General features: G+C 41.2%; 7 protein-coding genes and 3 long non-coding RNA genes across 12 annotated transcripts; 4 read left to right on the top strand and 6 right to left on the bottom strand.

The window, feature by feature from the left end:
* The first annotated feature begins 74,086 nt into the window (after nt 1–74,086).
* LOC109427780 (uncharacterized) lies at nt 74,087–75,420 on the top strand. The gene is made up of 2 exons (XR_002134311.3): nt 74,087–74,588; nt 74,676–75,420. It is a non-coding gene; the product is annotated as an uncharacterized LOC109427780 (long non-coding RNA).
* Nucleotides 75,421–81,472: 6,052 nt separating this feature from the next.
* Nucleotides 81,473–83,508, top strand: LOC134285642 (uncharacterized). The gene is made up of 2 exons (XR_009996519.1): nt 81,473–81,932; nt 82,005–83,508. It is a non-coding gene; the product is annotated as an uncharacterized LOC134285642 (long non-coding RNA).
* A 3,254-nt stretch (nt 83,509–86,762) lies between these two features.
* LOC109400829 (uncharacterized) lies at nt 86,763–88,955 on the bottom strand. Of its 2 annotated transcripts, XM_062846825.1 has the most exons (3): nt 88,829–88,955; nt 87,848–88,725; nt 86,763–87,785 (listed from the first exon to the last, which is right to left on the bottom strand). In XM_062846825.1, the coding sequence occupies exons 2-3, from the start codon at nt 88,671–88,673 to the stop codon at nt 87,457–87,459; spliced, it is 1,155 nt and encodes a 384-aa protein (XP_062702809.1). In that variant the 5' UTR covers nt 88,674–88,725; nt 88,829–88,955; the 3' UTR covers nt 86,763–87,456. The 2 variants fall into 2 exon arrangements, with proteins under 2 accessions (XP_062702809.1, XP_062702808.1); XM_062846824.1 differs by lacking the exon at nt 88,829–88,955 and having other exon boundaries at nt 87,848–88,784.
* LOC134285641 (uncharacterized) lies at nt 88,949–90,978 on the bottom strand. Its single transcript, XM_062846826.1, has 3 exons — nt 89,998–90,978; nt 89,518–89,939; nt 88,949–89,448 (listed from the first exon to the last, which is right to left on the bottom strand). Exons 1-3 carry the CDS (start codon nt 90,004–90,006, stop codon nt 88,968–88,970), a joined length of 912 nt encoding a protein of 303 aa, XP_062702810.1. The 5' UTR covers nt 90,007–90,978; the 3' UTR covers nt 88,949–88,967.
* Nucleotides 90,979–95,379: 4,401 nt separating this feature from the next.
* LOC134285640 (uncharacterized) lies at nt 95,380–96,490 on the bottom strand. The gene is made up of 3 exons (XR_009996518.1): nt 96,389–96,490; nt 95,897–96,314; nt 95,380–95,836 (listed from the first exon to the last, which is right to left on the bottom strand). It is a non-coding gene; the product is annotated as an uncharacterized LOC134285640 (long non-coding RNA).
* LOC109412580 (elongin-B) lies at nt 96,431–111,955 on the top strand. Its single transcript, XM_019686204.3, has 3 exons — nt 96,431–96,569; nt 96,698–96,952; nt 110,835–111,955. The coding sequence occupies exons 2-3, from the start codon at nt 96,950–96,952 to the stop codon at nt 111,186–111,188; spliced, it is 357 nt and encodes a 118-aa protein (XP_019541749.1). The 5' UTR covers nt 96,431–96,569; nt 96,698–96,949; the 3' UTR covers nt 111,189–111,955.
* Nucleotides 111,956–125,172: 13,217 nt separating this feature from the next.
* Nucleotides 125,173–126,270, bottom strand: LOC109412581 (esterase AAEL000016). Its single transcript, XM_019686207.3, has 2 exons — nt 125,556–126,270; nt 125,173–125,488 (listed from the first exon to the last, which is right to left on the bottom strand). The coding sequence occupies exons 1-2, from the start codon at nt 126,121–126,123 to the stop codon at nt 125,220–125,222; spliced, it is 837 nt and encodes a 278-aa protein (XP_019541752.3). The 5' UTR covers nt 126,124–126,270; the 3' UTR covers nt 125,173–125,219.
* Nucleotides 126,271–142,800: 16,530 nt separating this feature from the next.
* Nucleotides 142,801–146,483, bottom strand: LOC134285639 (uncharacterized). Its single transcript, XM_062846823.1, has 2 exons — nt 145,403–146,483; nt 142,801–143,702 (listed from the first exon to the last, which is right to left on the bottom strand). Exons 1-2 carry the CDS (start codon nt 146,201–146,203, stop codon nt 142,935–142,937), a joined length of 1,569 nt encoding a protein of 522 aa, XP_062702807.1. The 5' UTR covers nt 146,204–146,483; the 3' UTR covers nt 142,801–142,934.
* A 5,389-nt stretch (nt 146,484–151,872) lies between these two features.
* Nucleotides 151,873–272,429, top strand: LOC109397232 (serine-rich adhesin for platelets). Of its 2 annotated transcripts, XM_029859956.2 has the most exons (9): nt 151,873–152,071; nt 163,564–163,646; nt 167,551–168,244; nt 228,297–229,377; nt 250,043–250,301; nt 260,461–262,027; nt 262,087–262,245; nt 262,310–262,444; nt 271,346–272,429. In XM_029859956.2, the coding sequence occupies exons 3-9, from the start codon at nt 168,146–168,148 to the stop codon at nt 271,424–271,426; spliced, it is 3,381 nt and encodes a 1,126-aa protein (XP_029715816.1). In that variant the 5' UTR covers nt 151,873–152,071; nt 163,564–163,646; nt 167,551–168,145; the 3' UTR covers nt 271,427–272,429. The 2 variants fall into 2 exon arrangements, with proteins under 2 accessions (XP_029715816.1, XP_062702804.1); XM_062846820.1 differs by lacking the exon at nt 163,564–163,646.
* A 5,088-nt stretch (nt 272,430–277,517) lies between these two features.
* Nucleotides 277,518–281,505, bottom strand: LOC109412583 (L-dopachrome tautomerase yellow-f). Its single transcript, XM_029860122.2, has 4 exons — nt 281,228–281,505; nt 280,935–281,167; nt 280,108–280,875; nt 277,518–277,748 (listed from the first exon to the last, which is right to left on the bottom strand). Exons 1-4 carry the CDS (start codon nt 281,364–281,366, stop codon nt 277,602–277,604), a joined length of 1,287 nt encoding a protein of 428 aa, XP_029715982.1. The 5' UTR covers nt 281,367–281,505; the 3' UTR covers nt 277,518–277,601.
* Between the last annotated feature and the right edge of the window lie 6,853 nt (nt 281,506–288,358).

Here is a 288,358-nt window from a genome sequence, read left to right as displayed (position 1 = left end):
ATATATATATAAAAAAAAAACAGACCATATGAACATAACACACAATATGTGAATCCCCATTACGATATACTGAAGGTAATCGACAGATGGAGTTTCTGGAGGAATCTTCAGATGGAATTTCTAGAAGAATCCCCAAAACAAATTCTTGGAAAATCCTAAGAACGAATTGCTGGAGAAATTTATGTAGGAATTTATGAAGGAATCCCAAGATGACATTCCTGGAGTAAACGATAGATGGAGTTTCTGAAGGAATCCTCAGCAGAAACTTCTGGGTAAATCTCCAAAAGGAACATCAATAACGTTGTCCTAACACAAATACAGTCATACCTCGATTTTAAATAAGCTTTTCCAGGCTAGCAGGGAAAGCTTTTCCAGGCTTCCAGGGGAAGCTTTTCCAGGCATCCAGAGGAAGCTTTTCCAGGCTTCCAGGGGAAGCTTTTCCAGGTATCCAGGGGAAAGCTTTGTAACGTCTCGCCCTAAAATGACATTACTTTTAAAAAATATACCAAATCTATCTCACATTTTAAAAGGCTTTTCCTCAATTATTCCAAATGTGGGATGAGAATTTTTAGAATTAACAAAAATATACAAGAGACAATTCTGAAAAAATGATATCATATAGAACTAGAAATGACATGTTTATAGGAAACATAACGTCAAAAAACCCTTCAGTACCTCGAGATTTGAAATACGAACAATTAAAAAAAAAAGTTTACGAATCGGTCAGCTAGTTTTTAAGATATCGTGATCACCATTACGACACTATTCCAAAACACAGTTTCGAGATAATCACGTTTTAAGTTCTGCTCTTTGCCTTGTCCTTATGGAGGGTATTTGCTACAATAATAGGTTGTAACTTTCCTTCTAGTGCTCCCCAATCTTTATGAAATTTGGAATTGTTTAGCTAGTACACTTTCAGCTGATACAATAAAAAAGTCGCTTTTTTATTATCCTCAAGGTTTGTAACCCCTTGTATTACGAACGCGACGCGTGAAGTACATTCGTTTCTAACAACTAGAGCACACTAATTCCAATCACTTCTTACATCTAGCATTAAACAAATCGCTTATAATAATGTAACGCAAAAGCTTGTATAATAATCGTAGAGCTAGCGTTTTGTGAATCGTGTTACCCAGAACGCATACTCATAGCATACATGGGGATGAATCATTCTAATTCATATTAGAAACGATATCATATTCAAGTATGTTCACGGTTTCACAGCGTAAATGCGCAAGCGCAGTTTGGGATTTCACCACCGGATTTAATGTTGCGCAATCGGATAGAACTAACCACTTACACATAAGCATGATATATAATTACGCAATATTGTGAAATTTATTAAACTAGAATACAAGCTACGCCATTTGTAATTATAAGATCCAGACATGCACCGATAGGATATAAAATTGTAATCAATTATCTATGCTCACAACTAACGTAAAGCCAAGAACACAACCCCAATGTATTGTAATGGTCGAAGTACCAGAAAAGGTTTTGATCAGGGATTAATTATTTGTTAGCAAAACTTGTTTGAAAGATTTATTGCATGATTGTATGTATACAAGTTAGAATTTTGATGAATCATGAGTTAATTAATGATGTAAAGAGGGTGAGCATAGTTTCTGGACGATACACATATAATTAATATGCTTTACGTAGGAATCAGGAAAAAACATGTAAAAAGAGGGTGCGAATAATGTCTGGACGATAGTATAAAAAGCGAGCGAACAATAAAGACGGTAGCAGTTTTGCCTTGTACGTCACAAGCTACAGAACGCTCATTTACTTGCTACTCGAAATCCTTCTTACCAAGCACTTTGAGAAGCTTAATCTTTTCTAATCCCTCCTATTACCCAAGCCTTCGAATGCGAAAGGAGTTGGCTGGAGCATGATTGGAAAACTTAAGTCTTTGAAAAGAGTTACTTGGTAATTAGAATCGAGGAAGTCCTAAATCATACTGAATCGATCAAACTTTTTCCACTCTGGCACGCTACGGTTCCGAATGCGAGTAACTTTAGCAAGAGTCTGAAAAGGCCAGTTTGACACCGATTCAAGTGTGGGCAAGCATTTATTTTCTCACTCTGGTACGCCACGGTTCCGAATGCGAGTAACTTTGGCATGGGCCTAGAAAAATATAAATCATGCATTGCGATCAACTTATCCTCATCCGACTAAGTCACGTCTTCGAATGCGAAAGAATTTGACCGGATCTAGGAAGGCCAGTTGATTGCTCCCACATTCGACCAATCGATTTTAATTATCTACCACTCAATCCTCCGAGTATCAGTAAGTAGTTTCGGTCGTCGACAGTTTATTCAGTGCGTTTCTCTTGCCTGTTGATCGGTACACGCGGAATCGAATACCGTCTCCCTTCGCAACGGTAAGTGCCCCGTCGTCAACATATGGTGGCTCCAGAGAGGAAGAGCTGCTGCTACCTTCTAGCGACAGTGCTTATCTCCAATATCGCGTGCCTGATTTCAACACCTTGATTAGGAATTCGGAAAGAATTTGAGATATTTAGGAGTGCTCCGAAAAAATCAAAGTGGAAAATTACCTATTTTAGATGTTGTATGGCGCCTGCAGAAATCTTTTAGTAGAATTTATGCAGATCTTTCTCTGAGAATGTTTTAAGAATTCATTCATGAGCTGCTCCACGAGCACTGGACCCAAGTAACAATGAATGAACCTGAACAGTGGCTGGTTAATGGTGTCAGTGGCTGAACACAATGACAACTGAATAGTGATCTGAAGTATGGTTTGTTCAACCTCTATAATCAGCAATACATATGTAGATGGCTGAATATCAAGTTGAATAGTATATTCGTCATCTGTGTAACCAGATTTAAAGCATACACTAACATACAGAATTAATCATATGTTGTTCAACCTTTAATCAAGTATTTTTGTCAGCTGTTTTCTGGAACTTCACATCGCTTCTTCAGTCTTAATACAGGCTTAGTTCAACTTACGTTCTTCACTATTCTGACCCAACAAGTAATGCTCTTGTTTTCGAGAATACGTATACAATTGTGTGTGGTGTAGGTGCTAAGGTGAGTGACTATAAATCAGGAAATCCGAGTTCGATTCCCAGTTTTCCCAGATTAATTTATACATTCCGAAACATCTCTTCAGGAAAATAACAGCGAATAGTAAAAATAGGCTCACAAAAGTGTTTTTATTTTTATTTTTACACAATTGATGACTGATTAAGCGCATATTAAGCTTTAAAACAGCCTATTAAAGCAGAGGCGTCTCGTGACTAGCAGACTGACCTGTTCTACAGATTACAATTTTTTTTTCTAAATGAAAACACATTAGAGTTATTTTATACTATGCTTGCTGTTTTTTTTTTGTTTTAGTATTGTGATTTTTAACATAAGCTGATTTTTATTTTCTTGTAATGATGCGATTTGCATTCAGATGCGCCTTAGAGCGACTTCCGAAGTTTGGTATCTCATATAGAATTTTAGAAAAATCCATTTTCGGTGGAAGTCATTTTCTAACGTTCTTCACACACCGACGATATTTGTTTTTTTTTTTTCAATCATGTCCAACATGCTCTCTTTTCCGCAAGTGTTCGAAATTTCCACCTCCATATATTGTTTTAGCTCGTATCATGGCCTCGAAGTTAAAATTTGGAAACCGTTGCCAACGAGCTAGCTAGATCACATTCGGCACCCACAGCGTCATCCACGCTGGATGTAATGCATAACAAGCGCGCACGACATTGGGTGTGCCAAAATGTGCTCTAGCTACGCAAGTTGTTCTCAGCCTACGTAGAACGACAAACCGAGAAGCCACAAGCTTTCATTCATTTCGGGTTTTGCTACACACATGTAAACTTTCCACTGAAGAAGCTCTTTGCGTTTAGCTGTGTGCCTCTGGTATCCATCGCTTTTTTCTCTGAAGAGTATACCGAGCAGCATGCTAACAATCATTTACACACATTTGAGAACCTGATCGGTAAGCATAGCTGGCAAAGTATTTATTCAAATACTGTGCAATCAATGTTCGTTATTCCATTTTTTAGATATTGTTAAATAATCCTTTGATTTCCAACAACGATATAACATACATTTTTTAGCATTCTAAAACTGTAAATTTTCAACATGATTTGTCTTTAGTCGATTGCGCTTAGCGTGCGTGTACGCGTGAGAAGCAGGCGGGAAGCGAAAAATGGAAAGTAACGTTGACAACGCTGCTGCTGGTTCTAGACGAGTAGGGAACGTATGAGCGACAGAGTAAAGTGAAATGAATTCGAATGAACACTGCCATTCGGAGGCAAAAAAGTGAGGAAACTGTTGGTTTTGGGAACAGCATCCATCGTTCGCATGAATCGGGGAACCGGTGGCATGTAGTTTCGTAGAGTCGAGCAAGAGAGAGCTGCGCAAGGCTGGCTCTCGCATGCTCTTGTTATGGTTTCTGCCGGTGGATGGCTTGGAGTCGTCTTTCGTTCTTCATAAACCGGGAACGATGTTTGCGCCTTGTGTGCAAGTTGTTATGGGGTATGTGCGGTGGGAGTTTTAAATTTAGTTTATTCTTTTGGTATATCTACTTAAAGATTATTTTACGAGTTTTATTCTTAGCCTATACCCGTTCCAAGAACAGGTCGAACATGTGGACGAGGCGCCTCTGTATTAAAGAACATCAAATCAGCTAAAAGTTGAACAAAATCACCAAAATTAGATGTTTAGGAGCTGGATAAAGGATTGTACCTCTTGAGCTCAGCTTTTGTTCAAATGAAGGCTGATTTTAAATAGTTGGGGAAACGTTTGTACAGCATCAAATTGTTACCTGGGTGTCGAAGACTTTGTTAAGTATTCACAGTGCCACTTGGGGCAGCTAGTTGTTAGAAATTTATCATGGAGATCTTTTAGTAATTCTAATAGGAGTTCCTTCAACGAATTCTCCAGAAGTTACCTCGAGAATTCCTCTGAAAAATTATTTCAGACATGTTTACATGGGTTTCTTTGACAATTCATCAAGGATTTCCATCAAGAATTCTTCTATAACTTCATTCGGAGTTTCTTCAGGACTTCTTTACTGTATTTTTTTTTCGGGAATTCATTTGGAAATTCTTCCAGGATTCCTTAGGAAATTCTTCGTAAGTTTCTTCAAGACTTCCTTTGATAATTTCTCCAGAAAATCATTTACAAAAGTTTCTCCGAAAGTGTCTACATAAAATCCACTGGGAATTCCTGCAGGAGTTCCTCCGGATTTTTTTCTGACGGTTCCTACGGATGTATTCGGAAATTTCACCAGGTGTTCCTTCAGAAACATCTACAGGAATTCCTATGAAAAAGAAATCAAGAGCCCTTTTGGTATTATATTTTTAGTATAAAACTAAAATAGCGATACTTTTTTTTCTTCCATTTTCACGGGTATTTTTCTATACATTAAACATAATGACGGAAGTGATGTGAAATATAGAGTATCCGATGTACCATACAGTGCCCTACTCCTTCGACATTATGTATGTTTAATGTGTAGAAAAAGCAGCAAAAAAAAATCGTTAATTTGGTTTTGTGCTGGAAACACAACAGTTACTTGAGCAGACTTACCTCCAGAAATGCCTTCGAGAGTTTCTCCAAATTAAAAAATGGTATTTTGTTTCTGGGATTCTTCCAGCAAGTCTTTATGGATTTTCTCTAGAAAATCTTTTTGACTGCACAAGTTTATTTATATTTTTTCTCCTAGAATTTCTTCAAAAATTGTCGTTCCTCTTTCTCAAGAGTTTCTTCGGAAGTTCCTCCCGAAATTTCTTCGGGATTTAGTGCAAGAGTTCATAGGCGAATTGCAATAGTTCCTCTGACAAATTTCCAAGAATTTATTTGGAAAATTCATTAGAATCTCTATCAACATTTCCTTTAGGAATTCCTTGAGGGTTTAGTTTAAATGAGATCCTTTGAAAATTCCTCCATGATAATCCTCCAGCAATCAATTCTTCAAGAGAAAGTTCAGAAAATCTTCTAGTGGATCTTACGGAATTTGAGGCTTCCTTCGAAAGATCGTCCAGAAGTTTCTCCGAGAATGTCTTCAAGAATTTGGAAAATTATATATTCTTCAGGACTTCCTCCGGTAGTTCCTCAAGGAGTTCCTACAAGGATTCCTCCAGGAATGCCTTCGAGAGCTAATTCGGATAATCATCAGGTCATTTTTCCTGTATTCCTCTAGTCTGAAATACCATTAGGAATTGAATTCCTATTACAACTAGTAGCACTTACGGGATTTTCTTCAGAAGTTCCTATGACGTTCCTCCTGGAGTTCTACAGAAATTGCTTTAGGTTTTCCATCGGGAATTTATCTTAGAGTTTCATCGGAAATTTCTCAAGCAATTTCTTCGAAAATGTCTTTAGTAATTTCATCGACAGTTCTCCTTAAGTTCTTTCAAAAATTCCAGTAGGAGTTCCTTCGGAAAATTTTCCAGAGCCTCCTTCGGAAATTTTCTCTATGTTTTATTTTGGAAATTCCTCCATGAAATTATTCTGTAAATCCACAAAAGTTTCCTCGCGAATTCCTTAGACACTTCCTTCAAAAGTTCGTTTACTAAATGCAAGACCACCTAATTCAGCAATCCTTTGATCTCCTCTTGGGTAATCCTTTGGCAGTTCCTCAAGAAGTTCTTGCAATCATTCCTCCAGGAATTCCTTCAGTAGCTAATTTGGATAATCATCCGGTCTTTTTTTCGGTATTCCTCTAGAAATACGATCTAGTTTTCCACTAGGCATTTGTTTTACAACTAGAAGTTCTGACTGAATCTTCTTCAGAAGATCAAATGATGTTTCTACTGCAATTTCTACAAAAAATCTTTGAGGTGTTCTTTCAGGAATTTGTTCTGGAGTTCCATATGAAATTTCTCAAGCAGCTATTTCGGAATGTTTTTAGTAATTGAATCGGCAATTTTCCGAAATTTCTTTCAAAAATTGCAGCAGAAATTCCTTCGGAAAAATTTTTGAACCCTCCTTTTGAAATTTTCTCTAGGTGTTACTTTGGAAATTCATCCATGAAATTATTCTGTTAATTCTACAGGAGTTCCTTCGGCAGTTTCTACAAAAGATTCTGCGGGAATCCATTCAAGAATTTTTTAGACGCTTCCTCCAAAAGTTTCCTCGGAAAATCCAAGAGCATCCAATTCGGCAATCCTTTGGCAGTTCCTCCATGAGCTCACACAAAAATTCCGGCAGGAGTTTCTCCAAGATTGTTTTCCGGCGTTCCTTCGAAAATTCCTCCAGAAGTTGGATCGCATTTTTTTTTTGGAATCTATCTGGATGATGCTTCTGGATGATGTTCTGGTTTTCCTCTTTAAATTCCTGCTGGATTACCATCAGGATTTCGTTTTGAAATTTTACAGAAGTTACAACGAAAATTATTTCCATAAGTTCTGTGCCAATAGAAATTTCTGTAGGAATTCTCGCGGCACTTTCGTCTGCATATACGGGCATTCCTTGAGGAGCTCGGAAATTCACACTGGATTTCCTCCTGCATGTAGGGACACCACAAATCGAATTCCTCCTGTATTTGTTATGGCGATTCCGGCTGTTTCTCAAAACTTCCAACGCGACTTCCTCCGACATTTGTTCTTCCTTAGTTTTCTTAGAAAATTTCTCCATAAAGAAGTCCTTTGATAATTTCCTAGTGCATTCCTTTTATCACATGTCTTCTGTGTTTCCTCTAGGATCTGTTTTCGAAATTATTTAAACAATTCCTACGGGAATTTATCATGATTTCCTTCGATAATTTATCCAGGAATTCAATTGATACTTCTTCCCGGAGAAAATCCCTCCCACGAAAATTATTAACAGAGGAAGCTCTCTGTTACGCGGTTTCTCCAAAAAATTGTGCCAGGACTCCTCCGAGAGTTTTTTGTGGGGTTCCTGAAGATTGTCTAGGGTTCTTCCAGGAGTTTATCCTGAGATTCCTAAAGAGATTCCACCAGTGATTTCTTTAAGAGCTATTGTCAGGGATTCCTCGAGGAAATACCTTCGAGATTCGTCCAGAGATTTTTTTCTGGGATTTCTTAAAGAATACCTTCTGAGATTCCTACAGGAATCCCAAGATTTCTTGATCCTCCAGAAATTCCATCCTAGATTCTCCTAAAAGTTTCCTTTGAATTTCTGTTGAAGTTTTTTTACTTCCAGAAGACATTCCTGAGACTGCTGCAAGTAGTTTTAACTGGGATTTCCTTGGGGATTTCTTTCGGAATTCCTCCAGCTCTCTCGAGATGCGTTCCGAGATTCCTTCAGAAACTCCTTCCAAAATTTTGTCAGGGATTTCTGCCAGCAATACTATGTGAGATTCCTCTCGGAGATCCTTCTAAGATTTAATTAAAGAATTCTTCATGGGATCCTTCCAGGAATCCTTCAAGTACTTCTTTCAGTATTCCTAAAAAAACTTCTTCGTGATTTTTCCTAGAGATCCTTCCGGGATTCTTTCAGGAACTACTTCTGGGATTCCTACGATAATTTCACCGGGAACTTCTTCCGGGATTCTTCCATGAACTACTTCCAGGATTCTCCCGGGAACTCTTGGCGGGATTCCTTCGGAAGCACCATCATGGATTCCTCTGGGATTTTTTTTGCTGGACTTTTGTCACGAATTGCTTCTGGAATTTCTTCAGAAACTCCTTCCTGGATTTCTTCGGAAATTTCTTCCAGGATTCCTTTTGGAACTCTTTCTAAGATCCCTCTTGGAACTTATTCCGGGAATTTCTTCTGGAATTCTTTCAGAAACTGCTTCCTGCTTTCAGAAACTGAAGAAATTCTTCTGGAACTTTTTCCAGAATTCATCTGAGAGCTCTTTTCTGGTTTACTCCAAGAGTTCCGTTTGATATTCCTGCAGGTTCTTATGGAATTCTTTCAGTTGTTTCTCAGAAGGAAATCCTTCAGAAGTTTATCAGAAATTCCTCCTGCAGTTTATGTTTATAGAATTCCTCATGAAGTTTGTGCAGGATCCTTTAGGAAATACTCCAGCAAGTTCTTCCTGGTTTTCCTCAGAAGATATTAGGAGAATCTCGGATCCACTTCCTGGAAGATTTCCGGAACTCCATGAGAAATCTCGGAAGAAATCCCTTGAAGTCCCAGAAGGAATCCTGAAAGTAGTTCCTGAGCTGGAAACAGTTAAGAATCTAAGTAAAAACTCTTGGAAGAACCTCAGAGGGAGCATCAGAAGAAATTCCAAAAAGAATCTCAGAAGAAAATCCTAGAGGGATATTAGAAACCACGGAAAGAATTCCTGGAAGAATCTAAGGAAAATTTTCTTTGGAAATCTTGAAAGGAGCAATCCTAGAGGGATCTCGGAAATAATTTCCAGAGAAATTTCCGAAGGAATTTTCATCTTCGAATGAGTGTAATCAGTTTTGTACCTTTTAATTCCGCCCTCTTTTGCTTATCCTTTGACAGACATACGTGTATTTCGACTACCATTTGTAACCTTCCGCAGTGTAATATATCCAGGGTATTCTGCTTAGAGGGTTCATATGTCGGTACAAGAGGAGTTTCCAAAAAATCCAGGAACTCGTGACGTAATCTCAGAAGGTATTCCTCAAGAAAACTAGTAAGAATCTCTGGAGAATCCTGTTAGTACTTCCTGGAGGAATCCTGTTAAGAGCTCTTGAAGGAATCCCAGATAGAACATTTTTAGGAATCTCAGCAGAAACTCCTAAAGGACCCCAGAGGGAACTTCTGAAGGAATCCTCAATAAATCCCCGGGAGAATCTCATCAAGAAGTTCCTGGGTATCCCACAAGAAATAATTCCTTCGAGAATTCTTAAAAAAAAACTTCCTCATATATTCAAGTAAGATTCCACCGAAAATGTCTCTAACAAATAACCCGCAACCAGCCCTGCCCGGTGCCTTTCCGTCACCCCGGGCTTTTGCCTGACATCACTTCTCATAAGACCCGCTCAGATAAAGACAAAATGAAAATATTTACGTATTTACGTATACCTACGTATGTACGCCTCGACGGAATTGATGTGAGGCGGTGCGCTTGCTCGGGGTCTGTATATTTTTTCGCATTCGTAATTCTTTAATAATTTTCCTGTGCGACACAATGTCTAATAAGTTTTGTTGGCGCTCGCTGGCCGACAACGACGACGACAATAACGCGCGAGTCAGCTGTCGTCGCGGACAAGTGGTACATGAATGTGTAACTACACACCTAACTATACATAGCGGCGCGGGGTGTCCTACTCCTATGTACATCTTATTTTTGCTGTGCTTTGTGTGCGGTGCACATATGACACAGCCAACCAGCCAGCGGTAAGTGGCCGGTAGAACAGCTTAACTTAGAAGAGTTCGTCATCCACACTGCAATTTGCTCATGCAATCAAGCGCACGCGATGTTCTGTTTTTTTTTTTCTCGTCTAAGATACAGAAAGGTGTTTATCGCCTGGGCAAATAGTATTGAAGGGTTTGCTTCTTTTTCTGTGGGTTATTCCTACGTTTATGAATTTCGAGAATACCTATTTTTGTGCGGTGATCGACGACAAAACTGGCCGACACAATTAGTTGTCATGTGTACAATAATGAGGAATTGTTTCTAACCTTGATTGGGCCCTGAACGTAGCGCGACTTGTTGGTAAAACTTGTGGTGTGTATATCTTAAATTCAGATCTCCTGTGCTCAAGACAAAAAGAATTGCATAAAAAATGGAATTTGGTATTTGAACAAGACTATTCGTAGCACCTTCATCCAACAGAGCCTTTCATATCGTTACATCTGGAGAGTACTACATGAGCATGAGCATGAACATGCTCTTTGAGGTCCAAAATAAGTATGCAACGTTCTTACGGTCATCGAGAAAGGAAAGAAATGTTAAGGAATGTTCATATACCACGTAGACCCAATTTTGGGCATCTCAGACCCCCCTTGCCCCTCGTAGACTTTCGTCCATACAAACATTTCAAAATTTGTATGTAGCGTAGACTTAGGCCAGATTTTTGCTAGTGGTTACGGTAAGAATAGCTCAGATCAGTTTTCAGCATAAAAGAACAGCAACGATCAATCTGTGCAGACTTATGCAAACTTGTACTGCCCAAGTGGCTGTAGTCCAAGAACCTTACTTTCGTAAGGGGAATTTCTATCTTCTAGAAAACCTTGTAAAACCAGTGTTTGCTATTTTCAGTAAAAATTAAATGGAAAACTCACGTGTCATGCCTCGAGCATGTGTGCTTGTCAACAACGTAACATTTGATATACTTGTCTCTGAATTAACCACCAGAATACGTCTATTGTTCGGTTCATTTGCCGCATGATGGACCATCCCTACGGATGCTTTCAAGCAAGACATCGCATACTGCACTTCAAAAGGCCTTCCGCTAATTGTTGGTAGTGTAGTGATGCTAATGTTCACCATCTGGGGCAGCTCAGACATTAATTTGAGAGACTCCAGTTTGATGGAATACTTTAGCACAGATCTTGATTAACTTAACATAGGCAACCGTCCAACCTTCATGGTATCTGCTGGAGAGGAAGTGTTAAACGTAACGCTTTGCTCTAGCAGAATTAGTCACGAGATGATCAATTGGCATGTGTCAGATGAAGAAACATTATCTGATCATCGATACATCATTTTTAAACACTTGAATGTTACTTCGTAAACTTTGCGTTTCAGGAATCTCCGGTCAACCAACTGGGATCTCTTTACTTATTTACTTGCGGTCAAACTTTTTGACTCCATTGACACTCCAAGTGATTAAGATGATGCCGTTGATACTACAACGACCTTCATCATGGAAGCTTTTGAAGAAGCATGCACTCTACGATCTGTGAAGATCACAAGAGGAACCCCTTAGTAGAACTCTGATCTGGCGAAACTCAGTAAACAATGTAGAAAGAGTTGAAACAGACGACGTTCGGTCGGCTTGCAAGGCCTATTAGAAAGCTCTTCGGTTTGCCAAACAATCCGACTGGAGAAACCTTTGTACAAATGTTTCCAGTTTAAGAGAAGTTAGTCGGCTGAACGAAATCCTTGCGAAAGATTTCCGAGTGAACGAACTTCATTTGCCAAATGGCGATTTCACTTCCTCTGATGAGGAAGTTTTGGAATGTTTATTCAGTACACACTTCGGCTTCGGCTCGGAGAATCATAACTATAGAAACGATCGAGTGAGTACTAAATACCTAGTTTCGCTTCTTTCAAATATCCTGGAGCAGATGGGATGTATCCTGTTTTGCTTCAGAAGGGATTTGAATATTTCAAGCATGTTTTGAAGAAAACTACTTGTTTGCAGTTTTGGTACAAGGTATATTCCCAGTTCTTGGGGGGATATTACTGTATAAGTTTATACCGAAAGTGGGTCGTACGTCGTATGAAGAAGCAAAGAGCTTCAGACCTATCAGTTTGACCTCTTTTCTTCTGAAATGCTTAGAACGCATTGTGCACGGTGTGTTGAAACAGGATTATTATCGCACTTTCATGAACCTAAAATGTTTTTTCGTTATAAGTTAGCCTTTGCTGTATGTATTAAGATTCTGGAGGTTAAAAAATCTTTCATCGGGGAAAATTAAAATAAATTCGATTTTAGTAGTTTACCGTTTTTCTCATGTGATATGGTATTACGCAAATCTGATGAACCTGAACTCCGCTAGAAAAAGTCTCCTTTCTAATAATAAATTTGAATCCATTTAGAGAGAAACGGATGCAACAGTCTTTACAACGAGTTTAAATTTGTTTGGCGTTCGTTTCATGTGTCCAGCCCACTATAGTCTGCCGAAAATCATAAATCATTAAAGTCTACATCCCTTCCATATGTCTGGCACATAGATATTTGTAATGGAGGAAAACAAATACTTCCCATTAGTGCGACTCATACAATTGAGGAAGCACCATACACCTGTGACTCATATCATTTTCAGCGCATACCCTTCATGTGCTAATTTGCCTGTAATGGCGGGTATTAATTGCACATACTTTGCATCTCAAACCACATCCACATGGATATTTGCCAAAAGGTGTGAGTCAACTATACTGAGTGTGCGTGACTTATTTGTAAAAGTTCTGCCTCTGATCTGTTGAGGACTTTCGTCCAGATTTATCATTCAGATTTATCTCCATGTTACTCATAAATTGATACCTTTAGCACAGAGAAACAGACGTCACACTCTACTCACTCCCTCAGTGAAAGAGACGAACCAGCCAAGGGCTGAAAGTCTCTCTAATAAAGACAAATCAATCAATCTACTCACTCCCCATCGATTACCTTTTTAACGGTTGATTCAAATATTCGGTAGTTGGTCAATTGACCAGTGGCGGCGCTGGCATCGTTTTTGCTCCTGTTTGACGTTTGCTTACTACCGCCATCTAGCGACTGCTTGTCCAGACACGGCATGATTAGCATTGGGCGATTACGATTTCGTGACGATGATTTTATATAAAATTTATTCTAAGTGTTACGTTTGTTTCTCTGTGCCTTTAGGGTTAAGTAGGATGTTGAGTCTCAAATAACAAAAAGTTGACACAAAATACATTAGATTGGCGTTGTCATATTATATTAATGCATTCAAAAATGATAATTCAACATTCGGTTCAAAATAAGGTACACAGGGGCAAGTTGAAACGGGTGGAATAAGATAAAACAGCGAATAACCGTGAGATTATCTAGTCATGATAAGCAATTTGAATTTCATAGCATTTGTTTTTAATCAAACAATCATTTGGTCAAGGATGATTATACAAATGGTATTGAAATCTTTTTCAAAACATCACAAGTTTTTATTCAGAATTTACCTTACCGAATGATATGCATGCTTGATATATATCAATGTGAATGACATCTTATAGTATAATCCTAAAAAATATTAGATACATATCAATTTGCAAGTAATATGATGAATTTCAAAAATAGTAGTCTTGCGTAGTGATTTTTTTTCTATGTTCGTCTGGTTATCTGTAGTTTTACATTATAAGACACTTTGGTCTTGATAAAAACTTCATGCATTTTAATGGTTTCAATGTTATGACTGCATAAAATAAAGTTTCTTTTTCCCAAGTAAAACTCCTTCTTTTTTGCAAAGTGAGTTTGACAACAGATTTAGTATGTGGAGAAATGTCACTTGTCCTTGCAGAACGTGATAAAAACGAAATAAAAAGGAATAGTGATTAAAACGACTAGTAATGGAACTGAAAAACCACTGTACTTACAAAGTGGAAACTATCCATTAGAATTGAATTAAAAAGTCACCCGTACACTTGTTACCTTCCAACCATCTTCTATGTGTTATAACTATTCAGCAATCAAAATCTATCCAATGATTTCGAAATGAAGCACAAAATAACTAATAAAAGTTCTTAAAAAGTTGTATTGAAACCTCAAATTGCGTCAATCTTGCCTCACTTTGCACATCACTGTTTGTTGCTTATTTATATTTTATGACATATCCAGAACATTGATGTCTTCTTAATCTTGATCTACATTTTCAATTATTATTTTATCTGTAAATTTAGTTAAATTTGTTCTCAGCATAAACAACAATGAACATATTCAACATGAACATATCTAAAATTAAGTAGAAAGAAGATAGAGATAAAGACTGTTCCTTTTAATTGCACTACGATTTTGCATTCTTTGACAGATACATATTTCGACCTCAACTGTTAGGTCATCTTCAGTGCCTCGTACTTAATCCTATATTCTTTATACGTACATGTATTCCGCTAACATGCCCAGGTTCATCATCATCATCATATCTAAAACTGTTTCAATCAAACATTGATTGATTTCACAATAAAAAAAATAATGATGCTTACCTTGAAGTACGTGTATCAAGGGAGTGGGCCGAAAGAATAATTAAAAGCTATTCTCTAAGGATTGATTTCTTCACCTCGGATTAACCGGTAAACCAGGCTTGCCCATACAGTTAAACCTGGTTAACCGTTTTAGTCAGGGTGAAGAAATCAGCCCTATGTGTCCAAGATGCGAACAAAAGTATTCATAGAATAAATTTTCACTTTTAAGTAAAACATTGATCCCTGCAAAATCAGAGCACAATATACATAAAAGTGCTTATTATATTCGAAGAGCTATCAGTATTTCTGCTAAACAAGCTCAAAACAACAAAATTTACAGTTAACATGAATGTTAAAAAATACGCGTGATTAAATCACCATATTTGTTTAATGATTTCGCAATCGAATCATCTTTCGTGGCTGTGTGATCGTCGTTTAGGTGTATCGTTACATGGTTTGGCATGCAACTAATACCCGCCATTTCAGGCAAATTAGCACATGAAGAGTATGTGCTGAAAATGGCACGAGTCATAGGTGTATGGTGTTTTCTCAAATATATGAGTCACACTAATGAGAAGTATTTGTTTTCCTCCATTACAAATATCTATGTACCAGACATATGGAAGGACTGTAAACTTTAATGATTTATGACTTCGACAGACTGTAGTGGGCTGGACATATGCAACGAACGTCAAACAAATTTAAACTCGTTGTAAAGACTTTTGCATTCGTTTCTCTCTAAATGGTTTCAAATTAATTATTAGAAAGAGAATTTTTTCTAGGGGAGTTTAGGTTTAGCAGATTTGCGTAATACCATAATTATATGAGAAAAGTGGTAAACTACTAAAATCGAATTTATTTTAATTTTCCCCGATGAAAGATTTTTTAACCTCCAGAATCTTAATACATACAGCAAAGGCTAACTTATAACGAAAAAATATTTTAGGTTCATGAAAGTGCGATAATAATCCTGTTTCAACACACCGTGTTGTGGATCATCACATTCGTGATGTTCATCTGGCCAACGTGTCCTTCATGGGAACCAACATGCCTACCAATCTGGTAAGTCCACTGTGACTCTTTTACACAAGGTTGTTTACGATATCGAGTGTTTACTTAGATATTGAGGATGCCTTTGGACAATCTGGTTTTCGATGCCATATTGGAAGCCACACGGGGTCATGGCATATCTTCAGTGATTTCCAATTGGATTTACCAATCCAATCGGATGCTTAAAAACTCGGCATTGCGTCAAGCAGCAATTAGGAAATTGAGTGTTTGTGAATGCCCCCAAGGAGGAGTCTTGCCATCACTCTTGTGCAATCTCGTAGCAGATACTCTGTTGAGGCAACTCAATAATAGCGGCTAGGATTCCTGCAAGAATTATTGCTGGAGTACGTGATGCAATTACAGCAACTAGCGTGGAAAGCATTTTCTTTTTTCTCACTCATTCTGCTTGATATACACGAAAAAGAACGGGATGAAAGACGGAGCAAGTCTTCATCTTTCATGCTTTTCTTTCTCGTGTTTGTATGTATGAAACAAGCTGCCAACAGTGTTGAGAATACTCACTTGCAAGAGTGATACTCACTTGCTTCTATCTCAGTCCAGAAGCATGCTATCAAAAAAAGATGTTTGAAGAGCTTTTAGATTGTAGTTTAATCTAAAAGTTTGCCGAACAAAGTAAAGATCGCAGACACATTCCAAAGTTGTGAGAGAGCTGTGAGTACGAGGTGAGTAAAATTCGCGTAATTCATACTCACCTTGTGCTCACAGCTCTCTCACGGTTTTGGTATGCGTTTGCAACCTTTATTTTATTCGGCAAACTTTTAGATTAAACTACTATCTAAAAGTCCTTCAAACATCATTTTTTGATAGTAGCTTCTGGGCTGAGATAGAAGCAAGTGAGTATAACTTTTTGCAAGTGACTATTCCCAACACTGGCTGCCAACACTAGTAATTACAGCTGAAATTCTTCCGAAATTCCTGATTCTTTCAGGGATTTCTACATAAATTGTCTAAGAATGTTCTCAGTAATACCTGTTGGAAATCACCTCGAGACTCCTGGCCCCAAGGAAAACTCAACCAGGTAGTTTTCCTGGAATACCTCAGGCAAGTTCTGCTGGGATTCCTGTTGGATGACTTCCAGTAGTGGGTACTGGAGAAATCTCAGCGAAAAATGCTTGAGAACCCCTGTTGTGAATGAAATGTTCGGTGAAACTGGCAACACTGAACTTAGGAAGACGAGATGAGAAATTGAGATAGAAGGAAAAGTTGATTGGAAGTTTAATCCTCGCAAGTCTGTGAATTTGTGCACTAAAATGTAAGTTATTTTAGGCTGAGTGTACCAGTTATCGCCATAGTGGTTCCCTATTTGGCCATAGTGGTTATTTGAGATAATTCAAAAATTTGCAACATTTTAAAAGTATTAATGACAAGATACATTTAACTTCTTGCTACTGAGACTTTCATAACTGATAAAAGCTTGAAAACTTTCTAAATTACCACGCCGCCGCCGCCGACACTTTTTGTGTCACGCCGACGCCGACCGAGGTATCGGCGGCGCGCCATACGCCGCTGTTTGTCACGCCGCCAATTTTTATTTTTCGCGCCGATGATCAGTGCACGAACAAAATTAAGTTTACATAAAGTTTAGATAAAAAAAATCTTACGTTCACTACTACAATAATTGATTTCTCAACTCTTAGAACTTTTGTTTCCTTTTTTTATTATATTGTATTAATTATTCCTCATTCAAATCTCTCCAGAAGTTTCTTCAAAGATTCTTCCAGAAGATTAAGTGATGCCTCCAGGAGATTCACCTGGGATTCCTCCAGAAAATTCTTCAGGGTCGCCTCCAGCAGTTTTATCATTGATATTTTTTCTCAGTAAATCTATCAGGAAGATCTCGACAGGAAAAAAAACTCCAGGAGTTCCTTCAGAAATTCTTCCGGGAGGATTCAGGGATGCCTCCAAGATACATAAAAAAAATCATCCAGGAAATCCTTCAGAGGATTCTCGTATGAGGTCCTTCAGAGATTAGTCTGAGAGTTTCTTCATGGATTCCTTCTGAAGTACCTTCAAGAATTCATACAGGAGTTTCTTCAGGAACTAGTCCTTAGCGTTTCCTTAGAGATATCTCTCGGATATCTTTCAGAAATTCCTTTAGAATTCCAACAAGAGATTTCTCTTGACGTTTTGTAGGGATTGTTCAAGAAGATCATTCAGGAATCACACCGGGAGTTTCATCAAGGGTTCCTACAGGAATTCCTTCTAGCATCCCTCCTGGAATTTGTTCAAGAAACCCTCCTGAAATTCCTTCGGGGATTCCTTTTGAAATTATTCCGGGATGCCTCATGAAAAAAAAATCAGATATACTTTCAGGAGGATCTTTTAAGGATTGCTCCAGAAGTTCTCTCCAAGGATCTCTCCAATAGCTCAAGGAGGATTCAGAGATACCTCGGAGTGTTCATTAGAAATTTCTTAGAAGTTCCCCAGGCTATTTTAACAGGAGTTCGTTCAGGAATCCTTCCAGAAGTCCCTTTCAAAATTCTTCAGGAGGATTCATAAATGCCACCTGGAGATCCATTAAGAGTCCAGTAAGAAGTTTCCTGCAGGGATTCTTGCAAATGTTTCTTCAGAGATTCCTCCTGAATTTCTTCAGTGATTCCTACAGAAGTTCCTTCAGAAATATCTACAGAAATTCCTTCAGAGAATCTTATAGGAGGATCCAAGGATACCTCTAGGAGAATTCAAGGATTCCCCCAGAAGTATATTCAAGGACTTTAAAAGGGTAAATGCTCTAGACTTTGCCCACCCCTCAAAATTCTGCTCTTCGCCACTTCATACATAAAAAAATGGACTTTAGGGGGCGGAGACTAGAGCAGTGACGAAGTCTAGTGCCTTCACCCTATAAAAGTTCTTCCAGGAGTTAATCAAGGGATCGTTCCTGGGGTTCTTTCAGATTGTAGATTGAGATCGAGATTTTTCCAGAAAATCTCACGGATGCCTTTAGGAGTTACCTCAGAGATTTCTCCAGAAGCTCTTTCAGGAATTCCTTTACAGAATCTTGAAGGAATTCCTTCAATAATTACCTTAGGATTATAACCAGCCATATCTCCAGGAGATTATTGAGGGATCTTTCATGGAGTTTCTACAAGAACTCCTTAAGGACTTCTCCCTGGAATTCTTCCTGGATTTTTTTAGGGAATACCTCTTGCAAACCCTTCGCCCTACCAGGAAAAATCCACTGAAAATTCTTCAAGGATTCCTTCAGGAATTTCATCGGGAATTCTTCCTGGAATTTATTCGTAATTTCCTCCTAAAATTCCTTCGTGAATTTTTCCTGAAATTTCTTTGAATCGCTGGATTTCTGGAGTATTCCGTGGAAGATTTTTCCATGGACTACAAGGAATTCATGGAGGATTATCTGAGAATAATTGGAGAAATTTCTAAAGGAATTTCCAGAAGAACTTCAGAAGAAGATTTCTCTAAGAATTCCTTCGGAGATTCCTCCTGCAATTACTTCGAGGATTTCTCATATAATTCCTCTAGGAATTTCTCTTGGAATTTTCCTCCTAAAATTCTCTTGGGGATTTCTCCTAATATTCTTACGTGGATATCTCCTGAAATCTCTTCGGGATTTCCTCCTGAAATTTCTTTTATGCTTTATCTTAGATTCCTCCTGGATTCCTTTTGGGGATTCCTTCTGAAATTGATTCTAAGATTCCCCCTAGAATTCCTTCGGGGAATCATCCTAGAGCTCCTTTGGGGATTCCTCCTGGTTTTTTTTCGAGGATTCCTCCTGAAATTTCTTCGGTGATTCCTCCTGCTATTTTGTCGGGGATTCTTCCTGAGATTTCTACGGGAATTCCGTGGATTCCTCCTAGAATTCCTAAATATAGTTCTTCTGGAATTCTTTCGGGGATTCCTCTTGGAATTCCTTTGGTGATTCCTCCTAGAATTTCCTCATTAATTTCTCCTGGAACTCCTTCAGAGATTTCTCCTGGATATTTTCCGTTGATTTTTGGGGATTCCTGCTGAAATTTATTTTGGATTTGTGCTGGAATTCTTTCGGAACTTCCTCTTGGAATTCCTGCGGGAACTCCTCTTGGAATTATTTCAGGGGTTCCTCATTGAACTCCTACGGGGATTCCTCCTGGATATTTTTCCATGGTTCTTCCTAGAAATACTTTGAGGATTTATTCTCGAATTCCTTTAAAACATCATTCTGGAATTCCTTTGGGGATTTTCTCCTGAATTTCCTCCATAAATTCCTCCTGGGATTTTTTCGGAGATTCCTCTTGATATTCCGTCGTGGACTCCTCCTGGAATTCCTTCGAGGTTTCTCCTGAAATTCCATCAGTAATACTTTATTCTCTTGAACTTCCTATGGGGTTTGCTCTTGAAAAACTTTTGATATTCCGAGTGGAATTCTGCGGAGATTCCTCTCGGAATCCCTTCGGTGGTGCCCCCTGGGATTCCCGCAGGGATTTCTGCTGTAGTTTCTTCGGGGATTCTTCCTACACTTTCTTCGAGGATCCCTACTAAAATTTCTCCGGGGATTTCTTCTGATGGTTCGTCGGGGAATCTTTCTGGGTCTCCTTCGGGATTCCCTTTTAGAATTTTTTTTGGTGATTTATCTTCAAATTTCTTCAGAGATTCCTCCTGGAATTCCTTTGAGAGTCCTCGTAGAATTCCTGCGGGGTGATTCTTTCGAGATTTTCTCTTGAAATTCTATCGAAGATTCCTCTTGGAATTCCTACGGAGATTTCTCCTAGAGTTCCTTCGGGGATTCCTTCTAGAATTCCTTTGGGGGTTTCTCCTGAGGGATTCTTCCTTCGAGGATACCTCCTAAAATATCTACGGGGATTTTTCCTAATATTTCGTCGAGGATTCCTTCTGGATCTCTTTCGGGATTTCTGATTCCTCTTAAAATTTCTTCGGACATTTCTCTTGGAATTCCTTCGAGGATTCCTGCTGGAATTCCTTGCGAGATTCCTCCTGAAATTCCTTCGAAGATTCACGAGAAAATTCCTCCTAGTATTCTCTCAGGGATTTCTCCTGGAATTCCTTCAGAGATTCCACCTGGATATTTTTCGTTGATTTCTCCTAGAAATCATTCGGGGATTCCTTAGTGTAAATAGTGTGACCTTATTATCAAGTTTGATAGCTTCTGAAGGTTTTGAGAAAACAAAACAAAAACTATAGCAAAATCGATATTTTATTGTCCTTCATTTGCAATGTAGTAATGCAACATGCATTACGCTAAGGATGGCAGTGATGGCAGTGATGGACCCGAACAGAAATAAATATTTATGTCACCAAAAGCTCGGACCAAAATTCTAGAGCGTAATAGCAACTTCTTTGCTTAGCCAAATGGTCAAATTTTGGGCACGCCGATTCACGCCGCCGCCGAAAGCTGCAACCGGCGTGATGCCGATGACGCCGCCGCCGCCGGCTAAAAATGGCCCTCACGCCGCCGCCGAACAAAATATAGTTGGCGCAATGGGACAAACTGAAATGGGACTTATATGCTATTCAGGACAAACTGATGTATAAGTTTGCTAATTTCCCTATTCCTAGTAGTTTTTATCAATGGCATTACTAATAATTTATGATTAAGTTTGAAAGATTCATCATTGAAAATTTAAAGCAGTGTTCTCGCTGAAATTTCCGCAGTGGAAATGTATTCACTGTATTTCGGGTGCAGAATGGAGTAAAATGAATACTTTTTCAATGTAATCATTCATGTTTTAAGCGAGAAAACTACTTTCCTGTTTTCAATGATTACGATTAAGTCAATGACGAATCCTTAAGTATTTATGAAATAATGGATTTGAATAATCTCATGACATTTCGTCCATGAAATTCCGTGACATTTTCCATCACTGTTTCGGCTGTTTTTCAAACAAGAGTCTGTCCTACTGTGTTATACTATTTTGTGTGCACAGTGAAACACAATATCTAGCCGTGTACAAAAATCAAGCCAATTGTTATAAAATTTATTGTCCCCCGCCCAAATGAACCTGTGCCCTACAATGAATCAACGAATACAAAAAAACATGACCAACATTCATATTGAAATAACAGTGCATCGATTAAATTCAGTTCATATTACATTTAGATCCTCACCTCTTCAATTTGTTAATCGCTGAGCTGCTACTAGTGATAATCCGCTGTTCACAATTCACAATTTGAACCCTGTATCGCATTTATCTTCCATTTGCATCACTATTCTTGTTTGCCCATTCAATAAACATCTGCTTTCAGAAATGCACATCCGTGCGCGAGTGGAGAATTTCACCAATTCAAAATTTCTTCCGATACGACCCGCTCGAATTTCTTTCTTTATGTGTGAAGCCTGTTTCCCCAACACTTTGCACTTTTTTCCTTCTTCTTTACTTCGATTGGTATTAGTGACTGACTGCCTGTGTGACTATATTTTTATTTATTTTTTGTATTCGCGCAAACTGCCTTTTAATCACGCACGCAACTAGTAAATTTCCTTCAACCGCACGCCGCACTCTTTCTTTGTTATGACACACAACAAGCGCTGGTTGGCTGATTGGCGGCCGCCGCTATTCACTATATTTCCCGCGTTTCACACTGTCGCCTTTTTTCTCTGGGTTTGTTATTCTTCACGACGATGCACTATACTGCCATTTAGGTGCGCTGCACTTGCACTGAACCCGTTGTTGTCGTCACCTCTTCACATGCAACTTTTGCACAGACACACATTCGCGGCTCTTTCTTCGCCTGTGTTGTTATTTTCTCTTGAACCTCTCTCTCTCTCTCTATATATTGCTTTGTTGATGATACACACTGCACTGACTGACTGGTTTGCTTCTCTTAGCTCGTCGTCGCTCTCTCTCGCCTTCTTCTGCACACACAGCCACTGACTGGCGAGACAACGGCACAGCGCGGCGGGACGTTGATTGAATCGTTGATCTTCTCACCACCGACACCGAAGACTGCAGGCGGGTTGGGGGGCGCTGTCGGGAATCCGCGGGTGTGGGTGCTCTGGTGAAGAGCTGGTTCCTGCTTTCCGTATTTTTGTTTTTATTTGGCTATTCCCGTGCGAGCCAGATTGGTCCGGATTGCGGTCATGCTGTGTGCCTGGAAGTGAAGAGACAATAATCGGTATTGGTAAAGGGTTTTTGCGACAGTTGAAAGACCTATGATGCATGAAATGAACTGATGACGGACTAAATATTGCGAAGGATAGTATTTAAGATGACTTGAAATGGTGACCTCGTTTCATTTTGCTATGTTATGTTTCGTGACCAGAATCAACCAAATGAAACCATCTAACCAACCACGGAAGAACATCCTATTTTTAAAAGAAGGGAAAATCTATGATAGTAGAGGTAGTAGTGCGACCGCCCAAAATCATAGTACAAGAAGTACGCTCTAGATGCGAATATGTCCCAGGTCGGAGAGAATGTCACTACTGAGGCGCAAAACAGTATGATGGAACAAAATGATATGCAGAAATTTTACGAAACTGCCAATGGCGTGTGGAGAAAAACAGCGCCGTTTCTCGCCATGTCCTTCAATTAATAACTGTGGAAGTGCTCAAAGAACACTAAGTTGAAGCGAGGCAGGTCAAGTCCCAGTGGGGAACGTAGAGCCATAAAGAAGAAGAACAAGAACTATGATAATCTTGGAAACATCTTTCTGAAATCAGTTAAGAAGAAACATCAAGAAATCTTAATTTTCAAGATTAGTTCTCATGAAAACGTCAGTAGGGGTTCAAGCCGGCCATTGTGGCAGCCATATTGGTATTATTTGATGTTTCACTTTAAGGCGTCGTCCACGTGTTTGGCTGAATACCATTTGTCCAAATGCCATCCGGTCGGATGTGCTTTGTCTAAATTATGATTGGACCTAAATATTGAACCTAAACCATTGACATTTCCAGGTTATCAGCGAAAAGTAACTGAAAGTATATTCTTCAGAGATAGGGTAGTGGAGGTATTTTGGACCGGGCAGGTATTTTGGCCCACCTAGGAATTTTTATGATATTTATCATATAATCTCTACTAAATCTTGGTAAATTTTTATTGGAACACGAAAAATATTCAACTGTGTGGTGACCTTTATTTTGGATGTCAGTTAAATATGCTGTTCAGAATCAAAAATAGAGAAAATGCACGGAAAAACAAAGCAAAGAAGGTGACAAATTTAGTAATTTTTGTTTTGTAAAAGGCACTACTGTTAGCATTAAGAGTAACATGGCGAGACCCCTCAGGTTGGGCTCGAAGGGGGCCCCTTCCGGGCTACCCTTCCTAGCATTAATTTAAGAAAGGCCTCCTCTGGGCCTTTCCGTACTTGACGTGTGAAGAATTAGCATTAAGTTAAAATTCACAAATAAAAAAAAAAAAAAAAGAGGGTGACAAATTTGTAGTCAGCTTCGAAGAGGTATTAAATTTTACAAATCCATATTTATTTCATGTAAATGTAGTTAGGGCCTAGTAAGAACTTAAAACAAACTGTTCTTAAGCTCGGTGGAGCGATAATATTTACTAAAATGGTGGTTTGAGGTATGGCCAAAATATGTTCAACATAATCAGATGTGAACATATTTTGGCCCACTTGTCAGATTCATCTCTCCAGTTCTCTCTAAAGGGAGAAAACATTCATGCTAACGTAATGTACCGTGCCATGCTTTAATACCGTGTACATATATCCTAATACCGTGGCTGCCACCGAAATACCACAATTTGTCAAGAATTTCATGATGATTAACCTGGGATTGTTAGGGGAATATCTGTAAGTAAAAAGAAAATCGCGTTAAGTACTGTTCCCTAGACTGTTCCTTTGAATTCCACTAAGAATTTGCATCCTTTGACAGATACGTATTTCGACCTCAACTGTAAGGTCGTCTTCAGTGTCTTGTACTTGACTCGAATGTACTTGAGAATTTCATGTAATTTAGTAAAACTTTTGCCACAAAATGTTGAGATGTATTGAAAACAATGTTGACACGTACCTGGTTTGACACTTGATGTTTACAATCCACGAAAAAAAACATAAACAAAAGCGCATGCGGCGAACTGTCAAACGTAGGCGTGCATTAGAAAAGTGACTAAGTTTGTGCGCAACAGTGAAATCGTGTTTTCTTGTTTATTTTTTTAACTATTTCTGATTGTTTTTGCATTTCCCTTGTGGTGAAAGGTATGTAATTTGCATTAAGCATCAAATTTGCAAGCAATAAATGATATTCATGTATATTTTCCACAGATTTGTTGTCACGGTATTCGGGCATCACCATGCATAGCAGTTCCTAATACCGCGGATCGAATTTACTTGATGATGGCTCTCAAAAAACGTATGTTATACTCACTGGACCAATTGAATAAAGCCCTGGATAGAGTTAGGAACGGAGGATCTATTCGTGGTTCATCGCGTTTGTATGGAATTCCAGAGAGTACAATCCATGACAGTGTAACTCCTGCTCAAATCAAGCGATGGTTCGAAGAAATCACCGCATATATCGAGGAAAAACATCTGGAAAGCACAATGGAAAAACCGACCCAAATCTTCAATATGGACGAAACGGCCGTCCGCACTACTCCGACACGGGATGTCGTGCTAGCAGAATCAAATAAAAATCAGGTTCACTCACGGGTCGGCAATTCAGAAAAAGAGTCATACACTGCTCTTTTCGCCGGGAATGTTGCAGGTATGCTTGCGCCAACCATGGTTCTATTCCCATACAAACAAAGGATGCCTGGTGAAATATTTCAGAGGTTTCCAAAAGGTTGGGCCGTCGGTCGAACTGACTCGGGTGGGTGACGAGAGATACTTTTGCCGCTTATTTAAAAGATATGTTCTACCCATGGTTGCTGCGTGAGAAAATCCCCTTTCCTATTATCATGTTTGTAGACGGACATTCATCACACGTGTCTGCGGAATCAATCGCTTTCTGCAAAAGCTAAGGATTTGACACTAATTTGTTTGCCGCCTAACACGACACAAATCACACAGCCATTGGACGTAAGTTTCTTCACCCCGTTCAAGGAATATTGGAATCAGCTTCTAGTTGACTGGAGGATCGATCACGCGGACCTGCCGCGTAGTGAAATTGCTCCGCTACTTCACAAAGCCGTCAAGCAAATGAGGAACTTGGAATCAACTTTAATCAACGGATTTAGACGATGTGGTTTACACCCGTGGAATGCGGAAGCCGTTGATTATTCATCGCTCCTCCAGCGACCTAAACATGGAGAAACCAGTCAAGAGTGCCGAGAAAATGTACACGTTCCTGAAAATCCACAAACGATTGCGAGTCCAGGAAATCTGCTAATGGATATTCAGAACTATATGACTCAACAACAAGTGGACGTTTTCAACCGCAGTATTTTTTCTGGAAAGTGGTTAGGTACTACGGAATAAATTGCCCTTTTTGAAGTGTGGCAAAAAATCAAATACGGACAAAACAATTCGGTGCTAACTCCAACTGTGGATTATCCTGTACAGGCATGAATGAGATCCTCCCTTGATTCTGAGCCTCCATTCGAAGGTTGGACCGAAGGCCCAAGTAATATATATTGAAACCAATTTTCTTCTATTTTTAAATATTTTTTTTTATCTTGCAGGTTCACCTATACAAGAAATGCCATTAGATTTGTCTTTTCGTTCAATTGAGCTTTCAGCTGAGCGTCAAGTGGATGTACTGGGAGAGATTTTCTGCATCCCCAACATTGAACAGAGGGTTTCACAAAAGCCGAGAAAGAAACCACAACCTCCATCGGTGGCTACTAGTGAGGCATACGACAAGTATCTGGAAAATATCGAGAATATCAAAACGGCTGCGTTGAAAGAAAAGGAAATGAAAAAAACTCAACGATAGAGAAAATTACAAACCGACAAAAAAGGTCCAAAACAGCACAAGAAGCAGAAAAAAAAAACAAACTAAATGGAAGAGCGTCCGCTGAAAGAAGCTCTATATCCCCAAGTACTTTCAAGAATGTAATCGATATAATTAATAAAATTATTGTTACGTAATATTATGTTGTACCGTCAAGGTGCCATTCACCGTGGGGGCTCCATTCACCGTGTGCCTTCGAATATTTTTTCATTATTTCCATATTATGATTGAATGATATGACAATTTCCCTTCAATTTCACCAATACAACATTGTATCATATGGAAATAATGAAAAAAATATTCGAAGGCACACGGTGAATGGCGCCTTGACGGTACTTTTGTTAATTTTTTATTGTTTGCGCTACCATTCGAGGTTATTTGATAGGGTCACGGTATTTGGAATTTTCATACACGGTGTTTGGAAACGTATCACGGTATTAGGGATATCGTCTTGTTGTACGTCATTGTAATTTTTCATAATTGTATGTAATTAATGTAATTTAATGTAATTTTCTATCAATATAGATGCGTCATGAAATAACTTAACGCGATTGTGACAAACAATTGCAGCGAATTATTTTTTTATATCAGTTTTAAGATCGACAGTAGGCCGTCCCTTATTTTGCTAAATTTAGAAATGTTATAAGTTCGTTAGTGGAAAATGATCGTTTTAGCTAAAAAATGATCGTGTCAAAATTTGAAGTCCATATCTCAAGGCTAAGTGGTCCCTCAAGGGGCCTAAAGTTGTCAAAAATTGTATGGGACCAAAAAACATGAAATTTTTTTCGACAAAAAAATACGCTTTTCTACTAAAACCGGTGATTTTAGGACCCTACCCGATCAGAAAGGCATAACAAAAATGTAACAAAATTATATCAACGGTTGATATATATATCAACGTTTGTTATATTTAGATATATTTGACAGAATTGATCTGAAAACCTGATATAATTATATCAGAATTATAACAAGATCAGTTATAATCAAAATAAATTCATGTTGATCATCTTTATATCAACATTATAACAAACTCAGTTATAGTTTTGAAAATGAAGTGTATGTCAAATGAATATGTTACAGGTGGTGTTTGGTGCGCAATTTCGCCGCTCTGTGGTGTACAGCCATACTCTTCACTCCCATACTAATTCTTCGTCTTGACGTAACGTCCCCACTGGGTCAAATCCAGCTTCTCAGCTTAAGTTATTAACTGAGAGCTGCCGCTGCCAATGACCATTTTGCATGTGTGCATCGTGCAGCAAGCACGAAGATACTCTATGCCCAAGGAAGGCAAGAAAATTTCCTTTATGCAAAGTTCCTGGACCCACCGGAAATCGAACTCTTCACACCCAGCGTGGTCTTGCTGGATACCCTACCCACGCCCTTACAGCTGTGGCTATATGGGCCAGCCACTACTCCTCACGGAGAACCAATGTTTACACTTTTGCATGGCATTCATTGAACGATTAACATTTACACAAATTTCAAAATTACTCGTACGCTCCCATTTGACGACAAACATGCCTATAGGGGTTATCTGCAGATGAGAGACTCTCTTTAAGTCTCCTCTATTTTGATTACAACGTACTTGTATTTATGAATTTGGATTTTTCTCATGTCAGAAGGTAGATAAAGCAACCCTTTTTTGATCTACACATAACAAATTGTAAAAATGTGACATCGTGATAATTTAATGAGAATCAGAACAAAGAGAGCCTCTCTTTTGCAGATTGGACCTTTAGGCATGTTTGTCGTCAATTTTTGTCAAATACCAACATGTTTTGGTATTCCAAGGTGATTTGTAAACCAAACGTGGTTCCCATGCCGAAATTATTGCAAAATATTCGCGTAAGTGGTTGCACGAGCTGATTTTCGATCTATGTAAGTCTTAGTCACTCGTTGAGCGCCACGGATTTGGTCTATTAGGGTTACACATATATTAGTGCTAAAAAAATTAAGCGTGCTCCACTGATATTGGCTACCTTTATTCAGGACACGAGTGCTACTAGTAGTACTAGAGTATCTAGACACATCTCAAACAATTATATGCAGCTACAGAAGCGTTTAATATTAATTCCAATCCATATGATAAGTGAGGCATCAAAAGGGATTTGAAAAGGATGATTTTCATCGAAACTGTCAACATTCCTGTAATAAGTTTTAAGTGTCACAATCTTCCACTGATCATGTTTGAATGATTTCGTTTAACATCCACTTACAATTTGAGAGCGGTATTCAAATAGGATTAAAGCAATGATACAAAATCTCTACTGAAATCAAACTGATGTAATAATTTTTGCAATCGTTTACCATTAGAAACTTTGATAGAGTAGTGTGCGGTGGTTCGGCAGCAGCAGAGCCATATTCGCATAAATGGGTGAGCTGGTTTCATGCTATTATTTTATCGTGAATGTTCGTTGTAAAATAACATGACTTAAATATATGCCATACAATTAACGTTCATAATAATTCAGTAGAAATACAGCTGCTGATCATCTGCAAACATGTAGATTAGCGTGGTTCAAAAAATCGTTTTTGCTCCACACCGCTTATTCGATTTGTAACCAGAATCTATGTCTCCTCCCAAAATTTGAGCTAATTTGGTTGAAAATTGAGACTGCACAAGCCCTTCAAAGTTTATATGGGAATTACTACGGGAAAACGACGTTTTTCATTCAATCGACCGTAACATTTTCCCAACTGTCTAAGATGATTAATTGAACCCTGATACTCATAGGCAACTTTATTAGCTACAACTTTGCCGAAGACCGCTTTGAAATCGGACGGCTAATTAATTAGTTATCGATTTTCATCGAACTGGAGAAACTTTAACAGTGATCCTCCAGCTTCCCAGCAGGCAACATTGCTGCTGTATATGGGTCCAAAGATAGAACACAGAAATCATGGCTACTATGTTTCACTGCTAATTGCAGTGATGCCCATCAAATAGTTCAATCAGGGCGTCGCAACTGGTGATTTTTTTTGTAGGGCCCATATAGCCGAGGCGGTAAACGCACGGGTATTCAGCATGACCATGCTGAGGGTGACGGGTTCGATTCCCGGTCGGTCCAGGATCTTTTCGTAAAGGAAATTTCCTTGACTTCCTTGGGCATAGAGTATCTTCGTGCCTGCCACACGATATACGCATGCAAAATGGTCATTGGCAGAGGAAGCTCTCAGTTAATAACTGTGGAAGTGCTCATTGAACACTAAGCTGAGAAGCAGGCTTTGTCCCAATGAGGACGTTACGCCAAGAAGAGAGAGAGAGAACTGGTGATTTTTACGTGACTCCAATTTCATCATATTTCAACGACCCTGTTCCCCCAGTAAGCGGTGTGGAGCAAAAACGATTTTTTGAGCTAATATAGATATTACATACTTTCAAAGATGATGGAAGGCCGTTGGCACATAAGGCTAACAGCAATGGTTCTGAAACCGATCCTTGTAGCACTCCCGATGGAATACCGATCGGGCTAGAATGATTTGCTTTAACTTCCTCTATTTGAAAGCGGTTATTCAAATAGGATTTACTCAGTGACACAGAATCTCAACGGAAATCAAATAGATGTGATAATCTCTGCAGCAGTTCAAAATGAGAAACCCTGTTAAAAGCTTTTGAAAAACCAATCAATAGCAGAATATTATCGATATGTTGATGGACATCGTCATGCATATTGAGCAAATGCCAAGGCAAATACCGAAGTTCGAAGTTGGAATACTTAGTATTTAGTGAAGTACCTAGTAGCTTGGAATACTTGAGGAAATTGCTTGTTGTGAGTATTTTTGCTGAAAATAAAAACATTATATGAGATCACGAGGCAAAGCAAAACTCACAAAGTTGCTTTAGTATGTCAATTCTTGTACCATATAATGTTTAAATTGGGCTTTAAACACTTATTTTTTTATTTCACAAGCCACCTAAATCTGACAATCTCCAGGAATGCATACTAACGCCACGAAGTGATGTAATTTCCAATCACAAGACTACTGCATAACTTTGCTAGGCAGGAACTTCCTTTATGGTGAGAAACATTAGATAATTATCTCGCTAGCGCCAAGAAAAGGTGAAATTGTATACAGTTATGTTCCGACTTTATCACCCCCTCCACGCGTCAGACCTTCATTTTTTATTAATGCCCTGTTACATTTTAGGGAAAATCTCCTCCCTCTTCTTCAGGATGAAGTTTGTATGCGTGCTTTCCAACGTTCAAAATATTGAAAACGCATATAGATTTTTACAGTGTTTGAAAACATTTATGGAAAGGGGGTGATAAAATCGGAACATTACTGTACCACTCTTTTCAATGTCTGAGAGCCATTGACTATCTTTACCACTTTAAAGAAGATACGACATTTATTTCTGGTCTGAATCACGAGACAAAACATGCTAAAATGCAGAGCACATTCTTGAGTTACAATTGTAACTAAATTATATCCACTTTTGTTATTATATCCTAAGATGACGTAATTGCGATCAATTGTATCAAGAATATTTTTATGTGACGTCATAGTTTCCCTCGCCTGTGCGTTGGACAAACGAGTCTATTTATAGACCAGCCACCAAAACGAAGAACCACTTGATCTTAAACCTCCCCTCACTTCAAGTGCTGCAATGGCCTCATGGATAAAGGCGCCGGATTGTAGTTGAAGGCTGGCGTCCTTGGTTCGATTCCCGTCTGGGTGTGGGTTTTTTACATACTAAGTGGGGCAAGTTTTTTATACAAAAAACTTTTCGCTAAAAATAAATAACACTCTTAATAAAAATTAACCAAAAAATGAGTTAAAATTTACCCAACTCAATTTTTACCCAATATATTTATATCTAATTTATAACAACATGTGTTATAATTTTTCGATCATTCCAAGATTTATTATATCTCACGTTGTTATAAATTTGTTAAAATTGTATCAAGACCTGTTATAATTATGTTATGGCTAGAGCAATTTTTGTTATAATTTTTGTTATTTTAACACCTAACCGGCGAATTTTATAACTCATTCTGTTATGAAAATTTTTTGAAATAAATAACTCAATCGGTTATAATTTTGTTATGCCTTTCTGATCGGGTATAGGGCCAAAAAATGTGCTTAGATTTGCGATATCTCTACTCGTTTTTGAGTTATTGAACAAAATAAGGTAAGTTTCCTTCGGAATCTAAAAAAATTGTCAACAATGCTGATATTTCAGTTGTTTTTTGTCAATATCTTGGAATAGAGTAGAGATATCGCAAATCTAAGCACATTTTTGGCCCTTTAGGGTCCTAAAATCACCGGTTTAAGTAGAAAGCATATTTTTTTTGTCGAAAAAAATTTCATGTTTTTTTGGTCCCATACAATTTTTGACAACTTTAGGCCCCTTGAGGGACCACTTAGCCTTGAGATACGGACTTCAAATTTTGACACGATCATTTTTTAGCTAAAACGATCATTTTCCACTAACGAACTTATAACATTTCTAAATTTTGCAAAATAAGGGACGGCCTAATCGACAGCTTCTTAACCTCGCGGTATTAGGGCATGGCACGGTACTCTGAAAACAGATAAATAGAATAAGTTAGGAGCTCTCGTGATCTGGGTTATACGTTTATGTTATAATGAGATTGTTATGGGTTCGATTTGTTCGAACAATTTTTCGCCAAGTTAAAACTTTCAGGTGTTTAGTCATCCAGTTCAGAACAGTTATCCTTCTCGGCAATTAGTTGATGACTGAGACTATGTGTTATCTAATGCTTGTTTGATAAATTACGTACCATTGAAATTACTTTATTTTTGATGGCCTTCCCACTCATTACAATATGTGTGGAATGCCCTTATATGTAACAGAATCACTAGAATTTCATACTTCCTTTGAAGCATTACGTAATTTATGCATGGTGACTGACGTCATGCAATAATTAATGAATTTACGTTTTGCATAACATTTTTAAATATTCCCTGCCTCAATAAGTGAAAAAAAAAGTTGTAATACTCACGTAGTTTTAACTATGTGTAATGTTTTTGCTGAGGTGCATTCATTTTAACAGGTAAATAAAATTTATTGTGGTGGGCCAAAATATGTTCACTTGGTGGTCCAAAATAAAGTCAGGTGGTCCAAAATAGAAGCCCGAGATCCTTCAGGAGTTTTGATATTTCTTGTATTTACTACAACAATTTTGAGTCTGGTAGGCCTTTTTTGACAGAACACATGTTGCTATTAGTAATGCCTAATGAAATTATTTATGTTTTATAGTAAAAACCTTATTTTTTCGCTGAATCGTTCATCCACTTCCTAAAGGGGTCCAAAATACCTCCCTTACCCTATTCCAGTGTTTTCATCAGACTTTTCCGGCAATACAGTCCAGAATTTATCACACCCTTGTGAATTTTGGAGTGATGGAACAGGGATAGTTATGTAGTCGGATTTTTTTTTTATTTTCATATTTAACCTTTATCATTTATTTATTTAAAGCAGTTTTTAGTTTAATAGTCAAAGTAGTATGCTTAGCTGACATGTCTAACAGGGGGACGTCTATTAATTATATCACGCAAATATACAGATTGCCACACTTTTTTTAGGACCTCCAAAATATTTGCATGGATCGGCTATTTTATTCTCCCTGAAAGCGTGATCCAATTTTTCAGGATAGATTATTTTTTAGATTCTTCCATGGATTATTTCAAGGATTCTTCTCTTGAGAATTTTTGACAGATTTTCTCGGGAATCCAACAGGAATGTTTTTCAGGGTTCCTCCAAGGATTGCTTCTTTTATGCCTCCAAGGGATTCCCGTGATTGAAGCGGAAATCTATTCCCAAGGATTATTTCCGAAATTTCTCCAAAGATTCATCCCAAACATTCTCCGGGGGTTCTTTTCAGGATTTCTGCAAAGGTTACTCAGGGACTTTTCATTATTCTTCTGACGATTCTCCAGAGTCCTGATTCTTTCAAATTTTATCCTGAATCCTAAAACCTTCCGATATTCTTCCATCAAGTTTTCGTGCTAATTTGTCCAGTGCTTCAGGGGCTTTCAGGAGTATTTCCGGGATGCCTCTCGATTTTTTTCTGGGAATTCTTGGATTTCCTCCATTAATATTATCTGCCAGCAATAACATAATGTTTGTTTCACAATGTGAAACAATCTATATATATAAATCTATATACAGGGTGTTAGGTTCGTGAGTGCAAACTTTTTAAAGGGTGATAGAGGACCATAAAAGGTGAAAAAAAATGTTCTACGGATATGGTCAAATCTCAACCGTTACGTAGTTTTTGAACTTCCCATGTTTTTGATTCGTATTGCCTTAACTGGCCATATCTTGAAAATTGTCAAACTAATCGCAGTTTTTTTACCCTTATTCGAAAGATTATTGAATTTTCTATCAAATGGCACCTTTGAATCGATTGGTTTAGTTAATTAACTAAATTTTCTAGAACAAATAGCTCAAAAGTAGTGTGTTTTGATTTGTTTTTGTCAATTATCTTTGAAACATGCGTAATAAATTAAAATTCTTTCTGCGGCAAAGTTATGGCCCCTGTTTCACTCTACAATTCGTTCTTTGACATCAAACTTCTAGCTCTAATCGTTTTCTTGCAATTTCGATTTAAATGTGCGGCACAGTGCGCAAAAAAGTACTTTCCTTGAGAATTGCAAATTAATGATCTCTTATGCGATGTTTAAATCAAAATTGCAAGAAAACGATAAGAGATAAAAGTTTGATGTCAAAGAACGAGTTGTAGAGTAAAACAGGGGCCACAAATTTGCCTAAGAGAAAATTTAAATTTATTACGCATTTTTCAAAGATAATTGACAAAAACAAATTAAAACACGCTACTTTTAAGCTTTTTGTTCTAGAAAACTTAGTTATTTAACTAAACCAATTGATTCAAAGATGCCATTTGATAGAAAATTCAATAATCTTTCGAATAAGGGTGAAAAAACTGCGATAAGTTTGACCACTTTCAAGATATGGCCAGTTAAGGCAATAAGAGTCAAAAACATGGGAAGTTTAATAACTACGTAACGGTTGAGATTTGACCATATGCGTAGAACAATTTTTTTCTCCATTTATGGTCCTCTATCACCCTTTAAAAAGTTTGCACTCACGAACCTAACACCCTGTATATAAAAATGCAGTGGCATACGTGGGACCGCGCATAACTTGCAAACGGAAGCTCCGATTTGGATCGTCTAAGTTTTGTTCTGTTAGTTTTCACCCAAGGAAGGTTTATGAGGCAAAAAACATGGAAAAAATGAAAGTTTTTGAAAATCAATTTTCCACACATTTTGACCGGGGACTTTGTCTTGGCTAGAATCTTGAAACGTCAAAAAACGCAGTAGGCAAGACAAAGTTTGCCGGGACAGCTAGTGCACTATAACTTTGTGGAACATTTGATTGACCTATCTTATGCCAGATCTGAGATACAGGCTGGACTCGATTATCCGTGATTCAATTATCCGGCAAAAATGGCTCGATTATCCAGGAATTAAATAATTGTTTACTTTGTTTGCACAATTTTAGATGGCAACATGTCAAAAGATACAGGAAATTAAAAAAAGCAAGAATTATTATTACTATGCAGATTTTTCTACTAAAACTAAATATATGATACCGTAATCTTGGCGGAAGTTGATCACTTTTCTTCTATTATTTTCAATTAAATTAGGTGCAATACCTGCTAAAACTTCGTTTTGTTCTACGCAACATGAAATGGCGTTTGACATCTACTCAAATTATGCTGAATAGTCTTTTATATGTATATATTTAGCAATATATGATTCTATTTGAGCAGTGTTGCCATCTAACATAAGAAATAATGATAACAGGAGCTATCACTGGTTGGCCTTGGTTGTCGTTTCGAACTTTACTGAACATTTCATGTGTTTGTTTATAAAACTATTAAAGCATTAGAGCAATGATTGAAATGGACGTTAATCTAAATTTTGGACGTAAAAAAGTAACCGTAAATCCATCCGGCGTAAAATAAATGGACGTAAAATAAGGTCGGAGTGTAGCAAAATTCTCAATGGAACTTCTAGAGAAATTACCGTTGGAGCTACTATAGGAAGTGCCGGAAAAACTTCTACAAAAATTTCATGGAGAAATTCCAGGATAAACCATATTGCATGAATTTCCGGAAAAATTCCTGCAGAAATTCCTGGTTAAAATCTCACCAAGGAACTCTTCAAGGAATTCCCGGAGCAATTCCGTGGCGGAACTCCTGGAAAAATTCCGCGAATTGAATTCCAGGAAGGGGAGCCAGATTCCGCCAAGGATTTATTCGAGGGGGGATTTCGCGACGGAACCATTCGAGTAATTTCCGGAAGAACTCCTGGAGGAGTCCCCGGAGGAATTCCCGGTGGACTCATCGGAGTAACTCCTAGAGAAATTCCCAATCGAACTCCTAGGGAAGTTCTCGGAGTCCAGCAGCAATACTAGGAAGAATTCCCGGAACAGGTTGTAGCAAAATTCCCAAAAAACTTCCAGAGGAATAACGGTGAGAGTTATAGGAATTCCCGCAAAAATTTTAGAAAAGGAATTGGGAGGAACTTCTAGAGAAATTTCCGGATGAACTACTGGAACAACTTCTCCAGAAATTCACAGATTAACTCTTGCAGGAATTTCCGGGAGAATTGTTGCAGGAATTCCCGAAGGAATTTTCGGAAGTACTGTTGAAGAAATTTCCGGAGGCACTCCTGGAATTATACCTGGAGCCAGGCCCGTGCACAAGGGAGAGGTTTTTCCCAATTTCGGCAAAAGGCGGAGGGGCGCCTAGTGTTTGAAGCATTGGTAATGTAGGGGGTTTAACCCCCAACACTCCCCCTTTCCCCTTGTGCAAGAGCTTGCCTGGAGCAACTCTTGAACAAATTTCTTGAAAAACTACTAACGAAATACCTGGAGGAACTGCTGGAGAAAATTTTCAGAGAAACTCCTGGACGAATCCTGCAGAATTCTCGGAGGAAACCCAAGAGATTATCGGGAGAAGTTCAGAAGGACTTCCCGGAGGAACTCGAGGAGGAATTCACGATAGTATTTCGGCAGGAACTCCCGGAGAACTTCCTGCAGTACTACCGAAGGTGTTTCCGGAGGAATTCCTGGTGGAACTATGGGAGAAATTTGCGAAGGAATTTACGATTGAACTCCCGGAGAAACTCCTGCAGGAATTTCCAGACGAACTAAGGAACTCCTAGGCTAGAGTAATTCCCGGAGCAATCCCCTGACAAACTTCTGGAGGAACTCCGCGAAGGAACTACTGGAACAATTCAACGGAGGAAAATCAGAACATTTTTGCTACCGTAGTGCGAAGAATGCCGACGTCAAGGACGCCCTCAAATGTACTTATTCCGAATTTTTCATTATTCTATCGTTTTTTGAGTTGGGGAAGAGTACTGTTGATATCACAGTAGTATGCTTGATCGTTTTTTTTTTGCGGCGAATCAATCACCGAACCAATTTTTGAAGCAGACACCAATCCTTTTCTTAGTCAATTACAAGTTCCCATCCCGTAATTCAACAACGATTTAACGGACGACGCAATTGGTTTCAAACCACCTAAAAACTACAACAAATTTCGTATAACTTCAACGACTATAACGACACTTCCAGTGCTGTATATATTTTCGAACTCTTAAATCTGTTTACCTATCTAATTGTTTTGACGTCCCCACTCTATAGGGTTACCAGGTATGAAACCTCGCCAGCAATCGTATAATTCAATAAAACGGAAATCCGTCATTGATTGTAGCGCCCTATTCCCACAGGCACTCTTGAATGAATTCCAGGATAAACTCTTGGAGGGATTTCCGGAGAAGCTCCTGGAGAGATTCTTTGAGGAACTCTTAGAGGAATTTTCAATGAGCCTCCTAGAGGAATTCTCAATTAAACTACTAGAGAAATTCACTGACAAATTTTCGGAAAAGTTCATAGCAAAATTCTCAGTTGGACTGCTTGAAGAATTACCGTTGGAACTACTATAGAACTTTCCGCAGAAAACTTGTAGAAAAAAATCGGAGGGATTCCTGCAATAATTTCCGCTGGAACTTCTGGAGGAATTCGCGGAAAAACTCCAGGAGAAATTCCACGGCGGTATTCTTCAAAAGAATTTCGAGAAATGTTCGGAAACTGTGCCAAACTTTGTAAATGAAATCATATAGGAATCACCGTTTCAACTTTTATGAAAATTCCCGAAAAAAAATTCTGGAAACATTTTCGGAGGAATTCATGGAGAAATTTCCGGAGTAACTCCTGGAGAAATATCCAGAGGACATTCACGAACAATATCTGGAAGAGCTCCTGGAGCAATTTCGGGAGGGGACTTTTGAAGAAATTCTCGGAGAAACTCCAGGAACAATTTTCGGGGGAAACTTATGGAACAATTCTTCGAAGAATCTAAAGGAATTCTCCGAGGAGATCCTGAAGCTATTTCCGAAGGAACTTCTGAAACTATTCACGGATGAACTCCTGGAACAATTTCCGGAGGAACTTCTGAAGCAACTTCCGGAGGAATTACCGGGGGAATTCCTGAAGCATTTCCCGGTGGAACGGCTGAACGGCTGCAGCAATTGCCGGAAGAATCCCTAAATCGTTTCCTCAGGAACTCTTGGAGGATTCCTATGAGGAACTTCTGCAGCAACTTCCGGAGCTCATAGAGCAATTCCTACAGAAACTTCTTGAGCGATTCTTGGAAGAACTCCTAGAGCAATTTCCGAGGATCTCCTGGAGAAATTTTCAGGAAGATTCCTGGACCATTGCCTGAAGAATTTTCCGAGGGAACGCGTGGAGTGATTCCCGGAGGATCTCCTGGAGCAATTCCCGGAGGAATTTCTAAAAGAATTCTCGGTAGAATGCCAAGAGCGTTTCCGGCAAAATCTCCTAAAGCAATTCCTAGAGAAACTACTGTAGCATTTCTGGGGGAACTTCTGGAGCAATTGCCAGCAATTGTCAAGAAAATTCTGGAGGAGTTTCAGGAGGAAATCCAGGAACAATTGCTATCCTGAAACAATTCCCGGAAGTTTTCTAGCTGAGTATAATAAGCAAGCTTTTTTCAACGTGTTGTACAAAATACAACAGCGCAACTTCTGGAGGTTTAACATGAGCTGTATAAATAGAAAGATATGGATGGGCCAGCTATTGAACCCTGGACCTTCTGCTTACGAACCAGAAGCCGGCGTTAGCCTATAGACCACCACGACCCTTATTTCGACGAAAATTTCAAAATTCAAATGGCTGGTTCTCAATCATTTTTCAACGAATTCAAAAATTTTTTGCACCAATCAATGAATGATTCCTTCTAGTTTTAGGAACCGAAGTACACTTTACGGAAGCGGCCATGATTCCGGAGTTATTCCGGGCAGTCGTGGGGTAACCAGCTTATCGCTTATGGTGGCCCTGGCCACATTGTAGCGTTAGCTAAAACCACACATGCAGCATATCCATCTTCATGATTTTGCAAAACAAGAGCTTTAGAAGGCATTTCGAGACTTTCTGGACATATTTGCCCCTATCGACGATACTCCGGGAACCTAGTGTCCCCGGGGAAGTGGCCAGTTCGTGATTTTTATATGAATCCTGTCTTGCGACATTTCAAACTTCATGATTTTGCAAAACAAGAACTTCAGACACAACAACCTGCTGTTGTTGACTTTCTGGACATATTGGCCACTATCGGAGGTACTCCGGGAACCTGATGGCCCCGGGGAAGTGACCAGTTCGTGATTTTTATATGAACCCTGTCTTGCGACATTTCAAACTTCATGATTTTTCAAAACAAGAACTCTAGAAGGTATTTCGAGACTTTCTGAACAAATGGGGTACTATCGGAGATACTCCGGGAACCTAATGCCCCAGAGGAAGTGGTCAGTTCGAAGATAGAAGTACGCTGGGTTACTTATCCTACAGTAAGTAGCTAAAATATAAATATTTTCACAAGTTTAGAATCATATTGTGTTAATGCTTACCAGATCGATTTTGCTGTAGTTAACTTGTGAAATTTTATGTGCTTTCTAGGGGCGCATTAAAAAGGCTGCCTAATATTTTTGTTGCTGACTAGTAGTCCCGAAAACTCACATTCTTTTGATTATCCGAAGAATTCTGCACATAGGAAATCTACGTCCAGACTGCTCTCACCCATAAAAAGCACGACGAAGTTAAGATTTTCTTCATCAACTGGTAGTGTAGTGAAGCAACCTTCGGCCGATTATATCACACTTCCTCTTGCAGGTTTGTATAATTTTTCCACGCTGCTTCCCGCGGTAGGCAATCAAAAAACATAAGAAAAACACTATGATTCTGCACTGCCCTCCCTCATAAAACCAGGCGACGGCACGTGTTTGGCCTTTTTTTCCTTCTTCCGAAACCGAAACCGAGACAAATTCTACACTACCGTTTTGCTGCTACGAACGCAGTTCGACGAATGGTTTGCGATCTGATTGCGAACAAAGTAATAGAATTTTCCACTATTTCTCAGTGCAGTACTTATAGCTACTCTCTCGCGCGAGCTTCCCTACATGCAATAATAGTGGACCGCGCTGTGCAGTACACAGTCCCAAGTATGTGTCACTTTCGGTGTGACTGTGTGGTTACTACTGTTGCTTCGCCGCCGATGGGTGGCGATTCACTGTGGGTCAGTCAGGATGATCGACCAAACATGCATCTCCCACTGCATCGCAATGCTTAGTCTAGAAATCTAAGAGCGTAGTTTTTTTCGCAATACATACTTCCAAAATTCAAACGAAAGGTAAAACAGCAAAAAAATGCTATTTGTAAATTTGTGAGCTCGTTCCACGCTATTTTTTGCAACATAATGTAAAATTGGTGAGCTCATTCCATACTATCATTTCTCTAAATAATATGAAAATTCCACATGAATAGTTGAGAATAGAGGGGGAGGGGTTAAAAAAGTTCTTGGACAAATTCTAAGATGTAAATGAAAACTTATTATCTGTTAGCAAGACTTTCAAAACTTTTCAAAACTTTTCGAAATTCCACTTTGGATCACTTTGCACCTGGTGTTCTTGAGGAAAATTTTGAAGTAGTCTTAATCTCGACGGTGTTTTAAAAACCTGCTTTGTTGCATTTGTGATTTTTTGCAGAATTCGGAAAGCTGAAATTCTCAATCAACAAGTAAGTAATCAATCGATAGTTCTATCTAGTGTCTAGTCGCAGCCCACAGTAGTGCAGTGGCGGCTACTGCTACTGCTGTCACATTGGACCGTGGGCTTATGTGAAACACGCGATAACTATTTTTCCTTCAATGCGGCTAGCCAGTCGCCGATTACTAGCTACAGCGCCGTAGTTGCTGGTGAGAGTGTGCACAATCAATCGAATGAATGAATTGAATAAATAAAATACTCTCGTCTCTTTGTAGGTACGTACGTACATACGCTGGCTGGCTGTGGTGTGTACTTCAAACGATCGACCACCAACCAGTAGTGAACGACAACGGTGGTGTTGTTCACCTATATTTTAATTTCACAACTACGAACTGCCAGATAGGTGCTTGGTTCCCACGAGTTGGGAGCGAGTAAAAAACTATTATAAATCTGTAAAAAGCTGAATTCGAAGTTCTCCTCAGAGTAGCGTAGGGTATCCCTTTTGCATGTATTGACACCTAGTCTCTCTCTCTCACTTTTTACTCGAACTAGGTACTTGATGTTTGCCAAAACCATTAGAAGGGTTTTACCACCTTCCATGTGAGTGAGTACAGCAGTACAGTTGGTTTCAAGTGTACCGACATCAAGCAAAAACCTGCAACGAGCAATCAGTGGTAGTAGGAGATGGCGGTGGTTGAAGTTCCCACTGATTGTCCGATCTGGGAACGAAATTTATGGCATTTGCCTCGACTCAGCTGCAGTTGCGCTCATGTCACCCACAACAACAACGGGGTGCAGCGGCGAGTATGGCACTACCATACATACCATACACGCGTCCAGGGTTTACCAGAATGCATCATCATCATGTGTGGAGATAGTTGCAATACGTGCGAATGTACTGAACTTGCATACCGACACAAGACAACGCACAGTGGGACAGTTTTGGGTAAATGTGGTTAAATTAACTAAGAAATATTTTTGAACAGTCTTATTTTTATTAGTAAAAACAGTATATCTCCATTTCTTTTTACCCTTTCGATAGCTGTTGGGTCTCAAAGATCATGACAATCATCCGACAAAGATAGACGACCAACCATTTTGAGCCCATCTGGACGAAGTACTACCATCCCCAGCATGAGCCTTATTGTTCATGAGCTATTGAATGGCATCTTTAACTTCACTCAGCCGTAGAATTGATTGGTGGTTTACATCATCTGTCGCGCTGACGTAATTATTTCTGAAACGCCTTTAAACCTCTCTGAAACTCCTGATGTTTTCCTGAAAGCCCCTGAAACCATCGAAAATCCCTACAAGACATCCTCAGACACCTACTGAAACCCCCAGAAAGTCTCTTGGAGGCCCCTTAACCTTTTTGAGCCGGGATGTTTCGTGGCGCAATCGCGCTGGCCTCGAACACGTTTGGCATACTCAGTTTAATCGCTGGGGTCATACATGACCCCTGCGACCCCAATGGGTTAAAACTTCCTGGAGAGCCTCAGAAACTCTCCTGAAATATCCGTGAGCCTGATTGAAAACTTTCTGATACCACTTTCAACTCGTCTGAGAGCCCATGAAACTATGCTGAACTTCCTGAAACGCATTGAAACCCTTCTAAATTCTCCTTTATATTGCTTTAAATGATCCTCAATAAGCTCTTAAAAAGCTTTTCAAGCATCTTAAAACACCTGGAAATACTTCTTAAACATTCGTGAAACCTACTAGAACCCTACTGAACCGGCAACTCATAATGGACTCCCAATTGGACTGGAAAAAGGAACAAGCAATAGCCCACACACCAACATCCTCGTGCCCATCATTCTACCATGATAGGGTAGAAAGTGAATGCAGCGCAACGCCAACCAGCTCTATATAGTAGAATTAGATTAGAAAACATTTAGGCGCTGTACAAAGCGTAAGTACAGCTTCCAATTGGAATCGCTCACGCAGTGCCCTAGTGGACAAAAGAGCTGTAAATTAGGTTAAGTGACTGAAGAATAGAACCCTACTGAAATTACATTAAATGACTTGACATCCCTCACAAACGATTTTGAAACTAGTGTCGGACAAAACAATAAGACCACCGTTTCTGTTTGATGATATAGTACTCTGTGTCTAGTAAACCGATTTGGCTGAAATTTTGGCCGCCGACATGGAATTACGTGAATTATGATGTGTACTAAATTGATTGAGTTCTATTCACTACTTTAAAAGTTACCGATATACGATGCGATGAAACAAAAACACCAGATTTTAATGATGGTTATTTTTGGTCAATCAGGGTGGCCACTAAATATCAGTTTTGAAATTCCCGTCTTTTGCCCGGTACGATTTCTGAAATTTTCCCGGTTTTTAAAATGCACATTTTTTAGTGGGTAATGCCCAATTTTCGTATCATCCTCCTCTCCTCTTCTTGGCGTAACGTCCTCACTGGGACAAAGCCTGCTTCTCAGCTTAGTGTTCTATGAGCACTTCCACAGTTATTAACTGAGAGCTTCCTCTGCCAATGACCATTTTACATGTGTATATCGTGTGGCAGGCACGAAGATACTCTATGCCCAAGGAAGTCAAGGAAATTTCCTTTACGAAAAGATCCTGGACCGACCGGGAATCGAACCCGTCACCCTCAGCATGGTCATGCTGAATACCCGTGCGTTTACCGCCTCGGCTATATGGGCTATTTTCGTATCATATGGATGATAAGTATCATGTAAAAATGCACTTGCAATCCTGTGAATACTATGTACTAGATATTTATAGTTTAATATTATTCTTGACGTAATGCATCTATGGAAAAAATGGAAGTAACTACCAATGATGACATAAAAGGCGTATGCTACACAATTACTTACAACATATTTTCATTCAGCTCCAAATAGTGCATAATTCAAGCTTTCCCTCACTCATTATTTTACTTATTTTCTTGTACTTAAAAAAAACTAGCTAACTATGACAGATCTATAATAGGTAAGATGTGCATATAAAATCAGCAAAGGTCGCACTCGATTATCCGGAACATGGAGGATAATCGAACCATTTTTTTTAAATTTTATTCATTAGCGTAGGTGCCCTAACGCAACTTCATTGGTATTGTTTCCGGGGATTCCTCCAGGATGTCCAACCGAGTATTCCCCCAAAAACTTACATCTGGAGATTCTTACAAAGTTTTGTCCGAGATTTCATTTTTCTATTACTCCAAAAATACTATCTTGGATTTCTTCAGTAACTTCTGTTAGCGATTCCTCCTTGTATATCTTTTGTGGATTCCTCTAGATTCCTTAACCGTCCATAACTAGCGCGGTTGGCCACCACCGCCAGCACCACGCTAATACTGAACACAAAAAGCGAGATTTTTTCAACGTGTTGTACAAAACACAACAGCGTGATCGCTCGAGGGTTAATGGATTTATTCTGGAAGAGGGATTGTGCGATATTTGCCAGAAAACCGTTCGCCAGAAAACCATTCGCCAGAATGACAAACGCCAGAAAACCATTTGCCAGAATGCATCATTTGCCAGAATACTATTTGCTCGAAAGTACCATTTGCCAGAATGTACCAATCCCCAGAATTTAATATTAAATAATAAATTCTGGGGATTGGTACATTCTGGCAAATGGTACTTTCGGGCAAATAGAAGTTTTCTCCATTTTCTAAGAATTAATTGAAACTAAAGATGTAATTGTGAGAATTTGGTGGATATAATTCAGTCCATTAACATAAAAAATGTCGTCAGTTTCAATAATTTACAATAATTCAATATGTTTACTGCTAGGATGATCTCTTGGTTTGTTTCGATAAAGGACGACTAGGGCTAGAACAACGAAAACAGCTGGAAATGATTCACCGGTAGTTATTGAGCAAAGAGAAAATTTATGAAGAGAAATCGAGAATTGCAGATACACCTGTATGATACCAAGCGCGAGATGTGACTAGGCTAGAAGTGCATAGCTCCACAAACATCTGGTATGGCAAAAATATTGCTGACCGAAGTCCATTAGGCCGGATGGCAAATGGGTAGAAATGATGATCACGAATCGCAATTCAGTGATTATGGAACAGGAATCGGAACGGTTTCTTGAATTTGTTTCTGTTTTCCAATAATTAGCTGATACTTCTACAATATTAATATTGCCTTATTGTTTTTCCGCAATCAACAATCAATGTCAAAATCTAGTCTTCCTAACTAAGAAGAACAGCCTATGTTTAAAAGAAGGCAAAATTCACTAGTTGAACATCAACGGTTTCGGTGCAAAAAACTATTTTTCTACACCGAAACTATTCTCTCTAGTTCAAAATTATTTAATAGTATTTACCTTCTTCTAAACACAGGCTGTTCTTTCTAGTTTCATTGTAAGACTAGTTTTTGGCATAAATAGTTGATTATATTGGAACCATAAAGCAATATTGGTATTGCGGAACTAATAGTTTAATTGTTGAAAAAAATAACAGATCTTAAACCCGTTTATTGTTCCTATATTTAAAAGAAGGAAAGATTCATGGGTAAAATACAGTAGCTCCAACTCCAACAATTATTTAAACAGCATAAAAGGAGAAAACGAAAAAAATATGGCCATTCGGCAAAATAACTTTTTGACCTAATGAACTGCTATCAAATGACATTCGACCCCACGGTCTTCAGCCGAATGCTCTAACATCATTGATATTAAGATTCTATAACAGTAGCCGGAGCGCCAGTAGCCATAAGCCCAAATATGTTAAACCATGGTAAGGAAATATATTGGTTAAAATTGGCGCAAAGTAAGAAATTCATCTAGAAAGAACTGCAGATGATTAAAAGAAGGAACAAACTGTGCTGGAATTATTAGAATAAATTTCCTCAAGAACAAGCTTTTTATAGCATTTGATCAAGTGATATTCGGCCTCATGGTACATTAATGGTTTTCGGGCAGTGACAGTCACAGTGGTATAGTTAAAACCGTATAGTATAAAACCGTCGCTTAAGTTATTATTTCTGTGTATTTTACTCGTTGCTTCCAAAAGGTTTTTGTTTATGATATTCGACTGACTTAAGTGTGTGATCAACAATTCCGGGTAATTTTGCTGTTCGGCACAAAAATTATAATTTAAAGTGATCAGGTTATTGTTATTATCAAAAATAAGCTTAAGAAATAATTTCAATTGAAAGAAGGGAATCTTTGAAAAATATAAGTAAATCCAAAAATTCCATATAAGTAAAAGCTGGAAAGAACATCCTAAGTGTTGAAGAAAGGAAAATCTTTGATGAGTATTGATCAAATTTCGTCAAAATAATATTTGATCAACTGGATCCACATCATGATCAACTTGTCCACAAGATAATTTGTGGAAATGTTCTAATTGAAAAAATAAGCTGTTGTGCGCAATAGAATAATTAAATAACATAGAAGTTTTAATGTAATGTGAAGTTTGAAAGGTTTGAGTTCACATTTTTTTTTTGTTTCAGAGTGATTTGCCCTTCTTCAAACTATAGCCTTTTCTTTAAAAGTTACTCTAAAACCATTTCTTGTTTGCTCCTACAGCAGTTCCTATAATTTATTTAAATATCATATATAAATCAGAACATAAATAAAATTTTACATTTTTACAATCGTTAGGGTGATTCTGGTAATTTGGACAGACCGTTACGCATATATATTTTGGACACTTCCATTTGATTTTGCCGTAAATGTCCAAAATATATACGCGTAACGATCTGTCCAAAATATATGAATTCCCCTATCGTGGGGTAATCGATCCCAAACAAATAAAAAAAACACGATTTACTTTTCAATAAGATTATTTTAAATTATCATTAGATTGGAAACACTTCTGGATTGAGAACTTTGGAAAATTTCTGGGAAATGGTACTTTCTGGGGAATAGTACATTCTGGCAAATGGTTTTCTGGGAAATGGTATTTTCTGGCAAATGTCTTTCTGGCCAATGGCATTCTGGCGAATGGTTTTCTGGCAAATATCGCACAATCTGGAAGAGGTTATTTTAAGGAATTTAGGATTTTAGTCAGTCTGTTGGCAATTAGGGAATAGAACTTTTGGTCTGGGATCATGAAATCGATCTAGGGATTTCTCCTGGAACTCCTGAAGAATTCCCAAAAGAATCTCCCACATGTCTAGAAGGTTTCCCAAGGAACTCTTGGAAAAGTTCTCGATTACAAAACTCCCGCAGTAGTTTGATTTTCAGGATTCTGGAGTATTTTCAGAAATAGCCATCGTGAAGTTTTTGTAAGAAATTTTGGGAGATCATCCAGAAGGAACTCCTGGATGATTTGCAGAGGGAGCTTCTGAAGGATGCCGAAAAGCAACTCCTGGAGCAACTCCAAAAGCAACTTTCATAAGCAACTCCTGGAGGTTTCTTTGAACAAACTCGTGGAGGGTGCCCAAGAAGAACTCTTGAAGGAAACGCAGTAAGAAACACTGGAGAAATTCCAAAAGCAAATATAAAATAAAGATAAAATTCAGCAAAACCTCTTGGAAGTTTTCAAAATCAAAGTTACAGAAGGCACTCCTGCAGAAATCGTGCAAAGAACTCATGGAGATGGATGAGTAACAGAATGATATCCTGGAGAAATACCAGAAGAAACTCTGTAAAGAATCCCAGAAAGGACTCCCGATTGATTTCTAAAAAAAAGCTTTCAGAGGAATTCCAGAAGAAAAATTCTAGGGAAACCCCAGAGGAAGCTCCAGGAAGAAAAGTAAAAAAAAATCTGGAGGGATTTCAAAAAAAATAATCTGGGAAGAATTCCCGTAGGAAATTTTGAAGATTGGAGCAACTCCTGTTACAATTGCGGAAGGAAAATCTCGATGAATCTTAAAAGGAACTCTTGAATAAATTGCAATAGGTTGTCTTGATTAAAACCCAGTTTAGTGGTTATGATTTTCTTATCTACTAAAAAAAAACTAGAATAAATTTAAGAAAGGACACGGGTTAATCCAAAAATAAACTTTTGAAAAAATCTCGGATGTAAGAAACTCTTTCCTCGAAAAAATCTCATCGAATTCCAAGAGATAATCAAGCGGTACAAAAACCTAGAGGAATTCTAGAAGAAACTTCTTGAAGAATCCCAAGTTCTGTTTTAAGGAAATTCCAAGTGATTGCACAGGTGAATTCCTTGGGATTTCGTAGAAGTATCCCAGGAGTATTTTGGTTTGGCTTTGATTTTGCAGATTTTCGATGAGGTGTAAACATTCAAATATGCACGTCAAGTTACTCTTAACAACCATTTTCCCGGTAATCATTCCAAATTCCCGACTTTTTCCCGCCTTTTCCCCGGTCGTTCCGAATTCCCGTCTTTTTCCCGTTTTTCCCGGTTCCGTGGCCACCCTGGTCAATTCAATAAAAGTCTCTTTAAGTTTAAATGACATCCCTAATCCCTATCCTCATCCTTTGGTAAAGGCAACCTGAAAGTGATCCTATTATTTTGTCGTATCCTGTACCTGTAAATTTTGCTGTAGTGAACAGAAATCATTAAATTCAATACAAATCAAAATTTACTGTCGATTTAAAAATTTCAGCCAAATCGATTCACTAGAAACCGAGCATCACATCGTCAAACTTGGCTATTTCGTATTAAAAACGTTTGGTGGTCTTTTTGTTTTGTCCGACGCTGTAGATGGCTATGGCTACCATTGAAACCCATCTGAAATACCCATGTCACCTTAAGTGTTAAATTTTTGGAACTACCGAAACCCACTTCTAAATCCTCCTGGAGTCCAGAATTCTCTAAAAACCCTTCTAAAAGCCCCTTGAAACTCCACTGAAATCCCAGTGAACTCACCTGAAATCACCGAAACCCCCTTAACCCTAGTAAGATATAGGGGTCGCTATGACTCATACAGGTACGCTAAACGTGTACCTACTACGCCAGCGTGGTGCGCCTAACCTAACTTCCTAGGAGGGTTAAACGTTTTTAAACGTTTACGACGCCTTGAAACCCATCTGAAACCTCCCAGAAAGCAACCTAAAATTCCCGGAAATCATTACCAAAACCTTTAACACCCACAGAACCCACCAGAAACGCCTCGAATCCCCTCTAAAATCCTCTAAACCTCCCTTGAAAGCCCCTAAGTCCCTTTGAAACGCTTCAAAACCTCCTGATGATCCCTTCATCGCCCTGAATCTCCTTGCAGCGCTTCTGAATTTGCTTGAAATCAGCTGCCTTAAATTCCTTTTAAATTTACTAAGCCCTCCTGAAACGCCCAGGAAAATCCTCTGAAACTTCCCTGGACAACTCTTAACCCTCCTTGTGCATTAGGGTCAGTTTTGGCTTACCGTATACTACGTCAGCGAGCTGTTCCCAACGTGATACATTAGGAAGGTTTACCCCTTTGGGGCCTGATTTTTTACAAGCGTTATTTACAGTTTTCTTAACGTATTTCGATAGTACTGGTAAAAAAACCATAGAAAATAACAAAATATGGTGAGATATATTTTTTTCGGATGAAAAAATCTGCACGAGTTTACCTGCTGATGTAATGGAGACTTTTAACATCATACAAAACTGCAATATGCAATATACCATGTCCAGTAAATCCTCTGAAAGTGTGCAAAAAATTTAATAATAAGTTGCTATATTCTAGGATATTGGAGATATTCAGGATTATCCAAACTTTTCTGTTATATAGATTATGAGATCTACAGCTGTAACATTAACTTGTTTGGCTATTTTGTGTTACGCAACATTATCAACCGTAAGGACTGTACTTCCAGGAAGCTCGATAGATATTATAAAACACTTACTGCAGATGTAGGATCCTCAAGAAGTTTTTACTGATTCCAGAACTAGGATGCTGCTAGTAGTATTGCATTCACTAATGTTTACTGAGTTTATTGGGATGTCTCATGGGATACTCATGAGAACATTTGAGATGATTTTTTTTTATTTTCAGGCTTATTTTGTTAGACTATAGAATATCAAACTAGACAGATATAATGTTTATGTTTTAATTATCGAAGGTCATTCGCCTTACATTTTAAGTACAGAACATAGAATCTACAGGGGATACTCAAAATAACTGGGATAGGTAAAATTTTCACTTTTCAAAAAATGTTCAACTCGCTGTAACTTTTCGAAAAGGGCATCAAATATTCTCAAATTTTTACTGCAAGTTCATCAACTAGTTGTGTATCAGTGGTCAAAATTTAGAAAAGATCGAGCCATTCTACACGAAGTTATTAAGGTTCTAGAAAAAGGTATAATTAACCGTTAGCCAACTTTGAGCTGTTATGTCTCCGGATTCAGTGAACCGAATGCAATGAAATTTTGATCATTTATGACTTATATAATGAACTTTGAAAAACAGTTTACCTAATTTGAAATAATTAATAAGAAAAAAGTTGTGGCGGTTTCATTTATTCTGTTTTTTTTAGTAAATTTATCTATTTTTCATATGAATCCCATAACTTTTTCAATTTAATGCCGGTTATTTTGTTACTTCCTTTCAAAACATATTCATATTGAAGTTGATTAGAGGGAATTTAAATGAACTATAATTACTATCTCGAATTTTGAAACGATGATGAAGTTTTGGATAAATTGGTAGTATATTATAAAAATGATCCAATCGTAATTATTTTCTTCCGTGTAAAGAATTTTAAGTTTAGTTAAAAGTTCTTGATAGCTCTTTATATAAGTCATAAATGATCAAAATTTCAATGCATTCGGTTCATTGAATCCGGAGATATAACAGCTCAAAGTTGACTATCGGATAATTATACCTTTTTCTAGACCCTTTAAACTTCGTGTAGAATGGCTCGATCTTTTCCAAATTTTGATCACTGATACACAACTAGTTGAAGAACTTGCAGTAAAAATTTGAGAATATTTTATGCCATTTTCGAAAAGTTACAGCGAGTTGAACATTTTTTGAAAAGTGAAAATTTTACCTATCCCAGTTATTTTGAGTATCCCCTGTAGGTATACCTCTAAATTACGTATAGCGTCACATGGAGGAACTGCGGACAATCAGTCATGGGCAGGGACAATGAATCCCATCATTAGATATTATGGTGGGCGTTAGCGAAGGCGATATTTACGAGCGTCAAATCACCTTCGACGAATTTTTTGCACTGGCCCGTCAGGAGACCTTGATCAGCTGGTAACACAAGTGGAGAGATGGAGAGATGGGTAGATGGTTGCACTCTATCATCCCACAGATGTCGAAGAAGCCATGGTTCAAAGGTTTATATTTAAACCGCGATTTCATTCGTGTGATATGTCGGCTGATGTTGATGTCCAACCCTTTTTGTTGTTCGCCCCTGTCTGTCATCGTCCTCCTTCCGTTTGTCCCAGAGATGAACCAGCCAAGGGCTGAAAGTCTCTTAAATAAAGACAAATCAATCAATCAATTCCTTTTGTCTCTACTTGTCGTTGTCTACCGATAATCTGTAACGGAGATCTCGACAATTTGTCCCATCAATGTATTTAGTATAAGTTAGCAAATAATTTAGGTTTAAACCCATAAATCCCTCCTTCTCATTTTTTTTCTTTAATCCTTAACCTCAAAACAGTCGCGAGTATTTCGGCTTCCCAGACTTACACACAGAAAAAAATATTCATGTAAAATTCAGCGAAAAATCATGCACATAAAGAGAATGCTAGAGTTAGTGCATATTTACATGAGATATCATGTAAACTTACGTTATGTTCGTGTAAATTTCCGCTAATAGTCGCGTAACCGGTTGGAGTCCATGATGGTTTACGCGATGGTTGGCGGAAATTTACACGATTGTACTGTAATTTTACATTATATCTCATGTGAAAGTACACTAACTCTAGCATTCCCTTTATGTGCATGATTTCTCGCTGAATTTTAATTACATATTTTTTTCTGTGCATAGTATTAAGGCAGTAATAAATTGTAAAATGTAAATTCAATGTAAAAACGAATGATTTCGGCTCAGTTATGCCCATGTGGCGCCAAATAAACAAATAAGTAAAAAAAAAGATATTATTGCTACAATATTGTGTGACGATGAAAATTATTTCCTATTTACAGTGCTGATTTTATATGCACTATTTTATATGCATAATAATACCACAAGCGTACCGGGAAAAACTTGAAAACTAAAAGACACAGAATGTTGATTAATTGACAAATTGAGAGATGAAATTTACGAAAAAAAATCGCGTTCTGGTGGGATTCGAACCCCTTCCGCTAGACCGAGCTGTAGTCAACTAAGCCACAGAACAGGTAATGATTCTGCAGAATATAAAGCCAAACTGACTCCGAATCTACACCGTTAACACTCCTTTTTTCACAAACCCATCTCTCTTTCCAATCCACAACACACTCGCGTTTGTGCCCACTAACTACAAGGGGTTCCCCACTAACCAGAAAGGGGTCGTCGGCTTCGCGGACGGCCCAAACACGGTGGCTTTTTACAGTTAAGGAGGACCTAAGGATTCTAAACATTCAGGGCGACTGGAAGCGATTGGCCCAGGACCGAGACCAGTGGAGGCGGATACTGCATTCGGCGTATCAGGTATCAGAAGGTCGGCTCCAGAGTCCAGAGGCACGTTCTCCTCCATTTGGGAAATTTGTGCCATCGCCATGAACACGAGCCTATTCATCATTTACCTGAGGGAGAAGGGGAGGAAAAAAGGATGGGACAAGGGAAAGGACAGGTAAGGGAATAGGATCGTCATACACGCATAAGCGTACCACAATGGGTTCACATAGCGTCCTGAAAAGGATACTGTACCCGGGTAGACGTGAATATCATAATCATACCTCAAAACGATCAAATTTTGATGTCATATCTTAATTTGATATTGGTGAGATATTCAAAAAGTTGCCAAATATATGCTCAATATCTTACCGTGATATGATTTTAAAATTAGTACTTAATTTGATCTTCAGAAAGCCTTGTCGAAATTTCCCAACATTGCGCATGAAAACTAACTTTCATGTATATGTTCATAATGCACCGTCCCCAAATTATGTGACATTTCAGGGGATAGGGAATTTATAAATTACGTAACACTTCAGGGGAATAGGGTTTGTATTCCGTATAGCGTTACGACCCATACAAACAAGTTGGAGTTTTCATTAAAAAAAAAAAACGCATTATGGATGCCCCCAGATCCTAATGAACCAACCACTGCCAACCACCGCGTTCAGAATGCTTAAGTTACAAGAAATGGTGAAAACAATAACACAGTTACCAAAGTTTTGCTCAAACAGCATTAAATTAGGCAAAGAATCATGATAGCCATGCTTTTTGTATCATTTCATTGCCGAAATGGAGAATTTACCTTCTCTTTATACAAAAATTCAGCTCATTACTACAATCTAGTACTTCACTGATTGCGTCCTAATGGTGGAAATTTGTCCTGTTTTTGGTGCAATATAAGCCAAACATGTTTCTACACATGTAGTTATTGAAGTTTGGATCACCACCTTTGTAACAACTCGTAGCATAGGCATAAAATGTGGAATTATCTAGAGAAAAGTGCTCTTTCAGTCAAGAAAATATGAAATTCTCAATTGAACTTTAATTCATTTTTATTTTGCATGCTATTGTTTCATGGTGCTCGTACACGCTTTACTCAGATGCCAAATATTTGACCACTTTTGACAGATAAATTTTGGCAAGCTGTTTGGCTCTGTTTGTCCCTCCTATTCGTTTTTTTTTTTCGAGAGTAACACATATTTTTGTTTGCCCGGTATACCTTGGTCAAAATTTAACTGTCAAAAGTGGTCAAATATTTGGCATTGGTCAAAGAGCTTCAAAGAGTTTGCAAATTTTGGGTTGAAACTGTATTTATATTCTGCAACCGAACATTTATTATTGGAAAATTTGAAAAATACTGCTTAAGATCAAAATTAGCTCTTCACATTTCCATGTGCAATATCCAGAAATCGAAAGATCTGAAAATTATTGCTCAAGATCAAAATCAGTTCTTTCACACATTCATCTATAATATCCGAAAATTGCAAGATCTGAAAATTACTATTCAAAATTAGTTCTTTCACACACTCATCTACAACATGGCGCGACCAAACCAACACAACTGCCATTAGCCGCAAACACCTTGGAAAAAGCTAGAACTTGATGCTCTCGTCACCTTCTATTTTCAGATGAGTCGTAGTGCAGTGGTAATGTCACTGATCATAAACCACAAGGTCACAAGTTCGATTCTGGTCGCGGCCATATTTCTTTTTTTTTACTCTAACCCATCTGTCAGATCACTTTTTGATATTGGTTTGATGTTCTACAGCCCAGATCTGCCCAAACATTAGTTTGATCTTATAATATCTAAATGAGATATTATTATGTTCTTCCCCATAATAATTTTTGATCTTATTATTGATCTTTTGTCTCTTATGTCAAACAAACCAATAGCTAATTATGATCTTGAGTACTTCATTGAGTAATATCTAATGATGATATTGATTTGATTTTTTCTTCTACTCGGGTAATAACGCATAAGCGTACCACAATGTTTTCAAACAGCGCCCTGAAAAGAGCACTGCGATAGCGCATAAAGCGTTTAGAGAGCCTATAGCTCTTTATCACAGCGGGTCAAGAACAACAGATCGTCCTGAAGATTCAGGTATCTGAAGTCAGTTTAATTTAATAAGTGTTTACCGAGTACTCGGAAACGCAGTTGCGCCCAAAAACTGGACAGTTACATATCAAATGATACGAAGTTCCATAATCGGATTCACAGCTATCACATGCAAATGAATAAGCTTGCTGAATATTCGCCATGTGATAGGTGAGTCGACAGTGGCCAGTCGATGCTTACTGTAATTTTTCTTTGACAGATTTGTTAGATACTTCGCCACCCTTGGTTCAGTACAATACAATTTTGTTTGACGACATGACTCCAAACTATTCCAGTATTGTTGGTTCGTGCTGAGTGGCAGCCCAGGTTTTAATCTGAAGCGTTACCCAAAACTTCAATACCGGCATAGCTAGTTCAGGACCAATAAAGTCATGTGATGCTTCAGTACGAGTTAACTCATCAGCCAATTCATTTCCATCAATGGAAAAATTACCAGGTACCCATGGTGAACAGCGTTTGCTGAATTCAGTTCCTCAACTTAAGTTTGGAAATCGCGATAAAAAAAACTGCGACCTAGAGTTGGTCGAAGCAAGTGCTTTAATAGCAGCCCTGCTATCTGAACAGAAGTATATTACTTTGCCCATTACGTGGGGCTGAAGTGTCGATTGCACTTCGCACATAAGAGCAAATATTTCGGCCTGAGAAACGGTGCAGTGTCTACCAAGTGAGTAAGACTGATACAGCCTTTGCTCACGAGAATATACACCAGCACCTGCTTGACCTTCTAGAAGGGAGCCATCAGTGTAACATACGTTGCCGTCTGATTCTCCGGATAACCAGATCTCCACTCTTCCTGGAAAGGGAATTTCGTAGAAAATGTCCTATTTGGAAAATTACAAGTAATCATAAGATCACTTGGAGCAAGGACAACTTCACCAAACAATTCACGAAAAGTGGAAACAACGAGGTGTTCACATGAGTTTCCTCTAGTAGACCGAGTACCCATAGACGGTAAGTGCAAGAAAGTACTTCTTGTTTAAGATGAATGAGTAGTTCGGCCACGTTAAAGAGAACTTGGAACGCTGCAGTGGGAGTTGAAGAGAACGCTCCAGACATCGCCATTAAGCACATCCTTTGGAGATTGCCTAATTATGACTAGATCGTTCTCACTTCGCCCTTTTGTCACCACACAAGACATCCATAGGCCAATGTTGGTCGAACAACAGTTATGTAAATCCATTTAATATACTTGGGTTATAGACCCCAAGTTGTACCAAAGGTTTGCCGGCATTGCCCGAAGGCCATACAAGCTTTCTTGATTCTGAACTCAATATGAGGTGTCCAAGAAAGCTTGAAATCAAGAATAACTGCAACGTACTTTACCTGTTCAGTCACATTGATTTCAGAATCAAAGAAACGCAAAGGTCGAACACCATTATGGTTTCACCTTTCCGTGAAAAGAACTATGGATGTTTTACTCGGATTGATCGAAAGGCCATATCGGGGACACCAACCCTCAACTACCTAAAAGGCGCTTTTTTGCATCAGGTCGAAAAGGGTGCTGATGCACATACCGACTAACAATGTTAGGTAGTCGTCGGCAAAACCATATAAGTAGGAAACGTGCTATTACTGAGTTGCCGCAATAGCGTATCTGCTACGAGATTCCACAAAAGTGGTAATAAGACACCCCCTTTGGGGCATCCACAAACACTCAATTTCCTAATCGCCGCTTGACGCAATGTCGAGAAGAGATGTCGGTTTTTGAGCATTTGGGGAATCCAATTGAAAATCATTGGAGATATACCATGACCCCGTGCGGCTTCCAATATGGCATCGAAAGGCACGTTGTCAAAGGCACCCTCGATATCTAAGAAAACACCCAAGCAGGATTGCTTTTGAGCGAATGCTTTCTCGATATCGTAAACAACTTTGTGTAAAAGAGTCACAGTGGACTTTCCAGATTGGTAGGCATGTTGGTTCACATGAAGAGGCACATTGGCCAGATGAACATCACGGATGTGATGATCGACAATACGTTCTAAGCATTTCAGAAGAAAAGAGGTCAAACTGATAGGTCTGAAGCTCTTTGCTTCTTCATAAGACGCACGACCCAGTTTCGGAATGAACTTCACAGTAATATCCCGCCAAGATTTGGGAATATACCCTGTAGCAAAACTGCAAACAAGTAGTTTTTTTTTTTCAAAACATGTTTGAAATAATCAAATCCATTCTGATGCAAAATAGGATATATTATATCTGCTCCAGGAGAATGATTTGAAGGGAGCAAAGCTATTTAGTGCCCATTCAATCGATTTTATAGTTATGATACTCCGAGCCGAAGCTAGAGAACTATTACAAGAAAATACATCAGGTTCATCCGAAGATGTAATATCCACACATTCGGAGAAGTGTGTACTGCATAAACAATCCAGAACTTTCTCATCTGAGGAAGAGAAATCGCCATTTGGTAAACAAAGTTCGGTCACTCGGAAATTTTTAGATTCCGCAAAGATTTTGTTCAACCGACTGACTTTACTCAAACTGAAAACTTTTGTATAAAGGACTGAATTTGGCCAACCATCCACTAGGTGCCGGTAGTGGGCAAACGTCAAAATCGAGCAAAAACTATGCGAGTGCCACGAGTGGGTAGTTAACCAACTGATACGTCTGATTGCCTATGATAAAACTTCTTACATTTAGTCAGAAAGGCTCAACAGCCGTTCAATAATAAGAACTCTCTCTCTCTTCTTGGCGTAACGTCCTCATTGGGACAAAGCCTGCTTCTCAGCTTAGTGTTCTATGAGCACTTCCACAGTTATTAACTGAGAGCTTCCTCTGCCAATGACCATTTTGCATGCGTATATCGTGTGGCAGGCACGTTACCAAAAATGATAATGGTTCATGTCAAACATAAAATGCACTTCTTGCTAGCGATGATAGCCGGTCACAAGACCCTCGGAAGGTTGAAACTCTTGTAATGTAATGTAAGATAAGCGTTAATTTACTTTCACACTACGGAGTGGATTTGTCGCGTTTTTCTTTTTCCGACTGATTGCTTCTATCCTTACATATTTTATGCTAACCCATCATGTGTACCGAATTACAGTATGTTTGTGGTATTCAAATGCGACCATGACTTAATATAACACTTTTATGTCGGCAAACCTATTATTTTACGATCCTTGAATAACTGATTATTGCCACTCCTAAACATGATTATTTGAACAAACCATTTGATCACAAACGGGTTGTGTAGATTGTCGAAGGTCACACACTCCCCCTCATGCAATAATTCGCCTCGCGTCGCAGAGCTAAAAATTGCATGCACTTTTATTTTCGCTCTCCAATCACAATCCACCACGGGTATCGCGAACCGACCAGCAGCAGTACCTACAACCAAGTACCTACTCTTGCCGAACAGGAGGTACAACTTGCGCCACAGCACAGCAATAACAAAGAGCTGTGCACTAAATCTGACGTTTGCACAATAATTTTCTCCGCGCACTCTTTTGCACCCCCACGACGACAATGCGTGCGTGTGCAGTTCAGGACTGGCTGATCGCCGTCCGTCACGGGGAACGCCGAACCCTGTCAGGCCACACAGATAACATCATCGACTCGACTTGATTGCATTTTGCCATAAAAACTCCAACTTTATATCGTAGATGCATATGGTAGGTGGGTGTCTGTCTCAGAATGCACATGTGCATCATCGGGGTAAATCGCTATGGTATGTGTGACGAATGTCACTGCCAGGCTTGGAAAGCGTCAGCGTCAACACGGGTCGTCACGCGAATTTTACAGAAGTGCCTCTCTCAATGTCATCGAATTGGGAGACAATGACCAAGAGAGTCTAACAATATTCGCTCATTTTTCGGTCACGACGGAGCGTGACATGGTTGTAAACAAGGCAATTACCACAACATTCATGGATTTTGTCGTTGTTTAAATCCTTTAAAGCATGAATGTATGTCCTCTCTATCTATTAAATACAACGGCTAGCCTAAATTTGCTTGGATCAGGTGAAAATTTTAATTTCAAAACAATATGAAAATTTCCGTCATGACGCTTGATCATTGCAAAATGACATGACAAAGTGCGCGAATGCTCGTTTTGTCTTGTGACGATGAATGGGCCTACTTGTTCATCGTCATGGGAAGCTCACGACCAATAACAGCGCTGGTCACTGCACAGAGGAACGGGACAACGAAATAACAGGTCAAAAGCAGAGGCGTCGCGTGCCTCCTTGAGCCACATGTGCACTTGCAGATTTTTTCTTAAATTACGTAAAACCAGCTTTTGGGCGTCTCGAACCATATACCACAACACACCGCCCCCCCCCCCCTTTATTTAAAAGTACATGATTCATGATCATCCTTGCCCTCAAGAATGTTTGTGTTGAGAATAATAAACATATTTGTTGTTTTGGGTTCTTTTTGTGTGCATCGATAGAAAAAAAACTACATTTTTATACCAACCGTTCAAAATTTGACTGTTCTTTAAAAAAAATCACGAGAATTCAACTTTTTTTCACCCAAATTGGGGTTTTAAATTAAAAAAAATGTATAGATTTTTTGACTCTATACGAAAGAGCACCTTTTTCTGAGCCACTATGATTTTTTTCAGATTTTTAGAACTTTATTTTGGTACTCAAAATCAATTTCAAAGAGATTTTTTGAAATCACCTTTTGACAGCTGGGTAACTGTTTGACAGCTCCACCCAGTACAAAATGCGACGAGGGGTGATTCGACAAATCGCTCCCACACAAACTTCAAATTGATTTTTAAATAGGTTCCCGGGCACCAAAATTCATGAAAATTTGGATTTCGGCTCAGTTTTGCATGCAGATTCAGAATATGGAATTATCTCAACACCGCTAAAGAAGCCAATTGTCAATCTTTTTTCTTTGTGATCGACTGCCCACTTTTCTTTATACCTACCTACTTTATTTTACATCCATACATCCATTTCTATCCATATTTAGAGTTAAGAGTAAGCCTAGAAGTAAACAGTCATTCGCAATTCTTCATTGACAAAATAACTGACCACAAACTTCAATTTCCTAGCTCCCTAGCTCACCACCACCCTCACCACCTGATACTGGCAGAGCGAAACGTTTTGGCGCGAGAGAGCAGTACAAAACAGTGAGCGTTACTGTTTGTAAATGACATGCAAAAAAGCATCAAGTGCATCAAAGCGGTGACACGCGTTGGATTCGTTTGTATTTGAAATTTCTCTCAACCGGCAACTAATACTGTGAAACCGCTACGCAAATACGATACGCAGCAAAGCGTTTCCAGCCGAAGTTTCCGTGTTGCTGCTTGGCAGCCAAGCAAAGCATAAGTACGCAGCAGACGAGTGTGTCTTTTTTTTTTTTTTTTTTCTTTGGACTTGTCTTTTCGACTGGCTAAGACCATTGGTTGGTCCATCTCGCCTGAGTGTGTCTTTGCCTTTCTATAGGCAACACGCACAGCCACGGCCCTTGCTCAGGAACTGTCGCTCTGTGATCGCTTTTCCAATAAGATACTTCCTCTTTCAGGACGTGCAAGACCGAATTTCCCGCGTTACTCTTGTGCGAGGCTTCTGGCTAGTAACATATATGATGTGCGCGCGATGATGAGGGTGGTAAAAATCAGGGGAAGCTGAAACAAATCGTTCCAAACTCTTTCGTTTGATTTATACGAGTGCCAAATCTATTTTTTACGAAATTTAAATTTCAACTACATGTGTGGTGCACATGTTGCACATGTGGACCCGACGCCTCTGGTCAAAAGTATGTTTATGCAATTCAGTATCATAATTTCTATTTTATATATGGTATGTGGGGGCAAGATGGGTCAGGGGGCAAGATAGGTCAGTACCGTTTTCAACCGTACTATTTATTTTTTGAATCTTTCTATAATTTTCCCAGATGAACGACGTGGATACACAAAAAAGTGATATATTGTTTTTAAAATTCTTTACGTTCCTTACGCAGAAAAAAATAAAATATTTTTTCGTTATACTCCTTATGCTATACATTCCATATAACTACGTGTAATGTGTAGACGGGGCAAGATGGGTCACCCTAATTTTTCGGTATGTTTGCATAGTTTTTAAAAATGTTTTATTTTTCATAGAAAGGCTATTATGTGACCTACATTATCGAAGCGACTAAAGCGATGAAAATTTGTGAACATATTTTTAATATTTTCCTACAAAAAATATAAGTTTTCAAAGTTTTTTATGGCTACCTGAATAAAAATATTCTATTTCTGAGAATAATCTACCGATATGTTTCAACACTTCTTTCATGTAATTTGTACGTATGTGAAGCTTGGATGTATAGAGAAAAAATAGAAGATCTAGTATTTTTTGTTGGAGAAAAATCGAATTTCTAATAGCTGACCCATCTAGCCCCCGTAGAAATGAGGTGGGGCAAGATGGGTCATGTTTTGACAATTGTTTGTCAAGAAGCAGGTTTCAAACTGTATGACCTTTCTATAGCCTTATATCGTAGCCGACTAGTGTATCTGGAAGTCGTGATAGAAAACAGAGAAATGCTATTTATATTCAGAATGTTATAGGGATCCATTTCTTAGGTGACCCATCCTGCCCCCACTTACCATAATAACTGATTTTAGTTTCATAATGACCAACTTTTTCGCATTATGAACATCATACAACCCAAAACTAGTTTTATCATGATAAAGCATTCCATAATAGTTATTTATGTAACGAGTTGCACAAAGATGATTTTTTCAGCATGAGTCGTTTGCAACGAGGCTTGCCGAGTTGAATAAATACACGAAGAGTGCTGAAAAAATGGAGTTTTGTAACGAGTTCCATACAAACAATTTAGCAATGATAATATGAGTTGCATAATGAATAGTATGCAACTTTTTTAATTATGCAACTTATTTCAGTTGCATAATTAACCAGTAAGGAAAAATTGGCCATTATAATACCAAAATGAGTTATATAAAATAGAAATTATGATACTGAATTCCATAATAGCTTAGTGTTCTTTGGGCAATGGGCACTTCTCCCGCTACTAGATGTTTTTTCTTTATCATGGTCAATTGACATTCGTATCCAACATTGTGGACCCTACTTGAATTGTATTACTTACTAGATACTTCATGGCTTGCTACTCATAGCGGAGAGTCAACGCCGAATGAAGCATTCACCTCCTTCACTGGTTTCGGTCCTGGACCAGTCGCCCTCAACGTTTAGAGTCCTTATGTCTTCCTCAACTGCAGAAAGCCAACGTGTGTGCGGCCTAAAACGAAGCCGACTGCCCCTTCCGGATTTTCTTTTAAACATGATTTCAGCTTGTCGTTCCTTCGGCATACCAGGTACGTGACCAGCCCACTGCAGTCTATTGTGATTTATTCGCTTCACTATATCCATCTCTTTTTATACTTGCTAGAACTCGTAGTTCAGACGACGCCCCCAGATACTGTTCTCCAGTTTACCGCCAAGTAATTTTCGCAGCACTTTCACGTTCGAAGACTCCAAAGGGTCTCCGTTCGATTTCTCTCAACGACCTCGATTCATGGCCGCTTAAAGTGACGGGAAGAATCAAAGTCTTGTACAACGCGAGTTTGAGTCTTCGTTCGCAGCCTACGGGACTTCAGATGGTTTCACAGACCGAAAAAGGCCCGATTCGCAGCCGCAATTAGTATTCTCTCTTCGCGAGTAACATCATTATCGCATGACACTAGAGTACCAAGGTATACAAATTCGTCCACAACATTACACTTTTCACCACCTAGAACCACTCTGGACCGACGTTGACCAGTAGCAAGCATGTGCTTGGTCTTTGTGGTGTTAATCGTAAGTCCAATCTTCGCAGTCCCCCTTTTAAAAGGTATGAACGCTTTTTCCACGACCAAATGGTCGATCTCGATGATGTCAATGGTTCCGGTCCTTTGTACACCAGCTCTCATTATCGTTCCTTTCAGTACTTTGTTGAATGGTAGGTTTGAAAGAGCATCCACATGGAATTACCTGCTCCATCTAAGGTTACGATACGAACGATGACAAAATTTCATCCGCAACTTGATTTCGATCCGTCAAGCGTCGCACTAATCAGTCTAGTCAGCTTCGCCGGAAGACCATGTGGTCAGTTAACCCTCTGAAGCGGACTGGATCGACGCGAAGAGAACCCCGGTATCTTACATCAACGGCCGATTTGAAGCTAGAGCTCGGTGGAACCGGCGATCTTGAAGGGTTCGTTGATGCAGACTGGGCCGGCGAAAAGGTTGACCGTAAGTCCAATTCTGGGTTGGTGTTCAAACTCGGAGACGGTGCCATCAGCTGGGCTGCAAGGAAACAGCAGTGCGTCAGCTTGTCTTCAACGGAAGCGGAGTACGTGGCACTATCCGAGGCTAGCTAGAAACTTCTCTGGTTGACGAAGCTGATGCACGACGTCGGCGAAGATGTCACCAAACCCGTGGTGATGCACGAGGACGAACAAAACATATTGACACTCGGTTCAACTTCGTGAGGGAACTGATGTCGGAAGTTCTATATTGTCCAACGGATTCGATGATCGCGGAAATCCTGACGAAACCATTGGCACGAGTTGAACTGGAACGATTCCGCGCCCAGATCGGTCCGAAGTTCTTCGACGTTGCACTAAGGGGATTCAGGTGGCCAAAAATTGAAAATAGACTTTATTCAATTTGAGATTAAGGTTCGGTAGTTGGAAGTAGACCACTTGGACCAGTTAACCCTAGAATATTAGTTTGCAAATCTCTAGACTTATCGAGATATTGGCAGCAGAATGAGACCATTGCTAATTTTTGGTAAAATTAATGAAATGTTCAACTTTGCATATCTTCGGCTTAAATGAAAAATGTCAAACTTTTAAAGTAGTTTCTAAAAGCTTGCTTATAAACCTTTCGAATGACGTATCAGACGTAGAAATGTTGATTGTAAAACTATTAAATGATGCCACATCAAAAAAATATAAATTTTCCCATACAAACCGTTCTATACAAAAAAAGTTTCGCTGAGTTTCGCTTCGGGACTATTTCTATGTCTTTGTTTAGGATCCCAGGGAGGTATTGAAATCAAATTTGGCTGCTACTAGCTGCTACTCTGCAATTCCAATCATGTTGTCGGCGATAATTGAGATATTGCTTTATAAAATCACCCTATTGGCCATTAAATACCTCTGAGGAAACATTTGGTCGTCATGGCCACTTTTATCGGTAGATCAAGCATAGTGCAGTCTAAATCTGGTCTTGGATCTCTTAGCGAAGCGTGTTTTTACGAATTGGAATCCATTTTGTAAATAGGAACAGAAATCCTTAAACGCCTAAAAGTATACAATGCCCTTGTAATTTCATGCTGTTTGAAACTGTCGTGTTGAAACAACCTGTTCAACATGGTTTTCATATTTTTCAGGCACAAACCCTACGAATAGGAGCAAGACATTATAAAAATGACGCGAAAATATGTTTGGCCACCTGTTTGTATGGAGCTGCCCAATAGTGCGTTGAGGAGGTGATGAGGATGCTTAGCAACATCAAGAACTGAAGCACTTTTAGATAACTTAGTTAGCCATGATTTTGAAACTCAATAAATGTTCATTAATTGTTAATCGCTCAAACTGACTACATGTATAGCGTCTTACTCTGCTCTATACTTCCCAATAAGTACGACCGTGCTCGAGAAGTTCTTCCGGGAGTTCGTCCTTCTCAACAACCTGTCAGCAAGTTTCCACCACGGTCCTTGCAATGACGACAGAAGGTGCTGTCTTTCTCAGCACGCCTTCCTTCTTCCTTCTTTATGGCTCTACGTCCCAACTGGGACTTGGCCTGCCTCACTTCAACTTAGTGTTCTTTGAGCACTTCCACAGTTATTAATTGTAGGGCTTTCTTTGCCTGCCATTGCATGAATTTGTATATTGTGAGGCAAGCACAATGATACACTATGCCCAGGGAGTCGAGAAAATTTTCCCGACCGGAATGGGAATCGAACCCGCGATCTCCGGAATGACGATCCATAGCCTTAACCACTAGGCTAACTGGAGACCCCAACATATATATACATGAAAAAGATGGATAAATTAGTGAAATTCCGAAAAAATCCACAGCTCTTGTGAGATTTCAACTCACGACGCTTATTCGCTAGATAAGTGTTTTTCCAACTAAGCTACCGAGCCAATTAATGACACGGCATTTTAGTTGTCATAAGGTTATTCAAATCTCATCGATCATGTTTCATCCTTCCCTTAACTTGCACCGCAAATATATCCATCTCTTATGATCATATGTATATGAAGCACGAATTTAAAAGATGACCAATCAGTGATCTCCACATACCATCACAATCATTCCAGTCCACTTGTAATGGAAAAGTGAAGTGCCTCTGACATGGATCGCAGTCGGCCTATGAAAATCGGCAATTCGCTAAGCATTAGTCCTGTTCAATGGAGTAGGTTGAACATGGTCGGAGTTGCTACATCTTGCTCTTACCCATTTGTTGACGAATTGATAAAAGCAGGATGCAGCAACCTCGACCATGTTCAACCTACTTCATTGAACAGGATTATTGATTGTGACATTGCGTAACATTCCACAAAGACGGTCGTGAACCCGTCATCGACATTACGTTCTTTAGTCCATCGTTGATGGAAGACATGGACTCGAGGAGTATTCTCATAGCGACCCCTTCTACAAGACAGATCTAGGCCTAGGCAAAAGTGGACGAAGAACTTCGACACGGAGACTGTTGTCGAATCACTTCGGAGAAACAACTATGCGGTAAACTTCGTCGCAGGAGAGTTGACGGAAGCACTAGCCGCGGAAAAGACAGAACCAAGGAACAGTAAACGTCCAGGGTACTGGTGGAATGCGACGCTCAGTATCCTCCGTGCGACTTTCCTCAGAGCTAGAAGACGAGTTAAGAGAGAGCACGAACTAAAAGAGTCCGAACGTGGTGTTAGAGGAAACGATCCTGGAATTGCAGGTAGGTACAAGTCAGTGTTGCAAAAATGCATGGAGGAAGGTGAAGGTACCTTTCCGGATATATGGATATATGCGGAAGTTCCCAAGGTATATAAGCAGAAGCGTAAGCGTTCTACAGCGCCAGCTGGGAAGCTATCGCCGTAGCGTTGCATACGGCTTCCCAACTATCTCTGAGGGATTTTACGGAGCTACATCTAGAGTAGGGTCCTTTCATACGAGACCAACGCAGGACAGAGGTCGTTCAGAGTAACGGCAGGTGCTCCACTGGGGTCCATACTCGTCTAAACCCTAGAACGCGATGTACAATGGTGCGTTGTGCTAACATTGAAGCTTCCAAAATAAGTCATTAGTCATTTGCATTATGTAATATTTGAATGAACCCTATCAGTATCATGCGAACCGGTCGAAGAAGTGCAAATGCTTGTATCGGAGTCAATCAGCACCGTTGAAGGATGGATGAATGCGATAAAGCTGCAGACAGCCCATCACGAGACAGAGAAGTGCTCGTTGTCAGTAACTGCAAAGCAGTCCTCGGGATGGAAATCACCATAGGAGAGCAAGCAATTGCATCGCAACGTGCTTTGCTGTTAAAGAGAAACTGTGGAAAGCTAATCAGTGTGTTCCGACTCGAGAGCTATCGGTGGAGGAACACTAGAAATGTGCGAGCAGCTGAAGAATCCCTGAATTATTCTGGAAGCATTCCAGAAAGATTCTGGAGGCATCTTAGAAAGAATCTGTAAACATCCTATAAGGAATAAAGAAGCATCCCAAAAGGAATCTGGACTAATCCCACAAAGATTCTGCGAGCAACCTCGAAGAATTCAGAAAGCAAGGATTCTGGAAGCATCCCAAAATGATTCTGGAAGCATATCAGAATTATTTTGGAAGTAATTCAAAAGGATTCTTGACCCAACATAGAACAATTCTGGAAGCATCCCTGAGGGATTCCGGAAGCATTCCGGATTGCCGTTTAGTGGCCACCGATATTGTTTTGGTCAACCTGAATTGTTTGTGAATTCTGTAGTATTTATTAAGCTGCAGCTGTATTTAGATATGCATATTGACGATCTTGCGCCAAATGCGACGCACAGGCAAACAAAATTGTCCCACCACAAAATATGCACACCTGTTTCAGCATACATTGGTTGATGTCGCCGCTACAGTTTTCCAGTAACGGAGCGTTATTTTGGGGTGGTGTTTCGACTAATCGGTTTGTTTATGCACTGTTTCTTTTGTTGTTGGATGTGTGAACATTGTGCTGTCAAAGATTGAACATTTGCACGATCGTCGCGAAATCCTTGCAAAGCTCAATATTCAGAGGAACTCGGAATTATCACTGGTCACATCTTACCTTCTAACTGGCTATTGGTATCTGATATAACTTCAATACTACAAATAGATTATTGTAGATTAACTTTTCATACTTATAATATGGGTGTAAATGTAATGTAAACATCTATTAGAGTAAGTCTTATGTATAACCCGCTTATACGGATGTTCCGGGTTGTCGCGGATTGTTCCGGAACCAGGAACCACAATTTATTTATTTATTTATTTCGTCAACCGTTTGTAGACTACATACATACATAATTTGTTCTATATTCTATTGTATCGTACAGAGTTGAAATATTGTTTTAACTTTACGCGAGACATAGTCAAGTCGATAGATTCGTAATGCTTATTATAAATTAACATCATTCTATTGATTGGGCTGAATTTCGCATAATTTGTACGATGATGACTGACCGCAAATATGTTTCGATTTCTTAATTGTCGAGTCGGAGTATAAAAATTAAAACAGAATAGCAGATTGCTGCAATCTACACGTTGCGAAACAATGTCATTTACAAATGTTAGCATAGCATATTCACGACGTTCCTTTAAAGTTTGTATGTTTATTAGCATACAACGTGATTCATAAGAAGGAAGTGGAAAAGTTGTCCATCTCAGTTTACGTAGAGCAAATAGCAAAAATTTCTTCTGCACCGATTCTATGCGTTCTTCATGAGTTTTCATAAATGGGGACCAAACAATACTACAATATTCAAGAATCGATCTCACATAAGAAATGTACAATGTTTTGATAGTGTATGGATCGTTAAAATTGATACTAAATCGCTTTATGAACCCCAGCATGTTGGTAGCTTTATGAATTATTGTATTGTAATGATCGATAAAACTCATTTTAGTATCTAAGATCACACCTAAGTCTCTAACTCTTTCACATCGTTCAACGATTTGATCCCCTAAGGTCACACTAGTTATATGCTGGTTCCTTTTTCTACTAAAGGTGATAGAATTACATTTTTTAACGTTTAACTGAAGCAAACTTTTATTACACCATATGTAGAACAAACGTATTTCGTTTAGATATATACTAGTGTCTTCTTCACTTTTGATTTCCATGAAAATCTTCATATCATCTGCATAAATTAATATCTTTGAATGCTTGAATATATAATATGCGTCGTTCACATATAAAATGAAAAGAAGAGGACCTAAATGTGAACCCTGGGGGACACCAGACGTTACATTAACGGGTTGAGATTTGCTACCTTCGAAACGTACTGTTTGTTGTCTATTTGTTAAATATGATTGAGTCCAAGAAAGCAGTTTATCATCAATTCCTATTTTCGAGAGTTTGAACAGCAATAAAGGGATATCTATGCGGTCAAAAGCTTTACTAAAATCAGTATATAGAGCCTCCACATAATTGCCGTGGTCCATAGCATTTACTGTGAAATTTACAAACTCTAGCAGGTTAGTTGCAGTTGAGCGGCCCTTGAAAAACCCGTGTTGAGAATTCGTTATTCTGTTTTTCACTTGATTAAACATTTTTTATTAACAATGGATTCAAACAGTTTTGGGATACAAGAAATAATTGCAATTCCACGGTAATTTCGTATGTCGGCCTTTTTTTTCCCGATTTATATATAGGGATTAAAAATGAGTTTTTCCAAATACTGGGAAATGCAGATAATTCAAGGGACATGTTAAATAGCCAAAATAGAGGAGATGTCAACTCAATTGCAAGAATTTTCATAAATACTGGGGGAATTCCGTCCGGTCCTGATCCTTTTGAAGCATCCAAACTTTTTAAACCTGTTAAAACGTCCTCCACATTGATATGACTTACATGAACATCTCTTGAAAATGAGGGCATGAATGAAAAATATTCTAGATCACGATCATTCTCGGAGAAAGTCGTATAGATATCTTGGAAAAATATAGCGAAGAGATCGCAAATCTCCTTAGAGGTTTCAGCCGTTTTTTCATCTAATATCATTTTTGAGGGGAAATTACTTGATTTTGATTTAGTCTTAACATAATTGAAGAAATTTTTTGGACAAGACTTGATTTCGTTCTCAGTTTTCGCATTATACTCTTCGAGTGTTATACTGATGGCTGTATTTAATTGGTCACATATTTCCAAATATTTTTGTAGATTTTCATCAGTGTTATTCCTTTTATACATTTTGTGAGCTTTTTGCTTCCGGTTTCTTAAATTTATGATATTTTTGTTGAACCAGACTGGATGTTAAAAATTTCCATGACGCCTTTTCATTTTAGTAGGAACTTCTTTGTCGATTATTTCATATAATATTTTATAGAAGGTACCAACCGCATTTTCAATATTATCTTCACTTTTCAAGATTGATTGCCAGTCTACCACATTTAATTTATGCTTTATGTTGTCATAGTTTGCTTTATGGTATTCGAATACTTCCTCATATTCATAGTCATTAGATCTCGGAATGTTGTGGACGAATAGAGAATATTCTATGGCAGTATGAAATGCTTCATTTTTCAATAGAGGAGAAACACATGCATTAACGCAGAAATCTTCGTTAACATTGGTCAATAATAAATCCAGGTAACAATTTTGTTGATTTTTTACATTATTTATTTGATTTAATCCCATAATGGCAATTTTGTCGAACACAAATTGTAATGTTTCGTTGTCCCCAACAACTGGTAACAAAATACCTTCGTTGTCTATGTCTGGTATAAAATCAGCATTGCGTTGATTAAAATCACCGTATATGTGGAGTTTTATTTCTGGGGGTAGCTGTGATAAAATTTCGTCAGCGTTAGCGAAAAAGACTTCATATGCCGTTTTATTTGCAAAATCTGGAGGAAAATAAACTGATGCAAATACATGTGTTTCACCCGCAATACAAGTTTTAACCCAAACATGTTCAAACTCCTTAACTTTCGATGAGTTTATTAATTCCGAGTTGAACTTAGAGGACACCGCAATAACAACTCCACCTCCTGACTTTCTTTGTGACAATTGTAAATTGCGGTCGTCTCGAAAAACATTAAAATCACTTCCAAAAACTTCTTCACTTTTTATGCCTTCATCCCAACTTGTTTCAGTACCGAGAACAACTGAAAAAGATGAACTTAATAAATTTTTATGAATCTGCTTGATTTTCAACGAGCTTCTCATACGATTAAAATTTTGACAGTATATTAGAATTTCATTGGTATGTGATTGAGAAGAAGTTTTTGAAAGATTGTCATTACTGATTGCGTTAATACCTGAAGATATCTGACAACATTCTGTCTCTTGGACTATAATATGCAACTGATATTATCCGGAAAGCGATTGACTTCTGATTTGCGGCTTCAAAATAAATATGTGGTGCGAAAGTATTCTCGGATTACAATGATTTTGCTTTCCGTAAGGAACTCGGGTTGATTACGACCCTCTAGCCGGCCAGGGTGAGACCTCCAGCAAACGAGACCCCACCAATCGATTCAACACAGTTTTTCCAAGCGAAAATGGTCTCAGCAATTGGCAGAACCCGTTACCCTGCTGAGACAATGAATTTAGGGTTCAATTTTTCCCACTGTGATCCTCTTAAAATTCACCCAAGAGTTGTTTTTGAAATTTACCAAGATTTTTCTTCCGAAATTGCTACAGGAATTCCTGCGATTCTTAGCAATTTCCTACGGGAATTCATTCACGATTATTTTCTGAGTAACTTCAGAATTTTTTTCTGATATTCCTTCAGTAGTTTCTTCTGAGATATCCTCAGAGTTTCTTTCTGAGATTCCTTCAAAATTATTGTAGGATTTCATCTGGAATTTTTCAAACAATCACTTCTAGTATTTTTACATGAAATCCTTCTTTGCAGCAAGAGTTTTTTCTGGAACTTTAATTTTAAATACTTCCAAGCGATTTTGCTAGATTCTATCTTTCTTTGTCTTAGGATTTTCTCCAGGATTTCTAACTGCGTTTCTTCCGAAAGTTCATTCTGGGAATCCTCCAAGAATTCAATCTAGGAATCCTCTAGTAGCTACTTCTAGGTGTCCTCGAGGAGTTGCTTTTAGGAATTCTCCAGGAGTTTTTTATGCAAAACCTCCAGAAGTTCGTTCTTGAAGCCCTCCTGGTGTTCCTAATAAACATCTTCCAGGAGCCCTCCTGGTGTTCCTAATAAACATCTTCCAGGAGTTATTTCTGGGAATTTTCCAGAAGCTCTACTGAAAATCTTCCTTGAGCTCCTTGTGGGAATCCTTCAGAAGTTCTTCAAGGAATGCTGCAGGAGTTCTTTCAAATAATTCTCTAAGATTTCCTTGTGGGAAACCTACAGGGTTGATGGAATTCCTTTAGGATTTCTTGGAAAAATCTTCAGATCGAATTCCTGGATTTCAGACTGAACAACTGTTCCGTAAATTCCTGATACAGTAAACTCCTGAATTTCCTAAAGAGGTATTTGAAGTATTTCCTAAAGAAATCTCAGAAGAAATCCGTTAGATTCCTTCACTGAGAAACAAAACTAGAACATAGCTTCCAATTAAACTTCCAATTAACAGAAAACTTGAGTATAGTTATTAATTTGAATACTAACCATCTTTTCCATTTGTTCATGAAGTCAAATTTTGTGTTTGTTAACAGAAATTGATTATTTCACGATGTGCAAGAAAATACTCATGACAGAAAATTGAATGAAAGAGAGGCATTTAGCTGACAATGAATGTTGCGAAACAAGAATGAAAAAATGAGAATGTCGATTTTCATTTTGAATCTTCGAATTTTTAACACTCCTACAGTCAAGTTTCTACTGGCGTCCCCCAGAAATTCTACCTGGGTTTTCTCCAAAAATGTTTCTGGGATGCCACCAGAATTTTTTCTGTCATTCTTCGAAGAATTGCTTCTGGACTTCTTCCAGGAATCCCTTCTGGGATTCGTCCAAGAATTACTGTGGGAGTTCATTGCAGATTCCTGCAGGAGCCCTTTCTGGAGTTTAAATCTTCCAAGAGCTTCTGTTGGACTCTCTTCATAATTGTCTTTAGATTTTTTCCAGAGGAGGAGGAGCCGATTACAAAGATTAGGTTTCTTAGCAATACAAAACCTAGCAATCATTCTTACTGCGTTTCCTCCAGGAGATTATTCTGGGAATCCTCCCTTAGTTTATTATAGAAATTGATTCTGACAATCCTTTAATAGTTCCTTCTGAAAATCTTCAGAATTTCCTTTTGTGAAATTTCCGGTTGTTCCTTCAGGGAATGCTCCAAGAATTCCTTTTGGGAATCTCACAGAAGTTCCCTTTGGGAGTTCATCAGGAGTTTCTTCTGGGAGCCCTCCTGGTATTTCTGCTGGAAATCTCCAAGGAATCATTACTGCGAATCCTTCAGACGATTCTTCTGAAAATGCCGTGATCGAAAAATGTTGAGGTTATCTCTGAGAATCTAGAAGGAGTTCTTTCCAGAAATCCTCCAGGAATTCCTTGAGGAAATCCTAGAACTTCTTGTTAGGGCTCCTTCGAAAGTTTTGTCTGGGAATTTGAAAATATCAAATAAATCGAACATTTGTTGCATTCTTAAAAAACTTCAAATTATTTCTAAAAAATGATGACACTAACAGGTTAACATTTATACAAATAAAATTACGATAGCAAAAATTGCGAACCATGTTCACAAAAACGGACAGCACCTGTAGTTTCTTCGAAAGATCCCACAAGATTTGAGAACCCCTGATCCACAGCCTACTACCACGTACGATGGACGGTGGCTCGGCTACCAAACCCTGATCGACCCCGAGCGCCCATTTTACGCGACTGACTACTACGATCCGCATCATACCGGAGGAGCCCTTGTTCACTATCAGACACCCGGGACAGCCGCCCAATCAAACGCCATGGAACACGGCCATTCCGTCCGTGCCGTGGCGTCCCATTCGACGAAGAAAGTGCCCTTATCCCCAATTTGATTTCCAAAATGAAAAAATCGCCATCACTCACCTTGATCGGCGCTGCGCTGCTGGAGTCGTACGATAGACTATTTTTTTCGCTGTCGCCCTTTTTTTCCTGCTCTGCTCTTCGGCGGTGTAGGTAACCTATTTGAAATCTATTCTGACACGATCGAAAACCCTTCAAACAAAAACCCGTGGCGTATCTGTTTTCCTTTCTCAAAACACTTCACACTACGCGACGAGTACGACGACGGATGACCGTGCAGCTTCGTGCGGATTCATTTTTCCTCCACTTTATTCCACACACTCACTTCACTGCCAGCCAAGTGCTGCTGCTGTTGCTGATGGATTCACTTTTTTTTCCTCGCTCTGGCCGCTGCTCGTTTTTGTTCCAGCCACCACAGCTCTTGCTTGCTTGGCTGCCTGCCTGCTGGCTGGCCTCGATTTTCCTGTGTGCGCTGCCTCTAAAGTAACCACTTTCGGGCGCGGCGCGCGAATTTTCCCCGTTCCGGGACACAAAACTTCCGATCTGGGCACTTGAATTTTGCAAATTTTCGATTTTTTCACGGCTGGCCCGTCGTAGGGGCCTTCGATTTGCCAAAGCCAGCCTCCTGTCACCGCAATACTGCCCCACAGAAAAATAACGAACCAACATCTCTGGTTCCCACTTCCAGCCGCCTCGTTGAACACAATAGCGGCGGCTCGGCGGCTTGGTTCCCCATGACAGCGCAAAGTTTGTAAACAAACATAATTCCAGGAGCAGAAATCAAAAGCGGCGAAACTTTTTTAACAACCAATTTTTTTTTCACCTTTTAAAATCGTTAGTTTAAGCAAAACATGATTTTTAATTTCGCAATAATTTATTAAAAAATTAAGTCGTAATAGTATCAGCTCGTCTTCGTCACGGGAATAAAGTTTCCATAAAATTTGTAATTGTTATTGATATGATTCAGTCACAGTCAATAATCGTTCCTGGATTTTGATGCTGACCTCAAAAACATGGCCGCGTGACAGGAGGCTGGCCAAAGCGAACTACGAATTTTCTGCTTCTTTCACGGTAAGTACTCTCGCGACGAATGTGTCGACTGGTCGAAGCGAACGAACGAGCGAGCGCCGAGCAGGGTGGCCAGACCGAGGAGGGCCTTTCAATTTTGCTTGCTACTTTTGGGGGGCTGGGAAAAGGGTATGAATCTCTGGGTGGAAAGTTCCTTGAAAGGTTGTCCTAAACCTTAAATTTTATCTGACTTGACTTAATTTCAGTAAATTTGCTTCCGAAAAATACATTCCGATTGCCAGTTTGGAAGTTATCCTTTGTTTCAGGGGTCAGTTTCGAACAGTATATTTTTATCGCTAACACAATCTCCCACACAATTTAGGTGGATTAATGAAAATGTTTGTGCTTTTGTTTTCTCATTGTTTTTTCTCTCTTTTGTTGACGATGCAAAACTGCACGAAAAGTGACATTTCCTTTTCGCGGTGACAGAGCGCGGTCGGTGGCGCAGCAGCCAAAGTAGGCCAAAGTATACTTTGAAGCAACATTTGAAAAGAGCCTAGGGTGGGCTTTTAATAAGACCTTTTATTATTATTATGCGTTAAACACAATGTCGGAAGTGGGGCGCTGTATTGTATTATGCTTTTGGTCGAAATACGAAGTGACCGAACGTGCGAAAATTGATTTTTAACCTACTTAGAAATGTCGCAACTCAATTTGAATTAGTGCATATTGTTGCTATTAATTACCCGCATAGAAAAATACAGTTTGTGTTAACATCCAAACAGTAAATGTCTTCTAACACTTAATGTTACTTTGCCACAAACAGTTGTTTTTGTGTTGAAAGATAAGCATCCCAAAGCTTTTGACAATTAAAAACACTAATAGTAATCCATGTCTAATTTTAACAATATGTCAAAGTGTACAGACATTGTTTAACAATTAGTTGATGCATTATTGTCACAAATTGTAGAAATATTAGGTCAACGTCTCTCAAATGGTTCATTATTCCATTTTCACAGCACACTAACACATATATGTTTCACCATAAATTACTCAATTTTAACATTTTGGCAAATTGTTGCATGCGTTAATAGTAGTGAGCATTTGTGTATCGAAAATTTTGTGTGTTGGCAAATTTTCATCACGCGGTTCAGCTGCGGTTGTTCGCTTTCAAAATATAAATAAATCAGAAAAAGCTCGAGAACTCCCGCATTTTCTCACAAGATTCCTTGAACCCCAGTGACCGGAAAAGGTAAGTCATCCAAATCTTAAGCTATACAGAGTGATCTTCCCGTAGAGACTTCCCAAAACCGAACCGTTCCGCTCGTTTTTATTCCAGGTGAAAATCACAGCTCACACCAAGCCGCCGATCATGGATTCGGTAGCGTTATTTCCCGATTGGATGTTTCTACGGAAGGACGGTAGGCTCCCACCGCAACTAGTGCAACAAGCAAACATCGGATGGCGGGCGGATGACTGCCGCTGGAAGGAAGCTGCAATCGGAAGGCGGAAGGACACTTTTGGGAAGATCTGATTGAAGTTTAATCATAGAACCGCAAAACCATGAATGGATCAACTCGTAATCGCATCGTTATAAGATCTTCCGTGCCAAATATCCATTTCGAACTAGATGTCCCCGACAGGGCTCCGCTACCACCCGCTACTACCATGGCTACTATCCTGCTTGACGAGTTACTCTACAACTAACAAAAGTCGCAATATTCCAGCTAAGTACGATAAGTTGTTCAATCGTTGCTAAAAATATCAGTAATTGTGCTCAAAAATGTGAAAGCTTGCTCAGTCTCAGACATTATAAAAATAGTAGAAAAAGGGCATAATCGACTCGAAATGTGATAACACCTATTGCCAATACTGCCCCCACTCGCAAAACAGTCCCATATGAATAGGAAATCCAGCAAGGTGGGACTGTTATGCAAGTGGCGGCAGTATAGGTTATTATCGATTTTTGATAAAAAAAAATGCTCAGAACAAAAACAAAAAGTTACGACACATTTATGATTTGACTTCTTGTAAATCTCGTGTTAAATACCACAGTAATATAATACATATTTTTAATATATGCATTTTTGATCGTTTCTTTATTTTTTATGCAACTCGCTATTATCAAGTAGCTGCTTTCAGGAACAAAAAAACATGCCAATTTGCAAGCAAATCTGAATTAAACGTTCAAAATTTATAAGAACATAGGCTCATTTTGATGATGCAAATCGGCATGATGTTTTGCGTGTTCTTGAAACCAGATCCTCGATAATAGCGAATTACTCATTTTAAAAACGTATGCACACAATACAGTACATTGTTTACTTCAACATGTTATACAATAAACTAACAATTTCATTGAATGTTATTTTTTTATGGTTTCACAGTTTGCCAACAATTTGACATACAATTATTGCTCTAGAAAATGGATAATATGTCGACCACTTGGCTTACTGTTTTGCGAAAATTTTGTTCGAGAAAAATGCAGATTTTTTATTGTAACCTAACTTAACCGCCTATTCACCATATTGTTATTTGGCCCATTACAATATGCCAAATGGGTTACTACAATATACTCACACCACCACTTACAGTGATGACTGATTATATGTGAGACTGTTCAGGCATTGTAGCTAATTGTTGCAAACAATATGCGAGATAGTGCATTTACGGTTTACAATTATGCGGGTAGCTTAATGATGCGCAACAGAAAAAATAGATTAAAATTTACTTCGCAGCTGCAACTTCGCATGTGCTTCTAGCGACGACTTCGATTTGGTGGTGCGACGATAATACACCTGGTACTCTATACAGCGCCCCACTTCCGACATTGTGTTTAACGCAAGGCAAAAGCAGCGGAAGTCAAAGAAAAAATGTCGCTAATTCGGTTTTGAACTGGAAACATAATATCGTCGCGATTGAAACCCGAAGCACAGAGAACAGACATCCAAGTCCAGTTCCGAAACTGTGTAAGGAATTTAACGGCCATTTGAAATCGGCAACACAAGTGGCAATAGCGTGGCGCTGCAATCGATTAATTTCCCATACTAATTTAATTCACCACTTGAAATGTTTCAATTCACCACTGACTGTGGAAATATGGTGTTTGGTGGCGTTAGTGTTGTCATCGTGTATTGGTTTGCAACCTTACTCAAGTAAAGATTCGAATCCTTACACAACTTTCCGAACGAAATTTGTTCTAGCCTGGATGTCTGTTCTCTGTGCCCGAAGTTTCCTCACACGCGACAATCGATTTTTCTCCAAATTTATACGTGAAACCTAACGTCGGACATAGTGCGCTGGGCAGCAGATCTGGCCCTCTATCCAGCGTACTTTGCCCGACGTACGTCCGACGCACGGTTTATGAAAAAAAAATCGATTTTCGCGTGTCAAAAATTCCGATTTTCAACTGCACAAACAATATTAACCGCGGAATAGCAGTTAGCACTGCCCGAATAAAAAATCTATCTATATATATATATATACGCGTGGATTTCCTTATCGAACACGGCGGTTCGAAACGGTCGTGTTTTAAACAGTCGTAAAAACAGTCGTGCTCCAATTTGACACGTCAAATTGTCAAAAATGACAACTGATCTCTCTCTCGCCGTAATAAAACATTTGTTATTCATTGATTGAATTAATTTTCGTATTTGAGGTTTTTCGTTCTTAAAATTGATCCAGATTGAGAATTTCCAACGAAATTCAAGTGAATATTTACATATTGCCGAAATGCAGAATTCGATTCTTCAAAATGTGCAGCATCGTCGGGCGAGCAGCAACACACAGTACCATTGTTTGTACGGAAACTATTTTCTTGGATTTTCACGGGCACAACTAGCAAAGATCTACTCAAAATCTAAATCAACTATCAGCTCCTGGATCATCAACTATGAACGAGACGGTATACTAAATGCTAATAAACGGAGGACCACATTTAGGAAATTCGACATGGACAAACAAAGTGGCTAGTGAATCTGTATAAGAAAAATCCTATCCTGTATTTTGACGAAGCCCGGCAGCAATTTGCTATACACTTCGGAACATCCATAAGTGCCTCGACGATTTGCAAAATTTTGCATGCTCACGGACTATCTTGGAAGACGCTGGAAATGAGAGCCATCCAAATACGCCAAGCAGACATCGATCGATATACCCAAGAATTGAGCTGTTTTCAATGGGATTTGCATCAACTGCTGTTTCTCCAAGTGTTTCTCGATGAAGTTGCTTTCGCAAACGGTCGACTGTTGCGCAATATAGGTTACGGAGTAGTTGGAAGAAAACTAGTGTACAAGGGAGAATTCTGCAAGAGACCCAAGGTATCTTGCCTTTGTTTTTTTGGGACAAAACGGGATAGTCGCCCGAATAGAAAAATACAATTCGTGGTATCGCCCATATTATAAAAAGGTTATTCATAGAATGATAATGATACAAATAATAATAATCATACAATTGAATGATCAATGTTGAAAAAGTGGTATGATTCAATATTTTTCAAATATCATAGCACTAGTTATAACGATACCTGTGATCATGCAGGAATAATTTTGAATAATATACAGTTTTCAATGCTCTGTTGACTGGAACCTCTGTTTATTGATGTTTCTAACCAAATTTGCTGTGAAACTGAAGCACAAAACGAATTCTTCTGATTTCATATCACGAAACTACACAAATTCAAACATTTCCTATTCGAACGCATCACTACCCAAGTAACCACTAAGCACTAGCGTAAGCGGTCTAAAGGTCATACAGCAGCTTTTTCGTGTCAATAGGCTCAGTAGGAAATTTTCAAATGCTCTCAGGCATTATAAATAGTAAGCACTGAAATGAGCCGTATATTAGTATATGACGCTATGCTATAGTGCTTGTAAACCCAGTGTCTATCAGCCGAATAAGAAGCCTGACAGTGCTGTTAAAAGGCTTGGCGTGCATGACGTTTACATCAATCAAAGCTGATTTCAAGCAAAACAAAACTGAACCGAAGCAAAACAATAAAATCTCCTCGGAAATTTCGTACGATCGATAGGGCGGTGGAAGCTTGTCGTCGGACACTTCAAGCATTACCCAACTAACAATTGCAAGTCACAAACAAGCAAGCTTGCTGAATTGTTGCTTAATAATGGTAATGATAGCTGAACTAAAATTATGCTCTACACATTACTGTTTAAATGATTTTTCAATTGAGAAAGTAGTTAATGTTCGACTTTCCTCATCGGTATCAACAATGATAAATTAAAACACTTTTCAAACGTTTAACAAGAAATTTATTCGACAAGCATTGATTCCTTGACAAAAGAGTTTAACAAAACATTTGTCTGCATCTTATTGAGCTGATGTATCGATGAGCATATGCTCTTGAACAATGTGCTTTTCACTTGTCAAATAAACGCCTTCAGCCCGTCATAGTTTGACTCGGAACTTTGTTTGGATTATGGGATAAATCGTGGCTTAAAATTTTTAGACAACCAAGTTATTAAAGAACCAAAATTTTAAACGAATCACATAAAATAAAACAGAATAAAATTTTGTAGTTTAACATTGAGTGCCAAGAGACGTAATCAACGTAAAAATGAGGCATTTATTTATTAGTCTGTAACAAGATATCTTGTACCTTGATTATTATATTTTTATCTTCCGCAGCAGTTCGATTGTACGAGACGCTTGGATCGACGCATTTGACATTTCAGTGCTGTCGTGTTTACTGAATATTGTTCCCACAGTCATCTAGATAATCAAACAGCATTCAGAAATCGACACATTGCAAGTTCCCCTAAACATCCTTATGCACTTTTTATTGAACATAATATCAAGATTCCATGACAAAAGCATAAATAAAAAAATTGCTTAACGGATCTTCGACTGAGCATGAGTAGTTTACCTGAATAGATGATGTAAATGCACCATGTCCAAGACCATACCGCATCACATATTGTCATACATTTTTGAAAATCGATATTTAATAATAAAAATAAAAACATGTTCATATCGCAATTAGTTCGTCTGGAAACAATATCTTCAAAAAGGACCAACACTTTTTGGCCGCATTCGATACAAGTTTTCTCACCGTGCGATAAAAATACTGACAGCGAAATCAGAAAGGAAAACACGTGTTTTGGGCTGAACAGCTGTTGAAGTACAAGGCGTTGTTCAGTTGATTACCTCGTGCTGTGCTAATTCACCACTGCTGAACACAAGTTCAGGAGTGATCATTATTGAGTCATGGGAAGATTATGTTTTGCTTTGGGCGCTGCATCTCACCATCTCTAGGATGGCGCAGATAGGAAGGCATGCGGCTGGCAATCGACAGGTCTCGAGTTCTAATCCGGATTTAGGTAATTTTATATGTAATTCTTATTTCATAATAGGTGTTCTCAACAAGAGAGCAAATAATTACTCTCGTGAGAGTTCAACATTTTTGCATTTTATTTATTTTCAGTCATTTTTGCCAAAGCTTAACAACAACTTTCTTGTACATTTGTAAAACACTTTGAACAACAAAAAATTAAGTTGGTGCACAACATGATGCTTTATAACTTCTCCAAATTTGTGTGAACAAAACCCGAACATAGGTTGTACGTGAAAATAATTCAAATGTTATTCAACATTATGCTGAATTATTTCGTCATAATGGTGCCTGTTAAATGAGTGATTGTTAGTTGGGTAAATGGAAACCTTGATGGAAACAGAAAATGTATAGCTGCTTCCTCGATTATGATATAAATGCATCGGATGTCTCGTCGGATGTTTACCTGTGGAGTTTCAATCGTTTTTCCTACAGACGAACACCAAAACTAATCGATGGGCCCCATTTTTATTCCTCTTGTTACGGAACCTCGTCAACTTCCCAAACTTCCCTAGCTGCATCTCCTGCAGATCACTCCACCCTCCATAAAACCATTTTATACACTTCCAATGCGGCCACATTGTACCCGATTTCAGATCCGAACATCGGATCATACGGAACATTCGGATCAGAACATCAATGCTGTCCCAACTTGTTGCCTTCTTTTCCTTAAATACGGTGCTGAGCAAACCGATCTCTTGGTGCATCGATGGAGCAGATGGGAAACGTGACGACATCCACTTAAGACTAACAACCCCGAGGACATCAGATCGAATCTGGGTTAGGCCGTAAAAATCGAAGAAAAGTAGACTTCGATGGAAAACATCCGGAGAAAAAAAAAGAAAGTAAATAACTTTTTTTCTTTTTTCTTGACCCATTTTTGACAACTCATTCACCAGAGACTCGGTACGCAGATTGAAGCTGGCCGTATATCAGCCGAATATTTCGCCAAAATTGGCTTTTAAGCAGATCTATTATAGGATGTAGTTCTAATGAGCTCTATTAACATTGCTCTTCATGTGGATATAGAACCAACTTGGTGCTAATTTTTACGGCTTAGTGGTTACTTGGGGTGACATACATACACCATTCCATTGTTATTTATATAGACTAGCTGTACCCGGCAAACTTTGTCTTGCCTACTTCGTTTTTTGACGTTTCAAGTTTCTATCCAAGACCAAGTCCCCGGTCACAAAGGGCTTGTTCACAAATGTCATATAGCTGGAGGGGGTGGGTGGGTGTTCTTCATGGTGTTACCAGCGGCGTCATGGTCGCGATTTTTTCCGCAGTCAAGTTCGCAGATTGTGAACAATCCTCGGTACCCACTTTACGTAGTTTATGTTTAGTCCCTTACTGTCAGAGCTGTCAGATCGGTGTAACACGCCAAATATAATTTACACAAAAGGCAATATACACGGAAAAAAATACACGGTAATGAATATTTATTGGGTACCGGACTGGACACAGAAAATTTAATGGTTTTCTTTGGTACATCGAGGTCTTGAAATTAGTCTATGGTGTTACAGCCCGAACAAATAATTTTTCTTCTCATACAAACAGTGTTACGAAGGGGTGGGTGGGTGTCAAAACAGGCCAATTTTGGCGTTATGATATTTATGAATGAACCCAAAACGTATGGAAGATCGATTTTCAAAAACTCTCAATTCTCCCATGTTTTTTACCTCATAAACCGTCCTTGGGTGAAAACTAACAGAAAACTAAGGCGACCCAAATCGGACCTTCCGTTCGCAAGTTATGCACGGTCCCACGTATGCCACTGCATTTTTATATATACCGCATTTAGTTCACCACTGGACTGCGCACTGAGTCTTCATAAGTGCGAAAACGTAAATAAAACTGCGCGATTGCATCAAATCAAATTGATGTCTTCGACGCACTAATTCTTCGATGTATGCTGAATAAGTGCTCTGAAGACACCGAGTCGATTGGATGCAATCGCGCACTTTTATTTGCGTTTTCGCACTCTTGAAAACTATTGCGATAGTCCAGTGGTGAACTAAATGCGCTATATATATTGTGTATGCACTTCAGTGTTGGATTCCGGAGTCGATTTCACTTCACTTTCAAACAACCGTTTTCGCTTAGGGATGTACGTAGGGTGCCGTTTTGAGCACCCCGTGAACCTAGTTCTGGCTGTGAAAAGTGAAACCATAACAAAAACAAGCAGTCAGAAATATTATTTTGTGGTCCTCCGGAAAGAATTAGAAATTATCATTGGAAGGCTTAAAGGTATTTAAATTAAATGAATTTGATAATTAGTTTTCATCTATTCATAATTTATTGTTTATTTACATCCCATAGAATGAGCGACACGAAAGATGATGAATCATCTGATTCCATCCAGATTCCTGGAGGAGAAGAAAACTATATCGAAGAGGAGTATTTGGAATCTGACAACGATGAATTGGCAGCAGCTATCGATGAACCAGAACAGTTTCGGAACATAATCCGTCCCATCTATCAACGTTGAAGGCGAAGATTTGCGATCATCCATTCCGGGAGAATGTTCCAATTCCAGCAAAGAGCCAACTGAAAACGACGGAGGAGTTGAAGTAGGAGGAACAAGTGACATTTTCCCTCAACATGTCAGCCAAGAAGTACAGAAAGTATCAATTCCACATAATCGGCGCCTTTTATGCTCGGTCGTTTCGAACGCAACATTTATCAGATGCACTGTTCAAGCGGGATATTTATGGACATACGCTGCCGGAATTGCATAAGTGTATTTGGAAGCATTGCGCAAATTTCGTTGTCCGTGAAGTAGTTGTTGACTGTTCCGATGGTGATAAAATCGTGAGATGGGCATCTAAGCAGACTCCAGACGTTCGGATATCGGAAAATACATCCTTCTGAAGCATGGCAAGACTAAAAAGGTGCACACTCTGGCTGATTTGGGTGAAAATACCAAGCTCCTGTCGAAGTGGCGCGGAAGTGAGGTGCAGGTCCACGTTTTCAAACATTCTACTGCTGTGGCGTCGAATACTCTATGGGACATGGTGAACAAAAAACTGCTACACCCCGAGTCAAAGGACAAAACAGGAGCACCAGCAACACAGGAAATTTTTAGCTGTATCGAGCAATTGAAAAGTACACATACGCACTACCCAAGTAACTTTTATATCCTTCAAAAGAAGAATATTAAAGATGTTGACAAGTCCAAAGCTTATGCAGTCTCAGCTGTGTGGTCCAATGACCACCGTATTTATACTACATTAGGTAGACATAATGAATCATACCTAGACATTTAGGTATTGTAATGAATAGTATTTCATTATTGTAGGTAGATATCCTATGCACATAACCATTTAGTAGACACTACAGTAACCACTAAGCACTAGCGTAAGCGGTCTAAAGGTCATACAGCAGCTTTTTCGTGTCAATAGGCTCAGTAGGAAATTTTCAAATGCTCTCAGGCATTATAAATAGTAAGCACTGAAATGAGCCGTATATTAGTATATGACGCTATGCTATAGTGCTTGTAAACCCAGTGTCTATCAGCCGAATAAGAAGCCTGACAGTGCTGTTAAAAGGCTTGGCGTGCATGACGTTTACATCAATCAAAGCTGATTTCAAGCAAAACAAAACTGAACCGAAGCAAAACAATAAAATCTCCTCGGAAATTTCGTACGATCGATAGGGCGGTGGAAGCTTGTCGTCGGACACTTCAAGCATTAAATGGAAACAGAAAATGTATAGCTGCTTCCTCGATTATGATATAAATGCATCGGATGTCTCGTCGGATGTTTACCTGTGGAGTTTCAATCGTTTTTCCTACAGACGAACACCAAAACTAATCGATGGGCCCCATTTTTATTCCTCTTGTTACGGAACCTCGTCAACCTCCCAAACTTCCCTAGCTGCATCTCCTGCAGATCACTCCACCCTCCATAAAACCATTTTATACATTTCCAATGCGGCCACATTGTACCCGATTTCAGATCCGAACATCGGATCATCCGGAACATTCGGATCGGAACATCAATGCTGTCCCAACTTGTTGCCTTCTTTTCCTTAAATACGGTGCTGAGCAAACCGATCTCTTGGTGCATCGATGGAGCAGATGGGAAACGTGACGACATCCACTTAAGACTAACAACCCCGAGGACATCAGATCGAATCTGGGTTAGGCCGTAAAAATCGAAGAAAAGTAGACTTCGATGGAAAACATCCGGAGAAAAAAAAAGAAAGTAAATAACTTTTTTTCTTTTTTCTTGACCCATTTTTGACAACTCATTCACCAGAGACTCGGTACGCAGATTGAAGCTGGCCGTATATCAGCCGAATATTTCGCCAAAATTGGCTTTTAAGCAGATCTATTATAGGATGTAGTTCTAATGAGCTCTATTAACATTGCTCTTCATGTGGATATAGAACCAACTTGGTGCTAATTTTTACGGCTTAGTGGTTACTTGGGTACACTGCGTTGTACGCATCTTCGGAAAAATTGGCGAATTACATTCTTGCTCACCCTGGTGATGTACGACCGAATCTAATGAAGGATGCTCCACCGGACGAATACCTTCATCTATTCCGATCGGTGCCCATCGGTGCCGGTATCAGAAGTGCATCGTCTTCAAGCCACTCGTCATGGTTTACAAGTCGCCTACAACATCGTTGAAAGTATTTCATCATCAATCAATACTATGTGCGACAGGGTTGATTCGGTTGCTATAAACGTTGCGGAGGTTCAACTGCAAGCACATGAACTGAAGGCACAAGTTCGAGCTTCTCATTCACTTCTGCAAGCTATGGAAGCATCACTGCCACCCGAGGAAAGTGAGTTTAGCCGAAAATTAGCATCTAAGGTCACTGATGCTATTGATGTCGACCACGTAGAGTAAAGGTTGGATGAAAGCGAAAGATGTTTACTTTTAGAAATTCAGTAAAAGGGTCAAGGGGAGAGTCGCTTAGCACTCTTTCGTTTATTGCATATTTTTTTAGAGTGCCAATTAGTGTAACGAAGTGGCCCGTTGTGCCGCAGTGTGCCGCAGTGTGCCGCAGTGTGCCACAGTGTGCCACAGTTCAATTGATGCAATATATATTAAGCTTGGCAACCCTGCATTTGTTTTGATGCTTACGAGTAGTGAAAAAATCATATCTGTCATTCCCGATACTTTACCCGAGAAATCTGTTAATATAGGTGATTGACGGATATGTTCGGGTTTCTATACAGCGTATTAATCACTGCAACCTTTTGTTTTTTCAATATAAGCAAGTTGCCTGTTGCCAACTTCTTAATTCAGTAACAAATTTTGAAAACGATGTATAATCAATGCTACACCATTGATTATACGTCGTTTTCAAAATTTGTTACTGAATTGATCATAAAATAAGCGGCTTGTTTTGTGAGCACACTGAATAGATTGAAGTTGATAAGATCCACTGTCAATACGAGTTAACAGGAGTTATCTAAAATGACGAAACCGGAACTCATCAACCCGAATTGAAGTAGCAAACTTGCAAGAATAATGACCACATTTTGCTAGCCTGTGATTTAATCTCATGTCCAAGCTTAAAAAAGTGCAATCGTATTCGTAGATGAGAGGGTCCCCGAACCCGATTATGTTACTTTCGCCCTGTTTCAATTTCAATCTAGATAAGCAATAACAAGAAACGTAACAGAGTTTTATTGACAATATTCTTTTACATTGTGAGAAAACAACATCAAATAATAAAACTAGGCTAAACAGAAAATATGGAAGGTAATGAAGTTCAATTCTAAATAAATAGGTTATTCAGCTTCGCTTTTCTTCGATGCTGTTTGAATGCGATGAAAGCGCTGCAATCGATCATTTGTTCTCCTAAGACGTCCAGAAGACAAGACCCACAGCATTTTCGATTTCGAGATGTTAACAACTTTCCCCGTAATTCGCCTGATTTTAAAAATATTTTTGTTCCTCTTTGTGCTGCAATGTTTTAGAATCTTTTCTCCGCCAGTTTTAGGAAAAACTTTAGTTGCACATTCGATGACAGGTTCTTCATTTTGATTGTTTAAAACCAGTGCTTCACAGTTGGTACCTGAAGATAACATTGATTAAAAAAATATTAAATTTTTAATTTCTGAATTATTTACCATCTGACGAGCCATCTGAGCTCTCTTCATCAACATTCACATATTCAAGATCAAGTGGTATGTTAGAGTTACGTATAATGAAACTGTGACTAAACTTGATTTTATCTTTATCAAATCCGACTGAAATGAGAAGCTCTGTCGCGTTTTTCTCGGCTGTTAAAATGGATTGAGCGATTTCATCATCATTTGGCAGATCGAAAAATGGACAAGTTTTGGAGGCCTGTCTGCGCAGGCTAGGAAAACATAAAATGTTTTTTCTACGATGAGCAATCAGTAATTTCATTTGCAGCTTTTGCATCCTCTGCTCGAGATCCTTCATGGTGAAATTTACCGCTGTGTGATTGATGGTCGTCATTGAGCGTAGCTCACGAAACGACCCAAGTAACCACTAAGCCGTAAAAATTAGCACCAAGTTGGTTCTATATCCACATGAAGAGCAATGTTAATAGAGCTCATTAGAACTACATCCTATAATAGATCTGCTTAAAAGCCAATTTTGGCGAAATATTCGGCTGATATACGGCCAGCTTCAATCTGCGTACCGAGTCTCTGGTGAATGAGTTGTCAAAAATGGGTCAAGAAAAAAGAAAAAAAGTTATTTACTTTCTTTTTTTTTTCTCCGGATGTTTTCCATCGAAGTCTACTTTTCTTCGATTTTTACGGCCTAACCCAGATTCGATCTGATGTCCTCGGGGTTGTTAGTCTTAAGTGGATGTCGTCACGTTTCCCATCTGCTCCATCGATGCACCAAGAGATCGGTTTGCTCAGCACCGTATTTAAGGAAAAGAAGGCAACAAGTTGGGACAGCATTGATGTTCCGATCCGAATGTTCCGGATGATCCGATGTTCGGATCTGAAATCGGGTACAATGTGGCCGCATTGGAAATGTATAAAATGGTTTTATGGAGGGTGGAGTGATCTGCAGGAGATGCAGCTAGGGAAGTTTGGGAGGTTGACGAGGTTCCGTAACAAGAGGAATAAAAATGGGGCCCATCGATTAGTTTTGGTGTTCGTCTGTAGGAAAAACGATTGAAACTCCACAGGTAAACATCCGACGAGACATCCGATGCATTTATATCATAATCGAGGAAGCAGCTATACATTTTCTGTTTCCATTTAATGCTTGAAGTGTCCGACGACAAGCTTCCACCGCCCTATCGATCGTACGAAATTTCCGAGGAGATTTTATTGTTTTGCTTCGGTTCAGTTTTGTTTTGCTTGAAATCAGCTTTGATTGATGTAAACGTCATGCACGCCAAGCCTTTTAACAGCACTGTCAGGCTTCTTATTCGGCTGATAGACACTGGGTTTACAAGCACTATAGCATAGCGTCATATACTAATATACGGCTCATTTCAGTGCTTACTATTTATAATGCCTGAGAGCATTTGAAAATTTCCTACTGAGCCTATTGACACGAAAAAGCTGCTGTATGACCTTTAGACCGCTTACGCTAGTGCTTAGTGGTTACTTGGGGAAGTCTCGCAGGGCTGGCTGGTCAGATTTTGGACTACGAACTGCTTTTCTGCGTTTTTGTCACGACAGTTCACCAGATAGTGAATCAACTCATGAGCGTTCAATTCTAAGCACCAATACACGTTGGAAGTTGTACATTCCTGAATGCTTCGAGATGAGTCAAGACACTGCCAACGCCAGGCTCGAACAAAGAACAACGCAGTCCTATAAAATAAAACAAATTACATTGTATAACGTTTTACATGAATCTGGCAAAACCAACCATATTGAGATTATTCGTTTTTTTGGTGACATGTTTTCCTCGGTAAATGAAACGTATATCAACCTCATTATCTTTAGATATACTGCTGTGCCGATAGAATCTGGTACTATGTCTGTTAGGTGTTCAATAAGTTCAGGTGCCATTAATTTTAAAGATGGATCAAACTTCATTTTATCCGCTGGATTCAAGTCTGACGGATTCATCCTGTGAATGACTTTTTCACCGATTTCAATCATTTGCTTTATGTAATCGGATGACACATCGCATTTCCCTAGATAATTTAAAAAAATATAAGAAGAATTGAACGCAATTAATTTCTAATTTTCAAATTACCAACAACCATTTTCTTTTTTGGATTGAGCAAACTATGTCGGAGTTTGTTTACAAGGTGAATAGTGTCCTGGATGCAAACTACATCGTCATCCAAATTTCCAACGAAATATTGTCCATACAATAAGTTTGCTCGTGGATGTGGAAGTCTTGTTCTTTCCTTCATTGCTCGCAATAGGCGTGAATCTCCATCGGATGCATGTGACACAACTTTCACTCCAGCTTTTCTAAGTTCGGATTCCACGTAGTGCCACCGCTGTTTTACTTGGAGATGCGTAAACTTGTTGTCACTGCACATGTACAGTATGCAAACCGGGGATGCACCCACGGCCATCGGAGTCGCCATAACAACATATAAGTATTCTCCAACTGTGTAATTCTTCAGATCATTAACCATTTTTGCCGCAGAAGAAGCCTTGAAAAAGTCCAGCACTGGCATTCCCTTGTCATCGAATGGCGCCACCAGGCCACGCACAGAGTCCGTCCGAGCGGAATATTCTGGGTTGGGAGACAAGGATGTCCCATCCTCACTTAATGCAACAGCTTTTGGAAAATGATTGACCTTCAAGTATTTTACAAGAGTGTTTATCATCAACACTCCTTCTCTGGTATCATAGGTGTGCCGAGAAATATGTCGATGGACAGATTTGACACTGGGGAGTGACATATTCGCTTTGTTAAATGTGTATGCGCTTTTTCCAGAGGTCAGCAATAAATAAGCTGCAACATCATGCTCATATTCAGTGTAACGTGCTCCACATTTTCTTTGTAGCTCGCATCGCTTGTTCAAATTTTTATGAACGTCGAATAAGGCTGTAGGCTTACTCATAGATTGCCCGACCAACTCGTTGTTAGATTGATTAGGGTTTCCATCGATTTCACTGCAAATTAAACTCTTTTTAAAGTTTAATTTTTTATTGCATTTTGATAATTCACACATAACAACTAACTACTAATTCGATATATAACAAATTTTAGTCTTACGTGATCTCATTAGTTACATCGTGCGTCTCGACAATGGGGATAACTTCTGCAGTCCCAGAGTGTACTCCGCCATCGCTACAGTTCACCACTTCTGTAAATTATAAGCAAATTATATATATATATATATTCTGGTTCTGTGTTATGTGACATAAATAAAAGAATTACCATCTACATGAATTCTATCTTCCTCTAAAAACTCCAGATCACGTTGTACCTTGATCGATCCGCTCAAATCAATTATCTCATTTTCTGAAGAATATAACGGGTCATAGGAAATGATAGAATCCACCGTTTCTAATAAATCTACATCATTCCCAGCCTGTTCTGTATCAGTTCGGTTCAAATCTGCTGCCGGTAGTGGTGCATCAATTCGACGTCGCTTTCGTAGTGAAGTTTCTGGCATTTGGAAATGCATCGAATTGCTGTGTCGGGTGAGACTGTAAATGTGCCAGTTTCCACGTTCGTCCATGGTAAATGATATCTTTGTCCGTTTTCCATTTACCTGGCACATTGGACACAATGATTCCGCTCGGAATTTTCCGTCGCCATTGGTATAAATTTTGATGTCAATTTCCTTTAACTGTTCCAGAAATTCGTCATAGCTTGTATCAAGTATACCTCTATGCAAATGGAAAGAAATCAACTGACAAGTGTTCACAATAGGTATAAGATTTAAAAGAAATACTTACTGCGAAGCGAAGTGCAACATTATTTTGTCATATAAAGTGCGAGAATGCAATTCTGCGTCTTCGCCGTGTACTTCAATGCTTATAATTGTTCTACATTTTGATTTGATGAAATATTTGATTCCCTTTCTCTCCATAATACGAGCCAGATCGAGGAGACACATGACTTCTCCGCCCAGGAAACGAAATTTTTCTGGCTGTTTGGCGTATACTGGCCCATAAATTTCAACGAGCGGAGTCCCACCAGCGGATGCGTCTTCGCGTAAGTAGTCTGCCATAATACGCATGTCTTGCTCTATTTGTCGAATTGATTCGACCGTTAGTTGTGACAGCGACTGGCTACATAGGTTTTGCTTTTTCAAAATGTTTCGTATGTGAGGGTTTATGGTTCCATATTCTTCTTCCATCTTATTCCAAAAATGCACCTTTCAATATAAATCACTATGTAATATTAGACCATGGAATGTTACTGATGCTACCTACCTCGTCCATAATTTCTGGTTAATTCAACTCCTGATTATTCACCGAAGCAACAATAATCCACGATTATTCGAAAACCACCACGAAAATGAATTCAAGTACGGCTGTTGAAAATTGCCAAGCAGTGTTGCCGGCGTATCACGAAAAGTTAGCTGTCAAAATTGTGCCACAGTGTGCCCCTGTGTGCCCCAGTGTGCTATGATCTAAAAATTGTGTTAACTTCGATGCAAAATATTGTTCTCGGCACATTGTTCCAAGCGACCTCCCCTTGAAAAGGGTTCTAATCTCATACTAAATAAATAAAAAGTACACATACGGTTTAAACATTTCAATTTATTGTTCGCTTAATGATGGGTCAAATTTTCCTCCCGGAAGATATCCACATTTTTGAAAAAGTTTGGAGCAATCATATGATGTGAATTAAGTAAGTGCACCTTGAACAACATTTGACAATGGTGTTTTGCATCCTTCTGTGTAGTTTCGTCTCAAATATTTTTTTTACCAATCCAAAAACCACCTCAATTGGGTTGAAAAACGGGCAATATGCTGGGAGGAAAAGTGGAACTGTCCCCAAAGAGCGTAAATACTGTATGATATTAGAATCACAGTGGATTCGAGCTCCGTACATCACCCAAACTGAAAATCTACTGGATATGTTCTTACTTAATCGTTTGAAAAAACCATTTTTCGGCAACAATCGAAGAACTTTTGCCGCGTAAATGTTCCTTCGGTTTCAAAAGACTCGACCCGAATAAAACGGTATTATAAAACAATTGTACCGGTTATCATTTTCAAATTGTTTGTCTTATCATATGTCGGATTATAAATCGATGATACGACGTAGCATATCAATGATAATACCTATCATTTTCGATGTTTCAATGATAGACCGAATGGGTCGTTAAGTATCGTTACCATTCAAAAATGGCATTTTTCGCGAACAAAATTTTTGCCGAATTATTCACGTAATAATCACTTTATCATTAGCTTTACGATAATAAAAACAAAACGGAAATATTTCAGCAAATCTGTTTTATCGACTTGAAAAAAGTTACACACCCCTGCGGACATTTACCAGATTCTGACAACTCTGCGTACCATTGTATAAATCATTTTTTTTACTTTTGCAAGTAATTTTTTACACCGTGAGACTCGAACTGTGGAATTTTCGGGTTTGCTGGAGAACTTCTTGCGTGCGGACCTTACGTTGTGGGCTATATGGAATAAGTGTTCGCGGCTGGTTTAAACGTGATTTTGTTCCAAAGGTGGTTGACAAAAATTAAACGAAACATTAGGGAACGTTCAAAAATTACGTCCAACATTTGGGGGAGGGGGGGGGGGGTCTAGAAAAGTGTGACAGTACGTGTATTAGGTATAGGCAGGGCCGGATCTAAGGGGGGGCCGGGGGGGCCCGGGCCCCGGGCCCCCACATTTTTGGGGCCCCCACAAAAACCTTTTTTGATTGCTAACATTAGCTTTATTTTTCATATTACTCAAGTACTGTACTGAAAATAAGGAAAAACATTTTTGATCATCTCTCTGAGGGGCCTCCACATCCCCTCGGGCCCCGGGCCCCCACAATCCTTAATCCGGGCCTGGGTATAGGAAAATAGCGTGACAGAGGGGGGAGGGGGGGGGTCTAGAAATCCCACAAAATGATGGACGTAATTTTTGAATCTTCCCTTAAGGGATAACAAATCTAGATTGAGTTTAAATAAGGGCGAAACTAACATGAGCGAGTTCTCTTCATCGACTCTCTGTATGGTTGCACTTTTTGGTCATAAATCGCTAGGTTGCGATGCAATCTAGCGTCTAAGTGTAAAAAAGTTCGATTTAATTTGCATCTTGTCACTTTAATTTGCAGAAGAGAGAGTCGATGAAGAGAACTCTCTCATGTTACTTTCGCCCTTATTTAAACTCAATCTAGAAATGTGGCATGGAGGAACAAAGCTCGGAACAAAGCCTAGAATCCACTTCAGGAGTCTGCTCGGGGTTCGGCTTGTAGATACCGAGGTAGATACTGAATGCGTCCTCCAGTTTTGATCGGTGGAAGGTAAGTAGTCGAAACCAATGGGTTTACCGGTGTTGCTGGTCTGGAAGTGACTGCCGGCGGTGGAACATAGACTGATGAACATTGAGTTGCAGCATGTGAATACCCAAGTAACCACTAAGCCGTAAAAATTAGCACCAAGTTGGTCAGGGGGTGAGAAACTCGGCACACTTCATTTTGTGCCAAAGTGCCGGCAATGTGCCGGCGATGTGCCGAAGTGTGCCGCCGTACTGGCAGTCATGCTGTCAGTTGACTTGAGACTTTTTTATATATCTGGCAACTACGCGTTTGTTTTGGTTTTCGTTTTGTGTTCAGTAATAGCCAACAATGTTTTGTGATGCGGTCTGTATCCATATTGTGGCTAAGAAAGTGATGGTGGATTCCGTACGTGATTCCGTACCAGAGTCTTTCGTAATTGCCCATAACTCGCGGCTGGAATCTATACGGAAAACCTACGATGCGGAAAGTTGGCCTTCGTCGTGAACCGGAAAGCTTTTCTGGGAAACCAGTTTCATAACCACCGCTGCTGTCTTGGGTGCTGCCGGCTTTCAGGAAGGTAAGATTTGAACATTCGTCAATATTGCATGATTGCGTTTACCGATTCTTTAATTTTTTAGATTCAAATACCATACCAAGAACAGCGACATCGCAGTCAACCATCTATTCAGCATCTTGTAATGCATAAGTGCGCAGACAACAGCAACACGATTCGATGCCAAATCGCAGTTTTATTCACGATCCCGCACTTATACTAACTGCGAAAGGGGTCCAGTGGGGTGTGAAGTGCGTAATATAAAGCAATTAGATGTTGGCTACACTGAACAACGGCTTGCGGTGAAAATTACTATTCTGAGGGTCAATTTAAATACACAACGCCACTAAATTTGTGCAGACTGATTTTCGTTTCAATTCAACAGAATAATGTTTTCAATTTTACCATGGACTCGATTTTCAATAAAAAAAAGGTTTCTGTTGGCAACCGGATTCGAACCAAGAACCTTGACATCACCAGGCTCGCACGCTACCACTCGGCTATCGAACCGGTTGATATGAGAAGAAATAAAACGCACACAAGAAGCATTGGTGGGTCGATGATCATGTTTTACCATGGTAAATTTAAAATAGTTATTTATGTAACGAGTTGCAAAAAGTTGATTTTTTCAGCACGAGTAGTACATTTATCCGACGAGGCTTGCCGAGTTGGATAAATACAAAGAGTGCTGAAAAATCGAGTTTTGCAACGAGTTCCATACAACATTTTATGCAATGATTATTTTCATAATGCAACTCATTTGAGTTGCATAATGTTCATAATGCAACTCAAATGAGTTGCATTATGAACATTACACTGAAAAAAGGGACATGGTAATTCTGACTGTATCGAGGGTTAAAATAAAACACTTTTACTACTTGATTTTGGTAGACCATGATTCCTGCTTGAAATTAAAATGGAAGGGGTTGAATTTACCATGCCGCTTAATGTTTACATTTCATGGTATTTTGAATAGGGTTTCATAGTTTATTTTACTATGCGCGCATGGTAAAAGACATGCAAAAGCATAGTACGTTTAACCATCGTGAAATGGTTTCAGTTACTATGAATGTGGTTCGGTTCATGGTACTGTCATCTCTTTTGTTTACATTAAAAAAATGCTTATGAATAAATTCAATTACTTTATTGGTTTTCAAGAAATAAATAACATATGAATAAGCACAATTATAAAGCATAAACACAATATTTTCCATTCGGAAAAGAAAGAACGAAACGTAAAATGAGCAACTCGGAGGGTCAGTGCTGGTCCTGCAGGGGGAATTCCTCCATGGGGAACCGGATTTCGCTAGCGGTTATCGTCGTCGTATTTGGTGCTGCAGTCCACGAAGTGGTGTAGCTGCGGCAAAGGTTATCTGAAAGGATAGTTCAGGCGGTTCAGAATGAGTTTGGGGGATATGATCAATTCCTGTTTAAACTGTTCCAACTTACCTCTTGCTGTTTGAATACGGATACCGAAGAAATGGCCAACAGAACAGTTACTCCGGATCGCGAGTGACGATTTAGCATTTCCTCAGCACAAGTGGCCACTGTTGTTTTTTTCGGCACTTTACTGTTCTGCTTAAGAAGCTAACTTTGGGCCTTCTGGATCCATTTGCAACGGACTAAGCAAAAAAAAATCTATCCGTAGATTTGCACACAATTAGAACCTTTAATTATCCGCTGTTCCGGGGGCTTAAACTAAAAATTATTCCTGTCTCGAATCCGGAAAGTTTTCAGAAATTTGTCAAGATGGTGAACGGAGGAGCAAATGACATACATCAATCTGGAAACTATTTAAATATAGCATTTAAATATTTACAACAACTATGCTGCGTTGTGAGCTCGAACATGTTGAAAGTTTGGGCAAACATGTTTGGAGTCAATTTTACTATGTTTGCTCGGTGAATGGTAAAAATCGAATAGTACTGCTGAATGTGTATATTGTTAGCCTCACCATGTTACAATTACCATGTAGCATAGTAAATTTTATTGATTTGTGGTAGATGTGAATAATATTTTGGTTGTGTTTACGATATTTGGGAATGGTAAAATTAAGCACAATGCCGTGGTTCACAGTACTATGCTTTTTTTCTCAGTGTATGTAACTATTTTTCATTATGCAACTCATTTCAGTTGCATAATGACCCGGTACGGAAAAATAGGTCATTATGATACTGAAATGGGTAGTATAAAATAGAAATTATGATACTGAATTGCATAAACATTGTTATGCTTGTCATTACTGCAAGCCGCCTTTCAGTGCACTGAACACATGTACGATAAATAAAATTCATTGATGCCAGGGGCCTGGATTTGCCTCATCGGCATCGCATTTGCACGAAACTCATTTCAACCGGCAGCACTGCCGTCAGGCGTCCACGGAGAAAAATATTTGGTAAATGCAAACAAAATTTAGCAAGATCCAACCTAATTTCAATGTTGATTTTTGCACAAACAAAATCTTAGTTTCTTTCAGCTGGTGGCGTTGGTTAAAGCTAACTAAGTTATTATGTAACTGTTTTGAGGGTTCAGTAGCTTGAGTCAACCAAATTTTGCTAAAACTTGCCATTATTTTGGTTGTTGTGTTTTGACAGCTCTCGAAACAAACTAGAACATTTGCTATTTCAGCCAAATAGTTTAGTTTCAATCTAGCAAAAATCAGTTACAGACAAACAAACACTGCGGTTCAAATTTAACAAAAAGTTTGTTGAAATTATTTTGTATGATCACGCTCCCCCAACGTTCCCTCTTCTTCTTATCCTTTTTTTAATAAAAAAATAATGTAAAAATAAAACAATGAATATTCGTGCCAATCTTTCGTTTATTCTTAGGGAAACGTTATTATTTATCCTATTTGGCTTACATTTCGTGTACCGAGACATCACTCAATTCCAATTACATTTTTTGGTTCCTAATTCTATTCACACCATGCAAAACTAATGGCGTGAATGGAATTATGAACCGAAAAAAGTGGATGGAATTAAGTGATGTCACGGTACCACAAATCAATCCACTTCTGTTACTTCCGTCAGGGCTAGGATTGTGGTGGTCCTAGAGACCGAAACGAGCAAGGAGCTGGAATAACGGAGTTGCAGATTGTTGACGGTGACGGCGGTAGCCATTTAGTGTCCGGATCAGGTGGATTCCCGAAACCATGATCTCCGCCCCAAGAAAAGCGTCGAATTTCACAAATTGCGCCTGAGCCGCAAAAGCCGGGCGGAACACTATTCGGTAATTGGATGCGCCTTCCTTGTCATAATCTGGAAAAAGTTCAAAACTAATTATGTTAAAAAAAATCATGAATTAATAATGAATCTTACCCGTACGCTGGTGATTTTTCTGAGGCGCCTCCGGATGATACAGCTGTCCTGAAATGGTCGCAAACGCTCGACCAGCTCGCCAATCGAACTTCCAATCTTGCTCCCATGTACACGATAACTCACTCGATGACAACAATGAAACAGCAAAGAATCCGACCGACGCGACGCAGCTAACGGTGGTGTGAACAAACTAATATTTTAGTTCGCTTCGAATCTTTTCTTAGCTTGGATTTCACCCAACTAAATTTTTAGGTCAGTTTTGTTGCCTTTATTAGTTTAATCCAACCTAAGTTGTATTTGTCAACCATGAGCTATTTTCATCAACCTAACATTTGGTAAAATTAAACATGCCAGCGATTGATTGAAATTGTAGTCATGGTTTGTATCTAAGCATGTTTTACTTTGGAAGAAACAAATGCTGTAGGCAAAAAATACTTGGAAAAATCATTTGTTTCGATCGCGACCACAACATGGAAACAAATAATTATTTACCTTGGAACAACCAAATTCAGACTTTGAACGTCAACCAAAACTTTGGTTGCTTCAAACTAGTTTGATTTTTCTCCGTGGATCGGCTTCGGCCTCCGTCGTCAGCGAGCCTTCATTTTGACAGAAGTGAGTTTCCAAAGCAGAGCGGAGCGGACTTGAAGAAAACTACTGTGTCCACAGAAAGGTAAGTGTAATCTCTTTCGGGTCCGGATTTTTCCCTAAAATTTTGCCGGAATTATTCGTCGCTATCGATTCAAAACGCACCAAAAAGCGGTCCTAAACGGAAACGGAATCGTTTACCTCCCCGTACAGGTTCGCATCCCGCAGGAATCGGATCGGCTGGCTGATTCACACCGAGGAGAAGAAAAGAGTCGAGCATTTTTTTTTACTTTCCAGCGAAGGACGACCCCGACCCGACGGACGGCTCACAGCAGCAAGCAGTAGGCTAGGCAGGGAAGCTCTCGGGAGGAACGCAACAAGAGGAGGAGCCAAACACACACACCAACACTAGCGAAGCAACAACAACAACAGCAGCGGCAGGAACAAGAACCTCTGAAGGGAAAAATGGTGAGTGTTATTTATGTTTTCGTTATCTCCGGCGCCTACCGCCTGATTATCAGCAGGGACTAGATTTTCCAATCTCGGAAGGCAACCGCGGTTCGATAGCTGAAGGTGAATCTGATTGTGACCCTAGTTTGAGTTGAGAAATCGCATGTTGTTCGGTGGGCCCGGCTCGTACGAGGCATATCGGCGCAGCGGTATTGCGGGATCGAATGGTAATAAGCCAGCGCTGATAAACGCATGATGACGAATGAACTTTGAACAGTCTGCTCTCTGGTCGTGAGGTGTTGTGACGATATTTTTGAGTGGAAAATTTGTGTGATGCGAGAAAGGCAGTTGAAATTGCCACAGTTCCAGTCGCATTTTTTAAATGAGTTCAATGTAGTATAGGGATAAACCTCATCTGTAGAGCCTTCACACTTTATGCAGGAATATTGTGGCATGATGATGATCCATATTTTTGTTTGGTGCTATCAGATAGCCTGTCTCAGTTGAGATGCTATGTATATTTTGAAGAACTAGGGGAACCAACGTATTTTGGACACAGCGTTACGCCAATATTATTTGGACACTTCCATTTGTTTTTGCCGTAAGTGTCTAAAAATATTGGGTCGTTGCAGTGTCCATAATACGTTGGTTTCCCTATGCTTGACTCGTTCCAAAAAGTCGATTGCTTTACCAAATTTCCAAGTGTTCTATTGACCCTCTCCCCAGAATAATTGATCTTAGTACATTCTATGCAAATGGGATAGTACATCCCATTTGCATAGCATGTGTCCAGAAGTTCCGTTTTTCGCTTTACATAAACAAGATTCAGACGATTTTATTCTTATTTGAATGATACCTGCTTGTGGAGTGACCACATATCAGACTGGTAATTACCCAAGTAATATGGCCCTGGCTTTTACAGTCACACTTCGGGAGAGAGCCATCATCGCATCGTATCGTATAGGTTTTGTGTAGGTAAATGGGGTCTGGTACGTTTGGCATAAGGCCGTTTGGCATAATGCCATTTGGAATAAGGACGTTTGGCATAATGGACATTTGAACCACATACCGTAAAACGGGGTGAATAGAAACAAATTACTTATTGTTAAAAATATGGCAATTATGTTTTGAAGTCCATCAAAATTTAATTTCATTAGCTAGTTGGATGCTACCAGTGTTTCAATAAACCTTTTTTGGAATGATAATTCCGTTAATTTTTTTGTGAAAAAATTTAGAAGCAAAGTATCGATTTATAGCCAAAAAAACTTCCGCCATTAAAATTGCTTTTTATCGATTTAGTATGTATTCACAGACTAAAATATTTTTCGACATTTGACAATTTTTCTTCACTTGGTGAATTATTGTAATCTAGTCTTAGAGTTTTATTTGAATTGAAAGTTATTTCTGTCTTGAAATTGAAAAAAATATCGAAAATTGTATAAAGCTGTTTCTATTCGCCCCGTTGCGGGGTGAATAGAAACAAGCAACCTTTTTCCAAAACAGTTAACGAAATAAAAATTGGTTTTAAATCCTAATTACAGCAGTTAAAGAGGAAGATGGGACCCAAAGTTGAGACCCTTGCAACTGACTTTATTTCGCACGGTTCCAGAAATACTTACCCAAGTATGCTGGAAGGTGTTTCTATTCGCCCCGTTTTACGGTACTTAACGTCAAATAAGAAAAGTATTCAAAAGAAGGATAATACATTATAGTGCATTAATTTTTCTGAATATAATATGCAGAAAAGAATGATTTGCTGGAAAGAATTATTACCGAAATCTAGATTGCTTGTATCGATAAAGAACAGCCTATATACAAAAGAAGGAACATTCCCCTTCCGGAAAAAAAAATTAAAATGAATGGAAGCAAAAGATTATTTCAAAAATAAGTGATCCAAAATAATGCATCACTAACAAGTTTGCCTTCTTTCCATTGAAGGTTGTTTTTTAATTATTCTCCAGAGGGAAAATATATTTCACATAGTATTTATGCCAAACGCCCCTTATGCCAAACGTACTAGACCCAGGTAAATGCTACAGTATAGGGCAGTGCATGAAATTATCTCCTTCTCTTTTACTCTTACAGAAATTTTGTAAACAACAAGGCCACGAAACGTCAAAATCCCATACAAAATCAAAACAGTGCAGTGCCCTATATGGCCTGCCGAAGTTTCGCTTATTTTGGATACTACATCGCCTATTTTGTACTTTTTAATCCCTTCTACGAGAGTCGTCACCGTGGATGCGTCTTTTGATCGATTGGTTGGACAGCTTATGCGTTTTGGAGCGATATTGGGTTTTCGTCAGGCTTTCGGTCGAAGTGACTGTTTCGTCAGGTCAGTTTTACTTGCATATGTCTAGCTAAGGCTATAGGCATTGTTTTGCTTCTACACCTGAATCTCTTTTCGATGTTTACATGTACCGTGTGAGAATCGACATCTGTCATGCTTGGAGCTGGGAAGTCACCGAGTATACGAGCATTGCAGTTCAAGCTCAAGGAGATCTTGCTGATTTTGTTATTCAGCTCTTCGTATCAAAATTAAGGGATCTCATCAGTTATGCCAGCCATTTTTTCTCCTCCCCTGTCGGAGAAATTAAGCCACTGCGTCCAATAAGCTGAACTATTGTGGCATATTGCTTTAAGGGGCCATAGGGCACTGCACTGTTTTGATTTTGTATGGGATTTTGACGTTTCGTGGCCTTGTTGTTTACAAAATTTCTGTAAGAGCGAAAGAGAAGGATATAATTTCATGCACTGCCCTATTGGACTGTTTGTCATAATGACAAATATTTGCCATAGCAGTCCGACATTCATCCGAGGTTGCCATGATTTACGTTGTGTTGGTCATTTGTTGGGCTTGTTTGGCCAAATATTTGTCATGTCTAATGGGACCTTTAGCTAATCAAAGAACAAAGATTGGAAAACGATAAGTTGATCACTTACTCTGTAAATAATATGATTGAAAATCAGAAAATTTTGAATAAAGAGAAATTTAAAAAAAAAACTAGGAGTGTGTAATGTCTGAGACATAACCGCAATGTTGACGTAGGACTAATTTTTAACGCATAATAAAGAATTTGGGGCTCACAGATGAAGTAAACGTGTATCTATTCAGCAAAAATAACGGCCAGAGTAAAATCACTATATGCTAAAGACTCGAAATCTGGCGATTGTTGCTGGTAATGATGATTCCCGTATCATGACGATGATGCTGCCGAGCAATGCCTTTAAAGTTGAAGGATTCGTCATTGAAATAATCGTCATCATTGAAAATTCGAAAGCAGTTTTCTCGTACAAAGCTGAAATTTCCGCAGTGCAAATGTATTCACTGTATTGCGGCTGAAGATTGGAGTACAGTGAACTTATTTTCACTGCAGAAATTTCAGTTTAGAATGAGAAAACTGCTTTCGAACTTTCAATGATGACGATTATGTCAATGACGAATCCTTCAACCTTAAAGCGCATTTGACAGGTATCCTACTCGATTGGAATGACATTGACAGTAAATTTGGAATTTCAAATACCAAATATACAGCGGTGTATATTTAGTATAAAAATTAAACTTTATCGATAAACCAAAATTATAAAAATTAGAATTAGTTGAATTTTTAGAAATAATTGAATAATGCTCCAAATAACTCTTTCGGAAGCTTTGGGGCCCTTAAAAGAACCATTTTGGTATAATTCATTGCCACCCATGCCGCCACCACCGATTGATCCGAAAAGAATCGAGGCTTCATTGGACAGAGGGCGGTGCCACCCGCTTGCTCATCCGTTGAAGCGGATCTTTTTTGGGATCTTGCTGCTGCTGCCACCGACAATCCATGAAAGAATCGGGGCCCCGGCAAACAAAAAGTGACGCCAATCGAATTTTCGTTTGCCGAGGCGGATTTTTCTTTGGATGTTGCTTCCGCTACTGCCTCCACTGCCGATGGATCCGAAAAGAATCGAGGCTTCATTGGACAGAGGGCGGTGCCACCCGCTTGCTCATCCGTTGAAGCGGATCTTCTTTGGGATCTCGCTGCTGCTGCCGCCGGCAATCCATGAAAGAATCGGGGCCCCGGCAAACGAAAAGTGACGCCAATCGAATTTTCGTTTGCCGAGGCGGATTTTTCTTTGGATGTTGCTTCCGCTGCTGCCTCCACTGCCGATGGATCCGAAAAGAATCGAGGCTTCATTAGACAGAGGGCGATGCCACCCGCTTGCTCATCCGTTGAAGCGGATCTTTTTTGGGATCTTGCTGCTGCTGCCACCGACAATCCATGAAAGAATCGGGGCCCCGGCAAACAAAAAGTGACGCCAATCGAATTTTCGTTTGCCGAGGCGGATTTTTCTTTGGATGTTGCTTCCGCTACTGCCTCCACTGCCGATGGATCCGAAAAGAATCGAGGCTTCATTGGACAGAGGGCGTTGCCACCCGCTTGCTCATCCGTTGAAGCGGATCTTCTTTGGGATCTCGCTGCTGCTGCCGCCGGCAATCCATGAAAGAATCGGGGCCCCGGCAAACGAAAAGTGACGCCAATCGAATTTTCGTTTGCCGAGGCGGATTTTTCTTTGGATGTTGCTTCCGCTGCTGCCTCCACTGCCGATGGATCCGAAAAGAATCGAGGCTTCATTGGACAGAGGGCGGTGCCACCCGCTTGCTCATCCGTTGAAGCGGATCTTTTTTGGGATCTTGCTGCCGCTCGGTGCTGTCCGTCCGCTGCTGTGTGTGCCGATGAAATGATCGAAATGAGTGTGTGCACCACTTATATAAGTTTCGTCGTGTCGCCTCACAGAACTATGCTTGATTGTGATTGGTTGGGTAAGACTGATCTCGAGCTTTTACTAATTTTCAGCTCCAGCCTCAGTCAAGGCACATCATTCAATTGAGCCCCAGCTAGGAAGCATAAATTTGTGGTGTTGTAGGTTTAAAGCTTTTACCATAGTTGATGACGTCAAACCCGACATCAACCTATCATTCACCTATTTTGATTTTAGCCACCAAACCTAACATAGACCCAATAGTTGATCGATGTTGGTCCAACAGTGGCCCAACATTCGATAAAAATTGACCCGACTTTAACCCGACATTCGACATTTTTTCAGTCTGGCGGAATCCAGAAAGAAATCAGAGGGAACAGCTTTTATACCCCTAGATTAGCAGATGCAGCTCCTCCCATTCGGCTGGCTTTCCAGAATATTTCATTTGCATGGCCCGCCCCGCCTGCTTCAGACGCTTCAAACGATTAATCAACCCAGAAATGGAAAAAAATTTCATTAAGCGTTAAAGTAAACAAAATATTGGATGATTTAGATCATTTTAATTCGAAAATTGTTAGAGTTAAACAATGTTTTACGGAAAATAGTTCTGATAGGGTAATGCGTTGCTGAATTCTGGGTGGAACCATTAGTGGCCGGAATTCAATCATTCATTTTTCGGGTGAACCACACTTTTCTCGATTGATGGAGTAAAATTATCTGATTTACAACTCTTGAAGAATCATTTTTTGGTGATCCTGATAAGGACCGTTTGATAAAGTAACGATTTCAGGAAGAAAATGGCATGAAACCGCCTTGCCACGCAATGCGTGTTGGTTTTCTCCGTGCTAATCCTGCAGGATGCCACCGAAAATTGGTAGGCCGCTTTCTGCCGTGGATAAGATTCATGACGCTATCAGCACGATAGCCGAGAGTCGCCGATGGGTAGTGCTCAGGTGTGGAGGTGACATCCACCCTGCTTGACTGATCCAACGAAAATGACGAAAGAAATCAGAGGGAGCAGCTTTTATGCCCTAGATTAGCAGATGAAGCTCCTCCCATTCGGCTGGCTTTTCAGTATATTTTATTTGCATGACCCGCCCCGCATGCACCAGACGCTTGAAACGGTTAATCAACCGAGAAATGAGAAAATTTCCATTTAACGAATAAAGTAATCAAAATATTGTAAGGTTAAGATCATTTTAACTCGAACAACGTTATAATTTATCGATGTTTCACGAAAAATGGTTCGGATAGGGTTGATAAATTTCGGATGGAACCATTAGTGGCCGGCATCATCATTCTTGCGGGGCCACCAAGCATTCAATCTTTCACTTTTCGGTTGCACCACACTTTTACCGATCCATGATGGAATGAAATAATTATCTGATTCACAACTCTTGATGAATAATTTTCTATGGTCCTGAAAAGAACCGATTGAATATTGAAAGATTTTAGACAAAAAATGACATGAATTTATCATGCCACGCAATGCGTGTTGGATTCCTCCGTGCTGAATGCTGAACGCTGTCGAAAATTGGCCCGCCGCTTGTTGTCCTGGATGTTCCTGATGCTATCATCAATGCGCCACCGCCAATCAATCGGCGAAAGGACCGAGCCCCGAGGACAGCGACGCAACTCGCAAATTCGTATGTCGCTGATCTTTCTGTGGATTTTGCTGCCTCTGCCACCACCGCCGAGCAATCGATGAAACGTATTCTTTCCTTCGTCTGCCGCGTTAGACGGTTAGAAGGCGAATGTGCAACAGCACCCTTGCCGACAACCACCGACGCCGAGCCAACACGGCCGTCAAAGAATAATGAGCGAAAACGCAAACGAAGAAAGTGGGCAGCTCTCGTTCGATGCGTTCACCTCGAGACGACAAAGGCAAATGAGGGAAGATGCGAAGAAGCAGTAGCTTTTATATTCGACGGGAGCATCCAAAATGTGCTCCAAAATGTGCTCGATCGTGATTGGCTGGAATAAACATGGGTTCACTTTTCCCAATTTTTCAATAGTTTGTTATTGAAAAACAGCAAATATTATTATTGGACATAATTGGTGTAAAGATTTGCAATCGATTGGTGCCAAAATTTTGAAAATTCAACAAGAAATGGCTGAGCTATTAACGCTCAAAATCTCCACTTTAAACGTAACGCGGCTGATTTCTGAAAATTTAGAATGACACCCGGTATAGAAAAGAGAGACGTAGTCCTACGTCAAAACTTGTGGCATGTCCCGTTTTGATATTAGCATCTAGCTAGCTAATTACCGTAATCAGCTTCTGCCACAACGCGTCGTCTCCCGAGCAGGGAATGAGAACTTATTGAAAACAAATTGAGTATTTTAGATATCACGTATTTTGATAACAAAATGAGTTTTCATTTTGTATGACTTAAATGTTAACATAACAGAAACTGATAACAAAAAAATGTACTGGAATATCTAATTGAAAACTAAATAAGTTCTCATTGATAACAAATTGATATCTCATTTTGTTATCAATCTTTTTCGACTTGATATCATACACAGTTCTCAGGGAGTTATCAATTCCATAGGGTAATAACTAAAATTTAATAACAAATTTAGTATTCATTTTGATATTTTGCTAGAAAAAAAAACGCCGCCATCAACGGCGACTATTATCGATTTCATCTTACTAAATTTCCACTGTTAGATAAAAACTTGTTGAAACTATTCAGAAATGTGAAATAAGGTTATAATAGTTTTTAAAAGATTTTCAGCGTTTCTACCGCTAAGATAATATATCGTTTCATGTACATTTAATCACTCATTTATGCCAAAGTGTGAGAAACTTTGGAGCACTGTGAAACTCGTCTTTATTTTCATACAAAAGTACGAATGGTGCAGAATTAAAATATTGAACTAGAATGGAAATAATCATTCTGTAGTTCAAATTTGGAGGTTCAAATTTCAAGGTGGAGCTTCGTGGCCGTGCGGTTATCGTCACCAAGCGTATAAACGTACCATTTCGCAAGACTAGTCGCAAGAAATGTTTCTTCCTCGTATCCACTGGTGCTCGTAATGTGTGTCGTGTCCGTTGTCTAGTGTTAAGTTTCGATCAGTCTGTACAGGCTCTGCTACTGATGTAATACTTATTAGATGAATCAATAAAATTGGACAATGAATTATTTAGATTTTAACTAGGTATCATGATAGATATAAACTTGACAATATTCAATACCGAACGCGAACACACGAAGAATGTAAAAAATAGGAGATAATGACTCATTCTTACCAGTAGAAAACTACGACACATGAATGCTAATACAATGTTAGCTTCAAATATATCTTTTAAATTATTGTTTCCATTGTTATGAACATTTTTTTTAAAGAAAAATGTTTTAAACTAAACGACCATTATTTTGAAAAAAAAATAAATAAATTGGTTTTGAAGGTACTGAAAATTCCCTGAAATCTGTGTCCGTTAGCAAAGCTGCCAAGGAGAGGCTTCATGGGGATACGTCTGTGCCAGTACGATCGTAATTTCGTATAAAAGTTTAAAATGTGGAATTTAATTAAATTTCATGTACGCTTTATGTTTTTATTACAACAAGTTATCATTTCCTAATTTTAATTTATTTCATGTGCGCAGATTTGGAAACTATGAAAAAAGGTGCGCAGAAATAGGAACCAAATTTAGAATATCTTTAATTTTACATAAAAAAATCAATAGTTTGTATAAACATCATATTTTTCACTTATTAACAAGGCTTGTAACTATGCACTGTCAAAAATTCAGGCAAATCGGTTCAAATTACAATTTATTACAGCTTAATGAAATTAAAAAGGTCTTAGGTGCGCAGAATATGGGCCTTCCACGGTAAAATTAATACTAAAAACATGTTAGACCTATTTTGGATGTTTGAAATCAAATCAGCTCATAAGCCTGCAATCAAAAACAATGTATGGACGACTTTCGCCTTGTGGTTTTATTTCAAAGTTTGCCGAATAGAGTAGGGGTTGCACACGCATACCGAAGTCGTGACAGAGCTGCGAAGGCAACTCTCCACAAGGTGAATGTAAATTACACTCACCTCGTGGAGAGTCGCTTTCACAGCTCTGTTACGACCTTGCGCGTTCGACCCCTACTCTATTCAGCCAACTTTTAGATAAAACCACAAGGCAAAAGTCATCCATACATCTTTTTTTGATTGCTCGCTTCTGGGCTGAGAAAATAGCAAGTGAGTGTAACTCTTTGCAAGTGAGTGTTCTTATCCCTGCTTGTTTTCATTGAGTTTTTGATATGATAACAAAATGATATCTCCATTTGATATTCAATTTAAAAAAATCTAAACGAAAACTCGTTTTGATTTCATTTTGTTATCGATAACAAAATTAGTTATCAATTTGTTATAGTTCTGTTCTCATTCCCTGCTCGGGCTCCCAGTCAGGTCCAATGGGATCAATAAACCCCAAGACCTTACCAGGTTCTGCAGATCGGATCTCACTCGGTTGCAAGCAACCTCTATTTAGAAATCTTTGCCTGCGCGTATATGAAGCACCACAACTGCAAAGCAGATGTTTCGAGGTTTTACGTTCCGTTTTACAGGAACGGTAGATATCACTCTGAATCTGGCCAATATTTTTCAAGTGATACTTGCTCGGGCAGTGTCCAGTTACTAGGCCATGTATGTACAAAGAACTTGTGGGGATCGGATGCGGAAAATAAAGAATTTTACCGAGACTTTAACTATAAAACATTTATTAATACGGATCGAAATTTCACGGTACTTATTCGTTTACGTCGCGGGATTGTTCTGCTGCCTTTTATTTACACTCGGTGGGCAGTGATGCCAGATAATCCCACAGCGCCCCTCCAGTTACACCAAAAATCTGACCAGATGACCAGATGGTGTAACTTTCGTACGATGATCATCCTGGGGATACTCGTCCAAATCTGGGTTGCATACGAAAGCAGGTTTGACGCGATCTATTGAAATACGGTGAACTTTTCTTGAAATAACGATGTCCATGAACTTCGTATCCCGTTCAACCACTTTGAATGGACCTTCATACGGCGGTTGCAATGGGCGTTTCACGGAATCTACGCGTACAAATACATGGGTACATGTGCGGATGGTAAGCGGTCGTATGGATGTGGTGCACCCCCAATATTCTCGTCAGCTCTCGAAACAGATCGCTCTCGAACTGTCGTCCTTGATCAGTGGTCAAATTTTCCGGAACTCCGAATCTGGAAATCCACGTTGCGCATAGTGCTTGAGCTACTGATGTAGCAGTCATGTCGACCAATGGAACAGCTTCAGGCCATCTCGTAAAACGATCGACCATCGTCAAAAGATAGCGATTTCCTTGTGAGGGGGGTAAAGGCCCCACCAGGTCAATGTGTACGTGCTGAAAACGAGCTTTTAGTAGATCGAATTGTCCCAATGGAGAAACAGTGTGCCGAAGGACCTTGGACTTTTGGCAATTCACACAATGTTTAACAAATTCAGCAACATCGCGGTTCACAGAAGGCCACACAAATCGTTCGGAAACCAATTTTCTCGTACACCGCATGCCGGGATGAGAGATCCCATGGAGCAGTTCAAGGACGTTTTTGCGATATGCTTTTGGGATAAAAGGCCTCGGTTTCCCAGTGGAAATATCGCAATATATCTGCCGACTACAGCCATCCATTCGTTTAACCTCAAATTTCAGGGACGTTGTTTTTGAGTGCATGATTCGTTGTAGCTCCTCATCAGTTGATTGTGCCTGTCCAATTTGGTCATAATCAATGGACAAACCAGACTGCACGCTTTCTACGCGAGAGAATGCATCTGCAACGAAATTTTCTTTTCCACTTACGTGCTGGATATCCGTGGTGAATTCCGAAATAAACCTGAGATATCGCTCTTCGTGGGGTAGCCGTGACTTCGATTCAGTAGTCAGCGCGTACGTCAGGGGACGATGGTCAGTGAAGATCGTAAAAGAACGCCCTTCAAGAAAGTGCCGAAAATATTTGACGGACATTCTCATCGCAGTCAACTAGCGACCGAATGTCGAATATTTCAACTGTGGTTTGGAGAACTTCTCTGAATAGAATCCAAGTGGTTCCCAAACGTTTCCGTTTAGCTGTTGTAGAACCGCCCCGGCAGCAATATTTGAGGCATCGATCATCAAAGCCAACGGTTTCGAAGAATCTGGGTAGTGAAGCAGAATCGATTCCGCCAATGATCTCTTGCATAATTCAAAGCTTGACAAAGCAGCATCCGCCCACTGAAGCTTGCGCGTATCATTCCTCTTGTTGCCTGGAATAAGTTTTTGTAACTCTGCTTGAATATCGGAAGCATGGCGAACGAACCGTTTGTAGCCATTCAATATGGCCTGGAATCGGCGAAGTTCTTTCACTGTCGATGGCTTCTCGTAGTTTGCAATAGCTTGAACGCGTGCTGGAAGAGGGCGGACACCGTCGCAGTTGATCAGATAGCCGATGAACTCGACTTCGTTCTGGGCAAACACGCATTTACATACATACATACATACATTTATTTGTTCTACATCATTAATCATTGTTGATTATGTAACAATAGTACGCCACAATACTCGGTTTGTGGCTGCCGCTCTCCATCCTCGGTCGCGCCCAATGCTCGCCAAGTCACGCTCCACCTGGTCCGCCCATCGTGCTCTCTGCGCTCCACGCCTTCTTGTGCCACCCGGATCCGTTGCAAACACCAGCTTTGCAGGGTTGTTGTCCGGCATTCTTGCAACATGCCCTGCCCACCGTATCCTTCCGGCTTTGGCCACCTTCTGGATGCTGGGTTCGCCGTAAAGTGCAGCGAGCTCGTGGTTCATCCTTCTCCGCCACACACCGTTCTCCTGCACACCGCCGAAGATCGTTCTTAGCACGCGTCGCTCGAAAACTCCGAGTGCTTGTAGGTCCTCCTCGAGCATGGTCCATGTCTCGTGCCCGTAGAGGATCACCTGTCTTATTAGCGTTTTGTACATGGTGCATTTGGTGCGTGGGTGAATCTTTTTCGACCGCAGTTTCTTCTGGAGCCCGTAGTAGGCCCGACTTCCGCTGATGATGCGCCTTCGAATTTCACGGCTCACGTTGTTGTCAGCCGTCAGTAAGGATCCGAGGTAGACGAATTCCTCTACCACCTCGAAAATATCCGGTCGTGTTCGGTTCCGCCTACCAGCATGTACTTTGTTTTTGAGGCATTCATCACCAGTCCGACCTTTGCTGCTTTGCGTTTCAGGCGGGTGTACAGTTCTGCCACCGTTCCAAATGTTCTAGCGATAATGTCCATGTCGTCCGCAAAGCACACAAATTGACCGGATTTTGTGGAAATCGTTCCCAGGCTGTTAGCCCGGCTCGTCGCATCACACCTTCCAGCGCGATGTTGAAGAGTAGACATGAGAGTCCTTCACCTTGTCGCGATCCCCGGCGAGATACGAATAAACTGGATAGTTCACCCGAAACCTTTACGCAGTTTTGCACACCGTCCATCGTTGCTTTAATCAGTCTAGTCAGCTTCCCAGGAAAGCCGTTTTCGTCCATGATTATCCATAGCTCTGCGCGGTCGATACTGTCGTATGCCGCTTAGAAGTCGATGAACAGGCGACGCGTTGGGACCTGGTATTCACGGCATTTCTGGAGAATTTGCCGTACGGTAAAGATCTGGTCCATTGTCGACCGGCCGTCGATGAAACCGGCTTGATAACTTCCCACGAACTTATTTGTTTTAGGTGACAGACGACGGAAGATGATCTGGCATAGCACTTTGTAGGCAGCATTCAAAATAGTGATCGCTCTGAAGTTCTCACACTCCAAATGGTCGCCTTTCTTGTGAATGGGGCAGATTACCCCTTCCTTCCACTCCTCCGGTAGCTGTTCGGTTTCCCAGCTGCTTTGTTGGTTTTGAGCTGGTGAATGGCATCCTTAACTTCCCTCAGCGTGGGAGTTGGTTCATTTCCGTCCTCCGCTGCACTGGCGTCGTCGTTTCCTCCGTTGCTGTGGGCTCCCGTGCCTACGCTCTCCACGACATTCAGGTGCTGATCGAAGTGCTGCTTCCACCTCGCGGCACGAAGCCGTTGCGGGATGCGTTGAGCTTCTGATAGAACTTCCGTGTTTCTTGGGAACGGCACAGCAGTTCCATTTCTTCACACTCCGCTTCTTCCAGGCGGCGCTTTTTCTCCCGAAAGAGGCGGGTCTGTTGTTTCCGCTTCTGTTTATAACGTTCCACGTTCTGTCGAGTCCCTTGCTGCAGCATTACCGCCCTCGCTGCGTTCTTCTCCTCCAAAACCGTTCTACACTCTTCGTCGAACCATTCGTTCCGTCGATTCCGTTCCACGTACCCGATGGTGCTCTCGGCTGCATCGTTGATGGCTGCTTTCACTGTACTCCAGCAGTCCTCTAGAGGGGCCTCATCGAGCTCGCTCTCGTCTGGCAACGCAGCCTCGAGATTCTGCGCGTATGCTGAGGCGACATCCGGTTGCTTCAGTCGCTCTAGGTTGTACCGTGGCGGTCGCCGGTACTGTACATTGTTGATGACGGAAAGTTTTGGGCGCAGTTTGACCAACACCAGATAGTGGTCGGAGTCGATGTTGGCGCCACGATAGCTCCTGACGTCGATATTGTCGGAGAAGTGCCGTCCGTCAATCAGCACGTGGTCGATTTAAGATTCTGTCTGCTGTGGTGATCTCCAGGTGTAACGATAAGGGAGGCTGTGTTGGAAAAAGGTGCTGCGTATGGGCATGGTTTTGGAGGCGGCGTTTTTTGTTCTACAGCTGGTGGGGGCTGAACTTTTCAATGGTCTCCTATGATGATCTTGACGTGGCTTGGGCACCGATCGTATTCGCGCTCGAGCTGCGCGTAGAATGCGTCCTTGTTATCATGTGGGCTGCGAACGTTGATTATGTTGGAGTTTAAGTGAAAGAATCGGCTCTTGATCCTCAACCTGCACATTCTGTAAACACCGTATTTACAAGGTTACCTAGATAGAAATTTTCGAAAGTAAAGTTCTTGGACTAATGCCACTTGGGCTGTACTACGTTGCCATCTCCCAAACTAGGGAGGATTAGAATACACAATCATCTCTATCTAGTCTTGTCACTACCCGATCAACCTCCTTTCACTCCGCCCGCTAATAAACCTAATAAATACGATATGTGAATCCTCTTCTTCTCTCCGCAGGATGTCTTCATGATGATCAGACGGAAGAAGACCACCATCTTCACCGATGCCAAAGAAACGACTCCGGTGCACGAGCTGAAGCGAATGATCGAAGGAATCCTCAAAGTGCCTCCCCGGGACCAGCGCCTGTACAACAAGGACAACCAACTGATGGACGACGACCGGACGCTGCAGGATTGCGGCATCACGGTGGCCACCGCCAAGGCACAGTGTCCGGCCCAGCTCGGGTTGGCCATCCGGGAAAATAGCGGCGACTTCGAGCAGCTGGATCTGACTCCGTACTCGCTGCCGCCGGATCTACCGGACGTGATGAAGAACCAGGACGCGGCCAACGGACAGGACCAACTTGCCTAATGACCGGCGGCAGCCAGGGCTGCGCTCTGTGTTGGTTTGTTCTAATTGTACCCCTAAAATGCACTACTACTGTTGAAGGTCGCGGAGGCCATTGTTTTCTTGCTCCTTCTTTGGCTATCTCTTGAACAAAGCGATCGAACATTTTTGTCAAACCATTGTTTCCCCTCTCTCTCGCACACACCCAACATACTCACACACACATACATACACAGATGGACAGACAAAACCCATGCACACACCCTTATATACACCTAAACTAACAAACAATACAAAAGTCATCGACACATCTAGGAATTTGCAGGCAATAATCGGAGGGGGTCCCCGAAAATTTAGTTTCTCCAGTTTACCCACTAGGTTGTTATATTTTCCATTTTTTTTTTTTCGTTTTTATAATCACATCGTCAGTAGTATGTACCTCTAGAGATTGCATTCGGATTCTTTGCGAAAAAAAAAACACGGGAATCGAGTGATAGGAACGACGGTAGCCTAATAGTAATATAATAAACAAAAAACACGTGGCACGCAGAATGAATTGCACTGTTGTTTTCTACGTTTTTGTACTTCTTAGAAAAGACCACGGCGCTATTATAGAGATGGAGTGGAAGGCTTCTGAAAAGACCAGGTTTAGTGGGAATTTGCGTGCGCTACCGATAGACAGACAGACAGACGGACAGATCAAGGTCGTTATGCCTTTTTGTGTATTTTTATTTGAATTTTATCATTGTAATTAAATTATGGAATAAATTATGCTCGATTGGAACAGGAAATGGGTCTGGTGTGATTCAGGCGATCTCGTTGAAGAATTATCATATAATGAACAAAGTTTTCCTGGGAACTTTCACCTGACTCGAGAAGCCTGCATACCAAAGGCGATTAGGGTTTGAGGATCTCATTAGTGTCGATATACTGTGAACCTTATTAAACGAACAATTGTATAACAGTCTACGGTTACGACGGTCGAATAAAGCAATGTGAGTTCACTTTTAGTTCATCTGAGCTTCAATCATCCATAAACCTAGCACGATAGCAAAATCTATCACTTAGTGATCAAACCACCCGTAAGTTGTGTCGAGGAAGGAATTGTTAATTACGGGTAAGTCTGGGTCCTTGGACTCAAAAATTAACTGGTTATTGCTCTTATCTTTTTGAGTCTGCTTCGGTCGGATGTACTGTCAGTTGTGATGACTCAGGAATCTACTATACCATACATGTTCCAAGAATCACCGCTTTTTGGATGCTACGTCTCTTTAAATTCTGTTCGTCTAGGCTGGAGGGACATCAGGAGAGATTTAGGGGCAATTGCAGTCTCGAATGCACAATCGGAATTATTCGGACGTCCTCCGGGTGCCACATCTGCTTCAACTCCTCCGTCAGGTCGTGGTGGTATCGTTATCTTGCCGAAGAACTTTGGTTGAACTTCATCCTGCGCTTTATAACTTGTAGCAGAGTACAAATCTGTTGACTTGTTGACAAATCTGTAGAGTTGTGCTTTACAGCTGTATCTGTAGCTCAACAGGAGCACAATAAACGTTTTGATCGCTTTCCCCTTGTTTCCGATTGACAGAAAGCTCCTCAGAATACAGTTGACACGATACAAGAATTTGTTGTGTAGCTCCTCCTTGATCCTTGTAAGGTTGCGACCATTCATTTCCAAAGATTTACATTCATTTGCTATTATCTCAGTTCAGAAGCATGCTATCGAAAAACAATGTATGGATGAATTTAACCTTATAGTTTTATCTGAAAGTTTGCCGAATAACATTGGGGTCGCAAACGTATACCAGAGTCGTGAACGAGCTGTTAAGGCAACTCTCCACGCGGTGAATATAAATTTCATTCACGCTGTGGAAAGTTGCCTTCACAGCTCGATCACGACTTTGGTATACGTTTGCGACCCCAATGTTATTCGGCAAACTTTCAGATAAAACTACAAGGTTAAATTCATCCATACATTGTTTTTCGATAGCATGCTTCTGAACTGAGATAATAGCAAATGAATATAAATCTTTGCAAATGAATGGTTGCAACCTTGGATCCTTGTATCTCTCCAAGTTGCAGGAAGTCGAGGTATTTGTACACTTCGCCTACAACCATATTCCGAATCTCCTCCTGTTCGTTGACGCGGAAACAGCTGACATCCATTAATTGACCCCGGAAAATATGAATTGACCGGTATTTGTCAACTCCGACCTCCACTCGGATAATGTTGCTAAGTGTCACAATCTGCAACAGGTGATGCAGCCTCTGTACTGATTCCGTATTTGTACCATAAAGGTACGAGTGCAGTACTAAATCGAACAGCTTTTTGTAGTCGATGCTCAGGTTTCTCCGCTTATCGGTGGCTAGACCCACCATGACGGCATCTATGATGACCTGATCTTTACATAGCCTGTTTTATTGGTGGAATTGGGGAGCGAATCGGACTGGACTTGAAAAGAAATTAAATTAACAGTTTACAATTAAGGTCTTTATTACTCGATTTCAGAATACAAACTTAAATTCAAATTGAAAATTTCAAAAGCATGGACTGCTTTGATTGTCGATGGCATGCTGCGTTGCATTCACTCGACACTCCTCCTCAATGCTGCTTCTGTAGATAACACTGTTGTCGAAGTTCCTCCAAACGTAGCCTTGCTATTGGCTTTGTCAGAAGATCGGCTGCCAGACTCTCGCTTGCACGGTACTCGTACTGAACAACACCTTTCGTCTTCAAGTCCTTCCTTGGCGTAATGGAATTTTGTTGAAATATGTTTCGTATACGGTTACCGAACTTTTCTGCGTCCAGCATCTTCAAACTGCTCTGGTTATCTGCATATAATAATATCGCGTAAGATTTTCGACTGGAAGTTCAATGTTTTGGAGATTTTGGCTTTCTCAGTCTAGAGAATCCAAACGATTAAATTGGCATTGCCAATATCTTCGTTATCTCACTTAGGTCCTCCAACAGTTTTTGCAGCCAAACCGTTTCCTGGGATGCTTCGGAAAGTGCTACAAACTCCGTTTCTGATGTGGACAAGGAGACGCAGGTTTGCTTCACGAAATTGTACCGCCACAGTACAGAAATACGTACCCGATGTTGGATTTCCGATCGGTATGGCATTCTGCCCAATTGACGTCGGCGAAACCAAACAGACCAGAGGAATTACCGCTGCTGCTCAGTCGAAGCCAGATGTCTGCCGTCCCCTTCAAGTAGCGAACCGTTCGTCCCAGTCACGTTGGGGATAGGGCAACTCACCTTACTGCCTCTCTTCGCATGTCAGTTCCATGTTGTTTTTCAAAGCGCCCACCTTTTGCACTATAACTCCAATTATTTTCAAAAAATTGTGTTCACTTCATGCATACCCTTTTCATGGCATATTGAGCTGTGAAAAGAGGCGTCAAAGATATCAAATTTGTTTTAAATGACCTCGTGAGAGACAAAACTATGATTTGCATTAGAAACGACATGGGACTGACATGCGAAGAGGGGCAGCTTACTCAGGATCGACTGTAATGTACAGCAACTGCCAACTACCTTCTGTTACTCCAAATTGTTTGGAAGCAGGTCGCTGTCCTCTTCTATCTTACAGTATCCAGGATCGATAGGCACGCTGGATGCTTTAGCATCCTGAAGACCGGCAGATTGGACAACACTCTCGATATATACCGCTGGCTGAAGAATTCTCCATTTTGGTCTCGATCAACTTCGATGCCCAAGTAAAGCTTGATATCGCCGAGACTGGTAATCTTGAAATTATTCTGCAGTACCAGCTTCAACGCACCAACGATGCGCTCATCCTCACTCGCCACGATAAGGTCATTCACGTAGTCGTAGAACGTAGCACCACTTGCCACCAACTCGCTTTCTATAGAGACAGGGATCTGCCTTACAGCGCTCGAATCCATCCGCTATCAGAACGTCATTAAGAAGCTGATTCCAAGCACGAGCCGCTTGCTTAAGCCCGTACAAAGATCTCTTCAAACGGCATACCTTGCTTACCTTTCCGCTGACGATAAACCCCGGAGGCTGCTTCATGGAAATTTCCTCTCGTACTCCTCCGGCAGACTTCTGAACAAAATGGCGACCAGCCACTGCAGATCATGATCATCCAGGATTTTCTCCGGCTGCAAATTGTTCAGTTTCTCGAACAATTCCGCCAGCTTCGACACGTACGCTTCCATGTCCCCGTGCTTCTTCAGACGTAGGCTGCAGATTTTCCGCATCACCGAAACTTTCGTCGTCAACGTTTTGACGTAGGACTACGTCTCTCTTTTCTATACCGGGTGTCATTCTAAATTTTCAGAAATCGGCCGCGTTACGTTTGAAGTGGAGATTTTGAGCGTTAATAACTCAGCCATTTCTCGTTGAATTTTCAAAATTTTGGCTCCAATCGATTCCAAATCTTTACACCAATTATGTCCAATATTAACATTTGCTGATTTTCAATAGCAAACTATTGAAAAATTGGGAAAATTAAACCCATGTTTATTCCAGCCAATCACGATCGAGCACATTTTGGATGCTCCCGTCGAATATAAAAGCTACTGCTTCTTCGCATCTTCCCTCATTTGTCTTTGTCGTCTCGACGTGAACGCATCGAACGAGAGCTGCCCACTTTCTTCGTTTGCGTTTTCGCTCATTCTTCTTTGACGGCCGTGTCGGCTCGGTGGCGGTGGTTTTCGGCAAGGGTGCTGTTGCACATTCACCTTCTAACCGTCTAAGGCTGTGACCATAGTGGGTAAGGTGAGATGCGATCGGATGCGATAAGTTATGAGGTGAGAAGAGGGATGTTTGATAGGCCATAGTGCATGAGGTTTTCAATGAGGGTGCGCATGTTGTTTTCACATCCTTTTTTGCCTATTTCGTGCGCATCAACGACTCGCGTGATTTGATCGATGAAGTCGCTTATATGTTGAAGCGCTTCTTTGGATGTGGGTAGTGAAATGATCGTTTCATCTATAAGAGCGGAAAGATAAAATGCACCCGCTTTTTGTTTTGCGCGAGCCGTTTTTTTTGCTATAACTTAGTCAGTTTTGATTCTGTTGCAATAGCAAAAACCGACCTGTTCAAAAAAAATCTGGTGTAACTGTACAAGATTGAGATTATTGAATTAATTATTTAAGAAAAGAATGTATACTTTGTGTACTGGGCTATCTGAGTGTTGATTTCAATTTAAATCAATATGAGACTGTTATACTGATTTTCGGCATTAGAACATTTTGTAGACTACTTGATTGTGCTGGTCTCGGTAAAAAGTAACAAAAAATCGGCAGGTATGTATTATTCAGGGGATAGGTTTTTTTATTACAAAATTTTCGGCGATATCCACGAGAAAAGATGTCTCTAATAAGTACACAAGCAATAAACTGAAATTCTTCAATAAATATGTGTAAAAGTTTTAATAAATCATGACATGTCTCTATTAATTGCAACCGTTCACTGAAATAAATTTTGTTGTCGTTTCCACCGAATCCATGGTAGAATTTAGAACTGTACCAACAATTTTCAACCGAATGCAAAATTCTGTTAATTGTACTGAAACATTGTCAATATTACCATGCGTGTATTACTGTTGACTAAAAACATTCTTGGTTCTACTATTTGGGCATTGTAATTTCGACCATGTAGACTTGAATGTTGCGCGTCTTAGATAAACATGGTCAAAAATACAATGTCAAAATAGTAACATCAAGAATGTTTTTACTCAATGGTACTTCACGCATGGTAATATTGACAATGTTTCAGTACAATTAACAGAATTTTGCATTCGGTTGAAAATTGTTGGTACAGTTCTTAATTTCACCATGGATTCGGTGGAAACAACAAAATTTATTTCAGTGTTATTGAAACATAACTGCGCCAAACACCGTATGCAACCAAATTCATTTAAAATTCGGAGAAAATGGATGTTGAACGGAGGAGTAAACAAAGATGGTGCATCCAATTTAAAAAATGTATACGTTTTTCTGTTTCATTTTTGCATGATGTTCAATGAAATCATACTATTATTTCTCCATGTTTGAATAGTATTCATAACATATTCATATTCTTACATATTCCTCGCACAAAAATATGTACAGTGTACATTACTAAGAGTGATTAGTTAAATGACTCATCGTTGTCAGTATGAACATTTTTTTACAAACCGTAGCAACAAAAGTTGTTTTAGCTCGTAATGCGTGAAACCCATAATGTTATACATCCACCATAACCATACATACCTTGTTGAATGTTATGAGAATGATTTTTAAAATTAGGAGAAATTAATTAATATTTATAATTTTGTATTCGGTGTTCTTTGGTTTTAAGCAGTATGATTTGGATGCATGGTCAATATTCGTGTTTATTTACTCTTTTCGTTAAGGGATCTAGTTTTGCCCGACAAAGAAAAAAGCAGAACCTTTTAATCAGAATCCTTTTAGAAATTAAGTTGAATGTCATAAAACCTTAAACTTTCTAACTTGCACATGAATAACATGCACTGAACAAATGACCATATCAAACATTGATCACTTGACTTAAATCCCAAACCGAGAAAATACTATGTTTTCTTATACCTACACATATAATAATAAAATTATGCTGTAAAAAAACTTCGATTTGATGGAATACTATTTTATATGCAATGAAGCATGTTATTTTACATGGCGATCGATAGACAGTATGATAATTTTTTATTACGACTGGATCGTCAAAATGCAAGTCATTTGAGAAAGATTTGAGTTATGTTTAAAAACAACAACATATTAAAGCATTTTATATTACCTACTAGCGTTCCCAACACATTAAATTCGCATTGCTTTACATACACAACGAGCGCAATCATAAAATCCATACCCGACAAGCGTTCTCTTGCTTTCTCTTGCGTTCTCTTGCGTTCACATGCGTCGAAGCAGCTCCATCGCATCTCCGCACTCATCGCAACTCATCTACTATGTGTGGTTCATGCGTTCTGCATATAGTTTCCACAGAGTGTGCTTCGACGCTTATCCGATCTCTTATCTCTTTGCATCGCACCTTACCCACTATGCGCTCAACGTAACGCGGCAGACCAAGGAAGTGTTTGAACATCGGATTGATCGACGGTGGTGGCAGAGGCAGCAGCAAAATCCGGAATCGCACCCACGGCAGCAAGCGGCGGGCCAATTTTCGACGGCTTCCAGCAAACAGCACGGAGAAATCCAACACGCATTGCGTGGCATGATGAATTGATTTCAACTTCTTCGAAAATGCTTCCTAGAGAGTTAATTCCTGCATCGACCGAGAAAGTGTAGTGAAACCAAATAGTGCAAGATTGAATTCTTGGTGGTGGTTCAGCAACAGTGAGGGCGATCACTAATCTCATCCACGGCAGCAAGCGGCGGGCCAATTTTCGACTGCGTTCAGCATTCAGCACGGGGAAATCTAACACGCATTGCGTGGCATGATTAATTCATGCCAATTTTCTGTCTGAAATCGTTCAATATTCAAACGGTTCTTTTCAGGACCATAGAAAATTATTCCTCAAGAGTTGTGAATCAGATAATTATTTCATTCCATCGCTCGGTAAAAGTGTGGTGCAACCGAAAAGTGAAAAATTGTATGCTTGGTGGCCCCGCAACAATAATGATGCCGGCCACTAATTACTCCACCAGGAATTTAGCAACGCTTTATCCTATCCAGAGCATTTTTCGTGAAACATTGTTTAATTTAACCATTTTTCGAATTAAAATTATCTAAATCTTCCAATATTTTGATTACTTTATTCGTTAAATGAAAATTTTCTCATTTCTCGATTGATTAACCGTTTCAAGCGTCTGGTGCATGCGGGGCGGGACATGCAAACGAAATAAACTGGAAAGCCAGCCGAATGGGAGGAGCTTCATCTGCCAATCTAGGGACAAAAAAGCTGTTCCTCTGATTTCTTTCGTCATTTTCGTTGGATCAGTCAGGCAGGGTGGATGTCACCTCCACAGCTTGAACAGTAACACATCAACCCAGCCGCAAAACTCTCGGCTATCTTGCGGATAGCACCAGGAATCTCATCCATGGCAGAAAGCGGCGTACCAGATTTCGGTGGCATCCTGTATTTAGCAAGGAGAACACCAACACGAATTGCGTGACATGATGTTTTCATGCCATTTCGTTCCTAAAATCGTCAATTAATCAAACGGTCCTTTTCAGGACCACCGAAAATAATTCCTCAAAAGTTGGAAATCAGATAATTTCATTCCATCAATCGAGAAAAGTATGGTTCAATCGAGAAATGAGAGATTGAATTCCGGCCACTAATCGTTCCACCCAGAATTTAGAAACGCATTGTCCTATCAGAACCATTTTTCGTGAAACATTGGGGAGCGTTGAGAAATTACGTCACGTTAAAAAGGGGGGGGGGGGGTGTCAGCAAAGTGTGACGACCCATACAAAAATTTCAGAGATCCCATACAAAAAGTGTGACATAGGGATGAGGAGGGGTTGAAAATGACTAATTTTTGTGTGCCGTAATTTAAGGACGATCCCTTGTTTAATTCTAGCATTTTTCGAATTAAAATGATCTAAATATTTTTATATTTTTTGTTACTTTATTTCTTAAATGAAAATTTCTCTCATTTCTTGGTTAAAAATCGTTTGAAGCGTCCGAAGCATGCGGGGCGGGTCATGCAATCGAAATAAACTGGAAAGCCCGCCGAATGGGAGGAGCTTCATCTGCTAATCTAGGGGCATAAAAGCTGTTCCCTCTGATTTCTTTCGTCATTTTCATTGGATCAGTCAGGGAGGGTGAAGGTGGATATCACGTCCACGGCTGCGCAGCAGCACGTCAACTTCGACGAGTGATAGCACCAGGAATCTCATCCACTGATCACGGCTGCGGTGGGCCTGGCAATGGAAGTTACCTCCGCAGCTGGGTAAGCTGCGCACCAACTCAGCGACGACTCTCGACTATCTATCTGATAGAACCAGGAATCTCATTCATGGCAGCAGGCGGCGGCAGTTTTCGATGGCTTTCCGCATTCAGTGCGGATAATTTTCAATTGTCTTTCTAAAATCAACCGTTATTTGAACGGACCTTCTCAGGGCCAGAGAAAATTATTCCTTAAGAGTTATGAACCGGATAATTTTCGGATATATTCCATCGATCGGCAAAAGTGTAGTGCATTCGAAAAGTGAATGGTTGAATGCTTGGTGGCTCAGCAACAGCAAAATCGATCACTAATCTTTCTACACGAAATTTAACAACGCATTATCTTATTCGGACAAATGTGCCTGGAACATTGCTTCATTCTTATATTTATCGAATTAAAATGATCGTAACTATTCAATACTTCAATTAGTTTATCCGTTCGATTAAAAATTGCCTCAAAGAACGGTTGATTAGTCGTTTGAAGCGTCTGACACAATGTGGGCGGGTCATACAAACGGAATAAACTGGAAAGCCCGCCGAATGGGAGGAGCTTCATCTGCTAATCTAGGGGCATAACAGCTGTTTCCTCTGTTATCTTTCGTCATTTTCCTTGGATCAGTCAATGAGAAGGGAGATTGTCACCTCCCAGCTAGGCAACTGCACACAAACTCAGTGATGACTCTCGGCTATCGTGGTGGCAGCACCAGGAATCTCATCCTCGACAGCAAACGGCCGCATTCAGTATGGGTAAAATCACATTGCGTGATGAGTTCATGCAGTTGCCTTGCCAAAATCTTCCGTTTTATAAACGGTCTTTTCCAGGATCAGTGAAAATGATGCCTCAAGAGTTATGATTCGGATAATTAAAAGCGACAGACTGAAAGCTTGGTAGTTCAGCAATAGTGAAGTCGGCCACTAATATGTTCTTCCCGGATGAAAACAACGTACACACTTAATTTGGAGTACCGTGTTCGGTAAATTTTTGACGAAAATAGAACAGCTGTATACAGCTATATACTGCATTGTTTACCTTTTGCACCAGGTTTGACAGCTGTTGTACTGAGCCTCAGTAAAATTGATTACCGAAGCTACCGAAATAGTTCTGCTGTTCTATTTTCGTCAAAAAAATGCTGAACAGGCAATTCAGGATTGAGTGTGTATAGTCCATTTTACGAGCCGATTTTATGAATGAATTTTGACAGAAGGTAGCGTCCAATAACCCGTGAAAACCAATATCATCATCAACATTGTTGTCACTTCATAAAATGGCTCATTGTCGGAAGAGTTTCACGTTAAACTTAAGTTGAAAAGATCTATCTAATGCCGTTCAATTATCTAATAATTCAGCTGAATAACAGCTTCTTGAGTTAAAGTTAGCTTAAGAGTGATTTGATTTACTCTTATCACACTTAAATTAAATCGCCGACCTCAGCAAACGGATTGCCGAGAATCCGGTAATAATTTTCACTGAATCTCGGTAAAAGTTTTACCGAGATGTCGTTAAAACTTTGCCGAGATCTCGGTAATCAAACTTTTTACCGAGATCTCGGCAAAGTCCACCAAGACTCGGTAATGGTTTACCGAGAATCAGTAAATATTTTACCGAGATATCAGCTGTTGGATTCTCGGTAAACCGTTTACCGAGATCAATTTCTGAATTTAAGTGTGATACAGCAAAAATGTTTGTTGGGTTATGAATGCATTCAGCGAAAGCGATCACAACAACTTTACTCAACACATCAGTCCACCATTTGTATTGTCATAACAACAAACATTGTATATTATGGAAATATAAAAGTCGGAATCTCGTTCCAGTCTTTGTCCTACGTCAACATTGCGGTTATGTCTCAGACATTACCCACTCCTAGTTTTTTTCACGTGGAAATATTCCAGAGCATTCCACGCCTCTGCCGCCGATTTGGCCTTCCTTATGTGGATTAGTTGGTTGTCCTCACGGCCAATCCGATTGACGCCAGCGCTTGCTCGTCCTTGGTCCTCCACGCGTCCGTGACCGGTTCCGGTTTTGCATCCGCTACCGCCGTTCAATCGCCTTCCTTGGTCAGCAACAGCTTCATCCGGAAGCTCAAATTATCGTAGTTAGCTTTGGAAACGACAGCCTGTCTCCCATCTTGATGGACGAATACCAGTTCCGATTCCGTTCCCAATGGCCCATAACCTATTGGCGAAATTGGGTTCTTTAGGGGTATCCAGATTATTTCATTTTCGGAATGTCCGCCTTAAAATTAGTCTAAATCCAAAATTTCATTATTTTTGGTGCCCGGGAACAATTTTTAAAATGCATTTTAAGTTTGTATGGGGATTTTTTTTTTGTTCGGGGCGAACTGTCATTTTATCGATTGAACTGTTATTTTATCTACGAAAATTAAAACGGTTTTGTTTATTTACCCATCAAAACAAAGGTATTGGAATGGAACGCAATAAAATCACGTTATACTCAGAAAATTGAGCTCTTTTTGTTAGCCTATAGAAAGTAGGAATATTTTATTCACTAAACAACCCAATTGGGGAGCGAATTGGACTGGACTTGAAATGAAATTAACTTAACAATTTACATTTACGGTCTTTATGACTCGATTTCAGTATACAAACTAAAAATCTAAATTGAAAATTTCAAAAGCATTGACTGCTTCGATTGTCGATCGCATGCTGCGTTGCATTCACTCGACATGTTTTGCGACATTTTTTCTGGCCCTCGGTCATCACGTTGTTGGAATCGCAATAGCCTTGTATCATCTTCGCTATTACTGACACTGACGACAGCACTTTATTGGTGTCACGAAAAGGCACGTTATTGCTCTGCACTTTTTACTGGATCAGCCAACCACATCCCATTGTTGCTGTGTTGGAAAGGATTCTCTCATAACTTGGCCCAGAACGGTGTGACGTCGCCAAGTAAGGGACTTTCTTCAGAATCAGGCTTGTTGTTTCGAATGAGGTTGTTGAACCTCCTTTCGTTTATGGTAGACATCCGGTTAAACTGCTTCCGCTTCGAACACTCCGCGATCGTTTCACGCATTTTTCACCAGTCCGACCTTTGTCGAATCATGTTTCAAGCGGGTGTACAGCTCTGCCACCGTTCCCAATGTTCTGGCGATAAATAATGTCCATATACCTCCGCAACACAAATCAAATCATACGCCGCTCGGCGAGCTCGAGGAGGAGCTGTAGGCGTGGAATAAACTCATATGGGCGAGAAGCGAGGGAACGCTGGCATCACAGCTTTGGAACAGAACCTTCAATTTGCCAAGGACGAAGCCAATGTCAGGTTGCTGCTCTGAAAGCTTAGCCCATCGCAGTCCGAGAGGTACATCAGCTTTATTCCTCCGAAGCGTTCCAACGCAATTAGGTTCGATGACTCCGTGAGTAAGTTGAAAACCTTATTCGAAACTCCAGAGTATGTAATGAGCAGATGGTATCGAAGCTCAAGTGCAAGTCAAGAAGGAAATCACCGTGAACTTCAAGACGTTTGCTTATTGGTTGAGCAAACTGTGTATCAATTCCGAACTTGGGAATCTTTCGGGGAGGATCAATTCAAGTGCTTCATGTTCGTGTGTGGGTTGAAGGCTGAAAGCGATGCTGAGATCATGACAAGTCAACGGTAGGCGAGTCAGACATGACACAAGATCGAGCAGTATGCGTCAACTTCAACGACAGTCCAAGCTGCAACAGCGTCGGACAAGCTACTGAAGCTATAGTTCCAGCGTAGCTGCGAAATCACCAACAACAAGGGAGAGAAGCGCACTGGTAAGATCTACGAAGTGAAGGAATCTTGCGATTAACAGCTTCTTAAACGCGTTGACCGTGGCTTCATTGTTAGCGCGAACACCAGAAGATCGTACACATATACGGCGACGATGTCTCTCAGTACTCTTGTTCCATACGCGAATTGTTTGCTCAAGTCCAACGGAGCTTTCTTCAGACGACATACCTTACCGCCGGTCACTACAAAACCTTCCGGCTATTCCATGTAGATCTTTTCGACCGTCAAATCGCCTTAAAGAAACGCAGTTACTGCGTCGAGCTGATGGATCATCAGTCCAAGACTCACAGCTATTGGACAGCCGGTGGACGCATAAATGTCCCATGTGCAAAAACAGACAATCGAGAAAATCGCGTCCGAAGTTCGAAAAAAGTAAATTGTCTCAACTATGAAGTATAAGTGCTGAATCGTGTTCTAACATCAACCAATTTTTAATTTGAGCACTATTTTTTGTTTTAGAGCGATTTTATAGTTCCATAGGATTGCCAATGAAACGTGACGCTTATGCGTCCACTTTTAGGAATGTTACAAATCGGCCATACATTTTTTCAACAATTTTCGGAACAAACTACCTATTTTTATTTCCCCATATGATAGTACCCCACGATACATGGTCATGGGCAGCAAAATCTCAATATTGCCAAAAATGCACATGGGACACTTATGCTTCCACCGGCAGTATAGCTGTGAGCAGTATACTGCAATAACATAACGAACTACTAGCGAACAGGTTTCTGCGCAGCCAACTCGTACAAATCGTACCTTGTACCACTCGATCGATTTTGGAGGAGAAGAACGCAGCACGGGCGGTAATGCTGCAGCAAGGATCCCGGCAGAACGTATAACGTTACTAACAGTAGCGAAAACAGCAGACTCTCCTCTTTCGGAAGAAAAATCGCCACCCGGAAGAAGCAGAATGCGCCAAAATAGAACTGCTGTGCCGTTCCCATGAAACACGGAAATTCTACCAGAAGCTCAACGCATCCCGCAACGGCTTTGAGCCACGAGCCGAGATATGTAGGGTTAAGGACGGACACCTCTTGACGGACGGACGTGAGATAATCGAAAGGTGGAAGCAGCACTTCGATGAGCACCTGAATGGTGTGGAGAACGTAGGCACGGGAGACCACGACAACAGAGGAAACAACTACGTTAGTACAGCTAAGGGCAAAGCGGTTAATAGTCCGAATCTGATGGAAAACCGATAAGCTACCGGGTAGGAGTGGAAAAGAAGTGTTCATCCGATTCTTGATTTTCCAGCACCGGCATCAAATTCAACTGCCAAAAACAGATCGAGACCACGGACACGGACCATTTCGGAAACAAAAGAACAATGTCCAACTTACCGATCAGCAAAACTTAACTGTATTTAGATTCTTGGTGCCTGTCCTAATCCGAATCGTCATCGTCGTCCTCGTCGCCGCCATGAACGCCATTCCCCCTACTGCCGCTTCCAGCAAGACCATTATCGTCCAACATGATGCTGTTGGCGGCCGTGGCATTCTCGATTTCCTTCGCCTCCAAGTGGAACTGCAACCGCTCGCGGAAGAACTCCACGTAGGTTTGCTTGTGAGCGGCTTGAGCCGGCAGAAAGTGTCCGCCCGGATGCGTTAGAATCTGCGGATCCATGAAGGTGTCCGCCAAAGCCATGCTAAGGTCTGTGAATGAGCGAGAAAGGATTAGCTGTGTTGAAACGCGGGGATCTAATAGACCGCAAGAACTCACCCTTCGGGATAATCTCATCCGCCTCGCCGTAGATGTGCAGCGACGGAATCTGGACCTTGGTCTCGTAGAAATTCAGGTGCACCAAGCTTCCCGATCGGAACCCGGATGACAGCACGGCGAATTCCGGCTTAATCGAGGTCATCCCCCGGGCACTCAGATCGCACAGCAGCCCCACGAAGCAAGCGCCCTGCGAGAACCCCAACAGTCCGCTGCACCCCTCATCCTTCCACACCTTCTCCACCAGCTTGAGGCTTTCCTCGAACCCGATGGCCGGTCCGTTCCGGTTCGTGCCCTTGAAGGTGCCGTCGTCCTTATTGAACCACCAGCTGCGCTGAGTGGGATCCGGCTCCGTACCCGGATCAGCGTCCGCCAGCGGAGGGGCAATGTGCGGCGCCGTCACGAACACCAGCTCGGCGTACTTATTGATGAACTTCCGTAGGGAGCCGAGTTTGGATTTGAAACCGTCGCCGTTCTGCCGGTACCCATGCAGGGCCAAAATCTTCAGCTTGGAGTCCGGTTCCACGGGTTTGGACGATTTTGCAGCTGCTGCAGCCGTTTCGTTGGCCATCGCACTAATTAGATTAGGGACCGAGCGACGAATCTTGTGGGGATATTTACGGGAAACAGTCGCGATTCCGTGGTGTGTTTTGGATCTCCGCTGCTGCGCGCTGCCTCGCCGCCACCGACTGAATCACGCGAAACACTCGAAAGGAAGGAAGCAAAGGAGTCGCGAAGTTCCTCTTTTTGACATTTCTGCTGCCATCAGCCTCATCGGCCACAATTCTTTTCTGGTCGTCCTCTTTTTCTTGAATCATGACACTGAATGAAACCACTCAGCAAAGGTTTGTGGGTTTGCTTTGGTTTGTTTAAATCTATCTAAATATCTATCTGACAGACAGACAGACAGACAGACAGACAGACAGACAGACAGACAGACAGACAGACAGACAGACAGACAGACAGACAGACAGACAGACAGACAGACAGACAGACAGACAGACAGACAGACAGACAGACAGACAGACAGACAGACAGACAGACAGACAGACAGACAGACAGACAGACAGACAGACAGACAGACAGACAGACAGACAGACAGACAGACAGACAGACAGACAGACAGACAGACAGACAGACAGACAGACAGACAGACAGACAGACAGACAGACAGACAGACAGACAGACAGACAGACAGACAGACAGACAGACAGACAGACAGACAGACAGACAGACAGACAGACAGACAGACAGACAGACAGACAGACAGACAGACAGACAGACAGACAGACAGACAGACAGACAGACAGACAGACAGACAGACAGACAGACAGACAGACAGACAGACAGACAGACAGACAGACAGACAGACAGACAGACAGACAGACAGACAGACAGACAGACAGACAGACAGACAGACAGACAGACAGACAGACAGACAGACAGACAGACAGACAGACAGACAGACAGACAGACAGACAGACAGACAGACAGACAGACAGACAGACAGACAGACAGACAGACAGACAGACAGACAGACAGACAGACAGACAGACAGACAGACAGACAGACAGACAGACAGACAGACAGACAGACAGACAGACAGACAGACAGACAGACAGACAGACAGACAGACAGACAGACAGACAGACAGACAGACAGACAGACAGACAGACAGACAGACAGACAGACAGACAGACAGACAGACAGACAGACAGACAGACAGACAGACAGACAGACAGACAGACAGACAGACAGACAGACAGACAGACAGACAGACAGACAGACAGACAGACAGACAGACAGACAGACAGACAGACAGACAGACAGACAGACAGACAGACAGACAGACAGACAGACAGACAGACAGACAGACAGACAGACAGACAGACAGACAGACAGACAGACAGACAGACAGACAGACAGACAGACAGACAGACAGACAGACAGACAGACAGACAGACAGACAGACAGACAGACAGACAGACAGACAGACAGACAGACAGACAGACAGACAGACAGACAGACAGACAGACAGACAGACAGACAGACAGACAGACAGACAGACAGACAGACAGACAGACAGACAGACAGACAGACAGACAGACAGACAGACAGACAGACAGACAGACAGACAGACAGACAGACAGACAGACAGACAGACAGACAGACAGACAGACAGACAGACAGACAGACAGACAGACAGACAGACAGACAGACAGACAGACAGACAGACAGACAGACAGACAGACAGACAGACAGACAGACAGACAGACAGACAGACAGACAGACAGACAGACAGACAGACAGACAGACAGACAGACAGACAGACAGACAGACAGACAGACAGACAGACAGACAGACAGACAGACAGACAGACAGACAGACAGACAGACAGACAGACAGACAGACAGACAGACAGACAGACAGACAGACAGACAGACAGACAGACAGACAGACAGACAGACAGACAGACAGACAGACAGACAGACAGACAGACAGACAGACAGACAGACAGACAGACAGACAGACAGACAGACAGACAGACAGACAGACAGACAGGGTGGAAGCTTGGGAATCTTCCCGAAGCGAAAACCGTTCACACACCCGTGTGAATTACCACCTTTGGCGCTTCCTTCGGGGAGTGACCGGGCTTCTGGTCTCCAGACAGCTCAAGAAGAGGATGCCTAGGATGTGGCGGGGGTTCAACAGTGGGCTCTGTTGGATTCCCATAAAAAGCCACACATCTGCAAGCAACTCCGTACAAGCGACCTGGTACCGCTTCCAAAGTGCCTTAGCCCAAACACCCGGCGTGCCAACCGGCACATTAGGATCGACGCCAGTAAGACCCTAATTATGGCAAACTGGCAGCACATGGACATGGACACGAGCAAGGAATACGTATATACTACCAAACGCTACAGAGCTGACAACCGTACTATTCCACTACCCTAGTAAGAATGGGTGACACCTTTCCGAAACGGCGAGTGGGCTAATGGTATGGTTGCCCCCGTCCCGTTAAAACCTTGGCAGGCCTCCAAGTACGTTCCGAACTCGGCACCTTAGCCGGTGGAAGTAGGCTCAGTTGAACATTCCTGACTAATGCCGATCTGGCTCTGAACACGGTTCCCCATAAAGGACCGTGTCAACCCTAGCATGGCCTCACTGCTTGCAAAGATCACCATGGGATCACGACGGCAACTACTTACGACGGGCGAAGATAGCGGCTTGGAGGGGGGACCCAACCAGATGGAGAAGAACAACAATCACACAACAACGGAGGTAGCAGATGATAAGGATGCGAGCGCATTCCTAAGGAGCAGTAGGTTGACACGTTCACCGGTAGAAGCTTTTAGTATCGCGGCAACGGATAACAGCAGCACGCCACGAGGTGGGCAACATGGACTCTTCGGAGCAAAAGGGGTAACGAGTCAAATGTCCACACCAAGCGGTAGCACTAAAGGAGGGCCCCCGGTGTCTACACCGAGCAGCAGCACCACTCAAGAAGGCCTACAACTTGCGAGGCCCAAGGTGTCAATGGTGGAATTGAACAGGAAGGTCATCGAGCTGCACGAATACGTAAAAGGCCGTAACAACGTGCACACTGAGATTAAGCAAAGGGTGTCGAGCCTCAGGTATGCCGTGTTGGAAGCTGACCGCGAGCACACAGCGTTGCGTAAGAGAGCTGAGACTGCTGAAAAGGCTTTGAAGCTGGCTTTGGAGCAGATTGCGGCGGTGGAAGCATCAACAGAGTTACAGGAGACGCCGAAAGGGCGCAGAAATAAGAACTCGAACAAGCGGGATAGAGAAACACCAGGCGAGGAGGAACGCCCGAAGAAGACAAAGAATGTTCAAGGTAGCGAGGAGTTGAGCGACGAGAGAGCCAACGGCGATTGGAACGTCGTCAAAAATCGCAAGGAGAAGAAGAAAAATCAGCCCAAAAAGGAGGAAACGAAAGGGAATAATCGGATCGATAAAGGTAGAAAGCCGGCTCGAGACGAAAGGAGATCCAAAGAGAACAGGCAAGAACGCCGTCTGCCCCATCGAGAGAGACACATGGGAGACGCCCTGCTGGTCAAGGCAAACGACCAACAGTCGTACGCAGCAATCCTCAAGAAAGTCCGAGAGGATCCGGAGTTGAAGGAACTGGGTGAGAACGTGGTGAGAACCAGGCGCACTCAGCAAGGAGATATGCTCTTTGAGCTGAAGAAGGATCCGGCGATTAAAAGTTCTGCCTACCGAGAGCAGTTCGCCAAGTCATTGGGCGACCTCGTCGGGGATGGTGGGAACGTGAAAGCTTTGTGCCAGGAAGCAACGATCGAATGCCGATACCTGGACGAGATCACAACAGTGGAGGAGCTTGGGCGTGAACTGAAGACGCAATGCGAATTGGGAGAAGAGGTTCTAACGATCCGTCTGACGAAGGGGTACCAAGGCACACAAACAGCGATGATTCGACTGTCGGTGCCTGCGGCTAGCAAATTGTTGAAGGTAAGCAAGGTACGAGTTGGTTGTTCAGTGTGCCCGCTGAGGGTCGCCGCCCGAATAGCAAGGAGTGACCGCAAACGGGTGTTGAGATGCTTCAAGTGCATGGGCTTTGGACACATGTCGGCCAACTGCAAAGGCCCAGACAGATCTGAACAATGCAGAAAATGCGGAGAGAAGGGACACTTTGCGAAGGACTGCTCGCAAGCGCCAAAGTGCATGCTCTGCACAGCGGAAGAAGGAAACGTCCATTCGACGGGTGGATACAAGTGCCCTGCATATAAGAAGGCGATCGCAGGCCAACAGTAATGGAGATAATGCAGATCAACCTGAATCATTGTGATACCGCACAGCAACTGTTGAGGCAGTCAACAACGGAAGCAAAGTGCGATGTTGCGATTATTGCAGAGCCGTACCGAGTTCCTCTCGGTAACAACAACTGGGTGTCAGATAGCACGGGAACGGCTGCTATACAAGTGATGGGAAGATTTCCTATTCAGGAAGTGATTGCAAGCACGTACGAAGGTTTCGTCATCGCCAAAATCAACGGTATCTTCATATGCAGCTGCTATGCACCCCCAAGGTGGACAGCGGAGAAATTCGACCGGATGCTGGAGGAGTTAGCCGACAAGCTGGTTGGACGTAGGCCAGTACTGATCGGCGGAGACTTCAATGCGTGGGCCGTGGAGTGGGGTAGCAAGCTAACCAACGCAAGAGGTTACAGCCTGCTGGAAGCACTAGCGAGGTTGGAGGTACAACTGTGCAACGTTGGCACCGTAAGCACATTCAGGAAAGACGGGCGGGAGTCGATCATCGACATTACCTTCTGCAGTCCATCGCTAGCAAGCAACATGAACTGGAAAGTAAGCGAAGAGTACACCCACAGTGATCACCAGGCGATCTGCTACAGCGTTGGCCAACGGAACCCTACGGCCATGCAGAGAAACAGAACATGCGAGCGAAAGTGGAAGACGAAGGCCTTCGACAAGGACCTCTTCGTTGAGGCACTCCGTTTGGACAGTGACACTCCAGACCTAGATGCGGTAGAGCTAACAAGAGCGATTACAAGGGCATGCGACACTACAATGCCACGGAAACGGGAGCCAAGGTACAGACGACGTCCTGCGCATTGGTGGAAGAGGGCAAGAAACCTCCCGGATAGGGAGGAGCGGAAGTTAGCGTTCCAGGAGGCCAGAGCCGCATTTAAAAAGGAGATAATCGTGAGCAAGTCGAACTGTCACAAGGAGCTATGCCGAGAGGCCGACGCAAACCCCTGGGGTGACGCGTACCGAGTCGTGATGGCAAAGATTAAAGGTCCAGCGACGCCAGCAGAAATGTGTCCAGACAAGCTGAAGGTAATCGTGGAGGGTCTCTTTCCGAAGCACGAACCAACGACGTGGCCACCAACACCGTATGGTGAGGAGGACGAAGCAAGTGCGGAAGCTCGGCAGGTCTCCAATGTCGAGCTGAAGGCAGTAGCGAAAAAACTGAAAGGGAACAAAGCCCCGGGTCCGGACGGGATCCCCAATGTGGCGTTAAAATCGGCGGTCCTAGCTTACCCCGACATGTTCAGGACGGTGATGCAGAAATGTTTGGAAGAAGGCCACTTCCCAGACATATGGAAGGTGCAGAAACTGGTTTTACTGCCAAAGCCTGGAAAACCGCCGGGGGATCCAGCATCGTTTAGACCGATATGCCTGTTGGACACACTTGGGAAGCTGCTGGAGAAGGTCATCCTTAACAGGGTGGTGCCGTTCACAGAAGGAGAACGTGGACTGTCACAGCTGCAGTTTGGATTCCGGAAGGAAAAGTCGACGGTGGATGCTATCCGGACGGTTCTGGAGAAGGCCGAGAAGGCGTCAAAACAGAAGAGGAGAGGAAACCGGTACTGCGCCGTAATCACAATCGACGTCAAGAACGCGTTCAATAGCGCCAGCTGGGAGGCCATCGCCGTAGCGCTGCATAGAATGCGAGTTCCAGACTACTTGTGTCGGATCTTGAAAAGTTACTTCCAGAACAGAGTCTTGGTGTACGACACTGAAGCTGGGCAGAGGAGGATGAAAGTGACGGCGGGAGTTCCACAGGGCTCCATCCTCGGGCCAACGCTGTGGAACGCTATGTACAACGGAGTGCTTACGTTGCAGCTACCCACAGGCGTCGTGCTCGTGGGTTTCGCGGACGATATCGTCCTATCAGTAATAGGCGAGACACTGGAAGAGGTGGAGATGTTGGCGGCAGAATCGATCGGCATCATCGAAAACTGGATGGATGGAGTCAAGCTAAAGATAGCCCACCACAAAACGGAGGTACTTTTGGTGAGCAACTGCAAGGCAGTGCAGCGAGCGGAAATCTCCGTCGGAGAACACGTAGTAGCGTCGAAGCGAGAGCTGAAGCACCTGGGTGTGATGATTGACGATCGGCTAAACTTTAATAGCCACGTCGACTATGCCTGTGAAAAGGCGGCGAAGGCGATCAACGCACTGTCGAGGATTATGCCAAACACCGGTGGTCCGAGAAGCAGCAAGAGGCGGTTGCTAGCTAGTGTGTCATCTTCGATACTGCGGTACGGAGTCCCAGCCTGGGGTGCGGCGCTGAAAACAAAGCGAAATCGGATGAAGCTAAACAGCGCGTTCCGGCTCATGGCCATGCGAGTAACGAGCGCGTATAGAACAATATCGTCGGAGGCAGTTTGTGTGATTGCAGGGATGATCCCGATCTGCATCACCTTGGAGGAGGACATCGAGTGCTATGAGCGGAGGAGGACCAGCCAAGTGAGAACGTTGGTGCGAACGGCCTCAATGACAAAGTGGCAACAGGAATGGGATTCCACGGAGAAAGGGAGATGGACCCATCGGCTCATCCCTGATGTGTCGACTTGGGTGAACAGGAAGCACGGAGAAGTGAACTTTCACCTAACCCAGTTTTTGTCTGGTCACGGCTGCTTCAGGCAGTACCTACATCGGTTTGGCCATGCCGCTTCGCCCTTTTGCCCGGAGTGCGAGAACGTGGAGGAGACACCGGAGCACGTAGTGTTCATCTGCCCCAGATTCGAGGAAGTAAGAAGATCGATGCCGGCATTAAGCGTGGACAACGTCGTCGACGAGATGTGCCGCACTGAAGAGACGTGGAATGCGATCAGCAGGGCAGTCACAAAAATGCTGACGGAGTTGCAGAGGAAGTGGAGGAGCGACCAGCAAGCTGGGATCGCTTAAAGAGTAAGTGCATAGACGATGAGCACAGATTAGAAGCGACAAAAAGTGCATGAGCACTATAACAGAAAAGCGCATGAGCGCATTGCCCCCCCTGAAGCAGTCGCATCAGTGGTACCAGGGGGATTGAGGCATCTAGGTGTAGCAGAGTTTTTCCAATCGGTTTTCTCTGCTGGGGAGGTTGGGAGGAAAAAAAAAAAAAAAAAACAGACAGACAGACAGACAGACAGACAGACAGACAGACAGACAGACAGACAGACAGACAGACAGACAGACAGACAGACAGACAGACAGACAGACAGACAGACAGACAGACAGACAGACAGACAGACAGACAGACAGACAGACAGACAGACAGACAGACAGACAGACAGACAGACAGACAGACAGACAGACAGACAGACAGACAGACAGACAGACAGACAGACAGACAGACAGACAGACAGACAGACAGACAGACAGACAGACAGACAGACAGACAGACAGACAGACAGACAGACAGACAGACAGACAGACAGACAGACAGACAGACAGACAGACAGACAGACAGACAGACAGACAGACAGACAGACAGACAGACAGACAGACAGACAGACAGACAGACAGACAGACAGACAGACAGACAGACAGACAGACAGACAGACAGACAGACAGACAGACAGACAGACAGACAGACAGACAGACAGACAGACAGACAGACAGACAGACAGACAGACAGACAGACAGACAGACAGACAGACAGACAGACAGACAGACAGACAGACAGACAGACAGACAGACAGACAGACAGACAGACAGACAGACAGACAGACAGACAGACAGACAGACAGACAGACAGACAGACAGACAGACAGACAGACAGACAGACAGACAGACAGACAGACAGACAGACAGACAGACAGACAGACAGACAGACAGACAGACAGACAGACAGACAGACAGACAGACAGACAGACAGACAGACAGACAGACAGACAGACAGACAGACAGACAGACAGACAGACAGACAGACAGACAGACAGACAGACAGACAGACAGACAGACAGACAGACAGACAGACAGACAGACAGACAGACAGACAGACAGACAGACAGACAGACAGACAGACAGACAGACAGACAGACAGACAGACAGACAGACAGACAGACAGACAGACAGACAGACAGACAGACAGACAGACAGACAGACAGACAGACAGACAGACAGACAGACAGACAGACAGACAGACAGACAGACAGACAGACAGACAGACAGACAGACAGACAGACAGACAGACAGACAGACAGACAGACAGACAGACAGACAGACAGACAGACAGACAGACAGACAGACAGACAGACAGACAGACAGACAGACAGACAGACAGACAGACAGACAGACAGACAGACAGACAGACAGACAGACAGACAGACAGACAGACAGACAGACAGACAGACAGACAGACAGACAGACAGACAGACAGACAGACAGACAGACAGACAGACAGACAGACAGACAGACAGACAGACAGACAGACAGACAGACAGACAGACAGACAGACAGACAGACAGACAGACAGACAGACAGACAGACAGACAGACAGACAGACAGACAGACAGACAGACAGACAGACAGACAGACAGACAGACAGACAGACAGACAGACAGACAGACAGACAGACAGACAGACAGACAGACAGACAGACAGACAGACAGACAGACAGACAGACAGACAGACAGACAGACAGACAGACAGACAGACAGACAGACAGACAGACAGACAGACAGACAGACAGACAGACAGACAGACAGACAGACAGACAGACAGACAGACAGACAGACAGACAGACAGACAGACAGACAGACAGACAGACAGACAGACAGACAGACAGATTGTTGTGGCAGTCGACAACAGAGACGAAGTGCGATGTTGCGATCATCGCAGAGCCGTATCGGGCAGGGGACTGTTATGGTCTTCTTGTTTTCTTACCCCGCATTAAAATTATGCTGCTGTGTTAAAAGATAGGTTGTCAGCTTGAGCCCTACGCTTGAGCCGCTGTTATGCTGGCTACGAAAACATTGCATTGGAGGGATAGGGATGCCAATTCCTTGGTATCGGGTTCCTCCTGAGAACGGCAATTGGGTAGCGGATATAGCAGGATTGGCAGCTATACAAGTTATGGGCAGATTCCCTATAGAGGAAGTGGTGGAAAACTCTTACGAAGGTTTCGTGATCGCCAAAGTTAACGGTGTCTTCGTATGTAGCTGCTATGCGCCTCCAAGATGGACCGAGGAGCAATACAACCGGATGTTGGATGCACTCACTGACACGCTGGTAGGACGTAGGCCAGTAGTCATCGGCGGCGATTTCAACGCCTGGGCCGTTGAGTGGGGCAGCCGGCAAACCAATGCAAGAGGATATAGCAGGGGGTGGGAAACTCGGCACAAAGTGCCCGGCACACTCACCGGCACACTCGCCGGCACATTTATGAAGCTGGCTGTCATCAAACTGGCAGTACTTTTTTGTGTTTTTTTTTATCTTCTGGAGGAGAAAGACAATAACAAAAACAACTTTTATCAAAACTTTTGATAAAATAATGCAACAAGAATCGAATGTGTTTAGGGCTCGAAGCGCTGCATTTTTTTTCTAGCAGTATGACCTCGAGTATGACAAAGTTAGTCTCTATGGCTCGCTCTATGGTATAACCCGATGCACACTAGCGTTAATTCATGCTGCGTCGCCGCAGCGTTCCTGAATCCTGTGGGGTATGCGGTGGCGTTGCGTGCTGCACACGGTTCGGCCGTTCGGCGCGGTTGCATTTCGTGTGCATTCTCCCATTTGATGGTGTGTAACTCAGGAGGCACCTGCGTGGACGCGCCGCCTGTGTACATCGGCAGGGAGGAAAAACAAGGATGAGGACCTGAACTTCTGCATCTCTTGCTACAGCATCAAGATCAAGCCTTGCCGATTCAGACTGTTTATTCTATCGAATGAGCGCAGCAAGCGGGTAAATTATTTTGCCAAAACCCAGGCCATAATCATGATCTCCTGCAGGAGATTGCTTTTGATTACAATATTTATTTAAGTTGTGCAAGAATCAGGATCGGAACATAAAACAAAACAAGCGAAAGGTTGCCAGATACATAAAAAAATAATGAATCAACTGACAGCATGACTGCCAGCACGCCAGCACCGGCCGGCACACTTCGGCACAGTCGGCACATCACCGGCACATTTGGCACAAAATGAATTGTGCCGAGTTTCTCACCCCCTGGGATATAGTCTACTTGAAGCTCTGGCGAAGCTGGACGTAAAGCTGTGCAATGTAGGAACAGTCAGCACATTCCGCAAAGACGGTCGTGAATCCATCATCGACATTACATTTTGTAGTCCATCGTTGATGGAAGACATGGACTGGAGGGTGAGTGAGGAGTACTCCCACAGCGACCACCAGGCGATCCTCTACAAGATAGGCCAGAGAGCTCCTACGTCCATACAGAGAACTAGAACTTATGAACGGAAGTGGAAGACGAAGGACTTCGACAAGGAGACTTTTATCGAGGCACTTCGGCCAAATAGCGATGCGGCAAACCTCGACCCAGGGTGGTTGACGGAAGCGCTAGCAACGGCATGTGACGCAGCAATGCCGAGGAAGATTGAACCTAGGAACGCTAGACGCCCAGCGTACTGGTGGAATGCGACGCTCAGCACCCTTCGTGCGACTTGCCTCCGAGCTAGGAGACGAGTTCAGAGGGCAAGAACCGAGGCAAGAACTGCGGCCGATAGAGAAGAGCGCAAGGTTGCGTTCCGTGAAGCTAGAGCTGCCTTCAAACGAGCTATCAAGCAGAGCAAGGCGAACTGTTACAAGGAGCTATGTCAGGAAGCCGACGCTAACCCCTGGGGAAATGCCTACCGCATCATAATGGCAAAGCTGAAGGGCCCAATGACGCCAGTCGAAATGTGCCCAGACAAACTGAAGGGTATCGTGGAGGGTTTGTTTCCAAAACACGATACAACAACGTGGCCACCTACGCCGTACAGCGAGGGCGATGCGGAATTTGACGTAAACCGACTGGTCTCCAACGACGAGCTCGTTGCCGTGGCGAAAGCATTGAAGGTGAAGAAGGCTCCCGGTCCGGATGGAATCCCCAACGTGGCGTTGAAAGCAGCGATCCTGGAGTATCCCGATATGTTCAGGTCAGTGTTGCAGAAATGACTGGAGGAAGGCATTTTTCCGGATATATGGAAGGTCCAAAAACTAGTGCTGCTGCCAAAACCAGGAAAGCTGCCGGGAGATCCAGCATCGTACAGGCCGATCTGTCTGTTGGATACGCTCGGAAAACTCCTGGAGAGGATTATCCTTAACAGGCTGACCGAGTATACCGAAAGTGTGAGAGGGCTGTCCACGATGCAATTCGGCTTCCGCAAGGGAAAATCGACGGTTGACGCAATTCGGACCGTCGTTGAGATGGCGGAAAGGGCATCCTTACAAAAGCGGAGAGGAGATCGCTACTGCGCCGTGGTAACGATAGACGTTAAAAACGCGTTTAACAGCACCAGTTGGGAAGCTATCGCCGTAGCCCTGCATAATATGCGGGTCCCCGACTATCTGTGTAGGATTATAAGGAACTACTTCCAGAATAGGGTCCTTGTGTACGAAACCAACGTAGGGCAGAGGTCGTTTAGAGTGACAGCAGGTGTTCCACAAGGGTCAATACTTGGCCCTACGCTCTGGAACGCAATGTACAACGGTGTGTTAACACTGAAGCTTCCGGCAGGTGTCATTATCGTGGGGTCGCAGACGACGTTGTATTAGCGGTATCTGGCGAATCAATCGATGAAATCGAAGTGCTGGTATCGGAGGCAATCGACACAGTCGAAAGATGGATGAATGGAGTGAAGCTGCAGATAGCCCATCACAAGACAGACGTGCTCGTAGTCAGTAACCGCAAAGCAGTGCAAAGGTTGGAGATCACGATCGGAGAGGAGAGAATTTCATTGCAGCGCGCGTTGAAGCACCTGGGCGTGATGGTCGACGACCGCTTAAACTTTAACGCGCACGTTGACTACGCCTGCGAAAAGGCGGCGAAGGCGGTTAACACAGTAGCGATGATTATGCCAAACGCGGGCGGTCCAAGAAGCAGTAAGAGGCGCCTCTTGGCAAATGTTGCAACCTCAATACTTAGGTATGGAGTGTCAGCCTGGGCTCCGGCGCTAAAAACGAAGAGAAACCGTAGAAAGCTGGACAGTGTGTTCCGGCTCATGGCTATGAGAGTCGCGAGTGCGTACAGAACAATCTTGTCGGAGGCTGTATGTGTTATCGCTGGGATGATGCCCATCTGAATCACCCTGGAAGACGTCGAGTGCTATCGGAGAAACGCAAGGAATGCGAGAGCAGCTGCTAGAATGGACTAGCTAGTGAAGTGGCAACAAGTGTGGGACAATGCGGCGAACGGAAGGTGGCCCACCGACTGATCCCAAATGTGTCGGCGTGGGCGAATAGGAAGCATGGGGAGGTGAACTTCCATCTGACGCAGTTTCTGTCCGGGCATGGCTGTTTCCGGAAGTATCTGTTTCGATTCGGTCACGCGTCTTCCCCTCTGTGTCCGGAGTGTGTGAACGTGGAGGAAACACCGGCGCACGTCGTCTTCGAATGCCCTAGGTTCTCGGAGATGCGCAGGGATATGCGCGGCCTGACGGTCGACAACATTGTCGAGGAGATGTGTCGCCACGAAGACACGTGGAACGCTGTCGACAAAGCAATAACGGGGATGCTGTGCGCGCTGCAGAGGAAGTGGCGCGAGGACCAAAGAGTATTGGGTCGCGATCGGAGTAGGCATGATCCACCGCCGGGGACTTGACCGAGTCGTCCGTTGCGTAGTACCGGTTATAGGTCGTCGGGGCGCCGGTGAACCGGAAGTCTACCACCAACCGGAATCACCGGGCCGACTTCGGCACCTTACTGGTCGGGTTGAAAACATCGGTGTCGAGAGAACTTCCACCGTCGGGGTCTTTTTTTTTTTTTTTTTTTTTCCTTCTAAACCATAGGGGGATGAATCTGCTCATCAGACACCCTAACAGGAAGGTTAGGGTAGTGTGGGGATGAGGCCGTCTTCTACAATGCCGGTAGAAGCCAGGACTACTCTCTCCTCGACCCACTAAAACACATTCCTATGGTCGCCAAACCCTACGTCTCTCCGGAACCACCAAGAAGGTATTGCTTCAGAGAGGGGCTAGTGCATATCGCACCCTCAAGGTTAGCTGCCGTAGCCTAGCAGCAACGAACATCGATGACTCGCACTGGAGAGTCCATCACGATAGCATGCTGGCGCTTAGCCAGTTTCCCGAGTGGTCCTCGCCACTCCCTTTGTCCTCGGAAGGCGGGCAGGGTCAACCCCGCCCGCGCCCTACTGCTGAGCGGACATCAAGAACTGATGCCCACATGCAACCCGATCTGACCTGCTGAAGGCAAGGGTATCACTACCCTTCAGGCCTTATCAGCTGCATCCGTAGGTTGCAAACAGCAGGGTCTCACCTACCCCGACCCTTGCCGGGGACCCCTTTCCAACCGCGGGCTCAGATCCAACCCAGTAGACTGACGCCACGACAGCACCGCTACCGGGACTTCCTCTCCGCGGCCACTTAATCGCTGTAAGGGTCGATCTCGACCGCAGGGCACCGGTATGACCTACGAAGCCGACTTCGAACCCCTGGACCACCTCTTGTACTGCATCTGGACTAGCCATTCTCCGAGTCCACGCGCCACCTCCTTTGTAGCTCCCAGACGATATGGGTGATAGCCGTTGAAACGGCATTCCAGCTAATCTCATCCCTACACATTCTCTGGACCAAGTTGTCCGGAGTTGTGTCCTCCCCGCATGTGGCAAGCATGCGGTCACGCATTGTGCGAAAACGCGGGCACACGAACAAAACGTGTTCCGCCGTTTCCTCTAAACCATTGCACACTGGGCATTCGGGAGAATCCGCATGCCCGAAACGGTGTAGATACTGTCGGAAGCAACCATGACCTGTAAGGACCTGTGTCAGGTGGAATGAAACTTCCCCATGGCGCCTATTAATCCAACTATCTACCCTCGGTATCAACCTATGGGTCCACCTTCCTTTGGTGGAACTGTCCCACGCGCGCTGCCATTTGACCATAGAGGCCATCCTGACAGTCTTGCGTATGCCTCTTGTGCCGCGCATTTCGAAGCACTCCATATCCTCACTGATAAGAATGCTGATGGGCACCATACCAGTAATGACACAGAGAGCGTCGTGTGACACGGTACGGTACGCGCTTGCAACCCTCAGACACATAAGCCTGTAAGTACTTTCCAGCTTCCGTCGGTAGCATTCAGTACTTAGCGCGGTACCCCACGCCGGGCCGCCATACCTAAGTATGGACGTAGCAACACTAGCCAGAAGCTTGCGCTTACTGGCGTACACCGCAGAGCTATTGGACATCATCTGGGACAGTGCCGCAATAGCTGTGGAGGCTCTTTTACAGGCATAATCGACGTGGCTACCGAAGGTAAGCTTATCGTCGATCATCACGCCCAAGTGCTTGACAGAGCGCTTCGACAGGATAGTGCACTCTCCTACACTGATCTCCGTCTGCTGCGCCGACTGCATGTTGTTAACAACCGTCACCTCTGTCTTGTGGTGAGCCAGCTCCAGTTTTCTGGACCGCATCCACGCCACCACAACCATGATCGAGTGGTCGTGGTGAAAATCACCTCCTCGATCGTTTCACCGTAGACTTCGAGCGTAATATCGTCGGCAAATCCGACAATCACCACTCCCACTGGGTACTCTAACCTCAACACCTCGTCGTACATGACATTCCATAACACCGGACCCAGGATGGAACCTTGCGGGACTCCTGAGGTTATGTGAAAGCACTTCCGACCCACCTCCGTGTCGTATACTAGTACGCGATTCTGGAAGTAGCTTCCGAGAATCTTGTACAAGTACTCCGGTATCCCCAGACGCAAGAGCGCATCAGCAATCGCAGCCCAACTGGCGCTATTAAATGCATTCCTTACATCCAGAGTCACTACCCCGCAAAAGCGAATTCCCCTCCTCTTAGGCTCGAGTGCTTTCTCGGCGGTTTTTGTAACCGACAAGATAGCGTCTACGGTGGACCTCCCCTTCCGGAAGCCATACTGGTTGCTCGAGAGACCATTTACGCCCTCAGTGAACTTCAACATTCTATTGAGGATGATCTTTTCGAGCACCTTCCCCGCCGTGTCAATCAAGCATATTGGTCTATATGCCGACGGGTCTCCGGGTGGTTTCCCCGCCTTTGGCAATAGTACCAGGCTCTGCCTCTTCCAAGCTTCTGGGAAAACTCCCTCGTCCAGGCATTTCTGCATAGCAGACCTGAACATCTCGGGAGCTTCTGCAATAGCTACTTTTAAGGCCAGGTTCGGAACTCCGTCCGGACCTGGGGCCTTACCTACGCTAAGGGACTTAGCTATCCCCGCAAGTTCCACATCGGTGACCCTTTCCTCATCGCCAGCCCCAGTCCCCGGCTGTCCTACGAAAGGAGGCCAAGGACTAGGATCATGACGCGGAAAAAGTCCTCCAATGATCCCCTCCAACATCTCTGGAGATTGCTCTGTAGGAGCCATCACACCTCTCGTCTTGGCCATAACGATCCTGTAGGCATCACCCCACGGGGTCGTATTGGCACTCTGACAGAGACCCTCAAAGCAGGCCTTCTTGCTTGCTCTTATCTCGGTCTTGAGCGCGGCTTTTGCAGCGGCGAACACCACCCGCCGTTCGTTTCGCTCTTCCTCTGATCGTGCTCGCTGCATCCGCCGCCTAGCCCGTAGGCAGGCGCGGCGCAGGTCCGCAATCGCGTCGGTCCACCAGTAAGCCGGTGGCCTCCCATTTCTAGGGTGGACTCTCCTAGGCATGGTCGCATCACACGCACGTGAGAGCACCGCTACCAGCTCGTCGCCGTCTAAACCGAGTAAGTTTCGCTCACGGCGGAGCGCTTCCCTAAATACCTCTTCGTCGAAGTATGATGTCTTCCACCTACGAGGGCTTGGCCTTGGCCTAGCCGCCTCTTCTTCTATCCGCTGTCTGCTGTTGTTGTAGTCGATACTGTAGCGAACCGCCAGGTGGTCGCTGTGAGTGTAGCCATCATCTACTCTCCAGTTCGAACTACTTGTTAGGCCAGGACTACAAAAGGTCACGTCAATAATTGACTCCGCTCCGTTTCGACTATAGGTACTCTTGGTACCGACGTTAGCCAAGTCGACATCTAAGATGGCCAGTGTTTCTAGCAGGATCTGACCCCGCTGGTTCGTGAAACGGCTTCCCCATTCCACAGCCCAGGCATTAAAGTCACCCGCTATTACCACCGGCCTTCGCCCTGTTAGCACGGTCGTTAAGCGGTCCAGCATTTGCGTGAACCGCTCGATCGGCCACCGCGGAGGCGCATAACAGCTACAGAAGAAGACCCCGTTTACTTTGGCGACCACGAAGCCCTCATAGGTAGTAGACACCAACTCCTGCACGGGGTATTTACCCGTCGTCCATATCGCCGCCATTTTCCTGGTCCCATCCGAGGCCCAGTTGCCGTTGCCGGCGGGTACTCGGTATGGGTCCGAAATGATGGCAATATCCGTCTCCCACTCAGAAACCGCCTGACAAAGCAGTTGCTGAGCCGCATCACAGTGGTTCAGGTTCAGCTGCGTTACCTGCACTGTGATTTGTTGCTCACTGCGGCTTTCTTAAAGGCCGGGCACCCTGGACCACCCATCGCATGTCTGTTTTTCGAGGTTTTCCCGGTACAGATCATGCATATGGGCGGACTCGTGCAGCTTTGGGCCTTATGACCTTCAGCGCCGCATCGCCTACACAGTTTGCGCCTGTCGGGGCCTTTGCAGTCCCACGACTTGTGTCCTGGTTCCAGACACCTGAAGCAAACCTCAGGTGGCTCGTGGAATGTCAGGTGACATACACACCAGCCCACCTTAATACTCCCTACTTTAACGGACTTTTTAACATCCGCCACAGGTAGCTGAACCAAAGCTATCTGTGTCCCTGCTGGCCCTCTCCGTAGCTTAACGGCTGCGGCGGCCACCTGCACATCGCACTGTTGCCGCAGTGCCGTGACGAGCTCTTCCACTTCGGTGATCTCGTCAATGTCTTTGACCTTCAGAGTCGCCTCATGTGTCAGAGCCCTCACCTGCACACCTTCGCCAAGGACCTTTTCTGCCAGCCTTTTGTAGGCGGCGCCCTTGTGCTCCTTCTGGCGCTTCAGCTCCAGGATCATCTCGCCCGTACGAGTACGTCTAATACTGCGTACGTCGGCTCCAAGACCCTCAAGCTTGGCGTCGCTTCGCATCGTCTTCAAGACGTCCGAGTACTTGGACTGTTCCGTCTTGATGACGATAGCGTCGCCTTTCTCACGCCTGGCACCTGCCTTCCTACGCCTTGGTTTGGCGTCCTGTACTTCTACCTGCGGATTGAGTGTGTGTAGCGACGGCTCGGCAGCTGGAGGCCAGATTTGCGCGCGCGTTGCCTTCGGTGCTCCGATTTAGTTTTTTTTCCATTTGCTTTTTGCGCTTTTTGGTACGGTTGATGGCAGAGGAAGAAGACCCGGCTTCAGTCAGTGTGTGTAGTGACGGCTCGGTAGCTGGAGGCCAGATTTGCGCGCGCGTTGCCTTCGGTGCTCCGATTTAGTTTTTTTCCATTTGCTTTTTGCGCTTTTTGATCCGATTGATGGCAGAGGAAGAAGACCCGGCTTCAGTCAGTGTGTGTAGCGACGGCTCGGCAACTGGAGGCCGGATTCGCGCGCGCGTTGCCTTCGGTGCTCCGATTTTTTTTTTCGTTTCGCATTTTTGGTTCGATTGATGGCAGGCGATTATCCGGTGAGTTTGTTCCTTGTTATTCTCTTTCTATGGATTCTACATCAATTATTATTGCGCATTTCCCACCCCACTGGACCCCTTTCGCAGTTAGTATAAGTGCGGGATTGTGAATAAAACTGCGATTTTGCATCGAATCGTGTCGGTGTCTTCTGCGCACTTATGCATTACAAAGTGATGAATAAGTGCGCAGAAGACATCGAAACAATTCGATGCAAAATCGCAGTTTTATTCACGATCCCGCACTTATACTAACTGCGAAAGGGGTCCAGTTGGGTGGGAACTGCGCAATATATTAATACAATTTTATACCATATATTTATAATATCCTCTTTTCAAATATTTTTTCATTGACTTTGTATAGTTCGTCACCATGAGTGTCGACTTGGATTTTTGTTCCATTTTGTCACTGTTCGAGATGGCATTTTACAAACTATCTCTTCTTTTTATTGCATTTCATTTCTTTTGTGCAATCTCTTAACGACATACTGTTTTTCTTAGGTATCTGTCCATGTATATTTGTTGCAAGTATTTTTATGAATAAATATTGAGCGATCACCTTACGTGGGTGGTCAATTGTTTGCTTTCCGCGTGCAGCGAGCAATAGCGCATCAGATTGCATGTTTTGACACGTCTTTTGTTGTAAATCTTGAGTGTCCACCTGACGCGGGTGGCTGATTGTTTACTTTCCGCGCGGAGTGAGCAATAGCGCTTAAGTTTGTATGTGTTGTCGCGTCTTTAATAGTAAATATTAAACGATCACCTGACGTGGGTGGTCGATTGTTTGCTTTCCGCGTGATGCGAACAATAGCACTTTGTTGCTTCATTTGTAGTCAATATTGAGCAATCACCTGGCGAGGGTGGTTGGTTGTTTGCTTTCCGCGTGAAGCGAACAACATCACTGCAGTTTGCACGGCATACTGCAACTCCAAAAGGTCATATTACTTATCGAAGTGAATCCTGACCCAACGATACCTGCCCTACTAACAATCACTCCTTCCTGCAGCTTTTGGTGGAGACGTGCGGTAAACGCCAACTTTCACATAACAAAGGTTGCTATTAACATTCCTTCACTCTTCCAACCTGACTGCAAGGACGTGGCCGGCGCCGTTATTGTACTGTTAAAGAGAGCCTCTGAAGCGTGCACAGTGAGAATGTTGACCACTCCCAGTCAATTATTCAGTTGATTCATTGTGCAACTGTCATTGGTTCGAGTCAATCACGGAGTAGCAACCATAGATATGTGCAGTCAGTCTAAGCTAAGCTAAGCTAAGCTAAGCTGTACTTCTACCTGCGGATTCACCTTCTTCTTCTTCTTCCGCTCTACCTTTGTCCAAGGAGGGTCTTCTCCTTGGACCGCCCTGCTCTGTGGCTGCTGAGGGCCCACCATTGGTCGCAACCCCTTATTCCCATCATTCCGGGACGGGCCAGCCTTTTCAGGCCCACCCTTCCCAGCTTTCCGGGAACCCTGGCTGGGGTCCGACTTTCCAGCGTTACCACCGGCTTTCGGGGTTATTATACGCCTGGCCTTGCGGGCGCCGCCAGACAGCTCCTCACCTGACGGCTGCCTCGCCCGCTTCTGCGAGTGCTTGTCACGTTTGTCACGAGCATTCGCTTCCTCACTCCTCGGACTACCTGCGAAGGAGAAGGCCTCTGTTTGTGTAAACTTTGACACATTCTCCTTTGCTGGTTCCGCAGCTGTAGCAGCCAGCAACGCCACCGCGTGCTCCTGCTTGGCCTCATCGACAGACACTCTAAGTCTAAGCAAGGCCGTTTTCAGGTCCTTGCTTATATTCGACTTAGTTGTCGCAAAGTCGATGATTTTGCCAAGCTGGTGCTCAGCAACCTCTAATGCGGGCCGTCCTTTACCAACTTCTTGGCTTATGGCCCTCAGCAGCCACGCTCCGTCCATAACCTCCACCGGCTGGCTTGCCGTGGAGTGGACAGGAGCTCCCACGCTTGAGCTACGTAAGCTACCAGCACCTGACTCCTCGCTTCTCCTTGTCGGAGACCTCATCAACCCACTTCTTGCGAAGGGGTTGATCGCACCACTACTTCCACCTAAGTTAATTGATTTTTGATTTTTGCTCATACTTGTTCCCACGAGTTGCACGAGAAATAATGTCCACCACGCCAGAGCTCTGCATTAACGCGGTAAGGGACAGCATACTGTGGGGGGTGCCCAGGTACCCCACAGGCTCCGTTAAAGATCGAGCATCTTTTTCACCCCCTCGATCACTCATTCCTCGGCACGGGTCGCTTGACACCTTGAATTGGGGTTAGTAGTCCTATTCTTAGCCGGCAACTACGCGGCTGACTCGCAAGCGGGGGGGTGCGTCAGGCCCCAGGACATCCGTCCCTGCTGCCCCAACCGTCGGGGTCTTTCTCTGTCGGAGTAGGCTAGGTCCGTCCACCGCCGGGGACTAGACCGAGTAGACCGCGAAAAAGCACCAGTGCTTGGTCGTCAGGGCGCCTGTGAACCGGAAGCCAGTCTCCAACCGGAATCTCAGAACCGACCTTGGCACCAGCCTGGGAAGTATCGGTAACGGAAGAAGTTTCAGTCAAGGTTGCGACCATTCATTTGCAAAGATTTACATTCATTTGCTATTATCTCAGTTCAGAAGCATGCTATCGAAAAACAATTTATGGATGAATTTAACCTTGTAGTTTTATCTGAAAGTTTGCCGAATAACATTGGGGTCGCAAACGTATACCAAAGTCGTGAGCGAGCTGTGAAGGCAACTCTCCACGCGGTGAATATAAATTTCATTCACGCTGTGGAAAGTTGCCTTCACAGCTCGCTCACGACTTCGGTATACGTTTGCGACCCCAATGTTATTCGGCAAACTTTCAGATAAAACTACAAGGTTAAATTCATCCATACATTGTTTTTCGATAGCATGCTTCTGAACTGAGATAATAGCAAATGAATGTAAATCTTTGCAAATGAATGGTCGCAACCTTGGTTTCAGTGTCGGGGAACTCTTCGTCGAATAGGGTAGATCCACCGTCGGGGGCTATCCGAGTCGTGCGTGAAACGCCGGAGTGCTAAATGGCACACGGACAGCATTAGAATAACAAATTTGGTGTATGTTTGTACCAACTGTGTCGCTGAATGGCGATAGGTTAGGTACGAACACTAAAAAGATTAGAATAACTAATTTAGAAGCGACAAAATGTGCATGAGCACAGAAGAAGAAGAGCGCATGAGCGCATTGCCCCCCCCTGAAGCAGTCGCATCAGTGGTACCAGGGGGATCGAGGCGACAAGGTGTAGCAGAGTTTTTCCAATCGGTTTTCTCTGCTCGGGAGGTTGGGAGGAAAAAAAAACAGACAGACAGACAGACAGACAGACAGACAGACAGACAAATTTATTTATATATATTTATATATATATATATATATATATATATATATATATATATATATATATATATATATATATATATATATATATATATATATATATATATATATATATATATATATATATATATATATTGAATTCCACGAGAATTCATGCAGATTGAGAATATGAAACTATCTCAACAACGCCACAGAGAACAGAATTTCGTTCAGAAACTTGTGTAAGGATTTGAATCCTTACTTGAGTAAGGTTGCAAACCAATATACGTCGAAAACACTAGCGCTGCCAAACGTCATATTGCCACAGTCAGTGGTGAATTGAAACATTTCAAGTGGTGAATAAAATTAGTATGAGAAACTCGCCGATTGCAGCGCCACCGGATTGCCACTTGTGTTGCCGATGAAATAATTCGTTACACACAATTCAGATTGCACTTGGATGTCTGTTCTCTGTGACAACGCTAAAGAAGCCAATTGGCCTCTTAAGCCATCCTTCTACACTCAGGAAAATTGCCTCATACTTAATGGCAAATATCCATGTGCCAAACCACATCCGAAGTATATGCAACCAATACCCGATTACGCAGGCAAATTAGCACATGAATAGTATCCCTGATAAAAAATATCATAAAAATACGATAAATTTTATTGTTACAACACCATTTTTTCGAAAAATATTCACCATTAAACGTATTGTAATTTACACAGCACACTCACCATCATCCCTATTGTTCTATACCATTCGGCGAATGGTAAATGGCACTTTTACAATAAAAAATGGTGGTCGTTATGTATCTTAACCATAAAATTTTGAGAAAATTTTCATACACTTTTTCGCGAAAAACAATAGAATGTATTGTGTTTTTATGAGACATTTTTAGGCCAATTTTCAAAAGAAAACAATATATCTTAATGTTTTTTCATTGTTCTTACAATACATATACAATTAATTGAATGGCGTCAAATGAATCGTTGTTACAATAAAAATACAATAATATTTGTTGTTGTTTGTAAGCAGTTTTCGCTTTTGAAAATCCATAGAATTTATATTTTCCGCAAACATTTATATCCAGCATTTACGAGCACTAACGGCCGTCAGAATGATATGCACATTTTAGGATAAGAATCAAACACTCTGATGTCTGTCTGGTATGTATTGCTTGGCAGCTGTTGATAAGATCTATCTTCAATCTTTTCAAATAACTGCCATATATCACAAGTCAGACCTCAGGTCGTATGATCCATACCATAAATCGATCACAATTCATGTGGCCATTAGTATCTGTAAATGCTGGGGAAAAATGTTAGCGAGAAATATGAATTCTCTGGTTTTTCAAAGGCGAAATCTGTTTACATAACAACAAATATTATTGCATGTTTATTTTAGCATCGGTTCAATTGACCCCATTAAACTAATTGTATTTGTATTGTTATCAATGATAGTTTACTATTTACTAGATTCCTTTAATTTATTGGAAAACATTAGAAAAATCATTGTTCATCTTTTTCTTGTCGTAACATCCTCACTTGGCTAAAACCTGATTTTCATTTCAGCTAGTTTTCTATAAGTACTTCCTCAGTTATTCATTGAGAGCTTCCTCTGCCAACACGGCTTGACATCTGTCAGTCGTTGAAGCTTAAGCGAAACATCTATTGTATTCAAATTTTAAACGAAAACTATAGAAAATATGTCAAGTGATTTTGTATTTGATTATACAAACATGATCCAAGCAACAATAATATTTATTGTTATTTATTTGTTACGGATTGTTTTTAAGTGTAATTGACAAATAAACTCTTTTTTAATAAGAAGTCCATGAGAACTTTGCAGGCACTTTTGCAACTATTTAAAAACAAATTAAATTAATTTTTACTGATATTGACGATCTTGCGCCAAATACGACGCACAGGCAAATAAAATTGTCCCACCGCAAAATATGCACACCGGTTTCAGCATACATTGGTTGATGTCGCCGCTACAGTTTTCCAGTAACGCAGCGTTATTTTGGGGTGGTGTTTCGACTAATCGGTTTGTTTATGCACTGTTTCCTTTGTTGTTGGATGTGTGAACATTGTGCTGTCAAAGATTGAAAATTTGCACGATCGTCGCGAAATCCTTGCAAAGCTCAATAGTAACATTAAATTATTATATTGTCTATCCGGTTGGAATCAAGACTGACATTCAATCAAAAATTGGCATTTTCTTGGTCCACAAGTGTCGCAACTGTTTCGCATCTAGTGCGCTGTGTTGCTGACAGCAACGGGAAGGATGCGCACTGCTTTTGACATGATTAAAAAACGTCGCGAGTTGGGTCGCGTCGCGACTTGATTGTGCGAAGTCCGGTTTGGTGGCGGCCCGACAATATTGAGCTTTGCAAGGATTTCGCGACGATCGTGCAAATTTTCAATCTTTGACAGCACAATGTTCACACATCCAACAACAAAGGAAACAGTGCATAAACAAACCGATTAGTCGAAACACCACCCCAAAATAACGCTGCGTTACTGGAAAACTGTAGCGGCGACATCAACCAATGTATGCTGAAACCGGTGTGCATATTTTGTGGTGGGACAATTTTATTTGCCTGTGCGTCGTATTTGGCGCAAGATCGTCAATAGAACTATTGAAAAACAATCGAATCAATTAGTCACTAATAAAGCTAATGTTCACTTATTGTACGAACTATATGGGTTTGATTTCTATTGTAAAAAGTAACAATATATCTACTATGTGTTTTATTGTGAACGATAAAACCAGTCATATGTTAATAATATTTACCATGTGATGAATGGTAATTTTTTATCCGGGATGTGCTCTAAATTGTATGAGTCGCTGCTGTATGGTGCCTCATCAAAAGTATGAGTCGCACTAATGGAAAACATTTGTTTACCCCCATTGCAAAAATCCATGCCCCGGACACATAGATCGAATGAAGATTTTTTTCCCAGTGTAAGATAAACACGTTCATGCGCTTTTAGTGCTTTTAGTTCGGGCACAGACAAACAGACGTAACACTTCGAACATTTTTCGATTCAAATCATAGTCACGGAAACATATTCGCCCAATGCTAAAAGCACCGACTAAACCGACGTGCCACTCGATTCCGAGACTTGACCGAAAACATTACACGGTAAATTAAAATTACAGTGATCGCTAGTGTCAAATTGAAAGTGACGTTTAGCCCATCATGACATTTATACAGCCGGCGTCGCGGCGTCTTGATCAAACGCTGTGCAAACAAAAACACGTGATGGCTAGTATTGTCAATCTGTAGCTACGCGTTGCCTCAGAATGGAGCATTACAGCAATTACGGGATACTTAAGAAATTTAGGAAGCAATTAAGGATGTTATATTAAATGACCCAGCGTGAAAATAAATTCAAACATTGGTGGCTGTTACCATCTGCACACTATATTCCCATCGGATTATGCAAGCGTCGCGACGATGATGCTGCTCCTGCTGCCGTTTTAGTGACGCTGAATGGGCTGACTACTAATTCAACTTTTATTTGAAAAAAGAAAATCTCCCAGAAGTCAATACTTATATGAATTAGGCCTAATAATAAATTGTGCTTTCGGAAAATTAAGATATGAAATTGTGTTCTGTTGTGGCTGCAGTATGACGAAGGCATGACCACCGACGACGGCGACGCCGCGGAATACAAACAAACACTCTACGTTTAATCCAATCAAAGTATGAAATTCTGTAAGATTATTGAGTCTTTTACGGTCCTAAAAAGTTTTGTTTTGAACATAGTTCGTGAATCTATCTTTTCCAATCTTTTCTTAGTTTATCATGAGAAATTTTAGTAATTATTATGAAATAAACAGCGTTATCCAATGTTTGAAAAATTTGTTCATTCCAGCACACCTATGGGTGGCATTATTTAAGAGTGTTCGAAATATTTCGGCCAAAATAGTTCTGAACCAAAATCAACAGATGGTGCTAGTTTTCAACGGTTTCTATTTTAAAATTTTGGACGAGAATTTCATGAACCTTTGCACTAGCTGGCATGTCGGTTCGTCGGTGCTAAAAGGACTAAGTTTGGCCGACCACCAACTAGGTGGCGGTAGTGAGCAAACGTCAAACTCGAACAAAAACTATGCGAGCGCCACGGTTGGGCAGTTGGCCAACTATCAAATTTTGAAAAAGACCGTTAAATCGGTGTACGATGAGAATTATCAGAGTGTTACGTCTGTTTGTCTGTGGTTCGGGCATACCTGTTCCCCAAAATATGAATTGCGATTCTAAAAATGAATCATTCGAAACAAGAGGAACATTTTCGTTCAGTGTCCGAATGGCTTTTTGTGGATTTCTCTTTTTGCTGTCTGTCCGTCGCTGTCGTCCTTCGTTCGTCGCTCGTTTCGCTCGTTTCGTGTTTAGTCTGCCACTGACAGTGGTTCGGTTCGGTTCGGATTTTGTGTTTAGTCGAGGAGTCGCTTTCGCGTTGTTGTTGGTTGGCTTGTGCATTTTTTTTAGCAAGACTCTCTAAACAGAAATTTTCTCCTCCCCTGCTTGTGTGGGTTGGAGAGGCTTGTTCCGTAACAAAAGTGCGTTTTGTTTTATCAGTGATCAGTGGCCTGATTTTGCCTCGTAAGTGTGATTCGTTTCTTCTATCCTAGTGATTTGATTGGATGAAGTGAAAAAAATCCGGTGTTTGGATCGAAAAAATGGATCCATTTTTATTCGGTTCAAGGTGCACCACTGCCAATCAGCCAGCAGTCAGTAATGTATCCATTTGCACAAATACCAACACACAGATGGGGAGTTGTGCCCCTTTTGCAAAGCCTCCCCACAGAGACAACAACATCAAAGGGAAAGGTTTGCAATAAAACTGCTGCTGCTGCTGCTGCTCGGTCTGCTGGAAGAACGGGTTCCAAAACTGTCCAGCTGGCTGACGCGTCTCGGATGACTGGAGGAGGAGCTAGATATTTTGTGTTCTGATTCGATTTTTGCTTGTGGAGGGTGTAGGCTTGAAGCAATCGGGATAGGTGGGTTCTAGGCAAGGCATTCGAGGAACGCCAGATGGTATTAGGAACTCAGTTCTGCAAGTGTACAGTAGGGTAGTTTATCCTACCTCAAAAGAACTCTATTATATATTCATAGCATTTACTAGGGAATTTGCAATTCTTAGTTTATTTAAAAATGTTCATGAATTCATTTGAAACGTGATACACCTATAGACTGTAAGTAGATGATGATAACCATCGGATAGGATAAAGAAATGGAAGATTATTGTACTCGCACCCAACAGAGCAAAACAACAACCCATTCGCTAGTGCAGATAGGGTAGTTGTACCAGTGTTCGACTTCCACATAATTCGGAGAAATATTTCGAAGACCAGAAGGAAACCGTTTTATTGTAAGTAGACCAGATAAAATTGATTGAAATGTGTAACTGATAGAAAATAAAATTGTAGTTTGAGCGTCGCCGAAAACCAGTCGGCTGCTGAAGAAAAGTGTGGTTTCCCTTCGGGAACACTAACTATAAACATTGTTACAAAATGTAATTGTCCTTATGAAAATAAAACAAATCAGGAATTTTACGCTACTTAGCAAAACAATGCTGACAAAGTCTAAAATAGAACTCAAACAAACGTGTGTGAAGTGAAACTAGATCCTAGATTTTGTGCGTTAAAACACCCATAAGTAGATGTGGGACAGCGCCGGAAAATCATACATACTTAATAAAGTTATTAATGCCGTTGTGGAACAATTTGAATCTATGAAAACAAGTGGATTTCCTGATGAAATTCCTGTTGAAATCCCTGGTGGAATTCCTAGAGAAATCTCTGGTGGAATTCCTGGAGGAATTTCTGGTGGAATTTCTAAGAAGTTCTTGGTGGAATTTCTGGAGAAACTTCTTATGGAATTCATGAAGCCTGGAGGCATTCTTGGAAGGATTCCTAGTGGAATGCTTGGAGAAAGTTCCGGTGGAATTCCTAGTTAAAATCCTGGTGAAATTCCTGGAGCAATTCTAGAACGAATTCCCGGCAGGAACTTCCGGAGGAGTTTTCAGATAATTCCTGGAAGAATTACTGGTGGAATTCCTGGAAGAAATCCTGATGGAATTTCTGAAAGAATTATTGGAGGAATTTCTGGTGAAATAAATGCGGAAATTCCTGAAGAAATGCTTTGTGGAATTTTGGAGGAATTCCTGGCGAAATTCCAAGTCGTAGAGGAATTCCTGGTGAAGTTCGCATAGGAATTTCCGGAAAAATTCATGGATGAATTTCTGGAAGAATTCTTGGTAGAACTCCTGGTCGAATTCTTAAAGGAATCTCTGATGGAATTTCTGCTAGAATTTCCAATGAAATTCATGGTGGATCTCATCCTTATAAAATTCCTTGAAGAATTTCTGGTTAAATTTCCAGTGGAATTTCTTGAGGAATTTCTGGTGGAATGCTTGGCGAAATTTCTTATGAAATTCCTGATGAAGTTCCTGGAAAAAATTCTGGTTCAATTCGAGAAGGAATTTATGGCGAAATTCTTTGAGGAGTTTCTGGTGGAATTTATGAACGAATTTCTGGTGGAATTCTTGAAACAATTTCTGGTGGATTTCTAGGTGGCGGTCTTGTAAAAATCCTGTAGAAATTTCGGTAAATTTGTAGTGGAATTCCTGGTGGAATTCTATGTGGATTTCCTGATTAAATTCCTAGAGGAATTGTGATGGAGATCGAAGCAACTCGGTGATTAGTGCACCATTCATAGTAGTCTTAAGAATTTGAATTGGAAATAAATGTTAGTTTACTCTACGCTTTCAACCAAACCAATTGGGTTTTATTTCCCTCTAAGAGGTTATGGGCCGTTGTTAGATATGTTGTCCATAGCAACGAAAATCAACAAGTGAAAAAATTTCAAGATGGAACGACTGGGAATCCAGAAACTCAACGGAGGAAACTACAGCGTTTGGAAGACCAAGGTGTAGTTCCTCCTCATCCGAGAGGATTTGTGGCAGTACACTACTGGTGCGGAATCGGTGGAAGATGAAGTCAATCCGGTAAGCGAGGCTGCCAGGGCAGCGTGGAACGGTGGCGACCAGAAGGCTTGGGCGACGATTGGCCTCCTGCTGGAGGATAACCAGCTGAACCTGATCAAGGACTGCAAGACGGCAAAAGCGACCTGGGAGAAGCTATGGGGACACTACGAGAAGGTAACACTAACGTCCAAAGTGTCCATTCTCAAGCGGATCTGCGACAAGCGCTACTCCGACGGCGAGGACATCGAGCGGCACATTTTCGAGATGGAAGATTTGTTCGAGCGGCTGACGATGACTGAAGAGGAGCTGAGCAAGAGTTTGCAGGTAGCTATGGTGCTCCGGAGTCTACCGGAATCGTTTTCAACATTGACCACGGCTTTGGAGAGCAGGTCAGACGAGGAGCTGACATTGGATTTGGTCAAGTCCAAGGTGGTCGACGAAGTGGCGAAACGTTGCTTGGCTACTGTGTCGGATTCGGTGCTCAAGACAAACGTGGCACAGAAGAAAATGCTTTGCCATTTTTGCCACAAACCGGAGCACAAGCAGAAGCAATGCCCGTCCCTGAAGGAGAAGCATATCCCAAAGCAAAGGTTATCGGAAGGTCATTGTTAGACACGAAGCCAACCAAGGGTGCGAGCGGCTCGTCAAGAAACCCGGAAGAAGCAGGAGTACTCTTTCCTCACGGCGGGGTCGGAGGCGAAATCGAATGCGTGAATCATCGATTCAGGTGCAACGTCGCACATGTGTGCGAATTGGGAAACTTTCCTGGAGCTCGACGACAACAGCAAGCAGGACGTGATATTGGCCGATGGTACTACGACGAAAGCGGAAGGAATCGGTTCATGCCAGATGACCGTACTTTCTCCGGAGGGTGAGCCATCAACAGTAACCCTCAAGGATGTGCTGCTGGTACCGGAATTCGATTCGAGTCTGGTTTCGGTGAAGAAGCTGGCGTCATATGGAGCTACGGTCATTTTCGACGTCAACGGATGTCGTATAATGAAGGACAAGAAGGTGATTGCTGGATCGACCATTTCCGGTGGGCTCTACTGCCTGAAGGTAGCCCAGGAAGCATTGGTAGTGAAGCGCACAGCAAATTGTCAGCACACGCGGCATCGTGTTTTGGGGCATCGCGACTATGACGTCATTTGTGACCTTGTATCCAAGAACCTGTGAGTGCTGTCTTGAAGGTAAGATGATACGTCTTCCGTTTCCCAAGAAATCGGACCGAAAATCCAAACAACCGTTGGATATCGTGCACACCGATGTGTGTGGACCCATGCGGACTGTGACGCCAGGTGGATGTCGTTATTTCCTCACCATGATGGACGACTTCACTCGGTACACCGTTGAATATTTTTTGAACGTATCAAGGAATACGTCCAGATGGTGGAGACCGAATTCGTCAGGCCGCCGAAGGTCATAAGTTCCGACCAGGGTGGTGAATACCGGAGTGACGCGCTGGATACGTTCTGCCGAGCTGAAGGGATTTGCCAACAGTTCACCACTGCATACACCCCGCAGTAAAACGGAGTGGCGGAGAGGAAGAACCTCTATTTGGTCAAAATGGCGCACTGCATGCTGCTGGACACGAGAATACCGTTGAAGTACTGGGCCGAAGCGGTAAACACGGCAAGTTACACAGCGTAACAAAAAATAACTTTTTGTCTGTCTCAAGAGCAAACTTATGTGTCTCCGAAGGATTTTGGGCCGCTGAATCCAAATCCGGGCTCAGATTTGCTCTAACACGTCACAATTTTGAGCTATATCTCAATTTATGGGGCAAAATATGCGATTTTGGGCTTTTTTGACTGCAAGCCATTAAGCTTGGAAATATTTTTTTTAAGCAAAGGTTAACTGGTCAATTAACATCTAAACTAACGGCTCATGCAAAATATTTCGTTTTACCAAATTGAATTTGATAGTTTTAAGCGATTTATGTTAGGTACGATATTTCCCATACAAGTCACCCTCCAAAAGTTGCATGCAAGTTTTCATACTAACATAAAATGCTTAAATCTATCAAATTAAAAAGGTAAAACGAAATATTTTGCATGAGTCGTTAATTTAGATGTTAATTGACCAATTAACCTTTTGATTGCTTAAAAAAAATATTTCCAAGCTTAATGGCTTGCAGTCAAAAAAGCCCAAAATCGCATATTTTGCCCTATAGATTGAGGTATAGCTCAAAATTGTGACGTGTTAGAACAAATCTGAGCCCGGATTCGGATTCAGCGGCCCAAAAACCTTCGGAGACACATAAGTTTGCTCTTGAGACAAAAAAATGTTGCGCTGTGTTATCTGCAAAACCGATTGCCGACGAAGCTGCTGAGGGAAACTCCGTTCGAACTCTGGCATGGAACAAAACCGAACCTGAGTCATCTCCGAATGTTTGGGTCGCTGGCGTACGTTTGGATCCTTAAGGACAAGGTATTTGGAGTACATTGCTTAAATTTTCTAGAGCACCGTTTTTTAGAACCGTTCATCGGATATGGCTGAAAATGCATCATGCTGATTGTCAAGTGAATGTCAACATGGTGATGCATTTTCATCTAAATCCGTTGAACGGCCCTAAAAAACGGTGCTTTAGAAAATTTTAGTAATGTACTCCAAATACCTTGTCCTTAAGGAGAAAAGAGGAAAATTAGAAGCAAATTCTCGCAAGATGCTATTCGTTGGGTACTCCTTGCACCATAAGGCGTATCGTTTCATGGACCCAAGTAACGGCAAGTTGATCGTCTGCCGTGAATAACAAACGTCAATGACAACGATGACGAATCGGACGAATCCGATTTCCGTGGGTTCGAGACCAGCTACGACGATGCTAATGAAGAGTCGTACGTAGAGGACACGCCGGAAGAGTCCAGTACATCCGACAGTGAGGAGGAGCAGGCCGTCGTCGGCGATGCCGATCTATCATTAGTTCGGCGATCGGAACGTACCACAAAAGGGAATCCACCACAGCGGTACAGTGATGCCGAACGCGTAGCGATACACGACGATGACGAGCCCCGCACATTTGAGGAAGCAATGGCCGTGATATGTGGAAGCCAGCTATAGCGGAGGAGCTGCAGTCGCTGGAAGAAACTCCACATGGGATGTTGTTCGTTTGCCGGAAACGAGGTATGCCTGTTACGGAAAAGCCGCTACCCGAGCAGGCGAAAATAGCTGAAAAATAAATAAACTCAAGTATGAAAACCGAATACCTACAACCTGAATGAGGTATTAAAAAGCCCTGTGAAAATACCTAGAATAATAACTGGTGTGTATTCTGTGCATAAAGCGAGAATAATGACATCAGGTATGGCAATAACTAAATAATAATCGGTGATTTTCCCATACAAATAGCAATTTTTCCATAATACCTCAAGTAGTTCTCAACACCAAACCAATAATTCGTTGAGGTATTTTACCAATATCTACAAAATACCAAAAGAAGTTATTTTCAATACCTGGATAACCAAGTGGATAACCGACAAATAACTTGTCTTGATATGATACCTGACTTTGGTATGTTGTAGTTATGTTTCAGTGATTCATTCCTGCTCGGGTATGGACTCAAGCAGTTTGGAATGACAAAATCAACGATGTTTTGAAGCAGCTTGGGTACATTCCGTCTGATGCAGATTGATGTCTGTTCGTGAAAACCTGGAAGAAGAAGTCGCTCATATTGCTATTGCTATATGTGGACGATATGCTGATTGTAACCGACACAGAAGCGGAGTACGAACGAGTTCGGAAGCATTTTGCGGGGCAATTCATCATAACGTGCCTTAGAAATGTGAAGCACGATCCGATGAATAGTTTTTCCTGAGCCAAAGGTCCTACATCGAGAAAGTTGCCGAACGATTTGGACAAACAAATGCGAAGCATTCTCCGATACCGATGGACCCTGGGTACCCAAATGCACAGCAGAAGGAGGAGGAGCCCATGCCTAGAAACGACAAGTTTCAGAGCCTAGTGGGCGCTCTTCTGTACATTGCGGTAAACACGAGGCCGGACGTCAGCATCAGTGCTTCAATTCTCGGTCGCAAAGTAAGTCGACCAACGGAAGCAGACTGGACAGAAGCAAAGCGGACACTCCGGTACCTAAAGTCAACAGCAACTTTCAGCCTGCGACTGGGGTCATCCGGACCTCTCTAAGCGTACGTCGACGCCGATTGGGCCGGCGACAAATCAGACTGGAAATCCAACACCAGCTTTGTCTTCATTCTCGGAGGATCAGTGAGCTGGGCAGCCCGAAAGCAACCATGTGTCACACTTTCATCGACCGAAGCTGAATACTTTCCGAAGCCAGCCGTTAGCTGATGTGGTTGCAGAAGCTACTGAAGGATGTAGGCGAAGAAGTTTCGGCTCCGGTGATCATCCATGAGGACAACCAGAGCTATATAGTGATGCTGAAATCGAACAGAGATAGCAAGCGAATGAAGCACATCGATACACGGTTCAATTTTGTTAAGGAGTTAGTGAACGATGGCGTGAAGAGCGTACGCTATTGCCCTAGCGAAGGTATGGTGGCCGATGGTTTAACGAAACCGTTGGCGTTGGCACGCGTGAAGATGGAGAAGATGCGACAGCGAATTGTTCTACAGACTACCGTGCTTGAAGAGGAGTGATGGAGATCGAAGCAACTCGGTGGTTAGTGCACCAATCCTAGTAGTCTTAAGAATTTGAATTGGAAATAAATGTTAGTTTACTCTACGCATTCAACTAAACCAGTTGGGTTTTTTCCCTCTAAGAGGATCGTCGATTCGAGAATGACCCGAACATCAACGCAGTTCGATGTGTTGCTGTGATTTCGATCATACCCGGTGGTCTTTATAGCGAACATCGTGAATATGTATCGCCTGGTACTAGTGCACCCTGGTGACACCGACTACATGCGCATCGTTTGGCGTGACTCACCCGATAAGCCAGTCCAGCATTTTCGTCTTCTTACCGTTACCTCTACGGTTTGAAAATAAAAAAAACTCAGGGTTCCTTGTGATGGTAGCGCTGCACAAGGCAGCAGCAGCAGTATACGAATTAACATACCCAGAAGCAGCGGAACGAGTTGTGAAGCGTGCCTACGTCGACGATCTAACCTCAGGTAAAATTTCAATACCATGTCTGGAGCTCAACGCAGCTGAACTATTGACGAAGCTCATGCAGCAAGTAGCAACACCTCTCGAAAGGTTTGTTACAAAAATATAGGAAAATGAATTATTTCATCGGATTAACACATCACGATACACATAGAACCTTATAAATGCACAAACAAGAGACATTACCAATTAGGCACATAAATGTGCCCTGCTATCCAGATGGATAACAACTTCCGATCACAGGATGACGAGGTTTCATTAATTGGGTTGGGTCCATCACTGCCGTAATTCTGCAAAGTGACGTAAGCGCCATTCAAAATGTCGATATTTTTTGGTATATTATATATAATATCTGGTGTAAAAATAACACTGTGGTATGCTTGCTGTATTAGAATGCAAGATCTAGTCGTAATCTATCATCTATGGAAAGAAACTTAGAGGATGAGCAAGAGTTTTATGCATAATAATCATGAAATTGGCCAAAACTATCAATGTCGCTTACGTCACTTTGCAGAATTACGGCAGATCAGTCATTCTGGAATTGTATTTTAGTTGGCAGTTCGCCTTTTAGTTGACAGTCATTGCTGCTGATTTCATTGCTTGATTTTGTCTAGTCAAACAAATCCTAATCGGGCATCTCGTTTTGGGTTTCGATACTTGAGCTCAATAGCTTGAAGTCCGTGGCAGAGAAAGGTTTACATCTCTAGTACTTGACCGCTGCTCGAAATGGCCTGAAAATTGGCAATCGAAGTCTGATTACTTGGTTTTAAACAAAAATGTTCAACTTATAAGAAAAATACACACACTCAATTTCTGTTTCACTGTTCGGTAATTTATTTTACGGATGTTACACCGCAAATAACCTAAAATACTGAGATTTCAGCATTCTGCATTGAGAAATACTGACGATCGGTTGTTGTGATGGCTTTTTACTGAAATTCAGTAGTTATTTTTACTGAACACATTGCAAAAATGGTGCCTCGCCGAATCAGCTCAGTGAAAATAAAAAGTCAGTAAAAACTAGTACCGAAATATCAGCACACAATATATTTTTACTGAACATTCGGTAAAAATAATTGTAAACATTCGAGGAATCGAAAGAAGACGTCAAACGGAAATAATGGTCTGGAATGTTTGCCATCGGCGATCGACGACTCCAGCGAATTAGCAGTTTATAGATTTTTGAGTGATTATTTTATCCCGAATTCTACGCCTTGGCCAGCTTCTCCCGGGAGGCGCAGTCTCGATTGGGTTCTTATGTGTGAATAGCTGGCCAAAGTGCGATTAACTTTGAAGTAGAAGCGGTGGGAATGATTGCTTATTTTTTCAGCGAATGCTAAGAGTCTGAACCACAATTTAGCATGAAAATGTAAATTCAAGCTTTACACACACTCAGATTTGATTACCGAACTCGGTAAATTTTTACTGGGTTTTTGAACAGCAGAGTTAACTCAGTAAAAAATATTACAGTCAGTAAGGTGCAAGGTTCCTGAGCTGTCAAATAATTACCGATTTAGTCAGTAAAGAATGCAGCCCTAAACATGCTGACTTTTTCAGCAAAAATATTGTTTACAATGATTTACTGGGTTTTTCAGTTAATGATATGTACCCAGAAATCCTCCTCCTGCGAAATCCAAACATTTGCAAATTATAATTTCTTTCCGAAACGTTAGTCCCTTTCTCACGTTGGCCAGCTGCTTATCGTAGTACAACTTCACAAAAGAATGAAACATTTTTTATTTAGAAAATAGAACCCGCTGTCCGTAATTGATCTGATGACTTTTTACGAAACGAGTATCTCCAAAAAATTTTGGGGGATGGTTTCTCTCCAGATCTTGCCGTTATGTGTAAGTTGTTGCGGTTTAAATGTACGTCTTTCCTCTAGCAGTGGAATTTTCCGTGTGTAGCAACGTTTTTAATTTCATTCAGAAGCCAATCGGCGATTTTCCTTCTCTCGTCGAAGTCGCCTCCACCGCATTTTTCCACCTGACAGTAATGCACGCGTGTCAGATAAATAATGTTTTGATTGAGCTTTACCGAGATCTCAGTAATAACATATTTTTACTGAAAACTCGGTTAACGATTTTACTGACTTTTCAGGGTTACTGACTTTGTACGGCAAATTGCAAATATTGCTGTTTGTTCAGAATCGGTGATTACCGAATTTTGCAATTTTGTTAAAAAATAACTGAACATCGGTTATTCTTCAACAGAATAGCTGATAGCTCGGTGATTTCGGTGTTTTACGGTTCGAACACCGTAAAAAATATTACCGAACAGAGAAACCAAAAATGAGTGTGCATCAATAAGCAATAAATTAACATTAAACTGAGATTTCTGCCTGCACCAAAGAGCTGAAATACTCAGTAACCTGAAGTACACAAAAAAGTACCGAAAAAGACAGCATTGATTTTGGCGACAATAATTACCGACTTATTCAGTATATGATTTGACAGATGATGAATTTTTTACTCTACTGAGTTTTCGGTATTACCAAAAATAACTGAGTTTTCTCTGCTGTTCAAAAACCCAGTAAAATTTACCGAGTTCGGTAATCAAATCTGAGTGTGCAAAAGAGTACGTTTCCCATATTCAGTGCCATACATATTTCAATCTCAATGTGGAATACGGGGACGCAACTCAATATCAAAACTATTAAATTGATTTAGTTAGACTGCGGATAGTCCGTGTAGCTGCCGGCTTAGAATAGCACTACGGGCCACCTGTTCCGGGGGTAAAAGTCCACCAAACAGGTAATCCCAATCCAAGGTGTCAGGCGACCCGTGCTGAGGGATGAATGGTTGAGGGGGTTTAAAACATGCTCGATCTTTAACGGAGCCCGTAGCGTGGGTAGATCACCTTTTTGAGTTGCGTTGCGGCGAAAGATCTACCAAACCGGACCCTAGTCCTAACTGCATCCAACTATGGAACAGCCTATTTTTTGCGGATTCCAACTTACACGTTCTTCGGTCATTGGATGTATAAGTAAGTGGCGTATATCTACTTCCTCAGTAAAACTACGTCTAGACACAATTCAAAACAAATTGCTTATACAGTTGACTCTCTACATCTCGATATTGAAGGGACCATCGAGATAGGGAGGGATCGAACTCAAGAACCAATTTGTAATGCACACTAGATTGGAAAATCGTCCGTAACTAGGAAAACCCGTCAACAAACAGATGTCACTTCGCCTCCCCAGAATGTTTTGCTCCTACGAAACGAGATCTAGCAACCTATAAAAAAGGGTACATCGACATATGGAGAGAAAATCTAGAGATATCGAGATAAGGAGATATCGAGATAAGGAGATATCGAAATGTAGAAAGGTAAAATGTATGCTGATTGAAGGGACCGACCAAACCATCGAGATAGGGAGAGATATCGATGTAGAACATCGACATGTGGAGAGTCGACTGTATGTATCTTATTGCGTTGCCGGTCGGACACACGATACCTCTGTAGAAAGTGAAAGGATCTTAGCGAATACCGGCCCAGCCCAGCCCACACATAGAACAGTAAGTGTGCGCAGAGCCTAACGATTGATCGATGGTAGATACGTGCATAAACTCGAGAATTGATTCGCGCAAGGAATTCCCAGACATGTTTGATGGCATTTGATTTTTATTGTCTGCCCGAACAGGTAGTAGGTAGGTAGCTATAAGGTATATTTAGCTACTAAAGTTGGTGTATTTCATCGCTTTCACGCCTTCAACGGGGCCGCACCACACGGTAGCTATTGCCAATTCAATCCGATTGGGTTTTGTTTGTTAAAATGGTATCATGAAAGCGTACGTGTGTTTCAGCACCAACAATCGCCCAACCGCTATTGCTTCATCCATCCAATCAACTAACGTGACGGTACGGCGAATCGAATTGATCAATTTCCCAAAAGTTGCCCAACTTTGGAGTTCCAGTTCCTCTTATAAGCTTAAGGCCCCTCGCTCACTCATTCACCGTTTGCAGAAGCGCGCAATCATAATTAAGTGTGTTCTTTTTTTGCTCTCTTTCCTTTCTTTCAGCCAATCTCAGCCATCGCATCGTCGTCGTGTGTCATCGCGCGCTAGTTTCCGATTACGGCTCAACGCAAGCAAAGCTTACATAGGTAGCGTCATGGAGAAGAAAGAGCGTGACTCGTGACCGGGCCACCACCGTTTTGGGAGAGTTGTGCGGTGCTTCGTTTGAGGTTGTTTTTGAAGAAAAAAATAGTGCGATCGATTCTTCAGACGTCGATGAATCAACAAGAGGGAATCCCTCGATAACGGGATTCCTGGAGGAATCCCTGACGACCTTCCTGGAGGAATTCCTGACGAGATTTCTGGAGAAATTCTTGATGAGCTTCCTGGAGGAATCCCTGACGAGATTTCTGGAGAAATCCCTGACGAGATTCCTGGAGAAATCCCTGACAAGATTCCTAAATTAATGCCTGCCGAGACTACTGAGTAATCTCTGACGAGATTCCTGGAAGAATCCCTGACGAGATTCCTGGAGGAACCCCTGACGAGATTCCTGGAGGAATCCCTGACGAGATTCCTGGAGGAATCCCTGACGAGATTCCTAAAGGAATCCTTGACGAGATTCCTGGAGGAATCCCTGACGAGATTCCTGGAGGAATCCCTGACGAGATTGCTGGAGGAATCCCTGACGAGATTCCTGGAGGAATCCCTAACGAGATTCCTGGAGGAATTCCTGTTGAGATTCCTGGAAGAATCCCTGACAAGATTCCTAGATTAATCCCTGCCGAGATTACTGGAGTAATCCCTGACGAGGTTACTGGAGTAATCCCTGACGAGATTACTGGAGTAATCCCTGACGAGATTCCTGGAGGTACCCCGACGAGACTCCTGGAGGAATCCCCAACGAGATTCCTGGAGGAATCCCTGACGAGCTTCCTGGAGGAATCCCTGACGAGCTTCCTGGAGGAATCCCTGACGAGCTTCCTGGAGGAATCCCTGACGAGCTTCCTGGAGGAATCCCTGACGAGCTTCATGGAGGAATCCCTGACGAGCTTCCTGGAGGAATCCCTGACGAGCTTCCTGGAGGAATCCCTGACGAGCTTCCTGGAGGAATCCCTGACGAGCTTCCTGGAGGAATCCCTGACGAGATTCCCGGAGGAATCGCTGACGAGCTTCCTGGAGGAATCCCTGATGAGCTTCCTGGAGAAATCCCTGACGAGCTTCCTGGAGGAATCCCTGACGAGCTTCCTGGAGGAATCCCTGACGAGCTTCCTGGAGGAATCCCTGACGAGCTTCCTGGAGGAATCTCTGACGAGCTTCCTGAAGGAATCCCTGACGAGCTTCCTGGAGGAATCCCTGACGAGCTTCCTGGAGGAATCCCTGACGAGCTTCCTGAGATTACAGGAGTAATCCTTGCCGAGATTACTGAGTAATCCTTGACGAGATTCCTGGAGGAATGCCTGACGATTCCTGGAGTAATTCCTGACGAGATTCCTGGAGAAATCCCTGATGAGATTCCTGGAGAAATCCCTGAAGAGATTCCTGGAGGAATTCTTGTAGAGGTTCCTAGAGGAGTTCTTATAAAGATTCCCAGATGAATCCCTGCCGAGATTACTGGAGTGATCCCTGTCAAGATTACTGGAGTGATCCCTGTCGAGATTACTGAGTTATCCCTGACGAGATTCCTGGAGGAATGCCTCACGATTCCTGGAGTAATTCATGACGAGATTCCTGGAAGGATCCCTGACGAGATTCCTGGAGGAATCCTTGACGAGATTGATTGCTGGAGGAATCACTGACGAGATTCCTAGATGAATCCCTGCCGAGATTACTAAGTGATCCGTGACGAAATTCCTGGAAGAATCCCTGACGAGATTCCTGCATGAATCCCTGACGAGATTCCTGTATGAATCCCTGACGAGATTCCTGGAGGAATCCCTGACGAGATTCCTGTATGAATCCCTGACAAGATTCCTGGAGGAATCCCTGACGAGATTCCTGGAGGAATCCCTGACGAGATTCCTGGAGGAATCCCTGACGAGATTCCTAGAGGAATCCCTGACGAGATTCCTGGAGGAATCCCTGACGAGATTCCTGGAGGAATCCCTGACGAGATTCCTGGAGGAATCCCTGACGAGATTCCTGGAGGAATCCCTGACGAGATTCCTGGAGGAATCCCTGACGAGATTCCTGGAGGAATCCCTGACGAGATTCCTGGAGGAATCCCTGACGAGATTCCTGGAGGAATCCCTGACGAGATTCCTGGAGGAATCCCTGACGAAATTCCTGGAGGAATCCCTGGCGAGATTCCTGGAGGAATCCCTGACGAGATTCCTGGAGGAATCCCTGACGAGCTTCCTGGAGGAATCCCTGACGAACTTCCTGGAGGAATCCGTGAAGAGATTCCTAGAGGAATTCCTGACGAGCGTCCTGAAGGAATCCCTGACGAGCTTCCTGGAGGAATCCCTGACGAGCTTCCTGGAGGAATCCCTGACGAGCTTCCTGAAGGAATCTCTGCCGAGCTTCTTGGAGGAAACCCTGACGAGATTCCTGGAGAAATCCCTAACGAGATTCCTGGAGGAATTCTTGTAGAGATTGCTGGAGGAATTCCTGTAGAGATTCCTGAAGGAATCCCTGACAAGATTCCTAAATGAATCCCTGCCGAGATTACTGAGTAATCCCTGACGAGATTCCTGGAGGAGAATCCCTGACGAGATCCCTGGAGGAATCCTTGACGAGCTTCCTGGAGGAATCCCTGACGAGCTTCCTGGAGGAATCCCTGACGAAATTCCTGGAGAATTCTCTGACGAGATTCCTGGAGAAATCCCTGGCGAGATTTCTTGAGAAATCCCTGACGAAATTTCTGGAGAAATCTCTAACGAGATTCCTGGAGAAATCCCTGACGAGATTCCTGGAGGAATCCCTGACGAGCTTCCTGGAGGAATCCCTGACGAACTTCCTGGAGGAATCCGTGAAGAGATTCCTAGAGGAATTCCTGACGAGCGTCCTGAAGGAATCCCTGACGAGCTTCCTGGAGGAATCCCTGACGAGCTTCCTGGAGGAATCCCTGACGAGCTTCCTGGAGGAATCCCTGACGAGCTTCCTGAAGGAATCTCTGCCGAGCTTCTTGGAGGAAACCCTGACGAGATTCCTGGAGAAATCCCTAACGAGATTCCTGGAGGAATTCTTGTAGAGATTGCTGGAGGAATTCCTGTAGAGATTCCTGAAGGAATCCCTGACAAGATTCCTAAATGAATCCCTGCCGAGATTACTGAGTAATCCCTGACGAGATTCCTGGAGGAGAATCCCTGACGAGATCCCTGGAGGAATCCTTGACGAGCTTCCTGGAGGAATCCCTGACGAGCTTCCTGGAGGAATCCCTGACGAAATTCCTGGAGAATTCTCTGACGAGATTCCTGGAGAAATCCCTGGCGAGATTTCTTGAGAAATCCCTGACGAAATTTCTGGAGAAATCTCTAACGAGATTCCTGGAGAAATCCCTGACGAGATTCCTGGAAGAATCCCTGACGAACTACTTGGAGGAATCCCTGAAGAGACTCCTAGAAGAATTCCAGAAAAGATTCCTGGAGGTGCACTTTCTTTTTCGATAATAACTCCAAACGAAGCACCGTGCTGCGATCACTATTGCTAATATCCGCGCATCGGGTATACGGCGGTGGTGCAATCTTTGGGCCGGTTGTGCGGAAGAGATCACAAACGACACGAAAAAATCAGAAGAAACGCAAACACCGCGAACCGTGGACAAAGGCGACCAAAACAGCGCGCAAAACCCACGGACGGATGCGCGCGGATGGCCAAATCTTAAAGTTCGATCACCTCACTGTTAGGTTCCCGTTCACGGTCGCCCGCCGAACGCCGAATGACCGAACGCGAATAGTGAGGCGATCGTGGTAGTCGCCGTCGCTCGTCGCTCACTTGAAGTAGATCTTTCGACCGGGTCGGACGCGTGCGCGCGCGAGTTTCAGTGAGCACCGTTTGGATTTACAAGAAGCCCTTGCGGGAGTGGAGTTTGACCGGAATTAATTTACGTAGGTTTTCGACGGCGTAAGTGATCGATGAATGAAGATTGAAGTGATCATAACGATGAAATGATAATGAAAAGGTAAAGTGCTATTGGAGAAAGTCAATTGAAAGTCAGTCAAATATCAATTGAGCATCAATTGAAAATCAATCGAAAAGCCGAAGAAGAGTGATCGATCGCAGCACAGTGAAGAGCTTGCCACCGTTATTGAATGAAGAAGTTCCGGGGGCGATATGTGGTATCTTGTACGGGGCTCGCCAAGTTGTGCTACCAGTAGTGAGTTTGTGAAGCAAAAAAACGTCCACTTTGTTATCGGTTTCGGTGGTGGGTTCGATCAGCATCGTCGGCTGAAAATAACGGCTGCTGCTGGCACTACTGTTGAAGAGAAGACGACAGCTGTTTCGGCTGCTGAAGATTGGAACCGCAACGAAAGCAACGAAAGTCGTCGTCATCGTCTTGGTTGGTTTGGTACACATTATTATTGTGGTGAATAGTGGTGCACTATACCTGCCTACCTCTAGACCTAGCCGAGCTGAGCTCAGCTTCGACGGTGTGCGGTTTGTGGATTTAGGCAGGCAGGCAGGCAGACGCGGTTACGGTGAATGAATGATGGAACCGCGAGGGGCGCTCTTTCGAGAGATCCACAAAAACACCTGGCTGCGACGGCTGAGCGGCGACGGAAAGCGACCATCTGTGCTGGCTAAGGTGAGAGTTTATCCAATATATGGAGTTGAAAGTTTTTTTAGGTGAATAATAGAAATTGGTTACGTTTGGTATGGATGTGATGTGGGATTTCATGAAATAATCATCATTTCAGGAATATATTTGCAAGTGTTTCAGCATAGACACTTCAGTAATTCTTCAAACAAATGAAGCATTTTTAGTTATACTTGGCGAACATCAAAGTACTTTTAAAACAGCTTAATTTCATTAGGAACTTTACCATTTCAGAAATATTCTATTTATAACTGCATTGTTTCATAAGAAATTTCAAACAGTTAAAAAAAGATCATTTAAAAAAAATTAGTTATTTATAAATTGATTTTTAATTCCACAACATCTAGTATTAGGATAACACAAAAAAACATCATTCTAGAAAAAAAAAATCTGACAAAATATGGCAGAATTTGTTCAAAAAAAAAACAAAATGGGCCTTTTCATTTGACGTCTTAAATCAGCTGATTTTTCGGGCCTTTGACAGTTCTCCTATGAACATGACAGTTTAGCGTTTGCGCCTTTGTTCGGCGGTTGTAAACAGTGGCACGAGGCACTGACACGAACCTGTCAGCTGAAAAGGCCTATAGAAAACTATAAGTTCACGACAGAAAAACAAATATACTACCTACGACACAAAATCGTGCCCAAACACCCAACTGAATACGGAAGTCTGCTCCTGGTACATACTCAGATGTTAACTAACACAAAATAACTTCTTACTTTTTTACTTGCATATTTTGAATAGAATTGATTAATGTTCTAACATGTAATAAATTGAATGGACCTCCAAGATGATTGAACGTAATTTTCAGACCAAAATGACTGAAATTGGTTGAAGCGTCTCTGAAACAAACAACGGAATCAGTGGCGTAGCCAGAAATTGTCTCTGGGAGGGGTTTTCAACGGCTAATGATACCTTTTTTTGATTTGACGCTTACATTTTATAAACAGTAATGAGCAATTGTATTCGTAGTTTGAAAATAGCGGCGCAGCCGAAAAATTTTTTCGTCGCACAGCGCTTTATACTGAAAATTTGTTCCACAAATTTTGGCCCTTGGGGGGGGGGGGGGGGGCGTTAGTTTAACCCTTACCCCCCCCCCCCCCTGGCTACGCCAGTGAACGGAATTCTACTTGGAATCCTAAAATAATTTTTGGAACAAGTTGTATAGCAGTTTCGGTAGAAATCCAGAATGAAGTTCTACCGGATTCAATTATTCCGGAAACGTTATAAACTTGTTTTAGTGAAAACATTTAGAATTGCCTACTTTCGTAATTTACGGTTGTATCAAAACAAGCATTGTATAATTTTAGGATTATTGATTCCGGAATTTCTTGAGCATCTTTGTGAAGTTGTTGATGGAATTTCCGTCTAAAATCGCAACTATTCCTACTCTTCAGGAGTTTTTGAATGCCTTTACTTTCTTTGGAGAAGTGAAAAGGTCAGAGAAACTTTAACCTATTATTCTGCAAGAATTCTTGGTAAACTCTTTGGGCCGGAGGGGTCATGTATGTCCCCGCATGAGTAGTGGCTGTATAAAATAACTCACTCGAATAAACAAAACTCTGTCTTCGGCAATATTATAGCAAACCTACTACTTTATTAGGCAAAAGTAATCGTGTTTGAGATAGTATCTTTTTTCTTATGTTCTTAACCTATGTTTAAAAGTTGTTTTGCTTACTAAAATCAAAAGAAGTGGTCGCGTTGTTGAAAAGTCGGCAGCACGAGATCAGAGGGCTACTGCTACCATACGTTGTACGATGGAATGGAATGTGAAGCAAAGCACGGTGACGTAGAGTTCTACTGGGAGCATAGAAGTTCACTTGCTGCAGTAAGTTGTTGCAGTCAGGCCTGCTAAATATCAGTCTCAGTGCTTGTTTTTCAGCCGAAAATGAATAACTGCGGCGGTCGTTTTCAGTTCCTTGATGTGAGAACTGACAGAGTCCGATAGCTCCATTCGTGAGCGACCCAACAAGGTCAATTGGGTTGTTTAGTGAAGTATAACGTGATTTTATCGGATTCGAGTACCTTTGTATTCATGGTTAAATAAACAAAACAGTTTTAATTTTCGTGGATAGAATGACAGTTCAATCGATAAAGTGACAGTTCGACCCGAACAAAAAAATTCCCCATACAAACTTTAAATGCATTTAAAAATAATTTCCGGACTCCAAAAATTATGAAATTTTAGGATTTCGACTAATTTTTGGGCGGAGAATTCGATTATGAAATAATCCGGATACCCCTAAAGAACTCAATTCCCCATCATCCACACACTACTAACGCTGACAGGCCATTCGTCTCAAGTGGTGGCTTGTGAGAGTGACACTCAACTACAGAAAATTGAATGGAAATTTAGCCCTGTCAACTCACGCTTTCAGCACGCTGCGTGCGAGTGTGAGTACCTATTTCATTTCGCTCCCGTGTTGCTGATCGGAAAACATCAATGACAGGAAAAGCAAAATATCGCTATCATAAAGGCCTGTCAGGAGGAACTCTCGGAAGGAATTCCAGGAGGAACTCCTGGAGGAATCCCAGGAGGAACTCCTGGAGGAATCCCAGGAGGAACTCCTGGAGGAATCCCAGGAGGAACTCCTGGAGGAATCCCAGGAGGAACTCCTGGAGGAATCCCAGGAGGAACTCCTGGAGGAATCCCAGGAGGAACTCCTGGAGGAATCCTAGGAGGAACTCCTGGAGGAATCCCAGGAGGAACTCCTGGAGGAATCCCAGGAGGAACTCCTGGAGGAATCCCAGGAGGAACTCCTGGAGGAATCCCAGGAGGAACTCCTGGAGGAATCCCAGAAGGAAATCTTGGAGGAATCCCAGGAGGAACTCCTACAGGAATCCCAGGAGGAGCTTCTGGAAATATCCCAGGAGAAACTCCTGGAGGAATCTCAGGAGGAACTCCTGGAGGAATCCCAGGAGGAACTCCTGGAGGAATCCCACGAGGAACTCCTGGAGGAATCCCAGGAAGAACTTCTGATGGAACCCCAGGAGGAACTTCTGAAGGAACCCCAGAAGGAAATCTTGGAGGAATCCCAGGAGGAACTCCTACAGGAATCCCAGGAGGAGCTTCTGGAAATATCCCAGGAGAAACTCCTGGAGGAATCCCAGGAGGAAATCCTACAGGAATCCCAGGAGGAACTCCTACAGGAATCCCAGGAGGAGCTCCTGGAGATATCCCAGGAGGAACTCCTTGAGGAACTCCTGGAGGAATCTCAGGAGGAATCCCAGGAGGAACTTCTGATGGAACACCAGGAGGAACCCCAGAAGGAACTCCTGGAGAAATCCCAAGAGGAACTCCTACAGGAATCCCAGGATGAACTCCTGAAGATATCCCAGGAGGAACTTTCGGAGGAATCTCATGAGGAACTCCTGGAACAATCCTAGGAGCTACTCCTGAAGGAATTCCAGGAGGAACTCCTGGAGGAATCCCAGAGGGAACTCCAGGAGAAATCCTAGGAGGAACTTCTGGAGGAATCCCAAGAGGAACTCCTATAGGAACCCCAGGGAAAACTCCTACAGGAATCCCAGGAGGAACTTCTGATGGAACCCCAGGAGGAACTCCTGAAGAAATCCCAGGAGGAACTCCTGCAGGAATCCCAGGAGGAGCTCCTGCAGATACCCCAGGAAAAACTCTTGGAGGAATCCCATGAGGAACTCCTGGAGGAATCCCAGAAGGATCTCCTGGAGGAATTCCCAGAGGAATCCCAGGAGTTCTTGTAGAAATTCCAGAAGCAACTATCACAAGAAATCCAAGAATGAACAGCTGCTGGAGGAGATCCCAGGAACAACTTTTGGATAGATCTGGAGGAATTCCATAAACAACTATAGGAGAAATCTCTGGAAAAACTCCTGGCGGAAACCTAGGAACAAATTCTGTAGGAATCCCATGTACTGCTTCCATGGAGGGTCTCGTAGAATAGTTCATAGGAAGTCGAAAAATTAACCTCAGGAGGAATCACTAGCATAGTAAAACGGCTGTAGATTGTTCCAGATTCTCCCTACTTTTGGCTGAATCCGGATATACGTTCTACCATCCTCAGATACTCCTTCAAAATTTACTGATTTTCACCTGAAACCCAAAACGTAAACACCAGTTTTGACAAAGCAAATGCTATGTTCGAAATTCGAACTTACTTTGAGTAAAGTACAACTTTATTCAAACGGATTTGAGTAAATGCTTAAAAAACAGTTTACTTTGATCAAGTCAGGTTAGCCTTGAGTAAATACTCATTTTTATTCATAGCACTTAAGGTATTTGGGGTGAAGAGCTCAAATTTTCTAGAGAACCATTTAGAAAAACGTTAAACGGATTTAACTGAAAATGCATCCCGATGTTGACAATAGGCCATATTAATAAAGTTGAGTAAATACTCTTTTCTAAATTTATGTTAAGCAGTGGAGCAAATCTCTGTGAATCTTCACAGAGATCTGAGTAGCGACTATTAACTCAGTTTTGTTCATTTGGACTAATGACTGAACAACCATCATGATGCATTTTCAGCCATAACGGTTGAACGATTTTTTGAAACGGTACTCTAGAAAATGTGAGCTATATACTCTAAATATCTTTTTCTTACCGAATTCCGTCCCTAGAATAACCATTGAATGTCAACGAAAACCTATATCCTATCATTTTCTTAAACATCTTTGTTTTCCCTAGTCTCGTCCAAACTTCAAGTTTTACGGTTCCCAAAGCTAACGTAGTTATTAAGTGAAAAACGTAACATCGTAAATGAAAATTCAAACGAAATCGGCTTCGTTATGCCAGGTTATGTTTGAGCCTTTAAATAAACGGTTAAGCAAAAAAAAAACACTTCAACTCTATATTTTTACCTATCTTACATTGATACTTTGTTGACCACAAAGTAACTTTACTCAGCGCCCAGAGTATAGTAGAGCACCGTTTGCCTTTGGCGATGTTTCTCCAGTTTTCGTAAACTTGTAGGGTTCTCAGGACTTCTTCAACTGCGCGCAGCCAGCATACGACCACTAACAAGTTCCCTGCTGAATATAGTTTTCGTAATTCTTCATTCCGGCATTCTCACTACGCCTAAGCAACACACATGTCATATAATAGTCACAAAAGCGCAAGTTGTGTCTTAAGTAAGTCTCAGTAACTGCTATACAATCAAATCTTGCGCTGCAAATCGCAATGACTCTTATACAGGGTGTTTGGTTCCGGGTTTTGGATATTTTCAGGGCTGATAGGTCTTGATGAGAGATGAAAAAGTTCCCATGGAACATAGGGTCGGAAATCACTGCTAAGTGAGTTAATCACATTTTAAGTTTTTAATTTTTGGTTATCTTTGAAGTCCTATATCTACTAAACTATCAATCGTTCAAACTTTCTCAGCGCACGAATTGAAAGCTAATTACTTCTACTTTCTTAGTCTCTTGGACGTAAACTTTGTAAAAATAGTTTAAAAGGCCTTAAATTGAAAAATAATGCAAATTTGGTCGAAAAAATCGACTCTTTTTCGGACATTTTTGATGATTTAAATATGAAAATAAAGCTTTTGTTAAAAAAGTTCTTCTACAAAACATGCACGAACTTGTTCCCTAAAAATGTTTCTTTGACACCAAAACTCTATCTTTTGTAGTTAAGCCAAAAAATGTTTTTGAAAATAACGTTCCAAATTGCATTAACTTCATGCCAAAACAATGGTCATCACCCTATCCGTCGTGCGTTCGTGTGCTGTTGCTCCATGGCATGAGGACGACTACTGCTGCTGGCTTGGCTGCTGGTGATGTCATTGTATACAGAAAACGAGCTCGCTCTTTGTCGCGTCACATCTCCGCCTGTGGAATCATTCTAGGCGGAGTTTGGATTTGCGCATACTAAGGCCAGTAGTACACAGGGTCAAATATTTGACAAGGAAAGAACTCAAGAAACAACATCAGTTTGACGCTAATGAAAATTTGATCGAGTCAAACAAGATGTTTGAGCATTGGTTTCTTTTCGGACAAATATTTGACCCTGTGTACTAGCAGCTTAAGTGTGACGTGCAGTTAACTTGTTTTTCGACGGAGCGAAAGGAAAGCGCCGACGAAAGTGTATTTACAAGAGCAACCATTTAAATCCTTCGCACTCGTAGCTCTGCTGCGGTGCTGTTCAGATGGGGGGGTCTGTGCGTGCGGTCATTTAGAGCATGCACTTATTTGATGCATTTCATTTTTTTTGTATGATGTGCAAGGATGATGATTCTTCTAATTTCTTGCATAACACTCCCTCTGGGACAGAGCCTGTTTCTCAGCTCAGTTGTAAAACATACAGCAATAAATTCCTTTGGAACCAATCATGGTCGTCCTTGGGAAATTATACCTTTGGGGAATCCAATCAACAAGTTGACCATTTTAGGAGATATTGGGGATTTTTAAGGAACATTGGGGATATTTAGGCGATATTGGGGAGGGTAAAGGGAACTTAGGAATCATGGCCGTCCTTGGGAAATGATACCTTTGGGGAATCCAATCAACAAGTTGACCATTTTAGGAGATATTGGGGATTTTTAAGGAACATTGGGGATATTTAGGCGATATTGGGGAGGGTAAAGGGAACTTAGGAATCATGGCCGTCCTTGGGAAATGATACCTTTGGGGAATCCAATCAACAAGTTGACCATTTTAGGAGATATTGGGGATTTTTAAGGAACATTGGGGATATTTAGGCGATATTGGGGAGGGTAAAGGGAACTTAGGAATCATGGCCGTCCTTGGGAAATGATACCTTTGGGAAATCTAATCGACAAATCGGACATTTTAGGAGAAGTTGGGGATTCTTATGGAACATTGGGGATTTTAAGGAGATATTGGGGATTTTTAAGGAACATTGGGGATTTTTAGGAGATATTGGGAAGGGTAAAGGGAACTTAAGAATCATGGCCGTCCTTGGGAAATGATACCTTTGGGGAATCTAATCGACAAGTCGGACATTTTAGGAGAAGTTGGGGATTCTTATGGAACATTGGGGATTTTAAGGAGATATTGGAGATTTTTAAGGAACATTGGGGATTTTTAGGAGATATTGGGGTGGGTAAAGAGGACTTAGGAATCATGGGGGTCCTTGGGATATGATACCTTTGGGGAATCTAATCAACAAGTCGGACATTTTTGGAGAAGTTGGGGATTCTTAAGGAACATGGGGGATTTTTAGGAGATATTGGGGATTTGTAAGGAACATTGGGGATTCTCAAGGGACATTGGGATTTTTTAGGAGATATTGGGAAGGGGAAAAGGGAACTTAAGAATCATGGGGGTCCTTGGGAAGTGATACCTTTGGGGAATCTAATCAACAAGTTGGCCATTTTAGGAGATATTGGGGATTCTTAAGGGACATTGGGGATATTTAGGCGATATTGGGGAATCCAATCAACAAGTTGACCATTTTAGGAGATATTGGGGATTCTTAAGGGACATTGGGGATATTTAGGCGATATTGGGGAGGGTAAAGGGAACTTAGGAATCATGGCCGTCCTTGGGAAATGATACCTTTGGGGAATCTAATCAACAAATTGGCCATTTTAGGAGAAGTTGGGGATTCTTATGGGACATTGGGGATTTTTAGGCGATATTGGGGATTTTTAAGGAACATTAGGGATTTTAAGGAGATATTGGGGAGGGTAAAGGGAACTTAGGAATCATGGCCGTCCTTGGGAAATGATACCTTTGGGGAATCTAATCGACAAGTCGGACATTTTAGGAGAAGTTGGGGATTCTTAAGGGACATTGGGGACTTTAAGGAAATATTAGGGATTTTTAAGGAACATTGGGGATATTTAGGCGATATTGGGGAGGGTAAAGAGAACTTAGGAATCATGGGAGTCCTTGGGATATGATACCTTTGGGGAATCTAATCAACAAATCGGACATTTTTGGAGAAGTTGGGGATTCTTAAGGAACATTGGGGATTTTTAGGAGATATTGGGGATTTGTAAGGAACATTGGGGATTCTCAAGGGACATTGGGATTTTTGGGAGATATTGGGAAGGGGAAAAGGGAACTTAAGAATCATGGGGGTCCTTGGGAAGTGATACCTTTGGGGAATCTAATCAACAAGTTGGCCATTTTAGGAGAAGTTGGGGATTCTTAAGGGACATTGGGGATTTTAAGGCAATATTGGGGGTTTTTAAGGAACATTGGGGATTTTAGGAGATATTGGGGCGGATAAAGGGAACTTAGGAATCATGGGAGTCTTTGGGATTTGATACCTTTGGGGAATCTAATCAACAAGTTGGCCACTTAAGGAGAAGTTGGGGATTCTTAAGGGACATTGGGGATTTTTAGGAGATATTGGGGCTTTTTAAGGAACATTGGGGATATTTAAGCGATATTGGGGAGGGTAAAGGGAACTTAGGAATCATGGCCGTCCTTGGGAAATTATACCTTTGGGGAATCTAATCGACAAGTCGGACATTTTAGGAGAAGTTGGGGATTCTTATGGAACATTGGGGATTTTAAGGAGATATTGGGGATTTTTAAGGAACATTGGGGATTTTAAGGAGATATTGGGGAGGGTAAAGGGAACTTAGGAATCATGGGGGTCCTTGGGAAATGATACCTTTGGGGAATCTAATCAACAAGTTGGCCATTTTAGGAGAAGTTCGGGATTCTTAAGAAACATTGGGTATTTTTAGGAGATATTGGGGCGGGTAAAGGGAACTTAGGCATCATGGGGGTCCTTGGGATATGATACCTCTGGGGAATCTAATCAACAAGTTGGACATTTTAGGAGAAGTTGGGGATTCTTAAGGGACATTGGGGATTTTGAGGCGATATTGGGTAGGGTAAAGGGAACTTAGGAATCATGGGGGTCCTTGGGAAATGATACCTTTGGGGAATCTAATCAACAAGTTGGCCATTTTAGGAGAAGTTGGGGATTCTTAAGGGACATTGGGGATTTTTTGGCGATAGTGGGGAATCTAATCAACAAGTTGAAAATACCCAATATCTCCTAAAATGGCCAACATGTTGATTAGATTCCCCAAAGGTATCATTTCCCAAGGACCCTTATGATTCCTAAGTTCCCTTAACCCGCCCCAATATCTCCTAAAAATCCCCAATGTTCCTTAAAAATACCCAATATCTCCTAAAAATCCCCAATGTACCTTGAGAATCCCCAATGTTTCTTAAAAATCCCCAATATCTTCTTAAAATCCCCAATGTTCCTTAATAATCCCCAACTTCTTCTAAAATGTCCAACTTGTTGATTCGATTCCCCAAAGGTATCATTTCTCAAGGACCCCCATGATTCCTAAGTTCTCTTTACCCGCCCCAATATCTCCTAAAAATACCCAATGTTTCTTAAGAATCCCGAACTTCTCCTAAAATGACCAACTTGTTGATTAGATTCCCCAAAGGTATCATTTCCCAAGGACCCCCATGATTCCTAAGTTCCCTTTACCCTTCCCCAATATCTCCTTAAATTCCCCAATGTTTCTTAAAAATCTCCAATGTTCCTTAAAAATCCCCAATATCTCCTAAAAATCCCCAATGTTCTTAAGAATCCCGAACTTCTCCTAAAATGTCGAACTTGTCGATAAGATTCCCCGAAGGTATCATTTCCCAAGAACGGCCATGATTCTTAAGTTCCCTTTTCCCCTTCCCAATATCTCCTAACAATTCCCAATGTTCCTTAAAAATCCCCAATGTTCCTTAAAAATCCCCAATATCTGATAAAAATCCCCAATGTTTCTTAAGAATCCCCAACTTCTCCTAAAATGGTCAACTTGTTGATCAGATTCCCCAATATCGCCTAAAAATCCCCAATGTCCCTTGAGAATCCCCAACTTCTCCTAAAATGGCCCACTTGTTGATTAGATTCCCCAAAGGTATCGTATCCCAAGGACCCCCATTATTCCTAAGTTCCCTTTTCCCCTTCCCAATATCTCCTAAAAATCCCCAATGTTCCTTAAAAATCCCCAATGTTCCTTAAAAATCCCCAATATCTCCTAAAATTCCCCAATGCTCCTTAAAAATCTCCAATGTTCCTTAAAAATCCCCAGTATCTCCTTAAAATCCCCAATGTTCCTTAAGAATCCCCAACTTCTCCTAAAATGTCCAACTTGTTGATTAGATTCCCCAAAGGTATCATATCCCAAGGACCCCCATGATTCTTAAGTTCCCTTTTCCCCTTTCCAATGTCTCCTAAAAATCCCCAATGTTACTTTAAAATCCTCAATGTTCCTTAAAATCCCCAATATCTCCTAAAAATTCCCAATGTTCCTTAAGAATCCCTAACTTCTCCTAAAATGTCCGACTTGTCGATTAGATTCCCCAAAGGTATCATTTCCCGAGGACCGCCATGATTCCTGAGTTCTCTTTACCCGCCCCAACATCTCCTTAAAATCCCCAATGTTCCTCAAAAATCCCCAATATCTCCTAAAAATCTCCAATGTTCCTTAAGAATCCCCAACTTCTCCTAAAATGTCCGACTTGTTGATTAGATTCCCCAAAGGTATCATTTCCCAAGGACCCCCATGATTCCTAAGTTCTCTTTACCCGCCCCAATATCTCCTAAAAATCCCCAATGTACCTTAAAAATTCCCAATGTTCCTTAAGAAGCCCCAATATCTCCTAAAAATCCCCAATGTCCCTTAAGAATCCCCAACTTCTCCTTAAATGGCCAACTTGTTGATTAGATTCCCCAAAGGTATCAAATTTCAAGGACCCCCATGATTCCTAAGTTCCCTTTATCCGCCCCAATATCTCCTTAAAATCCCCAATGTTCGTTAAAAAAACACCAATATTGCCTAAAAATCCCCAACGTCCCTTAAGAATCCCCAGCTTCTCCTAAAATGGCCAACTTGTTGATTAGATTCCCCAAAGGTATCACTTCCCAAGGACCCCCATGATTCTTAAGTTCCCTTTTCCCCTTCCCAATATCTCCTAAAAATCCCAATGTCCCTTGAGAATCCCCAATGTTCCTTACAAATCCCCAATATCTCCTTAAATCCCCAATGTTCCATAAGAATCCCCAACTTCTCCTAAAATGTCCGACTTGTCGATTAGATTCCCCAAAGGTATCATTTCCCAAGGACGGCCATGATTCCTAAGTTCCCTTTACCCTCCCCAATATCGCCTAAATATCCCCAATGTTCCTTAAAAATCCCCAATATCGCCTAAAAATCCCCAATGTCCCTTAAGAATCCCCAACTTCTCCTAAAATGGCCAATTTGTTGATTAGATTCCCCAAAGGTATCATTTCCCAAGGACGGCCATGATTCCTAAGTTCCCTTTACCCTCCCCAATATCTCCTTAAAATCCCCAATGTTCCTTAAAAATCCCCAATGTCCCTTAAGAATCCCCAACTTCTACTAAAATGTCCGACTTGTCGATTAGATTCCCCAAAGAAATCATTTCCCAAGGACGGCCATGATTCCTAAGTTCCCTTTACCCGCCCCAATATCGCCTAAATATCCCCAATGTTCCTTAAAAATCCCCAATATCGCCTAAATATCCCCAATGTCCCTTAAGAATCCCCAACTTCTCCTAAAATGGCCAATTTGTTGATTAGATTCCCCAAAGGTATCATTTCCCAAGGACGGCCATGATTCCTAAGTTCCCTTTACCCTCCCCAATATCGCCTAAATATCCCCAATGTTCCTTAAAAATCCCCAATATCGCCTAAATATCCCCAATGTCCCTTAAGAATCCCCAACTTCTCCTAAAATGGTCAATTTGTTGATTAGATTCCCCAAAGGTATCACTTCCCAAGGACCCCCATGATTCTTAAGTTCCCTTTTCCCCTTCCCAATATCTCCTAAAAATCCCAATGTCCCTTGAGAATCCCCAATATTCCTTTCAAATCCCCAATATCTCCTTAAAATCCCCAATGTTCCATAAGAATCCCCAACTTCTCCTAAAATGTCCGACTTGTCGATTAGATTCCCCAAAGGTATCATTTCCCAAGGACGGCCATGATTCCTAATTTCCCTTTACCCTCTCCAATATCGCCTAAATATCCCCAATGTTCCTTAAAAATCCCCAATATCGCCTAAAAATCCCCAATGTCCCTTAAGAATCCCCAACTTCTCCTAAAATGGCCAATTTGTTGATTAGATTCCCCAAAGGTATCATTTCCCAAGGACGGCCATGATTCCTAAGTTCCCTTTACCCTCCCCAATATCTCCTTAAAATCCCCAATGTTCCTTAAAAATCTCCAATATCTCCTTAAAATCCCCAATGTCCCTTAAGAATCCCCAACTTCTACTAAAATGTCCGACTTGTCGATTAGATTCCTCAAAGGTATCATTTCCCATGGACGGCCATGATTCCTAAGTTCCCTTTACCCTCCCCAATATCGCCTAAATATCCCCAATGTCCCTTAAGAATCCCCAATATCTCCTAAAATGGTCAACTTGTTGATTGGATTCCCCAATATCGCCTAAATATCCCCAATGTCCCTTAAGAATCCCCAACTTCTCCTTAAATGGCCAACTTGTTGATTAGATTCCCCAAAGGTATCACTTCCCAAGGACCCCCATGATTCTTAAGTTCCCTTTTCCCCTTCCCAATATCTCCTAAAAAATCCCAATGTCCCTTGAGAATCCCCAATGTTCCTTACAAATCCCCAATATCTCCTAAAAATCCACAATGTTCCTTAATAATTCCCAACTTCTCCAAAAATGTCCGACTTGTTGATTAGATTCCCCAAAGGTATCATATCCCAAGGACCCCCATTATTCCTAAGTTCTCTTTACCCGCCCCAATATCTCCTAAATATCCCCAATGTTCCTTAAAAATCCCTAATATCTCCTTAAAATCCCCAATGTCCCTTAAGAATCCCCAACTTCTCCTAAAATGGCCAATTTGTTGATTAGATTCCCCAAAGGTATCATTTCCCAAGGACGGCCATGATTCCTAAGTTCCCTTTACCCTCCCCAATATCGCCTAAATATCCCCAATGTCCCTTAAGAATCCCCAATATCTCCTAAAATGGTCAACTTGTTGATTGGATTCCCCAATATCGCCTAAATATCCCCAATGTCCCTTAAGAATCCCCAACTTCTCCTAAAATGGTCAACTTGTTGATTGGATTCCCCAAAGGTATAATTTCCCAAGGACGGCCATGATTCCTAAGTTCCCTTTACCCTCCCCAATATCGCCTAAATATCCCCAATGTTCCTTAAAAATCCCCAATATCTCCTAAAATGGTCAACTTGTTGATTGGATTCCCCAAAGGTATCATTTCCCAAGGACGGCCATGATTCCTAAGTTCCCTTTACCCTCCCCAATATCGCCTAAATATCCCCAATGTTCCTTAAAAATCCCCAATATCTCCTAAAATGGTCAACTTGTTGATTGGATTCCCCAAAGGTATAATTTCCCAAGGACGACCATGATTGGTTCCAAAGGAATTTATTGCTGTATGTTTTACAACTGAGCTGAGAAACAGGCTCTGTCCCAGAGGGAGTGTTATGCAAGAAATTAGAAGAATCATCATCCTTGCACATCATACAAAAAAAATGAAATGCATCAAATAAGTGCATGCTCTAAATGACCGCACGCACAGACCCCCCCATCTGAACAGCACCGCAGCAGAGCTACGAGTGCGAAGGATTTAAATGGTTGCTCTTGTAAATACACTTTCGTCGGCGCTTTCCTTTCGCTCCGTCGAAAAACAAGTTAACTGCACGTCACACTTAAGCTGCTAGTACACAGGGTCAAATATTTGTCCGAAAAGAAACCAATGCTCAAACATCTTGTTTGACTCGATCAAATTTTCATTAGCGTCAAACTGATGTTGTTTCTTGAGTTCTTTCCTTGTCAAATATTTGACCCTGTGTACTACTGGCCTTAGTATGCGCAAATCCAAACTCCGCCTCGAATGATTCCACAGGCGGAGATGTGACGCGACAAAGAGCGAGCTCGTTTTCTGTATACAATGACATCACCAGCAGCCAAGCCAGCAGCAGTAGTCGTCCTCATGCCATGGAGCAACAGCACACGAACGCACGACGGATAGGGTGATGACCATTGTTTTGGCATGAAGTTAATGCAATTTGGAACGTTATTTTCAAAAACATTTTTTGGCTTAACTACAAAAGATAGAGTTTTGGTGTCAAAGAAACATTTTTAGGGAACAAGTTCGTGCATGTTTTGTAGAAGAACTTTTTTAACAAAAGCTTTATTTTCATATTTAAATCATCAAAAATGTCCGAAAAAGAGTCGATTTTTTCGACCAAATTTGCATTATTTTTCAATTTAAGGCCTTTTAAACTATTTTTACAAAGTTTACGTCCAAGAGACTAAGAAAGTAGAAGTAATTAGCTTTCAATTCGTGCGCTGAGAAAGTTTGTACGATTGATAGTTTAGTAGATATAGGACTTCAAAGATAACCAAAAATTAAAAACTTAAAATGTGATTAACTCACTTAGCAGTGATTTCCGACCCTATGTTCCATGGGAACTTTTTCATCTCTCATCAAGACCTATCAGCCCTGAAAATATCCAAAACCCGGAACCAAACACCCTGTATAACATGTGGTGTGTTGCTTGGGCCGGTCGTGACCAGCCCACTTAACTTCTTCCTCTTCTTTATGGCTCTACGTCCCCACTGGGACTTCGCCTGCCTCGCTTCAACTTTGTGAAGTGATCTTTGAGCACTATTACACAGTTATTAATTGAAGGGCTTTCTTTGCCTGCTATTGCATGAATATGTATATTGTGAAGTAAGCACAATGATACACTATGCCCAGGGAGTCGAAAATTTTTCCGACTGGAACGGGAATCGAACCCGCCGTCTTCGGATTGGCGATCCATAGCCTTAACACCACTAGGCTAACTGGAGACCCTTCCAAATCATTTCTATTCGAAAACAAATTCGTGCTCACTTCTAACAAAAATACAAAAATAAGAAACAAAACAAAAAGCGCCTCATTCCTTTGTTTTGAGTGGGATGAAAATACAAAAATACAAAAGGAATTACCTACGCATTTTTCGAAGGAAATTTTCCAGAGTATTTGCCGAAAGACTTTCCAAAATTTTTTTTTTTAAATTAGTCCTTAACCAATTGCTGCACGGATTTTCAAAGTAATTCATGAAACAGATCTAAAATAAATTTCCGAAGAAATACTTCAGAAATTCAAAAAAGTGGTAGAATTCTTTCAAGAATTCTCACATAAATTCATCTAAGAAATTCTACAGGAATTCTTTTGGTATTCTTCCAAGTTTTCCATGAGGAAATTTTCTTTTGATACCTTTAAATATTGCTTTAGCTATAGCACAAATTTCCTCCGAAATTTCTTCACGAAATCTTTAAGATTTTTTTCTAAACATTTCAATAAGAATTTGTTCCAAATGAGTAACTCCAAGTATTTTTTTTTGGATATCTATTACGATTTATTTAGGAACTAGCTGTCCCGGCAAACGATGACTGCCTGCCTACTGTGTTTTTTGTCAAACATCTTCCTAGAGAAGTCTCCCGCAACTTCATCTGTATAGGAGCCTTCCTTTCCAGAAATAGGAGAATTCTCACACTATGCTAAGAGCCTTCCCCGGTCCCAAAAGTACCCACGCACATCGGTTGAGTAGTTTTCGCATCCATAAGGGTTAGACAGACAGACAGACAGACAGAAATTCATTTGTATATACATGTAAAGGTAGATAGATTACTCCAAGGACTTCTCTACAAATTCCACCAAGAATTCCTTCGAAGATTGCTGTTGAAAGATTTCAATTAACGATTCCTTTGGGGCCACTCCACATAATCCCTTCTGCAATTTTCCAGAGGAATGCCTCCGGAATACCTTCAAGATTTTTTTTTAAATTTTCTTCAAGAGCTATTTTTGCAATGTTACGGTTTTTCTCGAAGTCCTTACAAGAATTTCTTACGGATTAGTTCAAGCATTTCTTCAGTTATACCTGCAGGGAAATGTCCAAAGATTCCTTTGGAGATTTTTCAAGTTCTCTTTTTTTAAGTACAAGATTTTTTTAAAGAAATTTCAGTAAAGATTTAAACTTTTTTCCAAGGATTTTTTCAGGGATTTCTCAGAGGTTTCTTTCAGATAATCCAACAAGAGTGAACACATTCATCTCCAAAGGATTCCTGCACAAATTTCCTCAGGCGGTCTTACAGAAATTTTCCCAAAGTTTCCTGCAGTATTTTTTCCAAGGAAATCTATAAAAAATTCTTATATATATATATATATATTTTATTTGCACCAAAAAATTTGAGAGGAATTCTTTGTGGTTTCCGCCATGGATTTTTTGAGAAATTATCTAGGCATTCCATAATTAATTCTTCCAAAAATCCCTTTGCTTTCGAAATGTCTTCAGAGTTCCTTTAAGTAATTCCTCGTAGTACTTCTTCTTCTTCTAGTACTACTTTACATCACTGTAGTAATCCTTCAAGAGTGTAATAAAAAAATACCTCCAAAACCAACCCAATGTATTTTTTCGAATAGAGCTTAGAATTAATCCAGAAGTTTCTTCAAAGATTCCTTTTCAAATTCCTCCGAAAATTTCTAAAAGCATTTCTACAAGGATTCCTTTGGGAATTCCTCCGAAATTCCTTTTGAAAATCTCCAAGGATCTATTCAGGTATGGCTCCAAGCATGATCTCAGAATTTCATCAAAGGTATTTTCCATGACGAACTTCTGCAAGATTCTTTCTTAGAAAAATCTATTAAAGAATGCTTGGAGAAATTCCTTTCTGCAACTGGTTCAACTGAAGGATTCGGTAAAGGACTTCATGACATAATCCATGAATGGCTTTATGAGGAATCTGAAGAGATATTTCTAAAGGAATGCTTTAATAAATTCCCAAAAAAAGTCATTGAAGGATTTCCTGAAGGTTTCCTTGATAAATGTTAGAAGAAATTCTTAAAGAAATACTTGGAGGTGTTTCCTGAAGGAATCATTGTAAGTATTCCTAAACCAATGCTTAAAATCATTTCTGAAGCAATACCTAAAAAAGTTTTGAAGTTAACCTTAGAGGAATTTTTGTAGAAGCTTTTGAAGTAACTGATAGATAAATCGTAATACATATCTTTGAAGGTAAAATAAGAATTTACTTTGTCCGAAGAAATTCTGGCAGAAGTCCTTCAAGGAACACTTGGAAAGAAATACTTATTGAAATCGTTGGAATACGTTGATTGCACTTATTTGTCATACGAGAGCAAAAAAATCTATCGTTATTACGGTTTCAACTTGACACGTGTTCAGATGTTAATTTTCATACATGGAGCCCCTGAGTTTCAGCTGCTACCTTAAACTGAGTGTGGTTAGGATGTTAGGGACGTTTTTACAATGTTCATGAATTTTACTTCCATATCGATACTGAATTTCGTAAAATTCAATTTTGATTTCTAACACATTTTTTCTTGTAATTTTGGGATCCCTGTGGGTATTAAGAGTAATCATTAAACTAATCAAAATTGAACTACTTGAATAACCTGAGTACATTTACAATTTTTAATAATAGGCCTTCAAATAAGCCATATGTGGGCCCCATTTCAAAAACTCTTGATAATCAAATCAACGGGCCCCTACTGCCTATCAGCAGATATGCGAACCCGAGCAGGAGAAAATAGCTGAAGAATAACAAACTCAGGTATGGAAAACCCAACCCGAGCAGGAATGAATAACTGACATATAACTGGAGCATACCAAAGTCAGGTATCATACCAAGACAAGGTATTGGTCGGTTAACCAATTGTCCAGGTATTGAAAATAACTTATTTTGGTATTTTGTAGGTATTGATAAAATACCTCAACAAGTTATTAGTTTGGTTTTGAGGACTGCTTGAGGTATTACTCAATTATGGAAAAATCACTATTTGTATGGAAAAATCGCCGATTATTATTTAGGTATTACAATATCTGATGTCATTATTCGCGTGTTATGCACAGAATACACATCAGTTATTATTTCAAGTATTTTACCTCTTATGCAGGGCTTCTTAATACCTCATTCAGGTTGTAGGTATTCGGTTTTCCATACCTGAGTTTGTTATTCTTCAACTATTTTCTCCTGCTCGGGAATACTTACAACCTGAATGAGTTATTAATTTGCCCTGCATAAGAGGTAAAATACCTCAAATAATAACTGGAGTGTATTCTGTGCATAACTAGTGAATAATGAAATCAGGTATTGCAATACCTAAATAATAATCGGCGATTTTTCTATACAAACAGCGATTTTTCCATAACTGAATAATACCTCAAGCTGTCCTCAACATCAAACCAATAACTCGTTGAGGTATTTAATCAATACCTACAAAATATCAAAGTAAGTTATTTTCAATACCAACCAATACCTTGTCTTGGTATGATACCTGACTTTGGTATGCTGCAGTTATGTGTCAGTTATTCGTTCCTGCTTGGGAAGTATTTAAGCTTATATTTATTATAATAGGAAACTTTCGCTAATTAAAGAACATTATTCAAACTGGTGTTAGTAACCTTCCCTGTTTTGGAGGCCCCTGGAATGCTGGGGCCCGGTGCGGACCGCACCCTCCGCACACCCCTTGCTACGCCACTGCTACGGAAGTGTTGGACGGCTAGGCCATTTAAGTTTAGAGGAGCAAAATCTGCGATGTTTAACACTAAATTTAAAAAGCATCACCCTGCTTCAATCCATTCAAGGTCACATACGACGAGATATACACTTCGACTGCGAACACTTAATTTTCATCCATCTAGCGTTGTGCGTATCAGTCTAATTAGTTTCGCCGGAAGACCATGTTCTGACATTATCTGCCAAAACAAAACCCATTGTTAGTAGGATGGAACTGTGAGTAATGTGTAATTCTGTTTGACAGTGTTTTTTTCGTTTAAAGTGTCTGGATTGTAAATTTCCTAAATATAACATTTGATAGTTTGCTTGAGTGTAAAGTATCCTCATATACTTCAACTAAGAATGTTCTTCAATAAAAGAAAACAAATACGTGTCAAAGAAGACAGAACATGTGTATAACAAATTGTTATTAACAATATATTGAATTGTTTCCAGTAAACAACAACAAATTTATTATAAGTTATTTCGTTTTGTAGTGCCTATGTTTGCAAGCTGTCCAACAAGCATTTTCCTCATTACATCCATAAATAAGATGCAAGAAATCTCAACGGAAGCAAGTAAATACGCCTAACCAATTGCGCTGGCTACCGCCACAAAATGATTTATGCATAGCAGCAAAAGATCCAACCACCACAATCTCTCTCTCTCATTTTGCCGTTGCTATCAAGTAAGCAGTAAGCCCTTCCACCCTCTCCGGACGTCCAACGATCGCAGCCATTCGAAAGAAAACGGTTCATGTAAATATCCACTTTTGGACCTTTTGGATTGCCTGCCTGCAACGAAAGGTGAACAATTCATTGCATTGCATACCATGGTGCGCAACAAATGCTGCTGAGATCAACAACAGTAGTGGTACCTACGGGTAGCTGAATCTGAGCTGAGGACGGACGGACACGGACACCTCCCAAATGCAGGAAAGTTCGAGGCCGTCCAGTTCACAAAGTCAGAGTCAGCCTAGATGTGTGGATGTGGTTTAGAGGGCACACACCAAATTTCGAACTAATTTACTCGTTGGTTTGCAAGATTCAAGGGGGAATATGAGCTCGATGGTCATGTTTGACGATATGGTGATTAATTTCCAGTGAACCGATTGGGCTGAACTTTGGACAGAGGTCATCAAGATTCGTAACTTTTTATTTGTGTGAAAAAGTTTGAATACTGTCGATGATGTTCTGAAAAAAAAAAACTTCTGGTGACCGTTTTGTCCCGGTTGCCCCTGTTTTTTCACTTCAATCACTCACTCATTCCTCTCATTCGTTCGACCAAGCTTTGTATATTTACCGAGTTGGTGGTAGATCTGTACGCAAGTCGACCGAAAAAGACCAGATGCGCGGACTTAGTCATACGATCACGTGGAAGTTATTATAAGACCATTAGGTTTTTTCACTATCTTTGCAAAGAGACACTTACCGCTATTGCATTGCCATAGTTCGTCGCTGGAGAAAGGAAAGCACCACGGTGATCTCTTCACGGGTGGCGTAAGGCATCGCAGATCTTTACCGAGACCCCTTTCTAAACATCACGACACTGTCGTTTGAACTCTTAGCTTTCTGATTCCTTTGCTGCCATTTAAATTGATATGGCCACCTGGATTTTTGCTTGAAAAGGGATACTGTTTCAACTTTTTAGCAGGGTGCTCCCAATTTCATCCTACTCAAAACAAAAGATTGAAGGGTCGTAGCTTTGTTCTTATTGTTCGAAGTGAGCACAAGTGAGAACAAACGAACTGCATTGTGTGGCAGGGCGTTTCAGAAGACTTAAAAGGGATGGGTGAGCTCGTTCCATATATTCGTTATAACCTAAAAGTCAAAAATTGCGATAAGGATGGTCTGGATTTTACAATAACACTACAATAGTTCTAAAATCGAAATCTTTAAAACGTACAAATTAACATTTTGGCCAATTTTTGGCAAAATTTTGTTTTTTTTCATGTAGATTTATTGTTTTGAGACGCAATATTATACTACACGTCTTTAACCAAGCGCTACACTTCTTAAGCCATGTGGTGCGGGAAAGTCAGTCTACAAACTTTATTAGCGCAGGCGGAGCTTAAATGGACAAACAAATGCCGCGGCCACGACGATGGTGACGCGGAGCCAATGTACACTGTACGTAGGTTTGCACCGACGACCGTTTGTCCATATGGTTTGGTGGTGATGATGCACCGGCGGATCGCCCGTTGAAATCCCCCTTTTTCTTCATAAGTAATGCAACCGAACCGTGGGAGGCTTTTAATCTCATTTGTTTAAATAGTGAAGTGGAAAAAAGAAACTGCGAGAATCTTTCAGCTCAGCACATGCCTGCCACACGATCTGCTGGTGCTGCTGCTGCAATCTGCATATATAAGATCTTCGACTGACGGCGAGACCCACGGATTGTGGCTCGGCGGCGGCCCGGCGGCCGGAGATTTGTTGCCCATGCAGACAGACATAGGTTATTTCTGTTTGTTTTATGACTGACTTATACGTAGAAAAAGAGTGTGAAACGAAGGTTGGCTATGTCGAAGACATATACCTCGTTCGACGGTCAGCAATTGAGCCGCGTTGCATCGTGCTGAGTTGGAATGCATATTTTTGCAAACAATTTGCCAGACAACAAAGTCTCAGCAAATGGTTCTGTAATGCTGAATAGTTTGCAGTTTTTCTTATTGTGATTTTTTGCCTTTCTCGTACAGCAAAGTGTACTGATAGGCTATTTGATTCAAAAAACCAAATTTCGATAGAAATCTCGGTGAGTTCAGCCACATATACCAATCAACTCAGTTCGACGAATAGAGATGATGTCTGTATGTGTGTATGTGTGTATGTATGTATGTCTGTGCGCAAAAAAGGTCCCCCAGTTTTAAGACACTTCCCATTGGTCGATTTTACAGATTATAGCTTGAATCGAACCGGAATTTTAGCGCATTGTTTGCTATAGAAAATGGTCCGGATCGGTCAAGGCGTTCCGGAGTTATGGCCATTTTAGTAATCCGAATCAGCACCGTTGAACTTGTTTCATATAAAACTGTACCAAATTCTATCATGCGACACATCAAATTGCGCCAAAATGTATGCGGAAATCATCAATGGAAACCACAAAACCACGGTGTCGGCCAAAAATTCAAGATGGCGAACTAACATCCAAGATGGCGGCCCACAACTAGAAGTGGCGGCTGTTTTAAGGAGTTTAAGGCTCTAAATGCATGAAATAAATAGGTATATTTGGTATGGAGACGTCCGGAGTCCAAAAATGTGTACCAGAGTATTCAAGATGGAGGATGTTTTAACTCTTTGGGGACGGAGGGTGATATGTGCTCAGCCGAGAAAATCTAAACCATCGAGGTTGCATCTAGAAAGGTGAACATTCCGTCACCATAGGATTATGGAGTTTTAGGCTCTTAAGCCAAGCAATATGGGTATATTTGGTATAGAGAAGATGTCCAGAGTCCAAAAATGAAGACCAGAATATGCAAGATGACGGCCGAAAATTCAAAATTGCGGTTGTTTTAAGAAGTTGTAGTTTTAAGTAAGCCATGCAATATGGGTATATTTGGTATGAAGAAGATGTTCAGAGTCCAACAATGGTGGCCAAGTTATCAAAGGTGGCAACTCAAAACTCAAGATGGCGGCTGTAGTAAAGAGTTTTAGCCTCTTAAGCCATGCATTTTCTATATATTTGGTATGGAGAAAATGCCCGGAGGCGAAAACTGGGCGTCAGTCAACTTTGAACCACTTGACTTGAAATTTTGTACATGGCTAGATACCATACCTATCTTACCGCGTTCAAAAAATTGTGTCAATCGGTTCAAAATTGACTGAGTTATAGCGGAGAGTGCCCTGAATAGAAGCCACTACCCAAGTGGCTCGGTTCCCTAATCAAAATCAGTAGCATTTGTTTACTCACTGCTCTTGATGAAAACGTCAATAGAGACTCAAGTCGACCATTGAGGCACTGTGGTAGCCATATTTGTATTCTCCGACATTTTACTTTAAGGCTTGTCAAACCTTTTGAAGGTGTTTAAGGGGATTTCAAATGCAACGTGCATGACCCTCAAACCCTCTGAGACGTCGTGGGACGCCCCTGAAACTCCATGTAACGCCCCTGAAACCCATTAGGAGCTCCCTGACACTATTAATACCAAGGGGCTAGTCGTTCAGCGGAGAATTCAATATTCTAGCAGATCTTTGAAATTTGCACTGAAACAACGTCACTTGCAATCCTGAACTCCGAGCATTAAGCAATACAAAAAGTAGAGAGAGTTCAAATAATAGAAACGTCAGCAATTTGCTGGCTGCATGGCTCAAAACAACGCTGGTCTCTATAGTGGTGTTTCTCGAGAAGAATATCTGCCAATGTTTCAGGAATTCCTACAGGGATTTCTTCAGGAATTTAATCTGGGATTCCTCCAAAAGTACCGTCAGGAGATTTTACTGTCATTTAAAGGATTTCGCTAGAAGTTTATCTTCTTGAATTACTCTAGGAATTCCGTCAAAAATCTTCATGATTTCCTCCAGGAGTTTCTTTAGGGATTCCTCTAAGATGTTTTTCATGAATTCGTCTATATTTTTTTCCAGATGTTTATTCAGGAGCTTCTTTAGGAATACCTCCAGGAATTACTTTAGCAATTCCACTAGGAATTTAATCAAGGTTTCCTCCAACAGTTCCTTCATGGTTTCTTCCAGGATTTTTTTTCTAGAAATTCCTTAAGAGATTTCTCCTGGAATTCTTTGTGGAATTGAGGAAGTTCCTTGAGGGATTTCTTCTGGAGTTTCTAGAGGGATTTCTCTAGAATCTCCTTCTGGGATTCCTTCAGAAAATTCTTAAAGGATTTCGTTTTTGAATTTCTTGATGGACTTCTTTTGAAACTTCTTGAGGAATTCCTTCAGGAACAGTTTCAGAGATTCCTCCAGGAACTCCCTCAGAAACTACTCCAGGGACTCTCCCAAGTATTTCTCCAGGAACTCTTCAGGGATCCTTACAGGACTTCTTTCAGGAATTTCTCCTGGAATTCTTTGTGGGATTTTCTCCGGAATTCTTCGAGGAATTTCTTAATAAACTCGTTTATAGATTTCCCCAGAAACTGCTTCAGTGATATCTCCAGGGATTTCTGCTAGAATTTCTCCTATTTTTTGTGGGATTGTTTCTGGAATTCTTTGAGGAATTTCTACCTAAACTCCTTTGTGGATTCCATCAGAAACTTCTTCAATGGTTTCTACAGGAATTCTTCGAGAGTTTTTCCAAGAATTTCTTCTTCAATTCCTCCAGAAATTGCTTCAGGGGTTTTCCTGGAAATCTTTGAGGATTTTCGCCAGGAACTCCTTCAAGAATTTCCTTTCAAATTCTTTCAGGGATATGTCCAGGAAATCATTCAGGGAATGCTCTAGGAACTCCTTCATAGATTTCTCCAGGAACTTTCCGGGGATTTCTCCAGGAAATCTTTAGGGGTTTCTGCATGAATTTCTCCTAGCATTCTTCGTGGGATTTTTCCTGGAATTCCTTGAGAAATGTCCTCGCGAACTCCTTCGTGGATTCTCTCAGAAACTCCTTCAGAAATTTCTCCAAAAATTCTCCGGGGGTTCTTGTAAGAGTTTCTTTTTGAATACCTGTAATTGATTCAGGGGTTTTCCTGATAATCTTTGAGGAATTTATCTTGGAATTGCTAGAGTGGTTTCTCCAAGAAATCCTCCTTTCCTCCTCTTCTTGGCGTAACGTCCTCACTGGAACAAAGCCTGCTTCTCAGCTTAGTGTTCTATGAGCACTTCCACAGTTATTAACTGAGAGCTTCCTCTACCAATGACCATTTTGCATGTGTATATCGTGTGGCAGGCACGAAGATACTCTATGCCCAAGGAAGTCAAGGAAATTTCCTTTACGAAAAGATCCTGGACCGACCGGGAATCGAACCCGTCACCCTCAGCATGGTCATGCTGAATACCCGTGCGTTTACCGCCTCGGCTATATGGGCCCTCCAAGAAATCCTTTGATAGTTAAATTCCTTAAGGGACTTCTCCAGGAGCTCCTTCAGAGATTTCTACGAGAACTCTTCAGGGACTCTTGCAGTAACTTCTCCAAGAATTCTTTGAGGGATTTTTCCTGGAATTCCTGGAGAAATCTCTCCACAAACTCCTTCAGGGATTTCTCCAGAAACTCTTTCAGTGATTTCTCCAGGGATTCATCTAGGAATTACTTCTTGAATTCCTACAGTAATTTCTTCGTTCAGGGATTTCCCCTGGAGTTGCTGGAGATATTTATCCAGGAACATCGCCGAAGATTTCTCCGAGGACTCCTTCCGGAGTTTATTTTGAACTTCCTTCAGCTATTTCTCCAGGAATTTCCCCTGGAAATTATCCAGGAACTTCTTCGTGGATTTCTCCAGAAACTCTTTCAGTGATGTCTTATGGAATTCCCCCAGGGATTTTTTCTTGAATTTATTATGAGATTTTTCCTGAAATTCCTTGAAAGATTTCTTCATAAACTCTTTTAGGGATTCCTCCAGGAGCTCCTTCAGTGATTTATGCAGAAATAATTTTAGGGATGCTTCGATTCAAAGATTTCTCCAGGATTTTTCCAGGAATTAATAAAAGAGTTTCTTCAAGGATTTATCCAGCAAGTTTTTTTGGAAGTTTTTCAGGGCATTTGCGAGTACCTTGAGGGATTCCTTTAAAAGTACCTGCAGGGGTTTCTCCTAAACTCATTCAGAAATTCTTTCGGAAAATCCTTTAGAGATTGCCCCAGGGATTCAGGAAGTTTTTCAGGGATTCTTCGAAGTATTTCTTGAATAATTCCTCCAGGAATTTATCCAGGGATTCATTCAGAAATTCCTTCAGACATTCCTGGCATTCCTCTAGAAGTTCTGTCAGGGATTTCTCTTGAAGCTCATTGAAGGATTCCTGTAGAAGATCCTGTAGAGATTGCTACAGGATTTTTATTCTAGAAATTCTTTAACGTACGTATTAATCCAGGAAGTTCAGCTTTGTTGTGTTATGTAAGCCGTCTTGTACTTCATCGTTACCTGAAATAGCCTGTTCAGAACGGATTCAGATACGTTCTCCAGTTAGCCTAGTGGTTAAGGGTATGGATCGCCAATCCGGAGACGGCAGGTTCGATTCCCATTCTGGTCGGGAAAATTTTCTCGACTCCCTGGGTATAGTGTATCATTGTACTTGCCTCACAATATACAAATTCATGCAATGACAGGCAAAGAAAGCCCTTCAATTAATAACTGTAGAAGTGCTCAAAGAACACTAAGTTGAAGCGAGGCAGGCCAAGTCCCAGTGGGGACGTCGAGCCATAAAGAAAGAAAAGAGACGTTCAAGAACATATTTGATAGTAAAATTGTGAAATTATTGATAATAACGCAACCATAACACGTAACACATTTTAAACGTTCAATACATAGTTTAAAAATTAAATTATGATCAATTGATCATTCAGCTTCCGCGGTTCACGATTCATCATCTTGTCGGCGGCACAGGATCACTCCAATTAGCACCACAACGAGCTGCGAATTCATAATCGAGCAGAAGCTGCCGCCGCTACGTATACGATGATCGAGAGCAATAATTAGAAAATTGTCGGCTTTTTTTTGTAGCGGCAGCAGCTACCATACGTACCCAACCCACTGTGGGCGTGTGTCTTATGAATTTGGGTCTCATCGCTCGACTCTAGAACTGCAACCAGCTGTCGGATGAGGACTGCATGGCGGCATCAAAGCGTTGATTGCCGAAAAGAAGTTGAAAATGAAAACAAAAAAAAACGATAAGTGTAAACTCCATGTGCAGTAGGAAGTGTGGAAATGCAAACACAAGCATACGGTTTCACTATGGTACAATTCGCAGGAGGCATGAATTACCGAATTCTCTTTCGTTTCATCTCGGTCCAGACATCTCTCCACTCTGATGCTGCTGAACAGCCTCGGATGATCATCCATCCATCAGAGTGCTGTGCTGTAACAATTTAACGAGCGGGGAAACGCCGTAATTACGATATGATCGAAGCACGCTTGCGTGGGCTTTTTACTTTCAAGTCGATAAACACACATACGTAATCGACTGCTTATTTCTGAAACAATCAGATATGCAAATTGGCGAGGCTTGAACGAAATCTAAACAGGTAGATCCAACTTTCAATTTGTGTATTTGTGCTAACGTAAGAACAAACACGACAATCACGAAACGCGACGCGAGATAAGACACGACACTTATGGTTCTTACAAGATCCAACTGTCATTGTTATAACCATGGACGTAGTCGAATGAGAGGAATCGTTTATTTTTCCTGCTTGATGCCAAACTAACACTTGCTCGCAGATTTTGTTAACGCCCTTGAGTAGACTGTGGCCGACCCACCTCCACTTTCGATCCCGAATTTCTGTCGCTATCGGATTTTGATGACATCGACGATGGAGCTCCACGTTGGAAATCCAATTGTGAGCAGTGTTGCGAAATGAGCGAGTACTCACACAACTAGTCAAACTCACGAGTGAGTATGAGCAGTACACCTTAAACTCACCGTGAGTATTACTCACATTTGAGTAAGCGCTGTACAACTCACACTCACTCGTGAGTATTGACGTGCAGATACTCACTCACGAGTATGCTTTACTCATATTCATACGATAATCTAAAATTTATCTAAAGGGTTGGAATCCTATCAAACATTAAAATGGTATGTTTTATTGGGGCGAATGTATTGAATCAGTAGACAAGGTTGCTTGTCAATAATGGGGCACGTTCGGTGTAGTACTAGATTTGTAGTAATGAGCTGAATTTTAGTATGGTGAGAAGGTCAGTTCTCTATTTCTGTAATGAAATGGTGCAAAAAGCGTGGGTATTATGTTTTCTTGCCTAATTTGATGCTGATTGAGCAAAACTTTGAATAACTATGTTGTTTATATTGCAAGAAATGGAGAAAACAACAACACTGTTGCCCAAAGTTTTGCTCAAACAGCATTAAATTAGGCAAGGAATCATAATACCCACGCTTTTTGCACCATTTCACTGCAGAAACGGAGAATTGACCTTCTCACCATACTAAAATTCAGCTCATTACTACAAATCTAGTACTTCACCGATCTGTCCTATTCTATTGTTTTTTTTTATTCTAGTGAATTGTATTTTACTGGTAGTTCTAAGCGCTCCGTTAAGGGCGGTCCTGATGAGGTCCCCTTTGAGCCCAACAGCTCAACGTGAGGGCTTTTGTTTGAACTCAAACCTCTTGTAGACAGAGATCAATCCCCTGAAATGGCTGTCATCCACATATAACTGGCGTGACATTCACATATAATTGAGTTCAGCGTTGTTTTAAATAGACGAAATGTATTTGCATGCTTGTACGTCTTGTAAATTTAATAAAGAACACTAAACGCATTGAACAAATGTGTAAATGATCGTTTCTCAAATGCACGATAATTCGTTCGACAAAGTTCGCTTCCGCACGTAGCAGATTGAAAAGCAGGCTGAAATTTCGTAAACGAGCCCGTTCGAGCCGGCTTCAAGAACTAACGCCTTCTTCAGGGGGTTGGCAGAGATAGCAATTAAGAAAAAGTAATTTTACGGAATCGTGTGGTGTGCTCGATTGGTAGCCGATTTGACCTTGGATTTGACAGTTCGATAGCAGCAGACCTGCTGCAAAGGCGCATATAGTGCTGAATTAATGCCATTTTAGCTGCTTATTGGTTACCTGGGTGTGATTACTGGCCATGTTACTGGTAGTAATTTGCTCGGTAGTTTTTTTTTTCTTTTTAGGTCCGAGGCTCATATAATTAGGGTGGTCCAACTTTACATGAAAAAAAACTAAGACTTGAAAAAGCTCATGGGATTCCTTCAGAATTTGTTCCTTTTTTTCATTCTTCAATCACTTTACCTAATTTACAGCTCTTTTGTCCACCAGGGCGTGAGCGATTCCAATAGGAAGCAATCAGTGAAGTACTAGATTGAAAGTAGTGAGCTGGATTTTTGTATGATAAGATGATCAGTTCTCCGTTTCTGCAATGAAATGGTGCAAACAGCGTGGGTTATATGTTTTCTTGCCTAATTTGATGATGTTTGAGCAAAAGTTTGGTTAACTGTGTTGTTGTCAAGGATGGGAACACTCACTTGCAAAGAGTTACACTCACTTGCAGTTTTCTCATCTCAGAAGTGTGCAATCAAAAAACGATGTATGGACGACTTTTGCCTTGTTATTTTGTCTAAAAGTTTGCCGAATAGAGTAGGGGTCGCACACGCATACCGAATTCGTGAGTGAGCTGCGAAGGCAACTCTCCACGAGGTGAATGTAATTTACACTCACCTTGTGGAGACTCGCTTTCACAGCTCTGTCACGACTTTGGGATTTGTGAGCGACCACTACTTTATTCGACAAAATTTGAGACAAAACCACAAGGCAAAAGTCGTCCATACATCGTTTCTTGATTGCACGCTTCTGAGCTGAGAAAATACCAAGTGAGTGTAATTCTTTGCAAGTGAGTGTTCCCATCCCTGGTTGTTGTATTATATATTTCTTACAACTTCAACAACACAGTTACCCAAACTTTTGCTCAAACAAGCAAGAAATCATATAACCCACGCTGTTTGCACCATTTCATTGCAGAAATGGAGAATCGATCATCTCACCATACAAAAATCCAGCTCACTACTTTCAATCTAGTACTTCACTGATTGCTTCCTATTGGAAGCTGTACTTACACTTTGTACAGCTCCTAAATGTATTCTATTATAATTCTACTGGATCGAACTGGATTCCGTTGCGCTGTTTTCACTTTCTACACTATCATGGTAGAATGATAAGCACGAGGATGTTGATATGTGGCTCTTGTTCCTTTTCCGGTCCGATTGGGGGTCCATTATGAGTTGCCGTTAGCCGATATCCAGGTGTGCGGGTCCGTCAAATTTCGTGTGAGAGTAAGCAGGCCAGTATAAAATCGTGCAGTAAGCCCTTATCAAAACACGAACAAAAGGTGAACAATCTATTTTTGCTGTGTTCAGCTGTTCTATTTTTGTCAAAAAATTACCTTACTCGGTATTCGAAATTAAGTGTGTATGCCTATGGTATCCTTGAATAAATCATTAGGAGAGATTTTCCAAAACAATATTGATGCAATAGTTGCAAATTTACGAGAAAGAATCCTTGAATGAATTCTTGAAAGTATTCTTGGATGTATTCCTGATGGTTTCGTTCGAGAAAATCGATAAGAATTCTTTGATGTCGGGTCTGGGTCTATTTTGGGCACTTGTTGCTATTACTCAATCAATTTTGAACCAATTAATTTGAGATACGATGATATACTCACAGTATCTAGCCGTGTACAAAAAATCATGTCATTTGGTTTGAAATTGACTGAGTTAAAGCAGCAAGTGCCCAAAATAGGTCCCCCTGCCCAAATAGTCCCAGACCCTCCTTGATGGTATCTCTGGGGAAATTCCTGAGAGGAATCGTTAGATGAATGTATATTTTAGATATTGCTGAAGGAATTATTGGAGAAATTCTTTGAAGAAGTTAAGAAGGAATCCCTGAAAAATCATAGAGGAATTGTTGAAAGAGTCCTTAGAGGATTACCCGGAAAAATACATGGAGGAATTTCTGAAGGATTTTTTGCAGGAATTGCAGCAAGAATACTTCGGAAATTTTCTGAAAGAATCGTTAAAGGAGCTTCGCGAAGAGTCGTTGAAAGAATTGGCGTAGGAATTTTTGATGCATTTCCTGTAGGAATCATCGGTGGGCTTCCTGAAGAATTCATTGAAGAAATTGTTGAAGAAATCTCCGATAACAATTTCTGGAGGAACTCCAGGATAAATCTCTTCTAGGGCTCTTGGAAGAATATCTGAATATGAGCCTGAAGGATCACTAAAGAGAATTCAAGTAGGAATCATCGAGGAAACTATACTACTACTATATTTCATTATCTCCAGAAGCAACCTGCACAAGTAGCTAAAAAATTTATAAGACCCAGTGCAGCAAAAGCCAATGCCATATAAAATCTGACCAAAAAAGCTCTCAGGGTGATGACTGGGGCACTGCCCGAGCAGATATCACTTAAATAAGATTGGTAAAATTAAATCTACTAAATGTCGTTTTTGTCAAACGGAAAACGAAACTGCTGAACACATTCTTTGAAAATGTAAACACTGTAATCGACTTCATAAAACGAGTTGAGTCTAGTTGGGATGGAGTGCTACATCAACCAATGCCCATCACATCTCAATTGTGACAGGATATTTGATAAGCACTAAAGCAAACAAATGTACAACCTATGTCGGGTCACTACACTATGGTACAACCTCTAAGACATGTTTAATATTCTATATTTATAATGCAAGAGCCACGTTGCGGTTTTATTACATACAACATTTTCCACAACTTAACAGTCAAGGACTCCTCGACAACTTCGCTGAAGATCCGAACTTTCTAGGACGTCAGAATAATGAGATCTAATATATCAAAAAGCTCGTAGTTGAATTAAGATTTCTGAACAACTTTGTTGAATACATAAACTTTGTAGTTGATCTGAATCATGAGATAGGGCATCTATAAAATACCGAATAGCATCACATAGTAGTAGAATTGCATACCACGATACCACACTTTCCATTTAAGAGTCATTGGCTTTCTCTACAAATTTGCTGAAGACATGGGCTTTCTCAGTGATTAAAGCATGTCAAAAATTGTGTACTTTCCAAGCACAATTGCGCCTTGAAGCGGTTAAAAATGCGCACTGAACACTACCTTAAAATATTAACCCAAAAGAGGATACCTTCATGGCCTCAGTTTCGTCACCTCGCTGAGTGTGTTCCATCAAAGACTAGCTCTGAAAGGCACCTGGGGTCCAATGGATCCCTTTTAGGGTTAATATGTTATACATTCTGGACCGGCTGAAGCCTGAAGGGACAGGGCCCCGGGCCCCCACATTTTAGGGGCCCACACAAAAACCGTTTTTGCTTCTTGTACCGACTTTTCAAACCCTTTAAGCAGAATACCCTCTTCGAATGAGTGTAATAAGTTTCGTACCTTTGTGGATAACTGAGGAAGATTACAAGTGGTAGTCGAAATACGCGTATCTATCAAAGGATAAGCAACATAGGGTGGAGTTAAAAGGTACGAAACTGATTACACTCATTCGTTTTTGCTTGCTAAACATAAGCTATATTTTTCATTTTGCTCAAGTACGGTTCAGAAACAAACAAAAACTTATTTACTCATCGCATTTGTACCTCCGAGGGGCCTCCGGCCCCGGGCCTCCGGCCCGGGCCCCCACAATCCTTAATCCGAGCTTTCACCTCCGAAGCTGGGTGTACATGACTTTTTTGCAGAACTTATAACCGACCTTTCGTTATATAAAAAGAAAAAATGCCCGCTAAACCACAGATTTTATTAAACTAAACTTTCTGATAGGGAACGAATATTCAAGCAACGGCCGATTGACTACAAGACTCTAATGATTTCATTTCGATGAATAGGGTAGAAATTTACTTGTGGAGCGGACCTGGTGTGATGGTTAGAACACTTGACTATCACGCCGAGGACCTGGGATCGAATCCCACTCCCGACAAACTCGCAAAGTGTGAGTTCTTCCTTCGGAAGGGAAGTAAAGCGTGGGTCCCGAGATGAACTAGCCAAGGGCTAAAAATCTCGTTAATACAGATAAAAAAAAAAAAAAAAAAAAAAAAAATTACTTCGTCATATGCGCTAATTCCCGTCCTATCAGTCAAAAAATAGCCGATAAATTACAGATATTCCAACTTACCTTTGCCAATGGCTCGTCAGATGAAAGCAAAAAATATGTAGACTATTATTAACTAGCCCCTATAGCTATAGCACTGAGAATCGTGTAATTACACGAAATTTTACGTTTCAATTTCTCTCCACTTACGAGTTGATTTTTTTTTCTCGACAAAGGCAACCGCACCAAAGGAGCAGCTAGCCGATTTGATCTCTATCACCGTTCAATTGGGTTTTTAAATTAAGAAAAATTCAATGATTTTATATTTTTAAACGAAAGAGCACTTTTTTCTGAGCTACTATGATTTTTTTCAGATTTTTAGAGCTTTATTTTGATACATGAAATCAATTTCAAAGAGATTTTTCTAAATCACCTTTTGACAGCTGGGCAACTGTTTGACAGCTCCGCCCAGTACAAAATCCGACGAGGGGTGATTCATCAAATTGCTCCCATACAAACTTCAAATTGATTTTTGAATAGGTTCCCGGGCACCAAAATTGATGAAAATTTGGATTTCGGCTCAGTTTGACATGTAGATTCAGAATATAAAATTATCTCAACACCGCTGAAGATGCCAATTATCACTTCTCCAGATTCACTTGTTGAAGCAACCATCATTTCACACCCCGCAAAAAATTTGTGTCACTTCAAAGCTGGATTTCTCTGCTGCAGAATACAGCAAGAGCTGTTCAATTATTGAAAAAATTGCTTTTTCCGTAGGTAAAATGTTTGTTTACAGTTGTCTTCGCCTATGGAGGATGCTAGCAAATGTGTCCCGAGCAGAAGGGAATAGCAACAGCATAATAAAATGTGTTATTTTGGAAAAATAACTGAGTAGCGGAAAGAGTTATTTTCATGTTATTTACATAACATATCCTGTTATAAACTTGTCTGTCATAAGCGGCAAAATAGCAAATATTATAACAAAAAAAAATGTTTCTGGAAGACCTGTTTAATAACATGTTTTGTTAGTTTCAATAACAACTTAATAACAGCGAATTTTGAAAATCTTTCAATAACAAATTTTGATATGAATACGTTATTGATAACAATCTGAAAACAAAATTTGCTTTTTTTCTGTTGCGGATAGGAACTCCTCCAAAGTCCCATATGCATTCAATGGGATACGCAACAATAGGATCTATTGTTAAATGTTTTATTGATAATTGGGACGCTATTGTTGTCGCAAGCGATTTCTTATCGAAAACAGAGACAAACAATAGTTCTCGTTTATTTTCCAAACAACTTACGATGAAAAACTACCGTCGTTTTGAAACCCTTTATTAGGTGATTCATTGTTTATTTATTTATGATTGACACATTTAACCTAGTTAATCTAAGTGGGCTCGATGCAGTGAAACCAATAAAAATAAAATGTCTAAAAATAATCAGTGGAGTTCTTGATGACTTATTTTTTTACATTTTTGTCGAAAATGTGTTGTTCGTCGTTGAATTCCACCAGTTGATCCAAAATGTTTCATAAAATGGCTAACACTCTATTACACTCTCTATTTTCGTATTCATACCTAACTGAAACTGAAAAAAAAACAGGTATACTTTTCAAAGTGCTTATAAAACAAAAGGCTGATAAGTTGACACTGTAACGTAATGTCAGTAAGAAGAGGAAATGATGACACAATAGTATTTTCTTTTACAGTTCCTCACGGAATGCTGTGAACAACGAAAATCTCGAATTATATAGTTTTGATTGCAAAGCTAGTTATGTTGTAATATTAATGATCAAATATTTGTACTAGTCTCAATGACACAATAATAACTGAAATTGTGCTACAACAAAACATGTTATTGAAATGTAATTTAAAGAAAATATACCAAGAGCACGATCATAACAAAATAAGATTGCCCAACAGAATATGTTATGGAACGGTGATGACTTAATAAGTTAATAATAACAAACCGAGATATAAAAACAGGTTTTGTGATTCCGTTGTTATTATTTTGATATTTTCCTCTGTTCGGGGTGCGTGGATTTTCTGCATGTGTTACATTGTATTTCACAACCACAGAGAAAGATTTCTTCATTTCACTTTGATGGCGTTTTATGATCCAGTTGAAATTAAAATATTTTGGTCATTCTTCTAAAGCTACATCCATCTCTATTTAAGAGCTTTCTGCTCAATCATACATTGAACACCGAGTTTTCGAATAATCACCTACGATCAAATCATAATGTTTGACCATTTACGAATTTAGAAGGCGTGCCGGGAATTGAATTCAAGTTTAGCCCAAAATAGTCGTGGACTAGAAACAGAATTGGAGGGACAATTATTCAATTTTATATTTCAAAGGAAATTGTAGTTCTTTTACAATATGTTCTTACATGATATGGAAGCTTATTTATAAATTAGTAATATCGAATTGAATATGAGACAGGCGAGGTGCAAGAATAAACTTGATCATAATTGGTCGGTGCTTAGTTAGACGGGAATTAGATAACAACCCTACTCATTGATTTTGCGCAATAAAATAATAGCATGAAACAAGCTCACCTATTTATGGGCATGTATCTCCAGCATTAGTTGCACACAGTTTATGCCCTCATAACGCTTTGAATCGGTATACCCTCCATCTGTGAACCTTAACCGTTTGCGACCTTTCCCTCCTATATATGCAAGCCTAGTTACGCCCTCGCGTGGCTATGACTGACTGCTTCGTGTGACATTATTGCTCAAAAGGACGCAAGGTTTGTGCTCCGCACCGGTGGTGATGCTAAGTCGGCACATTCAACGGTTGTATTTATTATGCCACATTGCCGCCATTGAACGGTGCACCGCACCGTTCCGATCCGCTGAACGAAAAGGCTTGCCTTCTGGCAGCCAGCGTGACTGGCCTATCTATCAATAACGGCAACGAGTTTTCAAAAGTCGCGCTTTCATTTTTCGTAGGTATTTCTCTTGACCTTCAGCAGACCGCGCATATAGTTTACCGACTGCTTGCTGCTACACATATCGTACCTTCGCACACAACGCAGTGCCAGTGAAGTGTTGTAGATCAACAATCAACCGACTTTTTGATCGCTGGTTGGGCTCTGGGGTTTGTCCAACCAAGACGGAGACTGGTTTTTGGTTCATGGTTAGGACCGATTTTTGAACCGACCGAACCGACCCGACGACCCACAGCCAGTGAACGCAAATTTGTCGACGTCGATCAATCGGGCGGTCACTGGTCAGTACAGTAAACTTATGGCGAATTTGTCCAAGGTCTTTCGTGTCAACAAGATTGCGCCAAACTGGTACCTTGCATAGTATACATACCTATTTACCAGTTGTGGGTTGAGTCGAGTGCTGCTTTGTACCAATAAGGGAGAGTCGAGTCGAGTCGTGGCAGTTAAAAGTGCTCGAAACAGTATTTAACTGGCATGGTGTGGCATCGTGTACCGGTAAGCCGGAGCTTACGTCCGTCAGTCTGTCCCTCTATCCATCCATCCATCCATGCAACTATAGTACAGAGTGTTGTTATGTCAACAAAACAAGTTTTTTTTTCGTTTCGTTGCCCATTCGGCAACGAACGGATTTAATACTAACAATTGCCGCTTAGCACGTTCGGCACGTTTCATCAAGGTGTGTTTTGCGTTCGAGGACTTTATTTTTTACACACAGCTCAATTGTAAACAAAAGACAGATGTTTGTAGAATGATAGCGTAAAATATTTCAGTGTAGGAAGTTGTAACCTTCATAGTTTGGAACGTGCTTGGAGTAACCGGTAGTACATAAGTCAGAGGTGATATGATAGTAGCTAAAAATCTTCTACGCAGTGTTTTTTTTTTACTGCAAATTACTTCCCAATCGCACATTGGGCAATAACCGACCAAAACCGACAAAAAATTCTGCTGTAAGTTTGACTTACTAACCCATTTTGCCCCAATTCCCCTATATTAATATAATATTACTCATTTCCTAATTGTTAGACTAGCTTTTCAGCATAATTTAACGTGATTTTGAATTTGAAAAGTTCAGATATTATATTTGCATTGATATGGGTTCCCATGGACAGCCCTGTTGTCAAGTTTCCGGATCCATTTAACCCCAATTCCCTTATATTATGAAATTCTAATAAAATAACGATTTTTCCAGTAACATCGACTTATTTCGCATAATATGAGATGCTAATGAGAGTTCATTCTTCTTTTTTTGCATGTTTTATATATAAATCTATTTGGGATTTCAAGAAGCATCACATTAACCCACATGACTCATTTTGACCTAATTCCCCTATAATTCAAGGAAAGCTAAAAGTTAGCTTGTCGTAGATCTTTTTGGAATTATCTTGACAACATGTTTAACCTTCACATACCCGCACCTTGACATCTCATTTTCAAAATGCTGGCATTTCGTCAATTTTCAGCCGATTTTTTTGAAGTCGCCCTCAATCGATCATAATTTGGTGCTAGTTTATTATACTCAAGTGGCCATGCAATATCCGGAACCATTCCGGAGATATTCCGGATTGTACTGGGGTCAGGGGGGATGCCAAAATGGCAAAAAGTGATTATTTCGTGGGTTATTGTATTTGAATCATCAATTTTCAGCGTAATTTTTGTTGCGAGCAATGAAACACAACTGCAATAACCAGATTTGTATAAGTTGACCGATCCGGACCACCGTGACAGGTTCCGCGGGGGCCTCATTGGGGACACTTTTGGTTTTCAACCAAAACATGTCATGCGACGTATCAAACTCCATGATTTCGAGAGAATGAGACAGAAAAGTTACACTGAAGTATGTATCAACTGATATGGCCGCTCCGGAACACCTGAAACAGGTTCCGCGGGGGCCTCATTGGAGACACTTCTGTTTTTCAACCAAAACAAGTCATGCGACGTATCAAACTTCCTAATTTCGAGAGAATGAGACAGAAAAAGTAGGCTGAAGTATGTATCCACTCATATGGCCGCTCCGGAACACCTGAAACAGGTTCTGCGGGAGCCTCATTGGGGACACTTCTGTTTTTCAACCAAAACAAGTCGTGCGACGTATCAAACTTCCTAATTTCGACAGAATGAGACAGAAAAAGTAGGCTGAAGTATGTATCAACTCATATGGCCGCTCCGGAACACCTGGAACAGGTTCCGTGGGGGCCTCATTGGGGACACTTCTGTTTTTCCAACCAAAACAAGTCGTGCGACATATCAAACTTCATGATTTCGGGAGAATGAGACAGAAAAGGTAGACTGAAGTATGTATCAATTCATATTATAAGAAAAAAAGTATTTTTGGTAATAAACATCTAACCTTTTATTTTTTCAAACATTTGCCGATTTTTCTGAAAATATACAGCTTGTGTACGTTTTGTGGATTCCCTAATCTAAATTTAAAAGGAACCTATGGGAAGTTTTCTAGAGCGCTCTTTCAAGTCGATACCGAGTCGAGTTTACTTAGTTTTATCTTTTCTGGCTTATTCATTCGAAATCATGAAGTTTGATATGTTTCACGGCAGGTTTTGATTGTAAACCAGAAGTGTCATCAATGACGCCACCGCGGAACCTGTGCTAGATATGCCGAGGTGGCCATATTAGTTGACACAGATTTAAGTCTATCATTTTTGGCTCATTCATTCTAAATCATGAAGTTTGGTGCGGCGCATGACTTGTTTTGATTGAAAACAAGAAGTGTCTCCAATGAGGCCCCGGAAAACCTGTGCAAGATGTTCCGGGTGGTCATATTCGGTGATACAGGCTTTAGTCTATCATTTCTGGCTTATTCATTTGAAATCATGAGGTTTGATACGTCGCACGACATGGTTTGGTTGAAAACCAGAAGTGTCCCTAATGAGGCCCCGCGGAACCTGCTCCAGTTGTTCCGGAGCAGCCATATCAGTTGATACATACTTCAGTCTACCTTTTCTGTCTCATTCTCTCGAAATCATAAAGTTTGATACGTCGTACGACTTGTTTTGGTTGAAAAACATAAGCGTCTCCAATGAGGCCCCCGCGGAACCTATTCCAGGTATTCCGGATCGGCCATATCAGTTGATACATACTTCAATCTACCTTTTCTGTCCCATTCTCTCAAAATCAGGAAGTTTAATACGTCGCACGACTTGTTTTGGTTGAAAAACAGAAGTGTCCCCAATGAGGCCCCCGCGGAACCTGTTCCAGGTGTTCCGGATCGGCCATATCAGTTGATACATACTTCAGTCTACCTTTTCTGTCCCATTCTCTCGAAATCAGGAAGTTTGATACGTCGCACGACTTGTTTTAGTTGAAAAACGGAAGTGTCCCCAATGAGGCCCCCGCGGAACCTACTCCAGGTGTTACGGATCGGCCATATGAGTTGATACATACTTCAGTCTACTTTTTCTGTTTCATTCTCTCGAAATCAGGAAGTTTGATACGTCGTACGACTTGTTTTGGCTGAAAAACATAAGTGTCCCCAATGAGGCCCCGCGGAACCTGTTGCAGGTGTTCCGGATCGGCCATATCAGTTGATACATACTTCAGTCTACCTTTTCTGTCTCATTCTCTCGAAATCAGGAAGTTTGATACGTCGCACGACTTGTTTTGGTTGAAAAACAGAAGAGTCCCCAATAAGGCCCCCGCGGAACCTGTTCCAGGTGATCCGGAGCGGCCATATGAGTTGATACATACTTCAGTCTACTATTTCTGTCTCATTCTCTCGAAATCAGGAAGTTTTATACGTCGCACGACTTGTTTTGCTTGAAAAACAGAAGTGTCCCCAATGAGGCCCCCGCGGAACCTGTTTCAGGTGTTCCGGAGCGGCCATATCAGTTGATACATACTTCAGTGTAACTTTTCTGTCTCATTCTCTCGAAATCATGGAGTTTGAAACGTCGCATGACATGTTTTGGTTGAAACCCAAAAGTGTCCCCAATGAGGCCCCCGCGGAACCTGTCACGGTGGTCCGGATCGGTCAACTTATACAAATCTGGTTATTGCAGTTGTGTTTCATTGCTCGCAACAAAAATTACGCTGAAAATTGATGATTCAAATACAATAACCCACGAAATAATCACTTTTTGCCATTTTGGCACCCCCCCTGACCCCAGTACAATCCGGAATATCTCCGGAATGGTTCCGGATATTGCATGGCCACTTGAGTATAATAAACTAGCACCAAATTATGATCGATTGAGGGCGACTTCAAAAAAATCAGCTGAAAATTGACGAAATGCCAGCATTTTGAAAATGAGATGTCAAGGTGCGGGTATGTGAAGGTTAAGGACAGACTTCTTAGAATCCCAAAATGGCCACCACAATGGCCGACTTTGGCACCTACTCACGATTTCGAAAGCACAAATCTCTTCGTAAACAAAACCAGTGCACCTGAGCTTTTTATATTAAGCTTATTACAACACAGCAAGAACAGAATCATAAAATGCACTGTTGTTTGAAGCTTGCTTCTTGAGATTTGTGCGTCTGAAGTTCTGATGCACTGTTGAAGCGGGATGTCAAGACGTTTATCCTTAAAAGCATACACAAACAGATTTAAGTGGCATAGAGTGCCATAAGTTTGCTTAAGCAACCCGAATTGCTGAATATTTTTGTATTACATGAAGTAAAGTTTTCCACAATAGAGAAAAATGCTAAAATATAACAATTGAAAGTGATGATCATTTGTAATTATGCAAAGTAGTTTACTGGACCGTATCATTTCTTAATATTTTTTGGTTTAGTTTCCAAAAATTTACTAAAAAATCATATCTTTGCTATTTTTTAAAAGAATTTTTTAATTTTGTATTCTAAAGGAACCGTTAATGAATCTGGTTTTTATATTTGGATCAATAAATGACATTGTTCACCTGGTTCAGGAATTATTTCGTGATGGGATAGGTTTGTTTGACGGGTGATGCTACTCATAGCCATTTTTTTATTACATTAGTCACATTCCTGGATTACTTAGCTACCTGATTCTCCTGCGAAAATGGCCTGTTTTTGATCACGTTTGGAACCTGGCCAGAGACATTTTTTTTTTGTTTTTTTTTATTAACGTGTGTTTTAACTACACTTATCCTACAACATTTCAAACTTTATAAATTTACAAAATAAAGTTAAGTAAAAAAGAAAATCGCGTTAAGTACTGTTCCTTTGAATTCCACTAAGAATTTGCATCCTTTGACAGATACGTACTTCGACCTCAACTGTAAGGTCGCTTTCAGTGTCTTGTACTTGACTCAACTACAAGACACTGAAGACGACCTTACAGTTGAGGTCGAAGTACGTATCTGTCAAAGGATGCAAATTCTTAGTGGAATTCAAAGGAACAGTACTTAACGCGATTTTCTTTTTACTTACAGATATTCCCCTAACAAGCCCAGGTTAATCTTCATCAAAATAAAGTTATTTGTAGGCCATTTTGAGCATTTTTGATCCCGTTGGCCTAAATTCTTCCGGGATATTTCCAGGAATTCCTTCTGGGTTTCTTCCAGATGTCCCTTCTGGGATTCCTGCTCAGATTCCTGAAGGCGATCCGTCATAGATTTCTCCTAGAGATCCATCTGGATAGCATCCAGTAGTTCCCTTTTGGCATTCCTGCTGGGGTTTCTTCTGGAAGTTTTTCAGAAATCCCTTCTGAGATTCCCATAAAAAGTTTACCTGAAATTTTAAGGCCGTTCTTTCTGAATTTTTTTCCTTAACTTTGGTCTGGATCCACATATTTTTTTCTGTTAGATTTTCTAGGAGTTCCTTCTGTGATTTTTTCAGGAATTTTTTTTGATAATTCTTAGGGTTCCTCCTGGAATTTCTCCTCAACTTCTTTTAAGATATCTTGAGAAGTTCTTCGTCAGACTTTTACTGGAGTTCCCACTGGGACTTCTCATGATTTTTTTTTTCTGCAGTAGCTTCTAGAGGCATTTCTTTTGGATATTTTTAGTGACTTTCTCAGAAATTCGTTTCTTCCAGAAACATCTCTTTATATTTCCTCAAAAGGCCGTTCTGAGAATCTTCAAGGAGTTATTATTTTTTTTCTTGACTCTCTTCTGGGTATTATAATAGAGGTAACAAATTTCTAAAAAGATTCTACAAGGCAACTCTTGCAGATAATCAAGGATCGCTCTAGAGATTCTTTAAATGCCCTTCTGATGTTTTTTTCAGGATTTTTTTCAAGAAGTTCTTCAGATATTTTTTCCTACAATTCCTGCAACAGTTCCTTGCAAGATTGTTCGAGAAATGCCTTCTGAGTTTTTTTTTTCTGGAGATCATCTTTCTATGATTTTTCAAGAATTCTGAGATCTCTCCAGGAGCTTGTCCTGGTAATTCATCAAAAGCTCGTTATGATAATTTTACAGGAGTTTCTCTTTTTTTCTCTTGGATTTTTCATTTCTGTTCATTTCAAGAATGGTTGGGATTCCTCAAGATATTTTTGTCGGATTTCTCCAGAAGTTCGTTCTCAGTTTCCTCAAGAAGTTTCTTCTGGGGTTTTTCAAAAAAAGTTCCTTCTGAGATTTCTTACAGAGTTCCTCCTGGAGATATTTCTGTTTTTTTTTTTCAGAAAACCTTGCACAATTTATTTTTGGGAGATTACTTCTGGTATTTCTCCTGGTGTTGCTGTCCCTACAGAAGATCATTCTGAGATTCCACAAAAAGTTTTCTTTGATATTTCTTCTGAACTTTCGTCGGGTATACTTCTTAATGATTTTTTAATTGTTTTTTTTTCCGGTGGCGATTCCAATTTTTTTTAAGATTTTTCCAGAAAGCCAATTTGAGATCGCTCAAAGAGTTCTTCCTGAGATTTCTCAAGATTTATTTAAAAATATAGGCATGACTTCCCACTGCGATTTATTAGGATTAGAAATCTTCTCTGGGATTCCTCTCGAAGTTCATTTTGAGGATACTCAACCAGATTTTTTTAAGATTTCCTATGAACTACCTGCTGGGATTTCCCAGAAATTTAATTTGTTTTTTATACAAATTTCTACTGATATTCCTGAAATAGGTTCATCAGGAGGTTCCACAAGATATTTTTTCTGGAATTTATCCTATAATTCGTTTTGGCCTATTTTCAGGAATTCCTTGGCGGTTCCTTGAGGGGTCATCTAGAAGTTCCTTTTGAGATTCCGGAAAGGACTCCTGGTGAAATACCAAAAGAAACTCCACGAGTGATCCCAGATAAAACTTCTCCGTGGATTCTGAGAAGCAACTTTGGGAGAAATTCCAAAACCAATTTCGGAGAAAAAAACAAAACGTACTGCTGGGGAAATTCCAGAGGTATTTCTTTGAAAATGTTTGTCTTGGAAGATTCCAGAAGGAATTTCTTGAGGATAACTTTTGTTTAATGCCAGATGTGGTTGTGGTTAAGAAAAACATCAATATTTTTGTTTCAAGAAATATTCGAAGATTTTACAAAATTAGTGAGAACATGACCGCTGGTCTAAAACGAAATTTATTCAGATTTTAAGTAAGAGCCTTAGGCTTTAGCGTATGGTAATCTAAAATTTTCAGAAAAATCCCGTTTTTTATTAGTTTATACTTCGGCGTAATATAAAAAAATATCAAATTTCGAACCCTCAGTTTACAAATACAATACTCCTGTGACAGGAGTCCTGTCAATTGTCGTCCTCCTTTTGCATTAATTTGTCATCAAATCTGAAAGAATTTGAGTGCGTTAAGTAGTTGGTTGAAGTGTTTTTTTTTGAAAATCGTTCAGTCAGAGTGGACCAAGTGCAATCATTTACTTAGCAATAGCTTTATTTAAGGCATAATTTAACGTTTTTTTCCACAATCAGTGCAGAGTGATGCTTTGATGCATAGTTTCCAAGATTTAGGAAAAACTTTCAAGAAAATTTGTTGAAAAACCAAAAATTTACTGAGTTGTAAACTTTAAAGTCAAATTTCTCGAATTTAGGAAAAAGACACATGGTCCTCTCTGACTGAAAGCCGTCAAATAGGTGTTGTTACAAGTTTTATTTTCATGTTACATGTACCATTTTAACTTGCAAATATTGTCCCAAGTTAAGTTCTCATTTGTAGTGTTCTAACATAATAGAGCATCATGAGATCTCCTCAGGCTTATTTTGATGGCCTACATTCAGGTCGTTTCGGACAATGATTAACCCTCTAATGGATACCTGGGATCCATTGGACCCCAGAGCCACTTTGAAGTGGTCGCAAAAAAGTTTGGATTGATATATCGGCCCCATTTTTACAGTACCTACTACACCGCGATGAGTTATTTGTGCAAAAATACCGATAGTTTCATGGCGTACTATGGATTATTTTGGATACCAAAGTTGAACCGGGCGATTTTGTACCCCTGGGGTCCATTGGACCCCACGGTACGAATGATTGTATCTTTTGATCGTGACTTGCTAGAATAATGCTGTCTTCGACAAAATTGTTCAATAGACCAATTGATAAATAAATTGAATCGAATTATCTCAGTAGATGGCGCTAGTGTGTATTAAAATTACAGATTAAAAGTTATATTTAGTTATGCCACAAAAGTTCAGCCGCAGTGGCTTAATTTCCCCAACAGGGGAAGAAAAAAAAATATATTTAGTTCGAATATTTTTATATTCTGATTGTATAGAATATTCGTGTCTTCGGCAAAAATGTTTAATACATCAAGGACTTTTGGTATTGACAGTTTATCTGCAAGCTGGTGCTAATAAATACATGCCCGCCCAGCATCCTAGATACCCCGATCGACAAATATCCTCAAAAAAGGAAACTTTTTTTGAGGTGAATTTCTTGATACAATATATTAACAAACTGTTAACAATACCAATACTTCCTACTTGGTGGGTAATTTACATTAGAATTGCCTCACCAGGTGGCGCAAATGTAGCTGCAAAGATCATACATAGATGAGACTTTTGAACCATATTCCAAAAATGTAATATACTTTTGTTACGTTGATGTCTCGATCGAGAGAAAATATTCGGAGTTGATGTCTTCGACGGAATTATTCATATGAATGTAAGTTTTCAATTTCAATTAACTCTGATTTGAAATTAATACAGGGAATCTTTCAATGATTCTCCAAAGGTTCCTCCAGAGCTTCATCTAGAAACTAGAAAATGCACTTGGAATCCGCATTTTTTTCCAGAAATTCCTCCCGGGATTCATTTAAGAATTTGTACCAGTAGTGCTTCCGGGATTCCTCTAAGAAATCCTTCGGGGTTCTTCCAGGAACCTCCCGCGTTCCCTACAGGAATTCCTGCTGAGATTCCTCTTGGAATTTCTCCTGGGATTCTTCTAAGATTTTCTCCTACCCCTTGCGTTACGTAATATTTGAACGAACCCTTTTGAGCTGCCGGACATTTATGTCTACCCGTTTACAGAAATGTGATTTATTCTTTTGTTATGTGCGTCTTGTCCGCTTGCTTTGGTACGTTACATCCCATTGATTAGGGGCATTTTGGAATGCTCTCTAGCGCCAACTATCGGATATTTCCTAAAATAAATTGTTCATCACTAGATAGGCCTTGACTTACCGAACATCTTTGCTGAAAACATCAACCTTTTCAAAAGTAAGGATCACGAGATACGCGAGAATACAATCAACCCCCCCTTCTCCCCCTCGTAGACTTTCGTCCAAACAAAATTTTCAGAATTTGTATGAACCGTAGACTTAAGTCAAAGCCACCACCACCCCCCCCCCCCCCCCCCCAAAAGGCTACGTAATTTTTGGACAGGACCCTAGAAGACATGCGTTGTCCCTTCCCTTAAAGGGACATCAAAGTGTAGACGTCTTATATTAAAATGCGGTTCAGTATGCCTCCTAGGATTAGAAATTCCTAGATAAAACTTAAGCTATGAAAGCAACTAACACTGTGAAAAAAAGGCAACCTGCCAGAGAAAATACGATAACAGGATTACTGATAACAATTATGAAACCTTGTTATACTGGGTTCGGAAATTGTTATCCACTAGGGTAACAGGGTAAAATATATGTTATGTATTGTATATAGTCAAATGTAATATCCTAATTTATTACGCATTTGTAATGTTCCACTACAAGATTTCCATTTAATTATACATTTGTAGTGATTTAGCTGCTAGTTTTCGTAATAATGTGTTTTGGACATAAATGTCCAAGTGTAATGTTCTGATTTATTATGCATTTGTAGTGCTCCACTATAAGATGTCATATTTCTTATATGTATTTGTAGTGCTTCATCATATATTCGTAATAGTGTTATGAGTTTCATTTTTGCTAAATGATTCGAAAAGCATCCTTTGCTAATCTTACGATTCATGTCATGAAATGTATGTATTTGTCGTTCAGATATGTTCATTTTACTTACTATTCCCATGTAAAACGTTTATACTTCGCTGATGCGGCCTCGTATTTTAGTTTGATTTTCCTTTTATTTTAGTATACGTATTACGTATATGTGTTTATCGACTCGAAAGTAAAAAGCCCACGCAAGCGTGCACCGATTATATCGTCGTTATGGCATATCCCCGCTCGCTCGTTATATTGTTACAGCACTCTGATGGAAGGATGGATAGATGATCTTCCGATGCCGTCCAGATGTCTGGATCAAAATGAAACGAAAGAGAATTCGTTATTGGTAACCGTACGGTGGCGGGCGGTGCTTACATTTGCAAGAGTGAAACCGCGTGTGTTTGCATTTTCACACTTCCTTGCACACATGGAGTTTACACGTTTCTGGCTTTTGTTTTCATTTTCACCTTCTTTTTCGGCAGAAAACGCTCAACAGCCGGCAGCGGCTATTCTTGCGTGGAGGAGACCCAAATTCACGAAGCGGCATAGGCGTATATGGTATAGGCAGGCCGCCGCAGAGCCGTGCAATTTCGCGGCTCCTATATCACACAAAAGAAACCGACTATTTTCTAATTATTACTCGATCAGCGCTGCGGCTTCTGCTTGATTATGAATTCACAGCTTGTTGTTGTGCGCTAATTGAAGTGTTTCCAAGCCGATAAGGTGGGTGTGATGATTACATATCTCTAAATTGAAAACTGAAAGCTAATTGATCATAATTCACAATAAATTGTGTCAATCAAAAAGTATTTGTTGAAAAAAAAAAACTCATCGGGCTCATTAAACAAAGCCTCGAATTTCTCTTTCCACCATTCAGTAAGTTAACTTCTTGGTCACTGCATATGAACCCAATCAAGACAGCACGCTAGAACGTTCGCCGACGGTCATAAACCAATCGTCGGCGCATACCGTCCTACACTTGGTAAGCAAATTGCATGTTGTCAAATCCGTCTGCTTGTACATGCAGCACTTAAGAGACTTCGACTGATATGTGTGATCTAGCTTCTTTATCGGCGCTGCAGTCTTGGGGAATCAAAACGACTGTTTTAGATTTGTCCCGACGTTTCGATTCTGTTTCGAGTCTTCTTCGAAACAGAATCGAAACGTCGGGACAAACCAAAAACAGTCGTTTTGATTCCTCAAGACTGCAGCGCCGATAAAGTAGCTAGTGTACATGCAGCTGATCCTCTCTGGAGCCACCAATTATATGCATTTTCTTACCGGGACCGAATACCACGTGGTATTTGTCACCTGTTTCATTCGTAAATAACGACAAAGATTTCGTAAAAGTTCGACTGTATTCTAGTACAAAGCCAATGAATCATGATAAAGTTATGATCTGTGATCTCAAAGAACTCTTTCAAGGATTCGGATTTCCTTCAAAGAGTTGTTTAGGGATTTGCTTGGAAAAGTATCCAGAACTCGTTCCGAAATTCGTCTGAGAATTTTTCCTGAAATTATATCCCGGACTCTTCCTTGAATTCTTTCCGAGATTTCTTCTTAGGCATTCTTTAAAGAATTATTTCCTCTATTTATTTCTCTTAGGGTTCTTCCTTGAATTAATCTATAAGATTTATCTCAATTTTATTAGCTCCCAGAATTCCTGGATCTATGACATTTGGTCGAAAGACATTTAGTCGAATGACGTTTGGTCGAATGACATTTGGTCGAAAGTACATTTGGTCGAACGGACATTTGGTCGAATGGACATTTGGTCGAAAGCCATATTTTGGAAAAAGAAGCATATGACAGTTGGTCGGTCGAATGGACAATTCGTCGAATGGACATCTTGTCGAAAGGCACTAACTGATGAAAAGAGATGTGAGTGGAAAATAATATTATGGATTTCGGTATCATAATTATTTATATGTTATTGAACAAGCAAGCCTCGTTGAATAAATGTACGACTCGTGCTGAAAAAAAATCATCATTTTGCAACTTGTTGCATAAATAACCGTTTTGGCTCGCGTTCAGTTCATATGCAACACTGCGTCAAAGAATAGCCTATGTTAAAGGACAAATGTCTTGAATTCCCACTTCAACAGTGCATCAGAACTGCAGATGCACAATTCTCTAGAAGCAAGTTTCAAACAACAGTACGTTTTATAATGCTGTTTTTGCTCACTTATAATAAGCTTGAAACAAGAAGATCATGTGCGCTGGTTTTGTTTACGAAGAAATTTGTACGCTCGAAGTCGCGAGTGAGTGCCAAAGTCGGCCATTGTGGGATCCTAACCAATCTGTCCTTAAAAGAAGGAAAAATATCCGATGAAAAAGTCTGCAGCTATAACATCCAAATATCAAACGGAAGAACTGCTTGTATTCAAAAGGAGAAATTGCTTCTGAAACATTCAGTAGTTGGTACAGGAAAACGCAATGAAATAAATAAACGTGAAAGAATAGCCTACGTTTCAAAGAAGGAAAAATTCATGATAAAAAGACAGCAGCCACAATGTTCAAACATAGTACAAATACGAATTTTGAAAGAATTGCCTATGTTCAAAAGAAGGAAAAATCATAGATGAAAAAATCACAACCATAATATCCCCTCTTCACTCTCAGCACAAATAATACACTTGAAAGAACAGCATATGTTGAAAAGAAGGAAAAATATTTGATGGAAAAGCCAGTATGTTCTACACAAAAACGCAATGAAATGGCGAAACTGGAAAGAAGAGCCGAAACTTACACTGCACTACAATGTTTGCTTTTTTATGTTTGATATAATTAAACACGATTAAATTTTTATATGACTTAACGTCCATTCGACCAAACGTACTTTCAACCGAATGAGTTCAGTAGCATATAAATTATGATACCGAAATCTATAAAATTATTTTCCATTCAAAACTCTTCATCAGTTAGTGCCTTTCGACCAAATGTCCATTCGACTAAATGTCATATGCTTCTTCTTCCAAAAAATGGGTTTCGACCAAATGTCCATTCTTCCAAATGTCCGTTCGACCAAATGTACTTTCGACCAAATGTCATTCGACCAAACGTCATTCGACCAAATGTCATTCGACCAAATGTCTTAAAGCCAGTTTTCACGGGGATACTTTTTCATACTTTTGCCGCGATCTGCACCGCACAGCAGAGTAATCAGTAAACAATCATTTTTCTGAGATCGCAGCATTTTTGACACTTCATTGCTGATAGTCGGAAATAGTTTTGCTAAGATTCAGCTAACAAATGTTAATGCTTTTGTGAGATACCGGTTGAAGATTCTGCTGAGTACACGGCTGTGCGCGATTTTGTCGAGCCCACAAATTTTACCGAGGAATTCCTTCCGAAGTCTAATAAAATTATTTCAAAGTTCCTTCAACAATTTCTCTTAGTGGGTTTTCCGGAATAGCTTTACAACAGTTTCACCCGGGATTGTTGCGAGACTTCTGCAGAGGTTCTTTCGCGTGCTTCTCTCAAAAAAAATTCCGGGATTTCCCCTGTAGTTTCTCCGGGGATTTCTCTCAAAGATTTCCAAGGTTCTTCCCGGAATTCCCCGAATATTTCCACCAGAAATTACATCCGGAAGTTCTTCTAAGATGTCCCAGTTCTACTCTGGATTACTTCCAAAGTTTATCCCGTCATTTCTCCAGTAGTTATTCTCGAAGTTCCTCGCGAGTTTCCACCAGGATCTTTCTAATGTTTCTCCGGGAATTTCTTACAAGGAAATTTCTATTCAAAGAATATTTTCGAAAGAACTCCTGGAAACTTCTGGAGAAACTATTACAGAAATCCCAAAGGAATCATGCAAATAAATCCCGTAACTCCCCTTATATTTCCGCACGAGATTACACCCAGATTTTTTTTCGAGATGTCCCAGTTTTTCTCTAGATTTCTTCCGATGTTCCTTCTGTGGCGGGTTTGGTGGCCTAGTGGCTACCGCTTCTGATACGTAAGCAGAAGGTCTTTCTTGAGTTACATCTGTGATCCGTTCATTTCCAACTGCTTTGTATCTTTCTATCTACTTTCTCGCCTTCTTTCTCTACATATACAACTCATGTCTCATAAGTTCACAGCAAGAACAGCTAGAACAGAAATGGATTGAAAAAGCCGTTTCCCTTCCTTCCAACTTTCACAACAACTCTCATATAACGCCTACAAGTTATGCAAAGCATCACCTAAATATATCCCCTAACCATAGATCGCATCATCGACCACCAAAGGTGACTCCCAGATCTCACATTCTACCCTACTAACAAATACCCCATCCGTGCTGGTTGTGGGGACGCAGAGTGCACTCGGTCTCTAGTTGTAACAATTGTCACACTCTAACATTTCTTTCCCTTCCCAAATGACTGTAAGGACTTGGCCGGCGCCAGTATTGATCCAAAATGTATGAGCTGCTTAAATTGCACTTTGAGAATTATTGGAGTGCCCTAGCCCCTTATTCAGCTGGATCTCAGCGCAATTCATACCAGTGCAGATCAATCACGGAAGTCTAAGCTAAGCTAAGCTAAGGATTGCTTCCGATGTTCTTCCTGTTATATCTCCAATACTTGTTATTCTCGACCTTACCCAAAGTTGGAAGAAAGCCCAGGATAAATCCTTTAAGCCTCTGAGAGATGTCCCGGGAGCAACACAGGGAAAAAAAATCAAATGAAGTTCCGGGCCCTCTAAGAATTTCTGCAGAGAATTCCTGGAGAAATTCTTGAAGAATTTCTTAGAGGTATTTCCGGAGAATAATCCTGGAATTCACCTGAAGGAATTCCTGGAAAAATAGCTGGAATGTATTAAAAAAAAGGAATGGAGGAATTTAAGAAGGCATTCCTAAGGGAATTCGTGGTGCATTTTCTGGAGAAATTCCTGGAGGAAATCCTGGGAGAATTCCGAAAGAGTCTTCTCTAGGTGAATTCCTGTAGGATTTCCTGAAGAAATGTCTGAAAGCGTTTCTAGCATGTAAGTACTTATATGTTTAAAGTAAGTCACAATGACTGTAAAAGAATCACAGGATATATTGCCGAAAGAATCGCAGGAGCTGTAGGGGGTATTCTAATTCTTAACGGAATTCATGGATGAATTCATGAATAAATCTGTGGATGAACTTCTTGAAGATTTCTCGGAGATAATTGTGAAAGAATTCCTGGATAACTTCTTGGAGAATTCCCTGGCTCCTATATCCCTCTAAAATTATCTTAAAGAATTCCAATACAAATCGCTGGAGGAATTCATCTAGAAAACCTTCAAGTACTTAAAATAAACTGGGAAAGATGATGGATTACTGAAATTTCTGACCGAAACCCTGAATAAATTTTTGAAAAGATCCAGAGAGGAGTTTCTAAAGGAACCACTACAGGAACTCCTGTAGCAATCCCTGAAAGAACTCCCGAACCAATCCCTGAAGGAATCCCTAAAGGAATTTCTGAAAGTTTACCTGGAGAAATTTTAAGGGCTATTATGGAAGGAATAATCTGAAAAACAAAATCTGAAGAAACAGCATCAGGAATCCCTGAAGGAATTCCTAGAAAAAAATCTGGATGAATCCTTGCAGGAATTTCTGGACGTATTACTAGAAAAATCCATAGAGGAATTCTTGGAGAAGTTACTGGAGAAATTCCTGGTGAAATCCCTAGAAGAATCTCTGGAGGAAATCCTGGAGAAATTTCTGGACAAATTCCTGACCTTGAGAATTTTTTGAAGCAATATCTGAAGGAATAACTGTAGGATTTCCTGGAGATATCCCTAAATGAATTCCTGGTGGAATCTTTAGAGGAGATCTGGGAGAGATCCAGATAAAATCCTAGAGGAATCCCTGAAGGAATTACTGGATGAATCCGTGGAGGAATTCCTATAGGAAATCCTGGAGAAATCGACCAGGAATACTTGGAGGAATCTTTAGAGGAATTCCTGGATAAATTGTCTTAGGAGTCCTTAGAGGAATTCTGAGAGGACACTCAAAATAATCCCTGGAGGAATTCTTGGACAAATTCCTGGTAGAATCCCTGAAGCAATCTCTGGAGGAACCTCGAAAGGATTGTCTGGAGGAACTTCTGGACAAATTCCTGTAGGAAACCCAGGAGAAATTCCTGGAGAAATTCCTAAAGGAATTTTTGGGGGAATTCCGTGGAACTACTCCTGGAAGATTTCCTGGAGGATTTCCTGAATGAATTCCTGGTGGAATCTTTAGAGAAATTCTGGAAGGAACCCTTGGAGAAATTTTTGAAGAAATTCCTAGAGAAATTTCTGGAGGAATTACTAGAGGAGTCATCGGAGGAATTCCTGGAGAAATCTCTGGCAGAATCCGTAGAGGAATCCCTGAAAGAGTTCCTGATAAATTCCTAGAGGAATTCCTGGTGGAATTTCTGAAGGAATCCGTGAAATAATTCCAGGAGGAATCTCTGGAGGAACTCCTGGATAAATTCCTGGAGGAAACCCTGCAAAAAGTTCTGGAGGAATTTCTGAAGATATTCCTAGAGAAATTTCTGAAAGAATTTCTGAAGGAATCCCTAGAGAATTTCCAGGAGAAATTCCAGGAGGAATTGCTGTAAGAATTTTCTTAGAAATTCCTGGAGGATTCCCTGGAGAAATACCTGGAGGAATACCTGGAATAATTCTTGGAGGAATTTCTGAAGTAATCTCCAGAGGATTCCTGAAGAAGTCCTTAAGGCGAAACTGGAAGCATTTCCTCACTTTTTGGTATTTGATTTTTTATTAAATAACGAAGCAATATTTTCAAAATCGGTTTTCGTACACATGTAGTGTATGGATCAAGGTATTTTCTGATTTTTTTTGTGGTGGAAAATGTTTTTCGTTTTTGCAGAAACCATTTTTGAACAAAATTTCACAAAAAACATTTTCCACCACAAAAAAAAATCAAAAGATATGGTCTGGGACCATTTGGGCAGGAGCACCTATTTTGGGCACTTGCTGCTGCAGCCAATTGACTTGAGTTTTGGAATACTATAAGATACGCACAGTATCTAGCCATGAACAAAATTTCATATCAATTGGTTTGAAATCGACTGATTCATAACAGCAAGTACCCAAAATAGGTGCTCCTGCCCAAATGGTCCAAGACTCTACCTTGATCCATACTCTACATGTGTACGAAAACCGATTTTGAAAATATTACTTCGTTATTTAATAAAAAATTAAAAACTAAAAAAAAAATAAAAAATTGCTTCCAGTTTCGCCTTAACCCTGTTTGGCATTTGGGTAATTTTTGACCAAAACCGTATACTGCGTCAGCGAGCTGCTCCCAACTTGATGCATAAGGAAGGTTGTGGGAATTCCTAGTGGAATCTCAGAAGGAATTCATACATTAATCCCTGGAGGAATTCTTGGAATAATTCCTGTAACTCCTGGAGATTCTTGGGAAATTTCTGAAGGAATCCCTAGAGGATTTCCTGAAGAAATTGCGGTAGGAATTCCTGGAGGAATTCTTAGATCAACTCCTGGGGTAATTCCTGGCGGAATTCTCAAAGGTATTCTTGGAGGCGTCCCTGAATGAAATCCTGGAAGAATCCCTATAGAAATTCCTGAGGGAACTCCTAGTGGAATGCCCGGAGGTATTCCTAAAGCAATTCCTGGAGGAATTCACGTAGCAATCCCTAGAGGAATCCCTGAAGGAATGCTTGGAGGAACCCTTGGAGAATTTTCTGCAGACATGTCTGTAGAAATTCCTGGAGGTATCTCTAGAGAAATTCCTTGGGGAATCTCTAGAGGATTTCATTGAAGACTCCCTGCATAAATTCCATAATGAATCCCTGGAGGATTTCCATGAAGAATGACTGGTGCAGTTTCAGGAGGAATCCCTGGCAGAATTCCTGGAGGAATCCCTGGCGGAATATCTGGAGGATTCCATGAAAGAATTCCTGGAAGTATCTCTAGAGAAATTCCTTGAGAAATCTCTAGAGGAATTTGTGGAGGACTCCCTGCATAAATTCCATGAGGAGTCCCTGAAGGATTTCCATGAAGAATCACTGCTGCACTTTCAGGAGGAATCCCTGGCAGAATTCCTGGAGGAATCTCTGGCAGAATTCCTGGAGGAATCCCTGGCGGGATACCTGGAGCATTCCATGAAAGAATTCCTAGAGGAAGTCTTGATGGAATCCCAGGAAGGATCTCTAGATGAATTCCTAGAATAATATCTAGAGGAATTCCTGAACGAATCCCTGTAGGAATTTTTAGAGGTATTCCTGCAGGAGTTCTCAGAGGAATCCTGGGGGAATTTCTTAAGGAATCCAAGGATGAATTTCTGAGGGAATTCCAGGAGGAGTTTCTGAAGAAATCTCAGGGAAAGTACTGAAGAATTTTCTGAGGAAATCCTAAGCGAAGTCTTGAATTAATTCCCTGAGGAGTTTCTGAAAGAATTCTAGGAGGAATTCCTGAAGGAATCCCAAAAAAATCAAAAAGAATCACATAGGGCCTGTTCATAAACCACGTAGACCAAAATTAGGCTTTTGTTTAGTCTGTATTAACGAGATTTTTAACCCTAGGCTAGTTCATCTCGGGACCCACGCTTTACTTCCCTTCCGAAGGAGGCTGTTCATAAACCACGTAGACCAAAATTAGGCCATCTCAGACCCCCCTCCCCCATCGTAGACTTTTGTCCATACAAAAATTTTAAAATTTGTTTAGAGCGTAGACTTTGGCCAGACCCCCCCCCCCCTCCCCCAAAAAGTCTACGTGGTTTATGAATGGCCCCATAAGGAATTCCCGGGTTCCCTGGAGGACTTCTTAGAGGAATTTCTGAAGAAACCCCATGAGGAATTCCATAGGGAATCTCAGGAAAACTTTCTTAACGAATTCCTGGAAGAATTTTTGAATTAATTCCCGGATAAAAATTTAAAGAAATCCATGTCTGCATTAATTTCTGGACGAGTTATTGAAGGCATACTTGTACCCAAGTAACACAACTTGTTACATAATAGTTTAAAATTCACTTTTAGTACTTATTCAGAAGTATTTTTCTTGTTATAATGACTTAATACCGAACACTTATAACATCAAAACAGCGCAAAAAATGGCGGCTTATAAAACTTCTTTCAAGTTATATAAGATGCATTCTAATACACTAATATGACATGTGCAGTACATCCAATCCAATAGTTGTTCCTCATCAAGCTATTTGTCAACAATAAAAACTTGCAAAATTCTTTTATAAATCAATATTTTTCGTAAGTTGGAATTATGCTGCTTTCATGTGAGATAGCTCACAGAATACATTTATACGACATTTCATACGCGTATGTTGAGATTACGCTAATTCTATGTGATATAACTTACTTTTAAACCAAGTTTTAAACAAACAAATGAAATGAAGCAATGCGTAGCGTAGAAACTGACAGAAAAGAAAACAAAAAAAAAAACAATTGTATTTTAAATTAATTTATTTTATTTAACCAGAAAAATGTTTATGATATGTATGCAAATAGCAAAGACTTTTATTAACTATTCAGATATCATGTTCGCAAATGGGCTTTACTCAGTGGTGGTAGTGAAATTTTACGTGCGGTTCAAGATTTATTGTGAAACCTCTGTTTTTACTCTCCAATAAATCAAGCGCTACTGAGTTGAGCTTAAAACATAATATGAACCAAGAAAATAATATTGCTTTGAGATATTGATTTTGAATCCACGTCAAAAAGCAATATGGCAGGATTCCGAAAGCCTTACAGTGCCGTTCAAAACGTTATGAACAATTTCAATGGTAATTTAAGTAAAATCTACTCTTCGAATCACAATAATTATTACTGGTTATACCTTTAATTAGATTCTTGGATCAGAATGATGACATGGAAGTTGTTTTTGAAAGGAATCGATAAATAAAGAAAATTCCGAATATCCATATTTTTATTTATTTACATATAGTACACATACTGTGTGACCGGTACTGTGTTATGAAAAAAAATCAAACATTTTAACAGACTTTGATATGAAATAAAGTTGAAGTAACGTTCAAATTGCGTTATGACAGCAATTCAATAATAAAATATGAATATGTGTTTAATGAACGCTTATAATATGTCTCAACAGCATTTCTTCAACAGGCGCACATCAACAAAAAATATTAGGTTTTGCAACAAGCATTACAACACTAAAATAACCAATATAAAACTTAATCTCTTATGAGATTGGATCTGTCAAATGTCAAAATATTGTTTTGATCTACCGCGATGTTCACTTTGTTGACAGTCAAAATCCGCCGTCGACTTTTTTTAGTTTCCGCGCCCCGCGGCTAATAGAATGAAAATCGTCGAGACTATTTGCTCGGTAAACGCCTTGGAAAAATCCGTGAGTGTAAATCAATACTTTGTGTTGATGCAGCCAGCTTTGAATGGCGGCTGAGCATTTCGGATGTCTGAGTCAGGGTTCCGAAGCAGTTCACGTCCACTGACTGCGGAAATCTATTCGGTACAACTATGGCAACAGCGGCTGTTAACAGTTCCCAAATATGCCGAATTGGGAAAAAGAGCCACATCAAGATGCAAGCGAAGTAGTGCGTAGATTTCAGGTTGATTCGGGCTGATCGTCCTTACCGATTGGGTTCAAACTGCTGCAGCTCTAGTCTTGTGTGTAGAGCAGAAAGATGAGCGAATGTGATGTAGTGAAAGATGAGCAAATGTGATGTAGAAGAACGCAACAATGATTGCAAACGTGGTTATGTTGTGCCTTGATGCTCTATTAATGTTATTCAATTGTTTGATAAATACATTTCATACATGATAAATCCGAAAGACGAAAACAAAATATTTGTTTTTGTTTGTAATTTGTCAACATTATTAGAGCTTGAAAATAACACTAAATGTTTTGAAAAACACATATACGACATTTATAATACATCTTTAAACAAATTTATTTGGAAAGATGTTTTCTGTGTTACTTGGGTATGGACTCCTAAAGGAATTTTTGTACCGAATATTCAAGCAGTTCCTGGATTATTTTTTAATAATTTCTAGTAAAATTTTCTGAAAGAATTTCTGGAAGACATTCCTGCAGAAATACTTCGAATAATTCCAGATGGAATTATTGGAGCAATCTCTTGCGGTATTCTGGCAGGAATGTATGGGGAAATCCCTGTATGGAGTTTTTTCTACGTTTTTCTGTAGTTTTGGTGGTCAGTAGCATAAAAACGGCAGAGTGTTATGCAGAATATTTTTTTCTGGATATCCTAGGTCATCCAAACTGTTCTTGAGTTTAGATCCTAAAGTCTACGGGTGTAACGGTAATTTCTTTCATTATAACAAAAAACAATTACAATTTGTAATCTATCATGTCCAGTAAGTCTTCTGAAAAGATAATAGACAGTATCAGATCAGTCAGTATATCCAAGATCATCAAAACGTTCTTGACTTAAGATCCTAAAGTCTACGGGTGTAACGGTAATTTCTTTCATTGTACAAAGCTACGATTTCTATCAGGTCTATCAGGTTCAATAAGTCTTCTAAAAGTTCAATAGACAGTATCAGATCAGTCGAGATATCCTAGGTCATCCAAACTGTTCTTGAGTTTGGTGTCTACTACCTGGAAAACCTGGAAAACCGGGAATCCTCTGGGAATTTTATTTAACAGGGAAAAACCTGGAATGCTCAGGGAATATCTTCAGTACTCAGGGAAAAAAAACATTGAGTCGTATGAATAAAAACCTAGTAGTAAAAATCCATACAGAAATTTCGCTACAAGGATTTTTCCAGAAATTCCTTTAGGGTTTCTTTCTGGAACTTCTTTAGAAATACCTCCTGGAATATCTATTAGGATTTCTTATAAAATTCCTTCCGCATTTTTGACGCTTTTTTTTTGGTATTCAATTTTGTTTTTTTTTCCGGAAAGGTATACTTCCGGGTTCCCTTCAGGATTCCTGAATTGCAACCGATTTCTCTTTCACGGGGATGCTGTTTCTTCCCGGAGTTCCTCCAGTGTTTTGCTCAATAAAATCTTCGTAGGATTTCTACCATAATTTATCCCGAATGCTCTATAAGAATTTCTTTCGGGATAAATCGTGGAATTTCGTTCGGCATTCCTAATGGAAATTTTACGCAATTCCTTCCGGTTTTCCTCCTGGGACTTCCTCAGAAGATCTTCCCAGAATTTCTTTCAGAGTTGCTAAAGGAGTCATTCCTGTGGTTTCTGCTAAAGTTCCTCCAAGGGTTTCTGAAGGAGTTTTCACGAATTTACTGCAAGAGTTCGTCAAGAGATTTCTTTCATTTTTTTCCTGTGATATCTTCAAACAATTTGGGCTTTGGGCTTTCTTCGAGATGTCTTCCTGGTCTCCTACAGGAATTTCTGAAAAGTTTTCGCGAGGTTTATTTACCTGAAATTTCTCTCGGAGTATCTCCTGGAACTTCTCTGTCAGAAGATTCCTTCCGATGTTGGTCATGAGATGTCTCTCAGAGTTTTTCTTAATTTACGCTGGACTTTCTCCCAAGATTTTTTTCCAGAGTGCCTTCTGGGATTTCCACAGGAGTTATTACTGATATTCCTCATTGAATTCTTCTCTTGCCAGGCTGTTCCTTGTAGTTGTGCCGGATTTCTTTCAGTGATCCACCTGAGATTCTCTGCATTACTCCCAAAATTCTTCCCGGAATCTTTACCAGAAATTGTCCAGAGATTCTGAATACTACTTTAGAAATTTCTAGCACAGTTATTGCAGGAATTCTTCTACGGGGTTTCCTCAGAATGTCTCCTAAGATAACCTACGAAATATCTTATAGGAAAATCCTGGAGAAATATTCGAGGGAATTCAAATAAAATCTTGCGAGAAACTCCGCAAACTGTTAGTGAAGAAATCTCGGCAGGAACTTCAGGAAAAACCTAAGAAAAAATGAGACATCTCGAAAAAAGTTCTAGGTAATAGCTAATAATACTAGTTTCAGCCGGCGGCTCTACCGATTGAACGAAACTTAACACGCAGTGGCTAATGATAAGATTCTCGTGAAAAATTTCATCGCTCGGAGCGGGAATCGAACCGTCATCCATTTGGACTCTAACCGCATGGCTACGAGGCTCAACCAATGACATTCTTGAAGAAACTTTGAATAGTTTTGGAAGGATCATCAGGAGGAATCCAGCGAGAATCTCTGGAAGTATATCGAAAAACTTTCGCAAGAAATATCGGGACGTACTCAAACAGATATCTCGTGAAAGAAACCTGTGGATAGCCAGGAAGAAACTTTGGAAGAAATTCCAGAAATAACGCTCAGAAATCTTGAAAGAATTTTTGAAGAGTAGGTGAACTTACGTATCTTCGGCAGTTTTGTTCATTTTGTCATGGTTTTTTTTTAAACCTTTTGAACTCAGAGTTGGCATCAAATCCTTTCCAATCAAGCTGAATATGATCAAGCTTCAGGCAATTTGGCCGGCAACAATTTTGGCCTTTATAATTTTAAGAAAATTTGGAGTTTTTTTTAATTATACACTTTTAAAATTTCATGTGGAAAAACCTGGAAAACTCAGGGAATTTTATTTTGAGTTATGAGTAGACACCCTTTAAAAGTCTACGGGTGTAACGGTAACTTCTTTCATTAATAGCTACGATTTGTAATCTACCATGTCCAGTAAGTATTCTGATAGGTTACTAGACAATATCAGTTCAGTCGGGTTATCCTAGGTTATCTTAACTGTTCTTGAGTTTAGATCCTAAAGTCTACGGGTGTAACGGTAACTTCTTTCATTTTCAAAAGCTACGATTTGTAATCTATCATGTCCAGTAAGTCTTCTGAAAGTTCAATAGACAATATCAGATCAGTCGAAATATCCTAGGTCACCCAAACTGTTCTTGAGTTTAGATCCTTAAGTCTACGCGTGTAATGGTACCTTCTTTCATTGTACAAAGCTACGATTGGTTATCTACCATGTCCAGTAAGTCTTCTGAAAGGTTTATAGACAATATCAGATCAATCGGGATGTCCTAGGTCATTAAAAACTGTTCTTGAGTTTAGATCCTAAAGTCTACGGATGTAACGGTAACTTCTTTCATTATGGGTAACTCTTGCTGAGACCGTCTCACTATTTACACCATGTCTTCAAAAAATTTTAAGGGGGCGATTTTCTGAAAGTCCTTTCCAAAAAAGTAAGGAAAATGCATTTTGTTAATCAAATTGATGGACCCCCCGTTAGTTACAGCCACAATACAGCCGTTTCTATGTTGGGATCATATATGACCCCTCCGGCTCCAAAGGGTTAAAGGTTCCCAGTAAGAACGTCCGGGGATTTACCTGGCGATCTAAACCACTCCCAAGTTTGTATTAGATAGATTTCACCTTGTTCATTTCTTTACTGTCTTACAAGTCTTCAAGCCTATTAACGGGCATTGGAGTGCAAAATTGGGCCTATTATTTCAAACAAACACACATTCTCAAATTCATAAAAGCTGTATAAATTACAGTATAATGTAACTGGCAATTGAAGGCGCATTCAAGCGTATTCAGTACATTGCTGATTTCTGTACCTCTCAACACGAAACGCATTTCCGAACAATTTGTTGCTAATCGTGATCATTGTTATTCACGAGCGACTCCTGCCCATTAATCGCCCATTTGCTCATCACGCGCCATTCGCATCGCCGAACGAAGCTCCCATCACGCATCCGCACCAACCAAACGAAAACAAAAGCGACGAAATTTGCACCGTTCGTTGATTAATAGGCCTTTCCCTTTTGCTTTTCTCATTTTAGAAAGCGGACCGTTACTGGGTCGTGTTCTGCGTCCATGACGACTGCGAAGCGTTCCTCGAGGGTTACGTCGATCCCCGGCAGGCGCCGTCCCACAGTCCGGAGTGGTCCCTCTCGCTGCAAACGGTCCAGCACATCTCGCACGCCCTCGTTCCGGTCGAGCAGGAGTTCGAGTTCGTCATAACGCTGAGCAGCGATGTTGCCCGGTTCAACGCCAACACGTGGGAGTGCATGCAGGAGTGGGTCGACTCGCTGCGGTCCAAACTGCGCGAGATGAAGCTGCTCTCGCCCAAGGAGAATCTCTATTCTAAACTGCCGGAGGTGCGACCACCGCTGGCGCCAACGCGAGACCCTACGTCACCCCTGCCGGCAACTCCACCCGTTCCGGCAGCGATCGTACCCGGAATCGAACGTGTTCAACCGACCTCCCTGCATCACCACACTCCTGGATCCTCACAACCTTCCAGTATTCCTCCGGTAGCGATTCCTTCCACGAGCACCGCCTCCCCAAGCTCCTCCTCAACGTCCCACGTCCCCCCAATCACTGCCATGTCCAACACGTCCACCCAGAATCTCATGAACCTGCTGACGAACCCGCTGCAAGCTGTGAGCAGCATAAACAATCAGTACATTAGCAGTCAGCACCTCTTCGATGCCATCTCCCTCGCGTCGTCCGATCTGTCCGACGGCAGCCTGGACGAGTACTCGAGCGATCTCATCAAACGCTTCATATCGAGTAATGGTGGTGCATTAGCAGCGTCGTCGCAACCGCCCAGCGCGGCCCCGCCGGTGGCGTCAGGATCCAGCGGCAGTCCGGTGGCAGGGCCATCGACCAGCAGTGGCGGCGGCGGTTCGTCCAATTTGGGCAAACCGCAGCAGCAGCAGCAGCAGCAGCAGCAAAAACCGGTCAAGGAGAACGGCACTGGGGGTGGCGGTGGTGCTTCGTCCTCTTTGGCCACGACCTTTGCGAACAACGTGTTGGGCGATCCGGGAACGACGTCACTCAAGCGAACGGACAAAAAAGTGCTGGTCGACGTGAAAGCGGACGATTTCGCTGCTGCTGATAGTGGGAGTGATGAAGAAGGTAGGATACAATTTGCTTATTTTTGGTATAGGTATTTTGTAAGAAGGGTATGAGCACCAATCTTTTCATTTCACATCTGTAAGAAAGCTTCAATCTCCCCACATGTGATCCAACTCAGCCGTTTTCTTTCTCGATTTCTGATGCCCGGCCTGGTCGTCTCTAGCAACCAATTTAATTAAGTTCAATTAAGATCAAAGCGCTCGCTGTTGGCTGGCTGGATGCTGCAACACCGCCACCATCAAGTTTATGTGGCAGCAAGCGAAATGGCAAATGGCATACGGAAATAATGAATTGGACTTTCCAGCTCCACACAGTCCACACCATTCGATTCGAAATGGAAGATGGAAGAGGAATTGCGAGAATGTACGGTACGAGTACGGAGGAATGTGCTGTACCAGCAAGAGTATTCTTAATTTATTGGCATTTAACCATCCTATATCTCGCATCGCGTTGCTGGAAAGTGTTCGCGTAAATTGGATGATTCATTCTGGTGTTGTGGGCGATGGAAATATAACAAGATTCTGCGATCACTTGAAAGGTGGGAAGTGGGCTTTTTTGCGTTTATCGATGAGAAATGTACACTAGAAAAATCATCATCGTCACTTTCGAAGTATTACTTGAGACCAACTCGAGGGTAAGGTATCGGTGGAAGTGTTGGAATCCAATAATTCAATAGGATAATGTATTTAAGATCAAATTGTTGACATGACATCTATCATAGCGGAATTCCTAAGAGAACAAACAAGAGAAAGCCCAGAAACGTTTCCTGGAAGACTCTATGGAAGAATTCTGGGAGGAATCTGTGGAAACCATTCCTAAGTAGTATTTGGAAGAGTTCTGGAAAGAATTCATAGAAGAACTTTTACGAAAAAGATCGTTGTAGTGATTCGGGGAAAAACTCTGAAGGATCAAGAAAAATCCAGGAGGAATGTTTGTTTTTTTCCGGGAGACGTCACTGGAGTAATTAGAATGTAGGTATTACTAGGGAAATTTCTGGAATAATCTTGGGAAAAATTTCGATATAAAAAAGTGAAAAAAGTGCAGTTTGCCTATGCTGCGCCATGGCACTTTTCGGAGGAGTCACTCATTTCATAGGGTTCTCATTCCTGCCACCAGATGCGAAGGAATCGTTAGCTTCCGTCAAATAAGCCTATAAGTATCGGTGCAAGACTCCCTGGAAAAATCGAAAAACTTGAAGAGAACAAAAAAAAACATGGACAAATCCGAGGAGGAAGGAATCCCGAGAGAAATCCCTGAAGGATAAGGGAGAAATCACTTGAGAAATCCCTTGAGAAATCAATAAAGGAATCTCAGAAGGAATTTTCAAAAGAATAAAGGAATCCCGAAGAAATCCTAGAGAAATCCCAGGACAAATCCCGGAATGAATTTCGAGAGGACTTCCAGAAGGAATCCTGAAGGAATATCGGAAAGAATCCCTGAAAGATCTCGGGATACATTCCTGTTGGAAACTCAGGAGAAAGCAATGAAGGAATCCCGAAAGAATATATTGAAGGAATCTAGGAAGAAATCCTAGGAGGAATTCCTAGAGGAATCCCGAGATGAATCTGAATGAATACCGGAAGGAGTCCCCCACCAGAATCCACCAGTCGCCCCCAAGAAAGTGTTCATGACTTTATATATGGAAATTAGAAAACAAATCTGAAAACCACTATCTTAATGGCAAACACAGATCTATAGTATAGAGTTATTTGGCATAAATTGTGTTGAAATTGATAGTTATTGGAGACTATTCTCAACTTGTCACACTTAACAAGATCATTGTCCAAAATGGACTGTTAGTTTTGTTTGGAAATATGATCTAACCAGAATTATATAAGTAGCAATGCTTTGTACAACTTCTTTATTAAAGGAAGGGTATATAGTTGAAGCGAGAACGCGAGTGTGGTGTCGCACTTGCGTGCGCAGCTTTTTTCTTTTTTCTTGCTCGTTCTCTTTGTTAAACGCAAGAAAGAGCGAGATAAAAGAGGGTGTTTGTTTACGAGAGTAAGTAAGAAAAAAGAAAATGCTCACAAAATGTGGGTTCTTCCTTCGGAAGGAAAGTAATGCGTGGGTCCCGAGATAAACTAGCCTAGGGTTAAAAATCTCGTTAATACTGACAAAAAAAATGTAACACGATGAAATTTAAAATATAAAATTTTATTCTGGAGCATTAAATACTTCACTCTTTAGTAGTCACGCTGTTGTATTTTGTGCATTTCGTTACAAAAACCTCACCTATTCTACACAAATCAGCGTGGTGCTGGTAGTGGTGGCCAGTTTCTGGAAGATTAGGGATTTTCTTTTACTCGTGCATTGTTTCTTCTGGAGTTTGTTTTATTTTTTTTGCAGCTTGGCACTATAAGGACTGTTCAATTTATAAAACGGACAACTTTACAAGGCTATAAAAAGAAGACGCGTAATTCAAATTTAATCACTCTTGCTTCGCCGTTCAGTACATCATCTTTCATTATAGTAATCATTTTTTAATCGAATAAAAATAGTTTTATTATAAAATAATAAAGAAAGTCGGCCAAGTGTTAAATGAGGTGAATTTTTCGATTGCTGAAAATTGAAAATATATATAAAATTACTGTTCACATATGGCATATCGTTTTTAATACCAGAAAAGTATGTGCCATGCTGCAGCAGCATGAGTAATAAACATTCTGGCGAAGTTTATACTCAATTGGAAAAATAAGTGTTGAGATATTAAAGTCTCAAGAGAGATTCGATTTTTTGAATAAAATTCAAAAAGCGAAAAGGGCATGAAAATATTAAATTATCAATTTTTTTATGTATCCAGTTGAAAGTGGCAATAATGTGGTTTTAAATGCAAAAAACTGCTTCTTAATAGCATTGCTGGTTTAGTTACTGAGCGCCATTACAGACACAGTAATCAAAACAGTTTCGTTCTCTGAAGGTTCTTCCAAATAACAATGCAGCCTAATGTAAATTGTGCATAAATGGTGTTGGAAATAAAAACTTTGCATCCGATTATTATTAAATAAGGTGTACAATAACAAAGGACCCACTTTGTTGAAAATAAATAATAACAAGATTCTCTAGAGTCGAAAATCTGCATCAAAGGAGCAAAAAGTATGAAATTTTTTAATATGACCATCTTTATGGATTAAATTTTTGATGAAAAATGCAGTTAAAAGTAAAGTTTTATTCTGTTTCATTTAGAGAGCAATATTCTACTACTCTGGACAAATTTTCAGCCGAATCCGTAATACTATTGCTACACAGGACTTGAATGAACATTTTTTAAATAATTTCTATGAAAACAAGGCAACTCACTATATCAAGCTGGAGAATGCTTGGTGCTATTGAGCTTTACTTTTAGTAGAATAGTATAAGATTCCAATACATTAAAAACTTCATGAAAATGTGGATGTTAAGTATGTGGAAAGTTATGTCGAATTATGAGAAATGGGTTTTATTGATGTTTTACGAAAACCGCTTGTTTTTTTTTTGTTTTTCTCCCCTGTTGGGGAAATTAAGCCACTGCGTCCAATGGCTTAATTTCCCCAACAGGGAAAAAAAAAAAAAAAAACTGAAGCGGTTTTTGTAACCGCTTCAGTTACACAATAAAGAACATTTTGCTTAATGTTATATTTTTCCTACATTTGAGAATAGCTAAAGAAAGTTATGCAAAAAACTGTTAATGATTTTATTGAAAAATAAAAAAAAAAAATATCGCACAACCAATTTGTCCGTTTTATAAATTGAACAGTCCTTAATATTTTATTTTATATATATGTAATATCATATTACAGTAATTATTTTTTCTCATTGCAACAATTTTGATATGCAACTCGTTGCAAAATTCGATTTTTACAGCCTCGTTATATTTATCCCTACGACTCGTGCTGTAAAAATAATCATTTTGCAAATCGTTACATAAATAACTATTTTTGGTCATATGTACAAAAATATAAATCATAGCTGAACTCTTCTGGAAAGAATGAACTCTTTTAAGGACTAACCCAGAATTTTGTTCATGCTTTACTTCAAAATTTTCTCCAGTAGAACATAATGCAAATCCGTCCGAAGATGTATTATTGTTTACATAATGTCTTTTATGACTAACTGGAGTTTTCTCAGTTATCAATCATCCAATTTGTCTATGGAATGGAATGTTTTGGATTTCTATTCAGTTGTGTTATTCCGATTACATCCTTGCCGAAATTTCCCTTAAGACAGTTTTGTATACTTCTATACTTCATATACTCATCTCAGAATAAAGTCTTATAGAAAAGTCGATTGACGTATTTTTGGAAGAATTTGTAAAGGTATTCTCGTAAAAGCCATGAAACTATCTCTGGAGCAAACCCTCGAGGTATCCCTGTAAGAATTTATGGAGAATCCCTGGAGAAATTCTTAAAGAATTTCTTGGAGGTATTTCCGGAGAACTCTCAAATAATGGAACTGTTGGAAAAATCTTGGAATTCACCTGGAAGAATTCTTGGACGAATAGCTGGAATGTATTCAAAAAGAAATGTCTGAAGGATTTCTAGAAGGAATTCCTATACAGAAATCCGTAGCATTTTGTAGAGAAATTCCAGGAGGAATCCCTGGGATAATTTCGAAAGAGTCTTCTCTGAGTGAATTCCTGAAGAGGGTTTCCTAGAGAAATGTCTGAAAGCGCTTCTAGCATGCAAGTACCTATATGTTTGAAGTCACAGTGTATGTGAAAGAATCACAGGATATATCCCTGAAAGAATCGCAGAACGGTTTTCTGAAGAAACTACTTTGCAGGAGCTGCAGGAATTCATGGATGGATTTGTTGAGGCGCCGCAGTGCCTCAAGCGGGAAGCTCTTGAATTCCTGGCGGGATGGAGTCTCGCAAGACCTGGGGTACCAGGAATCCTCCGTTGATCCGGTTCGAAGGACCAAATGTTGAGGCGCCGCAGTGCCTCAAGCGGGGAATTTATTTCCGCAGAAAGAAACACAAGGTTTACACTTTAAGCACTTTACTTTATTGCACTGAACTTGGCGTTGTCCAAGCCACGCCAACGCTTGTAATTACACTTCACTTTTACACTTATCACTTCACACTACTTGACCGTTATCCGGGTCAATTGATACTATTTCGTCGTACGTTGGTGCGGGTCTGCTTTTATAGCTCCCAAAAATGTTGCGCGACATAAATTGGAACAATCCAGAATCATCCAGAAATCTGGCGGCACTGGAACCCACGCGGTCAGCTCTCTCCGCTCGCGATGACAGCGATGATGATGATGACGCTGAGTTCCCGACGGTGGCGGTGTTCACTGAACGAAACCCCCCGCCCAAGATCGACTGAGAGGCAATACGATCACGCCCCTTAACGACATTTGGTCGGAAACCGTATGGTCCACCGACCGAATGATGTCATCCAAAAACCGGATGACAGTGATATGAATACTGAATGTCGACCATATGGTCGAGCAACCTTGTTTTTTAGCGATTGATAACAATAATGTCACCGCTATCTTTTACATAAAAATGATGTGCTTAGTGGCCAGGATATCCTACCCTCGCGGGCATCCTTTTCCAAAAAAAGATGGCATGTCCAAGACATGCGATGAAAAATCGTCAACGACCCGGGTGTCACGATCAAGGAACTTGTTACGCTATCGATGAATAAATTCGGTGCATCTGAGCGGCCTTCGCTCTGCAACTAATATTCATTCACATAGCGTGCGTCGACTCATACGCGAACAAGATGATCGTCAGTCGATCTCAAGATGATTACGATACGACTGATTCGTCATTCCAAAACATGATTTTAATTATTTGGACCGGATGGTCGGACAAATCAGTCGATTTCGGGATGGGGTTTTCGTTCAGTGTTGGCAGCGCGCGCGGTCACTCACGAGTGCGTGTTTACATCCATGAGTGATGATGATGGTGGTGCTGCTGATGGCGCTCCCGCGTTTGACGTTTTCCGTCTTCATTCGCGTAAGGGAAAGTGGGGCACTTTTTCCACCGGAGCACCCGATGGGCGCGAACAGGATTCATGAATAAATCTGTGGATGAACTCCTTAAAACAAATATCGGAGATAATTGTAAAAGAATTCCTCGATGACTTCTTGGAGACTTTTCTAGCTCCACTAGCCCTCTAAAATTATCTTAAAGATTTCCAATACAAATCGCTGGAGTAGTTCCTCTAGAAAACCTTAAAGTAATTAGAAAAAAAGTGTAATCCTAGAAGAAATCTTGGGTGAATCCCTGGAACACATCATGGACGAATTTCGGAAATTTCTTACCGAAACCCTGAATAAATTTTTGAAAAGATCCCGAGAGGGATTTCTGAATGAATCACTACAGAAATTCCTGAAGGCTGAAGCAATCTCTGAAGGAAATCCCGGAGCAATTACTAAAGGAATTCCTGGCGAAATCCCTGGAAGAATTCATGCAGGTATGCCTGAAGTAAACCCGGTAGGAATCCCTGGAGGAATTTCTGAAAGGAGGAATTCTAGAGCAATTATGGGGGCAATCCATGGAGAAATTTCTAAAGAAATCGCTAAGTTATCCCTGAAGGAGTTCCTAGACAAATTTCCGGACGATTCGTTGGAGGACTTTCTGGACGAATTCCTGAAGCTATGAATTCTTGGAGAAACCCCTGGAGGAATTCCTGAAGAAATCACTGAACCAACTCCTTGAGGAATCGCTGGAGGAAATCCTGGAGGAACTTCTGGACAAAACTTTGACGAAATCCCTGGAGAAATTTCTGTTGGAATTTCTGAACGTATACCTGGAGGAGTTCCTGGAGAAATCGCTAAAGGAATTCTTGGAGGAATATCTAAAATAATATTTTGAGGATTTCCTGGAGGCATCCTTGGAGTAATTCCTAGACGAATGCCTGAAACAATCTCTGGATAAATTGCTAAATGAATCCCTGTTGGAATCTCTAGTAGAAGTCTAGGACGGAACACTGGTAGAACTCCTGGAGCAATCCCTGGATGAATTCCTTGAGAAATCTCTGGAGGAATTCCTGGAGAACTCCCTGAAAAAAATCCTGGATGAATTCCTGTAGCAAACCCTGGAAAAAATCCCGAAGGAATCTCTAGAGAAATTTTTGATGAAAACACTTGAAGAATTCCTGGAGGAATCCTTAGAGAAATTTCTGAAGAAATTCTTGGAAGAATTCTTGAGGAAATTCTTGGAAAAAAGCCCTGGAGGAATTCCTCGGCGAATCTCTGATGCAATTTCTGGAGGAATCTCAGGCGGAATGCCTGGAGGAGCTTCTGGACAAATTCCTGGCGGAATATCAGGAATATCAATTCGTGCAGAAATCCCTACCCGAGCAGGAACGAATAACTGACACATGTCTGCAGCATACTAAAGTCAGGTATCATATCAAGACAAGGTACTGGCCGGTTATCAAGGTATTGGAAATAACTTGTTTTGGTATTTTGTAGGTATTGATAAAATACATCAACGAGTTATTGGTTTGGTGTTGAGGACTGCTTGAGGTATTATTAAATTTTGGAAAAATCGCTATTCGTATGGAAAAATCGCCAATTATTTAGGTATTGCCATACCTGATGTCTTTATTCACGCGTTATCCACAGAATACTCACCAGTTATTATTTTAGGTATTTTATATCTTATACAGGGCTTCTTAATACCTCATTCAGGTTGTAGGTATTCGGATTTCCATACCTGAGCTTGGTATTCTTCAGCTATTTTCTCCTGCTCGGGTAGAGGAATTCTTGGAGACATTCTGTGGAAATATCCCTGGAAGAATTTCTGGAGCAATCCCTTAATGAATTCCAACAGGAATCTCTATAAAAATTCTGGGAGAAATCCCTGGAGAAGATTCTGGAGGAATCATCAGAGGAATTCCTGGAGAAATATCTGGTAGAATTCTAAGAGGAATCCCTTGGGAAATTACTAAAGAAATTTCTAAAGGAAGAATTCCTGAAGGAATATCTTGAGGAAAAATTTCTTGATAAACTCCTGGAGGAAATCCTGCAAAAAATCCAGGAGGAATCTCTGAACAAATTCCTGAATTCTTGGTAGAGTCATGCCTGTCGGAATTCCTGGAGAAACCTTTAGAGAATTTCCTTGATATATCTCTAGAGTAATTCCTGGAGGAATCCCGGTATAAATTCAATACGAAGTGTGATTAACTTTTGTGTTTTTATATATGGTAATGTGATTAAGTGATGGAAATATTTAAGGGATCAAACAACAGTACAGTGCAACCGCAACATACCCGGATAAAAAATTACCATTCATTACATGGTAAATATTATTAATATATGACTGATTTTATTGTTCACATTAAAACACATAGTAGATATATTGTTACTTTTTACAATAGAAATCAAGTCCATATAGTTCGTACAATAAGTGAACATTAGCTTTATTAGTGACTAATTGATTCGATTGTTTTTCAATAGTTCTATAATAATTTAAAGTTACTATCAGTAAAAATTAATTTAAGTTGTTTTTATATAGTTGCAAAAGTGCCTGCAAAGTTTTCATGAACTTTTTATTAAAAAAGAGTTTTTTTTCTCAATTACACTTAAAAACAATTCGTAACAAATAAATAACAATACAGTAGACGTTCGATAAGTGCAACATGTTTACGTTTCAGTTACCGAATGAAATTCGCTAACTGCAACGACTGACAGACGTCAAACAGTTGTCAATGCACTCAAAAACATCGCAATGCAGCTGTAGTGCATCCGAAAAACATCGCAACTCTGTTGACGTTTTGTTTTTGACAGATAGCGGTGCGATAACTGCAAAATTGTTGCACTTAGCGGACTTGCAGTTAAAAAGCATTGCAGTTAAACCGTTTGCACCGAGCGAACGTCTACTGTAAATATTATTGTTGCTTGGATCATGTTTGTATAATCAAACACAAAATCACTTGACATATTTTTTTTTTAATTTTCGTTTTAAATTTGAGTGCAGTAGATGTTTCGGTTATCGAATGTTATTCGCTAAAACTTCAACGACTGACAGACGTCAAGCCGTGTTGGCAGAGGAAGCTTTCAATGAATAACTGAGGAAGTACTTATAGAAAACTAGCTGAAAAGCAGGTTTTAGCCAAGTGAGGACGTTACGACAAGAAAAAGATGAACAATGATTTTTCTTATGTTTTCCAATAAATTAAAGGAATCTAGTAAATAGTAAACTACCATTGATAACAATACAAATACAATTTGTTTAATGGGGTCAATTGAACCGATGTTAAAATAAACATGCAATAATATTTGTTGTTATGTAAACAGATTTCGCCTTTGAAAAACCAAAGAATTCATATTTATCGGTAACATTTTCTTCAGCATTTACAGATACTAATGGCCACATGAATTGTGAACGATTTACGGTATGGATCATACGACCTGAGGTCTGATTTGTGATATTTGGCAGTTATTTTAAAAGATTGATGATAGATCTTATCAACAGCTGCCAAGCAACACATACCAGACTGACATCAGAGTGTTTGATTATCATAAAATGTGCGTATCATTCTGGCGGCCGTTAGTGCTCATAAATGCTGGATATAAATGTTAGCGGGAAATATAAATTCTATGGATTTTCAAAAGCGAAAACTGCTTACAAATAACAACAAATATTATTGTATTTTTATTGTAACAACGATTCATTTGACGCCATTCAATTAATTGTATTTGTATTGTAAGAACAATGAAAAAACATTAAGATATATTGTTTTCTTTTGAAAATTGCCCTAAAAATGTCTCATAAAAACACAATACATTCTATTGTTTTTCGCGAAAAAGTGTATGTAAATTTTCTCAAAATTTTATGGTTAAGATACATAACGACCACCATTTTTTATTGTAAAAGTGCCATTTACCATTCGTTGAATGGTATAGAACAACAGGGATGATGGTGAGTGTGCCGTGTAAATTACAATACGTTTAATGGTGAATATTTTTCGAAAGAATGGTGTTGTAACAATAAGATTTATCGTATTTTTATGATACTTTTTATCAGGGTACACACTCAATCCTAAATAGTCTGTTCGGTACTTTTTTGGCGAAAATAGAACAGCAGAACTATTTCGGTAGTTTCAGTAACCGATTTTACTGGGGTTCAGTACACCAACTGTCAAAAGCGCGACCAAAAGGTAAACAATCCGTTTTTGTTGTGTCCTGCTGTTCTATTTTCGTCAAAAATTTACCGTACTCGGTATTCAAAATTAAGTGTGTAGGTATTTAATACATTTTATTTCATAGCACTGAAGTACAGTCATCAAGACCTCTTCAGTGAATGGTTTTCCGGCGCGACAAAATTGTAAATCCCGTCATATACAATATGATTCAATGAATTTGCACTTTGCATATCCGGTCAATCATCATCACCACCCAGCAGGAGAATAGAGGGGGACCACATTTCCATCATTTGAAGGCACTAGCAACAGCTATCATACCTACTCCAACTGAACGGTTCAAACGAACGTTACTTGAAACTCTACCGAACCACAAACTGGTGGTAGGTACCCGAGCAAAATCCAACAACAAAATCACAGCAAATCGAAAACATGATTTGTATTCAGCTACAAATTGATATCACATTCTGATATCATTTTATCTTTATTTAATTTGATTTCAAATTTTGCTTTCGGTTTGCTGTCATTTTAAATAATGTAAATATTTAGTGTTACAAGTTTTTAAATCTTTTATTAAACTATGTAAAGTAATTCTAGGGATATATCATTAGTGCAATTATATTATTGCTTTTAGGATTTGATATCAACCGAAAAACTCTACATTTAACGATTTTTTTAATTTTCTTACGCTGATTACAGAAACAGTTATCAATTTGCTATCATCGATAGCAGGAATGGTATTCAATTTGCTGTCACGGGAACATTTTTCTGCTCTCATTTTTGTTGTTTTAACCGTTAAAACGACCAAAATGACAACAATCTGAGTTATCAAATTTTGCAGTATCACAACATCAAAATTAGTTTTCAATTTGCTATCAGACTTTGCTCGGGTATGCGAGACAACCATTCTGGGACGAATCGTTACTAAATAGTGAATGGCGCTGTCGTCGTCGCGATCCTGAATTGTTCATAAAAAGCCGGCTGCGGTGTCTGTCACTCAACAGACAGCCAACCGGAGGGCGGAGGTGGTGGCGCGTGGCGCGACTAATTCAAAGTGCACAAAAACTAGCGACCGTAAACGTATTTGGCATATGCTAGAAAGGCAAAGCGCGACGACGACGCGCTTTTGGTTAATGATTTTCTAAACAATAGAACTCTAAACACACGCTTCAGTCGCGCAAAATCGTCATTTTATTGCTTTGTCCAATACGGCCGCAGCCCTTCCAACGCCTGTTCCGTCCCGCCTGTATGGAGATACCTACAACAGGCTAGTGCTGTTCGCTGCTGGCCATGAAAAACGCATGAACTTTTTGTGCATCTAATCACATAGCTGCCTCCCCCTGGCAGTCAGTGGGAGTGATTTGCATTGTACGTTGTAGGTACCTACTGCTTTGGGGGTTACTATCTACAATTGGAAACGCACATTATAGCTAACTATGGGGGGACTCGGGCGTCAATTATCCGCCTGTTTGCCTGAAAGCATCCACGACCTTCTCAACGCAAGGCCATCCCTGACAGCCCACAAGCTCAATTTGGTTGAGCTGCCTATATGTAATATGGTCAGAAATGTTTGCATCAACTCTTCATACACAATAAATGATAACGAAAGGACGACTACCAAGCTTGCGATCAAGTCACAACCAGTGTTAACGTGGATTTACTTATGATTGCTAAATGAATCATCGTGTGTTAACCTTGCAACATACCGCGAAAGGTATGCGAACGTCTGAACGGTCAGGCGACTCATCATCGATCAGTGAATTTCTCATAAATTCGATTTTATAAGCACGGTTCGCGTAGACGATTTGAGTGTTCAATGAATGCAGCACTGCGGTAGGATTTCCCAACAGATTAATCTGGTGTGTACTTTATCAGTCACCAGGTAAAGAAACCGGACCGGAATCTGCATGAATGCCGGACAATTTGATTTATGCAAATATTTGAAGATTTACATTTCAGTTCTGTGGATATGAGTATGAGTAACGATAAAGCTTCGAGGTAACTCAGAAATAAAAACAAACTTTGGATGGTCGAAGCCCTAAAATGAGAAAATAGCTCATTAAAGCTCAATAATTTGTGATATTTTTTCAAGAAATTAAAAGCACTTTTTTCGCTGTAAATCAAAACCATGATCATGAAAATCTCGCGTTGAATATCATACGGGCGTATCCACAATGATCGATTTCTCTTCATCGACTTTCTCTTTGGATTATTCCGGGAAATACAAGCGATACTCGGATGATCTCTCGGTACGTTTCGGTGAAGGACGACTAGGACTAGTATCTAAAACAACTAAAACGATTTGCCGGCCTAGTTATTAACTAAAGAGCATGGGTATTCACCACCAGTCCGACCTTTGCTGCTTCGCGTTTCAGGCGGGTGTACAGCTCTGCCACCGTTTCAAATGTTCTGGCAATAATGTCCATGTCGTCCGCAAAGCACACAAATTGTCCGGATTTTGTGAAAATCGTTCCCCGGCTGTTGAGCCCGGCTCGTCGCATCACACCTTCCAGAGCGATGTTGAAGAGTAGGCATGAGAGTCCATCACCTTGTCGCAGTCCCCAGCGAGATTCGAATGACCTGGATAGTTCGCCCGAAATCCTTACGCTGTTCTGCACACCGTCCATCGTTGCTCTTATCAGTCTAGTCAGCTTCCCGGGAAAGCTGTTCATTTCATTTCATTTCATTTATTTAGTTAACATCAAATTCATGATAATACTGAATCAACAATTTGCCGCCATAATACTCGATTTGCAGCTGCAGCTCTCCAACGTCGGTCACGCCCAACACTCGCCAGATCACGCTCCACCTGGTCCGCCCATCGTGCTCTCTGCGCTCCACGCCTTCTTTTACCAACCGGATGGTTAGCAAACACCAACTTTGCAGGGTTGTTATCCGGCATTCTTGCAACATGCCCTGCCCACCGTATCCTTCCGGCTTTGGCTACCTTCTGGATGCTGGGTTCGCCATAAAGTGCAGCGAGCTCGTGGTTCATCCTTCTCCGCCACACACCGTTCTCCTGCACGCCGCCGAAGATCGTCCTTAGCACCCGTCGCTCGAAAACTCCGAGTGCTTGCATGTCCTCCTCGAGCATCGTCCACGTCTCGTGCCCGTAGAGAACCACCGGTCTTATTAACGTCTTGTACATGGTACATTTGGTGCGGGGGTGAATCTTTTTTGACCGCAGTTTCTTCTGGAGCCCATAATAGGCACGACTTCCACTGATGATGCGCCTTCGTATTTCACGGCTCACGTTATTGTCAGCCGTTAGCAAGGAACCGAGGTAGACGAATTCTTCTACCACCTCGAAAGTATCCCCGTCTATCGTAACATTGCTGCCAAGGCTTGTCCTGTCTCGCTCAGTCCCACCTACCAGCATGTACTTTGTCTTAGCCGCATTCACCACCAGTCCGACCTTTGCTGCTTCACGTTTCAGGCGGGTGTACTGTTCTGCCACCGTTCCAAATGTTCTGGCAATAATATCCATGTCATCCGCAAAACAGACAAATTGGCTGGATTTCGTGAAGATCGTACCCCGGCTGTTGAGCCCGGCTCGTCGCATAACACCTTCCAGGGCGATGTTGAATAGTAGGCAGGAAAGTCCATCACCTTGTCGTAGTCCCCGTCGAGATTCAAATGAACTGGATAGTTCACCCGAAATCCTTACGCTGTTCTGCACACCGTCCATCGTTGCTCTTATCAGTCTAGTCAGCTTCCCGGAAAAGCTGTTCTCGTCCATAATTTTCCATAGCTCTGTGCGGTCGATACTGTCGTATGCCGCTTTGAAGTCGATGAACAGGTGATGCGTTGGGACCTGGTATTCACGGCATTTCTGGAGGATTTGCCGTACGGTGAAGATCTGGTCCGTTGTCGACCGGCCGTCGATGAAACCGGCTTGGTAACTTCCCACGAACTCATTTACTTTAGGTGAAAGACGACGGAAGATGATCTGGGATAGCACTTTGTAGGCGGCATTCAAAATGGTGATCGCTCGAAAGTTCTCACACATTAACTTGTCGCCTTTCTTGTGGATGGGACAGATTATCCCTTCCTTCCACTCCTCCGGTAGCTGTTCGGTTTCCCAGATCTTGACAACTAACTGGTGCAGACAGGTGGCCAACTTTTCCGGGCCCATCTTGATGAGTTCCGCTGCGATACCGTCCTTACCAGCCGCTTTGTTGTTTTTGAGCTGGTGGATGGCATCCTTAACTTCCCTCAGCGTGGGAGTTGGTTCGTTCCCGTCCTCTGCTGCACCAACATAGTCATTTCCTCCGCTGCCTTGGTCCTCCGTGCCTACATTCTCTTCGCCATTCAGGTGCTCGTCGAAGTGCTGCTTCCACCTTTCGATCACCTCACGTTTGTCCGTCAGGAGGCTCCCGTCCTTATCCCTGCAGATTTCGGCTTGCGGCACGTAGCCTTTGCGGGATGCGTTAAGCTTCTGGTAGAACTTGCGTGTTTCCTGTGAACGGCACAGCAGTTCCATTTCCTCGCACTCCGCTTCTTCCAGGCGGCGCTTTTTCTCCCGGAAGAGACGGGTCTGCTGCTTCCGCTTCTGTCTGTATCGCTCCACATTCTGTCGGGTTCCATGCTGCAGCATTACCGCCCGCGCTGCATCCTTCTCCTCCAGAACCGCTCTGCACTCCTCGTCGAACCAATCGTTTCGTCGACTCCGTTCTACGTACCCGATAGTGCTCTCGGCTGCGTTGTTGATGGCTGCTTTGATTGTACTCCAGCAGTCCTCTAGAGGGGCCACATCGAGCACACCCTCGTCCGGCAACGCTGCCTCGAGATTCTGCGCGTATGCGGTGGCGACATTCGGTTGCTTCAGTCGCTCTAGATCGTACCGGGGCGGCCGCCGGTAATGTACGTTGTTAATAACGGAGAGTTTTGGGCGCAATTTAACCATCACCAGGTAGTGATCGGAGTCGATATTAGCGCCACGATAGGTACTGACGTCGATAATGTCGGAGAAGTGCCGTCCATCAATCAGAACGTGGTCGATTTGCGATTCCGTTTGTTGTGGTGATCTCCAGGTGTAACGATAAGGGAGGCTGTGCTGGAAGAAGGTGCTACGAATGGCCATGTTCTTGGAGGCGGCGAAATCGATGAGGCGTAGGCCATTTTCGTTCGTCAGCTGGTGGGCGCTGAACTTTCCAATCGTCGGTCTGAATTCCTCCTCCTGGCCTACCTGAGCGTTTAGATCCCCTATGATGATCTTGACGTCGTGGTTTGGGCAGCGGTCGTACTCGCGTTCGAGCTGCGCGTAAAATGCGTCTTTGTCATCATCAGTGCTTCCGGAGTGAGGGCTGTGCACGTTTATTATGCTAATGTTGAAGAATCGGCCCTTGATCCTCAACCTGCACATTCTTTCGTCGATCGGCCACCAACCGATCACGCGCCTCTGCATGTCGCCCATCACTATAAAAGCTGTTCCCAGCTCACGTGTGTTGCCGCAACTCTGGTAGATGGTATGATTACCTCTAAACTTCGCACCATAGATCCTGTCCAACACACCTCCTGCAGCGCTACGATTCCGAACCCGCGGTCCTTCAGTATATCGGCGAGTATGCGGGTGCTCCCGATGAAGTTGAGAGATCTGCAGTTCCACGTACCGAGCTTCCAATCGCAAGTCCCTTTTCATCGCTGTGGTCGTCGCCATTGGTATCGGTTCGCATTCTTCTCTTGTTGATTTTCCGGTGCTAGTCTTTTTTACGGCTGGCTCGCAGGGCCTGACACCAACCCACTAACCCAGGGAGCTGGGCTTACCTTCCCGGAAGCTACGGGTTCTGCATTGGCATTTCCTCCAACTACAGTGCTAAATAGCTAGGCTCGAGCGCCAGGGGAAAGCTGTTCTCGTCCATAATTTTCCATAGCTCTGTGCGGTCGATACTATCGTACGCCGCTTTGAAGTCGATGAACAGGTGATGCGTTGGGACCTGGTATTCACGGCATTTCTGGTCCGTTGTCGACCGGCCGTCGATGAAACCGGCTTAGTAACTTCCCACGAACTCATTTACTTTAGGTGAAAGACGACGGAAGATGATCTGGGATAGCACTTTGTAGTCGGCGTTCAAAATGGTGATCGCTCGAAAGTTCTCACACATTAACTTGTCGCCTTTCTTGTGGATGGGACAGATTATCCCTTCCTTCCACTCCTCCGGTAGCTGTTCGGTTTCCCAGATCTTGACTACTATCTGGTGCAGACAGGTGGCCAACTTTTCCGGGCCCATCTTGATGAGTTCTGCTGCGATACCGTGCTTACCAGCCGCATTGTTGTTTTTGAGCTGGTGGATGACATCCTTAACTTCCCTCAGCGTGGGAGTTGGTTCGTTCCCGTCCTCTGCTACACCAACATAGTCATTTCCTCCGCTGCCTTGGTCCTTCGTGCCTACATTCTCTTCGCCATTCAGGTGCTCGTCGAAGTTCTTCAAGTAATTCAATAATATCTCACTACATTTACTCAGAAATTCATTCCGAGATTTCTCTGCGAATTTCTCTCGAGATTTCTTCACGTGCCTCTGGAGCCGACCTACTGATATCCTTCAGGTTGAAGAAGTTGCCTTTGACATTAATTGATAGGTTCCTCTCGAAACTCCTTCAGAAGTTTCTCGCTGGATTATTTCAGGGATTTCTTCCGGAATTCCTGCATGGTTCCTTCCGGGGTTCCTCCCGGAATTCCTTTCCGGGTTCATCCAGGCATCCCTCCCGAGATTCAGGCATTCCCCCCGGAACTCGTTCCGGGGTTATTTTATTGATTTCGTTTGGGATTCGTTCATTGGCTTTTCCATTGTTTGCTTTATATAGGTATTTCTGTTGGGATTACTTTTAGGGATTGCTCCCGAGATTCAGCCGTTTCTTTCAAAGATTCCTTCCGTGATTCCTGCAGGGATTTCTTTAGGAGGAGAGGGGTTGATTGGTGGATTTGTCTCTTCCTTCTAAATTTCCTCCTGGAACTCCTCCGGAAATCCTCCAGGAATTCATCCTGGGATTCATGCCGGGTTCCTGCGGTAATTTCTACCGAGATGCCTTCAAAAATTTCTCCCGGGATTATTTTAAGGAATTTCTCTCGGGATTCCTTTTGGAATTTCTCCTAGGATCCCTTCAGTATATTCTTTCGGGATTCCTCCATTGGTTTCTCCAGGATTTTCTTCAGATATTTATCCCGGGGTCTTTCAAGGATTCCTACCGATATTCCTTCAGGATTCCTTCTGGAAGTCCTCTTGGAATTCCTTCCGGGATTTCCCCTGGGATTCCTTCACGGATTCTTTTAAAGATCACTCTCGGGATTAATTTATTTCTTCAGGAATTCCTTCCGAGATTCCTTTATTGATTTCTCACAGGATTTCTCCCGGAATTCCTATGAGATTTCTCCCGGGGTTCCTTCCTCCGCGGATTTGTTTATTATTTCTTTTAGCTATTTCTCCTGGGATTACTTTAGCGAAAGTTCCAGATATTTTTTCAGGGAATTTTCTTGAAATTTTCTTAGGAATTTCTTTTCTTTCAGGGATTCCTTCAGGGGCTTCTCTCGGGATTTCTCTTAGGATTCCTTCAGGAATTTCTTCCGGGATTGCTTCCGGAATTTCTCCGAGAATCGTTCAGAAATTTTTCATAGGATTTGTTCCGGGTTCCCTTCTCCTTCTGTTTTTTTTGGAATTTCTTCATTGATTTCTCGCGAGATTCCTTTAGGAATTTCTCCCGGGATTCCTTCAAGATTCCTTTTTGGGATCTTTTCGAAATTCCATCCGAGATTACTTCTGAGATTGTTGCAGATATTCCTCCAACAGGGTGTCGACTACCTGGAAAAACCTGGAAAGTCAGGGAAAGTCAGGGAATTTATTTTTGGACCTGGAAAATCAGGGAAAGTCAGGGAATTTTGTTAATGGTCAGGGAATTTTTTTCACGATAATCATAAAACGAAGTATTTGAGTTGTACATATTTCTACAGTTATGGAATTTGAAAAACTAGCTAAATTGTATCTTTAAACTGTTACATCCATGATTCTGACTTACGATCAAATCAATGAATGAACTTCATCCTGATTTTTGTAGTATTCAGTTATTTCATGTGAAATAACTGAATAACTTTGCTGAAGACAGTATCTCTGTAAAACCTCAGGTTTTGAAGATATCGAGGTTAAATAATCACGGTGATGTAATATTGTTGCAATACTTTTTGCGAGTTTATACTTATGACGAGTAGTGTAGCTGAGTGTAGAGACCCGGTCTTTTACATATATACCGACTTTGAATAAAACGAAGTTTAAAGAGGCCATACCAGCGTTATTTCTCACGTGTAGTGGAACCTCAGGTATTGGACACTTCCCAGCGTCTTTTGCGTAACTCTACATTGCTGTCAATTTTGTGGGATTCATGGCCAAGCGGTTAACGGCGTCAGTCGTTTAGGTGTCTCGTAAGCCTCGGAGTGTGGGTTCGATTCCCGCTCCAGCCGGGGAAAATTTATCGTCAAACGGAAAATTCTCCACTTGGCCTCTGTGTGTTATACACTCCCGATCAAAAGTTTGGAGTCACCCCCTCAAAAACATGTAATTTTTTTAGGCCCATATCTTCGCCAATTTGTGTCCGATTTCAAAACCCTCATCTTAAAATTTGGTCGACCTAATTTCTAGCGACACTGCCGTATGTTTATGTTCAGTTTTTAGAAATTTTGGCACCTTTGGGTTGAGTTTACACACAAAACATTTTGAAAAAGTTTCTTTTAAATAAATCATGTTCAAAGTTTCTTTGACTTATAATCTTTTGAATGAGACCTAGGGTTTTGAAATCGGACGCAAATTGGCGGAGATATGTGCCTAAAAAATAAAATGTTTTTGAGGAGGTGACCCCAAACTTTTGATCGGGAGTGTATGTATGTGTTAAAATGTTCGAATTTGGATATTATACGAATTAAAATATATTAGCCCAAACCTTAAACACTAACCATGTCTAACTACAGTCATAGTCACGCAACAGGATATTGCAAATAAGTGTGAAATAAATTGTTCCGAGTTGTCCCATTCCTGACCCGAACCCATTCAGTCGTCACTGACTGTACCTTTCTCACGTGACTCACCTTTCCATGGCTGGCAACGAGGCGCACGACCCGACGACCATCGAACTTTCGGGCCCAGTCAGTCCGTCCTACAAGTCAACCGTCACATGCAACACTTTTAATGTCTGCACTACGCCCTCCAGTCAGCCAGGTATCATTGATGAAGCACACGAATGGTGCAACCAAATGTTGGAGAAGGATATTGCAAAACATTCAATTGCCTTCTGTGTGATACCACGCTGTACACACACTAGGATCGGTCGTTTTCATGTGGAATCAAACCGAAGAACGGCCGCCCCAATATTGCTACGATGAAAACTTTCAATTTCAACACTTTTCTGGTTCGACATAAGCTTTCAATTTACGGAAAGTGTTGCAATCCGTCGAAGAAGTGGGTCCAAGTTTGCAGTTTAATGAGGAATATTGAATAATGAATAACAATTTTCTTAGTTTTATACTTATTGAAAAGCTCTTTTTCCTAAGGCATTTGTTTTTTTTTTTGTTTTTTTGTTTATTTTCATGTTGTAAGTTTTTCTTTTCATGCAAACTGTTTGTGTTTTTGTATCCATTTATTTCTTAGTAATTTTCATTTATTCTATTCTTTCATTTTCATTTTTAGTTTTGCATTTTTATTCTTGTTTGTGTTTCAAGTGATTGTTTTTATTTAACCCTCTAATACCCAATCCCGCCTTTAGACGGGGTATAGTTTGAGCATTTTTGTAATTTTTGTTTCGTGGAAAATCCATTTTTTTATATTTTTGGCTGATATTTAGGACTGTTCTGTATATCTCAAAATAATTTTTGGTGTATTTTAAAGCGTATTTACATTTTTTAAAAATCATTAAAAAATTGATGTTTTAATCACCTTCTAGAAGTCAATGTTTATTTTGTACTGAATCGCTACAATTAACATATTTTAAATTTTTCCCAAATCACTCTATCCTTCTTTAATAGTTTAAGGGAATTGAATACACTCTAAAATTATTTTCCTTAAAATTACACGGAAAATAAAATTGTCTGCGAAAAAAAAATTAAAATAATAATATTTCAACAATAATAATAAAATCTCAAAATGTTTTCATCTCTAAAAATCCGTTCCCCAAATTGGCTTCCAGGAAAAATATAAAAGTGTGGGGATGTTCAAAAATAAAAATTAGAAAAATCAAAAACTGAAATACACGAAATCGAGAATTGAAAAGAATCATCTTCCAAAGCATGTTTAAATCGATTTTAGATGACGAAAAATGATATTTAGATCAAAATCAAAAATTTGGGTATTAGAGGGTTAATCATTTTGTTTGATATTGTTTAAATTGTTATTTTTATATTGTTGTACTATGAACTTGAATTCATGAAATTTCCTACTAAGTGAATCAATCGAAAGTTTTCAATTTCCAACTAGCAGTTTTTAGTTGCTGACTACAACAAACCGACTATATATCCCTCCCTCCAATCACGGCCGGCCTCCAGGTCTCATTCATATTAAATTTGATTCAATAGTGTTGTTCCCTTTCTGCTTTCGGTTCCAATTTCAGCTGACGCCAGCAACAGCAGCTCCGGTACCGGCACTACCAGTTCCACCAGCAGTAGTAGGAGTAGCAGCAGTAGCAGTAGCAAAGGCAGCAGCAGCAGTGGTAGTAGGAGCAGCGGCGATAGAGCAAGGCGAATCGGGAACGAAAGTGGCAATGAATCATCGTTATTATCAACATCACCGGCGGCAGCAACTCAATTCGTGCAATCCTCGGCCGCTGAACCCAGCAGTGCGATGTCTTCATCGCCATTCTCGAAAGCAAGGTAAGCGTTATCCTCTTGCATCGTCGTCCGGCAGGGGTAGTCATCATGATAGGGAAGAAATGGAGTTGTTTTTTTGCTAATGGTGTAAAACAGATTCGGCGAAAATACGCAGAAGAAGGGTTAAAGTAGTTTCAAAATTTGATTTCCTGTGTCGGAGTAGGACCGCCCCAATTTGAGTCGGGATGCTGGTAGCGATGTTGCCATAGCTTCAGGAAGGTTATTTACCCTTTCAACCCGCAAGTTTTTGCAATCCCCATTAAAAGATAACATCGTTTCTTAGAAAGAATGTTGAATCTTGTATATACCGAAAAGTAATAATAAATCGTGGCCTAAGAAAACGCAATAGAACTAAAAATCTCGTCATTCAGCGAATACTTAACGGAGTTGTATAGAGTAGAAATCTACTTCGTCATATGCGCTAGTACCTGTCATATCAGTTGGGAAATAGCGAATTGTTAAATATATTGCAACTTATCTTTGCCAATAATGACTCGGTAGCACTGTCAATCGAACAATTACGCAAAATTTAACGTTTCAATTTCACTCCACTTTAGGATTCACATTTTTTTCTCGTTTTGCGTATGATGAAGGCAACCGCACCAGAGCAGAAGCTAGCTGAATTGTTCTTCATCACCGTTCAATTTTCATTTCGCCAGATTCACTTATTGAACTGACTTTCAATTCAATCATTCTGAACGACGGCTCACCAACATTCCTAAGGGGCACCACCGAATCGACGATCGATATTACGCTCGTCTCCACGAGAATCGCCCCCCGTCTGCGGTGGCACACAATAGAAGATCCCCACGGCACCGTCTCGTCGTAGAACAATTTGAGACTGCGAAACCCAGCTCAATGGAGGAGATCACATCGGTGATCGTTCAGAGCCATCCCATCCCTAAAACCAGTCCCAAGCCTGGAAAACGCGCCCTTCACTGGTGGGACGATGCCACCAAGGCGGCTGTCAAGCTACGACGAAAGAAGCTCCGAGCCCTCAAAAGGGCCAAAGACCGGCTTCCGCCGGACCACCCGGAAATAGAACGGCCCAGCGAGGAGGACTACTAAACCACGCGAAATGCCTGCTACCAGGAGATAAGGGAAGCAAAAGAAAAGCCCTGGAAGGAATTCCTGAATTCTATAAACGACCAGCAGACGTCCGCCGAGCTGTGGCAGAAAGTGAAATCGCTACAGGGAAAGCGGAGGGCAAAAGGGATCTGTCTTACCATCAACGGCTCGCCCACCAGAGACCCACAGAGGATCTCGGAATCCTTGGCGGACTACTTTTATGGACTTTCGTCCATTGAGGGATACTCCGCCACCTTTCTGAAAGGCCACCCATCCCCGCGGACCGCTATAGCAAGCTTCACCGTTTCTCCTGACCGGGGTCTGGAATTCAATCTCCCGTTCCGGCTCACCGAGCTGGAATTCGCCCTCAGTAGAGCCAGGGGAAAATCCTCCGGCCAGACGAACTCGGCTACCCCATGCTGAAAAAACTCCCTCCGAGCTGCAAGCGCAGACTACTACAGGCGATCAACGTAATCTGGGCTTCTGGAGTGCTCCCAACCGAATGGAAACATAGCCTGGTGGTCCCGATCCCAAAAGGGACCGGCCAATTTCTCTTACAAGCTGCGCCTCCAAAGTGATGGAGAAGATGGTCAACCGCCGTCTGGTGGAACATTTGGAAGTCAACGGCCACTTGGACCACCGGCAACATGCCTTCCGGGCCGGGCGCGGCACCGGCACCTTCCTGGCCGAATTAGGTCAGACCCTGGACGATGCTCTAGGAAGCAACCAACATGCCGAGCTTATTTCGCTTGATTTGGCCAAAGCATACAACCGGGCATGGACCCCCGACGCTCTAGCAAGGTTAGCCCCCTGGGGAGTGACCGGGAACCTGCTCCAATTTCTAAAGGATTTCCTCACTGGGAGGTCCTTTCAAGTGATCATCGGGAACAACCGCAGCAGCATCCGAGACGAAGAAACAAGCGTTCCCCAAGGATCGGTGATCGCGGTCACTATCTTCTTGGTGACCATGATTGGTGTCTTAGAGGCCCTTATTGTGATTGGTGTGCATCCGCAGGCCATCAGGAAAAAGGCTCAAGCAGCTATCACCGCGGTCGGCAAATGGGCTGCCAAAGCCGGATTCGACAAGACTGCACATATGCGTCAGCAACCACCAACCTCCCCGGAAGCCCATTACCATCAACAAGGAGGTAATTCCCGCAAGAAGTACCCTGAAGACCCTCGGGGTCAACCTGGATCGGCACCTAACCCTACAGGCCCACTTCGATCTTGTCAAAAAGAGCTGGAGGAGGAGAACGGGCAGGAGGAACCGGTGCGACCGGACCACTCACCTACGAGTCGCTGACGCCGTAATTGGCAGCCGGCTAACCTATGGAATAGAACTCACCTGCCGAGCCCAAGACCGACTGATCCAGGCCCTAGTGCCCACCCACAACCGGGCCATCCGAACCATCTCCGGCCTACTTCCCTCGACCCCCGCAGACGCAGCATGCGCCGAGGCCGGCGTCCTCCCCTTCCGGCACAAAGTTGCTCTAACGATCTGTAATCGAGCCATTGGCTTCCTGGAAAGACCCGGGGCAACGGGCAAGGCTGCTTTCTTGCAGGGCAAGCAAACCTGGCCCTTCAAACCGCGGCCAACGCCACGCTTCCCCCGGTGGCAGGTCTCCACCGGCTCGGGCCGAGAAGCTGGTCGGTCAGGGCACCCGAAGTAGGCAGAACAATAAAAACCCGTTTTGCACGGCAGGCCCAACCCCACCAAATTCAGGCCCGTTTCCTGAAGAGACTCCGAAGTCGGTATCAAGATTGGGCGATCCGTTACACTGACGGGTCCGAATTGGGCGATCGAGTGGGCGTAGCAGTCCACGGCACTGAACCCGAACAACACCACCGCCTCCCGGCCTGTTGCTCGGTCTTCTCGGCCGAAGCAGCGGGGATTTTTCAAGCGACAATAGCCCCGAGAGATTGTGCCGCACTTATCGTCACTGACTCCAACAGCGCCATCTCCGCCATTGAGAACCCGAAGTCAAAACATCCCTTCATCCAGGGCATCCAGGTGGCCCTTGACTCCGCCGAGCACCGGACGGTGCTAATGTGGGTTCCTGGGCATTGCGGTATCCAAGGAAATGAGCGCGCTGACATTCTGGTCGGCATCGGCCGAAACAGCCCCTTTATCACCCCGAAAACTCTTGCTGACGACGCCAAAAAATGGACCAAGGACATCATTTGGAAATCCAGGTCCAACGAGTGAAGGCGGGACCGAATCCTGTTTTTCAGAAAGGCCAAGCCAACAACGAGACCCGCGGAAGACTTGCCTAACCGGCCGGCCCAAACGGTCCTGTTTCGTCTAAGGACAGCTTTCTAAAAGAAGCTGGACTATACGATCAGATATAACAAGCGCACGGCCGTCGGTCCCCCCGGACCTTCCGGGACCCGAGCGGTAAGACCCACCCCAAGCGGCCCAACCACCCAACCAACCAGCACGACATCGACCAAGCCGGTCGACCAAGGAAGAAAGGGTGCCCCCGCCTCGGGCACCCGCACAACCCACTACGTCATATCGCGACCCAAGGCCTCCCGGGCTAGGGGCCCTCTTAGACGAAAAACTCTGAGGTTGGGCCCCAGCCCCATAAGAGAACAAACCCCCCGGAGTCCCCACGAAGCAATCCTCCAAGCGACGAAGCCACACCTGGTCGTGGGCACCTCGGACCCCCCGGACCTCCCGGGACCCGAGCGGTAAGGCCCACCCCAAGCGCCCCAACCACCCAACCACCACGTCATCGCCACCAACCAACCAAGCCGGTCGATCTACTAGGAAAGGGTGCCCCCACCCCGGGCGCCCGCACAACCCACCCAACCACTACGTCATCGCGACCCCTACGGTCGAATTTGTCCAAAAAATCATTTTGACATTTCTTTAAAGATTGATCTAAAGATGTCTTCAGAGCTTTTTTTTTGAGATTTACTAAGGGATTATTCCACAGATACTTCTATTGATTTCTCCTGGAATTTCTCTTGGTACATCATTGGATTCCTGTAGGAATTTCTCCAGGTTTTCTAGTTATAGCTGAGGTTACTCCAGGAATTTCTGCTAGAATTTACCCAGGAATTTCTGCTAGAATTCCTTTAAGAGTTGTATTATAGAAACCAACAACTATTCTATACTGCGTAATTAGTGGGTTTGGTAATTATATATTCCTACACAAATCTTGAATCTGACAATGATTGATTTTTGCTCAATGTGTGCAGAAAAAACTGGCACTATTTACAAATTCAGATCAATAGTTCATCTAAAAATATAAAAACAGCAAATTTTATATTTTTCCTACAAACTACAATAGATAAGCTTCAATTGCTTCTAACAACACTTTTTTCCAAGTGACACCGTTTTTGAGCGGCAGCCGGTTGAAAGTGTACCGATTCTAAAGTGCGCAGGCTTTAGTCCGTCTAGAGAATCCACTGGAAATTCCCCTTACTCCGCCAAAAATTCTCTCTTGCAGGGAGTTCCTTTTGAAGATTCTGTCAGGAGTTGTTTTTGAAGATGCCTCCAGCAATTCCTTATGGGGATTCCTTTGAAGACTCCGCCATAAATTCTCTCTCACAGGGAGTTATTTTCTGGAGATTATTAGTTTCTTTTGGGGATTCCAACGAAGTTCTCTTTGGAGATGCCTCCAGGCAGAGTTTGGAATTTCATCGCGAGCCACTGAGTGTCTATACTCAGCTTGTGCTACACTCGACGAGTATAACACATCGTGAAGCAACATGCTCGGGAACGCTTCCTGAAATGTACTATTCATTCTCTTGCCCGGTTCAATACGAGACCGCAATCAAGAGAGAAGATGCTCGGCGACGCTAATGAAAGTGATGCATTCGGCAAAGAATGTTCTATTGTCATAACTCTTGATTATTATGGCAATACCGCCTGCAACATCATAAATTAAATAGAATTTAATAAAATAGTATGTTACGTTATAAAAGCGAATATTCGTTGAATAATAATGAAAATAACGTGTATTCACAGTTGTTAGAAGCCAACGATGTATCTTCTTTGTATTCGTTCGTGAACCATGCGACTTGACGAGAGAACATCGACACGCTTGAATTGAAACAGAACCAACAAAAGGGAAGAAAAACTGCTGAGTGGTTTACTTCGGCTGCCAAATACTGCCTCCAGGAATTCCTAATGGGGATTCCTTTTGAGGATTCCGCCAGGAATTTCCTTTTACGATTTCGCCAGAAAATCTCTTTGGGGATTCCGCAAAAAGTTTCTTTTTGGGATTTCTTCAGGACTTTCATTTGGGGATAAGAAGTTCCTTGTGAAGATTTCCCCGTGTCTTCTTTCTAAGAATCCCTCCATAAGTTTCCCTGGGGATTCCTCCGGGATTTCGTTTCGAGGAATCCAAAGAATCCTGTGTATATCCTGTGTATAATGACGCGAAAGTTTACCTGATATCACTAATCAAATTGAGTTCTGAAATACGTTCACTACTTAACAGCAAATGAGATTTTAGACATGAGACATGAGACATGTTAAATGTGACATGTGACATGTGATATTATGAGCCACGTTAATGCTCATGCTCATGCTCTCCATCTCCAGGACATCATTCTGGGGATTCATCCTGGAGTAATTTCTGGGAAATCCTCCAGGACTTCCCCCTCTTGGGATTACTTCAAAAGCTCCCTCAGAAGATTCCTTCAGGAGTTCATTCTACCCAGACAACCAGTAATCGTATATGATGTTGCATAAGATGATAAAGTGGAGGTCGTATGCGTGCATGCCTCCATTTAGGCGCATGTAGAATGTACGCATATCGCTTCCACTTTAACATCTTATTCAACATCTTATACGATCACTGGTTGACTGGGTAGGTTTTCAACCAGGTTTGCACCATCTGGGGGTTTCTTCAGGAGTTTCCTCTGTAGATTTCAACAGAAACTCCTTATTGGGATTTATGAAACCGCTAGAGGTTTCCACTGAGAACTCCTCCAAAAATTACTTATGGGTATTCCCCCGTAAATTCGCTTTTGGCATGCCACCGGGAATTTAACCCTTATGTGGCCGTCAGGGTACCCGGGTACCCAGTGCCCATTTAAAAAACACGGTGTAGGAAAAGCAAAAATTTTGTCGGACGCATAACGGTTAAAACCGTTCAGATAATGACTCACCAACGCAAGGTCAATTCCACGTGCTTTATCATCAGTCTGGGTCCGCTCTGCACATTGTATTGCACATCACCAATCAAGACCTTTTCGTAAACGGCTGCTCATCCGGTTTCAAAGTTGCCCTAGCATGTGTTGAAACGAGTCAATAAACTTTAGTGTGAACAGTAGACCAAAATGGTACCCACTATTTACCATTTCATTGAAAAAATACACAATTATTTCACATCGGCTGTCATTGGCATAATGCAATTCATATTTCTTTCAATACCCGAGCAGAAGAAAATATCAACAGCATAATAAAATATGTTATTTTGGCTTAATAACTGTATAATAGAACCAGTAATTTTTATGATATAAGCATAACATATTATGTTATAAACTTGTCTGTCATAAGCGACAAAATAACAAATATCATAACAAAAAATGTTCCTGGAAGACTAATTCAATAACATGTTTTGTTAGACCAGTCACAAATTAATAACAGGTAATTTGTGAACTTGTTATTGTTGTGTTATTGTTCATCACATATTTGTACATTCTCTAAAGTAGAATAATAACTTAACTTGTTCTACAATAAAATATATTATTCAAATATTAATCCACAAGATATCCCAACAACTTGAACATAACAGAATAAGATTGCCCAACAAAACATGTTATTAAAAAGACATATTTTGATAAGTTAATAATAACAAATTATGATATAAAAACAGGCTATGTGATTCTGTTGTTATCAATTTGCTATTCTCCTCTGCTCGGGTAACGCTGGTTACCATGACAGGTTTTCTGATTGAAACTTTCGAAAGGAGTCAAACCAAGAGAGCTGGTCCCAAACGGGAGAAACTCCTCCTACAAACGCCTTCATTCGCGTTGCTGCTCGTTAGATCCAATTCCGACACTCTTCTGGTGCCATTCCTTTAGTTGCTATTGCAACCGGTATGGCTCACCCAGTCAATGGTGTCAGCGTGGGACCTGATGGTAGTACTTATGGTATATGATTTCCGATTCGTAATACGAACAGTTGGAAGGCCTATGTCGAACCATCATTAGCATCGTCGATGTAGTCACTTGTGACAGCTAATTCTATAAGCACTTAAGGTGCGATAGACATAATAAGCTTGATAGAGATGCAACGAATACAATTAGTTTTGTTCGCGATCAACTAGCAGAAGTTTATCTTATTGTGGTTTTAATAGCCAATCAAGTGATTATGCATCATAATCTAATGCTTTGTGCTTCGTTGTTTTGAAAAAAAAAACTGCTTAAATGCGTTTTTATCAACTGCAAAAGTCTCAGAGCTGCTACGCGAATCACTGACGAGTTCTTGCTTCACTTGTTCGCGAATAAAGAAGGGTGATCTGGCCACTGTTGTCCACGAATATGTAACGATCCCAGTAAACAGTATAAATATTTGTCCAAAAAGTCACCAATGCTCAAACATCTTGTTTGACACGATCGAATTTTCATTAGTATCAAACAGATGTTGTTTCTTGAGTTCTTTCCTTGTCAAATATTTGACCCTGTGTACTTATAACCTTAGTTTTGCGTCTGCGTTTGTTCTGCTGTAATGTTCACACATTTTCATTCCTGCTAGCGCCCCCTTATTACTTTTCTTGTAACGCTCTGAAACACTAATACAACCTAAACTTGGCACTGTCGCAAAAATCTTTTATCGCCTAACCTGCTTTAGGGAAAAGCATGATTCGGTGCGAGCAAACCCAGATTGAATCTAGAAATCTAGACTGCCGCAATTCTGCAAAGTGACGTAAGCGACATTGATAGTTTTGGCCCATTTTGTGGTTATTATGCATAAAACTCTTGCACATCCTCTAAGTTTCTTTCCATAGATGATAGATTACGATTAGATCTTGCATTCTAATACAGCAGGATTACCACAGTGTTATTTTTACCCCAGATATTATATATAATATACCAAAAAATATCGGCATTTTCAATGGCGCTTACGTCACTTTGCAGAATTACGGCAGTAGATAGATCCATTAGCGACTCTGGGCTGACCGCGTATTTTTGGGCCGGAGCTGCCCAGCGTTTTTACTCCGATCAATGAATATTGATTTGCCGGAGATTGCGATTTGCTCTGAGTTGCCTTTGATGGTGATGGCGGTGGGTGCGATTCGACGCTGGATATTCCTCATTCGGCGATGGTCCTACCCAATACCGTATGCGTATAGGCAGGCAGGCACTGCGGAATGGAATTATCGCGCGTCAATCATCAATCCAGTTCGGGAATTTTATAACAAGAAGAATTTCATCAGCGGTGTGGTTTGTGCCCAGTCTGAATCGAACAATGACACTGAGGAATTTGTCGAATGGGCATGCAGTTACGAAATAATTATTATTCAATCAGGCATCGTTATTCTTAATTCAATTGGAATAGCAACTACAATTACAACAATATTAGTGAAGAGCTTTTTCACTAAATTTTCTCGACTACCTGGGCATAGTGTATCATTGTGCTTGCCTCACAATATACAAATTCATACAATGGCAGGCAACGAAAGTCCTTCAAATTAACAACTATGGAAATACTCAAAGAACACTAAGTTGAAGAGAGACAGGCCAAGTTCTAATGGGAACGTAGAGCCACACAGAAGAAGTAGTAGAAAAAGAACACCTGATCCGCCGTTGATAGACCGACCCTCACGAAAACCAGCCTAATATTTTCCGACAAAGGACTTCTCACAAGAGGGTTCAGTCTATTGGACAGGACACGCGACAGTATTTTGTACGCCGAAAAAGGATGTTCAGAAGGATAATAACTTTTTGAATAACACACTGTGTAGTTTGTGCCCTTCCTTGTAGATTGGGTATTCAACTCGTTTTACCTGGCTGTCAATGTTGCATTGTCCATCAGCATCAGCTTTATGCTGCACACCATTAACAGTTCCATAAAACCTCCGCATATCGTTCCGATCCATGATTTTCTGCGCTATTCATCCCGTTCGTCACTCGTTATCACTTTTTGTTCAGAGCCGTCGCTGAGCGGTACCTATCACCTCTTGCGTTGCTAATGCCACTGTTTCATGGCTCAACTCCCATAAACTATGGGCTTTGCCAGATCCGTTGGTGTCTCTTATCGTCTCTTCTAGTTTGTAATGATACTGTGCAGTATCCCCTCCAGCTGATAAGCGTTAGAAATTGAAACGCATGGCTCTGTTATTTCTTGAACTCGTGATGCTGCGGTCACAAGATATTGATCCGTGTCCTATGTTCGGATCTCTGTAAGACCTAACATCCCTTTTTGAGCATCTCTACGGCATCCTTGTAACATACCTTGCAAACACAAACAAAAATCCAATCACTTAACCCTCTAATACCCAAATTTTTGATTTTGATCTAAATATCATTTTTCGTCATCTAAAATCGAATTAAACATGTTTTGGAAGATGATTCTTTTTAATTCTCGATTTCATGAATTTCAGTTTTTGATTTTTCTAATTTTTATTTTTGAACATCCCCATACTTTTATATTTTTCCTGGAAGCCTATTTGGATTACGGATTTTTTGAGACAAAAACATTTTGAGATTTTATGATAATTGTTGAAATATTATTATTTTAAATTTTTTTCATAGGAAATTTTATTTTCCGTGTAATTTTAAGGAAAATAATTTTAAAGTGTATTCGATTCGCTTAAACTATTAAACTAGGTTAGAATGATTTGGGAAAAATTTAAAATATGTTAATTGTAGCGATTCAATACAAAATAAATAATGACTTCTAAAAGGTGACTAAAACATCCATGTTTCAATGATTTCTAAAATATGAAAATACTTTTTAAAATACATCAAAAACCATTTTGAGATATACAAAACAGTCCAAACAGCCAAAAATATAAAAATATTGATTTTCCACGAAACAAAAATTACAAAAATGCTCAAACTATACCCCGTCTAAAGGCGGGGTTGGGTATTAGAGGGTTAATCTCTGTTTTAATCACTTCTCTTCTCACAGGCACACGAACCGTGACGATCCAAAGCGGACCCGCCGGAAATCGGGCCACAAGTCGTCGAGCAAATCGTCTGCCAACGTCACCATCATACAGGTCTCGACCGGGTCCAGTGATAGCGAATCCCCGGTAAAACTACTCGCATCTCCGAAGGCGAAACATCGCACCCCCAAGCAGGAACTGGTAACGAAGCTATCCAACGGTAGTACCCTGATTACCGATGACCTGAGCGACGACAACTACAAAAGTAACGTTCAAATCATTCCGTCCAACGTCGAATACGACCACCACCATCACCATCATGTAAGTCTTCTCCCGGATCATCACCTTCAGGAACCGTCGATCATCGCCTCGATCAACGATCGGCAGATCACGACCGTCAAAGTACCTAATCTTGTTGTCAACGGTAGCGGCAGTAGCGGTAGTAATGGTACCAGTAGTAATAGTAGTGGTAATGTAACCATCAGCTCAACTAGTGTTTCAACGGCGCAACCCACGGTGATCGTGGCAGCTTCGTCCACGCCCATCAAAAGTGATAGCAACTTCGGCACGGTAACGCAAATTTCGGTTAACGCGTCATGTGATAGACCTAGGACTCCTCCCCAACAGCAGCACTACGAGCAAGTATTCCTGCTTCCTTCGCCCGTTCAAGTAGTCAACAATCTGGAACAGCCGATCAGTCTACAATCACCACCTTCATCCAGTTCCGCGGTGGCGGCCAAGCTCAACAAGAGCAAGATCACTCTTCTCAGCAAACAGCCACGATCATCTAGTCATTCCGAGATACAGCTCAATCGAGTCAAGCAACTGCGCATCGGTCAGGGAAACAAGGAAAACGAAGGCGGCGTAGCAGGTTCCTCCGGTCACAAGAGCGGTATCCTCCCCTCGGCGAGCAGTCCCGCGGTTCCGTCGTCTGGTGGTAATCTAAGTCCATCGAAGCGAACTCCAGCGGACAAGAACATCTATACGCCTCAACCGCAGCGACCAATGCTGCAGCGAGGACTCACGGAGATGGTCATCAGTAGGTCAACCAACGCGGTCGTTGCCGGAGGACGCGATCCGGCTCGGGGACGGATGCCAACGGCACAGCAGACGGCGGACAAATTCCGGAACGAAGTTAACGAGCAGAGGCGACGAAGTTCGTCGACTTCCGACGCGCAACCCGAAACGTCCGGCAATCCGGCCATGAGGGCGCGGCTGAATGGGGCGTCCCGCCTGCAGTCGCCTCCGCAGCCGTTCCGACCGCACCACCAATTGATCAACCAGCAGCTGGACTCGATGAACGGATCCAATCGGAAGATGACCCTACGGGAGCAGCAGGTGATGCAACTGCGCCGGGAAATGATGCACCCGGGAGGAGTTCGGCTGCAGCTGCGCCGAAAGGATTGCATAAACTCGATCGGACTGGTGGATGCTTTTGGGGCCGTGTGGGTTGCCGGCTGGAAGCAGAAGGAACACCCGGTGCTGTACAATGCGCTGCACATTGGCGATCAGCTGATATCGGTAGCCGGGATGGCGATCACCAGTTCCGCCGAGGCACACAAGGTGATTCGGGGAGCGCCGGGATTATTCGTAAGTTGGTTTAAATCTATGATTCGGAACCATTTAAATAACATTCTTCTGTTTGCCAGGTGGAATTGATCATCCGGAGGGTACCATTCGGACGGGTTTACGCCATCCGACGGGAACTGGATGGCCAATGTTTGGGTTTGATTCGGGATGGCAACACTTCCACCATCGTCGATGTGGTGCCCAACAGTCTCGCAGCGAGGCACGGGTTGCCTCCCAAGGTAAGACTTTTCGTTTTCATCGATTGAGCTTTATAGGGGAAATGACATCATTTGATCTTTTTAGGCACAATCCTGTGATGGTCTATCGCTTACCTTTTGGGTGCTGACAGAGATCAACGGACGGCCACTGAATCTGTTCTTCAAGGACAATGAAATACGGGACCGGTTGAACGCCGTTGGAAGAGACATATCGATCTTGGTAAGTGTGCTACGTACATTGATCGTGTCATTCAAGCTCTCATCTTTGAGACAAGCGTATATTACTGGTATGATCAAACTAAATGCTCGCCATCCACACTCCAATATGTGATATCTTTTTCCATTAATCCTTGTTAAGACGGCCTTTATAGTGACGACCTTCTGATTCGTATGCAGAAGATCCTAGGTTCAATCCCTGGTCCGTCCTTTTCCTTCTACTTTATATCTCTCTATATCCTTTCTTCCTTGTCTCTACTTATACAACTCATGTATATTCACATGTTCATAGCCATCGCTTAAACAGAAACAGGTTAAAAACGGTTTCCCATCCTTCCAACTTTCACAGCACAGTGTCAATCTATCAGATACCGCCTACGAGTTATGCAATCAAGCTAGGGTAGGGCGGGGCAAGATGGGCACCCTAAGGATTACGTTGAGTTTATTGAAAGTTAACACAAATTTTCAAAGTACCTCTCAGTAGTTCTTTTCTTTATCATGTTTTCTACCACCCATAAACATGACAGGATTCAAAATTCACAATAAGGATGATTTATTTGACTAAACAAAAAAGATGTTTTATGGTCAGTTCAAACATGCTGCGGGGCAAGACGAGCACCCCTACGGGGCATGAAGAGCACTTCATTAAAATCAAATTATTTTAACTATAAATTGGCCATACAGTGATTGAAATAGTAAATCTTGTTTATTGCTATGGTATCACGCTCTAAAATGATCATTTTTTTTCGATTATTAAAAAAAATGGCGGTTTTATAATACTTTTTACAAAATAACCCGAAAAGCAATGAATGACTATTAAGTGGCTTATTTATAGAAATTAACGCTACCAAATAGTTGCAAAGAATACGGAAACCTATGTTCGGCACTATTGAGTGGATTACTATAATTTGAAAATATTTTCTATATTCCCATCAGGGGTGCTCATCTTGCCCCACTATAGGAAAACAACTAAAATTGAATAAATTTTAATGTTTGTTTCAATAAACTATTTTCTTATGCAAGTTAAAATGCTTTGCAGTAAGCTAGTAATGTTGGCTGATAACCAGAATTATGGTAAAAATTTGATTCTGACATAAAAACCTTATTTTATTCTGATGATTTCTTATAAGAAAATGCTAAAAATCCATGCTATTGACTAATTTGACGAAATGTTTCAATTCGTTCGTTATGAGGTACCTTTTATCAGGTTTACAAACAGCATGAACTTTATTCTAACGGATTATGAAGTTGTTTGGACAAAATTCATCATAAAAGTAGTAAAACAGAGGGGTGCTCATCTTGCCCCGGGCGGCCATCTTGCCCCGTCCTACCCTAACTGTGCCGCACTAGCTTCAGACACACTAATCTTTCATTTTACGCCTGGCATCCACGCTCCAATGTGTGAACCCTCTGCCAACCATATCCCACCAGCACTTCGACATCCGTATGAATTTGTGCAGACGCAGAGGTATCTTCGGTCTGCTGTGGATACAAACGATTGCAATCATCACTTCCTTCCCCTTCTCCACATTGACCTGCAACTTGACGTGGCAGGCGCCAGTGTTGCCTAACAATAGAAGATCACCAACACTCAAACACTGAAAATGCCTGTTAGTCCCCGGCTGATATCTCATTGATTCCTTGTGTGAGTGAGTGTAGCTGGTCTGACCATATGGAGTAGCATTCACGGGCGGTCAAGCTCAAGCAAGCTCTTTTTCTGTTCATCCACTCTCACTATTACATTTTGCACATCAACGTTAGGTTTTTTGTAACGAATCAACGTTAGGTTCATTCTCGTTCTTTCTGTTCTCTTACCACTCACACGGTTTGACACTTTCCGGTGGTTTGTATTGATTCCCATTCGTTGCCGTTCTCTTATCCACGGTCTTCTTATTTCCCCGAGATGATTCTTCTTTTCTTCTGCAAATGATGCACCTAAAAATGACTACAAAATGACACATTCATGAACATCCCGCGACTGAAAGTTCACTGGATGTTCACCGGATCTCGCCGGATGCAAGATGCGAACAGTCATTTTTGTCAACACGACCCGCAGTTATCGTTTCACATCTTGCTGTTCGTTGGCGTGTGAAGTCATCGTGGACAAGTTCATTGTCAGCTATCGCATTAGCGGCTCTCTCTCTTTTAGCCGCGACATTATGGTTAACCGTGGACAGATTCTCATCTGCCTTAGGCGAGACTGACGCATCTTTCTACGCTTGTTTTGCTTATGTAACAATTGTAAGAGACAAAAGTCTTATGGCTTCTGGGTTCTGGATACTGGTTTTTGGATTCTAGCGTCGTCTGGCTACTGCCTTCTCACTTCTGAGTTTCGGCTTCTGACCTCTAGTTTCCAGCTTCTAGTTTCTGGCCTCTGGCTTTTAGCTTCTGGCCTCTAGCTATTGACCTTTGGCTTCTAACTTTTGACATCTAGCCTTTTGGTTCTGGCTTGCGGTTTCTAGCTTTTGGCTACCGTGTTCTTGTTTCTGTCTCCTGTTTTTCCGCTTTTGGCTTCTAACTTCTGGCTTAGATGTTCTGGTGTCTCGATTCTGACTTCTGACTTCTCGCTTATGGCTTCTGATCTTCGACTTCTAACTTAATGGCTCTGAGTTCTCATACTGGATTATAGCTTCTTGCTTCTAGCCTGACTTCTGATGCCTGACTTTTTACCTCTGGCTTCTAGCTTCTGGTCGCTGAACTCTGCCTTCTGTCCTTTGGCTTTATACCGCAGGCTTCTTGCGTCTAGCTTTTTGGTTCTGGCTTCTGTCTTTTGAATTCTGATGTCTAGCTATTGGCTTCTAGCTTTTGACTTCTGGCTTCTGGTTTCTGATTTCTGGCTGCTGACCTCTGGCTTCTAGTCTATCGTTTTCTGGCTTTTCACTTCTGGCGTCTAAATCCTAACTTCTGGCTCCAGTTTTCCAGATTCTAGCTTATATTTTCTGACCTCTGAATTCTGGCTTATGAGTTCTAGCTTGACAACAGAAGACTGGATTTCAGTAGCCAGATGTCAGAATCCATAAGATAGAACTTATCTAGAACTAGAATCTAAAAGATAGTAGTCAGAAGCTAGAGGCCAGATATCAGAACCGAAAAACCAAGAGCTAGAGCTCATAAGCTAGCAGACAAAAACTAGAAGCTAAAAGTCAGAAGTCAGAAGCCAAGATAAAGAACTTAGAAGCCAGAAGATAGAAGTCAGACGCCGAAATTTGAAAGTCAGCAGCAGAACGTATAAGCTAGAAATCAGTATCCAGAAGTTAAAAGTCGAAAGATAGAAACCAGAAGTCAGAAGCCAGATGTCAGAGGCCAGAACCCGTTAGCTTGGAGCCTTGAGTCAGAAACCAGAAGCCAGAGATCAAAATATAAAATTCGGAAGCCAGAATTTGCTAGAATCCAGAAAACTGAAGCCAGGCCAGAAGTAAGAAACCAAAAGCTAAAAACAAGACGCCTGAATTCAGAACCAGAAACCAAATCGAAGATCATAAGCCGAAAGTCAGACGTCAATAGCCAGGAGTCAAAAACAAGAAGTCAGACCAGAATCCCACCAGAAATTCGACCCATTTGCTTTGAAATTTCTCCAGAAATTCGTCTTCTGGCCTCTGGCTTCTGGCTTCTGGCCTCTGGATTTTGACCTCTGGCTTCTGTCTTCTGGCCTCTGGATTTTGACCTCTGACTTTAAGCTTCTGACTTCTAGCTTATTGGTTCTGGCTTATGGCTTTTGAATCCAGGTGTCAATATTGTACAAGCTTTTGACTTCCGGCATCTAGCTTCAAGCTTCTGGTTTCTGTATTCTGACTTTTTACTTCTGTTTTCTAGCTTCTGGCTTAGATGTTCTAGCCTGGCTTCTGGCTTCTCACCTTTGACTCCTGACTCCAGTCTTCAAGCTTAATGGCTCTGGGTTCTTAAAGCTGGCTTTTAGATTTTTTTACTTCTGACTTTTGACTTCTGACTTTTGACGTTTGACCTCTAGGGTGCAGTCCTGTGGCATCTGTCATCTAACTTCCAGGTTATTGGTTTTGAGTTCTGACATTTGAATGTTGTTGTCTAGCTTTTGATGTCTAACTTCTGATCTCTGTTTTTTGACTGCAAGCTAATTGTGTAGGGACTTATAAAGAAAGACGTCCAGTTCCTACTACGGTGTTCTTTATTATGACATTATATACTTTACAGTACACATAGGCCTACTACAGTTCGGCCATCTTGACAATAACACATCGCCCTCGATGTGAACTGCTACTCCATCATCATATTCGTTCCAGCTCCAACTCGTTGACTCAGTCATCGAAGTTGTAATGCATCTTCCGCTGCTGACTCTACACGACGTTTCTTTATGGTGATCACAGCTCGTACCTCCTCTCGAATACTTTTCAGTTTGAGAGTAATGCGTCAACTGGCGTGTTAGGGTCGCCAGCAGTTATTCTTCTAAACTTCATCGCTTCACCATCTTCCGGTGATGTTTCTCCAAGCCAGAACTTTTTTCTCTTCTGTGTAATCGCTTCTCCAACGTTACGTCACGAATAACTTCAATTTGGTTTACATATGCCGGATACATGTACTAGGTTATCCCACTTCTGAAATGTAGGGACTTATAAAGAAAGACGTCCAGTTCCTACTACGGTGTTCTTTATTATGACATTATATACTTTACAGTACACATAGGCCTACTACAATTGGTTTCTGGTTTTCAATTCTGGCGTCTGGTTTCTGGCTTCTTCTTACTGCTGGCTTCTAACTACTGATTTCTGGCTCTAGTTTTGCTAGATTCTAGCTTATGAGTTTTAGCCTTTAAATTCTAGCTTATGAATTGTGTCTTCTGAGCTTTGGCTTCTCGCTTGTAACTTCAGGCATTTGGCTTATTTACCTAGAGCCATAGTACCTTTTGGATTTTAAAGCTTGACGCCAGAAGTCAGATACCAGAAGCCAGAGGTCAGACTTCAGAGGTCCGAATCTATAAGATAGAACATATCCAGAACATGAATCCAAAAAAAAAGAAGCCAGAGGCCACGTATCGGAAATCAACAGCCAATAACTAGAGTTCCTATCTTAGTAGCCAGAAGCTAGAAACCAGAAACCAGACGCTAGAATCCAAAAGCCAGTGTCCAGAACTCGTAAGCTAGAAGCCTAAAGTCAGAGACCAGAAACCAGAGATCAGAAATCAGGAATCAAAAGCCACAATTCAGAGGCCAGAACTCATATGATAGAATACTGTAAACTGAAGCCAGAAGTAAGCTGGAAACCAATAAGCTAGAAGCAAGCAGAAAGAAGCCTGAAGTCAGAAGCCTCAAGTCAGGACCCAAAAACAAGAAGTCAGAAACACATAATCCATATACCGAAAGCCAGAAATCAGACGCCAGAGTTCAAGCCGGAAACTGATAGGCAAGAAGTCAGAAGCCAGAGTCAAAAGCCAGATGTCAGTAATCGTAAGTCAGACGCCAGGAGCCAGAAACAAGAAGTCAGAGGCTGAAGTACAGAAGTCAGAAAACAGAAGCTAGAAGTCATAAGTCAGAACCAATAAACTAGTTGCAAGTCATAGGTTAGGAGCCAGAAGGCGGAGGTCAGAAGAACCAGAAATTAGAAGCCAGAGGTCGAAAGCCACAAGTCAAAAGTCAGAAGCCAGAATCCAAAAGCTAGTATCCAGAACCCTCAACTCTTAAGCTTGAAGCCAGAAGCCCTGAACCAGAGGTCAGAAGCCAGAAGCTGGTAGCTACCCAACTAACATTTTCAGCGCTAAGCTTCAGTCATTTGGTTTCTGTTGTGTAACAATCGAATTAAAGCAATCAACGCTGAATGAAAGGGAAGCTAGTCAAATTTAAACCATAAGCTAATACACGGCTGCAAAACAAGCACCATACAACTACTAAACTCGGTTTCCTGAAATCAATCATTTGTTACTGGGCCTGCCTTTACTACACTATATTCCAACTTCGGGAGATTTCCCGGAAGATGTGTAAATCTGAACAAATCGATTAGGAGTCACCACTAACAGAACAGCTGCTATTATACAGTACAATTCGTAATACTGACAAATCCACAAACCAGCAGCTGACTTCTAGCTGTTGAATTTTGGCGTCTTACTTGCGATTTCTGCCTTTTGTTTTCCATTTTCTGTGCTCTGTTTTCTGGCACCCGACTTCTTACTCCTGGCTGCTGACCCATCTGGCTTCTGTCTACTATAGCTTATTGGTTTCTGATTTTGAAATCAGGCGTCTGATTTATGTCTTTTGGATACTGGCTTGTGTCTTCTAGCCTCTGACTTCTGGATTCTTATTTTTGGTTTCTGACTTCTGATTCAGACTTCTAGCTGGTCCTGAATACTGATATTTGGATTCTAGCTTCAGGCCTTCTCACTACTTAGTTGCGGCTTTTGACCTCTAGTTTGCAGCTTCTAGTTTCTGGCCTTTGGCTTCTAGCTTCTGGCCTCTAGCATATTTGTTGTGGCTTATAGCTTTTGTATTCTGGTGTCTAGCTTCTGACTTTTAGTTTCTAGCTTCTGGCTGGTGTATTCTTGTATCTGTCTCCTGTTTTCTCGCTTTTGGCTTCTGTCTTAGATGTTGTAGCTTCTGAATCCTGGTTTCTGGCTTCTAGATTCAAGCTCTGGGGTTTTGGTTTCTCGATTCTGACTTCTGGATTGTAGTGTCTGACTTCTGGCTTCTAGCTTATGGCTGGCTTCTGACTTCTGATTTTAAATTTTCTTCATACTGGCTTTGGCTTCTAGCTTCTGGCTGACCTCTGAGTTTTGGCTTCTGTCGTTTAGCTTTAGACCTCTGGCTTCTGACTTCTAGCTTTTTGGTTCTGGTGGCTTCTGGCTTTTGGATTCTGACGTCTAGCTATTGACTTCTGGCTTCTGTTTTTTAGCTTCTGGTTTCTGACTTCTGGCTTCTGACTCCTGCTTTCTGACTTCTAGCTGTTGAATTTTGGCGTCTTTACTTTCGATTTCTTATTTTTATTTTCTTTATTCTGTTTTCTGGCTTCTGGCATCCGACTCATTACTCCTGGCTTCTGACCCATCTGGCTTCTGGCTACTAGCTTATTGGTTTCTGGCTTTGACTTCTGCTTTCAGCCTTTTCAACAGGCTTTTGACTTCTGGCTAGTGGCTTCTACTCTCTGGCTTCTGGATTCTAGGTATCGGCTCTGGCCTCTGAATTCTGGTTTCTGGCTTCTGACTTCAGGCTTCTAGCTTATGGCTTCTGGGTTCTGGGTACTGGTTTTTGGATTCTGGCTAGGGAACGTCCATAAATTACGTCACGCAAAAATTGGTCATTTTCAAGCCCCCCTCCCCCCTATGTCACACTTTTTGTATGGAACCTCTGAAAGTTTTGTATGGGTCGTCACACTTTGCTGATCCCCCCCTCCCCCCTTAAAGTGTGACGTAATTTATGGACGCTCCCCTACAGCCTTCTCACTTCTGAGTTGCGGCTTTTGACCTCTAGTTTCCAGCTTCTAGTTTCTGACATCTAACATATTGATTCTGGCTTCTGCCTCATGTATTCTGATGTCTAGCTTCTGACTTCTGGCTTTTGGTTTCTAGCTTCTGGCTACTGTATTTTTGTTTCTGTCTTCGAAGTAAACAGCTTTTGGCTTCTGGCTTAGATGTTGTAGCTTCTGAAGCCTGGTTTTTGGCTTGTAAAGTTTGGCTTGGATTCTGGTTTCGCGATTCTGACTTCTGGATTGTAGTGTCTAACTTCTTTCTGGCTTCTGATCTCTGACGTCAAACTTAATGATTCTGGGTTCTTCATAGTGACTATTAGATTCTCGCTTCTAGGTTTTGACTTTTGACCTCTAGCTGCTACCTTCCGGTCGCAGACCTCTGGCTTCTGTCCTTTGGTTACAGACCTTTGGCTTCTGATTTGTAGCTTTTTGGTTCTGGCTTCTGGCTTTTGAATTCTGATGTCTAGTTTTTGACTTCTTACTTTTACTTCTGGTTTCTGTTTTATGGCTTCTGGCTTCTGACCTCTGGCTTCTAGCTTATCGGTTTCTGGCTTTTCACTTCTGGCTGCCGACTTTCAACTTTTAAATCCTGATTTCTGGCTCCAGTTTTCAAAATTCTAGCCTAAGGGTTCTGGCCTCTGAATTCTGACTTCTGGTTTTGAGCGTCTGGTTTCTGGTATATAAGCTTGACAACAGAAGTCAGATATCAGAAGCCAGACGTCAGAATCCAGAAGATAGAACTTATCCAGAACTAGAATCCAAAATATAGTAGTCAAAAGCCTAGAGGTCAGATATCAGAAACGAATGGCAAGAGCTAAAGAGCTCATAAGCTAACAGCTGAATTCTAGGAGCTAAAAACCAGAATTCAAAAGCCAAGATAAAGAACCTAGAAGCCAGAAGATAGAAGCCAGATGCCAGAATTGAAAAGCCAAAGTTAGAAGTTAGAAGCCAAGTAAGAAACTAAATCGTAGATCACAAATCGGAAGTCAGACGCCAGGAGCCAGATACAAAAAGCCAGAAACCAGAATAGAGAAGCTAGTCGCCAGAATACAAAAACCAGAAGCTGGAACCAATAGGTTCCTCCAGTACTCCCTTCAGAAACTCAGCTATAAGTTACATCGGGAATTTCAGTACAAATTTCCAGAATTTGTCCAGAATTTCGTCCACATTTATTTTAAAAGACCCCGGAACTTAGGATTTTTCCTGATTTTTCTCCATAATTGTTTTTTGAAATTCTTTCAGATATTCTTTAAAAAATTCCAATAGAAATTTTTGCAGGAATTCCATAAAAAAGTTCAGCTGAAATACCTCCGCAAGCGTGAAAGTGCAAAACGAAGTACTTGCACAAAAATTCTTCTAAAAATTGTTTTTGGTATTCGTGTTGGATAAAATCTGGCTTGTCAAGTCTATAGACCCAATTTGGAATTGTCCCAATTCATCTTGCTTATAATTGTTCATTCATTCTCTTTCTCCCTCCCAGGTGCAACCAGCCGACTTGGTGACCAAGTTGAAGAAACAACTGAAATCTCTGCGTGGTCACAAGGACTTTATCGTGCAATAGAAAAAAACTTTCAAAAAATGAGCAACGTTCTCATCGAAAAAGGTAAGTAAAGCTGCCACACGCATATTTATTTAGTCATACAACTTACCAGGAAGTAGGAGCTGAGATTGAACGCTGCCACCAGAACCACATCAGATGGAGTTTCGTATGTCGTATGTCGTGTGTCGTCATACGAGAACAGAGAGAGAGCATGTGTGATAGATTTCCTACCGCGGCAATCCTCGGCGGTGGGTTAGATACCTATATTTTCCAATTTTTAACCACAAAGTGTTTTGCTTTTCGTTTCGAATTCAGCCGGAAAAGAAATAATTCCAAAAACAAAAAATCGTCAAAAAATAGCAACCTTTAGGCGTAACTTTAAACAATTCACAATACAAATCAAAGAAACTTACAAGGCTGTACTAGTGTGTGAACGGTGAAAGTTTATATATTTAGACTCTTAGTAGCAAGCAAACAAAGCAAGTACTCTGATATCAATAATGGGAAGTCGATATGTTCAAAATTCCTCGGATTTGTAGATCAACAACCTTAGGGCGCAAAAAATTTCCATCCTAGAATACCTTTTTTAGGCGATAGACGTTTTAGAGAATTTAAATTTTAGAAACCATTTAACGTACTATTTAACCATCTCGCGTAGAAAAAAGTCATACAATTATTGTCAGTAAGCCATTCGATTCCGAATTCAGCAGCAAGGGATATATACCAATACAGTTTAGGAAACAAATCTCACATAGAAACATGAACATATTTTTATACTAGGCCGTTTTTAACGATGATGGGAGAACATTTACAAAACTAACACCGAGACAGCTCAAAACTAAACCGTGTTTACCCAAGAAGAAGAAGAAGAAGCCAGAAGTAGTCATTAGAATGCATCCAACTTTTTGTCACCTCCTTTTGACAGACTCGTAACTGCACGTAACTTCCACTGGAAGTTACACACTCTGAAATGTATGGAATTACACTTGTGACTCTCATTAGTAAAAAAAAACATGTGAGTGTCTCGTATTTTTAGAACTAAAAAGAAATCCATTGTTTGCTTAAGTCAGCGAGTATACTTAACATATTTATACCTACTAGCTCTTTTATAACTAAACGCAGCATGATTGAAATATTTATAATAACATTATATTAAAAAAAACATTATCTAACCCTTCAGCAGTGACGCTGTTTTATTTTGTACAATACGTTGAAAAAAGTTAGTTTGTTCTACATAAATCAGCGTGGTGCTGGTAGGAATGACCAATTTCTGGAAGATTAAGGATTTTTCTTTACTCGTACTTTATTTCTCTGAGCTCATTTATTTTTTGCGAAATTCACAAAACTTCCGTAAGAAATTACAGCTTAACTATTTTTAAAATTAGGAACTCTTTATTGAACTAACCCAGAATTTTCTTCATAATTTCCTTCAACAGTTTCTCTAAGAGAACATAGTAGAAACCCGTACAAAGATTTTTTGAAAATGTCTACTAATGCCTTCCATGACTAAATGGAGTTCTTTCAATAATTAATCATCCTGTTTGTCTATGCTTATTAGCAATCTTCGAATGTCTTGGATCACTATTCCTCTTAGAATAAACCTCCAGTTGTATTGTTCCGTGTACGTCCTTATCAGAATTTCCCTAAATACAGTTTCTGTACTGATATGATGCATATACTCATCTCAGAGCATAATCCTGTAGGAATGTCAATTTATGTATTTCCGGAAGCATCATTGCACGAATTCTTGAAGGTATTCTCGTGAAAGCCATGAAACTTTCACTGGAGGAAACCCTCTAGGTATCCCAGTAAGAGTCCCTGGAGAAATTCATGAATAATTTTCTGGAGAACTCTCAAATAATGCAGTTCTAGGAAAAAATCTGGAATTCACCTGAAGAAATTCCTGGACAAAATCGCTGGAATGTATTTTACAGAAATTCAGGAAGGAAAGCCTGAGAGAATTCCAAAAGTATCTTCTCTAAGATTCCCTGCCTTAAGGATTCCCTGAAGAAATGTCTGCAAGCGCTTCTAGCATGTTAGAACTTATTTGTTCAAATTAGGTCACAGCGACTTCTGCGCAACCAAAACCTGCGCTGGAAAATTCATTGAATAAACTCATGAAGAAATCCCAGGAAAATTTTTAGGCATCTTCTTGGAGAAATTCCAAGAGAAATTTCCAAAGGAATCCTTACTCTAAATTCGGAAGGAGATCTTTGAAATAAGCCCTGAAGAAATCCTAGGATACGTCCTAAAACAATCGTCGAAGAAAACCCTTGAGGCATTCTTATGGGAATTTCTGTAGCAGTCCCTTGACAAATTTTTGGAAGACTCCCTGAAGGGCTTTTTTAAAGAACACCATCAAAACATCCCTAGAAAAACTCCTAGAGGAATCTCTGTAGGAGTTCCTGAAAAAATCAATGGATGACTTCTTGAAGGGTTCCTTGGAGAAAAAAAAAAGAATGTCAGGATATACTCCTGAAGAATCGCCGGACGAATTTCTGAAGGAATTCCTTTGCAGAAGCTGCAGAGGGTATTCTTGAATAAATTCATGGATGAATTCCTAAACAAATCCAAGGATGAACTCTTGGAAGATTTTTTTGGAGATTATTCCAGGATCCTGTATGCATTCTCCTAAAACTATCTTGAAGGATTCCAAAACTAATCGCTGGAAGAAATCGAAATCTTCAGCTAATCCTGGAGAAATTCTTGGGTGCATCCCTGAAATAGATGATGTAAATATTTTCAAAATATCTGAAGGAACCCCTGAATAATTTTTTTAAGAGCTCCCGAGCGAATTTTTTGAAGAAATCACCAGAAGAATTCCTGGAGCAAACCGTGGAAGAGTTCCCGGTGCAATCCCTGGGAAAATTCTTGGAGAAATCCTAGGAGAAATTCCTGGATGAATCCCTGGAGGAGTTCCTGAAGGAATTACTGCAAGAATGCCTGGAGGAAGTTAAGGAGGCGACCGCGGAGGAAGCCTTGGAATTGGAAGAATTCTTGGAGAAATTCCTTGAGAAACTTTCAAGAACTAACTGTAGGATTTCCTTGAGGAATCCCTGCAGAAAATCCTGGATGAATTCCGGGAGCAATCCGTGGATGAATTCCTGCAGTATACTCTAAAGAAAATCTGGAAGAAATCCCCAAAGAAATTTCTGGAGGAATTCCTAGAGGAATTTCTGGATGAATTTCTAGAAAAATCCTTGAAGGCAATTCTGAAAGAATACCTGGAGGAATCTCTGGATGAATCCCTGCAGTAATTCTTGGAGGAATCTCTTAAAGAATCATTGAAGGAATTTCAGGAAAAATTCCCGGAGGAATTTCTGGAGGAATCCCAAGCGGAATTTCTGGAACAATTCCTGGAGCAATTCTTGGAAATCCCTGAAGATATTCCTGGAAGAATTCCTGGTGGAATCCCAGGATGAAATCCTAGAAGAATTCTTGGATGATTCCCTAGAGAAATTGCGGGAGGAATCCCTGAGGAAATTTTTGAATAAATCTTTCGATGAATTCTTAGAGAAATTTCTGGAAGAGTAATCTGGAGGAGTTCCTGATGGAAAGACAAATCAATCAATCAAAGAAGAATTCTCGTACGAATTCTTATAATAATCTCAGTAATATTTTCTTGTGGAATTACTAAAGGTTTCCTGAAGGATCCTGGAGGTATGCATGAAGGAATTTCTGGAAGAACTTTTGAAATTTCCTTAAAAATCCATGGAGGAAGTCCTGGAGGATTTCCTGAAGTAATTTCTGTTGGAATTTCTTGAAAAATTTCTTCACGAATTCCTGGTAGAATTTCTGGAGAAATGCCTGGAAGTAATCTCGGATGAATCTCTGGAGTAATTTTTGGAAGAATTTCTGGACGATTACCTGCGGATTACTGGAGAAATTCTTTGAGGAATTCCTGGAGAAACTCTTGGAGGAATTTATGGAGGAATGTTTGGAGAATTTCTTGGCCGAGGTCTATGAGGATTTCCTGGAAAAATTGTTGGAAGAATACCTAGAGGGATTCTTTGAGGAATTCTTGCAGAATTTTTAGAGAAAAATTCGGAGAAATTCTTCAAGAAATTCCTGGTGAAATTCTTGATTACTTGAGGGAATCTTGTAGGAATTTCTGGTAGAATACTTGGAGGAACTCCTGGAAGAATTTTCGAGGAATTTCTTGAAAAATTCCTGGAAGAATTCTTCCAGGAATACTTGGAGGAATACCTGGGAAGATTTTTTGAGAAATTCTTGACGAAAGTCTTGGAAGAATTCCTGAAGGATTTTTTGGAGAAGCTACACCGATAAAGTAAAGAGATTCCGCTGAGCTTGTAAAGCTTGAAGGTCTTTATTCCAGATTAATTTGGATGACCTAGATCATCAAGTGAATGTTGCTAAGTTATCAGAATTGCACTCCGAGGCTCTAAGAGTAGTGAAGATTATATTCGACGAACTTTCGCTACAATAAAAATACCGTAAGATTTACGGATATTGCGACCCATACTTCAAAATACATTGGGTCTATTTGAATACCAGTGGACACCCAAACAGCAATTCATAATTAGAGATACTCGCAATATTATGAGATGCAACAGACACAATCGTGGGAGAATCATTCCGATAGAGTAAACAGAAACAAGAGTAGAGCCTGTAGACCTTGAAGGTCCTAATTCTAAATAGTTTGGAAAGCCTGGAATACCCCAGGAATGTACCAAAAGCATTATAGTTGTGTTTTGGAGGCCATTTGTATTTCACGGAATGTCCAACTACCACAATACCGAATTGCTCGTAGCATTGCGAGGTCTAATGGACATCAACGTGACTGAATTTCATGAACAGAGTGAACAAAAATGATGGTAGAAGTTGTAGATCTTAAGAAAATGAATTACAGAGTAATTTGGATGACCTAGATCACCAAATTCATTTGCCATGAATATTCTAGGAGTGCTTTGAGACTTTCTGAGTACCGTAGACTATGCTGTGTGATGATTCATCGTGTATAAAATTTGATATAGGATGTTGGATTTGTGACACAAACTTCGGAGTACTTTGGAGGCCTTAGAATAGCTCTGGGATCAAAACTTCAACAGACTATGATGATAAGCAAAAAGATGAAATTTGAGTAAAAACATGTAGAATTTATAAAAAATACAAAAAAGCCACGTATTTTCGGCTACCAACAAAAGGGGGGATGGTGAAAGCGGGGGAGATACCATGCATTTCTTAACACAACTATTCCCCATGACTATTTAAAAATCCAGGGTAAAATGTTTAAAAACAAAGAAGATATTGCATTTCTACCAAAAGTAGATCGTCCCGGGTGTTTACGGGTTTAAGGCGAAACTGGATCCATTTCCTCACTTTTTGGTTTTTGATTTTTTATTAAATAACGAAGCGATATTTTCAAAATCGGTTTTCGTGCACATGCAGAGTATGGATCAGGGTATCTTCTGATTTTTTTACGCGAGAGTAAATGTTTTTCGTTTTTGCAGAAACCATTTTTGAACGAAATTTCACTAAAAAATGGTTTCTGCAAAAACGAAAAACATTTTCTTCAGCGTAAAAAATTCAGAAGATACCCTGATCCATACTCTACATGTGCACGAAAACCGATTTTAAAAATATTGCTTCGTTAATTAATAAAAAAATCAAAAACCAAAAAAATGAGGAAATGCTTCCAGTTTCGCCTTAACCCGTAATAATACTTTCCTCAAAAATGAAACTCCTTAAAAACACTTCCTTTTAAAGTTCATTAAGATATTTTCAAACATATTTTACTGATTTTTTTTCGGAAGTTCTTTAGAAGCTACAGCAAAGGAATAACATTTCGAATTTTTACGTGATTTTCGTAAAATACTTGATGAGTAGAGTTCGTTGAAAAATCCTCAAGGAATTTATACAACAAATTCTCTAAATATAAATGCAAGAATTCCGTAAGAAATTATGTCAGGATTTTCGCATTAAAATTCTCACAAAAAGCTAAAATAAATTTCTCAATTATCATTTTTTTTCTGATTTTTTTTTAATTTCTTGAAAAGCCAGGAAATTTTTTTCAAGAATTTGAATGGATTCCCCCAATGAAATTTAGCTAAACTGAGAAGTCTACTTAACAACATTATAGTAGGAAAAAACTCTTGTTTCACAGTTTTAGGACTCAAAAGAAAGCCTTTCGATTTATTGATTTCATTGCGTCTTCGATAGCCGTTTCTGCCTTTTCTCAGTTCCTCATACAAATGGTTCCGTTGATGGCCCTAGCCGGCATTTGGCGCCAGATTCGGTAGTTGTACTCGTTCACATTCAACCGCGAGTAGATCCAGATGGGCAGCCGGTTGGAGATGACCCACATCATGCCATCGTTATCGATCTGTGAAGGGGAAAAATCATTGAGTATTATTATTATTGGTTTCTTATCAGCGTGCGTCGCACCGTACTTTTAAATGTGACGTACAAGAAAACTTGGAAATTTTTCAACGTTTAATCGATCGGGTTCCTCCTTACAATCAGTTTAAACCATAGCAACATATCTCCTCTATTCAGCTATGAAAAACCAACTGGAGGTTTCAAATGAATACAAAAAAAACCTAATTGATCCACCTAGCGGCGATGGCGCCTTTCTCGAGCCTTCGAAACCCCATTTCAATAAAACTCAAGTGACATGTTGAAGTATGTCGCACTTTCATACAATGAACAGAAACCCATTTCATGATACGAGAAATCATATCGTTTATCTGGTTTTTAATGATTGAGCCTTAAGAAAAAGCCGCTATCTTGAATTGTTCTGGTCGCCATTTTTGGAGTCCAGGCATCTTCCCTATAAAAAATATACCAATATTGAATGGTTTTAGAGCCTAAAACTTCATTAAATAGCCGCCATCTTGAATTTGGAGCCGCCATCTATAATTTTAGATTGCCATCTGAGATATTCTGGTTGCCATTTTTGAAATCCAGAGTCCAGAGATCTTCCCCATACCAAATATATCAACATTGCATTGTTTTAGGCCCTAAAAATCTACCGATATAGAATTTGAAGTCGCCATCTTAAATTTTAGATTGCCATCTTGGATATTCTGGTTGCCATTTTTGGAGTTCAGACATCTTCCCCATACCAAATATATCAATATTGCGTTGTTTTAGGACCTAAATCTCCATCTTGAATTTGGAGCCGCCATCTTGGATTTTAGGTCGCTATATTAGATATTCTGGTCACCATTTTCGGACTCCGTACATCTTCATCATACCAAATATACTCATATTGCATGGTTTTAGAGTCTAAAACTCCATTAAACAGCCACCACCTTGAATTTAGAGCCGCCATATTGGATATACTGGTCGCCATTTTTGGACTCTGGACATCTTCCCCATACCAAATATACCCATATTGTATGGTTTTAAGCCTTCAAATTACATTAAACAGCCGCCATCTTGAATTAGATGCCGCCATCTTGGATTTTAGATCGTCATCTTGGATATTCTGGTCGCAATTATTTTATTCCGGCCATCTTCCCCCTTCCACACATACCCATATTGTATGGTTTTAGAGCCTAAAACTCCATTAAACAGACGTCATCTTGAATTTGAAGCCGCCATCTTGAACATTTGGCTGCCATCTTGAATTTTGGGCAGACATCGTGAAACTTCTGATCTCCAGTATTGATTTCCGCACAAAATTCGTCAACCATGCTAAAGGTTACAAAAATCGCCGCAGTTTAATGGGGCTAGGTTCAGTTTTATGTACGACCAGTTCTACCGGTGCTGGTCCGGATCACTGAAATGGCCATAACTCTGGAACGCCTTGACCGATCCTGATCATTTTTAATAGCAAACAATGTGGTGAAATTCCGGTTCGATTCAAGCTATAATTCGAAAAATCGGCCAATGGGAAGAGCCTTAAAAGTGAGTGAACTTATTTTGCGCACAGACATACAAACATACACACATACAGGCATCATCTAAATTCGTCGAACTGAGTTGATTAGTATATGCGACTTGATCCTCTGAACCTTTTTTCGAAAAACCGTTTTTTGAGTGAACCAATAGCCTTTCCAGTACACTTAGTGTACGAGAAAGGCAAAAATATGTTCAAAATGGAGTCTATAGAATGGTCGCCATCGTGTATAGAAATGGTCGCCATCGTGTACCGCAACATGGCGACCGTATATTTATATATATTTCATTTCAAGCATCAGAGGCTATTTTGAAAAAATTCAGCTGATTCGTTTGCTTTGCGGATAAGTTGGGTGTCACCGGCAGAACTAGGGTCTTGTACCATTTGGGCAGGTGTACCTATTTTGGGCAGTCAATTTCAAACCGATTGATTTGAAATTTTGTATAGTGTTGGGCACGTACAGTATCTAACTCTGTACAAAAAATTGGTTTGAAATTGACTTAGTTATAGCGGCAAGTGCCCAAAATAGGTACACCTGCCCAAATGGTACAAGACCCTATATGAAACAGTGGCAGATCTGTATGCCAGCTATTTTTTGCAAGCTACAGCGTCCGGCAGATCTTGACAGACACGAACCTAGTCCTTAGGACAAGGAAGATCTTCAATTCTACGACAAGGGCAGCATCCAGCGATAGCTGGAAGAACAAAATCTACAGGACTTGTGAGAATGTCGGACTTCAACCCTGTAATGATAGTGTTCGCTTCGAATCCGAGTGTCACACAAAGGTGCGGAGTTGTTAACGAACTTTGAAGTAAACCAAATGAATTCCACACTTACCGTCACATCCGCCGGGTAGATCATCTCCTTGTTGTCCAAGTGCACAATTCCGTGATTCTCCGGGTGGAACTCCGTTGCGCTGTTCCAGCATCCGATCGCATTTCGGTTGACCTCTGCGTAGAACAGCACTCCGGTCTTCTCGTCGAAAGCGTGTCCCGACGCTTGCGTATTGGGACCCCGTGGCCCCAGATGCCGGAACCGCTCGTTGTAGTCCTCTCCCGAGCGGGCCAACGTTTCGTTCTTCAGCACACTATTCGGAACCACAATCTCGCTGATGGATGCCATGGCGTGCAGGTAAACCGGTCGCTCCTTGGTGATCTCGTCCCATCGTCCGATCGCCAACGAAAACACGCCGTCATTCCAAACGAACTGCAAACCGGCCACGTTGAAGCGTCCGAATCGTGGCTCGAACGACAGGAAGTTGTGATTGAAGCGCCACATCCGGTTCTGGGCCAATCCGTACACGTACAGGTTGCGCCACTGGTAGTCCGGGATGTAGGCGTATGCGTCTTCGCACCGGTCGGGCTCAACGTCGATCGTAATGCTGGGAATCCCGTAGCCGAACTCCACCATTTCCTCGGGGATCTCGAACCGCTGAACGCGCCGATTTGTGTTCAAGTTCATGACCCACAGGGATGGGCGTTGCACCTGCCGTGGATTGTCCGGGTATTCCAGGTAACCGGTATCGACGAACCACAGCCGGTCGCAACTGTCCACCTTGGTGCGGTAGACCGAGACGATACGTCTGGAGTCCGCGGCGTATTCGGGCTGATGGGAAGAACCTTCGGTTATCGTTTTGAAGAATTTTGCGGAACTTCAATACCTACGTGCAATCTGTTGATCAGGAAGTTCGGGTAACCATCGAGAGGAGGGTTATTGACGCCCGTGGTCGAACGCATGTCGATGACAGCGAGGGTCGCCGGAATTCCGGGACGTCTCCTTGGTACCGTCACGAACAGACGACCCTTGTGATGGCTGACTCCCATCGGTAGATTTCCGTACGCGTTGAACTGTTCGCCATTGTTCGACGTCTCGGTCCCGAATTGAATATCGCGTTGACCTAAAATGGAATTGACAATTATTTTGCACCATCACTTCCGTCCGTTGCGAATTGTCGTACCCGTTTCCGATTCAGAACCAAGCTGGGTCCATTGGTAGACGAGGTCTAGTTCATCTGCGACGGCGCACCGAACCGTGAATTGAATCAGTACAACAGCTAGTAAAGCCAGTTTTGCACGGTGGAAGTGGTAGGTCATCATTTTGGAAATGTACTCCAGTGACTGGGTTAAAGGAATGCCAGTCTGAAACTAAACTGACGAGCGCGATAATCGTTCAATTTATTTTAACGTTTTCGATCGAAGAAAAATTGTGTTCATCTTCTTACATTGGGGCAGTCCGCTATTTTGTTGCATTAAAAGTGAATTATTCCGTGTGATTTTTTTGTATTCCAACTGTCTTATCTTTTATTTTGAGCAATTGAAAGTCGAAGTTCGGCAGTTAACGATTAGTGTGGTGAAGCTTTTTGAACTGATTGTGACTGAATCCCTAGCGTAAGCGTTTCACGGAATGAGTTCACTTTTATTCAATTGACCTTTATCTTCACATTTCAATGGCAAAATTATAGTTATTGGATACACATTGGGCTTTGTTTTCTTAAAACTATAGTGATGCCGAATCAATCGGGGTAATGCTTGCAAATTCAAATACATATTTATAGATTGGTATTTATTTATTCGTCTATTTGAATGAAACTCGGTCTGATTCATTGAGCTGAGAGTAAATTCATAGCCAAGCCAAGGTTTTTTTCACACATCAAAATGATGCGAGATACTATCGCGGGTCTTGTTCAGCAGACTGAGGACTATCAACGACGGATCAGATGTTAATCTCTTGGGGCCGGAGGGGTCTTATATGACCCCAAATGAAAAATAGCTGTACAGAAACACCTACTCGATAAAAGAGAAATTCTTTATTAGGAAAATCATATGAGTAATTGTTTTTCTTTTTTTAAATTTTTATTCTTGTGTATTTTAACTTATCCTAATTCTACACTTGTGAGTAATTGGGTTTGCAACATCATTGACATTCTAAAACATCCTGAGCACCAAGAAGTAAAAAAAAAAACAAAATAATTGAAACACCAACGGCATTAAATGCTGATTTTGAATATAGTTCACATTCATACGTTTTTACGGATGTCCGACCATTTGACCGAATGTCGTTTGGCCGAATGCCGGTTGGCTGAATTATGATCAAAAGAATTCAGAGGCAGTTTTTCACATTCTAACAGTGGCGTGATCACTTGAGTTCATCATTTGCTTTTTAGATCAAACAGCATTTCGGCCTAATGACCCTTCCGACCAAATGACGCTCAGCCAAATGACCCGGAACCGAATTTATGTGAATCTTCTGGAAACTCGGCAACCAGAACCGACAGGCGAAATTTTTACTTTTCAAAAAATGGTGTTATTTTTATTCTTATTAAGTTTAGTCAAACTTTTTTCAAAGCTAATTATATAAGTCATAAACGCACAAAGTGTTACATTACATTACATAACATTACATTCGGTTAATTGAGTCCGGAGATATAACAGCTCAAAATTGGCTATCGGATATATATTACTTTTTCTAGAATCTTTCTAACTTCATGTAGAATAGCACGATCGCACATTGGAGTGAATCATATCGAAACCGGATCATTAGTGGAAAAACTCAAATTGGGGTTTCCGTTGTGTTTTGGTCCAGTGTAGTTTTCATGTAATCGTTTGACAGCTAAGCAGTGTCCAAATGTTTTGTTTACGCTTATCGGAAGAGGTTTAGTGAAGCAGAATGCTAGCCGTTTTCTTACACCGCGTTCAAGTTTTGAACGTACAAAGAGAATAAAATTGATTTTCAAACAATTCAACGATGCAGTTTATTAAAGAAGGTTAATGTTGTTATTCTGTTTATTTGAAAACCAAACAAATTGACGTTAAGTTTTCCATAAAATATATGAAAAAAAAAATGAAAAATATATTTCATACAATCTTTTACCGTACATTCAAAATGAAATGAGTTGATTTTCCGGCTGTTTCTGGGAAATCTTCTTTAAATGTATGATAAAACTATTGTTCCTTTTTCAAATGCAGAAAGAAAACCTTCCGGGTGTTTCCGGTTTCAAAAGTTGCAACACTTTAAAAAAAATCGTGATAATTATATTATTATATGATATTATTTGCATAGAAACACTATTTGGCCCTCTCAACGTATTTTTTGCTGGAAACTAGAATTCAACAGCTTTCAAGCAAGAAAATCTTTATTTTTACAATCACCAAATTGGCCACCCTAATGACGAAATAAAAAAAACGGGTTTAATAATCTTTATACTTAGAGAAAGTTACGCGGTTTAGTAAGGCAAAACATTTCCCAGAACATTTGGAAATTGTGAAAAATGTACAGAAAAAATTATAAGCAAAAAACTGATTTTTAGTGGTACTCAAATGTACATACCAATCAAAAGATAGAAATTTTGTATCTTCGGCAAAGTTGTTCCTAGTAAAATTGTCTGCAACTTCTCTGAACATACATATTTTTTTAGTTCATAAATTAAAATGATAGAAATCGTTTCTCACTTCTAGGGGGATTGATCACAAAACTGTTGTTTTCATAAATTAGGACTTATTTTATACGAAAACTTTGCCGAAGACACCAAAGATCAAAAATCATGATATCATGATCAAAACATTTTTGAACGATTACGTTCATGAAAATCAATTACTTTCTTGCAAGAGTCACGTCTGTTTGTTCGTGATCGTATTTTATATCTTTCATGTAATTCACAGATACCACTTCACAGAGAAATTGTTCCTCTTTTCGGATTGCGTGGGAGCAATGAAATACTTTTTACTGCTATGGAAGAAAGTTTTGTTTCAAACAATGATGCAAATTATCACCTCACGAATGCTCAATCAACTTATCAATTGTATTTTTATCGCATGCGATTGAACTGTACACTCAGGCAAATAAACCTAAGATTATCATAAGGTCTAACTTATGAAATGCCCTTTAAACAATTCATAACGACTAGATTGAATTTCATAAGGTCGGTATATGACGCAGAATCGACTCACTGTTTGGTTTTTATACACATTTAGCAAGACAATATTCTCAAGCGTCGATAACCGCATGAGTTGGGCACGAGCTCAGTGATCTCGACGTTCATGGATCGATTCCAATCTGCATCATTTTACGATTTTTCTGCACTTTTCATAAGTTTATCTTATGTAATTAGGTCATAATAAGCATGTTCAATTTTCATAAGGTATTCTTATAGCATCCATACTTTACAGTTATGGTTAAATTTCATAAGGTATTTTAATGAATTTCGGTAGGTTACTTCGCTGAGTGTACACTGCTCAGCGATGACCAGAGGCAAAGAAGTGGCAAAACGAACATGATGTAACTTACAAACGATTTTGCACATATCTGTCAGTGCCGCCACGGCGCCACATGCTCGCCCGAACAGCCGAACAACACCGAATGGGTTGGTTTTAGAAGCTACGGTACGAACGCTCGACACGCACACAGAAACAACGTTCGCATGTACCGACACCACACCAATAACGTTTCCAGCCTACGATGCATCGCGATAAGCTGATCGAAAAGCATCGAAAGCGATGAAAAGATAGGCTTGGCTGGAACGCAACAGCTCAACGGCGAAATGGAGCAGCCAACAATGCTGATCAGAGTCGAGTCTATTCGTGTGCTATTCGTACGGGAGGTCGGTTTGATAAAGCGAGGAAGGGTGAAAACGTATTCGTTGTCGAAAACGAATCGCATCATTTCGCGAATGTTTTCACCAAATAGCAAGTTTGCCCTCAAATATTTTTGCATACTCGGATTCCTTGTAAAATTTCCAATAATCATACTGTTGAACAGTAAGTTTTCATCAGAAAACGCTGTAACGTCACGGTAGAATGTGTCATAAACAATTCCAATTTTTTTTAAGTTCAGACTAATCAAACTACTCAAAGGATCAGTTCTTCAGATCTACACATATGACAGTGTCTGTTTTCACTACACTAAATAATTTATTTTTACATAGGAAAGTGGAACCATCTCGACAGGGCGTAGAGGTTTTTCGAATCGTCATAAAACCTGACACCTTTTATTTTAGTTTTATGGTGGCTCTGAAAGCCTCTTCTAGTCTATTGGACTAAATAGAAACTGTTACTTGGGCATGGATTCCCTGGAATCTCCATGATTCTAGGGAAATCTCCACGAAATTCCAGGGGGAATCTCTAGGATATTCCATGGATATTTTTTACAGAATTCCAGGGGTAATCTTCACGAAATTTCAGCTGGAACCTCCACAAGATTTTAGCGGGAATCTCCACGAGATTTCAGAATATCTTCGAAATTCTAGGGGGAATCGCCACAACGTTTCAAGAATATTCGTTACGAGATTCAAAGGGGAATCTCCACGAGATTCCAGAGCAATTTTCCAGAAATTCTGAGGGGAATCTTCACGAGATTTCAGAGGGAGATCGATCTAGGGATCCCTAGGTTCCACGAGATTTCCGGGGGTATCTCGCTGAATTTGCGGAGAGGGAATTCCTAAAAGATTCCGAGGGGAATCTCCTCAAGATTTCGTGGGAATCTCTACAAGATTCCAAGGTCAAGGATAATCTCCATGAGATTTCAGGGAGAATCTTCACGAGATTATTTGCAAAAGCATGCGAATTTCTATTATAAACTAGAAAACTTTCAATAAGCTGTAACTTTTTATAAAGTTGTGGAAACATTCACAAATTTCGACTTCTATTTCCTCAACTAGTTAACTATAATTGAAACAATTCTGGGCTTGATCGGTTAAGTCAACTCAAAGTTAGAATATTTCTAGTAATATGTTTCTTATTTTACAGCCGTTTTTAAACTGGTATATCTCAGGATTAAGTGAACCGAATGAAATGATATTTTGTACATTTATGACTAATATCTGTATAACTCTTTGGAAAACATTTGACTCAACTAATATACAGGGTGTTAGGTTCACGAGTGCAAACTTTTTAAAGGGTGATAGAGGACCATAAATGGTGAAAAAAATGTTCTACGCATATGGTCAAATCTCAACCGTTTCGTAGTTATTGAACGCCCCATGTTTTTGACGCTTATTGTTATTGGGTGGTTGTTATAGCCAGTTAACTTTAAAATGGTCAAACCTATCGCATTTTTTTACCCTTATTCGAAGAATTATTGAATTATTGAAAAAGTGCTTGCCATGACGATTTCAAATTTATGCTCTAAAATGCGACGTTTAAATCGAAATTGCAAGAAAACGATGAGAGATAGAAGCTTGATGTCAAAGAACGAACTGTAGAGTGGAACAGGAGCCACAACTTCGCCAAAGAAAGAATTTGAAATTATTACGCATTTTTCAAAGATAATTGACAAAAACAAATTGAAACACACTACTTTTGAGCTTTTTGCTATAGAAAACTTAGTTATTTAACTGAACCAATAGGTTCAATGATGCCATTTGATAGAAAATTCAATAATCTTTCGAATAAGGGTGAAAAAAACTGCGAAAAGTTTGACCATTTTCAAGCTATAGCTAGTTAAGGCAATAAGAGTCAAAAACATGGGGAGTTCAATAACTACGTAACGGTTGAGATTTGACCATATGCGTAGAACATTTTTTTTCACCATTTATGGTCCTCTATCACCCTTTAAAAGGTTTGCACTCAGGAACCTAACACCCTGTATGTTTGAATGAAAAAAGTTACAGCTTGTTGAAGACTTTTTCTTAAAATTCCAATCATTTATATGCTTTTCAAATTATGCTACTAAATAGCATTGCCTCGTCGCGAAATTTCACATCAAACGACCCATCGACTGAGGATGTATTATAAGTTTCAGACCATCTAGGAACTACTGGATGTGGCCACCGGACAAAACCTACTTGATACTGTAGTCTGGGGTTCCAATCTGTAATCCATTTTTTGCGGTCTCTCATACTGACTTTAACGATATGTTGTCTTGGAAGAAGTTGTTCTATTCCACTCTATTCTTTATGGCTCGACGTTCTCACTGGAACTTGGTCTACCTCTCTTCAACTTAGTGTTCTTTGAGCAGTTCCACAGTTATTAATGACGGGCTTTGTGGTCTAGTGGCTACCGCTTCTGATTCGTATGCAGAAGGTCATGGGTTCAATCCCTGGCCCGTCCCTTTTCATCCTACTTTGTATCTTTCTATCCACTTTCTCTCTCTATCTCTCTCTCTCTCTCTCTCTATCTCTCTCTCTGTTCTCTACATATACAACTCATGTATATTCATATGTTCATAGCCATCGCTAGAACCAGAAACGATTTGAAAAAGTCGTTTCCCTCCACAGCACAGTGTATATAACGCCTACAAGTTATGCAACCAAAGCGTGCTTATCCATGGATCGCATCGCCGACCCAACGGTGACTCCCAGATCTCCCATCCTTTCCGTCTAACAAATACCCCAGTCCGTGCTGGATGTGGGGATGCAGAGGTGATCTCGGTCTTTAGTAGCAACAACCAGCACACTAACATTCCTTTCCCTTCCCGGACGTGGCCGGCGCCGGTATTGATCCAAAATGTATGAGCTGCTAGAATTGCACTTTGAGAATAAGTGGAGTGTCCCAGCCCTTATTCATTTGGATCTCAGTGCAATTGGTACCAGCTCAGATCAATAACGGAGTATGTAGCAACCATTGACATGTATAGTCAGATTTGATCGTTTTTTGATCGTTTGAGCACTTCCACAGTTATTAATTGAAGGGCTTTCTTTGCCTGCCATTGCATGAATTTGTACATTGTGAGGCAAGGACAATGATACACTATGCCCAGGGAGTCGAGAAAATTTTCCCGACCAGAACGGGAATCGAACCCGCCTTCTCTGGATTGGCGTTGGAATAATCGGAATAATTGAATAATCGTTGGAATTGGAATAATAATTGGAAGAAGTTGTTCTATACACTAAAATTGATATCTTCATGAATGAAGATAGTGTTGTACTGGTATCGTCTATAAAGTTGTAGAAAAATGTATTTTTGGAAAATGTACCGAATGAACTATTTCCTAATTTGCTCTTTTTGTTTTTGTGGACGATCCCTAACATAGTTTTTGTTTTAAAAACTTTTTCTAGGAATTTGCATGTAGAACACAAAGGTTGTTCATTTTGTGATGATTTTCTGCTTGCAATAACGCTTCAACTGAAACAGAGCCTTCATCTCAATTGAATTCT

The sequence above is a fragment of the Aedes albopictus genome, chromosome 1 (genome assembly GCF_035046485.1).
Source record: "Aedes albopictus strain Foshan chromosome 1, AalbF5, whole genome shotgun sequence".
NCBI lineage: Eukaryota > Metazoa > Arthropoda > Insecta > Diptera > Culicidae > Aedes > Aedes albopictus.
The sequence above is the reverse complement of the archived record's forward strand: the minus strand, read 5'-3'. Positions and strand labels throughout refer to the sequence as shown.

Coding starts and splice junctions, on each gene's coding strand:
- LOC134285639 (XM_062846823.1), bottom strand. CDS start 146,203: ATGAGCAAAAATCAAAAATCAATTAACTTAGGTGGAAGTAGTGGTGCG. Junction 143,703..145,402: donor AGAAGAAGGTGAATCCGCAG/GTAGAAGTACAG, acceptor CTCAATCCGCAG/GTAGAAGTACAGGACGCCAA.
- LOC109412583 (XM_029860122.2), bottom strand. CDS start 281,366: ATGATGACCTACCACTTCCACCGTGCAAAACTGGCTTTACTAGCTGTT. Junction 281,168..281,227: donor TGGTTCTGAATCGGAAACGG/GTACGACAATTC, acceptor ATTCCATTTTAG/GTCAACGCGATATTCAATTC. Junction 277,749..280,107: donor TCTACCCGGCGGATGTGACG/GTAAGTGTGGAA, acceptor TCCCCTTCACAG/ATCGATAACGATGGCATGAT.
- LOC109397232 (XM_062846820.1), top strand. CDS start 168,146: ATGATGGAACCGCGAGGGGCGCTCTTTCGAGAGATCCACAAAAACACC. Junction 229,378..250,042: donor TAGTGGGAGTGATGAAGAAG/GTAGGATACAAT, acceptor TTCCAATTTCAG/CTGACGCCAGCAACAGCAGC. Junction 250,302..260,460: donor TCGCCATTCTCGAAAGCAAG/GTAAGCGTTATC, acceptor CTCTTCTCACAG/GCACACGAACCGTGACGATC.
- LOC134285641 (XM_062846826.1), bottom strand. Junction 89,449..89,517: donor ATGTTGCACTTCGCTTCGCA/GTAAGTATTTCT, acceptor CCATTTGCATAG/AGGTATACTTGATACAAGCT.
- LOC109400829 (XM_062846824.1), bottom strand. CDS start 88,784: ATGTGTGAATTATCAAAATGCAATAAAAAATTAAACTTTAAAAAGAGT. Junction 87,786..87,847: donor AAAAAAGAAAATGGTTGTTG/GTAATTTGAAAA, acceptor TAAATTATCTAG/GGAAATGCGATGTGTCATCC.
- LOC109412581 (XM_019686207.3), bottom strand. CDS start 126,123: ATGGCCAACGAAACGGCTGCAGCAGCTGCAAAATCGTCCAAACCCGTG. Junction 125,489..125,555: donor GGATGAGATTATCCCGAAGG/GTGAGTTCTTGC, acceptor GCTCATTCACAG/ACCTTAGCATGGCTTTGGCG.